General features: G+C 39.8%; 4 protein-coding genes across 10 annotated transcripts; 3 read left to right on the forward strand and 1 right to left on the reverse strand.

Moving 5' to 3' along the window:
* Nucleotides 1-20,070: 20,070 nt before the first annotated feature.
* nckap5l (NCK-associated protein 5-like) lies at nucleotides 20,071-40,553 on the forward strand. The gene is made up of 11 exons (XM_088924269.1): nucleotides 20,071-20,205; nucleotides 21,906-21,974; nucleotides 23,540-23,578; nucleotides 23,976-24,095; nucleotides 27,369-27,455; nucleotides 30,473-33,765; nucleotides 34,887-35,025; nucleotides 35,402-35,480; nucleotides 35,976-36,281; nucleotides 36,744-36,892; nucleotides 39,207-40,553. The coding sequence occupies exons 1-11, from the start codon at nucleotides 20,071-20,073 to the stop codon at nucleotides 39,459-39,461; spliced, it is 4,671 nt and encodes a 1,556-aa protein (XP_088780395.1). The 3' UTR covers nucleotides 39,462-40,553.
* A 9,708-nt stretch (nucleotides 40,554-50,261) lies between these two features.
* LOC148841603 (ly6/PLAUR domain-containing protein 1-like) lies at nucleotides 50,262-55,409 on the forward strand. Its single transcript, XM_088917591.1, has 3 exons — nucleotides 50,262-50,376; nucleotides 54,055-54,192; nucleotides 55,177-55,409. The coding sequence occupies exons 1-3, from the start codon at nucleotides 50,262-50,264 to the stop codon at nucleotides 55,407-55,409; spliced, it is 486 nt and encodes a 161-aa protein (XP_088773717.1).
* Nucleotides 55,410-57,073: 1,664 nt separating this feature from the next.
* On the reverse strand, nucleotides 57,074-93,175 carry lima1a (LIM domain and actin binding 1a). Of its 5 annotated transcripts, none has more exons than XM_088917552.1 (12): nucleotides 92,952-93,144; nucleotides 82,633-82,779; nucleotides 78,741-78,786; nucleotides 72,294-72,758; nucleotides 66,328-66,400; nucleotides 65,447-65,482; nucleotides 64,653-64,786; nucleotides 63,673-63,762; nucleotides 63,026-63,083; nucleotides 61,786-61,877; nucleotides 60,623-60,756; nucleotides 57,074-60,160 (listed from the first exon to the last, which is right to left on the reverse strand). In XM_088917552.1, exons 2-12 carry the CDS (start codon nucleotides 82,752-82,754, stop codon nucleotides 58,999-59,001), a joined length of 2,412 nt encoding a protein of 803 aa, XP_088773678.1. In that variant the 5' UTR covers nucleotides 82,755-82,779; nucleotides 92,952-93,144; the 3' UTR covers nucleotides 57,074-58,998. The 5 variants fall into 5 exon arrangements, with proteins under 5 accessions (XP_088773678.1, XP_088773668.1, XP_088773686.1 ...); XM_088917542.1 differs by lacking the exon at nucleotides 92,952-93,144 and adding an exon at nucleotides 87,871-88,045; XM_088917560.1 differs by lacking the exon at nucleotides 92,952-93,144 and adding an exon at nucleotides 87,871-87,963 and having other exon boundaries at nucleotides 82,633-82,776.
* Nucleotides 93,176-102,760: 9,585 nt separating this feature from the next.
* Nucleotides 102,761-197,375, forward strand: tll1 (tolloid-like 1). Of its 3 annotated transcripts, none has more exons than XM_088924122.1 (21): nucleotides 102,761-103,263; nucleotides 142,652-142,762; nucleotides 148,597-148,677; nucleotides 149,096-149,248; nucleotides 150,816-150,933; nucleotides 153,361-153,539; nucleotides 154,471-154,576; nucleotides 156,856-156,980; nucleotides 160,492-160,607; nucleotides 164,311-164,413; nucleotides 164,778-164,894; nucleotides 167,092-167,237; nucleotides 168,967-169,162; nucleotides 171,724-171,849; nucleotides 172,016-172,176; nucleotides 173,982-174,162; nucleotides 180,056-180,181; nucleotides 186,852-186,979; nucleotides 190,631-190,844; nucleotides 193,977-194,227; nucleotides 194,826-197,375. In XM_088924122.1, exons 1-21 carry the CDS (start codon nucleotides 103,119-103,121, stop codon nucleotides 194,958-194,960), a joined length of 3,018 nt encoding a protein of 1,005 aa, XP_088780248.1. In that variant the 5' UTR covers nucleotides 102,761-103,118; the 3' UTR covers nucleotides 194,961-197,375. The 3 variants fall into 3 exon arrangements, with proteins under 3 accessions (XP_088780248.1, XP_088780256.1, XP_088780265.1); XM_088924139.1 differs by lacking the exon at nucleotides 102,761-103,263 and adding an exon at nucleotides 138,633-138,743; XM_088924130.1 differs by lacking the exon at nucleotides 180,056-180,181.
* The last annotated feature ends 75,088 nt before the right edge of the window (nucleotides 197,376-272,463 follow it).

A 272,463-nucleotide genomic window follows, 5' to 3' on the forward strand; every position in this document is an offset into this window, starting at 1 on the left:
TGCCACTTGTACAAGGATCACATCCTTTTTTTCAACATATGTAAGTGAAATCCACTTCCTGCAAATCCTTTGCTGAAGTGGGCTTGAAATAAGCCGCTATGTCTTTTCTGTGTGGAAATAGTGGAGTGCTGAGCCGATGTCTGCAGTACAGATGTGCACAGCTGTCCTCTCCACCACAGCTGGCTGAAACCCTTCGTCATTATTAAGCCTGACTCTACCAAACATCATGCAGTCAGGGAAAGCTTGCGTTTACCCAGCAAATGTGTTCAAGTCAGAAAGCCAGAGCAAGTTTATAATTATTTTTCCCCTTGCGATATGGGTTTCTTCCCAGACTGCTCAGTAGTCTCTCATTTTGTGGGGCGCGATGTGCGACTGTCTTCCACACTCCTCTCCAGATGTTGCTGGACCGGGGCACCATGGCTGCCAGCAGGACAGGGGCCGAGATGCCCAGCTGGCAGCCTGTACACATCCCAGCACAGACACGGCGCATATCTGTGTTAAACACGCGTTGGAACAGCTTATGTTTAGTCTGTGTTCAGAAGGATTTTTAATTGTTATTCATTTTAAATCCCCCGTGGTGTCTGTATCTATATGGGGGAAGACAAACACAAGAAATAAATTCTCTTCTTTTTCAGATGCTTTTTCCAAAGTGCCAGTTTGAAAATCGTGTATCAAAAGCTATGATAAAAAGCCCTGCTAATATTCTCTTCCATGAGCTGTTGTGCTGAACTGCCTTGATTAATTACTAGTGATTCCCAGTTAGATTGGGGATAATAAAAATTGTGAATTCACAGCCAATCTGTGTCAATAGCACTTAATCTTTTTCCGAACTGAAAGCTTTGATTTCGAACCAGTGTGAATTTACTTTAATTGCCCAAATCGTCGGGTCAGAGTGAGGCTGCGCTGCTGAGGCTCATGGGACCGGCGTGCAGGGATCATGCCTGCACGCCCCAGTCGATCTCATCTGCGTGCAGCTTATCCAGGCGGGAGCTGGGGGGGCCTGGAAGTGGAGAATGGTGCGGGGATCGGAAGGGGGGGAGGGGAGCCAGTGGCAGTGTGCGTTTTTGGTAAACAAAGTGCTGTTTCAATGAATAAAGCAAACTCTGGCCAGCGAAACGACTGGGGCGCTGACAGCACGCTTGTGCCACGGCTGTGCGCTGCAGCGCAGTGGGTTTGCTCTATGCTGGGCCTGTACCAGAACCGGGCTTACAGTACATGGGCCAGAGATCACCGGACAGGGCTTCGTGCGCATCGAGGCTCGGTGGGAGTGGGCGGCATTGAGTATGGCCAACCAGGCCAAATCAACTGGGCACGTTTCTGAAAGAATGGCAGGAAATCGGTCTCGTCTACAGCCATTGGCTTCAAACTCCTGCGTAAACAAAGGCAACAGCCCCCCCGCCCTTAGTTTTCAACACTGTCTTGGTGTTATCATGGATGACTGCGAAAGTCTTTCCCTGCGCTGACTTTACCAGTGTGTCAGTGCCTTTTGGGATTTTGAATAATGGGTTTTCTGTAGCGGGGTTTTTATATTTATGTATATCTTAGATAGAAAAAGAAGGCCCCACTCAAACCCTTGTTTGGGTAAACTAAAGCAAAAGCACTTCTTTGTTTCACCAGCGGACTGAGCTACAGGCAGCACGCTCTTCCAAGATTCATGTCATCCAGCGACTTCCACGAAAACTGAATCCGGAGAGCTGTGGAAAAGCATGGGACTGGTCTTCTTTGACAGGAGCTACATTCTACTTCCCCAGACACTGGCGTGCGTCTTCAGTCCCCGAACGCCCGCCGAGATTGACGTAGCGAATAGCTTGCAGCCCAGGTAAAGATCATTTCACGCGGAGAGATTTGCATTAATAGCAGCATTGTCCTAATATAAGATGTCATTTAGATAAATGGGAAAGCAGTCTAAGCGAGTGTGTGCATTGACCTTTCTTCACCTATGCTGCATAAATATTCGCATTTGCACATCAGTGCCGCATCCCAGAATTGTGAGAGATGATCATCTCAGGGTTTCTGAACTGGCCGCTATGTAAAATCTCCCCTCCTGGTAGATGAGATCTTCCCACACGGTTTGGTCACACCCTTGCTGTTCTTTTCTCAAGATTAACCAGGTTGGCTCTTGGGTGCCTGGCAGAATTCTGGCTGGGTGATTTGCTATAGCCTTTGAGTATCTTCTGCTGTCTGCGAAGGGCTTCCAGACACCAAACCATGCATGATCGATCGACTTTTCAGGGGATCCTGAAGAGTCTTGCCCAGCGCCTACACAGATTGCTCTCGCGGTAGCTCCTGCCCATTCATCAATGTTACTGTCTGGTGCTGCGAACCCCTAATCCCAGCAGAGCAGTTAGCATCACGGTTCTAATTGCAGGATTACACTGCCTGCAACACAGGGGCTGGGAGATTTACAATGCATTCAGCCGTCAGCGTGATCGTCTGGTCCTGCCCAGAGAACCTGATTTATATGGAGCAGTCTCAGCTTTCAGGGTTAAACCCCGGCCAAGCCCTTCGCAGAAAGAGGGCAGGATTTTGACTTGCAAAAAAGGGGCAATTAAAGCACTTTCTTTTGTTTTTCCCGCGGAAGAAACTTACGAACATGGGGAGAGAATGAAAGGGAGACCATCTGTTAATTGTTTCCATTTGAGATTCTCCTTGATGAATTATGCAGGTCCTCATCAAAAGTCTGCCGCTTTTTTTCCTTCCTTCCTATTTCGGCATCGTTTCGGTGTAGCGGTTAACCCCTTCCGTGCCCATGAATTCCAGGAACTATTAGAGCCCTGATGCCAGTTTGCATCCAGCCTCACCGAAACTGAGGCTGGGGAGCCCTGTGTACCAGCTTGCACGCCAGGGGGGAGAATGGAGCAGTTATTTCCTAAAGTGGAATCTATAAATACTCTTTCCCTCTGCTCAACCCATTGAGATTGGAGCTCATCAGCTTTGTACACGGACGAGGAAGAGGACTGGAACATTCAGGCACCCTCTCAGTCTGTTGCACAGCTAGCACACAGAGGAGGAATCTGATGGAAGATGAGCCGCAGTTCTGTTAGCAGTGCAGGCAGCCAGCAAGACACAGGGCAGAGCAGGGAGACCTTACCAGCTCCCCTCCCTGCCCTCTGGGGCAGCGCTCACCCACTGGGAAATGACGAATCCCAGTCATAGTCCTCACAGCTCGCAACTGGAAATTTTTAACTGGTCAAAATTGAGACCCTCCCTGCTGTATGTCCCGTTGTATAATCCATAATGAATTGGTTAATGGCACGTGTGCCGATGGCCTAGCATTCTCACCTTGCAGTCTGCAGTAAAGATTTCAATCTTTTTTCAGTCGCCCTGTGCTGGGGACCCTACTCTGCTGATGAGGCTAGAGTCTTCAGGACAGGCCGTCTGCCTGGGGGAGACGTGGGTCTGTTCGCACGTGCCCAGCAATCCGGAGATAGAAATGCCTCTGTAGTGGCCTTTTGTTGTGTTTTTCCAATGGAAAAAATCCAAACACAGTGGTTTCAATAAATACTATTTATATCCTACTGTGCTGAACCCCCAGCCATTTTCGTACAGAAAACAAGATGTTCTGATGCTCACGACATGACTGGGGGAGCACTGCAGCTCCATTGTCACATTTTCAAAAGAGCAGTTCTGATGTCCTTCATCGGAGCTGACTTTGGGTTTTGATCTGTGCAGTATTTAAAAGCTGTACGCAGTTCCTAAAGTGACTCATTCTCTGGGAAGAGATTGACAAGGAAGTAAGTCCATCAGGTGCCTGAGGGGAACTGGGACCACACACCCCTTTCCAAGTAAATGGTTTTAAACTGATTTCGTCATCTTCAGATTGCTCAAGGACTGGGGAGTGTATCCGATGGAACTGATAACTTTCCATTAGATTTATTTCTCCAGAAACTCAAACTGCCTTGAAATTTTGTATCCCGTCCGGGCTGGGAGAGAAACCAGCCTGTTGCTTTTTCTGGATGTGTTTTGCTGGCAATTTAATGCATTTTAATGCTTCTGTTCAATTTTTGCTGAGCTGTGCCAGATAGTGTAAATGAGCAAATTAACATCCACCCTCCATATAAACATTAACAAGTAGAAATGGCAAAAAGGAGCAAGTCAGGTTGTCCTCATTTCAGTGTGAATTTGTTCTGACATCTAGCTTTTAACTGGATTGAAATGAGGTGCAGTAAGTGAACCACGACTGACACCGGTGTTCTGACCAGTTCTGCTGTTCAGAATTCTGGTCCTTGGGTCTTGCCTAGAGCTGGCTTTTTAATCAAATCTGCAATCCTGAGGCACAGAACCGGTCCCTTTTGGGACTGTTGAAGGGATGTAGGTATTGAGAGCCACCATCAGGGGTATTTCATGTCTGAAGCAAGGTAGTTCCAAATGTGCTAAGATGAAGGATCCTGTTGGCAGTCTTGGTGGTGTATGTTTGTGATGGTAGAAGAGAAGTGAATTTGTATGCAGGTTTGTTTTATACATCATGTATTTCCACATAGATAGAAAGGCTATGAGACTTTTCTTTCGCACAGTAATTCGCCCTGCTGGCCCACACCTCCAGCCTTGATCCTGGTTATTTCTGTGAAATTGAATCCTTTATTCAACTGGATCAGTTAACTGAGAACAAATTCTCGTTGATAGTGACGCTGTGACAGAAAACCAAAACAATGAAGAAAAGATCAAGCCGTAAAAATTAAAATAACAGCAGGGGGGTGGGTTTGTGTATTGGGCAGGAATGATTTAACCATACAATAAGCAGCCCCTCTCAGGGAAGGGTCAACACAGAGACCATGGTGCCGAGAGGCCTGCTGTGGGCTGCGTGTGCCTGTCTGAAGCGACAGCGATGGTGTGAAGGGAGGCCTGGTGCCTGCAGCTGGAGCAGAGCCCTGGGGGCAGCGTCGCAGGAGGGGGGCCGGCAGGAGAGGCTCCAGCTGAGCCGTGATTATGCGAGCAGCAGTGGGGCACCCTGCTGAGCGCCGGCCTAGGCCTAGGACTCACAACACTGCGGCCTCTAGTCTTTCGTGAGAAGTGTGACAGCTCTCACGGCAGATTAGAGCACAGCGCGGTGAAGCCGGGGACTGGCCAGTCCGCCTCCCCTCCTGCATGCGCAGCTGGGGATGTTCAGGCAGGCTGCACCAGCAACGGAGTCATGCCGACGCCTGGGGTCAGCTCTCGGACAGCCAGCAGACGCGGTCTGTGACCGAACCTGGACAGCAGGCTGCTGGAAGTGGTGATAGTGGACCAAGAAGGGTCACTCGACTCCTTCTAGTATTTCAGCTGCCAGTACGGCCCACCCTTCCTGACACCCGAGGTCTGGGTGACTCATTTCATTTCAGGAGACTTGGATCAGGAATTCATCCAGAAGAGGGGCGAATTCACTTTGCGTTTCTCTATTTTTGTTTCTCCATTACAGCATATCCCTGTTAATTCACTCCCCAGCTGTCCTGTTGTTCCACTCCCTGCACATCTATTGCTTCTTTGTCTGCTCTTTGCTGCGCTCATTAACATTTCCACAAGTGTTCTGGAGAGAGGGTAGTGGGTATGAGAGGTGTGTGTGTGTGTCAGGAGGGGTCAGCACTGCTGTTTGTCAAGAACCTTCTCCAGATTGGAAGTAAACGTTTGCAAAACAGAGAGCAGGGCTAATTCGAGGAGGGCTGTCAATTTTTGTGCTTCCCTTCCCCAGTGACTCGGAGGCTATAAAAAGCTCACGTTAGCTGGGAGACGTTGATGATGACAGGACACCCACTGTCTGCCGCATTTAAGCAGCAGCTCCTCCTTGGCCCGGCTCCTGAATGCCCCCTGGGCAGGGCATTGTCGTGTCTTGTTTTGTTTAGCAGATCTGTGCACTGATTCACCTCTGGGGCATCCTTAACCCTCTGTAGCGACACCCTTCTTCATAACGCCTGTCGGTGGAAAAAAAATAACGCGAGGCTTTGTGACGAGCCACGCTGTCTGCCAGCTGAAGAATGCAGACCGCCCCTCTGCCACAGAGTGCGGGTACAAGCCTTGTGGGTATTTGTGTCCAATCTGTAATTGTGTAGTTGTTGGGGTTTTTTAAATTTGGAATTTAGAAGTTATTTGTGTCATACCCACCTAGGACAAGGATTACCATCAAGCGCTGATGGACTTGCAGAGACTTCCGATCTTTGGCAACAGTGGTTGTCAGCTAGCACACACTCCACAGCCAAATTTCCCCCTGGCCTTTACTAATCATGGTCTTCTAATAATCCCCATCTATGAACTGGCTTCATTACTCTGATTTCCACCCCACTGATAGCTGGTGTATGGTGAGCATACTGGCGCTATGGCAGCTGTAGCATCATCCAGGTGGGGCTGCACATTGGTGGTGGTAGTGGGATTCCCCATTACCTGTATAGCACTATGAGTGGAGTGTCCAGAAAAGCACTATAGAGGGATTATTTTTACATAAGGATCATGCTTTAGGTCAGCTGGTGCGGTAGATCTGGTTTTATTTCTGATTTGTTGTGAAACTGTTGTGGAAGGTGCTGGTGTGCTCTCTGCTGAAAACTAATCGCACCCGTGTGTGTGCTCTGCTCTTGAAGGGCTCCTGTCAGACAGGAAGTCAGTCTCTTTCTTTTCCCACCAAAAGAACACGTGACACTGAAGCCAGAGCTGCTGCCCTTGCTTCTGATAGTCACAGAGAAACCTGTGGTGGCCTCTTGCTTTTTCAGCAGCTCCTGTCGGTCGCCACAGGTGCTTTTATATTTTGCTTGAGATTTGTTTCATAGCAGCTCTCCCTGTCAGTCAGAAAGGGAGAGGCAGAGACTACAGCAAGAGCTCTGGGTTACCTAAGGCCAGGCTTCTGTTGAAAAGCTGTGGAGGTAATGCAGATTGCTGCAGCAGCTCTGAGCCTCCAGTTCTCCAGGCAGAGGAAGCACTTCCGCAGGCTCGTAGAGGAGACTCAGAGGACGGACCATAAATCTGCTCGTCTCGGGATGGGAGGTGTGACGAATCAACCTGCAGCAACCCAAGAAGTGCAGCATGGACCTAGTTCTTTTTCCCTGTTCAGCAGCAGGACTTGAGAGGTTCCCTGGTACACACCGCTCCTGTCAGGGCCTGCCGGAAAGATTCCCACAGGCTCAGTACGCAACAAGCACTGACCAGCTCTGACCCTGGTGTGCAGATGGTCAGATATCGGCACATAGTGTAAGAAACCTATTAACCTTAATTTGACACTGTTCAAGCAACTGTACTGTGAGAGTGGTGAGGCCGGTTTAATTGCGCCCAAGAGAACCTACCATTCTAATGACAGGAATGATGGGAATTGTGTTCCCATGGACAGTGGTGGTGCACTCGAGAGAGCAGAGAATGCTGGGAAATCATCGTGGGTATGCATGGCCCTGGAACCTGGTGTTGGTGTGCACTGCTGTTGTCTGTGGCAGCATGCGTACAGTATATGCTGGACTGTGAATAGACAGGCAGTTGAATGAGCACTGGCATCCAGACTGCATTTCCTAAGGGGAAGACAAAAGGCAGAGAATTCTGAGCCAGAGTCAAGACCACTTTGCTGTGTCTTGTGTATGGATTGCCTCACTGTTTTGTTGGCAGCGGTGCTATTTTCTGGAAGAGCACTTTCTGTAATTCATTCACAAAAATATAACCCTTTTTTTTGGCCGCCCAAGTCAAATCAGCCTTCCTCCAGCATTGCCAGTCATGGTGTGCCCAGCATGAAAGATGTATAGCAGGAGACAGTATAATGGTATTGCTACTCGTTCTCCAGTGTGAGCAGGCTCTTAGTACAGATGCTGGGGCCTTCCCTGATCATGCGACTCCACAACGAGCAGGAGGCAGCGAAACAGTCAGGAAATAAAGCCAGACCCCTCGGAGAGCTGTTCCTCTCACAGTGGAAGCAGGACTGTGACCATTAAGACCTACAGGTAGCTGGGTAAAGCTTGTGTAAATGCTGGACTTGTGTGAAGTCCTGTTCACCCCTCTGTAATTCGTTTTAGAATCGCCCAGGGCTTGCACTCCCAGCCCCAGGTACTCTTCCTCCATAGGAAATGTTCGATTTTTGTTTTGGAGGCTGTGGGGGGTGGGGCGAGGCCGCTCTCTCTGCTCTGTTGTTCTTTGTCGTGTTCATAGCAGAAGGAAGAGACCGTTTTGCTCTGCATCATTCCTTTACGAGTTTGTTATTAATCAGCCATCTGACATGGGGCAGCATAAAATAAAAAAAAGAGATCTTGCGTGGGCCACGGAGCATATGCTCATTCATTCATTCTTCCTGCCAGTCGGAAATGCTCCGTGTTCCTGGCTTTGTTTGCTCTGGAGCCAGTTCCTTTGAAATGCTAGAGCTCCAGACTGCCTGGCAGTCCCAGGGTTAATGTTCCGGAGGAGGAGGGCTTGTGGGGAGGAGGGGGGAGGTGGCTAGTCACAGCTGTTGTAGGAGGCTGGACTGCCCAGCTCCCCTCCCTGCAGAAGCAGAGCTCTGGAACAATGGCAGCTCTGACAGACTCTGCAGACAGTGCACACACAGCACTCCTCACAAGGACAGCCTCCCCTGCCTGCACCGGGGAAGAGCTGCACTCGTGAATGAGGACGCTGCTGCGCCTAGGATATTGTGGACATCTTATCCTTGCTGTCCTAACGGTGGGGTTTATTTTTTTCTTTACCTTTTGTTTTTCCTCCCTTCTCTACAGAATTGGAGCTCCCTGGCTCGGCTGATGCTGCTGTCGGATGCTCACAAGGAGAGCTGCAGGAGGCGGACGTCTTAAGATGGAGAATTTAGCAGTGTGAAAAGGGGGAACTCCTCATGTTTTCATGGGAGAAGAAACCAGGGAGACTGGGAAACGTGCCCTTCGTTTATTTTGATTTCTGTGTGTGTTTTGAGCGCATGCCCTCTGGGTAGTGGAACTGGACCGGCGACGCGGCCCAGGATGCGACTGGGATTTGCCCGCAGGAGAGGAGGCCAAGGGGCACTGGACTGAGAGCAGGCGATCTGCAGATGGGAAGCCCGTTCCCTCTTGACAGCTGCCGGTGGTCATTGCTGCCAGCCTGGGAGGGCCCTTGGTATGGAATAGGTGGGACCTGATGTTAGAGGTTTTTCTTTTTTATCCTCTGCTCAATCAAGCACAAGAAGACGGGATTACGGCAAATTCCTTCTTGAAGAGGTTAAAGGGGGAAGGCTCGCTAGAGGAAGGCATGGGAAGGATTGCATTGCTCCAGTCTCTCCGATCCTGAACCCGTCCGGACTTGGCAGCCACAAAACCTGCTGGAACGGAACCGGTGTCCCCGATTACAGCAGGTCGGGAGCATCACTGGGTAAGAGTCCCTGCGGAGCGCCTGGGAGAGGCCTTGCGTGGTAGCTGTTAGGCATTGAGCGGCGGTGTGCCTGTTCCTTCTCACGGGAGGCAGCGGGAGCCTGTCCTTCTTATTCCAGCTTCGTTTTGCTCCTCTCTTGCCATTGTAGTTGAAAGGATTCTGATGCTGTGCCGAAATGGAAGGGCACAGGCTGTGTGCAGGGCTGAGTGCAGGTCCCGTCACACTGCTGATCAGTAGGTCTAGAGTTGCAGTGATTCTCGCACTCCTGCACGATGCGCAGGACGCTCAGGGCTTGAAATGGGCTATCGTTCGTGTGGCAAAGCTACGGGGCTGCTGAGGGTCATCAGGGTCGCTGGCCGGTACCCCTAGAATAAAACATCGATTGTGGGTGCATGTATTGTATAGTGAACAACCATGGTTAGACTGGTGGGTAAGGAGCAGAAACATGTTTCCCAGTCGGATACGTTTATAAACGCAGAAACCAGCGTAGATATCTTTCTTTACTTGGAATATTGCCAGGCAGGCCGAAGCTCATTTATTCCTGCTGCAGGGGATGGCGGGTGATACTGTTTGATTGGCGGTTTAATCATGGTAAAACGGGACCCTGAATAACCAGTCATCAGATGGGGTGACAGTATCATTTGCACTGAGCCTCTGTGTAGCATTGATGGTCATTTCACAGGCCCAGAAAGGGCACAGTGTCTCTGCCACTGCTTTACAGACAGAGGCTGATAATGTGGGGTGGGATTATCACCCTTTGAGATTGGGGTGTCAGTCTGTCTCAGGAGAACAAAAGAGGCACACACTATATTCCTGTTGTACTTCACAGAGGCTACCAGAGCACAAGATGACAAATGTCTTTTAAGCTATAATTCTAATCAGAAAAAACACCCGTTACCTCAGACTCTGGAAGTCCTGCAGTACTGTTTTAGTGCTCTAAAGGAGTGATGACTCTCGATGCAGTGTTTTCATTTGTTGCAGAAGAGCGCTTCATTTTTGATCGGTCTTTTGCCTGGGTCCCTCTGTGCAGGGCAGTGAGCGGATTGCCACTGTGATTTGAAGGTGAAAAGCAGGGAAAGGCCTGGTGTCCTGTAGACGCCGAGGCTGACATGGAGCTCCTAGACTCCCTCGGACTAGAGACAGTGACTCTTTGGGTCTAGACTGCTACTCCAGCTTCGGTCAGATTGGAGCCCTGATGAAAACAAACCCGCAGTTCTGAAGCACCTCTTTCAGCTCGTTCGTTTCCCTCCTGAGCTCTGGTTGTGAGTTCCGACTGCTGCAGGGGAGCAGCACTGTGTTACGCAAGGCATGGCAATGTATCAGGAAGAAGTTCCTTCTCATCCTTGCAAATAATCTTCAGTTCTCCAATCCAATTCTGGTCACATCAGTGTTTTTCCCTTGTCCTGGCTGCTCCTCATTGAAGTTTCTGGTCACGCGTTTAAAACTTTTGCTGTACCCACGGTAAAAGCGAGGTGTGAAAATGTGTGTGCGTGTTGCTCTGGACGTGCAGAGAACTGGGAAGTTGGTAGCCCAGCTGCTAGGATGGGTGTTGGCCGAGTTGAGCTGGAGGCGTAGCTGTGAGGCTGGTGGAGGGTCCTGTGTTTTGGAGGTCTGGGCGCCTCCTGTCTAGTGATTGTGGCTTCCTGTTGTGTCTGAGTGGAACCCATCAGCGCTGGGAAAGTGTCCTGAGCTCCGATTTGGAGATGGTGACAACTGCGTATGATTGTAGTGTAGTGAGGACCCCGATGTCATATTTCCAAAGAGAAAAACCAGGTTTTCTTCTCTTAAGGGGACCAAAGACCTTGTATTCTCACTGACGTCAGAAGTATGAAAACTGTTTCTGTCCACCTGTGCTTAGGAGGACAGATGCATTAGAGGGTTAGATCCACAAAGCTAGCAAATCCCATCCTTCCATCGCATTGAGTCTCGCATTAAAGGCACAATGGCAGGTCAAGTCAAGTGGCCTTCAGCACTGGAGGGATTCACTCCCTTCTCCCCCGGGGAGAGCCCAAGTGCTTGCAGAATTAAAATAGATGTACACCTGTTGGATTGTGAAGAAACACGTGAGTAAATAGGCTGATTTCTAAATAAATACTCATTAAGGCGATGGAGTGGCTTAAATTTAGCGCAAGGCGTCTCTTCATCGCAGACTTGTTGAAGAAAGCTGAAGTAGCTGCACCTGCGCTCCCCATGAGAGGAGCCCATTCTCTTTCCCTCTCAATCGCCCTGACAGGCTTGAACCAGGCCGGGCGCTGGGAGCAGACTGACCGGCTCTGAGCGCTGCACGTGCCCTCTTTGTCTGCGCTCAGGCGGGGGGCCTGTGTTGGAAGAGCGTGTGTGCTCGGCAGCCTGTGACGGTCGCCATCATGTCCCTCTCCCGCCGTGCGGTGGGGTGAGCAGACGGTCACCTGGAGGAGGAAGAACCGGTACATCAGCTCAGCCAAATTTGTAGCCAAATTCAGTTTGTAGCCATTATTTTCTTCTGTTTCATATTCATTAAATGCCCTTCTGGATTGTATTTGAAAGGGTTTATATGTTGCAAAGGAGTTACAGAAATACCAGTTCTTGTCTCACTAATGCATAATCCTGACACTTACTGTATATAGCACTTTTCTGGAAACTACACTACAGGTCATGGGGATCCCCTCCACCATCTGGATGATGTGACAGCAGCCATAGTGCACCAGTACCTCACCACACACCAGCTCTCAGTGAGGAGAAGAGGAAAGTGATGGGGATTATTAGGAGGCAACGATTGGTAAAGTTCAGTGGGAAATTTGGACAGGACACTGGGGTTACACCCCTACTCTTTTCGAGAAACACCCTGGGGTTTTTAATGACCACACAAAGTCAGGACCTCACTTTTACATCTCATCTGAAGGACAGCACCTTTTTACAGTATAGTGTCCCCGTCACTTTACTGGGGCATTAGGACCCACACAGACCGCAAGGTGAGCACCCCCTGCTGGCCCCACTAACACCTCTTCCAGCAGCAACCTTAGTTTTTCCCAGGAGGTCTCCCATCCAGGTACTGACCAGGCTCACACCTGCTGAGCTCCAGTGGGCTGCTGGTTGTGAGCTGCAGGGTGATACATCCGCTGGCTTTATACTATATAGAGTAGCTTCCAGTGATCTGCCACTCCTGTGTAGGTCTGACAGCCCTGTGGGGTCTCTATTATACTGATGCTCTGCCGTGCAGTACAGTATAGTGCTTCTACTGAACCTAACTGCAGCTACTTCAATGCAATCGCTTGTTCTTCAGAATATTTTTTTTGTTTTTTCATGACAATCCACGGGCTGTTTAGAATGCCAACAGGACCTTACTAGCTTTTTCAAGCCATAAAAATATTTTTGTGCAGCCAGTAATAGTTCTAGTAATAACAAGATCTGAATGCTGGTTTATTCACCGTGCTCCTCAGTCTCCTCCCTCCTCTGGCTTGTTTTCAATGCACTCATTAGAACAAGATGGACACATGCAGCAGATTCTGTTAGATATTCCGAGAGCTTGTCGGTAGAATCGGACCCGGGCCAGTGGCTCTGGGACGGGCTGGATCACAGGGGTCCTCCTGCGGGGCTGAGTGATTCCCCCAGAGAGGAATTGCTTTCACACCCCTCCTCTGGACCCTGCCTGCTGGGACTGCAGTCTCTCACCGCTGACTGCCCGCTGGCCCTGCAGTCCTACAGCTTTCCTTCTCAATTTCACTTCATAACAATAAACTTTATTTTATACAGCGCCCTGAAAAGTGACTTCTCAGAGTGATTTACAGTAAGGAAAAAAAACACACAATGAAAGAAAACAGCAGGATTTTACAATTACAAAGCAATGGAATGAAAGCCCTTCTAAAGCAGAAGGTTCTGAGTCTTGATTTGAAAGCGTCTCTCTGATATCCTTGGGGATGGAGTTCCAGAGCTCTGGGGTGCAGCAGGAGAAGCCCCGTCACCCATAGAGTGTATACGGGCTTGGGGGACAGACAGGAGACCAGAATTAGTGAAGGTTGTGAGGTGGGGAGTAGGGAGATAATAGGTCAGATAGGTACCCAGGTTCAAGCCATGTGAAGCCTTATAGTTGTGCAATTGGATTTTGAAGTTGACACGAAACCTGATAGGAAGCCAGTGTGAGGACTCCAGGATAGGAGTAATGTGATCACTTGCACTAGTCCTGGTCAGGATTCTGGCTGCAGATTTCTTCAATTACTGAGCTGTAGATTTGGCCACAGATGTGGTGGGCACGGTGCAGAAAACAGGTTTTGACCTGTAGAGCCAAACTGCACTGTGGATTTGGGCTCAGACAGTGAATAAGGCAGACGGTTTATTCTACACCACATGAGCTGGTGTGGAGGTCTTGGTGGAGAAGGTGCTCTAGCTGAAAGCCTTGATGCTGGAGGACAGGAGGCAGGAATGCTGGAGCGGATCAGGCCCCATCGTCCCGGCTGAGTGCTGTTATCCGGTTGTAAGCAGGACCGTGGTGGACAATGTCAACAAGACAGGAGTCTTTTCCTTTACTCGGCCCTGTTTGATGCAGACGTGTCCAGGAGAAACAAGATCAAGGAAACTCAGTTTTCTGACAAGCCAGACGACAGTCTGGCCACATTGACTGTCTTGGAGATTCACTATTTGGTCTCTGGCGTTAAGTGGTGTCTGTTTCTTAACAGTAGAATGAGCTTCATTTCTCTAATCTCGTATTAATCCCAACGCCCTGCTTAAGTGGCAAAATCCCACTGTGGAGGTCAGAATGGAGGGTAGATTGCTAAACACTAGTAATCTTATTTGGTGAAGATAAAATCTAAAATGATTAACTCTTCCCCTCCAGGGAGGGATGGGTAATGAAGGTGTTGGGGGAGAGGGCTACTGTTACTATTCAGATTCACACAACTTTATTGGCATGACAGGTAAATTACAGTGTTGCCAAAGCATATACAGTCAATACAACATCTACAGACATTTGCAATACAAACACATCATAGGACATTTACTTACAACATACAACACATAGAACATTACCAAGAGACAGGCGCACTGTTCCTCAGGCTGTGACAGGAGATCACATACTGGGCTGCCAGTTCAACTGAGTTCCCTTCCCCCTCTCCCAGTGGGACTGGGAGCTGTTCTGACTCTGGCAGGTGTGGGAACTCTGGGATTTGATTTGCTAATTTGGGGAAGAATGTTCCTCTAATCCCAGAGTATTTCTCACAGTGCAGCAGAAAGTAAATCTCTGTGTCTGTTTCTCTCCGCTGGCAGCCTGTCTTCTCCCAGTGTCGCCCAGTTTCTGTGGCCAGACTGCGGTCACTGGTCTTTAACTGTGCTCAGAGGGCTCTGGGGCTGTAACGCAGAATCTGGGAGTGGCGTTCAGATTTAATCAGGATACCCTTCCCAATGTGGAGCAATACTTGTTAGTTTGGGAAAGTGGATCTGCAGTGAACTTGAGTGGTACTTTGTGTGGGCTTTTGAATCTCTCTTCAAGGAGTTCTGCTTTTTTCTTCCAGCTGGGCTTTCTAAATCAGATAGCATCTAGCTATCAACCAGATGCCTAACATCTTGCCTTTTGCACGTGTACTTTATTTCCCCATTCCTGATCAGGGGAAAGGAAAGATCATAGAGCAGTCAGGGGGCCAGCATTTGTGAAATCCACAGGCCTGCGCTAGGTTGCCTGGGAAGTGCAGTATGCAGTGCCGCAATTCTTTTATTTTAATGCTGCTCCTTACTGGAATGTCTGCTCCAGGGTTTTTACAGAAGGAATTTTCACTAGATGGGTTGAACGGCCTTCTGTTGTCTTATTTCTCTTTTCACTGCTGTTCAACAGTCCATGCAGGTGGAGTGTGCCGTGCTTTTCCGTTATAGTTTTATTCCCAGAGATAAATCTTGTGTGGGGATGCTCCCTATATCCCTATTCCCTATATCTGGGATGTCTCTAGTTTAGAGATGTCGCTCTTGTTGCTTTTCTCAAGTGTTCCTGGAGCAGCACGATGCGAAAACTGCTCCTCGGTACTTCCTCGGGCCGGTCTAGTTTGTACACGCATGCAAGATCCTTATTTCAATTCCATCTTGCAAGGCAGAAAAGAGTAAACCCTGAAAACTATGGCTATATGAACTATCATTTTATAGTAAATAATTATGCACTTATGTTTCTTACGTTGCTCACTCAGTTACAGAGTCAGTGCAGAGAAGAATGTGTGATCTTGTAAATTTTGCTACCCTCATGTGACTTTGTAAAATTACTCTTGCGTGCAGCTTGACTTTCAAACACACAATTAGCGTCGCTGTCTGCAGAGCTCAGGGACTGTGGACCCAGGCAGACATGTAGCTTCTCCTGTGCCCACTTGCATGCACTGGCAAATATACCGTAGAGAATTGCTCACTGGTAGCAGGTTGCAATGAAGCTTCTTTTTCGTCTCAGACGTTTCATTGCAACTGGGTCCTGTACAACCTCGCTGCTGCTCATTTACAATGGGATCAGCACGTCTGCACGTTGCAGGCAGACTTGATGCTCGAATAGAAGCATTTATAAAACAAGGTCTATGCCATTTGAACATTACAGGTGCAAACATTAGCAGTGCTGGATTAATCGTTTTTTATTGCACAGTACCTTTTTTTATTCATTGCTTATGCCTCTGGGTGATGCAGAAAAAAAACGTTACGGTAAAAAGGTTTCTGTCTTGTGAAATCCAGTTTTCACACCTTTTAGTTACAGGGGTATAAGTAACTGTTGTCCCCTCCAGGCAGCAGATACATCTGCATTGTAGTGAAGCAGCTAAAGCATCTACGTGTACGAGCACAATTGTAAATGAGAAAGTATGCATCGCTCGACTGCAGTTAATCTTATTATTGCTTAATTACAGTTCACTGACTAACGACATGAAAACAAACCTGCATGGAAGAACTCAACAGCGTCTTGTGATCAGAAAAAAAAGCTGCAAGGAAAAAAAAGCAAGCTTGCTTTATTTGAGCAATGGGCCATATGGCCTCCCCTCATTTTTAAAATATTGCTCACTTCGTTACGACTAATGTAGCAGATCTGATCTTGTCCAGCTGCTTCTCGGAGGATTTAGTTATCGTCTTGCTCCAGACTCCTGCCACACTTTGTGTATAGAAGGGGTTGCAGTATAGGTCCCAAGTGGCACCCTCTTATTTTCTCTTCGTGTCGCTATTATTAATGTTCATATGGCTGCATCCATCTAGAAGTGTGTGGCTCCAGCATTTCAGGGATCCTGATCTGCTGTGCTCTCTTTCCTGATTGGTACCAGTGAGTCCTGGGAACAGGCAGTGTGTACTGTTGTTTAGTGGTTTATTCCTGGGGAGACCGAGCTCTGGGGTGTTACTGTGAGAGAAAGCGGCTTCATTTCGCAGAAGGACGCCCCCACTCTGCGACACGCTCTGGTAACGGGCTGCTGCTTTCCGCTTGGCGGGCTGGACAGGGTCAGCCTGCTTGGGTTTATGGTCTCTGTGAGCCTATGAGAGACGTTATAGGCTCATTACAACTTGACGAGGAGTTTAATGTGACTTAATTTACTGGCCCTGTCTCTCGCTCGACAGCTGGCTACAGCCGCTTGCTGATTTATAGCTAAGGGGGAATGTGGCTTCCCCCGTAAAACAAAAATCAGAAAAAGAACCCCCCCCCCCCCCGTCCTCTTTTCATCCCAACAGGAATGGGGCTAGGGTACATGTGGGGGTGGGGTGAGGTGGGCTGTGAATCTTAAGACTGGTTTCTAGGCAGCATGTCTAGCTTAAACTGGACTGCACGTATTGAGGATGCAGCAAATCCTGTTCTGATTCGCCCCCAAAAAAGATCAAATGTAAGTCAATCCTGTAGGGTGACTTGGTGTTATTTTGTAAATGAACCTTTTTACTAAAAATGATCAAACCTTTGCTTTGTCCAGCAATGGGGGTTGCCCTAAACCGTGTTCAGCCATAGTCTTGATTTTCAGCCTTGCCAAGGCAATAACACTTCTCGTTTTTGTTGTTTGTATAGCTGGTGTAATTTTCCAGGGTATCTTATACCTCGTGCCATTTCTCTGTATTGTAAATAGGAGAAACAATTGTGTAGCCCGCAGGACTAAATCAATGACATGACAACGAAGCTTTAGCACAAGTACCCACATAGCCACACGAGAGCAACAGAAGGAGCCCAGAACAACACCTAGAGCGACACCAGTGGAGTAGAGTAGGAGACGGTGAGACTTGTCAGGAAACCTGGTGTGAGAACCAGGTGTGAGTAGTTCCAGAAACTGTGGTCGGCGAGTGCTGACAGGAGAGTAGGGCGATCCACAGTGGAGCACTGGATTGATTACCTGCTGTCCGGTGTCTCTATGGCATGACAGTGAGAGAAAACACTTACAGCTTAGAGGCCTTTGGAGAGAGAGCTACTCACCACCCCCAATTAATCATGACCTATTTGGACATTAATCATGACCTGTTTGGACATTAATCATGACATATTTGCTCCACCGTTAAACCAAATGAACTTGGAAGATTTCTTTAAAAGGAGAGCAAAAATGTCCTTAAAAATGTTGCCACCGTTGACCACGAGATCTTTTAAAAGATGGCTTGATAGGATTCTGGGATCATTCAGGCACCTACTAACAAGCGTTTGGTTCTTCACATCCTGCCCTTTCTTTTTACTCTTCCTGTGTTCTTTTCTCCTGGAAAAAAAAAACCCTGTTGCCCTGTACTGGATATCCACTGCCATAACTGGTGTTGGTGGAGAAGAAAGCCGGCGAAGTGTGAAAGCCATGTAGCTATTCGCCATGACACGAGTTTCGTTCTGAACCACTGGGATGTACAGCCAGAGGGCAGGTCTCTGCAAAGCACATGCCCACACACAGCAGGGCGAAGAAGTACCTCCCCTTCAACTGAGTTGGCTGAACAGAGAGAGGCAGAGAGTTTATTGATGAGCAATCAATTAGTGAGTGAAAACAGGCTTGTCGGGGGAATTACAGTTCAGTAAGAACAGCTGGGGGAATTGCAGAAAAGCCAACAGATGGCCACTAGCCATTATCCAGAAGAGGAATACAATTGTGTGACGTACATTCTGAAATTGTGCAAAAATTGTGTTTCCTAAAATAGTGGTCATGGGAGTGCAAGCTGTCTTTCATAGGGGACAGAGCTAAAAACATGCAGTCTAACCCTAAACCTCACTTCAGGTTGCCAGAGTAAGTATCAAGCCTGTAATTTGACTTCCACAGATAACATCCAAATAACTGGTTTTGCATTCACTGTTTAGTCTGTATTTCATCTTCTCTGGTGTTCCACTGGCGTGAACTCTGACCTTGATGAGTTGATTGCTTTTTCATAAGTAGTTCAAGTGGGGAGCTGTGTCAGCATGCATAGGCTGCAAAGGAACAAGTAATGGTTTATTCCCTGCTGAAGAGAGAAGAACAGAAACACAGCGTTTTGGCTGTGGAGCCTTCTCCGGGTGTGAAGGCTCCACAGCTGAGACATTGTGTTTCATTTCTTCTCTTTTCAGCATGGAATACACCTTTACTTGTTCCTTTGCTTTTTTAGAATGGGCCTTTAATGCAAAGGAATGTCAAGGTATTGTACAGTTCACCTAAAAACACAGAGTCGGGTCCTTGGAACATTTTTCACAATTTGAAAAGATGACAAGGAACATGATCAAATGGACTTTCTGCTCCCCTGTGCTGAAAAACAAATGCTCAAAGGCATTTAAAAGACTTTGGCCTTTTACTGAAAGCTATTGGAATGTTATCTCTAGACAGAACATCTGTTGGCCTGATGGCCTGATTCAAACCAGGGTTACAGGCCCAGGTCTGAGGGCTGAGTTGCTGCTTGTTTTTACTGAAGGCTTTTGCACTGTAGGAATGAAGAAAAAGGGGAGTGTTTTTGTTTTTGAACTGGGAAAAGGTTTCTCTTTCATAACTTATTTTTTTAGCAGATCCTTCAAGGATTTCTTGCAGACTCGCTGCGCGTTATTTTCTTGCATACTTACGGTGTTCTTCCTGCAGGAGTTTGTAAATAAAACCGGGCGGCCAGAGGGAAAGGTTTGTTGAGGGCGCCCCCTGCAGTGCTGGAGAGGGAGTGCACCTCCACACTCTCCCCTCTTCTCAGTCACCTGCAGGATCTTAGGAATATTCAACTAGCTGTTGCACAGCACCTGTGAAGAAAAGAATAAATTGTTTTATATATATATTTGGTATATACTTTTGCAACACTGTGTGAAGAAACAAGAACTTTTAATCTTTTTTTGCTGTTATTTACTTTTTATCTTAATGGGCAGAGTGGCTCTGTGGCTAAGGATCTGCGCCTGTGGCTGGAAGGTTGCCGGTTCAAATCCAGCAGCCGGCAGAGAAATCCTACTCTATTGGGCCCCTAAGCAAGGCCCTTAACCCCAACTGCTCCAGGGGTGCCGTATAAATGGCTGACCCTGTGCTCTGACCCCAAGCTCATGTCTCATGGAGAGCAAGCTGGGGTATGTGAAAAGACAAATTCCTAATGCAAGAAATTGTATAGGGCTAATAAAGTGATCTTATCTTATCTAATTATAATCCTTACACATCTATAGTGGTCCATCTGTCCTTCAGCAGTGTCACCTTGTCCTTTGGCTGAGACATAAAACTGAGGTCTTGACTCTCCGGTGCTCATTAAAAATCCTAGGGTGTTTCTTGAAAAAAGTAGGGGTGTTACCCTGGTGTCCTGGTCAAATTTCCCCTTTGCAAGAGCTGTATAAGTATAAGAAATTATTAATTATTATTAAACATATTCAACCCACTTTATCTTGATTCTTTCTGTTGCAGTTGTTGATTCTTGGCTGCTCTATATTTTAACTCCCACTCCTGCCTCTCATCTGTGCAGGACATGATGTCCGAGGAGGCCGAACCGAGGCCATGCAGTGACGCCTTTGATCCAGGAGAGGGCGAGGAAGAGCCGGCCCTGGAGGGGCTGGAGGCAGAGAGCAGCCGGGAGCTGCTGGAGAGGCTGAGAGAGCTGGAGGTGAGCCTCGCTTCCCTAATTGGCTCTGGCTCTTAACGAGCTGGCCTGTAGTCAAGGCCAGCCTGACCACTGGGTGGGTTAGAAGCTTGTTGAATATCTCATCAGCAAGCATCCCATCCGGCAGTTTCTTGAAGGAAGCCAAGTATCAGCTGGACTTCAGTAAAAACCTCTGTTGAAATCATCTGCAGTTGTGAACTAAAATCTACACACTTCCTTTTTTTTAAGGAAAGGTTTAAACCATTTTATACATTTTGAAGCTCTGATGTTCTCCTGACAATTCTTTTGAGCGTCCATTTCTGTTTCTTTCAACAGTGTGATTAAAATTTTAAAAATTTAACAAGTTTTATATGTCTGAAGTGAAAAATTAAGCAGGGAAAAATGTTCTCAGACTGACCGCACACAGTGGACTGTCCCTCTGGACTGACCGCCAGGGATCACAGTCAGACTGACTGCACACAGTGGACTGTCCCTCTAGACTGACCGCCAGGGATCACAGTCAGACTGACCGCACACAGTGGACTGTCCCTCTAGACTGACCGCCAGGGATCACAGTCAGACTGACCGCACACAGTGGACATGACCCCAGGGAGAACAGTCAGACTGACTGCACACACTGACAGTGAACTGTCCCTCACAAAGCAATGGAGAATGGTAACAAAACTTACTCCTTGTCCCCCCTGTGAATACACATAATGTCTCATAGTCTGAATGATTGCTATTATAAAAGGTTTAATTGCCTTGATGTGTAAATATTTGTGATATAACTGCAGTTGTTCCATTTTGGCCTGTCATACGTTTGAAAGAGCTGTCTGAAGGAACTGCAATGATGAAAGTTGCTTCTGATTTCCCATCTCGCCACTAGAGAGCATACTCTGCCCATGAGCTTCCCAGGGAGAGCAATGCTGCAGTTGCCGTCTGCAGCATTGCTGTGTAACAGCTTTACCATACAGGCCCAGGCTCAGTGTTCTGAGAAACCTCAGATGGTAGCTAGATCACGGGAAAACTCCTCACTCCGAATTGAGCAATGTGACAGATCAGCGGTAATGAATTTAATGTTTTATATTATATTTGATTAATAAGTGCATTGTTTCTACCGATCAATCAGACATACAGGCTGAGATTCCTTGTTGCTGGTGATCTCTGGTCTGGAAAGCAGGGCAGCTCTAAGACAGTCTCCTCTACTGGAACTGAGCTTTGCAGGACTGCCCTTCTTGGGGCAGTTTGAGTTCACAGGGCAGCTCTTTCTCTCGGTGCCCGTTCTGAGCTCAGTTCAGCTTTGGCTGTGGAGCTGGCTTGATCTATGTGAAAGAAAGGGCGTCTTGGATATTTCGGATGGGCACGCTCCGCCTATAGAGGAAGATCTTCCTTTCTTAGTCAACTCAGCTTCTTTTTCCTAAAATCCCCACGCCCGGACGCAATCTGTTCTCCCCAGGACAGAAATGCACTGGAGGAGGGAGTAAGTGGCTCACCAGCTCTGGCGGTGCGTGTCGCCCATGGGAATTCATCCGGCCTGCCAGCTTTCACAGTGTATTCACATGAGCACTGGTACTGCTACGAGAACACCTGCAGGAATGAATGACTGATTAGGAGTGTAACTTGACTGTACTAATGACCCAGCAGTCAGCCCTCACTAACAGAAATGTGAAGGGTAATTGTGTTCAGGGGGTGGGTATACAAGGTCTTGTTTTCTTACATTTCAGGCAGAGAACTCCGCCCTGGCCCTTGCAAATGAGAGTCAGAGGGAGGCTTACGAGAGGTGTCTGGACGAGGTGAGCTTGACTCATCTAACCTGTCCGGTAGTAAGCAGCTAATTGATTCAGGATCTCATCCTGCTGTTTCTTGAACGCCACCAGGGTAATGTCGGAATGGATTCTGGAGATGGAAGGTGCACAGACCCGCTGGAGTGGCCCCACTGTAAATTGAGACCTTTCGGACAGCTCTCTGGGCTTCTCTAACAGCCAGCTGTCTGGAGTAGTTGTGCTTTTAAATCGTTTCACAGACTGTTTACTCGTTGGTGCTAAACGTGACGGCAGACACTGCTCTGCTGCAGTTCCTGCGTGGAAACTGAAAGTAGTATTGGTGTAAAAGTGAAAACCTATAAAGAAGAATACAGTTGAACTTTGAGAAGCAGAAAGCGAAATGACAGGAAGTCAGGAAAACTAGGAAACTACTGCTCTCTGGCTTTTTTATTGAGTGCATTTCCGTGACTATAAATATTTTGTCAGAAAACTCTGCAATGCAAACGTGCGCCTAGAGTTTGTAGTTCTATTATTTTCAGCATTCACACCCATTAACAGTTGTGGAAACATCTGATTTATCTCAGAGTGAAGACTTCAGACTCAATAAAACACCTTCAGGAGAAGACAGTGCTATCTCATACGGAAGCGCATTGCTGCCATCAAAGACACCAAAATATTTAATCTTGTAATGATGAGAAAATGATGTTGTTATTATGAGATATTATTATGTTATTGTGTAGTTTATGTGATAATCATGCAATAGCACAATTGTCATACAATAGCCGCACTATCATCAGTTTTCAGTTTTAAGCAGTGGAATCGGTCCCAAGGTAAACTCTCTTGTTTTAGTATAAGTGTGAGTGTCACCATGGTTATACTAATTGTGTTCACATTAGGTATATATTGTAGCATCTCATTACGGCTAAACCCCAGTCGAAAGTAAGTCTGTGCACATTCTGCATTGCTGGACACTGTCATGAACACTAAACCCAAAGTTCCAGCTGAGCTATCGGTAGCTCCTACAGTAGGTGCTGTCATTGCACAATGCAGTGGGTTGTTCATACACTCCAATGATCATTGGTATCTCGGAATTGAAACACATGAAATATTGTTTTAGTTGATGGCACAGCAACACACTTCTTTAGTTTTGGATTGTTATGCTTTTATCAGCAATTTCCCTTTTCAGTTAAAGAGGTGATTGAGCCTTTATATGTCTGTTTGGTTTGGGCTATTAACTCATCAGCCTGAAGCCTTTCATTGGAATATACATCCACACTCAGTCTGTTCATTCAGGTAATGCCTCAAGGCGCTTTAAAGAAAGGCAGGAGCAGATAACAGCTACAGTATAGAAACGGCAACTGTATTAGTTAAAGAATGGAAGGTTTGATTCGTGCTTAAAATTACATCTGTATGAGATCTGGATATCATTCATATATGTGTAAGTCATTAAACAGTATTTTTTCAGAGACGTAGGTGTCCTTGTCAAGGTGCAATTTTGTGTAGATGCAGTATTATATGTAACTGTATTGACCTCTCTTGGCCCGTCTCAATCTCGGACGTGTGTCTGTCTGCTAACACTGCTCTGTTGTGTGTAGGTGGCCAACCATGTTGTCCAGGCTCTGCTTAACCAAAAGGTAAGACTTCTCAAGCATGTTTCCTTTCCTTGTTTGCTTCCTTGGCTTGTGCTTCACCTCTTGTTTTCCATTTCTGCAATGACTGATTTGGGATTTCTCAGCTGTGCATCAGCTCAGCTCACGAGCTCCGCTCTGAGTGGCTCTGCTGAGGAAGAGATGCTCAATCAAGGTCTAAGAGCTGGGCGGAAGTGTTGAGCGCTCACGATGAGTCCAGCCTTGAGTTTCAAAGCCCTGGAGAAACTAGACAAGGGAAAGACTGGGCAGGGTAATGATACGAGCGGGAGGGAAAGAAGAGGTTCTGCTGATTTGCCCAGCCAGGGAAGCACAGACTGGGGCTCCAGAGCATAACAATGGGAATCCGATCCGAGATGAGCGTGCTGCCTCCGTGTGTTTGCAGGACCTGCGAGAGGAGTGCATCAAGCTGAAGATGAGGGTCTTTGACCTGGAGCGACAGAACAGGACCCTCAGCGAGCTGTTCCATCAGAAGCTGCACACCACTGCTGGATCGCTTCAGCAGGTAGGTCTGGGGAAGCCCTTCACCCCCCGTGTTCACTAGGCCTTGTAGTTACTGAGAAGAGGATCTCATCCAGCTGTTTTGCAAAGGAAGTGATGGAACTAGGTTTGATAACCCAGGGCCGGATTTTGGTGTTCGTAGGCCCTAGGCACTTTTACTCCAAAATGTGCAAAAAGAGGGGGTAAACGCCATCTAAAGTACGTCGATTGACATGATGCACTTTAAACTATTCTAATGCTAAACCACGTGATTGATGGAGCGATTTGAGCGACCATCACTTCGATACTTCTAGTTTCTAGAACAGCCACTAGATAGCGTACAATTATTGATTTGGAGCACCTAGAGCTGATCGCAAGCAATGTTGTTTTAGCTTGTTTTTTGTTAGTCACTAGTGTTTCCCTCCTTCATAGGCCATAAAAATTCTGTAGGCCCTAGGTACTGTGCCTACAGTGCCTGATGGGAAATCCGGCACTGTGGAGACCTGGCTGGACAGTTTGATCCAGGCATCTTCCTACATGTGTAAAATTGCTTCCTGTTCTTGGACTTAAATGCATTACTTTTGATTTCCACTTGTGCCCTTAAATTCTCTATCAATTCACCCCGTAAAGTGACAGCCCCTGTCTGAATGAGGCTTCTCCAACCCACCCAGCCTTTGAGCCATTCATCCAATGACGGGCTTCAAGCTCCATAGTAACGCCCGCAGGATCAGGGCTGACTGGAGGAGAGGCACTGCAGCCATGATCACAAAACCCCTCCTTGCTCCCCAAAACACGGAGCTGGCTGCCACTGCTCGAGGCCCCTTTCTGTTGCCCTTTCTATGGGTTACCTGCACTGTCCAGAGGAGGACGATCCTCAGCTACCATGAACTCTTAAATCCCTTTCGCAGACTGCATCTTCAAGTTTCTCAGCCCATCTAGTATTATTCTTGCTCATTTTTGTAGGCAGCCAGAATGGGAGTTGGTTTTTTGCCTTTGGAAAAATATCTGGAGGGAACAGGCTCCCAGCATAGTGCTGTGACCCTTTTGTATAGTGCCTTTTTGTGATATTCTTCTCAAACTGCAAAAGTATCACCAATAGTTTACATCTAAAAGGGATAATAACTACAAAAAACAGGTTCTGTTATGAACAACAAGCCTGTTACTTGTGATTAACGTAGCGTTTCACACAACGTCCTGCCCTTGGACACATGGAAGTGTGTTTAACAAGAATTGATGAAGAATTCCTCAACTGTTACCTTGTTCTTTACTATATGTTACTGTGCTGATGACGTGGTATATCTCAGTAAACCATTTTAAAGGAAGAAGGAAAAGCAACCTAATGAAGCAGAATACTTAACGATTTTGTCCACGGGTAGGCAGTACTGACGCGTGAAGACAGGAGTTGCAGTTATAGAAAATAGGAATGATCTGTAGCTATATTTAACAGTTAAGCTCCATTATTTTCAGACACGGATTACTCCAGCAAGGAAGGTACTGTATGACACAGCTTCACAACACCAGCTGGGGCAGGCAAGTTCTTCAAATGTCCACTGATTTATGAATCAGGAATTGGAAACCCCAGTCTGAAAGGATTAGCTAAAGGCTTGTGAAAATGAGTTTGTGATTCAGAAAGGCTCCTTATATTGACCTGAACTTTATGAGCCTGTCACTATGAAGTCTATATGCACAGTGTGTAGCTGAGCTTGTCTGGGCAAGGTGACGTCATCGCCCTCCCTGCGCGTAGCAGGGACCTCAGCTGCCTGGGCTGGGGGAGGTCTCCTTTAGCTCACTCGGCTGGTTCCCTGTTGCATTACGCCGGAGACCCAGGTTCACGCCCAGGTGTTGCGGGATGAACCGGCGGGGTGGAGCAGCGAGGGCACGGGCACGAGCCCGCGCGGAAGCGCCACGGTCACAGGTGCAGCTACAGCACAAACAGAAAACAAATTTCTTATATGTTAATTGGAGCAGCAGAGCCCAACTCTTGTTTTTAGAGTAGCTCAGGTGGTCCACAGTGCTGGCCTTTCTTGGATGGGCCCTCGGTGTGTTAGCGCTGCGCTGTTTTGAAGTGTCACAGGCACACTAGAATGGCAGTTCAGGTTAGAATAGATCAGGGGTTTTTCACATTGCGCTGTTGACTTTTTCTGACGGAGGGTTTTTCAAGCTAGGAGCACTCTGTGTGCGGGCGGCTCTTTGTCAGGGCTATTAGTATTCCAAAAGCTTTTCCGGAGAAAAAGGAGGGGATGGCAATCTCGTTAAGAAATCTGAATATTGCGTTTAATTGGAAATCAATTCAACCATAATTGCTGAAAAAGAATATCTGCACATTCCATTACTGGAATTATTGAATGAAAATAGAATTCTCTCCATCCGCCCACCTCCCCCGCAACTCTCATGGCCCCTCGGATGTGTGTGCATTATACACTGGCGCTTTCTGCTCAGGCTGTACCTGAGAGAAACTCCGTATCTGATACTGCGTCAGGGCACCATTTCCCCACAGTCCTCTCTCCATGTGGCAAGCATAATAGGCCACAGGAAATCGGATGCTATCTGCCTCCAATTCAATTTAATTACCTGATGCCGGGACCAGAATAATAGAAACTGACTTGCCAATATAATATGATTTTCAGAGGCATTGGGAAGTGGTTTAAGAAAGCAAAATGTGCATTTTTTAAGAGTTCTTTGAGTCCCTGCTTGCGTGAGTGTGTGTGTGTGTGTGTGTGTGTGTGTGTGTGTGACTGCATGGTGTCGTCAGGTTAGAAATCACTGGTGGAAAACTCTCCTGACCCCTGAGCAAAGCTTCTCAGACTTATTCCATCCTCCAACATCCCGGTGACACGAAGGATTTGTTCTCTCGATTAGCCGCTCGTGCCCTTTTCTTTGTTTTTCACCAGGCTTGACATTCAACATGCACAATCACCTCCTGGACTTTGCTCATACAGGCTTCTCACTAATGAGGCATCTTAGGGTTTGTACCACAGACAAAGCCCCTTGAGTATTTCACAGTCAGTCCTGAACGATCAGTTAATCAAACGCACGCCCAAAACATCGAATCATTATCCAGAATCTGTAGGCTGTATTTTCCCCAACTCATACCTGCAGAGAAGGTGAGAATTAAGGAGTCTTATGGTTCAGTAGGAACAAATGCACTGAAGTCCCAGCGTGACGCGGCTGACGTGAAAGAGGGACTCCTGAGTAAAGGCATTGGTCAAGAGTGCAGGTTGAGCTCTGGACATTTTCAATCAAGAGGGAAAAATAGAAATAACAGAAACCCTTGATTTCTGCATCTTTCTCCTCTCAGCTGCCGTCGGAGCCCGCGTTGAGCCCAGAGCCCCCCTCCTCGGACTCGGACAGGCCAGTGGAGACCCCCGCCCAAGCACAGACTAAGGTGAGATTTGGCACAATCTGTCCAAGGCCTTGCTTGCATCCGGTCAATGTGGTCTTGTCATGGTAAAAACACCAATATTAGTGCTCACGGGTAAGTGGGGAAAACTCTCTGGGAGAAAAAGATCTAGCCCGGTGCACTCTGGCGTCACAAATCAGTCAGTCCTTAAGAATTCTCCTTCAACAGTACAGTACAGTAAGCCTCCTAAATCCTGTCCATGCTTTAAAATACAGTTACTGGAGTGGATGCTGAAGGTCATTCCAAAAACAAGAGGCAAAAGATGAAACCTAAATGTCTTTCAGGGAGTTGGTTAAAGAAAACCCTCTGATTTTCCAGGTTCCTTGATGTTATTGGGCAAGATGACCTTTTCTCAGGGAAAAGGTCAGACACTGTTGTCAGGTTTAGCATGGGATGCAGTTCTGCTCAATTAGCTGCAGATGGCTTTCAACCTTAACTGTTTTTATGGTGCTCTGGTTGTCTTCTTGATCTCGCAGACATCAAAGCTTTTTGTCCAGCACAAGCTTGTTATCGAATAAATTGGAAGCCGCCATCCAAGTGCTGACTGTGTGGGACTGGCTAGGTGTAAGACCAGAGAAATACTGAGCAGGCACGCAGCTTGCTAAGATGAGGCAGTGCCGGTTTTCCTTAAAAACCCCCTACTCTTAAAATCAAAGATATGACCTGCATTGTGATCAGCGCCTGCCGAATGTAGAATTATCATTCCGTCCCCGTGCCTGGCGATGGCTTCTTGTGGTGGCTGTATCAGAGGTGTCAAATTGAATATAGATTTTATCTCAATCCTATTTCTTCATCTCTGTCGCTGTAATACCGTGGTGTAAGCAGGTGAGATCCTGCCACCCCGCCAGCAAGAGGCCCCCCCCCCCCCCAAGTCTCCTCGTCACCTTCCTTCTCCGATTACTATTGATCTGTTGTTCTTTATCCCCGGTGGGAATATAAAGAACCGGCGAGAGCTGTTCCATTTCATTTGCTCATCACGGAACATTAAAACACATAGCAGGCGAACACAATCACACGAGAAATAAGGATTAGGGTCTGAAGTGGGGTGTCTGCACTCTGCTGTCCTGCGTGAGTCGAGGGCAGTAGAGGTGTACCGGCAGGGGCTTGGGATGAGGTATCTCCCTCAGCCCGACATCTGTGGGGTGAGGTAACACCCTCAGCCCGGCGCCTGTGGGGTGAGGTAACACCCTCAGCCAGATGCCTGTGTGGTGAGGTAACTCCTTCAGCCTGGCGCCTGTGGGGTGAGGTAACACCCTCAGCCCGACGCCTGTGGGGTGAGGTAACACCCTCAGCCCGACGCCTGTGGGGTGAGGTATCTCCCTCAGCCCGACGCCTGTGGGGTGAGGTATCTCCCTCAGCCCGACGCCTGTGGGGTGAGGTAACTCCCTCAGCCCGGCGCCTGTGGGGTGAGGTAACTCCCTCAGCCCGGCGCCTGTGTGGTGAGGTATCTCCCTCAGCCCGACGCCTGTGGGGTGAGGTATCTCCCTCAGCCCGACGCCTGTGGGGTGAGGTATCTCCCTCAGCCCGACGCCTGTGGGGTGAGGTAACTCCCTCAGCCTGGCGCCTGTGTGGTGAGGTAACTCCCTCAGCTGGGGCTTAATGTACTAGACAGGAATCTGGTGAGATGAAGAGAGTCTAGGAGAGGTCGGCTGGGTTCAACACCTTAATGTTGAGCACAGCACAGGTCACCAGGCAAGAATTATTTACAGACCTGTCCAGGACAGTTCCTCCTGTTCAGCCCAATGCAATGGTAATAGACTATAAATTCAGTATGGTGGAGTGATCCTAATAAATATGCCAAGCAATGTATATATTCTGTACATTCAGTGGCCTTTGAAAAGGGTCACAGAGTGGTACTGGCACATTTGTAGTGTGTTTCCTAAATATTTCAGTGTGGCAGCACTTGAATTTGCAGTGTATTTCATTATAAGTGGCTCTCTATTGACTCATCAGTCTTATTTTAATAGTCCACTAAGGATTGCACTAAAGAGACCCATGACTGCTTTCATTTAATAGTTTGACTGTTTCAGGGGAAAAAATTCTATTACCGAATTAATTGCTTCTTTAATTAAAGATAACCAGTCCCACAGAGTTGGCCAGTCATGAGAAACGGAAGCTCAGCTGCTTGCACACGTTCTCCCATTCCTTCGTTCCCTCGCTTCTCCATCACCTGTGTCTGTCACCAGCTCTAGCTGTCTGAGGTCCTAGGGAGTCCAGGGAAGTGCAGGAATGTCGTTTTCACATCCGCGTTCCCACTCAGCACATTGGATCTTTCCTGGCTGCTCAGGAAAGGGCGTCAGTGGGCAACACTGGGCTGAGAAGTTGTGTTCTTGGTCATCAGAGCAAAAGCGTTACAGACTTACAGAGCAGGAACAATCTCTGCCAACAAACCAACAAGTCTGCTGTTCCTGTCAAAACGTAAAAGAAAACCCTTCCGAAGTTTTTTTTGTTTTTTAGTCTAGCTTAAACCAGTCCATTTTTATTTTTGCATTGGAATTTCTCCACAAATTGCGAATAAAAGCTTCACAGAGATTGAAGTTGTAAAAGAGTTAAAGGGGTAAGAAGGTTTCTGAGGCGGATTTGAATGACAGGACCAATTAATTAATTGAAGCTCCAGTAAATAACATGGTTTACTGCCGTGGAAGTAATATCATAATGATGAATATAGTAAGTTAACAGGCCCTGCTCTTGTTTTATGCTTGGGTCTGAATATCTGACTGTGCTTTTTAAATTAATTCAAAGGAGCTGTGACTTGTTTGGCCGAGGACAATAGCAGTTTCATTTCTCCCTGGAAAGTTTCACGGTGGCAGTGCCCTCTGTCAATCTTTGTGTTTGTTAATTCTAAAAATTCTCGGGAGTTTGTTATAAACCTGGAAGTGAAATCTGTGTTTGGAAACAAGACCACCATTAAATCGCCATCATGCGGCTCTGCAAGTACCCAGTTGATTCCCAAACTGTTCTCGGATAACGCTGCTCCCTTTCCCTCTCTCCGTGTCTTTCAGAGTGCTGGGGACTGCGCGAGAAATGGAACGCCGGGCACCAGAGCTCCCGCTGCGTCCATGGAGGCGCTCTCCCCGTTCTTCAGGAAGAAAGCGCACATCCTGGAGGTGCTGCGGAAACTGGAAGAGACGGACCCCCTGAAGTTCCATCCCTCAGCAGGGCTGTCTTCCTACCGAGACATTGGGCAGGCGCTTCTGCCCACGGACCCAATCAGACCAGGGGAATATGCAGTCCAGCGAAAGGCCTCGGATGTGGAGCGGCATTTGAGCGGGGATTCGGATATCCATGACTACATGAATGGTGAAGGGGCGCTCCCAGAGGACAACGGGCTGGAGTATGAGAGCTGTCAATCTTGCTTGGTGTTCTCCCAGAAAAGTCTGGATAGCCTGTTTAGATGGAAGCAGGACAATGCCATGAGCCCAACTAAAAGGGAAAACACCCGTGGCCTTGATCACAAAGATGCACCGGTTTCCATGCAGACAAAAGAATCAATGATGATCCTGCCACCTGGCAACGCAAACGAGTGTTGCAGCCCAGCAGAAAAGACATCCTCGGATTTCCCTTCTGAACCCAGGAATGAGAAACCGAATGACCTTGCACAGCTCTTGGCTAGCAAATCTTATCTCTGCTCACTAATTAAAGACACTGATCAGAATGGCTTAAATAAACAACAGGAGGATTCTTTGTCACTGGAAGAGCACAACAATGGCCCCTATGAAGAGAAATGTTGTGGCAAGCTCTCTGGTGCTAATCTGCCTTTGCCGTGCCAATCCCCACCCAGGGAAAATGATGATCTTCCTTCAAAACAAAATTTGAAGCACATAAAAACTGTTGCCTTCCCTAACTTGAATGCAGGAGAGGTAATTAACACAGAAGAGCATTATCTCAAACTGGAGGCCTACAGCTCAACCGAAGCCACAAACGTGAAAAACAGTTTGTACAACACTACCTCAAACATGACTGTTCCTGGGGTCCCAGAAAGCTCTCAGATTGCTTACTGCCAGCAGGAATCAAGGGAACAGCTGTGTAACGGGTTGTACTTTTCCGAGTCCTGCTTTTCTAAGGAAGTTGATTCCTATTTACCGGCAAGTACACCTGAGAAAAACGATCTCAACTCCCTACAGCAGGTGACTCAGGAGAAAGGCAAACTTGCACTTAGTCCTACTTCCCCTTCCTGCGTGACAGACACCAAGCACTCCCCCATTTCCTCCCCTTCTCGGCTGCTTAAGTTTCTCAAAATACCCTCCATTGGAGAGCGGGCCCAAGCCTCCAACCCCCTACGTCTCAGCCCTCAGCTCACTCGCAGCTCCAAGATTCCCTGCCGGAACAACAACTATGAAGTGTACCACTCCCCTGCCACAGCTCGCAGAGCTGCCACGGCTGAGAGAGACAAACAACCAGCCCCCTCCAAGAATGATTCTTACCCCTCGACCCACTCTGCACCTACTTCACCCCCAAAACCGGAGGAAGTGTTACCCTTGCAGAAGGATCCCAGTTATAGCAGCCACTCAGCTCCAAAAGCCAGCCGGAACGCCAAGTTGGCACCTTCAGGGCAGCAACAGAGAAGCTTCCAGAAGGTGCCCCACTATGAGAACCTCTCAGACCTTCCCACAGCTTGCCAGGCTGACGGATCAACACAGGTTCTTGAAGGGGTGAACCAGTCCAGCTTCCCCTCCTGCTCCCCCGAAGGTCACTCAGAAAAACAAGTAAACTCTCTTGAGGAAAAACGGATCAGTCCAGACCACAAACAGCACCACCTCCCCTGTGGGAGCAGCTCATCATCGACCAACCCATCTTGTGACCCTGCTGCCCCAGACCAAGACCTGTATGTGGAGAATTCTGTCTGGTACAAACTCCATGATCACCACAGCTTGCCCAACTCCTCTGCCGTCCACAAATCTCAAAACAGCTGCCTCTACTCCAGCATGAAGGACAAACATGTTCCAGAAGCGGCCTCGCAAGCCTCCGATTCAATCCAGTCATTCAACCTTCCAGTCACGGCTAAAAAGGGAGAGCCTCCCTCCATTCCCAAGAAGCCAGTGAGTGGGAAATCTCAGAGTGAATCCAGCCACCTTCCTTTTAAAGAACGCTTGGCAGCACTGGGCAAGCTGAAGAACCCAGAAGACTCCCATACCACTGGGCCTTTCGTGGGGTCCCCCTTAGATAAGAAGGATGGGCAGTGCAATGGGAGGGTTGTCTCCTCCAGCAATAATGAGAGAAGCAAAACAGCTGAAAGGCAATGTGATCGCAATGGAGCAGACCACAGAAATTCCAAATATACAGATTCACTTGATGGGAAGCCTTATCCCAAAGCCAACCTCAATAGTTATGGCCTGAAGGCTCCAGGCCCTTATGAACCAGGGGTGAAATCCTTACCTCCCAGCACATCGACTCCCAAAGCAGATCTGGAGACTTTCTCTTCTAGAATGTATGTAGCAAGGGCAGATGTTCCAAAGATCAGAGCGGCTCTGCCATCCTCAAACCCTGATCCGCCTCAAGTCTTGCGCAACTACATGAAGTGTGCAAATGCTCAGAATCCTTCTCAGAATGGCAAGACTGCCCCCAGCCCCCAGGGGAGTCCCACCAAGGTCCCATTTAAATCACCTACCAAACCTAACCAAGGGTCTTCCTCCAGCTCCAGAGGCTCCAAACCAACTCAGGATGAGCGTGTCACCTCCCAGAAGCACTCGCCCAGGGCAGATGACAAGAGCAAGCTCCTCGCAAACAAGAAGAAGAACTCAGCTTATTCCGACAGCCTCCCGCCACCTCCTCCCAGGCCCGATGCTGTTGGAGACAAGAGACCTCTTGTGCCTGGTCCCCAGTCTGCCATTGAGCAGAAGGTGATGAAGGGCATTGAGGAGAATATGCTGAAGCTACAGGTGCAGGATCGAGGCCAGGTAGTTGAAGTCAAGCAGAAAACCTCTAATGGCATTGCCAGCTGGTTTGGTCTGAAAAAGAGCAAACTGCCAGCTCTCAGTCGCAAGGCTGATGTGGCCAAGCTCAAGGAAGACAAGAAGGAATGGAAGCTCAACATGCCTTCTGCAGGGAAAGACCCCAAAGCGGCCACCAAGAAGAAGCTGGAGGTAGAGAGCTTGAATATTTCCAAACTGATGGAGAAGGCCGAGGACCTGCGGAAAGCCCTGGAGGAGGAACGGGCTTATGTCAATGGCGTGGCCTTGGACAGGGCCAGCCGGGGCCACTCCTGTGAGGTGGTTATGGATCAGAGCCAGAGCCAGCTTTCCGTGGTCTACAGAGAGGTGACGTCTGACCATTTCATGCAGCAACTGCTGAACAGGTGAGGAACAAGGGCGTTGTGATGTACCCCGTCTTGATTCTAAATCTTAAGGAAGCTGTTCTCCCCAGAATATCACCAGCTTAAAAATTGTTTGTCAGTGCACGGGTTGAATTGTTTACTTTAGGGACTTTGGAAAGGCACCTTTCACTTGAAAACGTTTTTTGTGATGAGACTTTAGAAGCGTTTAATATAGGCAAACTCCTAAAGTGCGAAAATATCAAATATAAAAATTACCGTTGTGGAGTGAGGAAACCAATAATTGTCCCATGAAGCACACGGAATAAGAATATTGACTTGTAGAAAATTCTAACGTTTCTGGGTGCTGATTTGCTTGGATTCGTCCAGAGAAGGTTGGATCAGTAAGTTGTTTGCAGTGCGGTGAGCATTGTGGGTAAAGCTTAGTGTTTTACTTTATTGATGTTTCCTTTTAGTGTTGGACAGTTTGTCAGAGCACTGAGCTGTACGGATCCTTTTATGTTTCACAAGAAGTGCACACTGTCTTTTTTGAACAGATTTTTATCAAAATATTAAAGTGAAACAGGTTTTTCACAATTGTCTCTGTATTTCTGAGCTGGTAGTTTGCCCAAGGCAACATCAAACAAGGCTGAAAGGAAGACAAACACATCAGTTAAAATCCCTCTTTTTCTTGAGGTCTTGCTTCTAGACACCTCAGACCTGTCTGGAATGTAAATTAAAGTCAAACATATTTTCAGTTATTCTCCCCTTTTCCCTTTTGTATCAGTAACAAAAGCTAAGAGCTTTTGTTTTGTGTGTTTCAATGTAAAAAACAGGTTTATGCTCCTGAAATATATACAAAAAGGAAAAAGAACACCTTCACCTGATCTCATCCAATATCAGAAGGCCAGGCTGGGCCTGGACAGCACTGGGAGGGCACTCTGAGGATGTGGTGTCGGTGGACCAGTAGGTGGCACTCTTGTAGTGTGGTGACCCAAACTGAACATGAATCAAATGAGGTTGAACTGGTGGTACAAGCGGTGCATTAGAAAAGTATGACTGAAGGCGTACGAAGGATGTTTTGGCCTTCAATCAGGTTTAGCACTGAAGAGAGAGCTGCATCCAGGGGCTTAGCTGAAGTCCTCAGGCTTTGCTTTCTCACCCAGGGTGGACGAGAGGGACTCCAGCGGCAATGGCCTGGCACACCGACGCCTGTCCTTTGACTCCAAGAAATCTCGGCCCATCTTCAGCTCTCAGAGGAACGGCATCATCAGCCACGCCAAGAGCCGGCAGGAGGTCGCCAAGGTGAAAGAGCTTTCCTGCACCTCACGCTTTCTCGATGCACGCAATACTAAACGTGATACATGATCACATAAAGCAAAAGCTGGCGAGAATTGCTTAAAAACTGTAAACTGGAAGTTCTAGCATTCATTACACATGATGCTAGATTGTGGTTGTGGTTTGGCAATCTGAAAAAAACGGACTTGCTTTGGATCAAGGCAGCAGAGAGATAAAAGCCATAATTGTTCAGGTCAGAGGGGTGAAGGATTTTAAATTTCACAATTAGATGGTGATGTGTCCAGGACATGTATTCAGTATCTTAACAGGAGACTATCTAAATGCCTCATTTAAGTGCTGTACAGTATATGATTTCAACAACTCTTACTCTTTGGTTACGTAGGCTACGGATCTAGTCTGCAAAGATGACATAACATCGGACGAGAGCCTGACTGAGTCAGTCAACTCCCAGCACTTTGCAGGTGAGAGGTTACAGAGCTCTGAGCTGCACAAATTCATTTTCAGGGGGCCTGGGACCCTCGGTCTCTCAGCACTACCAGGATATAGGTAGGAGGATGAATGGCTAAAATGGTTGCCTGGTACAGAGCATGCATCCCAGAATAAAGGCTTATTACTCTTTTTATTTAACAACCATGTCTTAAAATGATGCTCCAAAGGAATTGCATCAACCAGAAATAATTAAGACAACCAACAATTAAGACCATTAGTTTCTTTTAATTATAATTTAGCTAACACCCGGATTTTATCACTGGCTGTAAAGGAATTCCTGAGTTGGGAGGGGAGAGCACCACCAAGGGGTCTACCCGCAGTATTAACAGTAGCAATCTCATTTGACTTCGATGTCAAGGCGTGCCGAGTGTCCCAGAGCTTTCCCGCTGGTGCTGTGGATGTAGGCCCAGTGGTTGCCTGTGATATCACCGTGTTAAGGCTGCTCATCCTCCTTCTCCTGCCCTCAGGTTCCGGGTCCTCCACCAGAACCCTGGACAGTGGGATTGGAACGTTCCCTCTCCCCGACTACGCCGGCTGTGTGGCGGGGAAACTCGTCCCCAAGGTGAAGCCCCGCGGAGATCAGGAGTTCTCTGCGCCACTGGGAAAAGCGGGACCGGTGACGAAGGTCCCACGTAAAGCCCGGACACTGGAGAGGGAGCTGTCGTCCCTGGAGGAGGCCTTCCCCAGAGACAAAGATCTGAGCCCCGGGCTGTACAGCGCCGCCCTGGAGGGCAAGGGCTCCAGCACACACCTCTCCACTGCCATCCAAGAAGGTACCCGTTCTTACTCTTCCCTCCCAGTCCTGGGGAAATACAAGGTCTTAGGTTTTTGTTGTTAGCTAAGCACTTGCTGACTTAAGACAACTGAACGAACTGACTTGGTCTAAAATATGGTGGTTTTCAAATCTTAAGCCAAGATCGTATATTCTGTGCTGCATCACTTTGCTCCAGATGGTCCCCCAAGAAGTGCAATTAGACCTGTTACTCTGCTTTATGGAGCTTTTGTTTTATTACCCGCAGAATAACCGCAGACATCTGTGATTCTGAGTAACTGAGATATTTGTACAGCTGGTTAGCAGTTAGTGTGAGTGAAAAGGTACACGACAACAAGGTGCAGCACTTTTACTCTCGTTTAGTACCTTTCTCTATGGATGTTTGCGCAGATTGGGTGAGTTACTCAATTAGAGTGGGAGAGGGAAGATAGATCCCATGAGTTTTTATTTTGTTCCACTGCAGATGTAGATGCTTATGGAGCTCACGTTCAGTCCCCGCCTTCCAAGAACTGGACTTTCCCCAATTTGAAGGCCTCCAGTGGTCCCACTGAGGTGTATCTGGGGATGAGGAGTGACGTAGAGCCAGCCAGCCACGGGACCCCCTTCAGAAGGGTGAGGACCTCTGTTCTCTGCTCACAGCCTGTACTAAGTAGATGCCATCCGAATCCAATGTAGGACACAAAGACTACCAAGAAGACATACTTAGAAGGAGCAGTGCAGTAGATTATTATTAATTAAGATACGGAAGGTGTATAGTAGATCTTTGCTCTGGGATCACCTTATTGTCCATATATTCTGAACATTTTTTTTTCTGTGTGCTAAAAGGTCAGATTTTCAGAAACTGCTGCATTTTGAGCAATGCTACCAAGTCATGAAAGCACTTCACCGGCAGCAAACAAAATTGCTGAGCTTTTACTGCCGAATTGTTTGGCTGCATACAGAATGGTACAGTGCCCAAGAGGCAGTCTTTAAATCCAGAAGGTAAGATGGTGTCCTGATGAAGCAGATAGATGAGTCCTAAATCTAGAAACGTAAATGAACTGAGCATAAGAACAGCCTGTTGGAATCTAAACTGAAGTATTGTGCACAGCTGAGAAGTAAACATTCCTGTAATGAATGAATGAGTGATCTTGTGCTGGAAAGTGTATGTTTTCCCTTAATGACCTAAAGAATAAAACACCATCCAGTCTCACTAAGTCGCAGAAGAATTCGGAAGCTGCAAGGTGGAGGTTTGAGGGTGAGGAATGAAACCAGAAGAGATTAAAGTGCCACAGTACAGGAATTGCCATCCACTCTTGGATATTATAGCTGTGCTTAAGGACCTGGAAAGACAATTGATTAGGAAATGTACCATGAAAACTGACTGGGATAGAGACATCCTGGAGCTAGGAGTGTTTGTCTGAAATCTCTCCAGACAGATTCGTCCTCTGAGGCCCTGTGACATAACATAACAACATCACTTTATTAGCCTTATACAATTTCTTGCATTAGGAGTTCATCTTTTTGCATACCCCAGCTTGCTCTCCATGAGACACATAGACACACAGACAGGGAGAGAAGCCTGGGGTCAGAGCGCAGGGTCAGCTATTGTTCAGCACCCCTGGAGCAGTTGGGGTTAAGGGGCCTTGCTCAGGGGCCCAACGGAGTAGGATTCCTCTGCTGACTGCAGGATTTGAACCGGCAACCTTCCAGCCACAGGCGCAGATCCTTAGCCACAGAACCACCGCTCCGCCCTGTGAATGAGATAGAACACATGCTGCTTACACAACAAAAGAATCCATCTAGCCGGACTTTGTGATTATAGCTATAGCTCTCTACTGCTAGAGCATTAGTTCACTCGGTCTACAGAAAACGCTGCGGTGCTGAAAAGGCTTCTTTTCGCATTGTGCTTATTGAAAAATAGATTTTACCTATTTAATTTTGTAACCCACAAATTTCTTTTCTAATTTTAATCTGGCTGTGCTTGCCTCTATAGCCTGTGCACCGTACAAGGAGAATAAGAAAATGCTCATGCCATCTGTGAGAATCCTTCATCCTGTAACACTGCAAGCTCAGTGCACAGTGGTTTAGCTACTAAAGTGCTAGGTCACACCTTCTCTGCACTTGAGTCCACCCAACTATAGCAGGGCTCAACTGATTGGGCACTGCCACCTAGGAAATCACATTCACAGTCAGAATAGGATATAGCCCAGATTCAAACCATTGACAGGGTAACGCTGCGGCCAAGCCTAGGCTGGAGTCACTGTCGGGGCTCTGGATACGAGTAGAGAGCTGTGGATTCAGATCCTGAAAGGGATGCTACTGTTGAGAATGGCCATGCCTTCCAGGTTGCTCCAGTAAATACCCTGCTGTATAAATGGGTCTCCAGGATGTCCCTGTGAATATTTCTTAAAGGACTTCTCTGGTGCAATAAAGTGACAAAAAAACAACCTGCAAGCACCTTCACCGGTTGAATCATTCAGGAGCCCACAAAATTGGTTTTAAAATTCTTCTCTGGGCTTCCCAAGGTCTCCATGAATACCTTCCAGGAGCTTTGATCTGCCGACTGTGGTCATTGAAACCGGTCTCAATTTTATTCTCCCGAATTCTGTGATGCTGTGAATCTGTGTTGAAGTAAAAAGGTCAGGATGCCCATTTACTGCAGTATGAGAAACCAGCATCCCTGTGTACCGACTGCCTTTGCAGTCTGCACTTGTGTTGCTCTCTGCCTTATCTATCCTGTTGTAAGAGAGAGTTTGAAAATCTGCTTTACGGACTCGAAAATGTCTGATCCTGTTCCGATCCAGCGGACAAAGGTTTTAACTTTTGTTTTGGACTTGACAATGCAGGGGTCGTAGAAAGCTTTAGAAGTAGGATGATGCAGAAGTCCTATTCCCTACATATCGGTAATCTGCTTTTCTCTGCCTTCCACTCTCTTCTTTAACAGAGTGTGAAGCCATGTGCTGCGGCCCCCTCCCGAGACGGTGACCCCGCCAGTCTGGCGCTGCCCCCTCCCCTGGGGCGCCGGGCAAAGAGCCGCACCCTCCCGGGCCCCGAGATGGGCAAGGAGGGGGGGCTGGAGCTGGTCAAGGAGAAGGCCGACGACGTTCTGTCCCCCGGGCGGCCCCCCGCCCTGGAGACCCCCGAGTCCCTCAGCGACTCGCTCTATGACAGCTTGTCCTCCTGTGGTAGTCAGGGCTGAGAGCGCTGCAGACACACACCGAGACTGACCCAGGCAGGCAGGTGTGCCAGGACACTGCCACCACAGTCCTGTCTCCGGGTTTAACTGAGGATCAGGCGGACAGACGAGCTCGACAGGCTTCAGACCACAGCAGAATCACAGTCCAGATCGACAGGCATGCCATTACTCAAAGCAGTATCTGATTCAGTGAATTGACTTGAATTCAGCAGAATGCAGTATTCACCATTTCTAGGTTTCCTACAGGAAAGATCTAGACACACCTGTGACTGGCAGACTGACAGGCCTGACACAGCCATTGGCAGACGGACTTTGCTGACCTCTGGGAAGATTGTTCCCACAAACGTTTCGGTCACATTAAATTGAAAATCCAAAGCCGGGATTTTTGTATAGACCTTACACTGGCACAAACAAGGCCGTCCGGTGTTTCATTGTCCAGCTGTGACCAAAAGTAAGACGTTGCTGAGGCATTGCAAGACATCTGTCCACTGCTGCAGCGTGGGAGGTCAGGCAATGACATCCTGTAATGAGCTTGTTCTCCTGCAGACAGTCAAATACACCTTCACCACTCTGGAAAACAGACTGTCCCTCAGGATTTCCAGACAGACACTTGCTCACAAGAATCCCCTGGATATTTCAGACGTGGTCACAGTCGCTCTGCCCTGTGTAAATTTCTGAAAGGAGGCAGACGATTCCCAGACACACAAACCCATTTCCTTTCGACACAAATCTGTCGTCTATTTTTACATGCAGATCTGACCACGTGACTTGGACCAGGACATGGCGACTCATCGAGCATTAGCGCTCCTGAACATGCAAAAGACTCTGATGCAGTTACTGCCAAGCAATTATTTTCGGAGCTTATGTTTTTTTTTATACCAGATGATATTTAAAATGACGAATAGGCTTCCAATTATTTAAAGAGGAAAAGAAAATCTGGAATTTTTAAATGTGAATGTTATTGTTCTCTGTTCCCGTTTGTTGTTGAATTATTTTATTTTTAACTTATAAGGAGTTTCAATTTGGTTTTGCTTTGCTCTCTGTGTGAGGAGAGCTGTGTCTCCTGTCCTATGAAATAAAAGAGTTCTGCCCAGAGTCTCTGTGTTCACCTGATGAAGGAAAGGGCAAATGTGACCAGCAGCCAGAGAGACCATCTCAGAGTAGAATCAAGGAAAACAAGAGTTATACATCGCTTCTGTTCACTTGAGTCCTAAGCATCTGGCTTCATTCTGTGTATGACATCATGCACAGTGTGTTTGGTAATGCATCTTTCTTAAAAAAACATATTATACTGAGATTATAATTGCTCTGTGCAATGCTAAATCACCCTTTGTTGTAACTTAATTCTACAAATCACAAGCGTCACATTTATTTATTCCTTTGCATAAAATCCCACAACAACATATCTACAATAACGTTCTGCCCTCTGTAAGTTCAGAGAAAGAGGTTTCCTGCTTCCCTAGGAGATAAAAATGGGAACATGCAAAAAGACATCCAATTGTAGCGTATATCATCAAGGTTAAGGTCAGAGAGCTCTTTAGGGAATCGGAGGTCACATGATAGATATAAAAATTCTACAAAACTTGATCTACCACTTTCAACTCTAGTGTCCATTATTTGTTTATGACAGTAAACTTTATTTCTACAATGTACACCATTCTTACAAAGAATTTAAATTCTTACAGCTGTAACATAAAATCTCTAAGGCTAAGGAGGCTGGATTCATGCAACAAAGTCCCTCCACGCACCAAGGGACAGGTTTTCCTGTTTCCTCTTCAGCCCTTGCACAGGCCCCACAGTCCTCTCCGGTGTGTCCATTATAAGGACCAGCAGCTAAATCACCCTGCGGCTCACAATCTGGCAGCCCACTGAAGCTCAGCTGTGAGCCTGGCCGGTACCTGGATGGGAGACCTCCTGGGAAAACAAAGGCTGCTGCTGGAAGAGGTGTTAGTGGGACCAGAAGGGGGAACTCACCCTGCTCAGTGGGTATTAAATACCGCAGTATAGTGTCATGGACGCTATACTGTAAAAAGGTGCCGTCCTTTGGATGAGAAATAAAACTGAGGTCCTAACTCTCTGTGGTCATTAAAAATCCCAGGGCGTTTCTAGAGAAGAGAAAAGGTGTTACCCCAGCGTCCTGGCCTTTACCAATCATGGCCTCCTAATAATCCCCATGTATGAACTGGCTTCATCACTCTGCTCTCCTCCCCACTGATAGCTGGTGTGTAGTGAGGTACTGGTGCACACTGGCTGCCGGAGCATCATCCAGGTGGGGCTGCACATTGGTGGTGGTGGAGGGGAGTCCCCAGTAGTTGTAAAGAGCCTTGAGTGGAGTGTCCAGAAAAGTGCCTATGTAAGTGTCAGCAATTATTATTAAATGGAAATCTACTGGTCTAGTGACAGCCCTGCCAGGAGGAAGATGCATGTGTCTTACCACCACGGACTATGAGGCAACTGGTTTGGGTGGGAAGTGAAAATACAAAACTAACAGACGGAGAGTGGTGGTGCAGATTTGTTTGAGCGCTGCTGCTGCTTGGCCACACATCGGCGGGTCTTGCCAGGTGCCATGTCAGCGAAAGACATTGACCCTCTCATCCATGCTACCTCTGGCACTGTGTTTGATAAATGGACACCTGTGGTATAGGGGCTGTAGCACAAACATCAAGTTAGTTTACATTTTAAACCTAAAAAACAGACTGTGCTACCTTTCCTTTGTGGTTGTAACAGAAATCAGGGTGGTAGATGTCCTTGCCCTGCACCCCAGCACAATACCAGTAACGGAGATGCCCTACAGGTTTTGTAAAATAAATCTCAAATCTCAGCCACTGATGAGACCTGGAGTGTCAGAGAAGTGGTCTTGTTGAAAAACGCGTTCTTATACTGTATATATACTGAGCATCAAAAGCAGCTATTCACTTAAAACTGCAACACAAATGCAAATCTATTAGCAAAAACTGTCATTTTTGCAAAAGCAGTGACTTTTAATTGAACAGATGTTCCATTCTTCTCCCTTATCAAAGACTCATCACTGGTCTCCAAGCCCTTGCTGCTGTCCATCACATGTTTAATGGAGCTCAGGTCTGGCCAGCAGGGAATTCACAACGTAACGCTCACTTTTTTACCCTGAAGAAAACCAGTGTTAGACAAGCAGACAGGATGTGTGTTCTCCTGCTGGAGATGTTGACAAGTCAGGATGATACACAAAGATCCGGACATCTGTGTTACACTTACTGATGTCCATCAGGGTGGTCTACACAAAACCATAACACACTTGCTAAAGAGGATTCGGGTTTCTTCAGGGTTTTTCCTTTTGGTTTTCACCTGATCTGACATTTAACGTGTTAAATCACCTTTTCGCCTTCGCCCAATCAGTTCTCAGACCAACCATGTGATTTTTTTGCTTCTGCAATAGACAAAGTAGCTGAGGTGCATCAAGGTAAGTCATGAACAATCAATTCATCCAAATGTTGCCAAAAATATTTAGTGAAGATATAAAATCTGTTTATTTTATGTTTCTAAAAGTAAGCATGCCTAGAGTAAAAATGTTCCTTTGATACTCAGTGTATACATATTTAGAATCCCTTTAGATGGGACCTGCATAAAGTCAAAAATATATTAAAGGCATCGTAACGCACACTGAATCTCTCTAAATACTCTCTTTTAATACAGTATGTCCCAGTTATATGTAGCCTAACCCACAGTCAAATAGGTTCATAGGTTATTAATCAATAATTTCTAAAGACTTACAATGGATAGTAAATCCACTGCTCACTGCAGTCTGGAACGGACAGGTCTGGTTCTGGAGATCTCTGAATTACGTATGAATTACTGAATTACTGGCCAGCTTACAATAAGCAGTCAAAAATATCTTGTTCTACAGTATAAGACTCTCTCTCCAGGATCAGAACATGTTGGAAGTTTGTCCTATAGAAATACCTCTTGCAAATTCCCTCTGGAAGCCCTGGAAAAAAGGCTATTCAAGATAGGAACTGATTATGCAGCACTGCTTTTCTCTTGCCATCTGTTAGGGTACAGCTGCGGTTTAAGAGCCGGTAAAAATGGTGAATCTCAGAGTGCACACACCTTCTTAAGTCTGCTGTGTCTGGAACTTCAGAATAGGACCGTTGCTTTTCAGGCATCGCTTGTTTCCTCAGATTTTAGTAAAGAAAATAAATCTGTTGTGAACTTCCTGTTTGTCTTTCCCCGGGTCTTTTGTGTAAAACCAAAATCAATTAAATATTTTTGTACAGTGTATAGTATGTGAAGGTGCTACATAAATTGCACTTCCAAAACATCACACAGAAGCCATAAACAAATGGTGAATTTTTTCAAAAACAGTTCTACTCCAAAGGTGTTGTAAATAGTACTGTGCCAAACACTGTTCTGTTACATATTTTTGACTGACATATTTCAGTTCAAAAGATGTGTTGAACTTTCATAATGAGGTATTGGTGTGTCTAGTGGTGTGACCTAGTCTCGAACCCACAACACTGAACATTTAAAAGCTTCAGTCCTCCTGCTTGTGGCCATCATTATACTAAAACTGCCCAAACTGTAAAGATTATACTCTCTTAACCAGGCCTCATATATCATGTCCTGGAGCCCTGCAGTTAGTCTGATTGCAACTTTCTAGATTTCCTGTGAGGCTTCTTTTCTGTAATCAGCGGATACAAATTGCATTCACAACACCCCATCCTTAGAGCTCATATGAGACTGTCCTAAACCCTTCCTTTTTGACAGGACAGTGAAGCCAATTTTCAGACATCGGATCTACAAACTTCCTCCAGGAAAAAAGCCACTTATATAGTATACAACACCCATTAATGCATTAGGCATTATGTATCCTATACTGTATATTCTTTATTGAGTTTTCAAGGTTTTCTTTTACAATTCCTCCCTATGAGTGAGTGTTTTTAAAGTTTAATAATGAACGTCTTAAAATTCCTCAGCTACTCTGGACACACCCTGACTGTATCTGAACCACGATGGCCATCGAGTCCAGATCAGGCTGCTTGAATTATCTCTAGACACGGAGAGAGAACACACTTTCACCTCCATGACCTGTTTCCATTTTCAAGAGGACAACTGAAGAGCTTCCTTTCGGAGAGAATTAAAGTGTCTGTCAACTCTTCTGAAGCCAGATCAGTTTTTTTAGCCGAGGGATGGTCAAAGAAGATATTTCTAATTAAAATTTAAATTGGAACTACGAAGCCCTCCCTTGTTGAAGACACGTCATTGCATTCAAAGCAGACAGACCTGAAACACACAAAAACAGGCAAAAATCATCTTAAGTCAACATTATACCTAAAACGACAAGCATACATCCATAAATGTCTCGTCTTACTGTCAGTCAGCCTCCTGCTCTTCCAAGTTGCTGTCATCCCCATCACGGGATGATAATTTGAAAGACATACTTCTTTTTGTAACAACATATACAAGAAATTGACAAGTCATGAAGATTCCAATCAGGAAAATAGTCCCTAAAACCAGTGACAAAACCAAGCTCAGTAACACCAATAATGGTATTATGTGCAAAGTTGTGGAACTGACTACAGATCATCTGCTTGGCTATATGATTTAGAGTTTAAAGGTCTAAAATTTAAAACTTAGAGTTAAGTTAAATTGGTGAGATCTGTTGGCAAGAGCTCATTGACAATATTGCATACAATTCTGGTCACCACGATATAAAAGACATGGCTGCTTTGGAATCAGTCGGAGAAGAGCAACCAGATACTCTAAAGAATGTCCTACATCAACAGGGTAAAAAAAAAACTTTTTAAATATTTGAGCAAAGACTACAAGTTTATCCCATTCAAGCGTCCGCTCTCAAGGCTATTTCTGTGGGTTCAGTTCAATATTACAGTAAACCAAATGACAAAAATTGAAGTGCAGTTCCCTGCAGTGCCCACTTGAGAACAGGAGCCGGTTTAAACGCAAAGGGTGGTAGGAGTGTGGAACAAGCCATGATGATGCAGCCGATTCTCCTGGCATCTTTCAAGAAATGGCAGGATGAGATGCTTGAACCAATTAGCTACAGTAAGAACAAAGCGCACTAGATGTTCTGAATGGCCCCCTCTTGTTTCTAACTTTCTTATGACACTTGCTGTTTGTAACCATTCCCTGCTTAGTTTTACATTATCACAATTTCATGATAGTGGTTGCTTGCTTTGTCTTTATTACTGCAGGTAATGTATACTTTCACTGTAGAATGTCCTCTGAAATACTATAGTTGGAGTCTTATTTCATTTCCCTTCTGGAAGTCATTTTCTCACTGTTAATTTAACCTGACTTTCTAGTTGTCACTGTCTATCGCCCTGTTTCTTACAGTCCACTGTAATCACACTCTGCCAATCACCAGTGTGCAGAGGACCAGCCTCCCAGGAGTCTGCTTCTGACAGAGTGGGCAGAAGGCAAGGTGTACAGAAAAATATTATTTTAATCAGGATGGAAAGGGAAATGATTTCATTTTAGAGTTGATTAAACTCAGTAAATCAGCCACTTAAAAAAGCTAAAATAATTTATTTATCCTTGAGTGTCAGAGGCACAGTAGGCCTAGGTGTTACTGCAGTCTGTGAACTGAAATGAACTCCTCTGAGAGAGGCCTGTAACTCACAGCGCAACCTGTCAGAGAGAGACAGAGAGGCTCTGTTGCTTAGCAACTGGCTCCAAGTCATCTGCTAGGATTCCGAAACACCTTTCTGAATCACCGCCTGCTTCTTTATTGCAGGGTGAAATTCATATTAATTTGGTGTGATATTTTAATAACTCAAAGAATCTTTCACTAGGAAAAGATATAAAATATTTTTAAAATAAGAATCAAAAGCCTGTCATGGATGTTGTTACATACATACACACAGATATCCCTCTGGTTGCCTGTTACTCAGTCCTAAAACTTTTGATGGACGTTTTTGGAAGCAAAACAAACATAATTTTCCTGAATTTTCTGAAACATGGTGCCATAAAATAGGTTTAATTGGCTAATGTACACACTGAGAGGTTAATTCCATGCTGAAAAACAGCCTTCTGGAGAAGGCTTTACAGCAAAAATGTTGTGTTTCACCTGGAATAAAACAAGAGTGGCACACTGTTGAACTTATGAGTTTTATTTTATTGTTTTCAAATTCTTTTATTGTAATTATACACAACTGGTGTGCTATATTTAGTCACAATGTGCACTATAGACTTCAGTGCATAATATAATGTAAGTAACTAGTATGACCTCACTTAAAATTGCTTTTACTCCACTAAACAGCTATCTGATGCACTGCCAGGCTCAAATGTATGTTTTAAACTGAGTAATTCAAAGAAATGTCTTGAGTGTTTATCATGAACACATTACATGGAAACCTGATTCAAGGATTACAAATTCTTCTAAAGTACTGAAAATACTCGAGAATCAGTAGTGTCCCATGGTTTGTGTTTCATACACAAACAAGTGCTATGGAGTCCAGCTGTGTAAGATGGCAGTCTCTAGCAATCGATGAGATAAGGTGCATGACATTAATACATAAATATTTCCCTATGAGTGTAGATTTATGCCTTTAATGAACAGGTGTCACAGTACTTCGACAAAAAAAGCAATTAACTCTCCTTCTAGTAAGATGTAATTAGCAGAACGTCATTGGTGAAGTCCAGTCAAGGTGAAGAAAAACACCTTCCTAAGCATCACAGGATTATGGAGCCAGGTGGCCCAGTAATGGTTGTGACACACCAATTAATTGCCTGGAATTAAACACTTTACATGTCTTTGCTGGAAATATAAACAGAATTCATTCTCTCAGTGTTCCCCTTAAAAACAGTATTCTGCTTGAGAATCTAGTCTCGTTGTATACTTAAGCAATGATACTTGGGGTTAATATCTGCCAACACCTAGCCGTTATTACATCAGACATGAGTATATGCCTCCCACAAAAATCTTGCTTAATTGACTATGAATTGATCTTTTAATTACACTTTTGAAACTGCACCTAATTAGCGCAAACTCCAAAGGCGTTCATTACCTGCAGCCAGAGACACATAGCGTTTCTTGAAGTGGCTTAATTACTAACCCTCCCATTGCAAATGTGTATCTGCAGCTAAGCAGTGAGTCAGGCACTGCTCTTGGTTGAGGCTGCTGGTTGGCTCTAAGCAGCTGATTGGTGGGTTTACACATAGCCTGTTAAGTGACAGATGTGGTTAGACAGTTATGCTAACAGCGTTCATATTTTAGAAAGGGTGAATCATTTAACAAGCTTCTGAATTGCTTTGTTCCTGTCACTAGATTTTTCAAAAGCATAATAATTTTGCCAACATTAGATCCTCTTTGAACTCTTAGGTCCCCCTCTAAAAGTATAGATATTGAGTGTCCTATTTACACTACGAAAGGTTATATCTCTAATTACTGGCCAAACTTACTGTAGCTCCAGTCACTTTCTCAAAGGTCTTCCTACTAAAGTATCAGCAATCTCACTAGATTTAAAATGGCCTTTTAGTGCATTTTTTCAAAATCTGAAATGTATCTTCAGGTGACTTAGAAATAAGTAAACACACATGTCTCCAAGGGGCTTTTCAAGTTGGCTTGCTGCCTGAGTTGGTTTCAATCGCCCTGGTCTTAAAGCTTCTATCTCCTGAAAGCAGCTAATATCTCTGATGCAAAATCTCTCCTCTGTTGTTACATGCATAATGCATAAATCTCCCACAACAGGTCTCATTGAGTGAAAAAGTCAGTATTTACTCCAGTGGGGAAAGTGATATGAAAATGTTTATAAACCTGTTTGGAGCTGTAGCCAGTTCAGTCTTTAGGAAGCCTTTCTGCTTGCATACATATGGAACTGTGAAAGCAGAGGTGTTGAACTCCAGGGACTGCAGGGCTCTTCTGGGGTAATTAATTTAATCACTTGCTCCTCCAAGCACAGTTATCATTCCAAGGTCCTTTACAGCTGATCATTTAAAAATGCACTTGATTTCACAAGGTTACCTATGAAACAATCTGAGTCCTGTCATTTTCATAGCAGACACCCTTATACAGGGTGGCTTACAGTAAAGAAAACTGACATTAAGTGGGAGTACAGACAACAATTATGGAGTTGCAATGAGATGGAAAAATATGAATTAAATTGCTAGCAAAAAGGCTAGCAAAAACTGATGAACAGTGAAAAGAAAACCATGTACTGACTGATTCAAGGGAGGAAATAATTATTAATTGAAACATATAGCCAGCAGCCATATCACCCTGTAACTCACAACTGGCAACCCACTGAAGCTAAGCACGTGTGAACCATGATGGGAGACCTCCTGGGAAAGCTAAGGTTGCTGCTGGAAGAGGTGTTAGTGGGGCCAGCGGGGGGCGCTCACCCTGCGGTCACTGTGGGTCCCGATGCCCCAGTATAGTGAGGGGGACACTATACTGTTAAAAGTTGCTGATGAGACGTAAAACCAAGTTCTTGACTCTCCGTGGTCATTAAAAAAAGATGGTGGTCCTGCTAAAGATGTTGAAAGCAGTCAAACCGAATTACTCACAGTCAAAAAAAAATCAGTACTGAGAAATCCCGAATGAAAAATTGCTGTGCGGTGCATTGAAACACAGCTTTTCGGCGAATCTTCTGAAATTTACAGTCACTGACGGCACACACAAATTCAGAACGTGCGAACTGTAATTGAAGGGAAGAATTCAACCCGAATTTTCCATCTCCAAACCGCACCTACAATTCTAGTGGCACTGACGGCACAAATAAGGTACCGTATTTAAATAGAGAACAGAAGACACATCGGACTCTAATTTACCCGAGAAAAAGGTCCCGCTAAGCATTCACGATCTTGTCACGTCTTCATTAAGAACTACAACCCTCAGAAAACTGAGTGAATACACATAAAAAAGCACAAAACCCCGGATTGGCTCCACAGTGATCCTTCACAAAGGAACTTATTAATTGGTGCTTCATCTTCCCGTAAAGTTGCGCGCAGGCTTCATAGTCTATTTATCTTAGCTTCAACGAGCTAAAACAGTCTCGTGCTAAATTAGTAACAAAGCCTTCACTAAGTGGCAACCAGACATGCAACAGCAGACCTGGATAATGTGTCACTGTAGACATTCTCATGGGTTGTAAGTGGCTAACACTTACAAAAACACCAGCCTGCGGGTTTATGTTGCTACTCTGGAGATACGTTAGGTCATAACCTGGTACTCGTGACACTGTACTGTTATCAACATGTTTTAAACCCTGAAAAGGAGGGATTAAACTGTTGACAGTCTCCTCCTGCGCTGGGTATTTTTTTAAATGAACAGAAAAGTGGTTTTCTTCCAAACTCTCATCATTGGATATTTTTAGGACACCTTTATGTTTTAAGATTTAAAATGTGATTTTAAAACATAAATTCTTCTGTCAGGCATGGTAAGACTGTGAAATTGACAAAAACATGATTTTGTCTTAGAAAACGGTCCATAGTTGTTTGTAGCTTTAATAAGCAATGAGTCTAAATTAGTCGCATACGCACCAAACAGTACAATTACCGAGTGTGAGAGACGCAACCTAGGGGCTGGGTTTGCTAGTGGCTCATCTGCACAAAAAGAAAAATAACAATAACGAAACATCAGGAACAGGGACGCGTGTGGTTCAGAAGTATGGTGCACCATACATTGCGACTGATTCTCAGCTTCCAGGTGGGAATCTGAAATGACGTCCATGCCTCTTTAATACGCGCAGGAGGTCCAAGGAACTGTTTCAGATTATTCCTGGTCAACTCCGCAGCAAGTCCAGACAGCGCGCCTGTCTCGGTATCAACCGCGCCGAACATAAAGCTAATAATAATAATAATTGCTATGATATGAATGCTCGATATTGCCTTTCGGGGGACAGCACAGTACCTGCTCATGGAGTTGTTGAGAAAATGCGCTTTTTACTGTTTTGTACAACTCTGTGCGGATGTGTCTTCACTTCAGGTGAGTTAGACCGTTCAGACCGTATCATGCAACCTGACTGTTTAACTGTAAACCTTCTGCATGAACATTTTTTTCCATTTTACATTAATCGACGATCAGTCTGTTATATTAAGTATATCTATTATATAAGTATATCTATTAAATATCTATTGTATATTGTATATGAATCTACAAAATTTGAAATTCTATCGGGTCGTATTTTTATTGCTTGTGGTTATTAAGCAATTGAAGCCAGTGTTTATTTGGATAATCTTTACTCGTGTGGGATCAGTCCTGTGTGGGACTAATCTTGTGTGGGATTTTATTACGCGCAGGATATTGCACAGGTTGAGACCCTGTGATCATCATAACGAATCTGGATACCGCGATTCACTTTTGGACAGACGGACTAGAAATACATGAAGCAGAGAGATGGAGTCTCCTAATCAGTGTTGAAGGATGGACAAATACTGTATTATAACCTTCAAGATGTGTTACTGTATTACCAACTTCACAACAGAAGCACTCCTAGAACAATGCTACGGCATCTTACACTGGTCAGATACAGTTCCTCTTTTGTGATCCCTGCCGCTTTGTAAGGGAGAACACAGACACGGTGTTTTAGTAGTTGTGTGATCACCCCAAAATGATGCAAAACATAATTATAAGAAATTAAAGACAATCAAATCCAGGAAGGAAACTAACAGCTAAACTAGGTTTCTGGACAAAAAGAAATTGAATTTTGAATTCTCTGACTGCAAAGCACAAAGCAATTTACTAATTGTTTATTAAAAATAAACAGCTTTATTTCTAACATTTAAAACAATAGTTACAATTTCATACGATAGGAGCTGTAGCCTAGAGTTGCAAAATATCCTGTGGTCAGTCAACTACATTTACATATAGGGAAACAATCTAGCAGTATAGTGTATGTTACTGTTAATTGCAAACTCACTATTTCACTATTTCAAAATATGCTTCACATAATGAACATCTGTAATAAACAGTGAGAAGAATTTAGATTAAATATTTTATATATAATAGTTCACAGAAGAACACAGAGTAATGACAGACAGGTCTTCAACTGTGGCATAATTTGGATACTGATTATAAGCTCTTAGTAAATCATTATCACAGTAATTACGGTGATATTGCAGTAAACTGCAATAACAATTATTACTAAAGAAACTGTTGCAGACCTCTAATAGATGATGTGAATGGTTTAAAATGTAACGTTAATAAACTAGAAATATACTGTACACAGTATGTTAAAATACAAAGCCAGTTACCCCCAAAACAGTAATGCAACACAATGAGGTAATTCAAGTATCGTATGTGTTAATTTCAATTGTTTTTAACATGTTGTGCTCCTGGTATCATGATGCACTTCAGTACAAATAAAATAACTATAAGAATCATTCTGACAGTTATAACAATAGTGCCATTTATTTTACAGAACTTATATGGCTAATAAAGTGATCTTATCTTATTAAAGTGATGGGTGTAAACTGTATAAATGAATCAATAAGGTAAGATCACTTTATTAGCCATATACAATTTCTTGCATTAGGAATTTGTCTTTTCACATACCCCAGCTCACTCTCCATGAGACACACAGACAGGGAGAGAAGCTTGAGGTCAGAGCGCAGGGTCAGCCATTCATACAGCACCCCTGGAACAGCTGAGGGTAAGGGCCTTGCTCAGGGGCCCAACAGAGTAGGATTCCTCTGCCAGCTGCAAGATATGAACCAGCAACCTTCCAGCCACAGGCACAGATCCTTAGCCACAGAGCCGCTGCTCCACCCAATTCAATAGGTCAAAAGTCCAGGCTAACATGCCCCATGGCCTCTTCAGCCTGGCCAGATCACATTCTCAAAGGTCACTTCACGCCAACACAAGTGATTGGTGTCAGAAGCACTGGCTGACCTGTCGTTTGAATTAGTTGCGGATCCCCATTGGTGAAAGCAATGTGATAGAGCATGGCTTAGGTTTAGCAAGCACATGCCCTCCTACTGTAAGTGTGACATTTGGATTCTGTTACACTGCAAGCTGTCACGCCAGCCCTCGGGGCTCACTGGAGATCTGCAGAAGTGCAGGCTTGACGATGCAATTTCTCCCTCTGACAGCTCTTTTGCTCCCTAGATAAAGGTTCCTCCAGCCTCCTCTTGTTTACCATGTCAAAGTAAACAGTGGCTGCAGCTAAAGAAGTAACTCTTGAAATGGGGAATTCTGTCATCAGTAAAACTCTCCATATCTCTTCTCATAAACTGCATTTCTGTAGGACAACTGCTATGTTACTGACTGCAGTTATCTAGAAGATAACCTGTGACTGCAGTTATCTGAGATCATTGATGAATGCCATGGGCTTTCAGAAAGTTATTCAGAATCCAGTCCCTCAACTATCAATTAGTGCAGCCTGTGGAAACAACAGGAGAAACAGAATAGTGTAGCACAAGCATTGAATACAAAATTAGAAATGAAATTACTGAACATGTAAATAATATATGACAGGATGATGATATTTATTTCTTTTTTTTGTTTTTTTTCACTGACATAAATGTCAGTATTGCTTAACCTTTGAAATGATGTGCCTTCCAACAGGTTGATTGTTGAGCAACAGCTTCTCTCGCTGACCTGGCACTGGCAGATAACAGTTTTTGTGCCCAACACATCTTATCCTTCTGTCTGGATTAAAGAGCAGACACTTGTCTGGAGAGTCACGTACAGCCTGGGACTGCCACACTGATTCCCCATATCTATGTATACCAGGGCGTCTGAGTCACTAAACTGAATACAAAAGGTCTCCCTGCAACTTTGTAACAACTCTGCTCTCTGTACCACGACCTCTGGTGAACTCCGCCTGCCCCCTGTCCTTCATGGGTCATTCTGTCAACATTAGTGGAAACAGCAGGGTTAGCAGTGCTGCCTGGCAGACAGTGAGCACCAGACATGACCAGCATTTATGAGACTTTAGCAAGAATGAGGATGTAAAGAGCCCAGACATAAATCTTTCTCAGCATGGAGACAGGGCTGACTGTGTGACCTGTAAGACTCTGGGTAAAAGTTTCTTATTCTCAAACAGAGCCAACTAAAAGGTTTCTCAGCTAATACTGGAAAGCAATGAAGTATAAGTTTAATGAGATGTTAAATAATAAGTTTAAAGGTACAGTCTGTTCTTCAGAACACACTGGTTTTTATGCTAACTGCGTATTCATTGCAATTTCCTTGCGTAAGGGGGGGTCAAAGTCTACTCCATTCGTTCACAGAAGTATTTTCTTACAAAACTTTCAACTTTTAACAATTATAGAGAGAGAGCGCCATCTGCTGACGTTCAGGTGTAATTGCATCTCTTTAGTAAGGTGCTGGTTTCCCGTATTGCGTAGGGAAAAAACATCAACAAACAGGAAGTCGCTTATTTTTGGTACAACAGCCCTGGGCATATCTATAAAGCCCAGGAACAGAGTCCTTTGCAGGACACATGCAAACACACAGCCACAAACTGTAGAGGCCATAAAAAGAGAAAAAGTGAAAATAAAAATGTGTAAAAATCAATGCTTCTCGACACCCAGCTATGAAAATACAGATCTTGATTCGGCACAAAAAGCCGAAGAGCCTGTAAACACCCTCGAGGAGCTGACGTAACCGGAGACTGAAACGCGTTTGTTTTTTCCCCTGGGCCTGCTGCGCTGGGGGCCTCAGGATGGGCCCTGCAGATGCAGTGCTACCACTGTGAGGAGTACCTGCTGGAGAACGACTGCTCGGCGCCCCAGTTCATCGTCAACTGCACGGCCAACATCCAGAACGCCTGCCAGAAGGAGATACTGGTTGGGGCTAACGGTAAGTGGGTGCTACTGGTTTGCTACACTGGAACGCAGCCCATTCCCAAGACATTAGTCAAGGCACTTAAACTGGTGAGTCCACGCACTGCTTCAGGATGTGAGGGCTCTACAATCCCACTTTGATAAGCAGTGACACTGTTGGAGATGCATCTCAGGGCTCCTCAAACAAGAGCCTCTACTCGGCCCACAGGACGGGCCTGAGCATCTGGAGGACCTGAAGGGCAACTGTAACTGTAACAGGTAGCCCCTGTGGTTACCCGACAGCTCTTCTGCCAGGGGGGTGGTGTCAGGGGTGCAGAACACTTCTAGAAGGTTGTGTATTGGGGAAAGAGTTAGCCATGACTCTTAGGTCATCAATACCGCACTCATCTGAAGTGCGATTTCAGTTTTACTTCTATTTGGAACAAATTCTATCTCTCCGCCACTCCTATGATGAAATCCTTGAGATGTATTTTCAACTTTTCAACACAGATCACCTGCCTGTGTGCATCGCTGTGTCTGACTGATCACTGTGCACTGTGCTCTACACTTACCGTACTCTCCTGATCAGATTAATACAGCTGATCAGGAACGCACTCACTGTAATCTGTGGGCTCGGCGTTTCCTTTATTGCTCTTGGCACAGAAGCAATCACTTTCTATTTTAAATGATCAAGTGGGGAGGCTGTGTCAGAGGAACAAGGAAAGGTTAATTCTACACTGAGAAATAAAAAGGAGAAAAAGTGTTTTGGCTGTAGAGCCTCTTGAGGAAGGCTCTACATCCAAAAGTTTGTTTCTCTTTGGGGCATCTCCTGATGTGACTTGTTGTTTTGTCAAATGGCTACCAGCAGGTGATGAAAATGCTTCGGTGGTTCTAAGTGATTGTTTTCGTTGCTTGAACCCACATACTGTATGAAGACGCACAAGCATCTACTTCCGTCCCCAGCCGGGGGGGGGGGGGGGGGGGGTGTCTGACTTTTGTCTGGACGTCACTGTCCCCGCAGGGGTGTCCTACCGCAAAGCCTGCGCTTCCTTCTCCACCTGTCTGATCGTGTCGGCGGGGTACCAGTCCTTCTGCTCGCCCGGCCGCGTGGGCTCTGTGTGCATCAGCTGCTGCAACACCCCTCTGTGCAACGGCCCGCGCCCACCTCGCATCTCCTCCGCGCCAGCCCCTTGCCCCTCCGCGCTGGCGCTGCTTGCCTCCCTGCTGCCTGGACTGCTGGGACCCCCACTTTAGAACCCCCCCCCCCCCGACTAAAACCAACCACCCTGATGCAGAAACGGGGGAAGAAGGCGTCCCCTCCTGGGGCTTCTCCTGTAAGAACTGCAGAGCTTCTGCTTGTTTTGCATTTGCAGCAGGACTTGACCTCCTCTTTGCAAAATCGGTAAGAGGGAATTTTTGTTCGTGTACGGCTGATCCTCATGGGAAGCAGACCTGGCCTTTCAGTGACGAGAGCTGCCGCTGGGGCAGCACAGCTCCTGTGTTTGACTGTTGCCTTGAGTGTTTGTGTGGGCTGGCAGCTTCCCCATTCCTCCTGCTGCCCTGCTCTCCGTTGCGCTATGCAGCGCTGAATGTTGTACAGAATGCAGCACAGTCCAAGTGCTCCCTTCATAAGTGACGCTCTGTGATGGCACGGGCCTTCATGACAAGGCGCTACATTTGCACTTACCGTTATAAAAAGGTAAAGAAGCTGCAATGCCTCTGGGCAACAAACAAGCTGCTTAGCCATTCAGATTTGTCGCCATGTGCAAGTTCCTGAAGCAGCGGCGTATGAGTGCCTTATTTCAAAATTGGCACCGCCTGTGAAGTTGTTTCTTAGCGTCAGGATCTCACATTTCTGCGGGAGAAAGAATATCATGTTGTGCTGTGAAGTCTTCGTGGAGCCTCAGTAAGTGTTGTGCACACAGGTGTTGTGTCTACACCTGTGGATGCAACTTAATCAAAGAAAGGGAACTGGATTATTCATGTCTTGGATATATACACCTTGTAACACAGAGCCAATACCTTTCCTTTAATAGCACTTGTGTGCTGGAACTGATCTTGAACACAAGACCACGGACAATTATTCTGCCCCCCAAAAATAAAAAGAACAGTCTTGAATCTTTCCTGGACTTGTTTGAATATGTGCCGGAGGGAAAAGGGAAGATCACTGAGTGCACTTTTAAGAGAGAATGCAGAAAAAAGCAGAAAACCCTCAACTGTCCTGTTATTAAAAAAATCCAGCCTTGTCTCCTGATCAAAGCTGTTTGCCAGATATATTAGTCCCTCAAACTTAGTCCCTAAATACACATTTTCTCAGTTTCCATTTGTGGTTTCAAGAGTGTGTCCAGCATCCAAACCTGGGCCCCTGCATTGACTATAACCTTTCAGGATTTGAAATACTCATTATCAGTACCCTCTTCTCAAGAGTGAAGAAATACAGTCCCTCTTTATGTACATAAAAGACATCCGTTGATAATCAGACATTACGATTTCTTGTACTTCTTTGAGCTCATTCCAGAGTGTCCTGTTCTGTGACAGGTTGGCCAAACTGATTCACTGTAGGAAATGAGGTCTTATCTGATTTGGTCCTGTCACAGCCAAGCTAATACAAACCTGTGATAACAAAATGGAAAAAAAAGCATTTTATACCTGGTCCTTCTGGGGCCCTCCATCAGGTTTTTCAAGATCTTTAATTCCAATTGGCCCAAACGAGCAAGCGATCACTGTAATTGTTTAGACCCCAGGTGCAATAAAAACCAGACTCTTCACCCTTTCCAGCAGCTTCTAGGGTCTCCACTAAAGTAGCATCACAGCCCTGCAGAGTCTGTTCTAGTTTCAGACTTGCTCAAAGACGTATTACATTTCATAAGTTTTGACTGAAAATGAAACATGTTAGGAAAAAAGACAGAGGACAAAAATAATAATAATTACAACTTTAATAACAGGAAGACTGGAATGTTTAAGATTACAATATTTGAGACGGCACATAAAAATGAAAATTTTGTTGGTGTGCATGAGATTCTTTTCCAGTTTACTTTGAGCCCACTTTTAAAAAACATATCCAGACAAAAAAACAAACAACAAAACCTACAAACTCCTTCATCATCCTCATTCGCACACAAGCCACCTCCATGACTCCTTTTTCTTTTTCCTTGTGTAGTATCTTGAGTGCTCTGCACCTGAAGTGTCCAGTGCACAAAAACACTAGCACATACTGTATTTATAAAGCAGATTCAGAAATGAATGTTAACTGGTGTGACAGTTACACTTTAAAAATTACTAACATGTAAAACTGTTCATGATTATGCACTGTCCTACAAATATGCATGTGCAATAGAAGTGACCTATCCCCTCCATAGTAGTGGGAACCGGCCAGCATGTGGTATATCCCCGACTTCCAAAGGCTGTAAAGTATTAAGTTGCCAGGTCTTTTTCTTAGTGTGCTGTTATAAAGGAAAAAAAGACTGATTTCAGTGGCCTTGCAAGAGGTAAAACTATTCATGCACATGACTCTGAAGCATGACGGAAGGCAACATCAGACCTGGCTAATGCATTAATTCAGACAGCCTCAAGGGTTAACAAGCTGAAGTTGGAAGAAAAAACACACCAAAAAAGACAGAATGAGAATACAAAAAGCTAAATAAATGGATTGATCCCATCATCTTCCATCTCCGCAGTTGGTTATGTGGTGCTACATATCCGTAGACATCTGTAAAGATGTATATTACCAACACCTCAACTTAATGAAGAGGTGATCACAACTGGATGGAGGCACCCACAATTAAGGGTATCTGCTAATGCTTTTTTGATAGGGCAGTATATTTCAAGATTGCAAACTTTACTGGAATAGCAGGGTGTCTACAGGGGGTAATAAAGCATTTCTCTGAAAGTAGCCAGTTTAGAGCAGCTCACCTGTAGCTGAAACTCAGAGAGCTCGTGTCTGAGTCCATTATAATTTCAAAGGCTGTTCTATTTAAACCTGGTTGGTCCGGGAACAAAATGAGACAAGCAATCCACTTTTTAACTGCATAAGCTTTCTCTGTATCAAAAACTTGTAAAAACTGCAATCTAAAAAAGAATTAAAAGACTGTATCTTTTGGATCATTGTATTTTAACCTGTTAAATCATCCCAATTCTTGGCTCATATATTAGGATAGCAGTTTTCAACAAAAATAAAATGTAATAAAAACTTTTCGGAGCTACATTTTTGTTAATGCGAGGCTTTCCAGTTCACAGGCATTATATTAAGGTGACATGCCACATCCTCACTCAGAAGCTCAAGTTTTATCCCTGTATTAGAACTGCATCATTCATAAATCATAGTGATTCTGTAAAAAAATCACAGTGTACAACATACAAAAGAGAACTGTACAGAAAAACAATCATAGATTTTTCAAAGAATCTGCAGTATGAGTTTCAAATGGTTTCTCTGCTTCTTTGCTCAAATCAACGCTCTGTTCATAAGGAAAGGGGGTCGGGAATGATGGGCATAGGCAGCCCATCCAGGCATAGTGATCAGGATTGTACCACAGGAGGAGGAAACAAAAGATCAAAAGTCAGAAGTCATTCACTGTGCACCAGAAAGCTAGCCGTGAACTCAGTTGACTCCATCGAAAAAAGCCCCAAAAATACAATTAAAAAGGCTCTTGAGCATTTTGTGTGTGTGACTAAAAAAAAACAGCTTTGTTCACTCCTCTTCACTCTGGCTCTGGGACAGCTTAAAGAAAACTAAAACATTAAAAGCAGCCAGTAATAATGGCTTTACTCTGAAGACTGACATTAGGACACTGTTTCATACTGTTTGTTTTTCTAGATTTTTTTAAGCTTCCTGAAAACAGGTGGGTCAGTCCTCCCTCTCCTCTTCCTCCTCTTCATCGTCATCGTCATAGTAGCGGTTCTTCTTGATCAGCTCCTCCACGGACACCCTCCCGCCATCCTCCTCTCCCTCCCAGAAGCCCACGTCCTGGGAAGAGCGGTTGTGTTTGACATCGAGGGTCAGGACCTCTGGAGAGGCGGCACGCTTGGGTGGCAGGGGAGAGAAATGCTGGAGCTCCTCCTTTTCCTCTTCTTTTCCCTCTTCCTCTTCCTCCACCTCCTCCTCCTCCTCCTCCTCGCTCTGTCCTTGGAGCAGTGTGGCTGGTTTCTCTTCTCCTTCTGTGACAGAGTCTTCCTCCTCATCCTCTGGGGAAGAGTCCCCATTCACCACACTTTGCTCGGGTCCGGTCACCTCCACCCTCTCCTCCTGCATCCTCTCCTCCTCCCTGGTGCCCTTCCTCTCCTGTTCAGCGCCGCGCGGCACTGGGGCGGGACAGCTCTCCGGCTCCGCTGTCCTCTCCCTCTCTCCCGCCTCTTCCTTCTTCTCCCCTGTCCCCTGGCTCTCTAGCTCCCCCTGCTGGCGAAGCCGTTCCCGGGCGACGGGCGCCGCCGAGGGGGCGGGGCTGGGGGACAGAGTGAAGGGGCGGCTCCTTTCCTTCAGGGACGAGCTGCGCCGCAGCCTGCTGATCTCGCTGCGCTCCAGACTCGGCACCGGAGGGGCCCCGGACTCCGTCTCTGGGGGCCACTTGGCCCTGAAGGGCTTCACCGGCCCTCCTTCCCCGACCCCGCCCACGGGGCTACCCCTCTCCCCATCGGAAGGCGGCGGCCAGGCGATTTTGAGTCGCCGGGTCTCCGCCGGCTTCTCGGAGGTGGGCCTCTCCGACGTCGCTACGGCCTGGGCCCGGGTTTCAAGGCTGGCCGCCAGGATATTGACCTTGGCGAGGGGCGACTCCTCCACCAGGGGGCTCTCTCGCTTGTCCGGGGGCGCCGTTTCTTGGGGTGGCTGTACCCGCTCTTCCCTATGGGCCTCGCTGGCCGCCTCCGGCTCCTCGCTGTCGGCCCGCGCCTCCCACAGCTCCTTGTGCGGCCGGTGCCCAAAACCCTCGTCGTAGTTCCCCTTGGCCTTGAAGAGCTGGTTGAAGTGCGGCTTGCAGTAGACCGTCCCGTGCAGGGAGGCGAAGGTGCTGAGGCTGGTTCAGCAGAGGGAGACGAGAGAGAGGGATATTCCACATGAAGTCCACAACACTTCAGAAAAGTATAAACTGGGTTATTTTTAAGGCTCATGTCAAGGACGACCCACACTTTTTTGCAGGTAGTTAAAAACTTGACTACTTATCTAATAATTTAAAATAAGACGTGTTTGGCGTTAATTCAAGTTTTCATTTCCAATATGTAGAATTTTCTTATAAAGATGCCAGATTAAATAAAAGAACTTCTGAGCACTATAAGTGTAAAACTTGACGGCTTCATTGATCGTGAATCAGCTGTTTCTGGCTGTCAGGATAAATTCTGCTGCATTTTGCCAGATAACCGCCGAGCTGTGCAGCCCAGTGTTCACCTGCATCTGCGCAGCCCACTGTTCACCTGCGTCTGCACTGCCCAGTGTTCACCTGCGTCTGCGTAGTCAGGCTGCCAACACCCGGCGTTCTTACCTCAGTTTGGAGTTGCAGTGGCTGCAGCGAAAGCAGGCGTTGTGGTAGATCTGCTGGTTGGCGATGAGGCGCTCCAGTGGATAGACTGTTTTCTGGCAGGACACACACGTCTCGCGTGCTGGCAGCTGGAACTTCTGCAGACGGACACGAAAGGGCACGTGTACTGTCAGCCACACAGTGATGAGCAGGCCACACCACACACTGCCTAGGGAGGCTGCAATACTAACCACTGCACCACCACACCACCCACTTTTATAACCTTCACTATGCAAAAGCGAATGGATTTCCAACTGTGGGAGCTGGTTGGGTCACGGTGAATTTTATTTTGGTTTGAAAGGACATGTCCATCTCTGAGAAAAGTTTATTGTGTCTCATTAAGCCAAGAGGTCCTGAAACTGACCCACGGTTGGGTTAAATTGTGCCTTAAAAAAATATGCAGCAGCTGGCAAACAAAGAGAGTAATTCGGTGTCTATTTACACCAGACTTTCACTCGGATGAGCCCTGGCTGCAATGGTGAGTCTCATGCAAACCAGCAAGCAGGAGACATACTCACACATCAGCACTGACCGTCCGGGATCATGGGGACAGAGGGAGGAAAGAGAGGAAAAGAGAGAGGGGAATTACAGGAAGAAATGGAGAGATAGCTGCAAAACGAAGAAACAGTCAAAGAGATACTAACTGTAAGAAGGGTTGTATAGAAAAATACACAGAGGGACAGAGGGAAGGGAGGAACGTCATATACAGTCCCGGGACAGGGATAGGGTTAGGGGACCATCACATACAGTACTGGGACAGAGGTAGGTTTAGGGTTACACAGGTGACAGAGGGAGGGGTAAACATCACATACAGCCCCAGGACAGGGGTAGAGTTAGGGGATCATCACATACAGGACTGGGACAGAGGTAGGGTTAGGGGATCATCACATACAGTACTGGGACAGAGGTAGGTTTAGGGTTACACAGGTGACAGAGGGAGGGGTAAACATCACATAAAACCCCCAGGACAGGGGTAGGGTTAAGGTTGCACATGGGACAAAGGGAAGGTAAGCACCACATACAGCCCTGGGACAGGTTCAGTGTAAATTGGACAGAAGCACTATCTTCTGAACAAGCAGATTTCTTGCACGCTGCTGATTTTTGATGTACTTATTAACCAGTCTCACCCTGACAGGTTTGGGGTGGGCAGTCTCAGAGGGTCCAGAAGACACAGGCTGATTGAGACCGGAGCTGGACAGCTTCCTGCTCTCCCCTTCACCTAGACAGCGGGTAGAGAGAGACAGGGCAGGAGGAAGAGAAGAAAGGGACAGAAGATAATCAAACATTTCATTGCAATGTTCAACTTCCTCATTAGTGTGAGGAATTTCTGTGACAGCAAAGTCTACTCACATAGGAACACTTTGAGCTCTACCCAGTCCGCCACTTTTGGAGGAGTGTGCAATAATACTATCTGGCCACAAGGTGGTGTCTTCACACCAACATAATATCCTAGTTTTCCCTCTTAAAAAGGGTCATTGTGCGCAGAATACAATGCTGTGCTGATTAGTGTTCAGCTGCTTTATACCTCAATTAAAACTCCCCCTCCCCCTTTACCCAGGTCAACATTTAAGAGCTGCTGTAGCCCAGAGGCATGGAAGGCACATACAGCTCTCCCTCCTATTTATAGTGGCAAAGAAGCCACAGCAAGGCTGTACTCAGGGAAATAGCCTGCAGTCCAGCATGATGTCAATGGGTAACAGCAGTGGAAGATAAATGTAGAAAAAAGGGTTCCTGGAAGGCCTTTTATGAAGTTATTTTCCCCCATATCGCTCCAGGAAATACTTCGGAATTTTCCATGAGCTTTTGTCACAATCGACTGTCTCCCACTTTCTGTTACACAGTCATTTGCTTGAATATACTTAACCTTTTGGTTTAATTATTAACATTTGTTTCCGTTTCAGTATGTCAAGACTTCGGAGCTAAGTCTCTCTTTCAGTCTAGTAAGAGTCCTGCTGATGTTTTCCATGACTTTTCCAGGCTTAGAAAAATGAACTTTTCAGGATTTCAGGATTTCAGTGTGGGAACTCACTCCAGTGGACCTGGATTTTATGGGTCTCCTTTTCCTAACATTTCATGCTTACCAATGCAAAACACACAAAAACATTAAGTGACTTCTGAGGGGATATTGCATATTGGAATTAGATGTTCCAGTAATCTTATATTGAATTTTTAGCAGACAGACATTGCATTTAGTGGAATGGGACTTGTTTAAAATTCATCCATTAGATACAAAATTAGAGGCTCAATGTCTGAAAACTACTGCAGCTCAGTCAGCTTCTGCAGATAGGCTTAAATACCCAGTCAGAACTGGTAAAATACCAGAACATGGTGGCAAGTTGAAAATGTCCTGCACAGACTTCAGCTTACCTGTGCTCTCTGCAGAGGAACCCTTCCTGCTGTTCTGACTGACTTCAGCGCAGGGGCTCTGTGGAAGGAGACAGGGGGGAGAGGGCAGGTGAAACGTTGAGGGTTAAAGAGAGAGAGAGCAGGACAGCAAGACAGGGTATTGTTATAAATGTGTCCGCATAGATCTTCTAGACAGCATGGGGGATAGGTATAAAGAAGGGATATTTGTTTCAATTGGGCACTGAACTAAGAAGGATATTGAAGGAATCTTCTACACTGACAGGCTGAAGCATCTAAGCTTTGTTAGTCACTTTCGCAATCTTTCTTAGGTTTTCAGGAGGGAAGAGAGATGGGTCTGGCAGCACAGGGGACTGATGTTGAGAGACACTGCCACCCCAACAGCTCTTTCAGACAAACACACATTTGTGCTTCATGACTGTACACAAGCACACAAGTAATAGGTTTATTCCATGCTGGAAAAAAAAGAAGTTTCGGCCGTGGAGCCTTCTTCAGGTGTGAGCAAGAGAGATGGATGATACAAGCACACACAGCTCTGTGATGGGTGCAATAATTCACATCGTGCTGCTCAGGAGTTTTATTTCCTCTTACACAGAACGTGATGCTAACGCATTTCGTGGTTGAAAATAATTCCTCAGCACGTGACTCACTCTTTGCTTGTCCAGGGGGCTGGGAGGTACATTCTCCTTCTGATCCACGCTGTGGCTGCGCAGCTCTGCCTCACTCAGTCCGTGCTCCGTCTTCACAGGCCGAGAGACGGATAAAGAGTTAGGAGGCTATGTCACCGTAAGCAAGGTTTGATACAAATTAAAAAGATTTTGGAAAAAAAAGAACACACATTGAAAACAATAGAGGACTACTTAGAGGGGGACAGAAAACACAGATACTGAATACAGAGACAAAGGTTAACTGGAACATCTGCAAAAATATCTGCATCCATCTCCTAAACAATCTGACCATTGTCATCACCATTGCCCTATACGGCACAGCAAGAGGTTGTAAGCAAGGTATCTCCTGAAATAATCAGGAAGCATTTAGTGACTTTTGCATAGTCTGAAAAAAGAGCCATCAGACTGAATAGACATTCATTTGAAAACAAGAGTCAGATTCCTCTGGAATTTGTCTGGGAGAGATCCTTTGTTAGGAGACAAATCACATCTCACTTTGATTCATCGGAAGGGCTGCAGCATTTACATAATGTGCATAAAGGTGAAATACTAATGGCTGCCACTTAACGGCTCTGCGAAAACACTTTTCAGCAGTTCACAGAGTGGGGGGAACTAAGTTAAATTAATCAGTGAATGAAAAGCTATGCAGAGGGAGGTAAACAACATTCAGTATTTCATAAATCCGTGTCAGATATTTGGATCTCCTTTGCTTACTTGTTGCAAGATGTAATACCTTTGCTACAGTAGCCCTTGTGAAGCTGTGGTTCAGGGCTGGGGTGAAGGGCAGTGCTCTGGAAGTGAATTCTCAGTGCAAAGAAAGGGAGAGAAAAACGGAGAGAGTAGTGTCTTGCACTGAAGACCCCGAGAGAAAGAGGGGCTGTAACTGTGCGGGAGACACAGAGCAACGCTGGAGATAGACAGCCCACTCTGAGCAACAGAGGAAGCAGAGCTGTGGCTCCTACCCCATGCCCCGCAGGGAGAGACTCCTGCTTGGAGACTGCAGCCTGGTACTTGGCCATTCTGTCCTTCAGCGAAGTCATCTCCAGCAGCTTGTCTGGGGAGGATCCGCCCGATCCCGAGAGACCCTCCAGGTGACCTGGGACAGGGAAGATGGAAAGGGCAGCAGGAGTCACGCACTGGCAATGACAGAGCCTCATGAACACAGTCAGAACCACACACACAATCACGGATGAAGGTAAAACCCTGGGCTACTGTCTGTTACTATGGTGCAGGGAAGCCCCAATCATGACACCTTTACATTCTAACTGACTTTACTTCCTTCGGATTCAAATGCCACTATTGAGCTGAGTGGCAATGCACACAAAGCTCCGGAATGAATTGAGGGAATATTGCTCCTACAGTAATTCCTCTTGCACATCAAGAATTCATAAACATAACATATGACAATGATACAATACCATAATACAAAACAACATTCAATCAGAACTCTTCCAGTACCATATGATTAGAAAACAGACAAATAGCTTGTTAAGAGTCTGAAAACTATAATAATAATGAGATCCCTACTTGCAAACATTTTTTCCATTATTCAACACTTATAGTCTTTAAAGTAAAAAGGAAGGAATCTCTTTTTTAGTCTTTATACAAGCGATCTGGTACCTCCGCTCAGAGGCTAGGCTAGTATATTATAAAAGGAGTGTAAGAGAAGGGTCATCAAAGATTTGATGTGAAAGATTAATAATATGTTGCTCCATTAGACATGTTATCGAGTCCAGGAATGTGTCGGTAATCTTGCCTCCATCCTGCTCACTGTGTTCAACTTGTTTTTGCTCTGCAAAGATAAGGCACATCCTCAGCTCTGAATACAAAAGGTTACCATGCTCTGGTTAAAACTCTTATAAAAAGTTTCAACACTGTGCTTTGTACACTAAACCTCCTAAAGTGCCTTAAAAAAATACAACCTTTGTGTTGCGTTCAAATACCTCACAATCTATAATAGTGCCAAGGTGTTTACATTCAGTTACATATAGTTTTGATCTCAGCTCCTTTAAGAGTTACAGAGATCACAGGAACAGAACATTTCTTTCTGAAATCAATTTCATTTCCTTTGTGTTTAAAACAGCGAACTATCCTGACACCTATTACAGAATACGACGTATCTCCTGTCTGTAATTGTTTTTGTCATCATTCAAAAGGCCAATAAAGAAAAACATCATCATCCACAAGCATGCCAATCAAACAGTTGTCATAGTGGCCTACACGATCATTAACATCACTTTATTAACCCTTAACAATTTCTTGCATTAGGAATTATTGTGCAGTGTGAAGAGCAATGGGGGCAGCACACAGCCTTGGGGTCCCCCGGTGCTGGAGCTGATGGTGAGAGACTTCCCCGAGCTCACTCACACATACGGCCATGACCACTGCTCTTTACTGCACTGCAACACAGTATGGGTTTCGACTGCACTCTGTCGTACTGTAAAGGTCTTTACTACATACACACTACCTTTTTATGGATGAATGTGCAGCGTACTGTATTTTACTGCATTCCTCAACTTTATATTGTACCCTCGGAACTGCATATTACTGCTGTAATCTGCACTGAAAATCACTGCACCAATATGGACTGCGTTGTGCCGCTCGGTTTTGTCTGTACTGTGTTAGTCTGAACTGTACCTCTGTCTCTCAGGCGCAGATCCATGTCCTCGGAGCTGCTGTTTGCTCCAGTCTTCCCAGGCTCTCGCGATTCCTGGGTGGAAAAAAAGAAATAAAGTTCATATCAAAACGTGAAAACCCTGGAGTTCTTCAGCAATCCCAGCTGTTGAGCACCTAATTATTCCGTCAACGAAAACCAAAAATGAAGAGCTGTCTGGCTTCAGCAGCCAAGACTCACCAAGTCAACTCTCTCTCTCTCACACAGGGTTGTGGCAATCTGTGCAGCTCTACTCACATCCTGGGGAGCATTTATAAAAACCAAAAAGCCCCTTGTTCCTCCCCCTAGCTGCTGGAGTGGGCTATCAGTACATTGCCTGTGGGGGGATTTCACACTTGACAAAGGCCCTGAAGGTGTGAGCTGGGCATTGGGGTTGAATCAATCATCTTCCCACCCTAGTCTGCTGTCCAATGGTCACTATGAATTATTTTTTATATTGTTTTGCTGTCGATCTTTTATACGACCCATTTTCTAACATGCATCGTTTCCTGATTGACACTGTATTGAAAAAAGAAGTAGGCAGGTGATGAGGTATTTTCCATATAAACAAAAAAATAACATTCCATGAAATGCTTGAGTAGGCAGCTGAGTCAGTATGTGTCGGCTGCAAAAGAACAGAATGGAAAGAGACTTTTCTTCACCTTTCAGCATGGAATGAACCTTTACCTGTTCCATTCCATAAAATGCACTGATCGTGAAAAATTAGTGATGGAAAGAATTAGGATTGTTTGGTTTTACAGTATGTGATTACTCTACATTTCACTGTGTGATGCTGTGTACAATGAAACTGTGAGGCCACATTTTCAGTTATTTAGGATAAAAGGCTCTGCTAAAAAAAAAAGGTGACATTTGAACTCTTATTCTTGAATTCAAGAACCTTAAATAATACTCAGACATGCATCTCCTAAAATGTATTCTGAGAAAAGTAGAAAGGCAGTTTGATGTACAAGGCAACGCTTCTATATATGGTTAAATGCCCAGAAGAGGGAGTGGATCAGACAGTGAACATCACTCCAACAGTCCCGAGACTCACCTGCACTTAATGGCATGGTTTATAGCGAGGTACAGGATATCAGCCAGCCTGCCAGCTGGCCCACAGCCCCACCCCTCTAACCACCATGACTCCTAATCCAGTAATGAGATCAGGGAGCAGCCAGACACAGCCTGGGTCTGGGACCAGTAGCCTGGTTTTACGGTCTTCCCTGATGGCAGACACTGTTACACTGCAGGAGGCACTGCACGCAAGCTGCAATGTTGTTCGAAAATGTTTCTGTTTTTTAATGCCTGACAAGAATTATTTTTCATTAATATTCATATAGCGTCTAGTGTCACAAACTGCTTCCGTCTCAAGATGTCAGAATAAACTTTAAAACAGTTTTAATCCCACCACATGCTCTTCGGTAACAAAGTTTGGTGTTCCGACACACAAAAGATGAGGTTTAGAGCAAAGTTACTGGGAATAATGATGAGCAACATATAAAAAAAGCCATTGCTTTCCAGTAAGAATCCATTTGCGTTAAACCAGGTTCTGTTATCCAATATTCAGAATAAAGATCCCCTGCCATTTTGAAACGAGCAACTCGAAGAGGACCTGCTCAAGTAACCACATGCTGAGTTTCAGAGCCGCTGGTATGAACGGACTCCTGGGAGACATTTTGCAAACACCATTTAATATGAGTAACTTTGCCTGGACCAATGTGTGGTTTTAAAATGCAGTGTGGATCTCCTCCACATCAGTACAGTTTGCACAAGAGCTTGCAGGAGAAAATGTCTGAAGGGGACTTTCTACTGCACAACAGGAGTCTGAGTAAGTTTTCCATTTAAGCTGCGATGCCCAGCAGGAAATCTGATTGTCAGGACCATTCAGGCTGCACTGCTGGCAGCCTGACGATGTGACCAGGAGGTGAGGAGGCTGGAGCCAGCCAGTAAAGATGGGACTTGTTGTGGGGCAATTGCAGGAATAAGCCTTTAAATGCTGTAAACACCTCCCCTCCACCCACACAGACCTGAGAGGATTAGCAGGGTGTGGAGACAGTGAAGCGTTTTACTACAGCACTGTCTGACACGACAACCACAATCCAGAGACAAACTGAGACCAAGGGCGCTATAAACAAAACTGGCAGAATTAAAGGTCTGATTAATACCAAAAAATGCACTGATCCGACACGCTAACATTATCTGGAGGAATGCAATTCCCACGAAATTCAATGTGACGAGACCCAGTGAGGACTCAGCTAACGTTTCCTACTCAATGACATAGAGATCAGATTTTCTTACCACTTCTAAAGCAAGCAACTATTGAAAGCCTCTTCCGGTTTAAAAGCAAATTGGTCCAGCTTCTGTTCCAACATCATCATTTAATCTGGCAGACTCCTTTTAATTCTGAATTAAAATTGATGGCAATACAGCGAGGAAACAAGATGGGAAACAGCTGGAAAGAGTCATATGCACAGCATTCAAGACCTTCCATGGATGCAATCTTGCCTCTGTTGCTTCTGTTTATGACAGCCATATCAACCGGACAGCTAAGAAGGTTTCCACAGACCCCATCCACGCCACCAGATCTTTTTTATACTTCTCCCTTTTGGGAAGGAAGTTTCAAAATATTAAATGTGGTACTGTTTGGTTCCGAAATAGCGCCAATCTAGAGGCTATTAGGCACCTCAATATGCAGATTTTGGACGTTGTATTGATTCCATAATATGTACTCTGTATATTGTGTGATACGTGTTTTTTGTGTAAGTTTAATGTATGTTTTGTTGTTTTTGCTGTTTTTTTTTTTAACTTGGCCGCACTGGAGAAAATTCCAACCAACTTTGTTGACATTGCAATAATGAAATGAATTGAATTTGCTCTCTCTGATTGCACTGATTCTGTAGCTTCCAGGGAAGCGAGTCATATCATCAGTTCCATCTCATCCAAACATGCCAGTGCAGACACGTTACACTGCTGAGAGAAGCAGAAAATACCAGCCAAGCAATAACGGGAACCTATCGCTGCTTTTGAATGGTGTGAATACAAGGCTGTTGTAGAAAAGCGAAGCTGAGGTGCCTGGGATGATCAGCACCATGAGCACTAAGAATTTATTTCTGATGTTCTAACACGATTCCGTGGTCCACTATACCCCTATGCTGTAAGTGTATCTGCCCTTCCTCGGGATAAGAGATAACAGAGTGTGGGGGAGGAGAGAGAGACAGGCTGAAACCAAGAGAGACATGAGCACATGCAGTATACCCCACCCCAGCCCCAACAAGCAGAAGTGGTGAACTTTTCTCATATTGATTCTGTACCTCTCAGCACTACGCACACCCCGGTTTTACTCAGAGAACGAGAATCCAAAGAGATTCTGCAGCTCTCTATTCAGATGCCGCGTTCAGAGTCAGGGTTACGCTAAGAACCGAAGCTACCCTTGGGTTATAGGGTACATTTAGGGTTGGGATCACAGATAGGATTCGAGTTAGGGTTGTGTGCGGAGATGTTTGGACGAACACAGGAGAATTTTTTTTAAATCGAACTGAAAAAAATAACACCTCAACTGACTGCAGTACAGCACAACAAAACAAAAGCCCAGACATGCAGCCTAGAGCGGGAATATCCGAAGATTTCGAGAACGAGGACATTCCCCACTGAAACGTGAACATTTACTGAGTATAGAAGCCCCTCTGCGTAAATTCACTCTCGTCACCAGCTAAAGTACGAGAGAAAGAGTGAAAGTAAATCAACTTATTTCACCACAGTGTGCCAGCCAATCACCACTAATTCATGGAAAAAGGAACAGAAATGTAGTGCATTCATTTGAAAAAAGAAAAAAAAGAAACCCAAGAACGTCTGAGCCCTGCACTGTTTCATATGAGGAACATACCCCAGCAGTGACATCACCCCTCTAAGAAGCCACCAGCGCACAACAGGCGCTCGGGTTTAGAGAAAGGGGAGAGGGGTCACAGCACAGTCAGGCGTCATATTTCCTTCAGGGCAGACGAGTCATGACCCACTTCCTGTGAGCTGGCAGGTCGGCCTATGTCACGGAGGGGGTGGCTGGGAGTACGAGGAGACGGGAAATCCATGGCTTCAACCAAAGAGACCCTAACCACACCAATACCGCCGAAACTGACTCACTCCTCTGAGGGCACACATGACTGGAGTCGGGGTCTTGCGAAAAATAAAGACATGTTCATGCAATCTGTTCTGCTATCAGGCAAACATCTTGGGATACGTTATGGGTGCCAGCTTAACGGATGTGTGATTTCCAAACTGCTGAAGCAGAGGAGGTGCTTCAAAGAGATGGAGGCAGCAGCAGATCACTAGATTGATACCTATTGATAAGAAAATGAGAACGATGGCCGGAAAAAGTCTCCTCAAATTTGCAGTCCTTTGTTCTTGTGAAGTACTGACCTCCCCGGCACTAACAGGTCAGCTGTTGCTGGCTTTCGGAAGGAGTGGTGGGTTTTAACGTGTGGGGTTGAGGGAAAGGAAAATGTTGAACTTTTATGAATGAAAGTCTTCAGGATTAAGAACTGTAAACTTGAACTCATAGAGATTATAAGAAATGTTTTAAGGTGAAGTTAATTTATCATACCTATATGAGAAATTCCTTTAAAAACAAGCATGAATGGAACCAGAAAACACATCATCTCAGAACAATGCCGAGCTCATCTAAAGATCTGGAACATGGGGGAACTGATCATTCTATTGAAGTTCCAGGAATAGGATACTGTTTAAAACACAAAGGTCTAAATTATTCCAGCTTCATAGCCCACACTCTCTCTCCGTCTTCCTTGGCAGGACTAATTACCAGGAACCAAAACCCGAGTCTTTTCCAAGAATAAATAAAAAGAACTATTGTCTCTTGTTACCGTGGAAAAAGCTTTCTATATATAAATATATTGAATGTTCATTTCAGTGAGAAGCAGTGAGAAGGCTTTAGCTGTGCAGATGAAAATTTGGATGTTTTCTCTGAGAAATAAGCCCCGCTGTTCCGACACAGACCTTTTGTATCAACACTCTCTGCCTCGTCGCCAGAGGTGAAAACACCACCAATCTTCTGCTCAGTGTGTAGACACACTGGACTGGGTCCGGTGACACTCCCTCCAGCACAGCAGAAGCAGGAGGGAGAGAGAATAAGTCCTCTTTTATTCTGTGACCCCCCTAGCCTCTGTGACTCATCTCAGGCCTGAGACAAACGAGGGATGCCTGTGGCACAGACCCTCAATGTGCTCTTCAGTGCGTGAGAGCGTCTGAGCATGTGAGGGGCGCCTGAGTTTGTGAGAGAGTTTTCTCCCATTCAAATATGAACACATTTCCTTAAAACAACGCAATAGTCACACATCCCGTTTTTAAGTTTAGGGTTGTGGGAGCAGAGTGTAGTAATAATTAGGTTTCTTAACTCCTGATTGGGAGGTCATAGGTTCAAATAATGGGTGGGATGAGTAAAGTAAGTCTCTCAAAGAGCTCTAGTAAATGTCCTGCTTCAGCCGAAACATTGTGTCTTTGTTCTTTCCCTTTCGGAATGGAATAAACCTTCCAACTGGTTCAGTACAGGATTAAAAGACAGAACAGAGACAAACACAGCACTAACTCGCTTTGAGGCACTGAGCATAATGCACAGTATTGCAGATGCTCATGCAGAAGGCTGAGAGAACATCTGAGCCTGTAACTCTTGTGGTTTCAAATCACAGGTGGGGGTCAGTGCTATTGTATCCTTGAGCAAGGTGCTTCACCCAAACTGTTTCACTAAAATGCCCAGCTGTATAAATAGATACGGATGTAAGTCACTTTGCATAAAAGTGCCAGGCGAATAAACTACGGTAGGGAAACCTTTGTACTTTCACTTTGTCTGGGTGGTGCTTACTGACCAAGGGTTGAGTGTCCAGCTTAGTAAAAGAGGAAAACAAAGCCGAAGAAGAAGACAACAAAGAATGTGAACAACTACCTTGCCCTGTGTGCTCTCTCCCTTCTCGAACAGCCTCTTCAGGCTGTTGAGGGGCACGCTGGGCTTCTCGATGTGGATGCTGCCCCCAGGGGAGGTGGTGCCTGCTACCCTGCTCTCGCCGTCGGCGCCATCGTTCTGCCTCCACAGCTTCCTCTCCATGGCCGCGTCGTCCTCCTGCTCCTCTCTTCCTTCGCCCCTCTCTCCCTCACTCGGGTACCGGAAGCGGCTGCCAGGGACGAGTGCCGAACTGGGTGACTTGGGCCTCCCGGCGCTGTCCTGGCTGTTGCGCGACTCCCCCGGTGGGCTCTGGGCTGGGTCGGGCCTGGTGCAGGGTTGGGCCCGCAGCGCGGTGCTCGGGGGCGTGGGCGGCGGTGGCGGGTCGTGCGTGGCCGGCGGCTGCTCCCACCTCTTCTTCAGCACACTCAGGTTCCCTTTCCGAAAGGAGGGCGGGAGGGTGTCGATGCCCTGCAGGAAGAGAGGGACGCCGCTGGTCAGGAGCTCGCGGGTGCAACATCACCGTCACCTCTCTAAGCATCATCTCAAACTGCCCTGCAGGGCATCCCAAAGCCTGATGCTATCGGTTTGGTGTATTTCAGTTCAGATTCGGTTACGCTTCTACATAGCACAGCTCTGTGCTGGCGCATCGACCGTCTTTCCAAAGCTTGGTAAAATCTTCCCGACTACCCAACGACACCATGGTGAATTTAAATTACAAGATCCGCCCTATAAAACGATCACAGCAGTCATTAATGGGGACACACAGGAGCATTTAGTTAATTCTGTGGTTTCATTTGCCATCTTCAAATTAGTGAGGTACACAGTGATGCAGTTTTGTAACAAACTGCATGCTCATTTTAACTGAACCCTGCACACTACTGAAATCAGACACATTTTTATTAATAAATTGCTTCCACGAGTTCCCATTATTAGAGTTGCGTGGAAAGCACAGAAATGTGCTGGCCAAGAGAAAGATTTTGCTGGCTGGCTGTAAGTGCAGTCCTACTGCCCATTGTAGTCCATTAGCTAGTCAAGTTATAGCAGCCTTTATTTCACATTAAACAAGGTTGATACCTTGTCATAATTAATTGGCTGATCTTGAGAATCGTTTTCATCTCCGTAAAAGACATTAATGTAGTTGGGTCACTATCAGAGAAACGCAACAAGAAGATACACAAAATCAGACCAACTTTCACAGGCTTGGAGACAGAGGTGTCCAAAATATAAAGTAAAATGAAAGTACGCTGCATGTCTGAAATACTAGATCAGCAGTTTTAAAAAAGACAAAGACAGGGCAGAACGATATGTGTTCATGCAGAGCGGATCCTGAAGAATGTTGCTGCAGCAGAGCTGTGGAGCAGATTCCACTCATTCTGGACACAGCCCTCCCTACTGCTGAGGAAGCTGAAAGCATCTGCTCTGCAATGTTCAAGAGAGCATTTATAATAAAAAAGGAAACTGCAGCAACATCATGATTATATGTAAACGCATATTTGAACAACAATAATTTAATCCACTTCACAAACCCTGAAAGTACTTTTTACACCACTGCTAAAAATAACCTTTGGCAACTGGACTGATCAGATCACAGTTACCGGGGACAGTCAAAGCACTGCCTAAATATACTGTACACCTCGATTTCCTACTCCTCTCCCCAGTTTTACCCATGACCAGAAACCCCATGTTTTAACAGTTAAAGGCACAGAAGGAGACATACATAAAAACAGAACAGCTCAGATAGGAAAAAAGAAACATTTTCTTTCCAGATACAAGAGGCTGTTAAATGACAGTGAAAAAGGTGGAAAAAAGCACCAAGTAAAACAACCTTAGTTGGGTCCCGGCAGCTTGCTGGCCTCTCTTTCTCTGCTCCTCGGAATGATAGAGCACTCCCAGATGTTTCCAGTTAGCAGTGCTACATGTACAAACGAGCCCAGCCCCCTCAGGCCGGGACAGAAAGGGGGGGAGAGGGAAAGAAAAATCCAGGAAACTAGAAAGCAGGAAATGATAAATTCTGGGGATGTTTAACTCTTTGTTGACTGGCTGCTTCAGTCTTTCGGGAAATAAAAGGAACAGAAATGGAACCAGGGAAAAGAAAAACCTGCGCTCGCTCGCACACACACTCTCCAATCTAGACCAGGGCTAGTGGTATCTGCAATCTGGCCAGCTGCTTCACCAGAGCAGCTCGACCAAGAACTCAGTGAACTTCTCTCGGCTGCCTCTGCACGTCTTGCCGAACTGTCCCCTCCTCCCCTCCTGAAGCATCGGAGTCGCCGAACGTTTCTGCGGAGCCCAAGAGTTCCTGACCTGCTTTGCCCAACACTTTTCACTCTCATTTCTGGTTGGGGTTTCGAACTTGTGAAGAAACACAGAGTGGAAAAATACTTTCTGAAGAGGATGAGTGAGTTTGTAAAGGGAAAACGGGAGGATATTTAGATAGTGCCTTAACTGGCCACTTTTGAACATTTCTAGGTCTGAAACCGTGGCTGACAGGCTGTGCAGCTGATGTTCTCCAGAGCATTGAAACTAGAAAATCACACCCTTAATATGTCGAGGGCAGCTCTAACTTCTTTATATACAAGGCTACTTGTAAAGAAAATAGGTCTTCTACAGTACCAAACGTACCATATGAGAAGAGAAACTGAAATGGAACAAGATCATTCATATGTGGACTAATCATAAATACAACTAGTAAAGATAACTGAAATAAACTCAGGATACACTAATTTGTAATGATTTTAATCAATTGGCCTCGACTAGCTACACTGAGAAATCCAAAAACATTATTGAAATGATGCTCAGTTAAAGTCACTACAGAATAGTCAGCCAGTTACAAGGCTAATTGTAACAAACTGCATGAGCAAAATACTGCAGAGAAACATTTTTGTGCCAGTAATTGAAAACAAGCTTTGCACATATACATGTTTAAATAAATCTTAATTCTCCTCCTTTGAATCCTCACAGAGACGAGTTCACTTCCCCTCCTGCAAACTCCTCCCATGAACTGCTTTCCTAGGTACTTTCTGTCTCATTCAGAGTGCAGACCCTCTCTCCTGCGGCCACTGTGCTGCGCATGTTTCTTCGATTTATGAGGTCACATGAGAGAGGAATGCCTTCTCCCAACCTTTTCCGAATTTGTCAGCACTTAGTGTACACAAGATGTATTTTCTTCTGCTGTTTTGGGCTGCTAATAAAAACATTTGAGGTTTGGAAAAACTTGGCAGGTTTAAGAAGCATCTGCAGACTTCTTTTTGTTGACAAGTACTGGTGTGGTGTATTGATGTGCTGCATTTGACCTGGATTTTAAATTGTACAATACCTCTATAGCAATTTCCCAGCAAATTAATATTAAAACCCTAATTAAATTAATGAGAATCAGGTTTTCTGTTCTGTTCAGCCAGCAGTCTGTTTACAAGCAGCGTGTTACAATGTAGGATTGGATCACAGTCTGTTAGTAGACCCCTCTAGACTGAGACTGGGTGAAAGCAGGGTGGCCTGGCCATACTTCCAGAAGAATCTATCTATACCCACACCAAAGACATTACCGGTGGCAAAAACATAATTTCAGACCAAGCTGAATGATTGGAACACACTGCTCAACCTCCTCCGGGTTTTCCAAGAACAAGTTTTTCACCTTCCCAGAATGTGGTTTCAGCAAAGACAAGTTCTAACAAGAAGAACAAAGACACAATGTAGTGTAATTGAATTTTTATCTCATGCTTTCTTAATGGGGAGCTAAACATTCAAACGTTTATCAGAAACTCAGACTAAACCAAAATATGACTTTCTCATAAAACCGATTTAATCTGCAACGGAAACACAGAAAATAAGAAACAAAATGAATAACTCATCATCGTCCCACCCCCATTTGAACTGCACCCAAGAACAGCTTTGTTGTATGAGAACTATTAACCTTATTGTTTAATAAGCACAGCCAACACTTGGACCTACCTCACAGGAAACACCAGAACACCCCTCCCTTCAAATTCACTGTGGTGGCCCTTGGCAAATACTACTTCTACTCCTTGTCTTATTCAGTGTGATAACTGCACATTCTAGTGCTGCATGACTGCCAGGTCACTGTCTGTCATCTACTCAAATGTGACCAAACAGATGGACTGTAATTGGAGCAGTTATACAAAACAAAAGGAGAATTACCTGAGATTAAAGAGTCTAAATAAGGATTAGTAGCTGACTGGCTGCCCAATGGCTTTAACTAACTTGCCAAGCACAGGCAAGGGATTTGGGAGTGTACTAAAAGACAGAGATACAAAGAGATAGGGAGAAAGGGAGACAGAAAGAAAAATGCCACGTGAAACAGGAGGAATAAAGAGACTGAAAGATGGCAATAATATGAATAACAATGAAGAGGGAATGATAGGTCTGATGTTGTGTGGTAATACGTTTTGTGTGTGTACGGGGTTTTGCACGTTAAGATGTGACAAAAGAACATAAAAATGTTCATAAAGAAGAAGGGGTGATTCAATATTTCTAGTTCATTTGGGTTTTATTAACTAATTAATCCAAAGATCTCATCCAGCGGTTCACATAGGGTAATGGATTTAACAACATAACTAGGTAGCTTGTTCTATACTCCCACAAACCTTTGTGTAAAAAATACTTCATGTTCTTCATTCTTAATGATTCTAAGGTTTCTGAATACTGAATCAATTCCCCTCATAGTGTTCTCTGTTCAAGACTAAAAACTTATTTAGCATGTTTCTATAGGTCATTTCTTTGAAGCCAGGAAATCCAGGTTGTTCTCTGGACTAATTCCAAAACAGCAAAATCTTTTCAGGTCTTACTAGCGACACATGATATTGCTGTGAAACCTACATTTTAACTACATATCCCACTGTTCGGTTTGCCTTTCTAATTTCATTGCTCTAGTGCAGGGGTGGGGAACGTCCGTATACGGCCCGCGAAATCATTTGGTCTGGCCCTGCCAAAGCAACCGCAGGCGTAGAGCTTGGCGATAATTCGATAACGATAATTATCGCGATATAATTTTCCTCGATATAATTTTAACAAAAGTTCGGTAAATGTGCATGGTTTGCGCATGATACGCGCATGCGCACAAAATACTGCGCGAGTGCGTGTTGCAGACCGGGCAGCTAACAGATTTGTTTAATGTTTCTGCTGTTTGGCAAGTGTTTGTTGTGTTCTTAAAATAAAGAGTTGTTTAATTTACCAATTAACTGTCTGGTTTCTTCAACTTTCACTCAGGAGAAAAAATCTGCCTTTAAACTTGAAATAAATAATGATTTGACATTTATCGTGATAATTATCGATATCGACTGATATGAAATTTTTTTTATCGTGATAATGTTTTTGGCCATATCGCCCAGCCCTACGCAGGCGGGACTCGAAATTCAATAAATCTAGGAGCTTTTTTCATACCAACATAAATTTATATTAAGTGAATCATAATAATAACGTAAATTGTGAGGGACAAGCAAGGAACGTCCATTACGGGATAGACAGGACACATACGAGTACATGACGGGAAAGACACGCATGCTTCTCGCCGGCTGCCCGCGGCCCGTCTGCCTGTATTGCGGTGACTCAAGAGGACAGTCAGTGCCAGGCAGGCTGGGAGTGTACACGTTGCGAAAGTGTTAACACACTGTTTTACGAACTGCGGGATGAAGTCAAGCAGTTCATGGAGATGAAGGGAAAACCTGTCAGGGAACTCAATGATAGCAAGTGGCTGTTTGATCGACGCAAACATGGAAAAGCAGTTGCAAGTAGCAACATCATCAATACCAGCTAACATCACACGCCTCACCAAAGAGAAGCAGTTCCAGCCATCACATTAGGGGTGAGTTAATTAAATGTTTGACCAAATATAGCAGGCTAATTTTTAAATTGATAATTTTGTATGGCCCGCGAATGATGTTATAAATATCCAAATAGCCCTTGGCAGAAAAGGTTCCCCACCCCTGCTCTAGTGTGAAGCACATGAAAACAATGTATCTATTTCACAAACAGTCTCTTCAGGTTTTGTGGTTGTCATTTTGTTTCGTTTTTTTTGTTTTTGCAGCCTGTGTGCACTAGACAAAATTAAATGCCATCAGCTGGGTATTATTTTAGAAATGTTGATATACTGATCCATTCACTGTTATCAGGAGTATGGTCATAATTCTGTCCAGGAAGATTTCTCAGTAGTTGAAGTCTTAGAGTGGGTTAACAAAACCAATGAGCCATGGAGCTAGTCACACAGAACAGGGTTAATGGAGAAGAAAGGGAGACCCACCCTTTTTCACAAGCAACATTGCCACCTAGGGGACTGATGGTGAAACAAAACCAAAAAGGAGGAAAAATGTTAAATGAGAAACTGGTGTCCTTGTCCTTTTCCACATTTAGGACTTCCACCTCATTTCCCAAAAGACAAAATATGTGTTGTTGGCAGCAATGCCACTCTTGAACCGGCAGGAGGGAATAGATACTCACATGTTTCTTTTTCTCTGTGCTCGCTTCTTCAGCAGCCTTCTGGTACCTGTGGAAGACAGGGGGAACAGAGTGAGGCTGGGGCCCTGATAAGGGCGAGACCACTCTTCATCCTTATCTGTAATTATGTTAGCGAGCTGGTAGTACTACTGGCAGTATAGACACCATTTCTCCCTATCCTATGGCACAATATGTTTTAAGGGTAATGAAAAAATCACATGCAGGGAGACTGTGAAATATACAGTAATATTAAATAAAAGCTGCACCCTGCATCTAATGAATAGTTGTTCTAGTAAAGAGAGTAGTCAACAACAAATAAATCCTACAATCAACTATGACGCCATCTACTGGTGGAACACTCAGATTGCAGTTAAGTGTTGTCAGGCGAATGGAAATATTGATGAAACAATGAAACACCGTTTGCTCAAATCCTGCAAATTAAAGAAATGAGAAAATACACCCACAAAGACATGGGAAGTCATGTTACCCGCCTTGCACTTTTTACTAAAAATAAAAATGATTTGCAGATGGAAATGTCACAGAGATTGCCAGTAGAAGTGTTCCTTTGAGGGGAAATGAGACCCAGGCTGAGTCAGCCGCTGGTGTGCGAACCCTCGAGCCCTCTTTCTGGACAACATACCCACCGGAGCTTCCAGAGCGCTTCAAGTACTGAGCACCTGTAGCATGACACCTTACCAGCTGTGTGTTTTTACTCTAATGACGCTGGATTGAGATCTGACCGAGCCATGTTGTTAAATGTTGTTTTGTACTATGATATTGTACTGCTGTCACGTTGTACTATTGTCATATAAGTTATGTGTTATGAGCTCTCGATGTGCAAGACACTTTTCCTTAGGGACAATAAAGGTTAATTCAATCTGCAGTAGGTCCTGGGATTCGACCTGCCATGCAACAGCAGGGAACAAGCCCACATGGGAGACCTGAGCTCTCTTATGATTTTCTAAAGCTGACGTCTCATCTTCCGGAGTCCTGTGCGCAGAGATCTAAAGCACAAGGTGTTTGTGTAATGACTCAGCTCTCAGGGAGATTGTGATGAATGCAAGGTGGGCACTCGAACCCACGCCCAGGTGGGGCCACAGTCAGGCCGAGATCATGGAGGAAAAAAACGGGCAGCTGGAGAGCGAGATCACATGACAGAATCCCAGGGAGTTTCCAGTCTGCAGGGTCAGACCTGTGAGGTTTGCAGTCGGGAATGAAAACGAGGAGGAAACAAGCCAGAGAGGATCCGGGATCTCGACTGGGAGATGAAGCAAGAGGTCAGCCCACAGCAAGCTAGACAAGGCACAGGCAAAGCTGGCTCATAGCGCTGGGGCCCTGGGTTCAATTCCTGTGGTACTATCCGAGTGGAGTTTGTATGTTCTTCCCATATTTGTGTGGGTTTCCTCCCACAGTGCAAAGACTAGATTCTGGGAAAACTGTGTGCCCTAGCACACCCTAGCTTTTGCCAGGATGTATCCTGCCTTGCGCCCACTGCTTGATGAGACAGAGATCTCCCCAAAACCCTGTATTGGATAAAGCGGTTAGAAAATGGGTGGATGATAATGTTTTTGATATTAATGCGATTTTGATGTCATTTGTGCTAATCAAGAAAGATGGCCCAGTGGCTTCCTGGATACAGGCTCAGCTCCCTGGTGGTCTTCTAGATACAGTCAACAATCACCATAAGAATCCAACATGCTGCCACGCAGCCAAGTTACTAATTAGAAATGAGGAGCTGCTGGAAAAACCTTCCGGACAACAATGCCACTGTCTCCCAACATGCCGAGTGAAAAATGTCAACCCAGCACCCTCCTCATAACCTCTCTTCACGCACCCACACCAAAGGAAGAGAAGAGTTTTGAAAAACTGGAAGAACGAGTTTGGGATGAGATCACAGGCACTCTGGCGCAAAGTGAAAGAGGACAAAGGCAAGGAAGGGGATGCAGGAGATAGTGAGAGAAAGTAAAGACAGCATGTGCTGCTGGAGAGACAGAAAGCCAGAGAGAGGAGCAGCTCTCGGTATCGTCCTGGGGACTGCTGTGTGTGCTTGTTTTCATTCCAGCCGGGCCCTTTATCTCCGGTGTCAACTGACGCATGTAATTAATCGGCATGTCTGTTTGGATTGTTTTTTGCACTCAGTCTTTGTTTCCATTAACTTCAGCAAACAGATCTTCATTCAGTCTCATCTCAACTGCGCTAATTAAGAACTTGCTTCCAAATCTCTGAATTAACAGCTCTTAACAAGTGATTAGTTGATGGTGAACAGCTACAGGTGAGAATGAAACAGCATGTTTTTTTTCCAGTCAATTATTTTTCAGCTTGAACATCTGAACGAGATCCTGACACTCACTAGTTAGCACAGAGTTAATTAATTCCAGCAACAAATCTCATTCAGTTTTTCAGGAGCTGAAAGCATCATTAAAAACACGTCTATAATAGAGAATTGAAATCAATTAGCCTGTGATTGAGACTGCAGCTGGACCAAAAACCAGAAAACATGGGACCAGCGTTGAAAAACCACTGAAATAGATGACAAGAGGCATATTTGTGATCTTTTTATTTTATTCAATCTGTGGATAATGTGGGGAGGTCTAACTGCAAGGGTGATGCTACTGCACATTTCTTCAGAGAAATGAAATTGAATAGATAAGGACAATTGGCTGAATGGCCTGTTTTTGTCAGTGTCTTTTCAATTGTTTCTGATCCAAACAGTACCTTTAAAGGGGAACTGCAGTCGATATTTGTCAGACTGGTTATTAGATTTCGGTAACAAAATAAACTCATTGACATTATAGAAAAAAATTACAAATTTCGAATTAAGCACAAAACTGTGAACTTTGTGGAAGTACTGTAAGATGCCATGTTGAGCCAACTCAGATTCGAGTTCCCAAGAATTGCCATGTGATGTGGCCCTTCCTGCTCACTAGTCACTGTAATGACTAATGTCATGTGATGTTGGAGCAAATAAATAAAGATTGTGCAGCAGACAATTCACCACAGAAATATTCCAACGTGATCTGCATGCAGAGTTAACCAGTAGCATTTACTGGCAAAACTGTCTCAAAACCTAAAGCAATATTTCTGTTGGATAAAAAGAGATGTATTCACAAGCCTGCCTGCTTACAACATCATAGGGAACGATGTTAACACGTCACCGGAAGTTTTGTTGCCTCGTTGCAGAAAATGGCACTGCGCATACCTGGAAATTTTGTCTATCTTGTGATGTAAATTGGACGTTTTACAAATTACTGTGCACATTTTACTTTTATAGCACTTTGAAACATACGCATCAGTGCTGATTCTTCCTAACCCCCAAATATGAAAAAAAAACACTGCAGTTCCCCTTTAACCAAGCACAAGTGCTATCAGAAAAAAAATATTCTAATTATAAATGGGCAAAAAGTACAGCTACTGAGCATCAGTGCTTTAGGGTGTTTTCTGTTCGCCTTTCTGGCTGCCACGTAGGAAATATGTAGCTTGTTGGCACGTAGTTTAATATATGACAGCTGTTTCACCTCCTGAGCCAACTGGAAAAGCCACTGCCCCGTGACAGAAATGAGAAGACAGTGTGGAACAGAGCGCTGGAGCTGACTCAAGATCTGCAAGACTGAGTGCTCGGCTTGAAAGCATTCACAAGCTGCCAGGTAGCGTCTCCCTTTTCCCCCCACCCAGAGAAAGCCGCGCTGTCTCAGAGCTTCATCAGTGTGCAGGAGAGCGCGTGGCCCTGCTGTGTGCTCCCGGCGCTCAGACAGAGAGGCGGCTCCGTCTGCTTCTCTGTGAGCAGTGCATCTCTTTGGATAATTGCGGTGCCGTCACAAAAAAAGTGTATGCCTGCTTATCTGTGAGCGAAGAACGAGGGGTGTCTGTCTGTGTGGGCGGCTGGAGCGAGGCTTACTTGGAGAATTTTTCTGCAATGGCATTGCCTTTGCTGCGGGTGCTGACCAGAGAGAGCTCCTTGGCTGTGACGCGGAGGGACTGGGAGGCCCACTGACGCCGGCTGAAGGGACTGGCTGCCATCTCTCGCCTGCTTGCCAACTACCTGCTGGGGGCAGACATCGGCTTTTAGAAGGCTGACGAGAAAGTCTTACTGTGTACCGCTGTTTCGGAATCATTCAAGGAAACAGTTCAATTAAACTGCACAATACACATAACTGAAAACTGTAATTGTAACAGGAGACCCCAACTATCCTGCTGCCCTTGCCGTTTCGCTTGGAAACAACATGCATGTTAATTCTAGTCACTGTTTTAGTGTTTGGAACGGACTCTCCCTCTCTGCTGCGTGATAAAAAGAATAAATTAGCCAAAAAGAAGCACTGAAGCAGCCCTGACAAAAGCATGTTGAGCCCAGTGCTGACTCACTCTCATCACAGATGAGAGAGCAGTTTCTTGCAGTAATATCTGCAAGGATCGTTTGGAGAGCAGCAGTGAGCACAGATATCACACAAGGACTCAGAACGAAGAAGCGCTTCAATTCACACTGGAGGCTGAAAATGGATTTGGAAACATCTCTGCTGTAATGCTAAGTAATCAACCTGCTCAAAAGGACGATACATGTAATCAAATAGGTTTCGGCTCAATCACAACTGTCATTTTCTTTCAGAGTGATAGATCCACTCTGAATGTAGGACAATATGTCAGGACAGAACAACAAACGCATACAGAGAGAGAGAAAATATAGCAAAAGACAAAAGAATAGCAACAAGAGTTTTAGGCAGAGAGCAATTAAGAGGAAGACACACTGAGAACTATGGTGACCAAATGATAACCTGACCCAAGCGATTCCAAGGCAGCAGCAGGCTGGGGGAACTTCCCTTGTCTGCAAAGGTTTATTCCATGCTGAAAAAAGAAGAAAGAAAACACAACGTTTCGGCCATGGAGCCTTCTTCAGGTGTGAGGTGTGGTGTGGCTCACACCTGAAGAAGGCTCCACGGCTGAAACGTTTTCTTTCTTCTTTTTTTCAGCATGGAATAAACCTATTACTTGTTCCTTTGCACCCTTCTATGCATGCTGACGCAGCTACCCACCTGAACTACTTCCCTTGTCTGCCTTATCTCCGATTTTCACAGAGCTATTAGAACAAGAGGGTGCTGCTCTGTGGTGATGGTGAGGTTGGCAACAGTGACCCAGTAATTATGATGATGATGATGGACAGTTTCGCCAAGGTAGAGCAATACAACACAGGGGCAGGGATGGAATATGGTTCTTGAGTCACCAGGCTAGTGAGAATCAGATGAAGTTTTCACAAAGCATTTACCTGTTGCAATAAATTGACGTAATTTCCACAAAATACCGCTCAGTACATAATCCATGGAAGTTGGTACTTCCATTCCAGTGCAGCACAACCCCCCTCCATATGGTCCTGAATAATCTTAGTGAACCATTAAATAATTTTCAGCATGACAAATGATGTAGTGAAGTGCTTGATGAACACGGTATCACTTAGATCAAGATCCTTCAATAGAGCACTTGTACCAAACTTCGCTTTTTAATTCGCTTAATTTAACATTGTGAGTGACAATTTATGGTTTTAATGTAGTGTTTGTGATAGTAGGGCTGCACAGAACTTCAGTATGGTGGTAATGTTCCTACTATCACATCCAAGTATATGCACAAGCAGCTGGTCATCTTTACCACTGTACCCACATGAAAAAAACTGTCAGGTAGAAAATAGCATTAAAGACCTAACAGATGCTCCACTAACTCTGGTTTAACCAGCCTGCAGCCATGTCACCCTGCAACTCACAACTGGCAGCCCACTGAAGCTCAGCAGGTGTGAGCCTGGTCAGTACCTGGATGGGAGACCTCCTGGAGAAACTAAGGTTGCTGCTGGAATGGGTGTTGGTGGGGCCAGTAGGGGGGTGCTCACCCTGCGGTCTCTGTGGGTCCTAATGCTCTAGTATAGTAACGGGGACACTATATTGTAAAAAGCCACCGTACTTCAGATGAGACATAAAACTGAGATCCTGACACACTGTGGTCATTTAAAATCCCAGGTTGTTTCACAAAAAGAGTAGGGGTGTAACCCCAGCATCCTGGCCAAATTTCCCACTTGCCTTTTCCAATCATGGCCTCCTAATAATCCCCATCTCTGAACTGGCTTCATCACTCTGCTCTCCTCCCCACTGAGAGCTGGTGTGTGGTGAGGTACTGGTGCACTATGGCTGCTGTCGCATCATCCAGGTGGTGGAGGAGAGTCCCCATTACCTGTAAAGCTCTTTGAGTGGAGTGTCCAGAAAAGTGCTATATAAATGTAAGGAATTATTATTATACCAGGTTAAACCTGGGCAAGAATGAACAGTGTGCGTTGAGACAGCATCATCATTCTAAGACTTAAATTTGAAAGCACAGCACAACTTCCTATATGCAGAGGGAATATAATAGACAGTAAAGGGGGAAGGGTTTTAACAAGCACTGAAAGCACACAATCAATTACCCCAGAACAGATATCCCGAACAAGGGAATCGAGTATGTCGATAAGCCACTGAAAAGGTGTGTGCTTCAACAGGCGTAACCAATCCGATAACCTGCAAAATGGATTAGTGTTTGCCAGGTGTCAGGAGTGCTTGCTCCTGTACAGAATTAACTTTCCTTTAATTGAAAGTGGCCAGTCTAATGCAGCTAACGGCAAAGGCGGTTCACTAGGAGTCATCCCAAAGCCAAATCTGAAAAATCTAGAAAACGTATGCTTTGCATTTTATACTGTAGAAACTGCACAGCAGACGTTGATGAGCAAAAAACATGAAAGCAGTCATGCTTTTTATTGACAATGATCATGAATTTTCCGGTGGTTTGGAGAGTTCATGTAATTGATGACATAGTGCACTTGATTTTTATTATAATGCAAACATTTCCATTTTCTGTTATGTTCCACCAACAAGTTGAGTTACATGTGAGGAATAAATATTGTAACTGGGCTGTTTTAATAATACTGCAAATGTACATACAGTGCTCTGACTGGGCTGTGTAATACTCCACATGAACTGTAAGCATTTTGATTCTTTTTACTGTGCAGTGTGCCATATGGACTATGCAAATTTAGAGTATTAAACCATTACATTAGAACAGTCACTGTCTGTGTGAGTAATACTGTACATTGATTGAACATAGCTGGAAGATCAGGAACGACTGTTTTTTTCTTTTTTTTTTACCAAGATACCGTGTCCAGCCTTCCTGTTTTTACACTATTCCCCAGCAATGATGAATGAATGCTCCTGAGCTCAGCACTATGCATGAAGGACTTTGATCCGAGTCAGATTAGATGTGTGTTGTGTGGCTCCTTTTCTATTGACTCTGTGCACACAAACACACCTCACTCTCCAGCTGACGGCATTCAATTTGATCCTGCAGGGAGGGGTTACAGAAACCTAAGACTCCACTCTTTGAACTGTCTAGCAGCCGATTCATGCCCTTCTCAGATGAACTGCGCAGGGGGTCTCAGAAATTCCTCTGTTAACTGATACGGACTTGTATGCTTTAATACTCTGTGGAATCTGAAAAATGTCTGGGATAATTTAGTGGTTAAATATTTTATTTGTATTCGTATACACTTTTATTAGTATACAGGGCAACACGCTGCACCTTCCTGGACATTTCAAAGGTTACACCATGGCTCCTGCCAACCTGCTCAACAAAAATATTGAAAACAGCCTGTAAGGATTCCATTAAGTGGACTCAGTTTTTAATACAAAGTTGCCCTTGAGTGTTATGACTTACAGTTTTACTACACCCCTGGATTATATTATTGACAATTAGGTGACATTTTAGACATTTATTTACACATGTAACTTATTCGACTGTTAAAGAGCTGGTTAAGCAAAAAGTCAGTAGTGTGAAAAACAGGAATTTCAATTCTTGAGTTTCTGCACTGGATTTAATTCTGGGACAGCAATGTTGTAGGAAAATTTGCATTTGTGCAGCACTTTTCATCCCAAGGCATAAAGGAGGGTTAGTGTCTTCCAACTCTGGTGTAACACCCACCTGTACGTATGGCAGCCATTCTGCAGCAGCAGGTCCACAACACAGAAGACCAGGTGGAGACCTGAGAAACTGCTTAACTCACTGAATGAGAAAGTACCTTCAGGAGGGCCGGAGTCTGGTAGCGGTTTACTTTGCTAATGTCTCTGTCTCCTTAGTCAGACCCCTTATATCTCCCCTCCCAGGAAATACCACCCTGATATTCCAGCAACTGTTTCCTGCTACTCAAGGAAGCAACCGGCTCCCTGGCTCACAGTCAGGGCTGCGTCTGCTCTTGGATTACACCGAGCACAAAGGAAACAAGTGGGTCACTGTTTGAAGAGTTAATGCACTTCTGAGCCTGAATGATATCAAAAGCTTATGATTATTTGTTTTCATTTCATCTCTTCCCCTCCATTTATAGAATTTTGAATTGGCTTAAAGTTGCAGTGGTAATAATAAAGATAACAATGACAATAACGGGGGCAGCGATCAACCTGGCTTTTGTAAGGGGGTGTCACCAGCAGCTACCAGCAGACTTAAGACACAGTGAAGCGCTTTAGAAATGTGCTCAGATAAACAACGAGGCCCCACAACACAAACTCTCCACAACAAAAGACATTCCCTCATATTCCCTCTGTGATCTTCTACACGTACGCTCAACAGAAAGTAAAAAGTGTGGCGTCGCACAACAACAAAAAGACAAACAGTTTTTGCCTTTAAGTGACTTGAGAACGGTGTTAAACACCTCTTAAGCCTAGCTTTTTGTTTTGTTTTGAGTAAAACACGGACCAAGCACGCTTTAAACTGGACAGCCGAGGTGTCGGCCTGCTAGGACGCCAGTGTTTCCTGCGCAATCCTTCCTTGGGTTCAGAAACCAGTTAAAGAACAAAGTCATGAAGAAAAAAGCCCAAACTCTGGAGACTTTATTTAACAAGATTCTGGCTAATTAAAGCCCTTTGGGTCAAGACCTTATTATAATTATTCTTCCCTACAGACAACACATTATAACATGCAGCTGAACATTCCTAGAAGACAATTTTGGTAAAACAGCAGGGAACACTTTTTAAACTTACTTAGAGAGTCCAACTCTTTTTAAAAGAGTTGTGTTAAAATTTCAAGGAAACTCAACACTGCAACAGCAAAGTCCCTCTCGGTCCAGCTGACGTTCTTCACATACCTTTGCGGTTTCTTTGTCTTATCCTTTTTTTCCAGGTTGATTTCCAGACTCCTGTCTCAAGTGGTGCAGTGTGACCCTGGACTCCTACGTTCTGATACTCAAGAGTTTCTTCTTTCCCTTTTCTCACAGTCCCTTTTTTCTGTTAGTCTCTTCCTCTTCCTTCTAACCTTGTTATACCTGACAGGTGGGAGGAAATGAGGGCGGGCAGAGATGATGTAATCAGCTTCCCCTTTTCTACTGCTGGTTCTGCAGCTGACAGTGGTATTACTTGCTGGGTGAACAGCTCCCCTTCCCCCCACTGACAAACACCTCTCTTACAGTTTTCTTCCTCCTCCCCCTCCTGTGTAGGTAAGGCAAGGAAAGCGAAAGCATCAAGGTGGGGGAACACCCAGCTGTAACTAGCTTTGAATGCTGCAAAAATCCCCGAGACATACTTCCACAGTACTTAAATATGTGCTGCACAAATTTTACAACTCACAGCAAAATCACACAAGACACACAGTGAGTCAACCAAATGGACAGAGGCCGATACACATGCACTCAGGGAAAAAAAAACCCTTACAAAAACTGCAGTGAACTGGCGAAAAGAAGCATAAGGATTAATCATATACATGAGATCAGACACGGTTCAGTAACTCCTGTTCCCCTGCGGACATAAAATAGGCCTGAGGGGGCAGGGATCAGTGTGTCCACTGCACCACCAAAGAGCAGAAAACCCACACCTGGACAAGCACAGCTAATCGGATCTAGAGATTTAAGCTATGCGGCCCTGCGCAGCACACAGTGAACTACACGGGGCAGATAAGAGGGGAGGAGAGAGGACAAGGCAAAAAAAGGTTCAGGTTTCTGGCATTAAGGAGAAACCACACAGGAAAGGATGGGCTCCAGGCTCACCAAGGCTTGCTCCTGCTTTGCAGTTTAAAATCCAGATTCCGATTCAATTCCAAGCCGTTTACACAATCAGTTAAACAAATGCCTTTAGCCACTTTAGCCTTTAGGTACTTGTTATGACTATACTCTACCTGCTTAATTACAAAAATACTACAACTAATTGCTTACACTTATATAGCACTTTTCTGGACATTCCACTCAAAGTGCTTTACAGGTAATGGGGTATCCCACTCTCCCCACCAATGTGCAGCCCCCACCTGGATGATGCGAAACCAGTCAGAGTGCACTAGATTGCTCACCATACACCAGCTATCAGTGGGGAGGAGAACCGAGTGATGAAGCCAATTCCTAAATCAGGATTATTAGAAGCCCATGATTGGTAAAGGCCAATGGGGAATTTGGCCAGGATGCCGGGGGTAACATCCCTACTCTTTTCAAGAATCATACTGGGATTTTTAATGACCACAGAGAGTCAGGACTGGTTTGATGTCTCATTTGAAGGATGGCGCCTTTTTACAGTGTAGTGTCCCCGGCACTATACTGGGGCATTAAGATCTACACAGACCAACAGAAAGAGTGCCCCCTACTGGCCCCACAAACCCCTCTTCCAGCAGAAACCTTTGCTTTCGCAGGAGGTCTCCCATCCAGGTACCGACCAGGCTCATACTACTGCTCTACAGCCCACCCCTTAATCTTAACCCTGAAAAAACCTTTAGTCACTCTGATCCCTAATCCCAGTGAACCCAATCCTACCAGTGACACTCCTTTTTTCAAAACACAGATGGGCCTCTCTTCTGATGAAATGAATTTTCATTTTTCTCATGTGCTTCAGGCTACAGAATTCTGAAACCTTTCCATCTGACAATGACCTTTCAAAACCACAAAATTTCCAAAGGTGACCTTACTGAAAAAAAAAGAATGCTTGACATTATTTAGCAGGAACTGAAGTCATGTCAAGGAGACCTTTCTTTTTTAACCTGGCACTTTAAAGCTTTCTCATTTGCATACAGTTTCTATGTTCTTCTTGGAAATGCACAAATGAGGCTCATGTGCAATTTCGAAAGAGAGTTTAGTAGTAATACATTAACTAACTATCAGACAAACACACAACATTACCTCCAGAGCTGTTCAAACACACTCAAGGTAGTACTGTATTAGGAGGATCAGGGCAAACACCATCATTTAGCTCATCCTAATATGGAACTAAGCAATGTGGCTATCACTGACTGATCAATGCCTTTATCTTCACTGGCCTGCTCAAAGGAGCAGTATCCCCTTAGTTTTTAGCAGTGATCTTGTTAGACCTTGTTAGATCTTGTTAGGTTTTGTACATACAGCTGGTATTACAAATGACCACTGATTACCAATGCTATTAGCTTTTTCTAACACAGGCCTATATTTCTTTATCTTGACTCAAATGGATCTTGAGAACTAGGATACCAAAAGTGTAAGGGTTCTCTCTTCAGGATTAGGACTGGAAAACAGTGCCAGAGATTGAACTCGACAGGAAAATTACCAGCAGAGGAAAAGGGAAAGGAGTGGGATCGGAGAAAAAGGCACCATTTCCAGAGCCAAGCAAACAATGAAGAGTCACACGAACACAGAGTCACCACCTGCTATCTTTGTCCACTTTTAATTTCAGGAGAAAGTAACTGTATAGGCTAGTCTGGTCTGTTGTTTTTTTCCTACCCTCCTGAATGCAAACCCTGAAGAATACTGCAGTCAAATGAGCACAGAGCTCCATTCAAATGCTCAATGCAAACTGTGAAGAAGCAGTCCAAGAACAAACGCGAGCAGGCTGAAGGATTCTGCACGTTGCAGACTGGCACTTTGCACAATGACAGTCCTGGCACTAAGCTTCTGTGAGCTCTCCAGCACAGGAATAAAGCAAAAACCTTATTATGCTTCTATCACAACAAAATAGAATTTTGCAGTGGCATGTACAAAACTCATAGTTTACTAGTTGGTTATTTATTATCAGAATAGAACAGTTACTCTATTCTCATACTAAACAAACCAGTATTGTATTTTTCTTGGGGCCCAAACAGTACATTGGGGACCAAAAGAGACTGTCCACTGCCATACCTAAAAATGTATGACAACACCTTGACCCAAGGTAGACAGAACCAACTGCTTCACTCAATAATTATTTAGGCCCTGTTACCTTGTTGTACCAACCTATATACTAGTATTTTTGGACTGTAAGAGGAAACTCAAACTTCCAGAGGAAACTCACATGAACAGGGGGAACATGCAAACTCCGTGCAGATATAAACCCAGGCCTCAGCATTTCGAGGCAGCAATGATAACCACTGAGCCAGCATGTCATCCATGCTGGTTAATTTGCAACATATTTGTAAGAGAACTTTTTTACATTGTAGTTTTACCGACTAAATTCTTTTTTGGAGAATCAGAATTTGCAATCTGCAGTTCAGCGGGTATTTTTAGTAATACAGGTTTCTAACCTGATGCATGTTTCAGTTTCTGTTGTAATAAAATCACATGTTGTAGAAAGGTATTAGGACTAAATGTGAGAAGGCTTCCTACTTCAGTTTTCATTTTGTCTTTTTTGAATGAAAAGGCAAAACTCCAAATATTTAACATCATCGTTTCCTCTCTACAATGCACTGGTATGTGTGCACCTGCACATACCACTGTAAACACCTGGATGGCTTTGTGAAAGTGAAAAAATGGTAGTGTTAGGGATGCCAGTCAAATTCCAGTTCTTCAATCTGTTTGAAATCTTTATGGCAAACCCTGTACACTGTACACTGCACACTGGTGAAGCACTCTCCTTCACACTAGCAATCTTCATTTGCCTATTGACCATCAACCCAAAACTATTTGGCTAGCAAAGAATGCTGCCCTACCACATTCAATTATAAAACCACACTGCAGCCTGACAAAAATATCTAATTATACCATGATGTGACACCCTTAAAAAGGACTTATGAGAGATGAACACATAATATGGTTTATTTATGCAAACCATGTCAGTTACAGCACCTAACTTGTCAGGCCTTCGTTATAGTGAGACCTATTTACAGTTACTTATTAAGAACATAAACAGACGTAAGGCACTTAGGGTTTTAACTGAATTCAAAGCTTATAAGCACCGATACAAATGCACAGATGGAATAGCAGCAAATCTAATAACTGTAATAATGTCGTTAGTATCTGTTTTTAGGAAAGAGCTTACCAATTCTAAAATTTCTATCATTTATACTACAATAAGATATATACAACCATTAGTAGACAGTATATAGTCTCCTGTTCTTGGTAGTTAGAGTCTACCTGGGAAGAACAGGGCACCAGGAGGGACTGCACCCCGGACTGACCGCCAGTCCATCACAGGGCACCAGGAGGGACTGCACCCCGGACTGACCGCCGGTCCATCACGGGGCACCAGGAGGGACTGCACCCCGGACTGACCGCCGGTCCATCACGGGGCACCAGGAGGGATTGCACCCCGGACTGACCGCCGGTCCATCACGGGGCACCCATTCACACACGGGAACAATTAAGAGACAACAATAAGCCAGCATGTGTTTGTAAGGAAGGAGGAAATCGGAACAGCCGGCAAAAAACCCCCATAAATACTCCCAACTGAAATCTGGGAGTTCGGTATGTTAACAGCTCCAGGATATTTGTAAAAAATAAAGCAGAAGTATATGAATGTGAATAAATGAATTAACTCTCGTAAAACAATCTGATATAATGGAACGAGAAAAACACGCGTTAAAGTGTGACTTCTAATTGCACTTTTCAAAAGAGGCGTGTAAACCAGTGGTATCTCCCTAGGAACAGACTTCACCCTGCTGCTGACTAGTTAAATTCGTGAAAATACCAGCTTGAATGTGAAGGGGTGAAGTTCCCAATTAATTGTATGTCATTCTCTTAGCAAAGTCAGTGAGGTTTTGTTTCACATGTGTGGTCTTTGTCTTTTCTCTATGACAGCACAAATACAGTATAAGGCATATTTACAACCCGCTAATAAAGCATCATTTTTCAAAACACTCACACGCGATCTTACATAAATTGGCTGTCATTATATTTTTGCGTTTGGTCTGTTGTAAGCAAGCAGACAAACAAAAAGGCTCCACGCTACGAGCTAATTCACACTTGACATTAGAACAAACTCGGGCTGCATCCCACCCACACGAATTACGGAAGTGATAGACACGACTCACCTTCTCACAGGTGCAACAACTCGGAGCTCACCAGTGTGTGTTTTGTTCACAATAAAAACCCTAAAATATTTTTGTAGGCTAATCTTTTTGTTTCACTACAGAGCGAGACTTTAAATATAACCATTAGCTCTGCCCTGCAAGACGAGAGAGATTCGAGTTTTTTTTCACCCGACTCAGTTAAAAAGAGTTGTCCGTTCACTTCAGGCCATGGGCGGGTCGAAACTACAGCTGAGACGAGAGACTTTTTTTCTTAAAGCTGCAGCCCTGTGCAGAGGTTCCCCTTCTCTTCTTTTGGAAGCTTCGCGGCATTATCCCGCTATACAAACGTCTTGCATCGAGTGTACATCTACTCAGTTCTGAGATTTAGCATCAGAGGAGAAATCGGGATGATATAACTTAGTGAATTTTAAGGGTTAAGGGGAAAGTTAGTGTCGAGGTTGGAGGATACACATACAGTACATACAGTCAAGGCAGACACAGTGGAATAAGAGCGCTGCGCCAGATGCTTGCTTCCAAAAAGATGCCCGTGTCCGTGTGATCACTGATGTCAGTCGCCGTGAAAACTAACACCAACTGAATGTAACGACTAAGAAGTGACCCTAACATTGCTCAAACGTTCTCTTGCTTTCAAGCAGCGGAGCGCTCACGCCTTTCTGCACACAGTTGTGAGCTCCAGCGTTTCCCTGTGAAATCCTGCGTCGCGGATCGTGACCCCCTAAATACAGGTACTACTTTTGCTTTGTAGACGGCTACACCACGTAGCAATTTTAAAATGTGCTAAGACCCCTTTCCCCTGGCAACACGCTCTCTCCACCGATGCACCCACAAACTAGACAAGTGAGTCATCCTACACAATTTCCATTTTATTAGAGTACTTCAATCTTCCCAACTCACAAATATAATCCCATAAAACAGCAGTTCCTGTTACTGCACAGAACACATATCAGGGCCGGCCCTAGCTTTTTCAGGGCCCTTGGCAAGATCTTGGAAAGGGGCTCTTCCAGATCGCAGTTTGTGCATACGCCTTTATGATCAGCTCCCACCCCAAACCTATTTTACTATTTAGGCCAATAAAATCAATGAATTATATAATTAGAACACTTTTATTTTTCCAGCTTTGAAGAAAACATAATAAATAACTTACAAACAAGAACAAGAAGCACAGATTTTACAATAATAACATAATAATAATAATTAATAATAATTGCTTATATAACGGTTCTTTGGGTTTCCGCCTTTGCTGCTCCTGGTCTGCCAGTTCGTCCCTCACTGCCTGGGCACAAACCCGGATCTCCAGTGTCACGCAACAAGGAACTTGCCAGCTGAGTGGAGAACTCCCCCAGCCCAGGTGGCTGAGATCCCTTTTATACGCGAGGGTATATTCATTACATTCACACTTATATAGCGCTTTTCCGGACACTCCTCTCAAAGTGCTTTACAGGTAATGGGGACTCTCTTCCCCCACCACCAATGTGCAGCCCCACCTGGATGATGTGACAGCAGCCATAGTGCACCACTACCTCACCACACACCAGCCAACCAGCAGAGCAGAGTTCAGAGGGGGGGGATTATTAGGAGTCCATAATTGGTAAGGGCCAATGGGAAATTTGGCCAAGACACCAGGGTAACACCCCTACTCTTTTCGAGAAACGTCCTGGGATTTTTAATGACCACAGAGAGTCAGGACCTCAGTTTTACATCTCATCCGAAGGTGCCTTTTTACAGTATTGTGTCCCCGTCACTATACTGGGGCATTAGGACCCACATGGACCGCAGGGTGAGCGCCCCCTGCTGGCCTCACTAACACCTTTTCCAGCAGCAACCTTAGTTTTTCCCAGGAGGTCTCCCATCCAGGTACTGACCAGGCTCATACCTGTTTAGTTTCAGTGGGTTGCCAATTATAAGTTGCAGGGTGACATGGCTGCTGGCATTTGAAAAGATTCACTAATGTTCTAAAATATTTTTAATTTTCCCATTGTTCCCAAATGTTCCCCAGTTTTTCATAACTTTTCCCAAACACTCTCCAATGAACCTCAAATATTCCCAAATGTTCCCAAGCATTCTCAAATGTTCCCCAAATCCCCCTCTGTTCCTAAATGTTTCCAAATGTTCTCAAATATTTCAATGTTCCAAAGTATTTCAAAGTGTTCCCAACCATTCTCTAATGTTCTCACATCTTCTCAGTGGTCTCAAATGATCTCAGATGTTCTCAATGTTCCCAAATGTTGCCAAATGTTCTCAATTTGTTCCAAGCAAGGAATATCAAAGAATATTTGGGAACACTGGGAACATTTGAGAACACTGGGAACAATTGAGAACAGTGGGGGATACTAGGCATTCGGGAATATTTGGGAATACTGTGAACATTTGGAAATATCTCTTAACAATTGAGCATATTTGAGAGCATTTGGAAACATTTGAGAACATTTGGGACTACTGAGATAATTTGAGAACATTTGGGACCAATGGGGACTTGGCTTCTGGGAAAACTGGCTCTTGAGCACATAGCTATCTAGAGGCTACAACAGTAGCCCTTCTGCCCATGAACCCTACATTCTTTCTCCATAAAACAAATGTATAATACGCATCCCGACTGAGGCTTAAAAAATAATAACAATTTAACAAAAATGAACAGATGTATACATATTGGTAAACATTTGATGAAGTGGTATTATACTGTATATAAGTAGATTTTGTTTAAATCTGGGGCAGCACTTTGGCCTTTAAATCTTCTTCTTTTGACCTAAGGTCCTTTAAGTAACCTCCGATCAAACTCTCTTTCCACGTCCTATTCTAGTGAAGGGCGATTCTTCCTTATTTTCTAGGATGGATGTTTGCTTCTTAGTTCCTATAAATCTCCGTTCTTTTTTGGTTTCCTTTGTTTTCTACTTTATACATATGTTTTTTTTTTTTTTAGGCAGTACTCTCACATTGCTGGAGTCTTCCAACTAACTCTCCTAAGCTCTGCCACTCTCCCTTTTTAAACCCCTGGAAAACAGCAACGGGTTGTGTAGGGTTAGAATCCCTGCCTGAGTTATTCACGTACTGAAGTGTGCACCTCGAAATTCTTTCAGCGAATATTTAGAAAATATGTGCGCCCCCTAATGGGCGTAAGTGGAAGTAACCGTCCGCCTGGCCACACTGGACCATATGTTTTTGAAAAAGGTGGAAGGGGTTTCAGCCATATAAGGCTGACTCCAGATCAAAGTAACCGGTTTTGTGATAGAGCTGCGCGGTATCTGTACTGCTCACTCCTTATTGGACGCTGTCTACATTGTTTATTTATAACTTGCTGTCTCAGTGATTTTCTTTTGTGCTGGATTTCAATATTCATGATCTTTCTATTGACATTTGGCCTTTCTGGAACTCCAGAGAATCCTGTGTGGTCAAATTAAAACACCTTTTTGTGTTCACAGCAGGCTCAGAATGTTTATCGCAGTTGGTCTACTAGCTTCGAAGCTCTACTGAAGTGGTTTGCTGAGACATCCACATTACATAATGAAAATCAAAAGCTGTATTGTTTCTAACGTTGTGTGATTTGTTCTAAAAATGGTTGAAAACATTTGATTAAATCCATTAGATCTGAGTGTTGCATTCTGTTATGCGCATCACTTTATACGCCCTGAAGCAGGAAAACAAATTGCCCAGAAGAATTAAGATATAAACATGAACTTACACAATGATTAAAGAGACCTTGGAATGTCAGTTTACAAGAGCACAATACAACAACAATTTCTGAAAGACCAGACTATGAGCATGATGTGAAGTCTCTTCTGGTGAAACCACACAAGACTTAGTGCTTATAGTATATGGAAATATAAACACAAGCCTGATAATTCATTTGACAACACTTTGTGGTCTGATGATTAAAACATTGAAATGTTTTCAAAGGAGGGACCAATGCTCTAATGGAAAGCAAATGCATACAAAGACAAGTTTGTAGTGTTTACAGTGAAAGATGTGGGTGTTCCATTATTCTGTGACCTGCTTTTACCCCTCAGGGACTGTGGACCTTTGTATAACTGAAGGAAACCTACATAAGGCAAAATACCAAGACATAAAAATCACTGAAATGAAACCCAGTAAAAGCAGTTCATTGGCTGTAGCTTCACCCTTCGGCAAGACTGTGAACAAAACCACAAGCCAACCAAAAATATCGAAAAGGGAAGGGAATCAAAGTGCTTGGATGGACAATAATCTTCCGACCTCAATCAAACCGAAGTGGTGTTGCTGTTTGTAAAAGAATTCTTGGCCTCCAGGTATGTCTACCGCATTTAGATGTTATGTCCTCAATACGAGGCGAAAAAAGATAGACAATCTTAATAAAAAACTTAAATAATTGCAAAGGGATGAATAATCGTTATCTTGATGCGTTTTGATAAGATTTAGTTTAAGAATGGAAACTCAACATTTGGGTGTCATGGTGGTGCAGTGGTTAGCATTCCTGCCTTATGGCTCTGGGATCAATTCTGAACCTGGGATACTGTCTGGGTGGAGTTTGTATGTTCTCTTTGTGTTTACGTGGGTTTCTTACAGGTGATCTGGTTTCTTCCTACAGCAAAAAAAAGACATACTGGTAGGTTAATTGTCCCGTGAGAAAATTGGTTTTGAGGTGTGAAAGTGTGTGTGTCTGTTTGCCCTGTGATGGACTGGTGTCCCGTCCACAGATTTGTTTTTACCCAAATGACTGCTGAACCAGTAAAAGCTCTCATCGGGCAGTTCGAGAAACTGAACACTCAAGACTTCTGGGTTTACAGGGGCTGCCTGAGCACTTGACACAAAATCTAGAAAAGCAAAAAAGGGAGAGGAGGGGAGGATCAATGATAAAGGTGCAGCCTGCTGTTGTTAGTCGTAGAAATAGTGCTTTGGGTGGACGTCAACCAGTTCACACGGGCAGAAAACGAAAAGCTGTAGATGTGACAACGACCGCGGGGTTCGGTACGGAATGGAGCTGGCGTAGGACTCAGGAGAAGGGGTAACCAACACCAACACATGTATTAACCTGAACAGGGGAAAGATACACACACAGGGACAGGTATTACAGCGCTGCACCTACACTAAAACAGAAAAGGAAGGGAAGAGACTGTCCCCCAGCCTCCGTCCCGCTATATGGAGTCCTGTAGTCCCGCCCCCAGGCGCTGTTCTCAGCCCGCCCCGCGTGGCACTACAATACTGTAAGGATGGGGTGCACCTTCTTCTAATAAAATGTTCCCCTAGAGCACCTCGTAACATGAGACCATGTGTGACAGAGACAATATTGGTCAAAGCTCTTCTAAATGGTGGAAGTTTATGCACGGCAATAAGAGAAGTTGTGTGATATTAATAAAACCATTGAAAAGTGACGTTTCATGTAATTGTCAATTTCCCTTTTTAATAGAGATTTAATCGATCTATTATGTACAGTCCTTGTAAGATTATGTTTTCTGGGGGGAAAAAATCGCGCCCAGTTCAGGGTGTACACAGCCTTGCGCCCGTTGTTTGATTATAAGAAACTCATGTATACATTGATTTTGACCTATACTCTCTTATTGGTAATTTCGCATAATTTAATAATAATAATAATTAATTTATCCATTATTTATTTTTGAAATTATTGGTATTAATAATAATAATAATAGCTTACACTTATATAGCACTTTTCTGGACACTCCACTTAAAGCGCTTTTACAGGTAATGGGGACTCCCCTCCACCACCACCAATGTGTAGCATCCACCTGGATGATGCGACGGCAGCCATAGTGCACCAGAACACTTGCCACACATCAGCTATCAGAGGGGAGGAGAGCAAAGTAATGAAGCCAATTCATAGATGGGGATTGTTAGGAGGCCATGATTGGTAAGGGCCAATGGGAAATTTGGCCAGGACGCCAGGGTTACACCCCAACTCTTTTCAAGAAACACCCTGGGATTTTTAATGACCCCAGAGAGTCAGGACCTCAGTTTTAGGTTTCATCCCAAAGACGGCGCCTGTTTACGGTATAGTGTCCCCGTCACTATACTGGGGCATTAGGATCCACGTGGACCGCAGGGTGAGCGCCCCCTGCTGGCCCCAATAACACCTCTTCCAGCAGCAGCCTTAGTTTTTCCCAGGTGGTCTCTCATCCAGGTACTGACCAGGCTCACACCTGCTTAGCTTCGGTGGGTTACCAGTTGTGAGTTGCAGGGTGATATGGCTGCTGGAGAATTCTTAATTCTAATAGAATTCTTATTTTATTAAGAATTTAATACCAACCTTTTACTGTAAATTCAAGATGTGAGTTTGCGTGTATTTATATAATCACATATAAATCATAATTGTTACAATGATAATAATCCTGAAAGGCGAGATTTATCGTTGTACAAATTAGTTTGCACTAGAGGTGGAAGGTATATCAAACCGTTTATTGAACTTGACAATAACCGAGGTCTTGGACTTGTCGCTGTTTCACCTGAGTTGTTCGCTAGGGGTCGCCCGAAGTCTAAATATCAACTGACGTCGATTCACTGACGCTGTGAGGCATAGGTAGTGACCTCGCCTCCAGGATGTCCTCTTTCTTAGTTTCTTTTTCAGTTTTGTTTTGAATTAATAACAAATTTGTGATTGCTTACGTGCTGCAGAACCGACTTTGAAGTGATCAAAGGCTGATCAATCCTACTCGCGTCTGTGACTGAAAGGCGCTATTCTCTGGTGCTTTGAAAGCCATGAAAGATCTCCGCATTCCAGCTGAACATCAACTTTCTCCCCTTTCCCCCCCTCTGTTTGAAGCAGCTGACAGTTTCTCCAAATACCTGTCCTCATACGTTCACACACATGACGCGCGTCGCTTATTGCAAGTTTTAATGCGAACAGATCAGAAGTTGCCTTTTCTACTTCAACGATGTGTGTAAACCCGAGCTCTGGGAATATCACCACGCTGCATTTCATTTTAACAGCTCGAAGACTAGCAGCGCATTGCATTCACAAAAAACTCTACCTTAATGGGTAAGGATCATTTAAATGGACTCAGATTCGTGTTTACGGTGTTTTTCGATATCCCAAAAGAGCCCCATCTCGAAACGCGGTAGCCTGGGTACAGTAGAAAGTGAGAGTGCAAAAGAATATCCCCTTTCTTCCCTTCCTTGTAAAACCTTTCCTCAGTTTCACCCACTTCCACCCACGTAAGATAACCTTTCTGTCTCTAAACAATTACGCGCCACAGCGTTTAAGGCGTTGAACTAGGTAAACACAGCGTGTGTCTGTGATTGTGAGCGTTTTACAATTTTTACCGAAATTGTGGTGGGCGCTGGCAAAAAAGCACGGGAAGGCAAATATATTCTTCTTTCTGACGGATAGCTTTCCCTTTTGGTGACAACCTACTGTGAACTAAGTCAAGTTCATCGATAATAACGAATAAAACGTAAGAGATTCGCATACACTTCTCTCGGTGACACAGCCCGCCTTATCTGCTCTGCTGTGAGGGATTTTCTCGGGCGACTAGCGGCGATGAAGTTAGGAGAGATTGATGGATTGATGGCGTGACGTAAGCACGTACCTTGCTAGAAGAATTAATCTCCTGCTGAAGAGACACTAATCTCAGAAGGGAAATGGGCACGTTTGGAGTGAGATGTTCCTCTCAGCAGCCGCTAGAAAATGTATTATTATTGTTGTTGAATAGTTGCACAGACCTTAAAGAAAGGCAGCCGCTAAAGTTCAAGATAATTTGCAGTGAAGCTATAAAACATTAAAGCCTTAGCTGCACGGTATGTATATACAAATGTCTGTATTGATGTATTTGACGTTAAGTAAAAGTACAGTTTAGTTAGCAGGCCGGGGCCTTCTAGGTACCTTTTAGTTTATTCAGTTCAATTTATAATTTCGAATTGTGTTCAATTCAACTAATAATTTCAAATTGTTTTGAATTTTAATTATGTTTTATAGGAATAGGTTTTTGTTTATGTCATTTAATGGCATAAAGCAACCCGTAAGGTTATAGTGACATCCTGAGTGCAGCCTTTTGTTTTGCTTAGTTATTATTTCCCCATGAATGCAGAAAACTGTGATTTAAATGTAAATACCTGTGACTTGAAGGTGTTTCGCACAATTTCCAACTATCTGCTTTTGAACAGAAAGTAGTTTTCGGTAAATCCGGGGAGAGCACAGAATTCAGGACACTCCACAGATTAACACCTACTTGTTTTAAAGTGGAGGCAGAAAAACGTTCAAGAAGAAGAAATATTAAAATGAATTTCCCATCCAAAACATCCATCATTACGTCACCGTTATTATTATTATTCGGTTATGTTAATGTATTCATTAGTTTACCAAGTACGGTTGGTGCTTTTCATAACAGTTCATATAACATGACCTTCATTGTACTTGTATGATAGAAAATTCTACCGCTCTCTTATATTATAAAAAGGACAAAAGGTTACAAAAAGAGAAAAAAACATTTCGTTGCTGAAACCACGTCCTTTTCAAGATGTGGTTATCAAGTCGAGACAAGAATAAAGGGAAAACATACAATTAAGGCAGACTTGCGCTTTTTTAAAAAAATTATACGTTAGTTCAGTATGTTACCCTTTTAAAACACCTCTCTCCGCCCAAGCTGTTCTCCCTGCCTCCGACTAACAGGACTTGGTCATTTAAAGACACGTATTTCAGCGAGGAGCGGTCACCGAAACGATCACAGATATAACTTTGCGAATAACATTTTACCAAATTTTGACCGCCTTGTGTTAAATTGGCTATATAGAAATCGCATAAATTGCATGACATAAAACGTTACAATCACCGAAAAAAAAACAGCTTAATCCATAGTGCATCACCAAATCTCAGACATTTACAGATTTGCTTCTGTTTTGCTTTCTGCCACCAAAGTAGGCCAGTACAGGTACTTATATACCCTGTCCAGATAGATGGCCCAAATATTCAGCGATACATTTCCTTAATAATAAAACCTGGAAATAGTATTACTTTTGGAATCTATTCCATAAACCCCATTTTATGTTTAAAGCAGATTAAAAAGGCTAACTGCACCATGTAGCAGAGACTGATCAACTATGAGACAAAACGAGTTGTTAATCTGTTAAATGTAACACCATCACAAAGTCTACTCCCACTCACTTCCCCCTGCATGCAACTTGTAAAACGAGATGGGTTGCAAATAGTTTATTACTTGAGTCTCACCTAGATGGAAGCTTCCCTCTGATGCTCAGCATCCGGTAATTTTCCACCGCTAATTGTCAGGTTTCTTACGTTTTATTATTATTTAAAACGTTTTTTTTTTAAGAAAATGAAGGCGCTACTTCAATAGCTACCAGTTTCCTTTCATTTCTAACAGACAGCTGAAGAACGGAACGGTGCAGTGTAACAATAGAAGAAACCAATATTTGTATTTTTAGAAAATGTTTACGAAGGAGCTGACCAGCTACATTTATTTTTAGTAAGCGTGGCTTAAGGAGACGTTGTTGATCAGTTGAACATTTTTAAAGTATACATTTATCTCACTGCCCAAGGTCTCCCACAGTTTCGAGTTTACGGCTTCTCGTGTAACACAGAAAGCAATGCCCTGATTGTAGTGCAGTTAATGTTTCTCAGGACCTGTGTGAAGTTACTGTTTTTATTATCAAGAGACCAGATCAGAGGCGGTCCGGATCCTGACCCTTATTGTATGAATAAGTAAGCAGGATGCGAACGATTGTTAGATGCCTATAGGATTTTCGTAAGTTAGCAAAAAAGTGCTAGTCCTGGCACTCTGCCCTGCCGTGTTGCTTGTCATTAGAAGCTCGGAGCCCTCAGTGTGTGTTGTTTTAAACATTTACGTCCTGTTGTACTTTCAGAGATCAGCTTTTCTAATGCAACTGCGGATCCTTCACTTTCCCAATAGGGCTTGCTCCCGGGAATTTGCACGCCTAGCGAAGAAAAAAACCCACTGGATCCAGAAGTCACATGAAAGAAACAATGTTTAAAGAGAAAGGATCGCCTCTACATTTATAACTTCTGCGCTGTCATCAATCAAGTAATAAACAGCCCGAGCTACGGTGGCTTTGCAGTAACCTTCTAAATTCCTCTATCAGCCCGTTACTGACTCTGCTGAGTATTTCGGAATAAAAATACGTCTTCTGAAAATACGTCTACAGTGAAAAGAGGTACTTTTTCATTCATCACTTAGTTCACCTGATCTGCATTCAATTGGCAAGTGATTTAAAATGCATTGGATCACGCTTTTTTTTGCCGGATTGACTTTTTGTGGGAAACTGGAAATGTACAACTGCTTAGAGTATGATTATAGTTATGATTTTTATGAAGAGGAAAAAGCTGAGACGATTGACTACAAGGACCCTTGCAAAGCTGGTAAGTGATGTTTCACCTTATCTACACAAACTACAGTATTGTTATTTCAACAGATTTTATTTATAGATGCGAATATCCTCTAATTTTGCATCTATTTAATTGTGCCTATATAAACTATTCATTTTAATGCAAATATTAGTCGATTACATAAAAAAGCGAAGTATTTCCCACCCATACAACTATTAAACAAAAGAAGTAACACAGTTTGAACGAAAACTGACCATTGTCCCAAGTGTTGATTATTTGACTCTCAGTGGCTTGAAAACGTTTTTTATCCTAATACCCTCGATTAAACTGACAGAAAATAATATCGGTTTACCCTATAACTACTACGTGAAGCAAAATATATCGCCCACAACATATTGTATTTTTCATTCATACACAAACTGACCTAGAAAATACTGGTTGTGAAAGACAAATTGTCACATTTACTAGATAAACTCTACTTTGTACATGTTATCGTTAGAGCTTAGCTGCTTGGCAACTATTTAAACGTGTTGAATTCCTTTCTTTCACGAAGTATGTATGTACACATAAACTGCGAAACGCGTCTTATGTATAACTGGAACAAATGTGCTGAAAGAGCTTCTGTAAGCGAGTGGCGCTCGAAGCCACGTGCTGTTTGCTGTCATCATTAGAATGTTGCCATTCAGATTTGCGTACACTTGTTTTAGGGGGTGTATTCTGACTCTTCTCTGACTTTAACACGTCTTGCTGTGCCATGTACAGTGCAGTTTAACAGGATTTTACTACAGCGATAAAGTGCACATTAAAAGCGTGCTATATATCTGTCGCCAAAGATTCTCACATGATATGCGAGTATCTCCTGTAAAACCTTTGTTTGAACGTTGTTGCTTTATAAGCCATTAAATTCGGCAAACAAGGTAATTATCAGTCGTCCTAAAGACCGTTTTTGCTAATGTTGCATATGAATATTTATACGGGATTATGACTAGTAGAAATATTTCTGTTCACAGTAAATTACGGGTTAAAGTTGCTATGCCTAAGTGTAAGTGCGTGGACGTAAAGATAGAGTTCTCTGCAGCGGTAACTAGCTGGGTCCGTTGTTAAAATTTGATAACCACTTCTGTGTAATTTGTTACAAAAAATGGACAGCGTTTGGGACCAGACATGGATTAAAAAAAAATAGATGAACCCAGTGGTTGCATCAATGGAGGGGAAATGGCACTTTCCGAAAATCTCCGTATATGAAAGATTCATTGGCCGGTGCTATTTTCAGTGGTCGTGTGTGGGGCTGTGTAGTACTTCAGTCTGGCTCGGCTTCAGTTGTTCTCCTGGAGCAGTTCTGTAGAGTAGTAGCTGGCAGACAAAAGGGTCACCAGTTCAGTGCCTGTCTCCTTCATATAGATTGCTGATTAATTTATGGAAAGGGAAGATCATTTTTGTTACGAAGCCATATCACGTAGAGATTTTATAAATACCCAAGTGAATGTTTCTGTAGTATTGCATAATAATATAAGAATGTGCCATAGGATACTGGGTGTGTATCATACCAGTCTTTCTGTGTGCAGGTTGGTTCTCGTTGGGAATCTTAATGGAATAAAGGTTAATAAAATTAATCATAGTGTGTAACAAGAGCAGGGCACATATTATTCTAATCTCCTATAAAACCCAATTGATGCATCAGACATATAATGGACAAAAAACGAAAAATAACAATATTTATTTTGATTCTCTTAGCTGAAAAAGTTAAGTAATGCAAATCATGGAGACAAGTCTGGACTATGACACCTGCATTATATGGTCTTTCTTCATATAATCTGCGATGTATTGTCTAGTGCTGGAACAAGATGCCTTGAGATTACAAGCCTTTTATTTGCCAGTGCATGTTTTTGAAAACACGTCATAAATATCATGTATTAGATTAATACTTCGATAAGGCATGATTGTGACACAGTAAATTTAGTTTTGCTCATTATGATGGTACCTTAGATGTGTTCCAGAATCTTGGATCTTGATATGAACAGATCAGACTAACTGCCTCTTTGCATTCTATTCATTTTTCCCAAAATGTAGTTATATCAGAGCATTCACAGGCATAGTACTGGTTCTAATAGCACTTAAATTAAGTCATTAATATCTGAACAGGCCTGTTGTTAGACTATTAAATCATATGTTCAGAAAGAAGAAACATCATGGATTAGATATGCATTGTCATCCTGAAGTAATAATGCAAAAGATACATACATTCATAATGTGACATTTTCTGCCATTCTGTGAAACAGAAACTCCAATGTCTAAGAAAACACATCAATTCTCGATACACTGGAACAATAAATGCATTGAATGCCAGAGTTTTATATATATTCATGAGTAAAAGCTTGGCCCTTGATCATAAGTATGTCAAATAGTATTATGATCTACACAAAATATAATAAAGGGATATAAAGTAAAAAAACAATGTTTAAATTAATAACAAAATAATATTTTCACCATGTAATTTCATTTTTTATTATAAGAGTAAAACCTTTTCAGAAAACCCATAATTGTAAAGAATGCAGGAATTTGAGATAGCAAATATGTGAATCTATAGGTGGATAAACTCAAACTCTTCCATTGTCCATAACAGTATAACAGATAAACATATTATTATCCAAGATCTCTAGTGAAAATGTGATATATGGTATCTGAATGAACAAAATTATATATCGTAATTCAAGTTAGCCTTACATGCCTTACGGGTTTGTCAGAAAATAAAGCAGCAGTCTAAAGCCTACTGTATATGTTTAACTGTTTAACTGTTGTTAAATTTGATAAGAATTGATTAACTGGAAATATCACCAAGAACATCAGAAAGGTTACAGATAAGAGACAGCACTTTGACTGATTTAATACTATTTTGGATCAAGAGCATAAGAAAGCTTACAAATGCGAAGAGCACATTTAGTTCATCTAGCCCACTTGGTTATTAGAAACTAAGTGATCTGAAGACCTTATGCAGTGACTTCTTGAAGAAAGTCAGGATATTTGCTTCAACGACATGGCTGGGTAGCTTGTTCCATACTCCCACAACTCTTTGTGTAAAAACGTGCTTCCATTTCTCAGTTTTAAATGCACTTTTGCTGCGGTCCGGTAACAAGTGCTAGCTGGGCTGAGAATACACTTCCCCAAGTATGAAATTATCTTGAAACCCACAAGGAAAGTAGCAGTTTAGAGCAGCCCGTCAAACCTAACCTTTAAGTCTTTGGAAGACTGGAGAAAACCAGAGCATCTAAAGAAACTCCACGAGAACACAGGAAGAACATCAAAAATCTCCACACAAAAGTAGCCCAGTCTGGAAATGAAGTCACGATCCTGATTTCATGATCCTGGAACTTATGAGGTAATAGGGCCAGCCACCATGCTGCTATGAACAGCCATATACAGCATGCCACCGTAATATAAAGCCAGTTCCATTTAACACCACCTTGTAGTGCATCTGCAACTGGCAGCTGATACAAATAGCCGATACATGTCTTATATCACAGGTCAGTGTTTAGTAAATCCAGTGTTCAGTGAATTCATCTAGCAGCAATCAGTTGCACTTGGCAAGGTATGAAGAGTGGATCTTGAATGCCCTAGCAACTTTACATGCAAGCATTCTGGGAGTGTTATCCCTGTATTTTTCACTAAGCCGTAGCCGTGCTACAGTATGATTAAAACTAGTAGACCTTTCTGCCTTTTAAGTGCGCGCACATTGCTTTTGCACATTCAAATGCACAAGCACACGTGTGTAGAGACGTGTTTTGGCACTTCATGTGGAAGAAGCAATTGATGAATGTAAGTATTATAGTCAAACATGCTTGGTTAACTTTGCATAATTAACAATAAGGAATGAAATTGTTTCACTTCTGAAGTGTTCCGATATAATTGTAAGGCTTTAATCATTTAAAAAGCATGTGCGTGAGATACATATAACCAACTGAATTCCATGAAAAAAATCAAATTACCAGACTATGTGCTGCCATTCCATAGTATACCTCAAATAAATTTGTTGTCTTAAGTATAGATCTAATTGCATGTGAGGAAGAATTTTAGCATTTGCCTTTTTTATTAAGTTTATAAAATAGTGACTGTTTTTATTAGCTCATATGCCTTTTGCTTAGCAACAGTATAAAAGGATAATTCAATCATATTATTTGACCTTCTGACATTGATATTACAAACCGCAGAATGTCTAGCTCATTTCACACCTTTTATTTTTATACTTCCTTTTGTCTGTATGCAAGGTAAAACTGCTTCTTAAGAAGAAGGTGGTCAATTACAGAGAAATGTTTGTGGAGAGAAAAAGCATCTCCTAATATGGAAACTTAGAGTGAGCTTTCATGTGTGTGTCTATAACTTTCATGTGTGTGTATAAAACTCATTGCATTTATCATCTCGGGGAGTTAGATTTTTGCAGATTTGTATGAGAGATTGCTCTCAGATCTGCATGATCTATCCTCCTCATGCGGATGAATAAAGGACTTGGCTTGACCACACCTAACCTGAGTGAAGACTTTTCTTCGACACATGTTAGAACTTGTTATGGAATTTAAGACCTTGACCTTTGAGATTTTCAGTGTATAAGAGTGGCTAATGACATGCAGTAGTGGAGCCTGTATTTAAACAGCAGTAAAACTTCAGTAGTACTTTAGGTAAATTCAACTAAGACAAAATATCTTTGAATCTTAACATTTATTTTCCAAGTACAAATATATTGTTTATATAAATCTGTTTAGATTGAATAAAACAATATTGTATTGAAGGAACTTAATCTTGCTCAGCATAAAAATGCTCATATATTTATTTATAATGAGTTATTGTAGTGAGTAGGACAAACTGCTAAACCTTATTCGGTGGAAAGTTGGGTTCAATAAAATTTTGTGATTAGATGTTTGGATGATCGCTAGACACCAAATAAGACAAAGTAAACAGTTTTGTTTCAGTGTAAGGACTAACTCAAAAGAGACATATCATAAGTGCATATCATAAAAGGTGTGACAGAACCTAACTAACACATTTATTTACCAACTGATTAATGACTCTGGGGTCAGGTGAAAGAATGTTATACATTGCTTTCTAAAGTCAGAGATCTATACATGGCATAAAATACACTACTCATATTAGTTTTTGTGGGAGCCTTTGGTCAAATGCTGGTTCTGTTCTCCTGTGCATACAGTAGCTTGGTTTCAAGAAGGTGTCAATATCATCCCTCAAGTTATAGAAGGAGCTCTGTCAACACTGAATAACTTTAAGCATAAGTGACACCCAGGTATTACAGGGACTAGGATGGCATAAAACTGGTGAACCATGGCGGTCTGATGTTTTATTCCTATACTTAATGGTACATAAGAAAATAAGAGATATAACTCATAGGACTATATCTTGAGTATTTCAATTACCACTGAAGATGGGTGCTATACCCACAGATTTAGAAACTAGAAATTTAAACAACACTATAATAAAATAGACAAATCTGAACCAGGACACAACACACCAATCAATCTTATGTCTGTTACTGATAAAGCTATAAAAACAATAGTGAGGCCTGAACTAGAAGAATATTAAAAAAAATAATGACATTTTGAAAGAGAGTCTTACAAGCTTAAGGTCTTATTTAACTAACTAGATTTCCTTTAACCTGGTACAAGGATAAATTATGCCACTAAAATGCATGATATTATATATTTAGATGTCCTGAAAGCCCAATTTTAAGATTTAATGTTGTAGGAATCCAAGTTGATGTACATGGACTGAAAACTCTTTAATGAATAAGAAAGAGTGAGGGATTTTAACCTCTAAATGCGTAGTGGCGTACCTCAAGGACCTGCATTGGGCCTCTTACTCTTCCGGATCTGTACAAACAGTTTTGATTCTGGTGCAGTCGGCAAAGTGGTTAAACCTACAGATGATACGAAAATGTGGGAGGCAGACACAAAAGCAACAAAGTGGGAATCACAAAAAAACTCAGATAAATTCAAACACATGGCAAATTAAATACTAACAAGCAAATGAGCCATAAAAATGTGATCCATGCAGATGCTGTAAACTGTACATATATATTATATGGGTAAATCCAAGGTGCACTTAGCTTCAAAAGAAGAGCTGCTTATACTTTCTTTCTTGTTATCATTAAGACAAAGCAAGGAAGCAATAAGAAAACAAACCGTGAACCAATGTGTAGTTATATAACACCATGTGTGGATTATCTGTCAAGGGACATTGTGTTCATAATACAGAAGTCATAAAGAGCTCAGAGAAAACCTGCACAACATCTTCCTCATCTTAGAGAATTGTCATATTTGTCCGTTCTAGAACAAAGGGGACAGAGAAGAGATTCGGTTCAAGTGTGTTTAATCCTAAGGAGTACTTATAGGGTCAACCCAGGGACTCCTTCCTACTCAGCAGTGAAACCGTGACACATAAAAGGAAATTCATTTAAGACAGAGAATAGGAAACACTTCTTTAAACAAAGGGTAGTGGGAACAGGCTTCCCAGTGAGGTTGTTGAGGCCTAAATTCTGGGCTCCTTAAAGAAGTTGCTAAAATTGTAGATGTACAATCTTATTTATGTTCTGAATTGTAAAGCTGGTAAATTTTATACAGTTGTTAAAAGTTAGATAAGAGTCTGTACCACTCCTCTCCTTAAATCCCAATAAAATACCTCTCTTTCACTGACAACTATTTCCTTTAAAATTACAATTCTCAAAAAGTAGAAAAAATATGAAGGAGAAAGCTGTTTTTCATTTGTCGATTATCAGGAAAGTTTTATTTCAAAAAGAATGTGCAAGGTTGCCTGAATTTCCTAAATACAGCATCTCCTTCTCTGTTTCCCATTTCCTGTGCTCCTGTCTGGCTGTTTTCAAGGTCAAGTGCATTGTAATTTTAAAGAACGGATGTCACCGCTGGGATGGGTGCTTTGCAGTTGATTACTGGTAGTCTTTAATAATAGGCATTAATAGGCATTGTTGTGCAGCTGTTTGTGCTTCTCTGTGGATTATATCCAATGTGCATTCCTTTATTGTGTAATCATGTAAGCTAATGCTATTGCTGCATCCATTCATCCAGTATCAAAAAGGTGATTATTTCAGGTAGGGATTGTGCAAAAATGAAGCCTATCATGGAAGTATAGGGCACAGCAAGGGATTGTATCCTTGGCAGGGTGCTGATCCATTGCAGGGCACCCACCCAACTCCTACATGTCTTTTAAAGGTGGCAGGAAAGCAAAGCACCTGGCAAAAATCCATGCAAACATGGGAAGACCTGCTATCCAAAAGAGAGCCATGAGTTCTAACTGCAACCATGTTGTCCTCTTCTTGACTTATGTCACAATTGTTAAATGCAATATTCCAGATAACCTGATTATTCGCCAAGTAACTTTAACTTCAGAATGTCTTTATGGATTAAATTACAGTATACACAAAAACAGAACTTAAAATAATGGAATATCCTAATTAAACAAAACTCCGTATGTGAGGATCAACAAGCCACATGAAGAGAAAACTCTTTTTAAAAATCTTTTTGTTTTAACTGGGCTAAAATCACATATCAGTAGTTAGGTCAAACTCTAAAGAAGAGGCACCATTTCAATAATGGTCTTTACTTGGGTAATTGACACAAGTGTGTAATCAAGAAGCATGACATGTACGGTATATGTAGCTAGGTGGAAATGGTTGAGATGAGGTTTGAACTCCAGAACTTTTGTTTAAAACTCCATAAGTAACAATAGTCGCATTATTACTATAATATATTATAGTCATACAGTATAAAGGGGCAGAGTGGTGGCTCCGTGGCTAAGGATCTGCAATCCTACTCCACTGGGCTCCTGAGCAAGGCCTTTAACCCCAAATGCTCCAGGGGCGCCCTATAAATGGCTGACCCTGCGCTCTGACCCCAAGCTTCTCTCTGTCTGTGTCTGTGTGTCTCATGGAGAGCAAGCTGGGGTATGTGAAAAAGACAAATTCCTAATGCAAGAAATTGTATATGGCTAATAAAGTGATCTGATCTAATTTTATATTTAATATCCATTAAACAATAATATGCATTTTTATTGGTACGTTATTATGTATTTTTAAAATACAATATATAACTATATAAATATATTTAACAAAACAAAAGGTGAAAGATTATGCATCTATAATATTTTTTAGCATTCTAGATGCATAAAACTTTCACATTTTATCATGCCGAGCATAATGGCTACGAAATTTATCTCAGTCCAGACAAGAAGGCTTTGGATTCTACCACTTTAAATCTTCAAACAGATGTAATTGCCTCATTATGAATAATTTTAAAATGGGTGGATCTGACATCCCTGTTACTTTTAAAAATAGTACCTTTTGTTATAATTGCAGGTAGGCTAAAATTGCAGTTTGCTGGAAAAACAGCTAAATTGCAACAGCTGAGAAGTTATATTAGAAAATCATTTTAAGACATACAGCCTGTTAACAACAAAAAAAATGGAACCACTAATGTAAAATCACTTAACAGGGCTGTGGAGGAAGGAGAAATGTGGCAACATTTTTCCATGAAAAAATCTTGATGAAGTCTTCTTGATGAAGGTGGAAGCCTTAGTCTTTGGTGTTGTTCCAGTGCTCAATGCATTGCCTTCAGTGCTGAATGCTCAGTTGGGTTCAGATCTGGTGACTGAGAATACCTTGATAAATGAATAAGATCATTGTCATGTTTATCACACCATTGGATGACCAGATGTGCTCTGAATATGGGGGGCGTTTTCAAGTTTTGATACCCCCGGCAGGAAAGAAATGCTGCAACATGGGATGAAGATGGTGACTCCGTACCGTTAAATGGTGATTAACATTGTCTTTGCCATCTAAGGGAATGAGGAATCACCGGAAAACACATCGGGAAAGTGCTGCTCATAACATCATGGAACCTGCAGAAATGTTGGTGTTACACATACACTCATCCGTTGGTCGAGAACACAGTGTAAGGCGATTTATTTGACCATATCGTATATCTTTACTGCTTGGTAGCTCATGGCCTCTGCTCTTTGTACCACTGGGCTCACATACGTATTGAAACTCATCTATGGTATCACATTCTGTGGAGTTCTCAGTGTACTGTTTTTGATTAGACTGGTTGCTCTCACCCTGGGTAGAGATTTGCAGTCAACTGATCTGTAGATGCGCACCTAAATTTGCCTTCCACAATGAATTACTGCATGGATATCAGAATCCTGCAGTATGTGCTTTTGCCCACTGTTGCCCTTTGCCGATTGTGTCTTTCCCTCTGAGTTCCATACTGACATCACCTCAGACACCGCGTCTTGTGAAACATTAGCAGGTGGAGCTGTCTTGTTGAATGAAGCTCCTGTGAAGCTACAATCACCCCACTTTCAGCTTTGGGGGGATCAACTCTTTCAGCCATTCTAGCCGTAATTAGAGGCAACCAGGCCTGTCCAACATTTTTATTCATGACCATAAGCATACTGGAATGTTATTTGCTTAACACATGAGTCACTCCTGCTTAGAAGCTCTTGCTTTTTAATATACTTGGTGTACTTCATTTACACAGGTGTTCACATTTCTTTGTCTACTATCCGAGTCTTGTTGCGTAAAGAAACAAAGTTCAATAATTTATTTGAGGATACATTTTAATCTATATTGAAGATCTGAAATTTTGGGGGGTTTTGGATTAACTACAGATTCTATAGTATATAGATGGAGAAGGGAGGTATGATGTAGAACAGAAATAGAAGGAGGCTTGGTCCTCTTGTTTGTTCTTAACTCAGCAAGCTGGAGTTTGAAAAGCTACAATATTCTCAGAATCTAAAATATTTTCAGCACTTGCTGAAACACTTGTCACTATGTTGTCTAATTATGTGATTCTCTGTATGAACCACAGCAACCTGTGAATATGTCTTTTACAGTATATACGGTATAACATTCTTGCACTTGCAGTTATAAGTGGAACACTACTTAACCCTAAAACCCTGGTTACTCCACATAGTACTGTGATGAGAGCATAAGTAGGCTCCCACAGTAATGCTTTCGAAGAAAAGAAAAAGAAAATAAAGAGCCAAAATAACCTTATCTCTAAAAAGCCACTACTAGTGCTTTGCCAGGCTCAAGAATGTGATCTGTCCTTACCAGTCTCAAAAGTACCTACAATATTTAAACATATCTTAACTCACTGGCTTTTCTTACACTGACTATTATATAGTGTAAACTGACAATACTGACTCTGTACAGTATACTTTGAGAAACAAAATCAGTTGAACAGGAAAAATGCAGTTTCACACCATATATAGTGCTTACTGATTTTTTAAGTTAGAAAAGGTTATGATCTCAAGCATAGAAACTGTTAAAGATTATACCACCTGTCATGTACAGTGTATGATACATAAGAACATATTTTGCACAAAATAAAAAAATGTCTGCAACATTTTTATATTAGCTTCACATAAAGTAGCTTTATTATTTAAAAAAAACATTTTTTCTTTCTAGTCCTTGAAAATGATGCAGAGAAGTATTGCACTTTACCAGTCTAACCAACTGACCCTGCCTCCCAAACATTTAAAATAATTAGTTCAACAGGAGTGGAAGTGTGACTATGGATATTATTCCGGTTAAATATATAATTTATGAGCTGTTTGCTTTACCAATAAATTAACTATTGGTTTCTTATTTAAAAAAATACACAGAGCTGGCTCAGCAGAGTTACTAATGTAGCATCAAGTTCATTTGAATTTCAGATGTATTAGAACCCTTTGAAAGTCTCAAAGAAATAGATTTTTTGTCTATTGATTTGTTATCTTGCATCAGAATCTCATTACATCTCATACTTCTTTTAGTATGCAACTGCCAAGTAATTGAACTTATTTTCTACATTTTTAAGGAACAAACTGTATACAGATTCTTTAATGAAGAAGAATGGTTGCAGAGCTTTGGAATAGCTGCTGTGATGCACACTATATTATCCAGTCTGTTACTCATTCTACACGTTATTTGCTTTTTTTTTTCGGAATTCCCTGGGGATCTAGAGGGCACTGTAGATGACAGGACCTTGTCCTGTATATTTTTCATAGGATCTCGTCCTGTATATTTTCCAAAAGGCGCTAGGGAATCAACTTCAACAACATGGCTGGGCTTCTTGTTCCAACCTCCTACAAATCTTTGTGTAAAGAAATGCCTCCTGTTTTCAGTTTTAAATACATTTTCCTGTAGTTTCGTACAGGGAACCTCTTTTCCTGTCCTCTGGTCTGTGTTTCACTCTTAATTCTGAAGATGTTCTCTGTCTCTGCTCCTGTCTGCAGTGTATTTGTGCAATCTTGAGTCTTTTTTCTTTTCTTCTTTTATGGATCGTACAGTGTCAGCTAGTTCTCCAAATCTGGGTTTAATTCCAATTATTGATGTATAAGGTCTAACCAGTGAGTTAAACAAGAGCTACCTTTTCTTAATCCACATTTACTTTCTCAGAACACTGTTGCCAAACTGATGAGCCTGTCGATAATTTCTAACTATAATTTCGTTTTAACATATAATAAAAGTCATGTTTAAGTTTGAGTTTGATGCCCTTTTAATGGATGGGTGCTACATTAGCAATTTTACATTCTATGTGTGTAAGTGTTGTCTTGTTTGACAACTGGAAGAGTTTTGTTAAAGGTGTAGAGATAACATGTTTTGTTTGCTGTAGAATATTGTAGAATATTATAATTATAATCCTTACACTTATATAGTCATTTTCTGAACACTTCACTCATAGAGCTTTACAGGTAATGGGGACTCCCCTCCACCACCACCTGGACGATGCTATGGCAGCCAAGAGTGCAGCAGAGTGATGATGCCAGTTCAGAGATGGGGATTATTAGGAGGCTATAATTGGTAAAGGCCAATGGAAAATTTGACCAGGACACCAGGGTAACCTTTTTTACAGTATAGTGTCCCCATCACAATACTGGGGCATTAGGACCCACATAGACTGCAGGATTAACAGCCCCCTACAGGTAACACTAACACCTCTTCCAGCAGCAACCTTAGTTTTTCACAGGAGATCACAGGTACTGACCAGATCCTGGAGACCTATTTATCACATGTACCTCTAACTACACGAAACACTTCCCCCTCTTCTATGCTAATATAGAATTTTTTCCCCAGCCTGAGACATGTTGTCAGTTTCTTCTTTGATAAATATCTTTGAGAAATATGCATTTAATCCATCTGACATTTCTCTTCAATCTTTTTAGAAAAGAAAAAAACATACTCCTTATTTTTTGTTAAAGCACGTATTAACAATTTGGGCCACTGCTTTCTTGGCTTTGATTTACTTACTCTTTAGATAAACCTGTTCTGTGTTTCCAGCAGGTTGTCTTTAAACTGTTGTCATCCATTCTCTACTGATTCCATATGTATCCCGTCCCATTCTACCTCATTCCATCACAGTCTGCTATCCTGACATTGTATACCCGTGTTATGGACTAGGCCTGTACAGTTTCAAGACATAGTTTAAAGCATATATTGATCACACTTGCCTAATGGTTCTCTCATTTGTGTTTCCCATTCTCTGTTGTGAAGACTAGATCAATTCTGGCATTTCCTCTAGTACATGCTTTTACAACCCAAGCCAAGTCTATCCTTTCAATGGAAAATGCTTACAGTATTACATTTGCAAATGTTGTTTTTTTTATGGGATCTGTGTATGAATATCTAAAATCTCCCATGAAAGCTATTCCTTTCTGTACTCATATGTTCCTGATTCTATATACTATATAATACTACATAATATAACTGAAATCTGAATTTCATATCTGGTGGTGGACTATAACATTCTCCTAGTACTTGAATGATTTTTATGAATCTGACCCATACAGTATCTGAGACCTTTGTCTTAACTAGGTTATGTTCATGTGCCTGAAAGCTCTGTTTATGGTACCGTGCTACATCACAACCTTTACCTACTTTCCCATCTATCTGGAATGCTACAGTATATATTCACTGCATATATTATTCTTCACCATCACTCTCTGTTGGCCATGTTTCTGTGATTCCATTACATCATCTCTTTTCATTTTAAGATAATATACAGCAGGGATGGGCAAGTCCAGTCCTTTAGGGTTGACGTTCTGTGAGTCATTAAGACATGAGACATGATGGCCTTGCATCCCTTGAAGATGAGAGTTGCCCATCTCAGGTAAATATGGAATGCATTTTAAAAAAATGGGCAAAATAATCTGAATATGAAATCTGTCACATTTTTTAATAGCAATTTCATTTTTTGCTGTTACTACTGCTCCTGTCTTTGGGTGTCATTGTACGAAGCAGTCATGACACTTATCAGGGATGGATGTGGGATGCATATTGTTTAGGTATACTGTTACCAACTTAAATCACAGTTAAACCATGGGAGAAGTGGAAATGAATGACAAAAAGTTTTGTTAGTGTAGAATTATATCTTTATGCATTAGATTTCTGTTATATGTTGAACAAAATCGTGTTGCAAATGCAGTGCACTGACAGAAGAACTGTATGTCACAGTAAAGTACTCTGTTTGTCCTCTATGGTTTCATTTACAATGTCCAAATAGTTTTGTGCATTTTGAAATGATTCAATATTTGGCAGTGTTATTCCAATGTCAGCTTTTTGTACAATATTGCAATACCAACAGCAAGGAATTTTAAGGAAGGAGGACTTCACGTTTTTCTGCAATTGCACTGCAATGATCTGAAGTCTAAATCATCTTATATAATTGCAAATTTGAATGATAGCTTTGTAATAAGATAAGATAAGATAAGATAAGATAAGATAAGATCACTTTATCGGCCATATACAATTTCTTGTATTAGGAAGTTGTCTTTTCGCATACCCCAACTTGCTCTCCATGAGACACACAGACAGGGAGAGAGAAGCTTGGGGTCAGAGCGCAGAGTCAGCCATTTATACAGCACCCCTGGAGCAGTTGGGGTTAAGGGCTTTGATCAGCGGCTTAACGGAGTAGGATTTCTCTGCCGGCCGCGGGATACAAACGGGCAACCTTCCAGTCACAGGCACAGATCCTTAGCCACAGAGCCACCGCACCTCCCCATAAAACAAATGTCAGGAATAAGGAGTGTATGTTAAAGGAGAAGGTGACAGCTATAGGTGACAGCATATAGGCTGACTGCTATATTACACACAAAGTTTCAGCAATCTATTGTTGACCTGTACTCCTTTGTACTTGTTAAGGTTGGATTAAGGGTTTTTGCTTGTCTGTGTAAAGCTGTGAGGTTTCTCAAGGTAGTAAACTTATGTTTTCATTTGTAATAGATCATAATCAAACAATGAATAGGAATCTTCAAATTCGACAGGAAAGTAAAGGATGAATGACCAAGTCAGCTTTGTGCAGTGGTTCATTTGACTGTGTGTAACCCCCCAGTGATGAAGGAGACGAAACTGTTGATAGTGTTACTGTACCTAGAAGTTTAAGACGTCCAATCAAATCATTGCTATTAAATAGTCTGAGAATTGTTGTGCCACCAGTTCTGTCAAACTGTCAAATTCAGTGTTGTCATGCATTTAAAACTGAATATTGAATAAAATTGATTATTCATATATATTTTTTCCATTTCTTATACCTCACATAATTAATGTAATGCTCTGTTTTTTTTTTGCTTTCTTACAATACATTAAGTATAAAATACAGGAAAAAACAAAATAATCAAATAACTATGTTACTTAAATCAATAAAAACAAATACCTATATTAGGCAATTTTGTAAAAATTAATTTTGTAACCAAATGGTTTTCAAACACCCACAGTTTGCGTTGGCCTCACTGTATACAGTAATTTAAGGCCAAATTTAAACTCTTCTATTATATGGGGTTGATATGTGGTTTATTGCAGAATTCATCAGCCCCTTGTGAAAAATCAGATTCAGAACACTGAACATTTTTTAAATCCATTAACGTAAGACTGAATAAATAGGCATATTTATAGATATATTATAGGAATAGATTATATTATTAATCTGAGATGTAATGATCTAAAGTACCAGCTGAAGAGGTTAGACCTGAAGCTATCTCAGCTTCCAGATCAGCTGTGATCTGGAAAGAAACATTTAAGCATTCATTTGAATCCAAAGTAAAATACAGTGTTTTAGCACACAACTGAAAAACACTTCAAATGTGTAGTTCAAATGTGTATGCTGTGTGGTTTTATTTCTACTTTTGAGCGTGGATCCTCTGTTTGTTCCTTTTAAGTACTGATTTCCAAGCAGTGGAATATAGTATATGTGTGGTAACAACAAAACAGTTAAACATAAGGTTTTGCACTTGAATTCATGGAAAGGTTCATTAGTGGCATTGGAATTGTGTTTTCTGTGGCAAAATGTTTGACATATGGGTGGCACGGCACCACAGTGGTTAGATTGCTGCTTTGCAGTGCTATAGCTATAGAGGTCCGTTCCTGAGGTACTATCTGTGCAGAGTTTGTGTGCTATCCCCACGTTTGGGTGTTTTCCAGAATGTAGAATTGGTGGCTGACGTTTTTATTTGATTTTTGCATTCAGCGTCTACATTGTCACATCGTTAAATGTAAAAAGTAGCTGGACACCTTAGTGAAAGGCCAAAGCACAAAAGCTCCAAAAATTGAACTTGAACTTGTTTTATTTCAAATGCTTTACTTTCAGTTGACAATATTAATTGTCCTACGGTACACAATGCATAATCATTTACTATATGTATGTGATCACACTTAATGAGTAAATTGCTAACCTCTCTCAACATCCGTGAAGTTTGCTTTTCAGCTTCACTAAGTTGTAAACCAATGAACTAAACTGCTAATTGACTTTAAATTATCTTTAAACTAAAAGGATAAGCAAAAAAAGCTACTAAGTCAATTTGTAATATCCTCATCAGCTAAAGCAACACATTAACACTAAATTATTTGGGTTCAAGTAAATACGCTTTTTTGTTTCTCTACAGAAAAGGGGTCTTAATTAAGGAGTGTTTGCTCGTTAAAACAACAGGATTTTCCAGCCTTGTTTTCTCCTAGGAAACAAAACAAACTGGACCCCTGCTGTTCTCCTAAAGGCATTTTATAAAGGAGAAAGATCTGCACCCCCTCTCTATTCATTTGATAACCCTGGAGATAAAGTAACTACTATGTAAATTAGATTGCAGGTTTGTTATCAAAAATGGAGACTTCACTCATGATAAACTGTTAACATGTGTGCTGTGTTGATTTGTTTATTTTTCCTTGATTGTTGTTACTGACAGGTAGTGCATATGTGTTGTTTTTAAATTTAAAGCAGTTCAATTCTTGTTTTTTATCCGAAGGAGTTTACATGGGGTTAACCCAGGAGGCTATCTCACAATAAGTAGGGAAAACAACGTGGTCACAGTGGGAAAGCAAAGGGGAATTCATTTAGGACAGAGAATAGGAAACACTTCTTTACACAAAGCATGGCTATCAGGAATAGGCTTCCCAGCCAAGCAGTTGAGGCCCAAACACCTGGCACTTTTAAGAAATGACTGGGCTAAATTTGAGTTGCACTTAGCTACCAAACTACCTAATAAGCAAAATGGGGTGACTGGTCTCTTCATGTCTGAGTCTTTCCTTGTGTCCTTATGCTCGTTTTTTTAATTACACCATTTCATAATTGTTTGAGCAATAAATTGGATTCAGATACTCATGGCATTTCAGAAGAAATAAAACAAGAACAGAACAAAAAAAACCTCAAAACATCTAATAACAGCTTTCAATATCATTATTCACAATACCATACACTATATATTGAACACTATACAGCACCATTTTCATTTCCTGTTATAGCTGAGGTACAGATTGAGCCAAATGAGAGAAAATGAATCTTGAAATTACATTTATTTGTAGTAAAGGTAACTATATCTAATTTCCTTAACGGAATCAAATAAAAAGAACAATGTCAAATCCTAAAATTACTAACAATAAAATAAATGTATTAGGTATTTCTAAATATGTACTCATGATGTAGGCCTAATCATGCATTTAAAAATATGAAGAAGCACAGACATTTTTATCTACAGCAATACATTATTCAGGTTGTAATCAAGTTGTTTTTGTATGTGCTCCCTCTGAAAAATAAAATATGGAACATATGGTTAAAAGAGTACCTTCCTGGTAATTATTTCTACATGAAAACACAGTTGCTTTTGAACAAGCATAAACTGGCATCAGCTTGATAATATTCTTCATCACTTCAAACGTGGGGAGACTTCATGGCCACCAGAGAGAATGTGTGGCTTTTCCACACTTCTGTGAACCTACGTTTTGGCTCTCTGAACTCACACAGTTTGAGAATGAGAAATCATCATTTCAGCTCTGGCTTTCACAGCTAACATTGTTTAAAATCTTATCATATCATAGAAGCCCATGACTGTACGGTTTAATTTTATTTTTGACTATATTAGTTGGACAGCATTTGTAATTAGAATAGAATCTGGCATATACTGTACAGATTTTGGCAAATTATTTTCAAGCAGTTTTCTGGCCTGTTTGTTAATATCAATACTACAATGAAGAAAAATCCAAATAATATCTATAATATTCAGTGTATACTGAAATGAGGACTAAGCTAAAGAGATTTAAGTTGGCATTTTTGTGACTTTTTGGTTATCATGCTTTATTGTTCATAAGCCTTTCTATGCACAGGGATTCAACATATTTCTGCAATTGACGTATTAAAGCTATCTTGTATGGTTTTCATTAGCCATAGTGTCTAGAACAGGGTTGGGCAAGCCTGGTTCTGGAAGCCTGGTGTGTCTGCCTGTTTTCTCTCCAGCTCAGTTAATGATGATCTAATTCTGCTCATCATTTACTAATCGGGACCAATGTACCAATTTATTCCAGATTTTAAGGCGCTGGTCCTTTAAAGAGACCTGGAAAACCAACAGAGACACGGACTTTCCGGGACTAGACTTACCCATCCCTGGTGTAGGAACATTAAGCAGTCTTTGTGTGCCTTGGGAACTCCATTAATCTTACACATGTGAAATCAAGATATTTTTAACGTGTAATGGGTAATAAAAGCATTCTCCCGTTCCTGACTTTGAAAAAAAATATGAGTCATTTTATTCAGGAAGCAGTCGTAAATTAAAAAAAGAAACAAGCTAGCAATAGATGGCTAAATTCAATGAAGAGGTTGAAGGATGCAAGGAGACACAGTATTATTTCTGTCTGCAAACACTCGGGAATAGATTTTGTGAAAACCATACTTCTGCAGTCAGCTAACCTCTTACTTTTTGGTTTTTATTTTTTTGCTTACTCCTTTTAGAAAGTCATTATTAAATGACTGAACTGATAGAGAAGACATTTTTGAGCCAATGCCAAAACCAATTTTGCCAATATCCTGCTACTTCTGTCTGCATCTCAGTTTCCAAGTAGCTGATGAAAATGGATGGCAATTAAAATAAACAAGTGAGGTGTTGAGAGTCCACATCTGGATTCAAGAATGTTTAATAGTGTGATGTTTTTAAAGAATGCGCAGTGTGTTCTTGAAGTGTTTGGCCACTGATCTTCCAAGCAGAGACTACAAATATTATTGAATGATAGCTGGCAAATCTGTAAAAAAATATAAACATTGTTTGGTTAAATCAAAGTGTTGGGCTGATTTAAGGCTTCATATGTTCAGAGCATTTTTTTTTAAATGAGTAAAAGTAACATTTTTTTCTGAATTCATTTGTGATTGTAGGTGTTTGCATCAGTAAGGGTGATTACTAATAAGATATAAATCATTAAATTAAAGTTACATTATTTAATGTCAAGTTACATTCTTTAAGGTGATATTTGAGACATAATAACTAATGTATCGGGACATGTAGAAATTAAAATGTGTAAAGTTTTGAGACAAATGAATGTGCTCTTACATCCTTCTGTGTTCCTTCAAAAATAAAAATCTGCGCCCCTGATTCGCTGTTTGATGTGGAAGTAGAGCATATTCCAAACCCAGCTCCATGGAAATGTTAGAGTGCCAGGTATTCCTGTTCATGTTATTGTTAGGAAAAACATAATGTGAATATTTGGCTGTCTGCTTATCTGATACTATCTCTTCTTCTGTTAAAGAGCAGAATGCACATTTCCAACCTTTTGTTATCTAATTTCCCGACTTGTATACAGTATGAGACTTTGCCAAGCTCTGTACGTTTTTTGCGAGCACTCACCATTGACTCAGTTATCTCTTCCTGGTAGTCTGCATCCTGCCCACTTAGCTGGAAATGTCACACACACTCTCTCTCATTCATGCTTCCTACAAATAATTGTTTTCATTAAAAAAAATGTACACAAAGCAAAATAAACAATGGGGGAGCAGGCACTGCAATCCACTTGAGTGTGTTAGCTGACACGAGATCTTCAAATTGCACAATCATTATTTGCGCTACTAATATCAAAGCGTGCAGCTATTCCTTTATAGTGGTCTTTTTAAAGCGCTTCTGGAAGAGGGAAGAGTAGATTTTTGAATGTGAAGCAGAGTTTTGGTAATAGTAACCTTCACAGCTCGACGTGACTTAATGCCCATATACTATATATTTCTGAACCAGGTGTGAAGTGATTCAGCAAACCAGCAGTCCAGCAGTATTAAGCAATACAGGAAAAAACATTTCAAGTGCGAAATGAAAGGTGATTTTATGACTAGGTTGCTGCTTCGCTCAATGTCTAGCAAAGGGGCTATTCATTGAGGATGAGGGTGGGGATGGAGGGCTACTATATGAGGAACAGCCAAGACCCTATATAGTTCTCCTTGAGCAAATAAAATGTCTTTTAATGGAAGAACGTTCCTGCTATGTTCACAACCCTTGAAAACACTGAACTACTGATATCAAACGCCTACAGAATAAATTAATATAATCTGGAAGAGTTTTTTTCAGAAAAGAACATTCCCTCAATAATTAGGCATGAATGAACTAGGCTGAGGAGTAAGCCTCTGTTCAAACAGAATTCACAAAGTTAAGTTCCCAGATTTCCAAATAGACATATAATGTTTCTTGGAAGCATCCTATGATTCACTGAATGTAAAAATTCATTTATCATTTCCCAGTAGAGGGACTGAGACTCGTATGGTAACAGAAAAAAAAAATCCTGCAATTAAAAATGTGTTGTAGTAATTATGTATAGTGATAGCACCATCGTGTTATGGACTGTTTTGGCTGCATTGCAGAAATTAGGTCTGGATGAAACCAAAACATGAATTAAGTTGTACATCAGACAAGAACAGAGAAGATGTAATCTTAGAAATATATCATATGATAAATAAGGGCATGTTGGTGATAAATTTATACTGATGTGTTATTTTAAAAAATGTAGAAGGAGACTGCAAATAGCAAAAATACGCCCTGGGAAGTAATTAGGGCTGAGTGTACACTGTTCATGTTGTGTGAAAGAATGTCATGTTATGTGCAGCTGTAATAAAGAACAAGGGGTAATATATTTTACTGATGTTTGCTGTAAAATATGACATTTTTCTGTAGAGAAAATGAATTTTATATCATTGTTTGGAAAACAGTCTCAATTGTATATCAGCAACAATGAAAAAAAAACTGGCAAAGGATAAAAATAATTGAAAAGAGTGAATGAGAAATCCTTAAATTTATTGTAGTACTTGTACTGTACTTAGACTGCAGCATATAACCTGAATAGTTGTTACAAATTACAGTTATTTGGATGACTTGTTTTGCAGTCGTCTTGAGATATGGCTGTTACATGATATCCATGACCTCCAAAGACTGAATAAAATCTGAAAACAATATAATCAGAACCATATGGAGTTTACTTTGTGTAATGGCTACAACTGGTTTTACATTTCCTTCTTCGTTGTCACATCAGTAAATATACATTTTCACAGCTTTCACTTCAAAGAAACTTGTATTTCCATACATTCACAAATGATATACAGTACATGAAAGTTAATTCACAAGGGAAGAACAGTATTCCTTTCGCCCACCACTTCATTGCAGTATAAAGCATTTAAGATACCCTACTGTTAACTGTAATGTCATAATTAGGGTCTGATAATGAAAATAAAAAATAAAAAATTAAAATAATCAAATATCAGCATATATTTTTTCATGGCTTATTTTTTAACTTTGGCAATTTGGGGTTCTGCTGAAATGTTTCATTGCCAATGCTATTTTACTCTGTACACATTTTGAATGCATCCGTTTTTCTAAGGTTGTTATGGAGAGGGTACTGTATGTTTTATAGTAGTCTGTATCAGTGGTATATACTGTATATCAATGAAGAAAAAAAAACAACCTGAAAAGCATACAGTCTTGTTATTTTGTCCAGGGTTATTGAGGAGAAAGTAAGCTGACAGGGTGCTTCCTAGACGTTTTCAAAACGGTTAGCTCAGCAAAACTGGCCACAAAAGGGAATGTTTTCTTTGGATAAAACCAAAGATCAAGAACTTGGTATTCAGCACTTCTGTCACATCCTCTGATAATGCATCTTAATAATTAAGGAATAAGCTACAGCGGTTAGCATTTAAAACTCCTTTCTTCATTTTAAGAGTCAATGTACTGAAACAATGTCTAAACACTGACAAAAATATGTTTTTATTCTGGACATTATGTAATCCTTCATCCTTTAGCCATACCTGTATGGAAATCCCATAAGATTTCAAAATTTCTACCACACCGAGCTTAATTGCACTTTGGAGTTTCAGTGTCACTGTGTCTGTATAATGTAGGGACCTTACAACCAAGGTGTATATCACTAAAAATAGACTATTCACATGGAATTATGAATAAATAAAAAGGTTTCTGAGAATGAAAGTCTAGTTTTTAAATTAAATGGTTAGCTGAAATATTTAAATCTATTTCACTTTAAATTTTCTGTCTCTTCAAAAAAATGCCAGTTATCTTTTTTGTAACCTTTTTTGTGCCTTGTGTGTTTCTCTTTCATCTCTTTATCTTATGAAGTATTGCACGGTAAAAATGGTGCATGTCTGAAACTTTATAGACATGACCTTATAGATTAATTATTTATGTCATGCCATGTAATGTCTTATGTGCATGCATCTTATCTCAAACAGCTGCCTTTAAACAGTTCATTGTTTTATCCTGGCTATTTTGGAATATGGAGAAGTAGAGCAATGTCTTATCCTAAGGTAATTCGGCTGTCTCTGTCACCTATAATTATTCTGAACCTGTCCTAACCATCCATGAGGCTACTTTACTGTGCAAGACAGATGTTTTACTCTGGGTTTACTGTTAGATCATGTGAATTTAAAAGCACTTGTAAGCTATATAGTCCAGTTTAAACTGTTACACAGGAGCCTCTCAAAAACATCCCTGATTATCTTTCCTTATGTACAGTATTATCAAACAGCTTGTTATGCACAGTTCCCCTTTATTCAACATAATAATAACTGTAATAATATAATAACAAAGTAAACTTGCAGACAATTAAAACAAAATAATCAATAAATGTTTTTAATATAATTTTCTTTATTCTTTATGTTAAAAGGTTTATTGCATTATTATTATTGAGTCTTTAAAGCATCATTTATGTGTCATTTTACAGTGCCGTAGCATATATGTTTTAGAAATAAATCTACTGCTTACAATGGAAATTTCCTATGCTGAAAAAAAAGAATATTAAAGTAAGCTTTGCAGTTTGTCTCAATTACTTAATTTCCTGCTTTCCTAATATATTGGGATATAATAGATCTCGTTATATAGATTTTAGTTCTATTTATTTCTCTACCTTTTTATGCATTTGTTCATCTAAATATAGAATGCCATACAGTGCCTTGCAAAAGTATTCAGACTTTCTCAATTTTAACACTTTGTTGCTTTAAAGCTTGCTGTCACGACACTTTGAAGTAGCATTTTCATATTTGTTATAAAAACAACCTACTCATCATATTGAAAGCAAACAACAAAAAGTAAGTGAAGTAAATAGATGTTAATATGAAAGCAAAAATCATGATTGCATAAGTATTCAAACTCTTTTCTGAGGCAAATCTAAATTAATTTAGGTGCATAAAGTTATCTTACTGAGCCACACAATTAGTTGAGTGGCCTCTGTCTGTGTGCAGTAATAGTGGTTTTCATGATTTCAGAATAAATACACATGTGTCAGTAGGTCCCTGTAACAGGTAGTTAATTCCAGGAAAATATTCAACCACTAAGATTGAGGAGCTTTCTAAACCACTAAGGGATAAAGATGTATAGATGCAAAAATCTAGAAAGGGGTAGATCAATTTTTCAAAGTCCCTTAATATCTCATTGAGCGAGGTGAAATCCATTATTAAGAAGTGTAAGACACCCAGACACTGTCTAGATCAGGCTGTCTCTCCTAACAGAGCAGCCAGGCATGGCAGACACAAGCTGGTTTGGGATTATACTGTGAGACCAATGTCTGTACAGCTGGCCTGTGTGGAAGAGTGGAAAACCCATCTCCAATTCAGCAGTTTTCATATTTTCAATTAAGCACGTAAATTATACTGTTGTGATCAAACTAGACAAAATTGGAACTTTGTGGTCTAAATGCAAAACAGTACTTCTGATGTGAACCCAGCCTGGTGCCTCGCTCAAGTCAGCACTATCCCATATGTCAAGCATGGTGTTGGCAGTATTATGTTATAGTTATGCTTCTCATGAGCAGGACTGGGAAGTTTGTCAAGTCAAGAATATATAGAACAAAGTACTGGTAAACCTTAGAGGAAAATTAGTTTCAGGAATAAATTCACCTTTCAGCAGGACAATGACCCAAAGCACAAGGACACCGCTAAACTGGAGTGGCTTTAGAATAAGAAAGTGAGTGTCCTTGATTCACCTGGTCAAAGTCCTGACTTCAATCCTATTGAGAAACTCTGGAAAAACATGGAAACTCTGCAAAGACGTTTAGGCAGAAAAACTAGCACAACATATTTATTGTTCTGGTTGTTATTTTCTATTATGTTTGTAATGGATTGTCTACATTGTGTGGTGTTGTTTGTTGTACTGTGTCGTCTGCTGTACTGTGTATGTCCTGAGAGATCGGCGCAAATAAGAACTCCAATGTATATAGCATGTACATATTGGAGAATGGTGTCCAAACTAGAGGCCATCATGGACAATGTCTCCCATCCCCTCTATGACATTGTTGTGAAAATGAAGAGCACATTCAGCAATAGGCTGATCCAACCACGGTGCGACACGGAGCGCTACAGAAGGTCATTCTTGCCTTCTGCCATAAGACTGTACAACGCATCCACTGTGTGTCTGGGCAGGGGCAACATTGACATTGACCTGTTTTTGGTCTAAACAGATAACTCTATGCTTACATCTTGTTTTTCCCGTCTACAACTTTTTTATGTATAAAAGTATAAATTTATCACCAACATGCCCTTATATAAATATATTTATATTTCTAATGTGCAATACAACTTTTTGTGTACTGGTCTGGTTTGTTCTTTCTATATTGTGGTCTGTGAGCAACTCTTCTTAGTGCACTTCTCACTGGCTATACTGACTGTATTGCATGTACTGTATTGTATTGTTGTATTATTGTATCATTTCATTACACTGTGCTGTGTTGACTGTGCTAAGCTGCTGTTGCACCGCAATTTCCCTCACGGGATTAATAAAGTATCTATCTATATGGCAAGGCAATAAACGCCTCTACTGCTCTACTCTACCATGCCAGTGAGCAAAGTTATTAGCGACTTACCCAAAACAACTTTTGGTGTTAACTGCAAGCATGAAATATTTCACAGGTCTGAATACTTATATCTATTTTATCCCTAGGAATCTTCAGTTTGAGCAATGAGGTTCTGAAGAAATTTATTACATTGTCCTTTGGGTTAGAGTTCCAGAGCTTTGCAGCATAGCTGGAGAAGGCCCAGTCAACCGCAGAGTGTAAGCAAGCTTGAGGGAAAGATAGGAAACCAGAATTTGAGGATCGAAAGCTGTGAGATGGAGAGTAGTATGATAATAACTCAGGCAGGTATTGAGGTGCCAAGCCATGCAGAGCCTTATAGGTGAGCGTGGGGATTTTGAAGTCGACACAAAACCTGATAGGAAGCCACTGCAAGGACTCCAGGATAGGAGTAATGTCATCAATTGCACTAGCCATGGTCAGGATTCTGGCTGCCAAATCCTGGACATACTATAGTTTGCTCAATGTTGATTTAGATACCCCAGCAAGTAGAGCATTAAAGTAGTCAATTCAGGAAAAGACAAGTACTTAGGACATAGTCTGGCTATATTTCTGAGGTGGAAGAAAGACGTTTTGACAATATGATGCACATGTGGGTCAAAAGTCAAGTCTGGACCAAATATCACTCCCAAGTTTTTCAGTTTTGACTGAAGGTCAAGTACAGTACCATCCACAGATAGAGTTATTGTATTGCCTTTTTCATAATTGATAGGGCATGTCTTTAAGCATGGCATCAGTCTTGTCATAGTTTAGATGAAAGACATCGATGTTTTTATGTCAGAGATGCAGTTAGAGAGAACAGAGACAGCCACATTAGTGTCAGGTTTGGTATGGACTTAGATTTGAGTTTCATCAGCATAGAAATGATAATTTAGACCATGTGATCTTAATAGCTAACCAAATGGGAACATGTAAATACTAAAAAACGGGGGGCCCAGTATTGAGCCCTGAGGAACACCAGATGCAATTGGACCAATTTCAGAGCTAAAACTGCTGAGATAGACAAAGTGACAGCGATCAGTGAGGTAAGACTCGAACCAATTAAGAGCAGTGTCAGAAACTCCAAAAACAGTCTCAAGACGAGAAAGTAAGATGTCATGGTTAACAGTGTTGAAAGCAGCACTGAGGTCAAGAAGAATGAGGATAGAAAGAGAGCCAGAATCAGAAGCCATTAGAAGATCGTTAGTGACTTTACCAGGGCAGTTTCTGTGTGTGAAGTTGTAGGAAACCAGATGAGAGAGATTTGAAGAGGTTATTTGCAATGAGATGGTTATTTAACAGAATTGCAACAGCATGTTCCAACATTTTTGCAAGAAACGTAAGTGGGATATAGGGCGAAATTGTTTAGTTTGTCCAGAACCTTTTTCATTGTTTTTGGCACAGGAGTAACAGCAGTAGTTTTGAAGGCTGTAAGTACCACACCAGTGCTCAAGGACTCATTTATTCTATTGACTACGATGGGGCAGAGAGAGAGGTGAAACAGGACTGAAATAAGGTGGTGGGGATGGGATCTAAAGGCAGGTGGGGGATTTCAAATGTGAGCAGGGAGAGTCAAGTAGAGAGAAGTTAGAGAGAAGGGAGCCAGTGAAGCTGGGCAAGCAGGGAGGAGGTGTGGAGGTGACATGCGTTGTGCAGAGAATGTGATGCCAGATATTGTCAATCTTCAAGCTAAAGAACTAAAAATATGTTGCAAAATTGGAATGAGGCAGGTAATGTGGTGGGGCAGTCTAGCTTAAGCAATCTGTTAAGGATCGACAGACTCTCACTGGACTAATATAGACTGGACATGATTATGGTACTGTTCTTCATATTGTTTTTTGAATTACTTTGCCATAGCCAACTTCAGCATTTCCAGAGATACTTCTGTAACCTCAGTCCAGCTTTCTAGCTTAAAATATAATTAATATGATAATAAAAGTATGCGTCAGCAGCTGAAGATGTCAAAAATGTTGAAGTTAGCTTTCTTATGGCTTAATAATTGAAAAATGTATAAGATTTGTTAAACAATATCCCTGAAGAAGATTTGCTAATAATACATTGAAATTGATCCCTGAAATTGAGGTTTATTGCAATTTGATGTGATTTTAATGTGAGAATTAAGTTTATGATTCTTGATAAAATGAACATTGATCAGTGCGTACTCATGGACGTGTATTTATTTTAATAGCTGGTCTATTAACCTTCACAAAAATATGTAACTTATTAACATTTTTGTATTTTATATTTTGTAGAAATTATCAGATTCTTTACATGTAAGATAAAATATTTTATTTCAAATGATCCAGTTTTAAAATCTGAAATAAATTCGATTCAAATTTTATGACTTAAAACCGAAAATTTCTGGTTCAGTTAAAGAATGTACAAAATTTTTTAATTTGTTCTGTTATTGGTATATACTGTATGCTAAGAGTGTGTTGAAAACACAACAAATCCTATTGGCTGCAATATTCATCTGTTGTGTTTTTAATGCCTTGCAGCATACTATTACATATCAAATTATGATATTTTCTCATTTGATATATATAATAATATAATATATAATAATGTTTTCTGTAGTATTTATTCATCTTTTTTTAGTAATTACATTTCAAACCCAATATCCTTAACTTACTGATTCAATATTGTAGCATGGAAGAGTTGAAGCAGACACTCCTACAGCCTTCAGGATATATGAAACAGAGTTGTTTTAGTTTTTTTCACATTACAGTCCTCAAACTCAAACAAATCTTTGATTTTAACTCTCAGCTGTTGCAGATAATGAGTAGCTCTGCAGGCATCTGGCCAGCATTAGGCGTAACTTGTGGGTGATAAGCTGAGTGTCCACCAGTTCAAACCCAACAGCAGGCAGACAATTGTTCTCTTACAGTGGGAGGTCTTAACTACAGTTGGCAAGTGGCACACTTCAGTTTGCCTACAACCAAATTGAAGTATTTACTTTTCACTAAATTTTACCTGGAATCTGCATTGTATTGTTATAATTAATGATTGGTTTTGTTCACAATGATCCTGAAACTATAGTCCACTGATTTCTGAAATTCTCTGCAGTGTACAACATACAAAAACGTCACGCATTTCCATTTTCAGCAGGGTAATTCAAATGTGATTTTTGGAAGTCTCTAAAGTCTTAAATAAAAAAAAGTTACAGTAGAGGATAAAATGCCCAAATTGTGATTGTGCAATTAATGTAGTACTTTAGGGATCTGTATTAGTTCCACTGATTTTCTTGATTTATATCTATTATGTAAATTCTGGTATGGTAGCAAACTATTCAAGTTCACAGTTCAGTTCAATTTGTCATAGGCACAAATGCTTATTTGCATGTATGCAAAGACATTCAGGAAATACCAAATGTAAACACGAAACAGCAGCAGCAACAACAAAATTATATACAAGTTAGCACAAACAGTGTGCAAAAAGAAGAAAAAAACATCAGTGTAGTCCTTGGTAGAGACAGAATTCAGTAATCTGATTGCATGAGGAAAGAAGCTGTCTCTGAATTTGGAGGTAAAGTATGTGCTTTTATGCTCCTGACAAACCAGAATCAGGATGATACTTCCAGCCTTCCTGACACAGCGAGTTGTAAAAATGTACACGATAGAGGGAACCTGTATTCCAATAATGCAGTGGACTGACCTGATCACCCCCTGTAACGCCTTTCAATCAGACAACGAGCTGCTGCCAGATCACACTGTAATACCACATGTGAGCACACTCTCAGCAGCGCACCTGTGAAATGTAGCAAGAATAATTGAAGATGGGTCAAATTCTTTCAAGTGGCAGAAGTAAAGGCACCCTTGTGCCTTCTTTCTAGCTCTAGTAACATGCTGGGACCACGTTAAATCGTTAGTAATGAAGGTACCCAGGAACTTGAAGCTGCTAACCATCTCTACAGTCATGCTGTTAAAGCCAATTCCATTCCTTCTTTCAAGAAACGTGTGGATGAGATCCTTTGATCGATCAGCTAATAACAAAACATGCTACACAGGCCAACTGTCCCCCTTCATTTGTAAATGTTTTTTTGGGTTTTAAAAATTAAAAACCTTTGCTATGCTAAGGAGCACTGGTGCTGTGAGAGGATGATTATATTTGATAAATATACACCAAACTACATGAAGCAAACACAGCCCTTTTATTATTTGCTTTCATTTTTTAAATTCCGTGTTTCATCCATAGCTGTTTTCTAACTATAAACACTCAGCTGTTTAAAATATCAGGAACCCCCAGTCAAACAAATAAACTCTCTCAGTGGCAGGCAATATATGACTGAACTGAGGAACATGAGACAGATTTCCGTCACATTTCCTGACCAAAACAATTCTCAGATCTCAATCCTGCTGAAAATTGGTGGAGCTGGTGGAATCTGCATTTCAACTCCATACTCCATTTCCTTCAGAACCTCCACAAAAGTCAGTCATGCTAGAAGGAAGGATGGGATATGATTAGACTATTTTTCAAAACCTTTGGAAATACAAGCATGTGAAGTGTAGGCTATATAACAACTTTTAATGCAATGACCATCCATATAATACGTATAATTCTGTGTGTAATATCTAACATGGTAATTCTAAGCAATGCAATGATTAGCCAGTAATGTAATAACCCTCTAATTGTAAAAGAATAAACAAATGTGATTTTAATACTTAATATACAATATTAAGAACCATTCTTACTAGCATTCAGCACACTACATGTTGCTATAGAAGCAGGGGTTAAAATCATTAAGCTTTGAAGTCTCATGCTGATATTCACTGTCAGTTTCCCTATTTTTATGGATGAAATAAATGAAAGCTTAATGTTTGTAATTTTCTGTATCTAACAGTGAAAAATGATTATAGTATCGGACAGAAATTTCCCTTGGAATATCATCATTCATTACATTAATTGGTTTTTATTAGATTACAAACAAAGCTTGTTGCATTCTAAAGAATTATTACATTCCTGGGAGATTACTACATGAATTATTACATTACTCTTTTGCAATAATTCATTAATGGATGCTCCAGGCCATGCGTTGATCTAGCAGTCCTAAAAGGTTATTTGTTGGGCTCCCTAATATTCTGACCAGTGCAAGTATCAATCCCTAAGAAGTCAATCTAATAATAACCTGAAAATGATTATGGCTCAGGCATATTTGTGGTTGTTAACTGTGGTGTATTTTGTTTCAGTGTGCCTGAGTAAAGCACACATATGACAGGCATCATTATACATGACATTTTCCTCTAGTATAAAAATAATAGTGCCTGCTTGGTTCTCGATTAGCAGCACCATTGTAATTGTTGGCAGATTTTGACATTGTCAGAATGTTTTGTGCGGACATGTGTTGTATTACATGGCAAGTGAAGAGTAAGGGGAAAGGTTATGATTTACGAGAGCTCAGACATGGTAGCTCTTAATCTGAGAGCATGTTGTAATGGGGGTGGAGAGTGAACACTTGTTTCAAAATGAGTCCTGTCCTGGCGGCCTGTGGGAAGAGCTCCAGAGAACACAGCTGGCGGCCCCTCACTGATAAGTCGCAGTCTTTCCATATTTCAGGCAGATCTCAATCGACGTTACAAACTATTTTAGCTATGGATGTCATTCGGAAAAAGTGTCACTTTCCTATGCTGCTTCTCTTATGACTCGGTCACTGATACCCTGTAGTTTGTTGCTGTTTACAGTAGGTTACCAGCGGTTATGCCAGGACCAAAGGCTTGATTAAACCCTTCACGTCCAGTACACAAAACAAAATCTGCATTAAAACACTCAGTAGAGTTGCGTCGTATTTCCCTTGTAAATAAAACCATCACACATGACTTTAAAGTCCTACAAGAAAAAAAAATATTTTATGTTTATGGGTGCTGTGGGATACAGTAATAACAAGCAGAGAACCCACACAGAGTCAACTACATGATTAAGGATACTGTTGAAAACAAAGACCTTGAATAACTGTTTAATTTCGTAGTGGTAGTGCTTTGTGAGGTCTTATTACATAATGGATTTTAATCCCAAACATTGCTGGCATGGTTTTTATTTCAGTTTTTACAGACCTCAGGGGGTATTTTGCCTTTAGGAGAAGTTAAGCTCTCCATCACTGAGCAAAGCATTTTCTATATTTAGTTTTTAAAAACAACGAAAATGTAATAGCATAAATGTCACATTTATTTTCTAATAAGACTTATACTGTATCACTAATGTACTGGGTACTTCTATAAGTTAGCAAGATAAATTTCAGTGTAGTGTGTACCTTCTTACGTAATGTTTTCTGTAAACTAGCTAAAAGGTGAAAATTATTAGTACTAGGAGTAATATACCGGGTGTGTAAACTCTAATAATATGCATTAAACATCCAATAATGTTTCTGTGCTTTAAGCTATAACAAACTGAAAAACCTAGCAAAAAAATTGGTTAACTGGTTATTGAATTTGTTCTTAGAAAAATTTCCCTGCAAAGAAATGCTTTGCTATCTTACAATAGCTGTTAAAAGAGGAATGCCCTGGAAAAAATAAGGATTTTTCAGACATCTGCAAAATTATATAATGCAAGTGCCAAGAGAAATCCCAGACAACTGGTGAAGAATAAAAAAAAAACATGTTATTAAGGGAGGGAGGTATTTTGGGGCTGAAGGAGCTCTCTAACCTCTCAGATGATTCAAATTAGACATAGTTAAACCACACACCATAATTGCAGCCCAAAAGAAGACGCCCATTTCCCTTTTTGGTTTATGGTGATTGCAAATAATGTGTATAATGTCTTTAAATTAAGTAGAAGAAAAGGGTTGGATACTTTTAAAGATAGAGTTTAAAGACGTTTGTTTTTAAATTATGCCACAACTGAGTTCTTCTGACTGTTTTTATGTTTCAGTAAGATTTCTTTCCATGTGCTGTGTAAAGTATTTAAGCAGCCAGTCTTGCTTGGACCTGCATGCTTTCTTAAGTCACTGGATTTGCTATTTTGAACCCTGGGGGAAGGTTGGCTGTTTGGTATTTTCCATTTGGTGTGCTCCAAATGTGCATTTATTCCAACATTGCTTTTATGTCATCAAGGTCACGAAAGACAGACATTTCAGCTATAATAAATAATATTTTAATTTTATTGGGCAGTCACCAGTATGTGGCAAACTCCAGTATATGGCATTTAAAATATTCTAAGGATTTAACTATACTAAAATACAGAATATCAGAACTTTTGTCTGTTCTCTTTAGAATGCCTACAGATATTCTTTATTTTACTTTGAACATTTGTCTGGGAATTGTGCATTAATTCTTGTGTGATGCCATGTATGGATGTAACTAGCAAGGAATGGCTTTCCCTCTGGTTTCTGTTTGTTTTTTTTCAAAGCTTCTCCCTGCCCAAGATGGCAGCATGCACATCACAGGTGATTGGACAGACCCAGCAATCTATGCAGCAGGATCAGCAGTGTGTCCTGCTCCAGACCGGATAACTAGAGTGCCAAGCATTGTGAAAAATGGTGGTGACCAGGAACAGAGGCCAAACATAAACTCTGCTAGATTACTCCAGCCCCTACCCAGATAGGCTAAACCTGTCACCCTTCTGGAGGCTGCCTGTATTTTCCAACTGAGAGCTGGAAAACCCTGTCACCTGCTGCAGCAACTGAAGTTTGTTTCCCAGCCAGGCAGCTGGAAGAGCCTTAGTCTGCCATAGTGAAAGGCTTCTGTCTTCCCGGGCAGATAACAAATACTTTTCACAGCATTGAGTGTCTTATTTCCCAGCTAGAGGCTGTAAAGGATTTTTTCTGCCACAGTTGTCTGTGCTCAGGACCTGCCTAGAATCTGTACTCTCTATTGTAGGTTGCCCTACATGATATCACAAATTGGTAGAGGATGCAGGCATAGACTGTGGACCCTGGGTTTGTCACCCCCTATTGACAGAAGTGGGAGAAGCTGTAAAAATATTATGCAAAGACGGAGCTTGCACGGCAGTGCATAGCACCCCTCTTCGTTGATTAGCACAAGCCCAAGATTTTGTTAAGTGGAAAAGAAAGGGGAGTTTTTCTGATTTTTCTCTGGAAAATAGGTAAGGATTTTTTATGTGTTTTCGTCCACTTTCTTAGCTTTCCCTCCATTGTAGCAATTGTTGGAGCAACTGACACACAGACAGCCTTGACCCAACAGGAAGCTATCAGGGTTTAGCAGGAAGCCACAATCTTTATGGTTACAGTTGGAAGAACAGCATCTCAGTCAAATGCAAAAGTGTGCAAGTCTACTGAGACTGGGCACTGTGCTGGCTACCTAGCGAGAAAGCTTCCGGCCGTCCGGTTCCAAGGACTGGGGTGTCTCAAAGGTGACAGGTTGTGATGAAGAGAAGGGAAAAAATGCAGAGGCCTCACAAGAGCCCATGGGTCTAAGGATGACGACTGTGGTCTTGAAGGTCCCTAAAAAGGACAAGAAGCAGAAGAAAAAGCTAACTGATCCAAAAACTCATGGAGGGAGGAATGTAGCCTCCTTTTTCTACTTTATTTAAACTGTGGAACATCTGCAGCATGACCTGGAAGAGGTCAAGAAGCAGCTGAGGGAAAAAAGTATCAGCCCCTGATGGACTGGAGGTATCAAAACGTCCTAGAGACTGCTGGACAACCTGCAACTGAAGAAGGCAGGTGGTGAAGGCCCAGTTCAAGAGATTCCTCCAAGGCCGTTGGGACCAGAAGGAGGAGAAAAGAAGCCAGCTGGACAATCAAGCGCGGATGCTGGAGACCAAGCTAGAAGATGAGCAGAATCGAAGAGTTGCGAAGACTACCACCACGACAGAACTCAAGAGAGGTATTGGCGAACTGGAGGCCGACTAGAAGTTGGTGAGCCAAGGCAGAGATGAAGATATTCAATAGCTGCACACACTCCAGGCCCAGTCGAAGGACTTCCAGAGGGAGCTGAAAGGTGCCCGCGCTGCACATAAAGAAGTGCCAAGGAGAGTGAGAGCGGCTATGCTTGTACAGTTACAGCAGGACCTGACTGCAGCAAATGCATAAGCAGGCTGAGGCTGCGAAGGAAAAGCTGTCTGATAAGCTAACTTGCACTATTTTGGAAAAGGCAGCACTGGCATATGATAGGTGATGTCAAAAGGCTAGTACACTCTCCACACAGCTATCAGTGGGGAGGAGAACAGAGTGATGAAGCCAGTTCATAAATGAGGATTATTAGGAAGTCATGATTGGTAAAGGCCAATGGGAAATCTGTCCAGGATGCCAGGGTAACACCCCTACTCTTTTCGAGAAGTGCTCGGGGATTTTTAATGACCACAGTATGTCAGGACCTTGTTTTTATGTCTCATCCGAAGGACAGTGCATTTTTACAGTATAGTGTCCCCATCACTATACTGGGACATTAGGACCCACACAAACCACAGGGTGAGCGCTCCCTACTGGTCTCACTAACACCTCTTCCAGCAGCAACCTTAGCTAACCAAGGAGATCTCCCATCCAGGTACTGACCAGGCCCACGCCTGCTGAGCTTCAGTGGGTTTCTAGTTGTGAGTTGCAGCGTGCTATGGCTGCTGGCCATATCTGATGCAAGTGCTGGAGACTAAGGTGCTCTCCTGATGATGGTCAATGAAAGCTTGAGGCAGGCTGTCCATCAGGTCAAGCAGTAAAATATGAGCTGCAGTTTTTGTAGACTGCAATGGCCAAACGTTAGACCAGAATCTGAAGTGCAGAGGCAGAAGTAAACAATAGAAAAACTGACATGGAATGTCTTTGGTCCCAACTAAGAAGAGCTGCCACTAAAAAGATGCAGCTTGAAGAAAGGATTCGAATTATTATGGCCATGTTAGATGCCATCCAGAGGGAAGGATAAGAAGAGGCACCAGGCTCGAATCCTAGAGAAAGTATTTCTCAACTTAACAAAAGAACTTGAACAAGAAAAGATCAACGCCTGTGATCTTAATATGACAACCCATGAAAACCTTTAGTGTAAAAATTAAAACCAGTTGGAAGGTCCTTCAGAACTGTACAACAAGAGAGACGGGTGTGGCGTACAAAAATGGCTACCTGTCAGTGCCAGCTCGAAGATGTCAATCAGGATGCGCTGGAGCGGTGGGATCTCATGGAATTGAAGAGGGGTTGTCTACCACAGACATATCAATGAACCCTGGCCTCGGTGAGCTGTCTATATTGTAAGAAGTGTGATGTCTCTGCGTGGCAGTATGGTCACTGTTGGTGCTGATAGAATGCGGGAGAAAGCTGAGTATGACATCGACAACAAAATGAAGCAGTATCTTGTGGAGATAAATAATAGGAATATTGAATCTGATCTCTCCAAAGAGAAATGGGAACTGCTTACAAAAGAGAGGCTGGAACAGACAGCTGTATAAAAGTCCTGTGCCACTGAGGTTTATCAAAGGGTTAGAGGAGAACAAATGGACGCAGGACATGTGAGTGAAAAGGACATCAGTCTAAGTGAGCAAGGCTCGGAAGTGCTGGAAAGCGCTATTGAATCCCTTTCTCATGTAGGTGATCAAAACGTTTCTGAGAAGGAAAAAGGGGGTAGGCCTGAATCACAGGATGCGAAGTCCCCTTTGAGTACTACCACCACAGTGGCCCACACGAATAATCTGTAGACTAGCAGGCTGACATCTACTGCTTGAGTGCTGGACTTGAAGAATCTGAATAACACATCTAGCGAGATGAAGGGAGCTAAAACAGTGACAGGTGTCCAGAGCCCGGGAACCTGCCACTATGAATTTGTCGCTATTGCCCTGATGCCAGCACACAAATCACTGGCAATTTGACAGGCCTAGTGCTCGTTGGAGCACGATCAGCTGTGTGTCCTGCTCCAGACCAGATAAATAGAGTGCCGAGCAGAGTGGAAGATGGTGATGTCCAGGAAATGGGGCCAAGGATAAACTCTGCTGGATCGTCCTGCCTCTGCCTGGATTGATTGAACCCATCACCCAGGTAGGAGGCTGCCTATGTTTTTCAGCATGAAAGTTGGAAAACCCTGTCGCCTGCAGCAGTGACTGAAGTTTGTTTCCTGGCTAGGCAGCTGGAGGACCCTTAGTCTGCCATAGTGAAAGGCCGCTCTCTTCCCGTGCGGGTAACTAATATTTTCCTCAGCGTGGACTGTTTTGTTTCCCGGCTAGAGGCTGGAAGGGCCTTTTTTTCTGCCACAGCTCAGGGCTGTTTATTTTTCCCAGCATCCAGCCGGAAGAGCCCCTTTTTCATAGTGCAGGGCTGTTTATTTTCTTTTCTCCCCAGCATCCTGCTGGAAGAGCCTTGTTTTTGGCTACTGTAAATTATATTGAATAAAAGTCTTATTTTTCACTTTAAACTTGGGTGTGGGGTGTGTCTGTGCTCAGGGCCCGCCTAGAATCTGTGCCCCCTGTCGTGAGCTGCCCTACGTGGCATCACACATGGTAAAGTTTATTCTCACAATAAATTTGCAAATCTACTAATTTTCTGTGGCTTAAGGCGGCATGTTTCTTTTTTTTATGTCATCCGTTGCTGAAATTAGAAACATAATCACAGAAATTATATGTTCTTCATAGACAAGGGCTGACTGTGTCCATTTGCACAGTGGTATCCAGCAACTTAAAGAGCTGGAACATTTCCTTTGGCCATGAGAGCCTCAATTAACTTTCAAGGGGTGACGAACAAGTCAGGTTCTGTGCATTTATCCTGGGGCAGAATTTATGTTTGAAAAATACATATAGGTGAAAGTAACAGATCTTTTTTTTTCATGTTAAGTTTGCAGAGCTGCTTTGTGTTTTAAAAGGAAAAACAGCAGATATTTCACTTCAGGGTTTCTTGAGTTTTTAACTGTAGCTGGTTGAGGTGCCTGCTGGGTAGCAAGATAGGATTGACATGAGTATTTCATATCTGCGCTATTTCAGCCAGCTGTTAGTGGGTTTCTCATTTGTCAAGCCAGCTGTGGGTTTGCATAGTGAAGGGTACCTTAGGCTTGATAGACGGCAGTAACACTTGTAGTTGGCCAGGGACCAGTGAATGTGAAATTATATAAACAAGAGCAGCATGTGATCTCCCTCCAGTGCTTAGTTGTCTTTCTGATGCTGTGGTCACATGGAGCAGGGAAAAAAGTAGCTGGTCTCACAAATGTATATTGTGCAAGACACGCATGTATTGTCTTTATCTGTTGTTCCAATTAGTAGAAGGGTTAAAGCAGTATGCAGGGTTTATTAGCAATCAGGTACAGCGAATTGTGGAGTAGGTATAAAATAGAAAAAAATGTTTTAAAAGAAGAATTGTTTGGTATCTGTTGTATTATGTCTTTATTCAAGTTAATCTTCCAGTTCTCTGTAATACCTCGGATTAGCAAGAGATTTTAAGAATTTATTCTGACAGAACATCTCAAGATATCGGGTCATTCAGATGCATAAGCTTGCTCAGGATCACGCTGATAGAAAATGTCATAAGGAGTTGAGCAGATAAATGGATTTTAAGTAGGTTTAAATACAGTTTGGTATAGTAAAGCAGTGTTAAATTTACCTTGACAGTAACCTGTCAAAATACAGGCTGCACTCATTTATGCTGTGATGCCAAGGTAACAAATACCTTAAAACAGTAACAAGTAACTATAGTGGATGCTGTTGCAATACTGTTATACAATCTTTTAGTCTCCATATTTAGAGAGCAGATAATCCATTGTTCAACAATATTCACAACATGTCTATATTATTGCAGTGGGAAGTAAGCAGAAATGGCTATATATAATAAAATTATTATCATTTATAAAATCCAGAACTTCTAAAGCTCTTTAATTTGTTTCACAGAAATATTAAGAATTGCTTGTGTTTTCAGTAGTTTGATTAGATCCTAATAAATGCAAGAGAAAGACAGACAAGATATGCAGGGTATATTTGGCATAACTTGCCTGGCTGAGGGAATTTGCATATTTCGTCTTTTTATTTTACAAATTCAAATGATAACATTCAATTAAACATTAGATGAAATATGAAGGCAGTTCCGTCAGGGAAACAAAGTTCTCTAGTTTAAAATCGCATCTAATTTTGACTTCTTTGTTATACATGTAGGATAGTATAACCTGTACATATTTCATAAAGTCTGACAGTTCCAAAGGAAAGTCAAACTTTCTATATCTAAAGTGGCTGATCACTGTGAATGAGTGAGATTGTACTTTATTCAAGGCACTTAATCAGTTACTGGAGTGTAGTATTTCCATAGAAAGTACTCAGTTAGAACTCATAAACCTTTGCAGCTCTCAGGCAGCTGTTAGCATGAATGGTTCCAGTCCTAAATCAATCCCATTGAAGCTTTGAGGATGTCTGTTTCATTAAGCTTGTGGGCTGCCATACATCTGCAGATTTGATCTCTATTTATATAACAAAGGATTTACAGAAATTCCAAAATCAATGATTCTTCACAGCTGACTGACATTGGAAGGAGGCGTCTTCCATTCAGGACTCCTCACTCCAGAAGAACACTCTTGATGGGACATCTCTGAAAAGACTTGAAACTACAAAAAATATCTGTGGCATCGTGTGTCACAGTAGATCAAAGCACCTCTAAATGTCAAAGGATATGGTGGCTTATCACACTGCCAGCCATTTTATCTGTCAACTGATTATTCCTGACAAAAAAGTGAAAGGCCAGATTCGTAAAAAAAAGAAGTAATTCAATTAAGTGCAATTAAATTAAACATAAAGAGTTGCTTTGTTTTTTTTTAAAAGTTTTTCCTCACTGGTACACAGAATGTCTGTCCGTTACTTTGGAAGTAATGGCAGTAATTAATCTGATTTAAGAAATACAGGTATCAATAAAACGTATTAAAACTGATTTATTTTTATTTTTGTAGACTTACTTTGTTCTAAATCCTATGCATTTTCCTTCACGTAAGGAGAAACTTGCTCAATGAATGTGGTAGTCTTGTGAGACCAATTTAATTTGAAAAACTTTTCCTTTGTTTAGGTCTGGGGTTGCCTGAAAAGAATCAGAAGGAAAGGGTTCTGCTTTACAGATGTTGCATTGTTTAGTTTTAAATCAGGGTTACAGTATCCCTGCTTGGGCGGAAGCTGCAGCTGTGAGCTCCCTTTTGTGGGTGAGCACACTTATGCCACCAAGGCAGTGAAAGTTTTTTTTTTAAATTATTTTTTGTAAAAATGATCCATTTATTTTTCAGTTGAATATTGTTGGTTACAAGATCTTATCAAAAGTGGGGAAAAAAAGTACTTGATCTCAGGCTTTACATCAGCAAAAGGTGGAATTCCAATAAGGATGTGTGGAGTTTTGATATCCACTGTATTTTTGTAACATTACACCAAATGTAATGAATGATAATAATCGCCAGCCAGCTAGATCACTCTGCCTCCCACTGTAGCCAGAACCTGGATGGGAGACCTCCTGGGAAAGCTAAGGCTGCTGCTGGAAGAGGTGACAGTGGGGCCAGCAGGGGGCGCTCACCCTGCGGTCTGTGTGGGTCCTAATGCCCCAGTATAGTGACAGGGACACTATACTGTAAAAAGGCGCCGTCCTTCGGATGAGACGTAAAACTGAAGTCCTGATTCTCTGTGGTCATTAAAAATCCAAGGGTGTTTCTCGAGAAGAGTAGGGGTATAATCCTGGTGTCCTGGCCAGATTTCCCATTGGCCCTTATCAATCATGGCCTCCTAATAATCCCCATCTCTGAACTGGCTTCATCTGTTCCTCTCCCCACTGAGAGCTAATGTGTGGTGAGAGGACGGGGTGCTGCATAATGGTCATGGTGGAGGAAAGTGCTATATAGTGTAAGGAATCATTATTATTATTAAAAATAAAACAGATTTTTAGGTAATTCCCTTAATGTAAAAGGCACTTAGATATTGAGTTGAATAGAATTCTCTCTTTTACAGCTGTCTTTTGGGGAGATATTGCCTTAGATGAAGAAGATTTAAAAATGTTTCAGATCGACAGAACAATAGACCTCACACAGCATACCAATGAACGACTTGGCCACACATCAGGTACGTATCTGAATTCTTTCATTAGAATCTGCTCAGCACAGCAAAGATGAAAAATTGTTATAAGAGAAGAATGTTTTTAACCTTTGAATTCAAACCTAAGGGTAATGAAAAACAACACAATCCCATTTCATTCTTTTCATTCTGTGTTTTAAATCCTGTCACAGGTTTTAATTCAAAGCTGAATGTGTTGCTACTTGTTATGTTATGCTTGCTACGTTTATCTGTAAAGGTTAATTGAATCAGTTACTTTTATTGACAACACTGGTTCAAATTCCCATGACGGTTCATTTCTGTGCATCATGCTATTGACGAAGGGCAGCAATGCTGCCACTCAGTGCTGTGGCCCTGGGTTCAATTCAGGACGTGGGCAGGATGCTGTCTGTGTGGAGTTTGCATATTTGTTTTCCCAAAGTCCAAAGACATCTAGTAGGTTAATTGGCTTTTGGGAAAATTGGCTCTATAGTGTGTCTGTGTGTCTGTGTTTGTCCCGTCATGGACTAACATCCTGTCCAAGGTGTACCCCGTCTTGTGCCTGTTGCTTGCTGGGATAGGCTCTGGCTCCCCTGTCAGGCTGAAATGGATGAAGCTGTTAGAAAAACAGATGGATGGATGGAAGTTTAGTGGGCAGCTGTGTGGCCAGACCAGTGAAGAAGCCATCACTGTTACCATCATGGATATGTTGAGCTAGACTTTCATATCATAATATTGATTAATGATGTTATAGTAATTAGTAATTATTAGTTGCTGATATCTGAAAACAGATGTTGGGTAATATTTAAAGGCTAAGTGCTTCTTGTAGTGACCCTAATTATGATTGCATTATTATTCAGATTTACTCCATATATTGATGTTTGCATTGATATTCACTTTTTCATACTAATATCTGAATTAAGGGATAATATGTTAAAATCATATTTTAACTCATTCTTGTCTTAAAGCCAGGCTGTGTGACACTGTCTTTAGAAATACTGTTCCCATGATATATATTATCACCTAAAGGGTACAATTTAAATATGGAACAAGTAAAGGTTTACTCCATGCTGAAAAGAGAAGAAAAGAGGCACAACGTTTCAGCTCTGGAGCTGTAGGGATATAAACACTTATAAATAGCTGAGAAAATAGTAGAGCTACATGATCACTGAATTGGCATGCCAATTTGGTCAATAAAACAAAAACAATTAAAGGCACCAGTACTATAGTATTTGACTAAAAATCTCCAATTTTAGTAGAAATACAGGGACACAGCAATAACATATCGCAATAACTTGTGCTTTCTAAACATGAAGCAGGTTGCTCTGCCAAAGTTCAGACCTATGCCCAATAAGAGTACTTTGAATGCTTCATTAATAAATGTGGTCAGGTCACCATCTTGGTGTATACTAAAACATATTTTCTAAACTTGAGTTCTATCGTCCCACAAATGCTATCTTCCAAGTGTAGGGCTGATTGGAGCATAGGAGAATCAGTGGGCTCTATTGTATGTGAAGGAAAAAAGAGAAAGGAAAACTATAATACCTAAAAGCTTCGATCTAAACAATGCCTTGGAAGTCTAGTAACAGCATGTTCCTCGTGGGGGTCACAGCAATAGCCACATGCTGATGTAACAGCAACAAACAACAATCCACTTATATAAACGAGCAAATAGAAGTTATTTTTCTTTGTACCTTTCCCCATGGTAGCTTCTTCTAGTTTCTTTGTAGCCCCCTTCACTGAAGCAGTGAGTCATTCCTAATTAGATAAGCAATCTTTTTAATTTGTTTGTGAAGCCTAAAGATATAGGGTGTTCTCCAAAGAAAATAATTACAGATTACAAAGGTTATTATGCTTCTTCCAAATTTACATTAAGGGCACAGCCTTAAAAATGGTTTGTAGTCAAAACATACAGTAGAAACGAATTTCTGAATTAATCTTTGACTCACAATGCTCCTTTTAATGGCAGAAAAAGAAAACGAAAATTCTGAGCTGAATTGCGAAAGGAAACGAACAGCAGCCAAATCTTTACTGTGGAGAAAAGTAACAAATACACACTAAGCAGGCAGCATAAATGAGTAAAATCATAATAAATAAACTACAAGGTACTGGAAAGGATTTCCTTGCAGTTTAGGATTAAAGCTAAGGCATACAAAACTAAGTGTATCCCCATACCAAACAGAAAACACTCCTGATTAAAAAGAAAGACTGTATACCCATTTCTCATTTGATCACTTGAAAAATCTGACAGCAAAGAAAATTAAAAAATCATTGTTAATCATCAATCATTAAAGTGAGAACATGAAATAAAAAGGTTGGAATAAAACACAATACTTGGCTTTGGGAAAGAAAGTCGGGCAGTTTAGGCAGTGTTGCAATACAGTTTGAGTTCTGTCCAGTAACTAGAAAACATGTTATGTAATTTTAATATCTGAAAAATTGTGATGTTTCCAGTTATGAAGGATACGCATTACTGTGGAGGTTTAGGTGGATAAAGTAAAGATCCCCCCCCCCCCAAATAATATAAAACATCTATATTATAATCCAAAGTCCTGGTCATAGTAAATTATCTGCATCAATACAGATTCCTTTTGACATTGGAGGTTAAGAGGCCATAAAATTGAAAACTGAGGATTGTGTGTGGTAGAATTTAATTTAGGTCTAAAATCTTAGCATATACAGAATTAATACAGATAAATATTTTGCATGAATCTTAATAAGTAAAATAATCAAGCTAGCATTTAGGAAAGGATTTTTAATTTGATTAAATCTTAATTTACAGTCCAAATATTTACATCTGTGCAACTTTAATTGACCTGAGGCACCAAATATCTACTGTAACTATTAAAATTAATAATAGCACCATCATTCTTCATACCCCCTCTTAATTTTATTAGAGAATCATCATCATAACTTTTTAAGTACTGAAAAATACTGTAAGCAATATATTTTACGTTAGATTCTTTTACTCATTCTAAAAGTATATTCTATTTACTGTTATACTGTTTACTTAATTTGTCCCCCTTTTAGTCTGTTGATATACTAAATTTAGGTGCAGTGACATATTTAAAGCCACCCCTGGAAAAGCAGTAAGAACTGCTCAGCTCAAGCTGGGGCATACTGCAGATTTAGATAATTTAGAGTCCACAAAGCAATAACAAAGCCATAACCTTCTTTCTTGAAATTGCCCTATCTGAATACTTTACTCTTCATAGGTCTATTTCCTCTGTGTGTTATAAGATCTATGAGGCCCTCACATAAAAAAAAAGCACAAGCTTATATAGCAGAACTCAGTGGCACAGAAGTGATATTACGCTGTCGAAAACCGAGACGAAGACAGGAGGTCGAAACTTTCAGTGTTGCAGTTTGCCACTGTATAAGGATAAGGCTGTGTGTGACCAAAATGGCAGGGACAATGTAGAGTGTCACTCGTCACACATAGTCAGTGTTTTAAGAATATAAGAGAAAATTAAAAAAAGAGGATCTCATGCAGCCATTCCTTGAAAGAAACCTCGGTAGCTTCTTACTGTACTTCAAATGAATGTTTTACATTGAGTCTACAATGTGACACAAACATTAATAAAGCTGAAAACATTAAGGATATGGATATGAACAATGATTTTTCAAGTATACTCTTTCCCCTCTCAGTAACCAATTAAACAATTAATGTTGCTTTTAAATTATATAAATATTCTTCCATGAATTAATAGATTTCATTTCAGACATTTAGGGCTGGCTATAAACTGTTGTTACTTAGACATATGGGAAATACATTTTTCTCAAATTAAAAGGTTAAGAAAAGAGGAGAGGTGATTTCAACCAGTCTTACTGATTTGGTTCTTATTAGCTTATTAAGTGAAAAGCATCGTCAGGGCATTTCTTGAAGAATCCCAGAGATCAGTCCAGTGTGAGGTTTGTCCTTTCAGCAGTACTTCATTTTCCTCAAATGCGCCTGTTATTCAGTTACATTCACACGATACCTTGTACTCTTATAGCTTTCAGTTTTTTAAATAACATGCGCATTATCCAAGTGAACAAGCTGTAGTGCGTATAAAGTTTGCACAAATTAATTAATATCAATTAAGATATCCTCTCCCCACTTCATATGTGACATGAATTGGCTTAACCTGCTGTTCTGCAACATCAGGAAGCAGGCTTTTAAAATATGAAAATAAAGCAAAGAACTGAACAGCCATCTACTCCTAATATCAGCACTAGGACACTGGATATAGCTACCACCTTGATTCTGGTTTATAGAGTTGTGTTTCGTCTCTGTTTCCCTCCTGGCTTTAACATTCCTTTCCTTCAGACGACAGTTTGAAGAAAAGATAAATCCAGCATCAAGCCAGCAGTCCATGCGAGACATCAATAAAGGGGAAATGCAGTATTTCACGCCTCAGTTACTGGCTGACTCAGCCAACCTGGGAGGAACTTCAGCTGCCAATAATGGACCATCCTTCTTATCCACCTCTCCAAATGCATTAAAATCGTTTAGGACTCCAGAGTGAAACACCATGAAGTAGAAACAGAATGAAAAAAAAACCACAATGATGTTACACCAGGTCATGAAAGCCTAGCTGACAAGTTCCTCAAGTACCTTAAAGGGAGAAATCCAAGTTATTTTTCCCTTTAGCAGAACTTTTAAAGATGCATTGCATCACTTTTTGCCTCCATAGAAATATTCCTTTTTCTGGAATTAGTATTTCTAATATATTTTTCCAGCTGCACCTGTAGCTCTGTATACTGTTTATCTTTTACTCTCATGCCTTTATAAGACCATGGGCAAAAACACTTGAACTATAGTTCTATAAAAAGACAATAAAAGATAATATTATCCATTGAACCCATGGTAAGCAAATAATACAATCACAACATGCTTCATTTTTAAAATTTATCATAAATTAATCTTCTTTCCATTTCAGATCAAAGCACCTCACACAAGACCTCCGATATTTATATTAAGAGAGGCAGCTAAAGATTTTGGAGTATGGTGTTTAATTAATCACTTATTAAGTTAACGTCTTCTGAAATGTTTTTGTAATAAATGAGAAATTCATGGGTGGTAAGTTGGCGCAGAGGTTAGTCATGCAAGTTAGCTTTTGGTGTGCCTGTGCATTCCAGTGCTTAAATGTGTAAAACTGCAATACAATTGTTTGGATGTGGTGCAGATACCAGTAGAAACAGAGTCATACCAAGAAGCTTCCCAGATTTGCAACCAGGAGGACGAGGTGCATCATTTATTGCTGTTTAAAACCCCATCTCTGCATCCACACTGATGTATCTGACAACTTCCTAAGATAATAAATATAAAAACGGTTTAATGACAAGGGGATCTCACATACATCATGTGGCAAAAGTTTTGACAGTATTCATATTCAGTTCACCAGTAACGTGTTATATACATATTTGGGAAAGAAAATACAGTTATAAAACTATACAACTTGAAAATTAGGAACAATGAAATGTCTCACGCAGCTTTATAGATATGGTGCATAGTCTGGATGACTAGTAGTGTACAGTTATTTGGCTAAATACATTCAAGACACTAAGATAAATGAATCGTCCAATACGTATTGATCCACACTACTGAAGAGGAAGGTGGGAACAAATAAATGGGACATTTTTCCAGACCCCGTTGCATATTGAACATTTGTGAAATGTAATGCTTTATTATACACACCTATTGTACTCTCTTGAGGATGTTTTAATGTACAAAATACAATTAAAAAATGTATATATTAATCTTCTTTTTACTGAATTGATCTCTTCCTGAGGTTAAAGAATGTTGATACCAATTTTGTTTGCCTTTGTAATAAAATGCATGCAGTTATCTTTTTAACATCTTTTTATCTTTATCTTTCAAGGTGGCTTAGGAGAGCACGAACTATTTAAGAAAAAAGGGAAACTCTATGAGCTTATAGACAGGATAAGAAGATTAAACAATGGTATGTACTTCAACTTTTTCAAAAAATGAAACACGGAAAGTCTAACATTGTGTTGAAGCAATTAAACCTTGATATTCAGAATTTTAGATTTGTTTACTATCGTTTGCAAACACAGTGCTGACTTTTGCTGACTTCAATACTATATACGTATAGTAACGTATAAATACTTTAAAATAACATTATGTTTGTGTTATTTATTGTTTCACAAATGTTACATCCCACAATCCCACGGTTTGTCCCCCGTGTTTTTCTTAAGTTTAAATGTCCTGTGTGTATTTCAAAAGCATATTTCCGCAGTACAGGGTAAAGTTTAACTTGATCAATTCAACGGGTTTCAATTAAAAAAAAAAAGTAATGATCTTTTTCTGATTGCAAACAATACAAGAGACGACAAAAATATTTCTCAATTGCTGTTTAGACACTGGACGAAAAAACACCTCCAGGGAAACAGGGAGCAAAAAATCTCCAGGGAAAAGTGAGAAAAGCCGAGTTCCTAGAGCTGCCACTTCAAGACCTGAGAGAATATGGCCTGGAGGTGTCATTCCATATGTTATTGGAGGCAATTTCACTGGTGAGATATTCTGCTTTTGCTTACTTAGAGGTTAAACATCTAATTGCAGAGCACAAACAAGGAATATCTTATTCTAATGATAAATGATTCCTAAAATAAGTTCTTGATTTGGTCACTTTAGACCATTCCATATTATGCGTTTTAAATAGCTGGCTCTAGTTTGAGACCAGGGTCCTTGCAGATACATGCAGAAAACCAGAATCCTAGCACTGCAGTCCTGGCCTCAGGCCTGCTTTGGAATCATTCCTCGTAAATGGGGAAAGGGGAAAGAGCAGTTCGCTCTGACAGTTCATATTAACATGTCCATTTCATTTCTGAGTAGAGCTGGATGAAATGTGAATAAACTAATCCACACTTCAGTTATGGCATGAATAAATTTAGTAAGTGCATAACACTAGCATATTTGTAGTATAAGACAGCTATTTTTTCATTTCTTGATAAAATACGATAGTCCTTTTTTCCCCCTATATGGGAAATCACAGTATATGATATAGATGTGTGCCAGTACATTTTAGCAATCTAATCCCATTTCCTAGAAATCATTCTTTGATGTATCTGCTATGTGAATGTATAGGTCTACATTTGAGGAGAACAAAGATATAGAGGTTGAATATTACAAATAAAATATTAAGGATATAACTGAGGATATATTTTATAATTTGGAATTTGACATTGGCAGCTCTTGGATTGAACATTCTCACATCATGATGGCATCATCGACAGAGGTTTACTGTATTAGACTCTACAGCACTGTGGTTACATTGCTGTCTAACAAGCCAAAGGACTTGTTTGAAACATCCTGAAACAAATGTTTTTTTTAATCATTTAAACGTTGTGCACAATGTCAAAATCTTGTTTTAGTTTTTAGTCATTTATTTGTGCACTGCAGTTCAATCTTCCCCTAAAACTACATTAATTAGAGGTAATTTGATATTGGGGATAGAGAATCAATCTATTATTTTTTGAAAACTTTAAGGATGTCCAGGGATATTGGGCAGAGAAGAAAAATCAATAGTATTTATGTTCTTATATGGAATTTACAAAACAGTACTTAAGATTAATTAATGATTAAAATCATGTAATACGACAGATTATGTTTTTTATTCAGCAAGCTAAGAAAGACTGTTTTTAAAATATTTTGCAGAATTCTACTAAAATGTTCTACTATACAAAAATACATGTATTTTAATCTTATTTCCCCCTTTCTTTATTAACTAGTGGGTAAAAGAGACAATTGAAACTAAAGGGCATCCTTTTTAAGTTGTCTGCCTGTCAGAGCAGTAAAGAATATATTTTTGGGTTTCTCATTATGTGTGTAAATGAAACAATTTTTGACATTTCTCATAAATAGGTAAAATAGTATAATGCTAATTGACAACGTAAAATTAAATGCTGATCTATTATTTACTAGACGATGTGAATTTCTGTCTTATATTATGATGGTTTTGTACTAATACAGGCTCTCAGTCTGTGTTTAAAAGTTTTGATGAATGGCAAGTTTGGATGTCATAGTGAGGAATGTGGCTCAGATTTTTTACCATTCTAATTAGTGTTCTGATTTCTTCAGGCAGTCAGCGAGCTATGTTCAAACAGGCCATGAGACACTGGGAGAAACACACTTGTGTAACTTTCATTGAGCGGACTGACGAGGAGAGTTACATTGTGTTCACATATAGGCCCTGTGGGTAAGTTTGGTGTGATCTGAAGAGGAAAAAATGTATTCCATTTGCACCGTGAGCTGCTCTCTTGTCGTTGTAAAGTCATTAAGCAGGCCAGGTAATCAGGTTACTGAGAGGCAGTGCTTTTGCAGATTAAAATCTTTGCTTTTCAGCACAGAGACGTTTCTGTAATTGAAACCATTGAGATATCTGTAAAGTGACCTTCTGCTATATAGACTTTTAATGATAGACCCAGGGTTTAATAATCTATTTAAATGTAAATTTATATAATATAAAAGAAAGACATTTGTTCAGATAGCCCTTTGAACATATGCTACTTTTCAAAGAAGCTCTGCTTCTCTAATCCAGACTTAATTACCATGGAGTTTGGCTAGCTGTGCTTAGAGCTCTTCCTCCTTATTTATGGAGATGGATTGAATGCACAGAAAGACACCCATAGTTTGTTGTTGGGTGAAGATGGCCATTCTAATAGATTTGTGAACCTTTATTTAATTGCTGACCCCCATAGCCACAGAATAATATTATGAAAATAATAAAAATATTTCTGCCTTTCCCTTTGGTAGGTTATTGACTTGAAGCTTTTAATTTCTATTGCTGCATTAGTAAAATGATTTAAAAACATTTTCAGCCAGGTCAGAAGATGATTTGTAATTAAAAAAACTGAGCAAAAAGCAAATATTTTTTCATCACTCTTCAAAGGAATCTATGTGGTACTACAGTCAAAAGTGAGAATTCCAGCTAACAGAAAGAAAATGCCACATGTACATGAAACCCTTTCCTTATAAATAGATTTAGTTCACCTAACTAAAAAAAACTCAATCAGCATGTTTAAATGGCTACTCTCTTTCCACTAGCGTGTTGAATACCCAGTATTCAAACTGTGTTCCAGCCATACACAGAGCACTTTCAGAAGGTTGATGCTTAGATGGTCCTCCAATAATAGTAACACATATTACCAAATAAGCAATTTAATTACAATTTTGAAATATAATACACAGTGGTGCAGTGGTGAGCATTTCTGCCTCACAGGACTAGGGCCCTGGGTTCAATTCCAGCACGATCTACTGTACATGGAGTTTGTATGTTCACCCCATGTTTGCGTGGGTTTCCTCTCACAGGCCAAGGACATACTGTACTGGTTAGTTAGTTGGCTTCTGGAAAAATTGATGTGCATGTTTGTCTGTGTGCATGCTGCCTCGTGCCTGTTGCTTGTCAGGATTGGCTTCAGTTTCCCTACAGCCTTGTATTGGATAAAGTTGTTAGAAAATGGATGGAAGTATTATACTGAATCTACTGGAATATATTACATTGCAATTTAAGTGTACTAGATCGGGACTGATAGTGATGTCTGGCCATATTGGTGTAATCAGAAACCTTTTGATCGGTATACATTTTCGGTTCCAAAGAATTGCCAGGCAAGCACTTGGCGTGAAATATAAAGCTTTTTCTTCACAAAACTTGCAGTAATGGAATGGTTTACTACTGATCTACATTTATTTATATCACATCTTGTGCAACATTACAAGCTTTGAAATGGGCTCCTTCACATGGACTTGATTTCCAATATCGTAATGTACAGTCTCATAAGCGACTGAAATTAAAGTTGCTTCAAAATAATAATGTAGGAGATAGTGCCCACCACCTTTATGAAACTCATTGCCATATACTAAGCTTCCTAAACTATCATTGGCAATTCAAAACAGATTAGGGAGAATTAATCTTACATATAAATAGATACCACCCTAAACAAGTGTCTGTAGCAATGGAGATTATGTGGATCAGTAATCTTAGGCAATGCTTTCCTCAAGAGTGCAGGAAGAGTTCACTTTCAAAATGGCCTTAAGGGTGGCAAACACCTGAGGGAGGTTTTGCTATATTACAAAATAAACTTTAGTGGAAATCTGTTAAAAGAAAACATATGAGGAATTCAAAGTGTGATGTCATTTAGATGTTAATGTGCTCTCCAACTCAAAGGGTGATAATTTGCTTCAATATTTAAATTGTGACTTTCAAGAATTGCGTCCTTTTTAAAATAAATCTCGTAAACATTTTTTAAAATAAAATATTTGGTATTGCTAATTATTTTCTTAGCGGCTCAGTGTTATTTCATTTTGCTGTGCTGTTTAGATCCTTAACACAACTGCTCTCTAGCAAAGTCTCATGATCTCAAGATCTCAAGATCGCTTTCTTTATTCCATGAATATTCAAAGCAAGACCATGTAAAATGTGCCTGGCAAGCAGTCAAGAAACAATTGCTTTTCTTAGCTTTTCACCATAAGACTACCACTGAAATTTAAAATGATTGGACCTCACTTTGAAGGTTTCTATAAGCAAATAGGCCAGTTAAACGGGTCAGAATTTGGTCACAGAAACTATGGGTTCTGCCAAAAGAAGGTATGCAGAAAAATAACCTCACGTGTCTTTGCCTGGCAGATGCTGTTCCTATGTAGGGCGACGAGGAAATGGTCCACAAGCCATATCCATTGGCAAGAACTGTGACAAGTTTGGGATTGTCGTTCACGAACTGGGACATGTGATAGGCTTTTGGCATGAGCACACAAGACCAGACCGAGATGATCATGTGACCATTATAAGAGAAAATATCCAGCCAGGTGAGATCCCACAAGCGTTCCCACTCGGAGCAACTTTTCATTATTTTGAGCACTTTGTGTAGACCTTTTGTCTGAACTAATTACCATACTACTAAAATTGAAATCAGATTATTTGATTATTTTTCAACACTTCACATTTTAAGACTATTTGTCTTTTCTTCAATTATCGGGAATATTACAAATAATGTTTTTTGCTAGTTTTGCGTTTTTGCAACTATTTAAGATTTATTTTGCAATTATTCTCCTCTGCTCTCTTTTTGCAATGAATTCATCATAGTCATAGGCAATATACCAAGATGTTTTACTTGTACTTTAGATTTTACTTGTACTTTAGAGTTTTGCTAACATTTCAGTTTCCACTGCATGGCTCACTTTAGTAAATCGACTGAAATTACCTCTGATCTGAGGATACAAACTTAGAAGTGAATAGACATTTGCACTGAAAATCCAGTGATAATTTATGAGCCTGAAAAGAGCATATTCATCATATAGGAACAAGTAATAGGTTTATTTCATGCTGAAAAGAGAAGAGAGAAAACACAACGTTTCGGCCATGGAGCCTTCTTAAGCGCTCACACCTGAAGAAGGCTCCACGGCCGAAACGTTGTGTTTTCTTTCTTCTCTTTTCAGCATGGAATAAACCTATTACTTATTATATAGTTCATTATGTTATATAGTGCATTACAAAATAGAATGAATGAAAAATATTTAATGACAAATAAATCACCAGCTCTAAATAATCAGCAGAAACACTATTGAAATTGTAGGAAAATGTTTAAAATTAACAACTTTATTCTGAGTCCCCCCTAAAGCTATGCACACAAGTCTTACACACACATTCCTAACTTTTTGGAGATATTTTCTCGGATTTTATCCTCACATTGACTGGATTGCCCTACTTCAAAGCATCATTGTTTGCAATTCCTTTCAGGTCAGGAATACAATTTTCTAAAGATGGAACCTGGAGAAGTGAATTCTCTTGGAGAGTCGTATGACTTTGACAGCATTATGCACTATGCCAGGAACACCTTTTCAAGGTTGGAGTCTAAGGTTACCCATCTATGAGTTTTCATTTGAATTATTTTATTTTGTGTGTGTGTGTGGGGGGGGTGTATGCTTGCTTGAATTCTGTTGAATAAGGTCATCCATAATATAGTAGGAGAATGTTTTCCTGTTGGTAGGCTCTGATCTGCTACATAGCAGGGCAGCCTGCACATAGTGATGCCATACATCATTCTGGTGAGTGCTGCACTTCAATGAAGAATAAAGTGTGTTCCATACTGTATTTAGAGATCTGGAGTCCTTTAGAATGAAAAGTTTGATTTAAGTGCAAGGAACTAGCATTAAATGTGATGGTTATTTATTAATTTGTGTGGTGAAATATTTTATGCATTTCAAGATTTATTCAAAAAGATTGTTTTCTGTTAATATAGGTATGATGTTAGCTAATGTTACTGGTCCGTCTAAGAAAAATGAAATTTTCTATGAATTAGAAATACATAAATGGAGATACACTAGCAATTAACTGGGGTCTGCAGTGAAAGTCATTGGAAGTAATACAAGGTGTACATCTTTCATTCACACTTTGCACCAGATTGCAGATACTGTCTTGTGTCATTCTTTTCCATTTGTAAAGCTTGAACAAGAGAGTGTCTTTCACTGTTCTCCAAGTCCTGTGTGCCTACACGACGTGTGCAGTGGGGCTTAGGACTGGTGTGCAGGTCATTCGTGGTGTAGGGGTCACCGTATTTCACAAGAAAGATTTTATCACACTAGAAGCCATTGCTTTAACAACAGCATGAGGATATGCTTTTTCCTGCTATAATGCTTGCAGTTCAGGATGAGGAAGTACACAGGAAGTACAGCAAGTAAGGTCCCATAACTTGATCAATGTAGTGCAGTGCTCTCAGACTGCCATTAATCACAGTGAGTGGAGCTCTGTAACAACAAGACACCCCTCTCCAAAGTATTAAACTTGGTCTTCCCCATCAGTCTTAATGAGGTGTCACGGTTCTTGATCTTAGTGATTGTGGCCTGTCACTAATGGATCATGCTTAGCTGTAATGTCTCGTCAGGTTAGAAACTTTTGGCAGTGAATACCCCAGCTGGTGAGCAACAGTGCCCTGACTTAGTTAATCAGTGTTGCTCTCTTGATTTGCAAGGCAGATTGGTTCCATTTTGTGTTATTTTTTCCTGAATTCTTCAAAGCTTGACATTCAACAAGATAAATCAGTTCAACCCTGCCCCATTGAATCTTTCACTAATGAGCTGTCATAATGCTTATTCAGTCCAACAACTGAAAAAAGGCTCCACAGCCTTCTTCACAGAAGCAGCTTTTTCTTCTTTCTTAAGAACTTTTCCAAACAAGAGGGGTGTTTTCAGGGTCCCGTTCTGGTTTGATTTTTTTCTTGTTTTGTTAAGTATTTGATATGTGGTTTTCCTTTTACATCCCAGTGTAGAATTAACCTGTATTTGTCCCTTTACAGCATGGACACTGACACTGCTCTTTTTTCTCTTACATACATGAAAGATCTTCGGGAAAGGGAGAGAAGTCATGTCGTTTTTATATTTCATCTATATTATAGTTTCATATTTTCTGCGGTTACATGACACAATCAAAATGGCAAGGATGTTTAAGTTTAAAATACAATTGTGCACCAAACATTTTTGTATTAATAGAAATGTGTTTCAGATAGAATATTTAAAAATCTGTTTTTGACTACATTTTCAAAAGCTTTGGACCCTTCACTTTTTCTTTATAAAGAAAAGCAAGGAGATTTACCAACAAGAGGATGATATTCGGCCCTCTGTACTTAGAGTTCGTGCAGCTTATTGATCTGTTGGTCTTATCCACCCATTTCTTAAAGCATTTCAGACAACTGGTGTCAACAATAAGATGTGCCAGATTGTTTCAGCCAGTTGTCACCCTGTTCTCAGGCTTGTCCATATACTTGTATGCTCTTGAGCTCTTGTTTCATTACTGAGCATGGAAATCCAATGATAATAAATTACTTCATTTGCATGAAAACTTCATTTTGAAAATCAAGTCCACTGATAATCTCCTCTGTCTGGTACTAAATAAATACAGTTCTTTTACCTCTTGTTTACCTTTTACAATAGAGAAGTACTTGTGGTCACTTTTCCATTAACTCTTTCTATAGGAGCAATTCCCTCACTGTAGTGTGATGACAACAACTGTACACAATTCTTTTTATGTAATTGTTTAGTTTATATATAGTTTGTAATCTGTTTGGCATTACTTTTCTATTGTGTTCAGGATAAGAGTGTATACATGTAGGTTTTTTCTGTTTTCTAGGGGCATGTTTCTGGATACAATTCTTCCATCCCGTGATGATAATGGAATAAGACCAGCAATTGGCCAGCGCACAAGATTAAGCAAAGGAGACATTGCACAGGCAAGAAAGCTGTATAGATGTCCAGGTACTGCCAAGCACACAACTGACAAAAACTGTGTCAATAACCTACTTAATGTCAACTTTGACTTTACCTTTTCAGCCCCCTTAAAACATAAGCTACTTGTTAAAGCTGCTGATTCTTTGAAATCCTTCACAGGGCACTGAAATAATTGTCAGTGGCCTGGCTTCAGTCCCGCCTTTTACAAACTCTCCCATTGCAGAAGCTTTTTTCTTTTTTGACCCATTCAAAGATGTACACTGTAGTAATGCACTTAAAAGACTCCTTCCAGACATTAACAAAACGATAGGAACTACTCTTATACCCAAACCTGAATGCTGCAAATGTACATGTGTATTATGTAAGTGTTCTACATCCATTGAAGAGAAGATGTCTGAGTGTTCTGAGGCATTGTGTTATGATGCCACATTGATCTCCTCTTAGAATCCTGCCTCGGACGGCCTTTTCTTCTAGTTTTTAATTGTTTTAATGATTCCAGGCACAATTATTTTTTAACTAAAAAGGACCACATTTCTGCTCACTACAGGTTTGGAGGACCATGTTAAGGGTTTGAATTGTTTCATTTTGATGACACTCTTAGCTGTGATTGAAAAGAAGACTAGCCATGTGGAAAGATTAGATTTTTTACAAAAGACCTCTCCTTTGGTAGTTCAGTACTACACTGCATGAAGAGGTCTATAAAAGCCATTTCCCCTCAACAATCTTTAGTCTGATTCACTACGCTAAGGAGATTGCCAAATGTACCTTTTTATTTTGTTTTCATTCTAACAAAGCTAACTACCAGTTATTCATTTTGGCAGTTAGCTACTCACATGGTACTAAACTTAAACTTAAATTTCAATCATACTTTGTCATGCTTAGTACTTTAATAGTGTAGTATTTTAAGAGTACTTTGTTGTACTTTATTAATGGTTAACCTCAAAAAGATTTTTCACAAAATGAGTAAGGAACATTATAACAATTTAATTGTGTTGCAAAATGAATTTTGAAGACAAGAATAAAGTTATACTTCTCTGGAGTCACTGTGAGTGGATTAAATTTTAGTAAGGATTTATTTGATTCATTTGAGGTTTGAAAAAATACCCTTTGTCCTTTCCAGTGCAAATGCTTTGTTTTATAAAAAAATACAGATTTTAATTGAAATGACATGAAAGACCCCATGCTTTGTTTTATACAATCTGGCTTTTTGCATTTCTGTGTTTTGAATTCAACATACAGTTTTTTTTTTAGCTACCTGTATATGCAGTGAGAAGTTTTATGTAATTCTGCAGTTTTTCCACGGCTTCTTGTGAGAGACGCTTCATAATACACAATCACCCCTGTTGCTTTGCTGAGTGCGTGTGCTGATAGAGTTGTGTTTTGTGCAATGTTAAATTTGTCTCGAAGCTGTATGTTTGTCTATATCAGGTTTTGTAAAAAAACTTTAACCAACATCCATGCAATCATAAAGACACGCATACCATAACTGTTAGCAAGTTCAAGTGAACAAGAACAGCACAGGCACTGTGCAGATTCTGATGGGTATGAATGTTGGTTTATCGCCAACACACACTTCAGTAGCTCAGTTAGGTTTTAATGCAGAGCTTATTTGGCATGACTCAGTCAGCTGAGGGAATGGCAGCCTAGCTGTGAGGATAAGTGAGCATAAAGCTGCCCAACCCCCCGCTCACTGCTGTGAGAAATGAGTAAGGGAGTAGAAGGGGAAGCAAGGAGAGATTCAAGAGAGACACGAGCAAATGAAAGTCCTGGGTGCGAGATTTATATTCTGTACGTAGGCAAGCAGATGTGTGTGAGATTGGGAGGAAGTTTAGAAATTCAATTTAGTGAATAAATATTTAAGCCAGAGCTTCCCAGCACTGGTTCTGGGGACTCACACACCTACTTGCTTTTGGCAAATTTGACAGTTGGCAAAACTGTAATTTGTGAAAATAATGGAATAATTAAAGCAGCACGGGGGAATAAAATAATATTTCACAGTGAACAGTTCAGTCAATTGGAAATCTGTAGTAGAAGCAAAGTTGTTTCTACAGAAAAACTCCACAAGAAACATGCAATAAGAGACTGGACCTTCCAGCACTTTGCTTGAGAGTTTGTTTTTATCAACATTGATTTTCCATACACAAAATGATTTCCACATGTTTGAACAAATCAGTAAAATAGAGTACACTGTTTTTTCTGTAAAACACCTTGAAAAACCACTTTTAAAGGCGCCATATAAAATAGTTTATTGTTATTACCTTTTACTACAGATCCAAACATCATGAAGGTATTAGCTATTGGTTGCTTTCTTGTTGAAAAAATAGTGTTTAACCTTCTAGTTTGCAGTGTACAAGCAATCACGTGCCTTTTTTTTTGCTAGAGAATTAAGTTATCATTATATTAACCTGAAGGGTCACCACATGTTGAAGTGCCATATTTAGTGCTCAGCATGAAAACCTCCCCCACTGTTTTACAGTGCTTGTCAGATCTAATCTCTCATTCAGTCTAACAAGGAAGCTCCCATTTTAAAGAGGCATTGTCTTCCTTTTTACAGACGAACCTCCTCACTCACCCCCTTTTATCTGAAGATATTGTCATCATTAATAATTTATTAAGCTCATGATTATCTGCTGATTGCCTGCTGACTGTTGATGCTCTTTAATTGGGAAGAGCCTGAGCTGTGATTGCAGTGTCACCTTGGCTCTGCTCGGGATCAGGTCCCTAATTCTCCGGGTGAAATCACTTGTTGATTGAAGGCTGTGAAGGTTGGGGGCTGCTGAGTGATGGTCTCAATGAAGCCATCATTAATTGTAAAGCAAATGGCAGCAGCTGATTCCCAGCAGGAGGGGTGAGCATTAATCAATCTCCTAGGAGAGGTGAAGTGATTGACAGGAAAAACTCTCAAGTGTTAGGCTAATCATGCTCATAACAAATGGAAATAGATTTTTTGCATCCCCGCTTGCTTGATAAAAAGAAATCCTTTTAACCTCAAGTCGCTTAAAGATACTATATATTTATTTTCCAAAATAAACTTCCACCACACCTAATAATAAGCTCAGTCTAGAAATGCTGTCCATGGATTACGAACACAATTAATTAGCTCACTGTTGTATAAAACTCTGTGTTTTAGTCATGGTGCCACAGACAGAAGAGCATCCTGTTAAAATAAAATACAATATTATGAGATATTGTAATTTATTTACTCTAAAATAAAATATCTATATTGAGATATGTCTACAATACAATATCTCTGAACCATTGAGACATTTAGGAAAGCACAACAAACAACAGAAAGATGGTACATGAAGAAGTCAATTTCAAATACACCACTGATAAACACACATTTTAAATTTTAATTAGGGTAAGAGGGCATACATTGCAATTAAAATAAGAATTTAAATAATTAAAACTGTATAATCGATGCTGTGAATGTTCTAATAAATGGAAATGGAAACTTGTTCATGAACAACATTGTATGGCATATAAGGACGACAGCAGCTTGATAACTAAATACAGTATATTGATGTTTGTATTACAGCTTGCGGTGAGACTTTACAAGACTCAACTGGTAATTTTTCTTCTCCTGGATTCCCAAATGGATACCCCTCATATACTCATTGTGTTTGGAGAATATCAGTTACACCTGGGGAAAAGGTATGCCTTGATCTGAACTTTTAGTGAAAAATAAAGCTAGTGTTTACAACATTTGTTTATGCAGTGCTATGTAGTCTTTGTTTTCTTGTAATATATTATAATGAATCTGAACATTGTGAAATAGAAGCTGTTGGTTTTTATCTATTGTGCTTTCAAGAGAATGTATACAAATTAAAAAAAGAAATGTGCCAGACATGGAGAACAATCTTTCAAACAAAAACAGAGTGACTTCTCTGGCATATTACAGAGGCGTTAGCTGAAGAGTATGGTCTTAAACAGTTCGTTAAAACAGTAAGAATAAGTGAAGAAGAAGTATGCTGACAAAAACAATAAATATTAACAATAATTAACACACTCAGTAGTTACACAAACATATCCAATTAGTGGGTTTCAAAGTTTTGTTTTCAATAGATACAGAATATCCAGAACTCTACAGTTGTAAAGAGAATACCACAAAGACCTTAAAAGGCCAATTAGAGAGAACCTGTGTGCTGGTCATAATGCCTGATGAATAATTAACTTTTGGCATTATTGCTGATTCAGTGCCATTTTGAATAACGGTAATTAAAATTTGGGTGGCATGGTGGAGTGTGGAGTGTGGAGTTTGTATGTTCTTCCAGTGTTGCAGTGTTTAGCATTGCTGCCTCACAGCGCTGGGGACCTGGGTTCAATTTCAGACCTGGGGTGCTGTCTGTGTGGAGTTTGTATGTTCTTCCAGTGTTTGCATGGGTCTTTGCCAGGTGCTGCTGTTTCCTCCCACAGTTTAAAGACATACTGGTAAGTTAACTGGCTTCTGGGAAAACTGGGTCCAGGGTGTATTCTGCCTTGTGCCCGTTGTTTGCCAGGATAGAAAATGGATCGATGGATAGTTAATATAGCAGAAAAAAGTAACTGATCAGTCTAAACTGAATACAGTATTTTCCCTGAGGTCCAAAATTATTGGTAATGTTCTTTTGGGTTCCAGAAAATCTTCATTGTCCTTTTTGGAATAAAGGTGGATGTTTTAAAATCAATTGATTTGCAACATTCACATATACTTTTAATCAAACGTTCATTCTGAGGTCTGTCTGGTGGTATTCTACCTTAGAACTCCCGAGAAATGCTGAATGCAGTCGGTCGTTTTTTTTTGTGAGGATTGAGAACAATGATATATTTCTAATAGAGCTCTTCGTTGTGAAACCCGAGGTTTCACCAGTACACGTTGACAAATAAGCCCTTTTCCCTGTCTGCCTAACTTTCCTCACAGAAAGACATTGCAACATTCAGTCAGCAGCGACAGCCTTGGATGTGACTCTTGCAGACAAACGGAACAGCTCAAAACTGTTCATTCCGAGCAATCCTTTCTTGTCCCATTCCAGTTCCAAACCAATGCATTATTTGCATTTGGTATTCTGTGGCACTGCAGAATGTGCTTGCATAGCCAATAATTTGTGAATGTTGCTGACACACATCCATTGATTGTCCTCTCCTGGGAGACTGGGCCATAGTGTCCCCTTGAACTGTAGACTGCCTCATCTATTTGGCTCAGAGATTCTGCAGAGTTGCAAAATGCTCCTTTTCAATTCCTCATCTCCAATAACGCAGGCAATTACTCTACCTGATTAAGCCCCTAAAAAATTAGCATGTCTTTTTGTATTTTATACAGTATCTTCAGGATATTTGGGTTGCTGTATTTTTTGGTCATGCCACTTTTGTGAGGAGCACGTTTTGAAGGCAGGCTGCATAATATTTACCCCCCCCCCCCTTTATTTTCTGTAAAATCTTCAGATCAAAATTGAAATGTTTTTGATTAAAGCTCAGCACACTGCTCAATGAGCAATCAGCTTATCACTTGATTAAGAGAGCAATAGGAAATATCCTGAAATAATCTCCATCACTAATCAAATCTCTTAATCTAACCAAATTTAATAATGAGAAAGCCTCTATTTAGCTAGGTGTATTAAAGGTCACATAATATATGTTACCTTTGTACACAGTAAAGAAAAATAAAGCAGAAATTAAAAATCAAAATGTCATTCAAAGTTTTAGGTTGCATGACATTATATTAACTTCATTCAATGGAAGTAATGATAAATAATGCTTTTTGTATAAAATATAATATTTGATAAGTTTAAAAAGAATAAAAAGGGAATATCTAGTCATTAACTATGTTTTTAACATCTGAAACTTTTCCATAAATAACGGGGCTACAAAATAATTTAACAAGGGTACAATAAAATGAAATTGGCTTGAATACTAAAAACCCAAGACTGAAACATTTTATGTGAAATTTTACCTTTTTATGTATTTAGCATGACAAAATCATGGTTTTAAATATTGTGTTTCATATTTTGTATTGGAAAATTGAAATTAAAGGGGTAAAATGGAAATGAAAGACAGAATGCTGTTGTCGTGTCTAATCATTTTATGCAATCGTAATCATTGCCTTGATAAATTTGTTCAGGGGACATTTTTGGCACTATCAGAGGCTTTTATACATCATTTGCAATATTTAGATCTCAGTGCCAGAATGAGCCACTAAAAGGCACTTTTTTACTGCACAGATTTCACAAAGGCCCCAAGATGATATTTTTTTATTACTAAACCCTATTGCTAAACACATGACAGGCCCAAAAAAAACAATTCTGCAAGATAACCTGGATGACCAAATATTTTCAATCATTTTTCATCACATTCCTCAGGATAATATTTTACTGTATGATTATCTTTGTAACCCTTTGGTGACAAAATATTGATCAGTGATCTGGAAATATAATATGACAATACTTATACTATGGATGTTGCTATGATGCTTAAAGTATGGTTTTTGAACCCTGATAAAAAATAACCTGAGGCACCATAATGCCACCTTTCACCGAAGCCTACAGAAGTCTGCACCTCAAGAACAAAAAGTCTTCTTGGACTTTTCTTTTTGTCTTCTAGAGCTTTTATGAGCCCCTTTACTCAATATTTTGCTATATTTTCAATCACCAGGGTTAAATCTAAGTTGTATTGGTATCGGATAAAATTCCTAAACCACTCAAATATACCACTAAATAATAAATATTTTCCACCACAGAGACATTAAAACTCTTTCAAACCAGCTCAACAGTCTGAATAGTAAAAAAAAGATAATCTGACTCATTACATTGTCACTTTAACGTAAGGGCAGCATAAGCCTGAAAATAAACTGTGACTAAGGATCTTCCCCTGTGGCTGGAAGGTTACTGGTTCAAATCCCATGGCTGGCAGAGAAATCCTACTGTGTTGGGCTCCTGAGCAAGACCTTTAACCCCAGCTGTTCCAGGGGTGCTGTACAATGGCTGACCCTGTGCTCTGACCCCAAGCTTCTCTCCCTGTCTGTGTCTCATGGAGAGCAAGCTGGGGTATGTGAAAATACAAATTCCTAATGCAAGAAATTGTATATGACTAATAAAGTGATCTCTTATGTATAATATCTCTAGGGTTTTGTCTTTAACTGAGGAAACTACTCTAGGTCAGGTCATGTCAACACTTGACTCTTATGAATTATAAAACTGGTACTTCATGGTGACTTTTTTTTCAAGAAAGGTCTTCAAACTGTTGTACTTTCAGTGCAGTATGTGCAGTTGTGTCTTATGTAAGATGCTTATGAGATCCCAATCATTGTAACAACTTTAGAGCGCTTCACTAATGTGATATTTAAACAAATTAACAGAAGGCTTGTTTATTATCTGTGCCCTAGATTGTTCTAAATTTTACAACAATGGATCTGTATAAAAGCAGTTCGTGTTGGTATGACTACATTGAAGTTCGAGATGGCTACTGGAGAAAAGCACCACCTCTTGGTAAAATGCTTTTAAAAAAAACTTTTAGAATTCTGTTTCACAGTTTTATATGTTTCCTGTACTAATGGCTTCTGTTTCTACTTTTTTCTAATTTTAGTTTTTTTCTTCCATTTCAATTGATGTAATATAACTTTATTTATACTGTACTATAATCTTACTTCTCAAACATGATTTAGCATTTTTGAAACAATTCCTCCATTATCCACCCTATATCTAATATCTAAATTCTCTTTTATCTATGCTAAAATTCTTATGTAGAGATACTAGTAAGTAAAATATTAAAGGCTTGAGGGTAGTTTATCTAAAAAAAAATCTACTTTAGTTTTTGAAAACTTGTATTGTAAGCATGACTTATCATTTTCAGGTAGGTTCTGTGGTGATAAAGTCCCAGAAGTCCTTATATCCACAGAAAGTCGCATGTGGATAGAATTCCGAAGCAGCAGCAATTGGATGGGAAAAGGATTTTCTGCCATCTATGAAGGTATTTTAATGGTTATGACATAATGCTGTTTTGGAAATGGAAATATGTATTCCCAAAAATGTGAGTTTCATGCTATATCTGCTACAATATACATTTGTAAGGCTGGATGCGATAAGAAATAGTTTAAAAAGATTAATTAGACGAAAGTTTATTTATTAAAAATAGTTGTTCATAACCAAGATACACTATGTTTAAAGGCTGCATGCGTGCTGAAATCACCATTGCAAGCAAAGTCACCAAATATAAATTCACAAGGGAAGTGAGTGTGAAATAATCCAAGCCCCTGTTCCTATTGGACATAGTTTACTAAACAGAGGTTGTCCCCTACAGGTAGTGTTTTCACAGGATTTTTGCCAGGGAATTCCTGACTTTAGCTGCTGGTGTTATTGTAGCTGTTCCGCAAATCTATTCTTCTAGTCTATCAAAAGACTTTGATGCTCTATGGCGGAGCGGTGGTTCTGTGGCTAAGGATCTGTGCCTGTAGCTGGAAGGTTGCCAGTTCAAATCCCGCAGCCGGCAGAGGAATCCTACTCCGTTTGGCCCCTGAGCAAGGCCCTTCACCCCAACTGCTGCAGGGACATTTAGGCTTCCTTTCATAACCACAGTAACAAACAGTGCTGTACCACTTAAACTAACTGAGAGTTGTATATGGTTACATGATTATGGAATGGGTCTTTGACATTGAGGCAGAACAAACACATGTATGTACCTTGCTTCTGATTGGTCACTGTCCTTCCAGTTGTGTGGTGGAAAAAATAGCTAAGTGATTTTAAAGCTTTTTTAAAGCGGTGTAACTTGATGTGGATGTGGAACCTCCCACTGAACGTTAGTCACTTCTAAATTTTATTATATACAGTGATGTGAAAAAGAAAGTACCTTCTTAAGATTCTATGGTTTCACAGATTAAGAAATATCTGACCTTCACCTAGATCTCCCCAAGACCTAACCTAGACCTATGTGTCAAATAAATCACACACATTTTACTTTGTCATTATGTATTAAACAAAACATCAGCCATAAATTTCACATACAAATTTTCATACTTGTGTGAAAAAGTAACTGCACCCTTACTGCTTCCATATCAGTTAAGGAAGAAAATAGAAGCAGGTGCTGCTAAACTTTTGCACATGATAGTTGATCATCAGGAAGTGCTTCCATCTGTCTGTAAAATCAGAAATTGAGTGGTCTGGAACATTTGGGTTTGTGGTACATTGTCATGTCTAGGTGAAAAGATATCTGTGATAGTCTCAGAGAAAGAATCGTTGCTGCTCATCAGTCTGGGAAGGGTTATAAAGCTATTTCCAAACAGTAAGAAGTCCATCTTTCTAATAGTGAGAAAGATAATTTACAAATGGAGAAAGTCAAGATGGTTGCCAATCTTCCCAGGAGTGGGCGTCCCAGCAAATTCACCCCAGGTTCTTACCCTATGATGCTCCTCGAGATCACAAAGAGCCCCAAAGCTACATCCAGGGATCTCCAGGCCTCTGTCAATGTGGTAAATTGATCTTGTCGATGTGGTAGATTTATCTTCTGCTAGGACTTGGTGAGGACTAGATGAAGGTCAGATATGTCTTAATATGTAAAACCATAGATTCATAAGGTGGTGGACTTTCACGTCTCTGTAAATGATATAATTTATTATATATGATAAAATATATTATATTAACTTATATAAGTCACTTTCTGTGTGGAAGCACCTTAAGAAGGGAGAAGCTCACTCTCTAAAAACATATTATACATTCATTTTTGGAATTTATTAAAACAAAAGGATGCTGAGCAACTAATAGAAGGATGGGGATTGTGCGTTGTGGCTTTTAAACTTTCTTCTCTGCTTCATCAAACCTGATCTCCACTCACAATCAAAGTGTATTACAGGGGAAAGTCATTATATGGAGCGCAACAGATCAACGGTCAATGATTAATTTGCAATTAAAATCAATTGGAGCTAATACGTCCAAATAGTTTCTTCATAGGAAACATATTGTCTTTCAGAAATATTCTACTAGACTAAATCATATATATAACAAAAGGAAAATCTCAACATGATGTACACCATAGGAGAATTATACCCTTTCTCTTGCTAAATGTGTTTTTTGCTTCTGTTGGATATTGTGGCTATTACAAAATGATAGTCCTGCCTCCCAACATTGTTTTAGTCTCCTGACAGCCAATATTCTATGTCATTTTTTAAAATCAGCTATCTGTGGAGGAGAGATCAACAAAGATGCAGGCCAGATTCAGTCCCCCAACTATCCAGATGACTACAGACCGATGAAGGAGTGTGTGTGGAAGATAACAGTGTCCGTGAACTACAATGTAGGATTAAGCTTTCAGGCTTTTGAGGTGAGGGCCTTGAATGTTTCTCTCTTTCAAAGGCATGTCAGGATTCAGCAACAGGATTATTATCAGTTGATTACTTCCGAGCTACTTTATTCAGTTCCAGGCTTCTCATTTTTTTTTTTTATCGTGGCACAACATTCACACGTGCTGCACGTTAAAACTGGGGGGAAAAAAAGTGCTACAGTGCTACATGTGAACAAACTGTTTTCTGTTGACCGGTTTTGAAATTATGTCGTATGATTGTCAGTTTTCTAGAATCCCTGAGGAATGTAATAAGTTGAAAGGTCACCGAGGAAACCTTAAAAAGTGAAAAGGCAGAGGATTCCTGAGGCTGTAGAAGTGATGACAGGCAAAACAGTCTGGACATATTTTCAGATACTAAGGCCGGAGTTCACTACCAGTGAATTGCATGGGATGCCAGTGTAGTAAAGACAATTACTGGAAGAACTTTGACTATTGGCAGCTAAATTAACCACAGGATTATATTCCTATTTGTGTGTCAAGGTTTTTTACAATTTGTACATAGTATCACATACAATCCTTTTTAATTACATTAGAAACCTTTCCTGTTTGATATATTAAGACTGATAAAGCTTTGCCAATGTCTGAAAAATACTGTATTGTATACTCATGCGGAGTAAATGACAAAAATAAGCTGGCTTATTGTGTCAAGACAGTTTGATAAATTCAGAATTTTCTGATTGTCTGGTAGTCTAAAGACCTTTTCAGTAGTCAATGTTATCTAAACCATTTGCACAGCTGTAATTCAGAAGTCTGAATGAAATCATGCCCAGTGCAAAAGCAAAGTGCAGACTCTAAACAGAAAATATCCCAGCAGTGGATGTCCTTTCCCTTTGTGTTTTATGTAACTCCATTCATGGACTGGCATATTTATCTTTCAGTGAAGCTGTTTCTGAGGCATTAACATGTCCGCTCACAAGCTGAGAATAATCCAGATCTATATTCTCCTCTGTTACATTTCAATTTGCATACTTTTCTATTTTCTTTCAAGAAATTATATACTTTATAAATTGCAATGTAGGAGAACTGAGAGTACAGTGTGAGAGAAACAATGTGGCTTTATAGAGCTACAGTACATCTTCCTCTATCTGCTTTATACAGGAGGAATGTGTCCCACACAGTGCATTCAGGGAAAAATATGGAGCACAATTGTAGTAGCTTCATTCTATAATTTCATTCATAGCTCTGCAAGGTCTAGAAGAACAGAAGAGCGGCCCCTGCAGGCGAAATACACAGCTGCATCTATACAAACACATCTCATACCGTAAATGCAGGATTTAAGGGCTGTGTGATCTATGAAATCCTGTTTACTCTGGATAAGATCCAATCCTTAAAAGTACCACAGGATTGGTTTCCTAAGTTATTGTTAATATCATAATGGGAAAGCCATGTTGCAGAAACATTGTATTTTGGATCTAACTGTGTCCTTTTTAAGCATGTTTTCTAAACGTAAGCATCTGAAGACTTGATTCTGTGAATGATTATATAATTTTGTATGTTTTTCACATTTTCTAATGAGAGTTCTGACATAATTCTTGTGTCATAGGGGATGTTAAGTTTTAAAAGTTTATTAAATATGAGTGGCGGAAACTTCCATGGTTATTTTAAATTTAAATATTCAATTAAAATATAAGTTATTCAATTAGAATGTTCTAAAATAAATTCGAAACATATTTAATTTTTATAATGCTTAATCTTTGTGCAATGACAGATTGAAAGACATGATAGCTGTGCCTATGACTACCTGGAAGTCCGAGATGGTAACACAGAGAACAGCCCGCTCATTGGTCGTTTTTGTGGCTATGACAAGCCAGAAGACATCCGATCTACCTCAAATAACTTATGGATGAAATTCATCTCTGATGGGACAGTCAACAAGGCTGGATTTGCTGCAAACTTCTTCAAAGGTAGTTATTCCATTGCTGTTCTTCATAAAAAAATATTGTTGATAAATAAAAATACGTCTGAGCAAAGACATGTAAAAACTCTTTTTTTTTGTATTTTACAAAAAATACATATCTAGGGGTTATTTATTATAGAGTGATAGTAAGGAGGAAAAACAAAAACATTATTTTACACTGTTTTTTATTGTTATTTACAATATCTGTTGTTATAATGTCAGTGCTGAAAAAGGGTTTGATTATCATTATTAAAAGAGAGGTTTTAAGCAAAGGCTGTGCTGTCATGTATAATATAAGTAAAAAAACAGAAAATAACTGAGAATTTGTGAAAAACACAATTCTTATAAAAGTTCAATTCAGATTCTTATAAAACGTTACTTTACAAAATGTTTGGTAAGGCTGAAGCTTCATTAAGCTAAGGGTGATGAAATCCTAAATCCCAAAACAATCAACCTAAAATGTCTGAACCCAGCATTTAAAACTTAAAAATGTATTTGTAAAAAAGTAGACAACAAACTTCACTTCAAGTCATACAGCACTTAAAATTTCTAAACTAAAAACAATAAAATGTGACCTTCATTTTTAAACAAAACATGCAATCCAAAGGCTTTTGGTTTTTGTTACACTTTTGATTCCGAAGATGTCAATAGGGTTAGGTTTGTCAAAGCCCTTGAGGTTTGTGAATACTTGAATCAAGTGCCCTCATAGTTTCCTCTGTTCAAGATTAAAATTATTTAGTTCTTTCGGGCTGTCAGAGTAGGACTTTCCAGCGAGCCTGGGAACATGCCTGGTTGCTCTTCTCTGGACTTTTTCCAGGGCAGTAATACCTTATTTGCAAAAAGATGACCAAAACTGTACATGGTATTAAAATTAGATTTTACTAGCGGATTGTTAAATTTGAACATAACATCACTTCATGTACATTCTGTGTTTATGTCTGTATATCCTACTGCACATATCATTTTTCTTTTTTAAGTGCTTTTTCACTTTGTCTGGAAGATTAAATGGTGTCCACATAAGCAAGTCATTCATTTTCATATGTACCTTCTTCAAGCAAATTGTTTCCCATTTCATGTGTATACAGTAGTATTTGCTACCTGCATCTAACATTCTGTTCACTCACCAGGGTTAATTTTCCCAGAAGCCAATTAACCTACCAGCTTGTCTTTTGACTGGAACAGCCAGAGGAAATCTAACTAACACGGAATGAACATACTGTACAAACGTACAAACTCCACACTGATAGCACCCTAGAGCCACAGTTGAACCTAACCAAAATAAGATGTACTTTAAAGTCCCTCTTATTTCTAAAGCTCTGCTACCTCATTGTCCAAAGCTTCCTACTCTAGGCAACAGCATGGATATTATAAAGAAGTGTAAATTATAACAGTCTATGGAATCTACCTAAAACATTTCAAATACTTTATTTTGATTGTACCATGCATAATTCCTTCCTGGAAACAGGTTAATAGCAAAGGCTAAGATGATAGAATTCTTCACAGCTGATAGACCTCTTTGTGCCTAGAAAATAACAAGAGAGGTTTAAAAGATCAAATAAGATAAAATATATTAATTCCATTTGCATTTAAAAAGACTGTAAAATAACAACATTACCTGCTTGGCTACAGGCTACAGCCTGGCTACAGTGTAGTATGACTAATGGTGGTACAAATAAAGTTTATTTTGCAAGCAAATAAAGTGCATTCATTACTTAATTTTGAAAATAAAACTAATTTTGGATTGAATTATGAAATGCTTTTGACAGTTTTGTCATATTTAGTCATCACGTTCTGCCAAGAATTAATCTAAGAAAATTAAACATACTTCTACACAGAATGTATCTAAAAGCGCAGAACACAATCTGTTTTTCTGCTACCATCATCAACATTTCTGCTACCATCACTATACAGTACATAGAAGGATATTTTCTTTACGTGAAATTGTGTGACTGAAAGTGTAACTGGGAATAAGAAAAGAATTAAAAATAGAAATTTGGTAGCTGTGTCCATGTTATTTAAAAAAAAAAGCCATTCAGCATCTTTGAAACATAAATTGATCAATCCAGGTTTTGCTATTAGTCTTGCGTAATTTATTCATGGAAAAAATGAATAAAATCAGCATGGTGTTTGCTGCCCTGCTATTATTAATAAACTATGGAAGTCAGGCACTCATACTGTTTCCTTAAAGAGTTGTGCTGCATTCTTGCTGAAAAGGAAAACTCCTAATAATACCAAACTGGATACAAATGTAGTTCTGTAACCGAGTTTGTAAAACATTAATTCTGACCAGTAGGCAAGAGAGAAAACAATAAAACTCCCTACGATGTAAGACTACGGTTAAACTATGGAAAATACACAAGTAAACAAATCCATATGTTACACACAATGTAAGATAATGAATGAGCTTTGAACGGGGGCACCATTTTTGTAGTAAAACCAATTACTGGTTATCATGCTGAGAATAATACTATTGCTCACCTGATACTTCGGTGTTTCCATATTGTTATGCTGCTTGAGCAGAGGAAACCAACAGTTCTTAAACACCTCATTGAATCTTTCCCTTTGTAGAGGAAGATGAATGTGCCAAACCTGACAATGGAGGATGTGAACAGAAGTGTGTGAACACCCTGGGGAGCTTCAAGTGTGCCTGTGATCCAGGCTATGAACTTGGGCCTGACAAGAAGAGTTGTGAAGGTGCTGTACATTTTACATGAGTTGCGAGGCAGTGAACAAAATGAAACATTTAATTTCACATTCTTTGCTTAAATGCTTTTTAGAATTATGAAAAAGACACTTCTATAAACCTTTATTATATTTGTGATGGGTTTAATTTCTCTCCTTCACCTTTTTCTTCTTTAAGCTGCCTGTGGAGGGCTCTTAACAAAGCTAAATGGAACCATTACCACACCTGGCTGGCCCAGAGAATACCCCCCAAATAAGAATTGTGTGTGGCAAGTGGTAGCTCCTACACAATACAGGATTTCCATGCAGTTTGAGTATTTTGAGCTTGAAGGAAATGAAGTAAGTGATTTATTAAAATTAAATGAAAAAAAACACAACAATTATGTTCACACTAATCAACTTCAAGTTGTACTGTGGTGATCTCTAAGATAAAACCTGGCTTTTTAGCTTGATTTAGACAACATACTGTGTGATAATCATCAGAGCCTTTATTATGACTATTAAACATACAGTACAATGTTAAAGTACCTTTAACTGTTTCTGTGTTGGCTGTTACACACCTGAAGAAGGCTCAACAGCCAAAACATAATCCTTCTACTTTGTACTTTTCACTGTAGAATTAACTTTTACTTGTTTCTTAAATCGTTACATCCCTGTCTTTAAGGTCTACACCATATTGCAAAAAATTCCCATTGCATTTTATTGTAACTGTTCTTAATACTGGCTTGTGCAAACCAGTATCTGCAGTGTATCCCTCTCAGCCTGAGTGTTGTATATTGTTGCTACGTGTAATTTGACCAAACAGGCTAGTAGTATAGATAAGTAGACAGTAGTTTAGCCATTGATGAAGATGTTGGTATACAGGGAATAATGACTGTTAATGTTAGAAATACTTTGTTAGATGGTTGCAAAACATGTTGGAGGATGAACTTGAGAATCACTATTAGGTGGTTTGACAAATGTTAGACAAATCTCCATCTCTGATGAAACAAATGTTTTTTTTCCTTTTCCTCAATAATAAGTGGTTTTGGCCGAAACCAAAATAAAATCACCATAAAATAAAATCTCAAATAAATCCTGTTTTTTTTTCTAATCCCTGTTTTTCATAATCAGGCAGGGAATTATGCATTTTGAAAAATAAGGCCCAGTACATTAATAATCCCAACAAGGCATTATTGTATATTAATGTCAGTACCTACAGATAATATAGATATATATATATTTCTGTGAGTTCATATATATATAATAAAAGAGCTTGAAATCAAAAAGAAGGGTGTTTCTAGAATATGTTCCTTCTCAGAATCAGTTTACTTAAGGTTGTTCATGTGGTCAGCTAGTATCAGGCATAGTATGAGACTGGCTCAAACAATTTTCCCACTGGGCATAAAATTGAAGCTTTTTGCACCTGTTGTTTCAGCCATAAAATGGCAAACATGAATCATGACACAAGACAAAGATGTTTTGTGAGCTTGACTCACTATGATAAATATACATAAGGAAATGTCTTAAAGCATGTCAGAAAATAATTTCATTTTGTACTAGACGCACGTTTTGACGTGCAAGATATATAATGTTATGCTTACTTTTTAACAATTTATGAAATGACTTCTGGTAGAACCAGTTTTAAGGTTGTGAAAATTGAAGTGGAGATTGATGTTTTGGAGATGGAGGGGTTATGATTGCTAAGTGTAGCTTGTTTTGGTTGAGTCATGATTTAAAAGACACTTTTAACATTTGTTTTTAAATTGCTTCTATTTGGAGCTACTTCACAGAACACTGAAACAATAATATCATTAGTTTTTAAATACTTCCACAGGAATTAAACACTGGACAAATATACTTTCACTTTTCATTACAGTATACTCAAACTCTCACGGCATAGATCTTAAAATGTAATTACTGAGCAATTCCATTTCTGTCACTTAATCAATCACCTTTATTGATGGTATCATGCTAAACACAGGATGGAATTATAATAAAAGGAAGTCAATGAAAGTATCTCAAGTGAGGAAGACAGAGTTAGGCCCTGGGGAGTCCATCTCTCAACTTAAGGTTTTTAATAAGCATTTTATATTCAGATTTCTTCTTCTAATGTGTATTTTGATGTGATATCTTACTGATGTTTGTGTTTCTTTCAAATTTAGGTGTGCAAATATGATTATGTTGAAGTCCGCAGTGGCCTTTCCTCAGATTCTAAACTCCATGGAAAGTTCTGTGGAACAGAAGTGCCTGAAGTCATCACATCCCAGTACAACAACATGAGAATAGAATTTAAGTCTGACAATACCGTCTCTAAGAAGGGCTTCAAGGCACATTTTTTCTCAGGTACAGAGCCGTCCTGTATGTTTTTCCCTTTAACTTTGTGGTTTTGGCTTCAAGATAATTATACTGACAGATTTGAATATTTATGACTGCTGTTATTTCTGAAAAATAAAGTAGCTATGATCTCTGTATGGTTTCTATTACAGGCCTGATTAACTTAAACTTTGTTACAAAAGATAAAGATCCAAACATTCCCAAGTTACAGTGATTTGCCTAATTACTTTGCCATTTACAAAATATGATATTTAGCAGGTCTTTTGTATCAGGAGAACTGTAAACATTCACATTTTCTTGTGAATTTTAACTGATTGTCACCCTCTGCTAAGTCTAGCACTTAAATCTTCCAATGAAACAGAAATTAGAAAATGGAAAACATGCTCTAAGACTGTTTATCTTTCTATTTTTATTCATTACAGCATTTTGAGTGGCATGGTATAATCACTAGGCACAACAGATATTGCAAATACTTAATAATTTGAAATGTCATCTTCTCAGGTGTCGAGCAATGTGATGTACTGACTTGTTCACGTGACAGTTCAAGACTTTTCTTTTAACAAATTAACCTGTATGCAGAATTCTGTGAATCTGATTTCAAATTATTCTTTTAGATATCATCCAAGCAATATTTGGTTAAAGCTATGTCTCAGAAACGTTATCTATATATGTACTGGGCAAAGTCAATACAGAATATCCTGTATAGCCCAAAAAAGAGGCAAATACAGAGTGCTTTTATGGATACATTCATACAAATCATTATTGTATTGTAAATTGTGAACTGCGGTGCATTGAAATAGTTACACACACAAATACATGGTGAACCCCTAACTTAGGACAATGAGAATGCTCTGTTTATTCAGAATGACCTCAGTTTGTGTTTTTAATGGCTTTTATGTTAGTGTTCAATATTATTCACTTCACTATTATTGTTGGTAGAACATGTTCCCCAAGGTACCATTTGTCTTGTACTGTATACTATACATTGAGGGTGCACAGTTTTCATAATAGGGTTTTTGAATTGGTCATAAACACCTTGTACTTTCAAACTTCAATGTGTGGCAAAATGTTGCAGCATTGTCCTGCTGGTGTGTTTCATTTTTTTGTGTAATAATGATGCCAAACACTGGTAACATTGCAGAACTAATTACTTAATGTATTTTCTTGTGCATAAAAAGGATGATCTTGGCCTTGCTATTAAATGATCCAAAAGGCAGGTGGTTACAGCAGATAATATTAGAGTGTTAAATGGGCCGACATTTTAAGATATATTCATTAGCCTTCAGTGAAAAAGACTAGTACAGCAAATAAATAATATATCAGTGTGCCATGTTATGCTGTCATGTGTGGTGCTTTTGATAGTGTAATCAACTTTTTAAAAATGTGACATCTGTTGTAGAATTCTTCTTTTTAAGCTAATGTAAGTTTATTTTGGTTACATGTATCATGTGTAAGGTTCTTGTGCTTGTTGTTTTGTCTGTTTTGAAAAGGCTGAGTGCAAGCTCTGACTGTGCAGCCTGGGTAATAAGCATAAATTAACTTGCATCTTTTTAACCATCCAGAGATCATTAATCTTTTTGTATCTTGCTATGATTCCTTTTTAGAACTGCAAAGGTAAAATAATGGCGGTTCTTTTTCAGGTCTTTTTAAAATAGGGTGTATATTATCTATTTTACATTTCACTTACAGTATGTCCATTGAAAGAGGAAAGGAAAACACATCAAACCTGCAGAGTTTGTTACCGGAAGGCCATATTTCATTATAAAATTATAGGCAGCATTTTAAAAATGGAAAGCCTCTACATTAACACAGTGTTTTCAGCTGTGTTTTTTTTTTTCACACAAAAGCCTTAATGTTCAACACAACTGGTCTATGACCACTGTTCCCAGCCCATGCTGAATAACAATCAGATCCCGGTTTTGTTTGTAACAACTGGTTATACAACCAGATAAGATAAGACAAGACACACAGACAGGGAGAGGAGCTTGGGGTCAGAGCACAGGGTCAGCCATTTATACGGCACCCCTGGAGCAGTTGGGGTTAAGGGCCTTGCTCAGGGGCCCAATGGAGTAGGATTGCTCTGCCAGCCGCGGGATTTGAACTGGCAACCTTCCAGCCACAGGCGCAGATCCTTAGCCACAGTGCCACCTCTCCGCCCCGTCGCATGATGCTGGTGTGCGGAGCATGAAACAAATGAAAGAAAATTCATCTAAAAAAAAAAATGGGTCAGCCTCCATTCATAGCTGCTTTTGTATGTATAACTCACTCTGAACTATGAAGAGCTGTCTTTGAAAATGTGAAGCAATGAAGAGATTCAATGGTTGATCCTGGAGACCCTGTCCTCTTATACTTAGGAAAGCATTACGTACCCCTGCACACACTCATATGTGGTGCCATATTGATACATTTTCTTTCACAGACAAGGAAGCGCACTGCAAAGAGAGAATTTTTGTTTTTGGGTCTTGCAAGGATGCGGCACATGTTGCTCCCTCTGGCCGAGTACGTATTATTGACAGACTGGTGGCCTCTGAAGGTATCAGAGGTACGACCACATGTCCCCCGATTGGTTCCAAGTCTAACACACGTGAAATAGAATGGATCTTTCCTTAACCCGAAGGGCTGAAAAGCATCCATTCAAAACTGGGAGACTGCTTGACAGCAAATGTGTTTGTTCGTTGGAGCAAAGCATTTGTTCTTCATTAACGCTGTTTCAGACCTATGACCATTACTTTGTAAATGGACATGCTATGTTTTTTTTCTTTTTTCTTCTCAAAGAAAAACTTTTTAGCATAACTGGATGACAGAACTAACTGAATGAGAGGAGTAAGGTGGCCCATTGCATTTTTCAAGCACCCAGTCACAACTGGTCAGAGCATGCAGTACATGGAGTCACTACTAAAACCATTGAAAGGGGTATTTCTTTGAGGTTTGACATGTAATTCAAGGAGTTATACAGCTCGATACCGATTCTTACCATGCTTCTCAATTCACAAATTAATCCACTGTAGGTCTTAATTGTTTGTATTTTATAGGAATATTTTTTTTTTGTTTTGTGTTTCATGAATTCAGAGTTTTTTCACCCCAGATTTAATTGTAACCACTCACAGTGCTTATTTGTCTTTTAATACTGGCAAGTAAACAATTCATTCATTAACTGAGAGCAGAGCTCAACCTTGTTTGTCTAATGAATATGACTTATTAAAAAATTAAAATTAAAGTTTTGAATGTGCTATGTACAGGTAATTCTTTGCTGCATATGCTTTTTTTCAGATAAATGTTTTGTGTACTAAGAGTTAAGAACAAATTCAGTGTAACTGTACATTTTGCTTCATCTTCATTGCCAAAATGATTAATTAAAAAGTACACTGTCTGCTATATGTATTTAGGCAACTTGTAACTAAGCATTCAGACGTTTTAGAATAATTTTTCCATCATGATGTTATGGCAGATACTGTATGTACAGACAGTGTTGAGTAACCAAACAAAGAACATGCTGTTTCTTGTCAGAACAGATGGTAAAAACAGAAAGAACGCAAAGGGATTCAGTGGTCAAGTTGCCCTTAATCAACAAAATGTGACAAGTACCGTACCTCCCACAATCACAAGTTTTAGTCATTTTATCGCATATTTTAAATTCACTATGCTGTATATGAAAATGCTGTAGAAAATGTCTTTGAAAGAATTTAAAGTGTACAGTATGTTACCTGTACCTACTGTACTGTGAAACATGGATGAAGCAACATTAAATTTGAACATGTATGGAAGTTACAGATGCTGGAGTTCCTGTAATAGAAATGCAGCATTGATAAACAAACATACAGGGGAATCTGAAGATTATATTGTAAGAGATGATCTATTTAATTTTTTACAAGTTACCTGAATATGTATTGCTTGCACAATAAGATACTGTATTCACAACATGTGTTTTTACCGTGTAAGGTTATAAGGAACATAGCACTGCCTGAATGGTCACTGAATTGCATTAGACACTGCATCTTGAAAAAGAATTAGGATAAGACTGCTGTATTAAATAATTTGGTCATTGCACTTTAGCTTAGTATTAATAGAAGTATACTGGTAAATAATTTATAAAAATATATTCAGATAATTTCAAGGGTCTTTGGATTCCTAGTGTTTGGTTTGTGACATGATCAAATGTGAAAGCATACCTTGTTGCAGCCTTCCTGTAGCCAGAGGAATCCAAGAAACAATGTTTCTTCCAGTCACATGAACAAAGGTTGAGATTCTCTTTTGGTTCCTACATTCCCTGAACATTCTTGTTAACCAGAAATTGCGCTTTGACCTCATTGCATGTGAAAATGACAGACCCAGTCTCTGACATTGCATTACACTTCGTATAGTATTTGTCAGGAACAGTCTGCCAGTTTGGGTTTAATGGACGGACCAGTCCTGCTTTAAGTAATGGCTGATTACAAATAGCAGCATCTGACTGCTTCTCACTGGAATGACTATCTGCTAATGTAGTTTGGCTTCTCACCCTCTTTGGGGAATTTGGTGGCTGTTTTACACAGGTCCCCAGCTAACTCCAGCTTCTCTTCTAACCATGTTAAGCCTCTTTTAGATTATTTATTTGCTGATACATCTTTGTCTGCTTTGTGGTGGCCTTCAGCAAGCTACAAATGCAATTTTCCATCCTGTTTTACAAATGTGTGGGTTTTACTTTCATTTTCTGTACTCTTCTACTGTCTTCTGTGTGTGTATCCATTTGTCCAGATTCATCAGAAGAATTAACATTATCAATCAATTAAACCTTACCTCACATCAGATATACTACTTATGAAATCCATATAGTAATTGTAAAAATGTTTGATAAGAGAATTTTTCAGTACAGTAAACTTAGTTGCTAATAGAATCATATTCAATTTGCGAGTTTGTAAAACATTTTAGTAGTACATTTTTCTCACTTCATTCATATAGATTAAAAATGCTTTATAAAAAGTAAAAATTCAAATTCAATGCTATCGTATATGAGTCTGAATTGAACTTACGGTAGTTCAATTTCAAAAGAGTGTAAAGAGTAACATTATAGGACTCTTCTGGTTTGATATCATTTTATTCTAATGAACGCATTTACTTCTTTATTTATGTAATTGAAATAATCTGGAAATAAGATTTTTGTTACACATATTTTATAATTTAAGTGGTTCAGTGTCAATTACAAAGAAATAAACTTGTGATAGGTTAAACTGCAAAATGTTTGTTCCAGACCACAAATTATTGGTGCCACCATAGCTTAAGTAAAGCAAAATTATTACTTTTGAGCATGAATTCTGTAAAAGATTGAGCACGATTCAACATAAAACGAAAATAATTTCAGAGAATTTCGCATTTGTAGTATGAAATGACACTTTCAGGCAGTATAATCTCCTTTAATAAAAAAAAAAAACTGGGCTCCTTTCACACTTACAAGACATTTTTTTAAAGCAATGGCTATCTCTTTTAGAACCAAAACGATAATAGGGTTGCAGAGATCAGAGTGAAGAAAAGTGAACAATATTCACAGACATCCCCCAGAGTCATCATTTTTTTTTCTCCAAACCTCAAAATGTATTATCTACATGAAGACAATAGAAACATTAATTTAAAGACAAAACGTAACCCAGATACAGGCAGGATCAACGAGGCCTATACACATGCGTTCCTCCTTAACCAATTGTTAGTGGCTCTAAAGTGGCCAGATCCAAAGATCCAAAGGCTAATGAATGGGTACAAGTATGGCAAAGAGTAAAAGCCTTTCTGTCTGGCTGCAGAGACTTTTCTGCCATAGTTTACCCTGTTCTGGACAAACACACAAGCACTTTGTCTTGTTTTTTTTTCTCTGCTTGTTTTGGAAATAAGCAATTTATGTGTGCATGTTGTGCATCTCTCACGCTCTCCACAGACAAGGATGAGTGCTCCAAGGACAATGGCGGCTGTCAGCATGAGTGTGTCAACACTGTAGGAAGCTATGTATGTCAGTGCCGCAATGGATTTGTGCTACATGAAAACAAACATGACTGCAAAGAAGGTATGTGGACCACATTCATCCGTAGACCTTTCAGTTGAAATGGAGTCTTCTGCAAGATGCTCCATGCTTCCTTTGGACAGCTAAGTCTTCTTTAGTTACTGTATATAAGCATTTTTTATTCACCTAATAGATTCGCCGAATAGATGTGCAGGTTGATTCCAGTCGCGTAAAAATTGCTTGCTTTCATGATTCAATCCAGGTCTGCCAGGAGCATATTTGTTTTGGTGCTAACACAGAGTATATACTGGTACCAATCAGGTGGTATTTAAAACAGTGTTATTAACATCAGATAGATAGATAGATATATACACTGTATGCTGAAAAGAGAAGAGAGAAAACACAAAATTTCGGCTTTGAAGCCTTCTTCGGGTGTGAGAAAGACCGGGCAGACAGCAAATCGTTGCTTTAAATCTGTTTTGCTTTAGAGTTGGGTTGCATCTTCTGGTCTTGGTGTGTTTGTCACACCTGGACATGAGTGGATACCAGGTGCTTACCAGGACTTTTTTTCCAAATACCTGGTGCATTATGTCAGAAAGCTGAGTTTCTAGCAAAGTAACAATCATAAGCTCACGTTGTGTGTATTCAAATTGTTAGGGGAACCTAAAATCAGTGCCCTCGACTGATAACAGTCTCCAGAAGAAAATGCATGACATGAGGCTGAGGATGGCAGATGATCAGCCTAAGCAGCTCAACTGGAGGAGCTAGAGAGCTTCTGCATGAGATGTACTGTACTACTGTATGACGACTGTAATGCTCTACTCGCTGGGGTATCTAAATCTACTCTGAACAAACTGCAGTATGTCCAAAACTCAGCAGCCAGAATCCTGACCAGGTCTAGTGCAAGTGTTCACATTCCTTGCACTGGCTTCCGGTCAAATTCCATGTAGATTTTAAAATCCTCATACTCACCTATAAGGCTCTGGCACCTCAGTACCTGTCTGAACTATAATCGCCCTACTCCCCACCTCGCATCCTTCGCTCTTCTAATTCTGCTCTCCTTACTGTCCCCCAAGCCCATCTACACTCTATGGGTGACAGGGCCTTCTCCTGTTATGCCCCCAAGCTCTGGAACTCTCTCCCCAAGGATATCAGAGAGTCACCTTCTCTAAACTCCTTCAAATCCAGACTCAAAACCCTCTTCTTCAGAAAAGCCTTTACTTAACTGGTTCCATTCTTCACCCCTCTGCTTTTCTTAGTACCACCATCCACGCTCTCCTCTATATATTGTAATTGTGTTTTATCTTGTGTATTCTTCTTATTTATTGTTGTTGTCATCCTGTAAAGCGCTTTGAGAGGCCACCTTTAAAGGTGCTATATAAAATAAAGTTTTTTTATTATTATTATTATTATTATAGATGAGTAGTTAACCATCTCTCTGGAGAAGATCTAGAACCTGGTAAAATATAAAAGGAACACCTTCTTCTTTTATTCCAAAAAAAGTGTTTTAGCTACTGTTTATTAAGGGTATAAAGCAACACAAATATATGTGTAGAATTACAGTAACATAAATGAATTGATACAAGAAGACAAAGTCAACTCGATGGTGAATTTTTATTATCCACACAGCCCTATTTTTGTGGTTTTTCATGATGGAAATGTTTTCTTGTAATCACTGCAGCCCTAGGGGCATTTAATTCTTTAGCATTGTGGATTTAGGAACAGACATGTAATGCTAATGAAAGCCATGCTGAGCCAAATTGTGGTGAGTGCATTTTCCCTGTGCGTAAAAGCTCCCTGACTGAACATTGTACCATGCACATCGTATCGAACAGCACCCCTGTCTCCACTCCAACATCACCATTCAGCAATTCTCCTTGGCTCATACCTCTTAACTGGGTAGAGGGGGAGATGGTCAGAGATGCTGTCATTTCCTCAGGCAGGCAAGTTAAAGCTTAAGTACTAAACACACTCTCTTTATATGCATCAGCTCGTTTCACTCCTGTTTGACCAAACAACTAAATTAAAGGTTAATTAATTGCTAAAAAATAGAAAGATAGACAACCTTTTGGCTGCTGAGCCTTCTTTAGGTGTTACAACTGAAGACGTTTGAACATCCAAAAGGCTGTGTTTGTTCCTCCTACTTTTCATTGAGGAATTAACCTTTACTTGTTCGACTTGGATTAATTGTTAAATGAAAGGATTTAGTAGAAAAAATATTTGTATGTTTAGGGCCAAGAGGACTCTGCCCCTGATCTAAATCCTTTGGTTAAGTAGCTTCTACTTTGAAGTAACATATAAAGGAGACCTTCATAAACACAGAAACATAATTTAATTAAATTAAATTTTAAATTCCAGCTGTATTGCAGCTAAATAGGTGGTAGTAATTCTGAAACTTTTTACAAAACAAAAATTAATGAAGTTAGGATCAGAAGAAACACAGAAATGAAAGTATTCATGTTGTAACATTTTTTAAATTAAAATACTTATTTCAGCTCAACATTGTTTTGAGCTCTTTCCCATTGTTTTGAAGTGATTTTAGACAATTATATAATCCAAGTTACCATAAAATGCTTTCTCTAGTTGCTTATCTGATTATTTACCATTCAAAATTAATTTCTAAAAACATATATCTGACAACACTCCTTTAGAATTGTAAAAAAATATGTTAACTGGAGGGGCGGCATGGTGGCGCAGTGCGTATCATTGTCGCGTGTTCAAGTGGATTTCCTCCAGGTGCTCCAGCTTCCTCCCGTAGTCCAAAGATGTAATGGTAGGGTAATTGATTTCTGGGAAAACTAAACCTGGTGTGAGTGTGTGCATGTCTGTGTCTGTGCTTGACCTGTGATGGACTGGTGTGTTATCCAGGGTTTATCCTGCTTCGTGCCCATTGCTTGCTGGGATAGGTCCCAGCTCCCTCACCCTCTCACCATCCTCAATTGGATGAAATGAGTGGATAGATGGCAGTTTAGTGGGCAGCAGGATAGCTGGATCAGTGAAGAAGCAGTTTTAGGTCCCATAGTCCAGACATCAGACATGTACTGAGCACCTAACTTTGTCTAGGATTCTCCAAGCAGCAGACGTCAGCTGCTGAGGGTAGGATGGGCTTGAGTCAGGTATTCCATCATACAGTATACTGTACAGTGTAACCACTGGAGCCACAATGCTTTGGTTCTGCCACTGTTGTAATTCTAAGGATTGTATCATTGGGTCAAATTGATTAAAAAGTGGCGGTTTCAAATTGGGATATATAAAACAGTGTAGTCAAGTCTATTGTTTTAAATGTCACAATACCAATATTACACAAGTTTGATACATACCATTTTAAAATTTGGTTCCTTAGCTCTGTGCAACACTAATTTCCTTCCCAAACTAATTTCTTACATAAAACTTTGAGAAAAGTTTTCAGGAGCTATGTTTTCTGAAGACTTTGGTTAGCCTGGAAAATTAAGGTTGAATTTAAAAGCAGCAGTAAAAGAATAATTACCTACAAGTATAATATAATAGAAAGTAGGGCTGGGCGATATGGCCAAAAACATTATCATGATAAAAATTTTCATATCAGTCGATATCGACAATTATCACGATAAATGTCAAATCATTATTTCTTTCAAGTTTAAAGGCAGATTTTTTCTCCTAGGTGAAAGTTGAAGAAACCAGACAGTTAATTGGTAAATTAAACAACTCTTTATTTTAAGAACACAACAAACACTTGCCAAACAGCAGAAACATTAAACAAATCTGAGGTAGAGAGTATTCAAGTCTTTTTTTATGTCAAAATATGTATGAATAAAATTTACAAAATAAATATCTTAATAGAAAAATTAAATACTGCAATGTGATAAAACACACATAGAAGATGGCTCAGACAGACTGCAAAGTTTAAAGTGCTCTGTTTTATGTCTGATCGTAAAAAGCCAAAATATCTCCAAATTACCGAAGTTGAATGACCTTTTCTGCCGACGATGTCATCGTCCTTCGAGCTGGTCGTTGGCAGCACTACATTTGCTTCAGTGTCGCTCATTTCTCCACTCTAACTACAGTCCTGTCAGCCACCACCGTGTGGGTAAACACCACCACGTTAGCTGCCCGGTCTGCAACACGCACGCGTACTCGCGCAGTATTTTGTGTGCATGCGCATATCATGCGCAAAGCATAAACTTATATATCGAACAATTATTGAACTTTTGTTAAAATTATATCGAGGAAAATTATATCACGATAATTATCCATTATCGAATTATCGCCCAGCCCTAATAGAAAGCATAAAAAGAAAAAGCAGGAAAAAGCATAAGTATTGATTTCATCTCTCACTTTTGTGTTGCGTCGTTAATACTGAGAATTATGATTACTGATGTCTTTTGGAGTAACACTAGGTCTCCTGTCAGTTTACAAAAGGTTATTCAATCATTAATGGTTATCTGTCTAACATCACTAATCATCTGTATTCCATTAGGTCATGTCTAAAACATATCAAAGCCACATACATATCAAGAGTTTGAGATTCTTTTCATTTCAATAAGAAGTTATCAGAGTTCTTTGGTGTAGCTCCCTAGTTATTAACAGTGGATTAGTTCAAATTTTCTGTCATCTAGAAACCCATTTTCTTTAAAATGCTACACTCTACATGTTTGTCTTCCAGTGTTATGATTCCCATGTTTCACTACAGTCAACCTACAAAACACCTGAAGAAGGCTCCACGGCCGAAACGTTGTGTTCTCTTTCTTCTCTTTTCAGCATGGAATAAACCTGTTACTTGTTCCTTTGCAGCCTATGCATGCTGACGCAGATACCCACCTGAAATGTTAAATTTGACTACTGTACAGTCAGTACAGTCAAGTTTGTAATATAAAACAGTCTATATACAGTGCCTAATCAAATCTTGAATATACAAATGCTATTAAGAGGAAAAATGTAAAAAGCCAAATGAATTAAACTGACAATAGTTTAGTTGTTTAGAAATCAAGTGATACTGCAAACATTTAAAATAAAATGAATACAGTCACATACGGGCAATGGCACACATTAGTTTACGCAGTTCTATCTGTTCAGTATATCTTTATATATGACTAGTTAGTGCAAGTGATAACTTTTTCACTAATTGTTCTTCAGATCTTTTAAAAATTAACTTCCTGTGGGGGAATAGAGCGTAAACCATCTGATTAAGGTTAGGATAAGGGAATGGGGGTAAGGTATAGGTTTTTTAACATTTGGATAAGATTAGGATTTGGGTTTTAGCTAAGTTTATTTTTGCAGCTATTCCTTAATTGGGTTAGGGTTAGGGTTAGGGTTAGTGAATTAGTATTGTCCTCATTACCAGTGCTAAGAAGTCGTTGACAGCTCCATCATGGTATAAATGATTAAACTCAATTTAAGCTAATAAATTAATTCCTAATAATAAGATAAATTCTAATGCATTATGATTTAAATCTTTGTGTACTTGAATGTATAGCCATTAACAATTGTTTAGCAACCTCTAACAGGAATACCAGAGGATAATACCTGGCACTCCAAGACTTTTTTATAATCTCTCAGATTGATTCAGTAAATTCTGACCGTTTTATCTGATTCAAATGTTTAATGAGCCATACACTGTTTTAGATGATAGCATGGAATGATTTCAGACTGACACTTTCCTTTTTCTTGTGACTGTTTTTATTAACGAGACTCACATGTTAAATGGAACTGAAACCCAGCCCAAACATGCATTAAATATGTATGTAGATCTTATATTAAAAATATAGTAATAATCCTTGCATTTGTATACTGCTTATCATCCTCAAGGATGATGTAAACATGTGTGCCCCCGCTGTGCTAGCATTCTGTACTTTGACATGATCAATTCGTGGTGTATTTCATAAAAAGCTAACTTATTTAACTAATTTAAATATTCAAGAGTAGTGTGGAGGAGAACAGTCAGATGAAAAGTCTAGGTGGAGGTGTGCAAGGCAAGGTGTCTTTGAGTTTTAGAGGATTTAAAAGGAGATCAGTCAATTGCTGAGGAAAATATGTGGATCTACTGTAGCTTAATACATATTTTTTTTTCTGCATGAAAGTTTAAGTGTTTCTTATACTACGTAGCAGTATAAGTATATCTTCTTATGTGGCTCAGTACATAATAGTGAAGGGATGTATTTTTGAGATCGGCAGTGTGGAATCTCTAAATGTTGTGGAGCATAATATTATTTTGTAATGATAAACTAAAGCCTTTGTTTGATTTTGTTTCACATCAGACTTCATGTACCTTGTTATATAAAATTACTGAAGACGACAGCAATGGCAGATCAAGATAAATTTAGGCTTAAATTAAACAGTTTGGTACAAATGGAGAGGAAGAAACATAGGATTTGAATGAAAATAAATACATTAACCTGATAGTACTATTTCATATGTGTTCTGTCAGCTATTATTTGTGATTTTATACAGATCCCTCTATCTGAAAAAAACCCTTACAGGGCTTCCAAATATGTGTTTCTGGGATTAATTAATTTGTTTAAGCATTCAATCTTACAAAATGAAAGGCAGTAAAGGAATTAGACCAGTTTTATCTTTGTGTTAATGAATCACCCCTTAACACTTTCAAGTCTCATGACTGTCAATTCATTGTTGCATATTTTTAAATTAAGTTTTAGATTTACAACCTTCCTCTTTGATTGCCCACAATTTGCCTTTTTGCCCAAATTTTCAATTTGTTCTTGTATATTAACTGTCTTTCTACCATTTGTTACCACAGCTGAGTGCGAACACAAAGTACACAGTTCCAGTGGGATGATCACCAGCCCCAACTGGCCAGACAAGTACCCGAGCCGTAAGGAATGCACGTGGGAAATCACAGCCACACCAGGACACCGTGTGAAGATAGTGAGTACCGTGCAGACATGATTAGCACAAAGATTATTAGATTTATTGATTTTTATTTAACAACCTCATATGCAAAAGCCTGCATAGGGTTGATTTTCAACTGCATGTTTCAGATTAAAAACACAGTAAATCATTCATTCTGACAGACCTCACAAGGTCTGATGAATCTCTTTTTGTGAAATCATTCCTCTGGGCTCTCCAAAACATTTGAAGCCCCTGTATCATAAAGACAGCATTTTGGCATAACAGGGTCAATGTTTGTTTGGGTTGGGCTGGAGAAAGAAAGTCAAATCTGGCATCCAGCTGCGAACATTTGAGTAGTGCCAGGACTCAGATCAATTAGATGATATCATCCAATGTCTCAGGTTCCTGTAGAGTTTAAAGGGATGAGTATACCAGGGAGTATAGCATACGATGAGCTAGTTTTGGTGAGGTCACTACTCTGAGTTTTCCAGAGTATTAAAGAGCTTGTTCAAGGGATGCCTTCTGTTTTAGTTGGTTTGGGTAAGGTAACTGTGTATTTAAATGTGATTTTTAAATTTAGTATTAGTTTAGTATTAAACTGTGTATTTAAAACCTAAGACAGTGGTTAAGAACCAGGGTTCCAATTACAAATACTACACATTGTTAAATATATAAATGTGTTTAACATTTTTAAAAGTATATACTGGAAAGAAAACGTTTCAAAAATGGCAGAAAGGTAGGTTATTTTAATTACTGATATTCTTTTCATTAGAAATTCAGAAAGAAAAAAAATGCATAGGTACTGTACGCCTTTCTTTCTTCATGATTAGGTTTTGTGATTAAGACATTTAAAGGCCTAAAATGGCCTTGGAGTTTTTTTTCTTTTTTTTCTCCTATTTTAGAATAATTTGTGATAAACCTAATGGTGAGATAAGGGAATCCCTTCGTCTCCATTACTGGGTGTGAGACTGAAAAAAAGACTGTTACAAAGTCGTTCATTCAAATCCCATTTTTTCCATAGATTTACAGTAGGTATGCACTCTTCTTCAAGGACAGCTGTTCATGTAAAGTACATTCAGCTTCAGGGCCTGGCTGGAGTCCAGAAAGGATTAGGCAGATTAAGTCAGCTTTACCGTACTCAACAGTACATGCACTATTATTTTCACAATGTTTTACTGTTTTCCATTTATTCATTAGAAAAGCTGCCTATTAATCTTTTACTCTGCTCCATTCGAGAATGAATTTTATTCCCAGGTTACAGTTGTGGAATTTTTTTTACTTGAAGGTGCATAAATTATTATAAGGATAACCTTTATTGTATATATTGTCTTTAAAAGGAAACATCTCAATGTGCTACACATTACTACTGATGTATTGTTCATTTAAAAAGGGTGTGATTAGTATGAGTGCACAATGAGTTGCTAACAGGTTTGTAATTAATGTCTTAGCTGCATTAACAAACATTTGCAGGTCTGTATGTTAAAATGCACATGTGCTCAGGTTATTGACTCTCTGGCTCAATAAAATGGAAAGCAGATCAGACATTGACTCATAAGTGACATCCACCTAGAATAGAGAGCGTTAAAACTAATATTCAGTACTTGTTTATAAAAACTGATTGCAAATACAGATCAGATAATAACAGATGAGAGACAAGTGAACCAAATTACACAGTTGAAGTAACATATTTTGGATATATTGTTGAAATTGGGTAATGCAAGGATATATATAACCCTTTAACACCATGGAATCAGGCCTATTCAGTGAAACCTGGCACAGGCTAAGAAGCTTAAAATGTTCACCTGAGGTAGGACCATGTCCCAAACATGAGAGGGAGAACACTTGTGTCAGCTGAGGTAATCCTCTCAAAGCTAATTTACTTTTCAGTAGAAATATTCTCTATCTTCTCCAACACTCCAGGCACAAGTGAATATCAAATGAATCTTGAGTTTAACAATTTTTCCAAGAAATATATAAAATAAATCTTCACAAGTATAATAACAAGGGGTATGCCACTGTATAAGCCTGCCTACAAAGCAAATGTAAAAAGTAAATATAATTCTTGTTTTCTACCGAACAACTTGATTGGTGAACATGATTCATGTTTCTCATAGTGACCAGGCTTCTGTATGACCACTGTATTTTCTGAAAATGGAGTATGGTCTGAAATTCGAGCAATCGTTAAACATTTGCATTCACAAGGACACAAATCTTTAGACCATATCTGAATTGATTTCCTTGGGTGTTTGTGCCTGTGGACACTAAACAACTTCTCAGTTTTCATTATGTTATATTGTAAAAAATCCAGGGGAAGAGGGAAATGTAGATACTGAAAATGAAATAAGAAAGAGATTAAATAAGGTGCCATCCCCACCACCAATCACGTTGTATTGCTCCGCATGTAAGTCACATCATCTTGTGACATTTCTTTTATAGAGACACAAATTACCACTTGTATATCTCTTGAATGTAAAGTGGAATATGATTTGTGTACCACTGGCCTCCTTCATATTTCTAAATTCAGTTTCTGATGAGCTACAGTATAAAGATATATAGAGTATGCCAACTGATACTCAAGAGCACTCTAGGTATGCATGTCATATGCTTGACACTAATGTCAAGATAGAACCCAAGCAAGTAAATGGCTGTCTGTCCTTGATGACATTTTTTGAGAGTACTTACAGTACAGCACTGTTGACTCTGAAATATATTTTATACAGTTCAAAGGAGCTCCAAAGAAATTGTTCACCACCTATCCCTCAAATAGTGCAGTGCATTGAATGTTACTGAATTGGCATTTTTGCACTGTTACACTAAATAACCTCACGGTCTCACAATGTTGGATTTCCATCAGCTTGGTCCCCCTGAAGAAAGCTGTCCAAGACATGATCACGAGAGCCCAGGAATGTCTGCACCAATGACAAAGCTGCACCATTTTATAATGAATGCATTTGTGCGTCTGTGGAGCTGTGGTAGAAATGTGGATGTCGAAGGGAGCAATATTGAAAACAAATACTCTTACCACTTGTGAAGCACATTTAGTGATAAATTCACACATTTTTTATTAACATGCACTTAAAAAAAACAGATGATACAAATCAGCAGGGCATTACTGTTGAGTGTTTTTCAGTGTTTTGAAAGGCCAATAAAAATCTACACATTGTACCGTTCAATTTTATTTTGATCTCAATCAATATAACGACAGTTGGAACATTTCTGAACTTGCTGAATTTCAAACAAACTTTTTGATTGCCCAGTACTGTATTAATACACACAGTACATATGTTATCAATCATACTGATTTGCTACTTTAATACACAACTCTTTTGAAAGAAATCATATACAGTATATAATATCAATCCACCTTTACATTATTATCTTTTAAACCTCTATTCTACTGTGCAGTTCTGAGCAGATTTATTATGATGATTGCATGATTTCATTATACCTCTCCATGATAAACCATGAGCCTTCATTATAATGGTGCCAGATGATGCTGATTAGGTGTAGAGTAAAACCAAGGAAAATAAAGAAATTGTACTCCTGTGTTTTAATAAAAAGTGAGCAGACGAATGCATTCATATGGTGCCTTACTAAAGTATTCGCCCCCTTTTAATGATATTCCAAGAAAGAAGGAAATGCAAAAAGTAAATATAAATGACACTGAAATCTGTCTTTCCATTTCAGAGCTTTAATGAGTTTGAGATTGAGCAACATCAAGAATGTGCCTATGACCATCTGGAGGTGTTTGACGGGGACAGTGCCAAAGCTGCAATTCTCAGAAGGCTGTGTGGCAGCAAGACACCAGATCCTGTTATTTCAACTGGCAATAAAATGTACCTCAAGTTTATTTCGGATGCTTCGGTACAAAGGAAAGGCTTTCAGGCCACCCATTCTACAGGTCAGTTACCATGTAGAAAGTTTGATATATAACTGTTTAATGAGGGCAATGTGTTTGTACATGTGTGTTGCTGTGGTGTAGACCTCCTACTTTCTGAAATCTATAGCAACTCTTTGAACATGTGTAAGAATCTGCTAAATTCTAAATTAATTCCTGCTGTGGAAGAACCACTTCATTGTCTTCTTTTTATGAGGTTTAGTTGTCATTTTCTACATGTACTGTATGTAAAGAATATTTTTTTGCGAAGGAACAAGTATCCTGAGGAAGGCTCCAGAGCCGAAACGTTGTATCTCTTCTTTTCCTTTCAGCAGGGAATAAACCTTTACCTGTTCCTTTGCAGCCTATCCATGCTGACGCAGCTCCCTACCTGAATGTTTTGTTGTCTACAAAACACTTACCACCAATAAAACAAAAGAGATTTCCTCATACATAAAGGATTCTATTGCCACCTAGTGGCAGTGCTATAAACAAAGTATTATACTCTTGTTAAAATATTCCAAATATTGAAGAAGGCTCCACAGCCGAAATGTTTCTTTTCCTGTCAGCATGGAATAAACCTTTATCTGTTCCTTTATATTCCAAATATGTTTATTTTTTTATCTTCATATGTGGGGTGTATATACAGTAATACATATTGTGCTTCTTTTTTTCTGTTGTAGCATGGAGTTTACACTAACTTACACCTTTGCAACCTTTGCATACAGATGTAGCTCCCCATTGAGAACCATTTGCAGCAAATCACTCTATTACCATTAATTCATTACTCTACTATTGATAGGATAATAGTTAAATGGATTACTGGTCAGACTGTAGGTATAACAGACTGATTTGCCTTAAAAATCTCAAAATGACTGTCCTTTGCTGATTAGTTGGTTTTAATATACACAAAATAGAATTAAAGGTATTAGATCTGTTTTCTAGCATTCTGAAGCAGCCAGAGCGAATTCACATTTGTATATATCTCAGTAATTCATTGTGACTGTCGCTTGCTCATTAAAACCCTATCACCCTAAATAAATAATAAGCACGACTGCATACTGCATATTATTGCTGTAAAAGTAAAAACAAAAATCTCTTGAAAACATCTCTGTACTTTTTTCTTACATATGGAAAGATTTGATTTGGCATTAAACGCAGCAGGTAGTTGGCGGTTAGCCTCGAGCTTTTAAATAGCTGCTATTCTTTTTTTGTATTTCTCTCTTTGTGACATTCAATTTCTGTAAGTACTAAATGCAGTCTGTACTGTAGAATGTGAAAGATTGACTTTAACTGCAGCTTATTCCCATTCACATTACATTATGAATTTGATCATCTTTTGCCTCATACTTTCAGGTCACTCACTTACCACAGACTTCTCCTCTATCCTCCAGTTTTTTTAAGACTCACTAGATGAATGTCCAGTCATCAGCTGTTGTCTTGTCCTTGATTTTCATATCTGCCCTGTTGTAGTTAGTCCTAAAAGCAGCTTACAGTTTTCTCACTGATAGGGAAATATCTTTTTTCCACTCATGAAACATTAGGAATACTAAAAGACTGTATGTTATATCCAGATGAATAGTTATCTCATGTCTCATGGTGAGGATATTAATACAGTTTTCAGTTCTTTCCAGAATATCAGCAATATTTTTAAGTGGCCCCATAATTGTGTACGCTAATGCATACTAACAAATCCGCACATGTTCCTGCATACATTTGTTTTTGTGTTGTGTGTAAATTACATATGGAATATATATCAACAAGAATCAACAATTGTAGTATATTTTGGTTGTGTATTGTTGGTTTTGACACCCTTTTCCTTGTAATGCCAGAACTAAGAACTAAAAATCTGTGATTGTAGAAGAAGAAAATCTTCATCATGATTGTTTTCCTGTCATAACGTGACTTCTTTCTTCTTAGAAGATAGTATTGAAGCAATTAGGAAGAGAATGATGATACAATCAAACCTAACCTTCTGTATCCCCGAAATGTAATCTGGTTTGATTGTGGCTTTTAAAGTAATCTTTATCAGGAACCAAGGGATTCTCTTGGCAGCTATTTTTAATTACAGTGTTAGAACCTTTAGATAGCAACAGGCGTGGATACATATCCTTGTGCAAATTTGTGCTGCAATTTTTTCTGAATCTACAGTATATCAGTATATTATCAGATTATTACCATACAGTACACTTGACTGTTTAGAAAGAACACATTTAATGGGGACAAACCTGATTTCATTACCGTGGTACATTGGTATTAAACTATGATTTCTTACTGTTATTGTATTTTGTTATTATTTGACCCATAACAATGAAACATCATCAGGACATTTGAATATTTTTGCATAGGAATGACTTTTACCTTCAAAATACTGTGGTGGATATTTTCTACAGGCATTTTACTATAAACACTTTTTCCTCAAAATATCCCACCTCTTCAGTACACATAGATTCACATAATTTTGGTTCTATATTACTCAACTTTAGAATTGGATCCCTATATATATATCAATTCAGTCATATTCAACAAAGTACACTGGTTGCAGTTTTCTTTTTCCTTTCGGCGAGAGACTGATTATTTCAGACAAACGTAATCTGCCCATAACACTATTCTTCATTACAAACTAGTCTTTAGTAATCATTCTCCACAGGGGGTTGATTGTAAGAAATATCTAAATCTCACTTTCATATCACATTTTTAAAGCACTGATTAACTACTTTTTTATATGTGGTGATATTTGATGTGGAATTTAGAATAGCTGGCATCTAAAAAGCAAAAAATGAATGCTCAGTTGCATTTTGCCTTTGCTGTCCTTCAATTTTACCTGTTGACTATAGCTATTCTGCTTTCTCCAACCCTTGTGACCCACTTACAACAAACTCCTCTTCTGCTTTCTTTCAAAGTACCCATCTTGAAAGAACCAGACAATCTCGTGACTTGTTACACATTTTCCAGGAGTTTCCTTGCTGGACAGAAATATTTCGATTTTTCCCTTAGTCTGAAAATCGTGCAGCAGACTTGAACTGAAACCAAGATTTTATATTTTTAGATAGAATTTTCCATTTTACTACTCAAGAAACAACAGTAGAAACAATGACTTTCTTTCAATGCTGGCATGAAGTGTACTCCTTCCGTATTTTTTGTGTTCTTAAACAGAATGTGGAGGAAGACTGCGAGCAGAGACGAGACAGAAAAACCTATACTCCCATGCACAGTTTGGAGACAACAATTACCCAGGACATACTGACTGCGAATGGGTGATAACAGCAGAGAATGGCTATGGAATTGAACTCACTTTTCAGACTTTTGAGGTGGAAGAAGAAGCAGACTGCGGTTACGACTACATTGAAGTGTTTGATGGGTTTGGCAGCACATCTCAGACGCGTGGGCGTTTCTGTGGATCGGGGGTAAGGCCTTAATGACTATTACATATAATGACCATATTTATAAATAATCTTTTCATTAAGTGTTAGGTTAAATATGAATATATATACAGTGGTCAACACTCTTGAGTGTTTTTATTTTTCCCTAAACATTAATTGATTGTGTTATAGGTTTACTTCTTATTTTGGTGGTCACAAGAGACGTGGAACAATACTTTTGAAATGTTAAAAGTCTATGTGGAAGATGAAAGAGGGTTATAGAAAGCAGTAGGTAGGGGAGGTTTACCAGATTCTACTGAATTCTATTAGCATAGTTCTGCTTCCAGACATGATCACTAACACAAACACATGCTGGAACTTGCAAATGTTTTTTTCTGCTACATCAAAAATTGACAACATTTGTCACAAAATTGACAAGATTGCCAAAACTCTGTTGTACAATACAGGTGAGGGTTGTTTACAAAGATGAGAGTTACTTACAAAGCTCTGAGTATTAAATATGAAACATTACAAGGACTTTTCAAAGTTAGACCATCATGCAGTAAAGAAAAAAAACTTCATAAATAACTTATGTATTTTTTGTGTGGAAAGGTTGTTAAATTATTGCATTTGTTTTTTGCAGCCCAGAGAGGAAATCTACTCCGCTGGAGAAACTATATTACTTCACTTCCACACGGATGACACCATCAGCAAGAAAGGATTTCATATACGATACACAAGTACAAAGTTTCAAGAGGCTCTCCACACCAAAAAATAAGCTGAAAACCTCACCATGAATAATATATTTTTAAATAAAATAATCTTTCTATTGGTGGAAAGAAAAACATCTGAAACAAATAGAAACTGAATAAAACTGGTTTATTCCATGTACAGGAGGTCATCAAAGATGAATGCAATCAAGGCATTGAGAAAGTGGCATCAATGCATATCCTGAACTCAAAATGGTGCAGTCGGTAGAAGAATTTGATGCCTCAAGATTTCAGTAGCAAGAAAGACATTGAAAAGGGACCATGTGAAGTGGCCAAGCTCCATGCTATTTTCAGGCCAATAAATTTGTACTTTCTGCACAACATTCTGAGCACCATTGACTGTCAGTTGCAAGTATTGGATTGGATTTGGGTCATGATGATGAAATGCACAATCTAATGGTGAAAGAAACATTACAGTTACACGTATTTTAAAATAAACCACTGAGGACTTTATTTTTTTACTGTATTTGTAATATTTCTTTATTCTTCCAAAAGATATGAGCGTTTCTCTTGGATTTTTTTTGCGAGCACACAGAATTTCACTTTGCTCTCTCTGGCAAAAGCTTACCAAATAAATTTGTTTTGAGGGTATATTTTGTCTTGAGATCTTGAGCAGAACAAAACCATAAAATATTGGATTAGTAGCTCTTTAGGTTTTTAAGGTGGTGTTGCCATTGATTATAAACTGGGAAGTAATCCAGTAGCATGCCAGTGATTAGTTTGCTGCAGGATGTTCAGAATGCGACAATGCTATCTTCTAAATATCTGGTAGAACTTTTATCAAAAGGGTGATACCATAGTAGGATTGTAAGCATTACTGTCTAGCTCTAGGGTCTTGGGTTTCAATGCAGCTTGGGGCACCTGTTTTTATAGTATTTGCATGTTCCTCTGGTTTTCACTCACTTTCCAAGCATCATGCTGTCTATATCTGATTGGCTGCTACCTTGTTCCTTCCTCTGTGGCCCAGCAATGGACTGGTATCCAAACCGAGGGGAGAGCAGCTGTGTGTCCCCTGTCCCTGTCCTGCCTTGTGCTCTGCCTTCCAGGAAAGGCTCCAGCATACTGCAGTCCTCACCAGGAAGAGTGGCTTCCAATGGATAGGTGTCCGCCAAGCTGAATCTTCTTTGAATTAATAACCAAAACAATATTATTTATAAATATGAAAGATCAAGGCATTTTTGGTTGTGAAATCAGTATTTCTGAATAGCTGCTTTAGGCAAATGTGATGTTTCAGTTGTTTGAATTATTATTCAACACTATCAGTTTTGCCTTTGATGCCCAATACAGTAAGTTGTTTACTGAACTGTCTTTTGGAACTAAAACTGTTGTTATTATTATTATTATTATTAATGTAACATTGAATGGGTGCATGCATTAACGTGAGTCTAGGAGGGTGTGAAATGCACTCTTTCAATTGCTTCGGATTTGTGCACATGTCAATCACAGTGAAAAAAGAAAAAAATGGAAGCGTTGCATCCTGTTTGTTGCAAAGGTGTCCATCCATTCTATATCAATTTGCTACCATAATATCATGCTCTTTTTATGCACTTAAAACTTATAGGAAGTTAGAGGCTTGTAATATCTATATATTGTGTTCTCCATGGCAGGGACCATGTTAATCTATTAAAGACGTTAGCCTTGGTGACAAACAAAAACAAACCATCCTAAATTAATTAACTTTGCGCTATTGGCTTGGCTATTACAGAGGATTAACAATGGAACACTGAAGAAATGTCACTATCCATCTGCTTCGAGATAAGAGTTAAACGAAATGTTTGGGATTTTGTTTTGTACAGTTGCCTAAAGGATATAGTTTTTGGATGTCTGAAACTAAGCATGTTGAGAAAGGACAGTTGCTGTCGAAGGGATTTCCTATGGTGCTATTCCATGTATAAACAACTTTTTGATTTAATAAGCCAACAACCTGCAAAATCATGTATGAATGTGGAATGACGACTGGCTGCAGCCGAAGAACAAAGACTCAAAGTGTCATCGCATTGACAGCACTAGTCCTGTGGAACAACAACTATTGCCTTAGAACAAAATGTATATTCTTGCACTCGTTTTTGTAGATATTTGTTTTTTTTTATTTTGATAAGTTTAAGAACTTGAAGATTTTATTGTAAAAAAGAATACACAAACAGCTTAAGATGTCCACAGTCCCGGGGCATCTATGTAACTAGAGTATGTTGTGACCCAAAGTGTTGTTCCTACAAAAAACATTCAATGTATGTTATGTAAACAGGACCATATCTGACCTTTAGTTATGGTGTATATACATTATGTATGTTGCAAGGGGGTTGGGTAGGGAGTGAACACATGTGGTGTGGTCAAACAGTTCCTGTTACTGTATGTGCCAAGTTCCACTTGAAACTATTTCACTGTAGTTTTATGTTACTTTCTCCAATGTTTGTTGCCTGATGTTAGTGGGTTTTAAAATAAGTCATTAAAACCTCTGTCAGGTTGACATTAAACAACTGTGTCACTGAGAATATTCTTGAATGTCACCTCATCACAATCATTTCCATTGCGACTGGTTTCAGAATACGGTTAGTATTTGTGCACCGTAAGGTCACTGACAAATTAAATGTTCAGGTTTAAACTGGTAGAAAAGAGACGTGATAGAAGCTGCTATGAACCGTAGCCCAGATTTGTTCTAAAAATCCCAAAAGAAAGGCTTCCCTGTTGTTCTTCTCTTTTGTAACCTCCTCCAATGTCTTTATTGTTTACACTGAGTCTACCAACCTCTTCCAAATTTGATTGTCTCTCCACTGGTACAAAATAACCTATTGGAGTTCCACGCTGGAATAGAGAGGAACTATTGAAACCTTAGTAGGAAAAAACGTGCTAAAGAACATCCATATCTGAATATGGAAGAAAGCCAGAACCACAAATACAAGGTCTTACATTTACCCCATTTTATTATACAGGATTTATCTTGAAGAGCTTTTAGCCATCATCTTGATTCGTCTTGCATGACTGATTCTTCAGCTGCACTCGTGTCTGACAGCACTCACAGACGGAACAATGAGAACGGGTTCTCATTTAGCTCAATGCAGTGGCGATTGTGGAGGACCCATTTCCAACTGATCTTTGAGTTATCTCCGAAGGGCTGAATAGGTACTCGGAGCCAGTCATTTCCTCTGTCATTTTGTATAGTATTGCATAAGACAGAAATATATGTAGGCTTGCTTCTTTTCCATTTTTATATATTTGCTGCACAATTAACTCCATAACCAAATACTGACATTCAGCACAAAGAGCTTATGTTAAATTGCTTAGTTAAGCTTGACAACAAACATCTGTTTGCTTAGCAGCTAACAATATGTTTTTCTCCTGCTGAAGCAGAAAGCACAGTCACAAGTTAAGGTGAACAAATTGTATTGAGAGTAGTTAACAATAGTTCCCCCTACACTTCTGTTGATAGTGGAACTGCATCAAAAAATATAATGGTTAATCTGTCTACTGGCTGACATAGGAAAGAGGTTTGTGACAGTTTTAAGATTAAAATCATTTACTAAGCAGAACAACAGTTTAAAATATATGACTAAATGGGAAAGGTCTTCAGACACAATTAACAGATTATTTACACATTGTGGTATGCAGCTGCTTTTGCAAATTGCCTCAGTACAAACTGTAAAGGTTAATGAGAATTATTTTTCTGATTTTGCGACCAAAAATACATTTAAAATTAAAAGGTCATACTTTTGTTCAGAGTGCCACCTACTACGTAAGTACTGAATATTTAAAACAGTTGACAAAACCATTCACATCACTGTATAGCGAAGAGGACTAGGTTAGAAAATAATTCCTGTACTTTTACAGTTAAACAGGATCATAGTCAAGCATGCGTGTCGTGTTGAGGAGACAGAGCTGTTCCTTCACAAATCTAAAGTTGTTGGTTCAATTCCAGGGATCTCTGTTTGGAATTTGCATGCTTTCCCAACCTTCCAAAGCATCTGGTTCATCTACATTGCCCCCCTGGATTCTGATGTGTTTCATGTGACCTATGATGTTACTACATGGTCACAAATGACAGATCAATTCATTTTATCCAATACAGGGTTGCAAAAGAGCCAGAACCTATCCCGGCAAACAATGTGTGCCATTCAGGATGCACCCCGGATTGTACAGTAACAGGTTAGGTCAGTCCGATGCAGGGAACACACAGATACAAAAACACACACTAGGGCCAGTTTTCCCAGAAGCCAATTAACCTACCAGCATGTCTTGGGACTGTAGGAGGAAACCTATGCGATCACAGGGAGAACATGTAAACTCCACACAGACAGCTTTCCAGAATTGAAAACAGGACCCCAGTGCTGTGAAGCAGCAACACTAACCACCGTACCACCATGGCACACAAAATGACATACATGATAGGTACATAGTTGGGCACATGGATCAATAACTCTCTGAATACATTACATTCTTAGGAAATGTGTTTAACATTCAGTTATTCAAAACAACTTTTAAAAGCCTTTCGATGTTGCATTTTGCATGAAGCAAAATGTTATTATCTAACATTTAAGTTTGGGAGGAAGTCAAATTTTAATCTTGCATGTAGAATTGCTAATCTTGCTTGCTCAACTGTCCCTGAAAAAGCAGCTCTTCACCCTCTAATTCTCCATGGAAAACAACCATCTCTCTGCACCTGCTATGCTGTCTCTGCTCTTTTCTTTCAGTTCTCCTCCTATCGTCAACACTGGCTGGAACACTGATCAACCACAGCTGCAGGGTCCCTTCCTCCTTCCTTCCTAATCCTGCTCTCTCCCTGCCCCCCCTCCTTCTCCTTTTCTGGTAGGGCATGCAACTCACTGTGCCTACGGCCCCAGGCTATTTTCATTGTTTCGGCTCTCCTCTTTCCTTAGTCCTTATGTTCACTGTTCCTGTAACACTCACCCCAGACTCTGACACTCGCTCAGCCCCAAGAGTGTCTCTTTCACGGGCCTCGCCAGCACTGTGCCCATACCCTGGCTGTGGCCCAGGTTGATATGGCGTTGGGTTTTCCCACATAACATCAGTGCGTCACATTGATGTTATGTGGGAAGCGCTCAACTGTCACCTGTGCATGGGAAAGATGGAGGTCTAGAAGTGGAAGAAAAGAGAGATGGTACATAAAGCCCAGTAAAAGAGAAGGAATGGAGAGCATCCATCCCTTGATTTGAATTCTGGAGTTTTAACTATATTTTCTTGTTTATCATTTTTATTACTTCCCGCCAGTGTCTAGAAGATGAAAATATTCTGTCTACATAATCATCTAGGTTTTTCTCATAAGGAGCCTCTTCAAGATTTGTTTCACATTGTATATTGGTTCTGTACAGTATATTATGTTTTTTAGTATCTGCAGGCAACAGGTTTGCCCAGTCCTGAAATTTATCTGAGTCGTTTTGAATTTGTACACCCTCTACGCAGTTTTCTAATCCTCTAAGCTTTGTGTCACTTGTGAACTAGACTACATTGTTAACTTTGTCAGAACCTACAGGTATATCGTTGATATAAATTGTAAAGAGAGGTGATCCTAAAACCACAATATATAATTATATTTGAGCATTTACCAATTATTTTGCCATCAGGCCATAAACAAATTCAACCAAGCAACCTTGGACACCTAATGCCTCCAACTTGAATTCATTTTTATGAAGAACATGGCTCAAAGCTTTCTCAAAATCTAGATAAACCACAGCATACCACATTTTACAGTGCTAAATGCTTGGTTCATGTTTTACAATGTCATCTAGCACATCTTTGAGGCGTTTCCTATTTCTGCTGTTGTATGTAATGAACATTGTTGTTTTCTTAATATTTTTCTAGCATCTTGATTCGGGTTCCATCTTTGTGTAACATGTTGTTTTTTGTGTTGCAGAAGATGAAGAACTTTGCTTGTATGATTTCTGCAGATTGGGCATGAGAGTTCCACAGAAGGGGCGGTGAATGATCCAGCCAAACAAGATAATTTTTGTAATTAATTGAAATTTTGTGTCCTATTGCTCAATTTCTTTCTGTGTTTCCCAGGGCTTTGTAATGTACAATGAGGCTTTAAAATGATCCCTAACACCATTATTCCAGCCCTGTAGAAATCCCAACCCTTAGTCTTATTATCTCTGACATGTGAGAGGATCACAAGTTTAATAGACATTATTATTGTTGTCGTAAACTCATAATTTGGTTTCCTAACACAGATTTAGAACAACAACAGATTTTTATTGTATTTATCTGATTTCATACTTGCATCAGTCTTTTTATTGGGTGAGTTTACTGTTTTGGTTAACAACAAGAACAAAAGACAAATAACTTGAACTCATTATTTTGTCTGTAAAAACTCCAATATCTCCTTTTTTTGTCTACTAGATGTCATGTTCACTCACGCTTCTTGAAGTATAAGAAGTCTCTGCCAGTTATTTTAAAAATAAACAGAAATAAAATAAATAATCGAGAGATATGTTGTATGATTGAGTAAGGTAGCACCTATGAAGAAACAAACAGAATAAACTAATCTTGTGCCTTCTAAATTAAAATAACCAAATAAGCTTTAGTTTGGATTCTTGGAAGTACAAGTCTACAATAAGCTTCTTATGAATTCTGATTATGCTGTGAGTAGTTTAAGTAGTTCTTAGAACCCCAGAAACCTTAAATTCACAGAAGAAGAAAATAATGCTATTCATGTGCAATCATTTTTACTTTGTAGTTAAAATAAAGATATTTTCATGTATTAAGAAAAAATATGATAATACAATATTTCCCTTTCACACATATATATCTACTATCACAATTTAGCTGAAGAAAATGTCTGGAATAACAGTTTAGAACATTTTAAAATGAACAAAAATATACATTTTTAAAACTGAATATACACTTCGTTTTACTTTTATTTTGATCTTTAGGCATATCACCTCTTGAATAACGCTGTGAGTTGAGAACTTTGCTGTGGTTATGAGCAGCCAGGAAAGGCTCTGTCACGGTCGTAATCCCTCCTCTTAAGGGCGCTCTGGCTCTTTCACATTTTGGCTAATTCCATGCACCTGCCCTCAATCCTGCCCCCAATCCTGCCCCGCCTTATTTAAGCCGGGCGCTCTCGCTACTCTGCGCTCTGCATTGGAAGACGGATGTCTGGAGGCCCACCTACCATCAAGTCGCCCTACATCCATGGCTTGAGGTCATAGGCCTCCTATCGGCATCCTGGCCCTCCAGTTTTTATTCCCCGTCCCTGTACCGGATCCCGTTCCGGTTTTTAACTCTGTTTTGTCACATCTCGGCTGGATCACCCCGTTTGGACTTTTGGACTTCGCTCTGGATTTCCCCCCTGTACTCCTTGGACTTGTTCACCCTGGCTACGCCCCCCGAGCACCAGTTAGCCATCTTCACGCCCCCCTGTCTGTCAACCGCTCCTGATCCTCGTTGGATCCTCCCCATCGTTCTTTTCCACTTACTTCCGGATTATACCATCTGCATAGGGTCCAGAACTACGCTTCACAGGACCCTGGACTGATTCCCATTACAGGCTTTGGATGAACGCTGATCTAAGGTTTGATGGAAGAGACTGGGATTGCAAGAAGGGGCTGCAGAAGATACAGCACTGACTGAGGTCAGTCTGTCAAGCCGACTGGATTCCTAGCAACCGGACTCCAGGAGAATGGGCGGCACAGGAGCAGCAGACAGTCCCCTGGAACTGCACAGGATGTGGGCAGATAGACTGGGACTGGAATGCAAAGGAGGAGTGTAGGGAGCAGGACGGGGAGAGGGACCAGAGTCCAGAGCTGTGCTTCGTCTCAGGGCCCTGTGCAGGGCTGAGGGGTCCGACCCTTGTGCCGGGCGGGATACTCCAAATCGAGGCAGTCAACCACAAGGCACGCCAATCGCTGGGCTGACCAGGATGCATGCTCTTTGTGGGGGGGGCTTCTCCAGAAACCAGGCCAGCACACGCAGTCAGGGCGGACTAGGGAGACACTCCAGAGACAAGGCCGAAGTAGTCACCCACTGAGATAGATGTCTGAAGCAGGATCCCTGCATCTGGGCCACACTCAACAGCCTGGCGAAGCCCTGAACAGCACAGCCGCCAGCAGGCGGAGCCCAGGAGAACTGGAAACCAGGACCATGAATAGGGCAAGAATAGGATAGAAGTGTAGGACACATCAGTGCTGGATTGCCGAGGATTTAGATTTCCCAGAGTACCTGCGGTTTGTGACGGTGCTTGCTACAGCCAGGGGCTCTGCATAAGCTGTTTCCGTGGCGATCAGCGCAGCACAGAGCTGTGGCCGCTGGCCACCGCATCTACAACACGCTCACTGTGCTGTGGCAGGGCAAGCGTACAGTAGCACCTTCATGGAGAAAGCTTTGTACAACTGTGATTGTTATTTTTGTTTTTTTTTTCCCATTGATATTAATTTTGTTTAGGCACAATGCATACAATCTATAATGAAATAAAACGCATAATGCTCTGACAACTGTTTTAGAATTCAGATACTTCAGTTTACATTTCATATTTAACTTTTATTTTATTTAAACATTACATGACTATAACCTCTTGAGGAATATTGCGACAATCACCTACTTTTCTCTTCTGCTTCCAGAAACTAATTTCATTTTGGAAGTATGTCTTATTCATTCTATAAACTTCTGACACTTTTCCAATAAATACTATAAATAATGTATAAGTAGTGGCTTCATGTTGTATGCTACACATTTGGTGAGCAATAATCATTTTTTAATTTTGCAAACCGCTACAGTTGCTCCATAATCAAATACTCATATATCTTTAATGCAACATTTGGCAACCCTACAACAACACTAAAAATAACTTCAGAGATCAAAGTGCACTTTGCTTAGTATTCTTATCCACAGCACATATATATTAACATCATATATACTGTATACAAAAAAGAAAGTGCTCTGTTATGACTACATGTAAATGTGTAGTTAGAAAGCCAATTTTTAAATAAAATTCAACGAAAAAGCAAATGCAATGCTAAATTAGGAACTCTGTATTTGTATATATATAGTACATCAAAACAGTATGTGTTACACTATAAATGTTTTATTTGTATTTCCAATACGGATATTTAATAAAGAGATATTTTATTAAAGCTGCAAATAAAATTAGTTTTTCTCTCCATTATTAATTTAAAAAATCAATTAACTTAAAAGTGTAACACCAAATATATATTTTAAAACAACTGGAAATATTGGTAGAAATCAGAGAAGTGCTCACGTGCTTTAAACTCAGAATGAAAAATAGTGCTATTTGTCAAATGTAATGTGTCACACTTTAAGTGGTTAGTTCATTATAATGTATTCTTATCTATTTGAATAGATGTATACATGTTTGCACGGAAATATAACATTTTATAGTGAAATACATTCCAGCCATTATTATTTCTTAATTTTGCTTAGAATATTACTGGTGTTAAATACATACTGTAACTATCATAGCACTTTAAACAAAACAGTATATTTGCCATAATAGCAAGAGATTGTAGGTTATTTTTATACATGTACAGCAGGATATTTTTAGACTGAGACATTTTGAATAGTTTCCGAAGCAGTGCACTAATGGATATAATAGAAAACTGGATTTTTGCAATTTCATGCCTGTGAGACTCCATATAGAAATTATTTTTAGAGAACAGCCTAAAATTATTAAATGCCACAAAGGCCTCTAATAGTACTAGATGCAGTTAGACTGACGTAAAATAGATTCCTAAAAAAATAACTCCAGAAGAGCACTGTATGTGGCACTGTCTACGAGCTAAAGGAATAAATTAACTCTGGCAAGGAAGCCTGTAGTACTGCGAAAAGACACAAGAGGGTGCCTACGTCCTCTTAACTTAAATCTTGTAATCATTGTCTAGGAATTTCCAAGTGCAAATTAGAGGAAGGGAGGACTCCTGTGGAGTTATTCATTTCTGCGAGTTAAAAGAGGCTCCAGGGGCAACTAGATTAATTTTGAGACGCCAACAGATATACATCGCTGGTTAAAAACCAATACTTATACTAGAACACAAAATATATTTTTGTTTTTCCTTTCACTTTCATCAGGTGTCCGACCTGGTATTGGAACAGGAGAATTTTTCATTTACTTTATAGCAGCGTAGTAGAAGAAAGATCTGATATTTAAGGCACTAAAGGTCTCTGATAGAACAAAAATGAAAAGTTTCTCAAGTGGGATCAAAGCCCATCACCTGGCAATGTCTTTTATTGATTTTGATTTCCCAAGAAAAACTCACATGATTTGTGAAAATTCACAAAATCCATCATCACAGCCTGTCAAATCTGAAAGCTATTGTGTGATAAAGATCAAGACATTTTTAAAGTAACTCTTATATTTATACTTAAGTGGGTATTCTTACCCTTACGTATGTTCCAAGAACAAGCTTAACAACCACCTAGGTCAGTCCACATTGCCATGTTTTAAATCTAAAATCTAATTACTGTTCTTTTCATTAAAGTCTCAACAACAGATTAATATAACCTGATTAAATGTAAAACTCAAAGATATAAGACAGTGAATAGTGTCAGCACTGGGACAGTGAAGCTATCTCTGCCATGTACTATTGTACTATTCAGCTCACACCTGAAGAAGGCTTCACGGCTGAAACGTTGTGTTTTCTTTCTTCTTCTTTTTTTCAGCATGGAATAAACTTGTTCCTTGCTGACGCAGCTACCCACCTGAATTTCTCATACTTTTCTACTTTTTGTAAACAGAAAGTTCAGTCTCTGAAGAGCCAAATCACAATTGTTCTTTCGGTAGTCTTGGGATGAATGACAAAGTTCTTTTTGGAGAGCAAGGGTTTCAACCAACAGTAGCTACCCTCCTATGTAAATAACTCCATCACTTTTCCTGAGATATCCATGTTACGCTAGGATTCTTTGTGACTTCCTGGATGATTTTCAGAATTATTTAATAAAAAACTTGATCCTCAAAGACTAGTGATGATTTGTAACCTTCTCCAGACTCAATTACTATTCTCAGGTCTTCAAATCACTTTTGATTGTGGAATTACATATATATTATTATATACATATTAGACATTAATGTATAATAAACATCCAACTCAAAGGTTTTGATCGTTATATAAAACAGGGCTGCCCAAAGTCAGTCATTGTTTACTTGTTTCACAAATATTTAACCACCAGATTCTAACTTCCCCTTTACTTACTAAAAAGAAACTAGGATTGGTGAACATAGTTTTGGTAAAAAATGGTTTTGATCAGTTAAGGGTATCATGGTAAATAACCATAATTTTCATAACCATGTTATGGTTCATATGTAAAGTCTTTTCCCAACTTTAAATGCATTTAACATAACATTTTACAACCACTTTTTGGCAAATTAATTTGTTTTGTAGTGAGATTATATTTTTGAACAGTGATATAATGTAAATAAACCCAACACTTCACAGTATATATTACATTTTTACATTTTCATAATTCGTGTTTTGTTAAGCCCCTCTCATTTGATTCACTTATTAGAACTTCACAGAACTTCATGCACTTATTACTTTGTGATAGACTGGTTATCCACCTGAGAAAACAGAGCTTGTCCACAAGTTGTCAACAATATTGTATGAACAATTTCCACTAGATGTCAGTAGTTATGTTAGCTAGCTGCTCTGGGTCATAATGAGCACAACTGCAATTTTGTTTTTCATTGTTTCATCACTTGTGTATTTCAGGGCTTATAACTGTGTTTCTATAAATATTCTCCATTTCTGAGAATCCAGATGTACAGCTGTTTGTCTGTTATCTTACACATGACTGCAGCTCCAAAAGGAGAGAAAAAAAAGATGTAAAAGCCCAGAGGGAAATAATGTGCTCTCTGCAAAGCATGGTCTTATTTTGAGTTTATTGTCATTGCAGATGGTTTCATGAATAGTGTGGTGCCATGCCACCAGCATAAAATGCCTGCTATGCTATACTGAATTAAAATAAATATTTTCTGATACAAAACAAGAACAAAATTGCTGGGGCAAGATATGCACTTATTCCATAACTAAATTTCGTATTAGCAGAAGGGGAAACTTTTACTTTATGAACGCATGCTATTTATTTTTTAAAAGCAATGAATTGTCTGTAAAATGCAATATGCAAGTTTAATTTTTTAAGCTTTCAATCTATTTTACCAAGGAACCTCATCTTGAAACATTATACATACAGGTACGTATACAAAACCTTGCTTTGAAAGTAATAATAATAATTAATAATTGCTTACACCTAAATAGCGTTTTTTCTGGACACTCCACTCAAAGTGCTTTACGGGTAATGGGGACTCCCCTCCACCACTACCAATGCGCAGCATCCACTTGGATGATGTGACGGCAGCCATAGTGCACCAGAACGCTCATCACACATCAGCTAACAGTGGGGAGGAGAGCAGAGTAATGAAGCCAATTCATAGATGGGGATACGTAGGAGGCCATGACTGGTAAGGGCCAATGGGAAATTTGGCCAGGACGCCGGGTTTACACCCCTACTCTTTTCGAGAAACGCCCTGGGATTTTTAATGACCACAGAGAATCAGGACCTCGGTTTTACGTCTCATCCAAAGGATGGCGCCTGTTTACAGTATAGTGTCCCCATCACTATACTGGGGCATTAGGACCCACATGGACCGCAGGTTGAACGCCCTCTGCTGGCCCCACTAACACATCTTCCAGCAGCAACCTTAGTTTTTCCCAGGAGATCTCCCATCCAGGAACTGACCAGGCTCACACCTGCTGAGCTTCAGTGGGTTGCCAGTTGTGAGTTGCAAAGTGATATGGCTGCTGGATAGTAACTGTATAAAGTTACTGAATTAAGGTAAATGATGCAGGATGGATAAGGCAGCTTCTTAACCAGTAGGTGGTACTCTTCAGTTTTGCTCAAACCTCCATCACCACCGTAAGGAAAAACAGAAGATGAAATTTCTGCTAACATATCTTGATATTCTTTTCTTTTTCAGACGATAACTCTGAAAGTTCAGGAGTGAGGTGAATAGATGATGTGGTGACTGCTGTGTTGTTTCTCATAACAAATAAATTCAAACATAATACCTATATTTTTTCTATATACCTGTACGCTAATACCTATACTTTCTTTAACATAGTCACTTTTAGTACACATCTGTAGGAGATCTTAAACGTATTGCTTAATTTAATTGTTGTTGATATGAGATAACATGAATAAGAACAAAAAGAAATGGAAAACAAAGCAAGCTACTAAATTTATTTGGCTGACACTTTTATCCAAACTGACTTTAATTTTCATTTACAGCTGAGTATTTTACTAGAGCAATTCACATGAAGTATTCTGCTCAAGGGTATGTGATGCCACGGGGGCCCAGACATCAGACAGGCACTGATATGGAGTAGTAGGGGCCTAGTATGCAGACACACTGGGGACAATCAGTCAGTTTGAATGTTTATTAATTCCTCACAATTAATGGAAAAATAACCCAAAAAAATATTAGCTAGGTTTTCTTTTAGTATGAGCTCCTGACTGACTAAATTTTTTATCTGAATACCAGAGGCAGCTATCCTGCCACTGGTATGTTTGTTTTGGGGAAAAACAAGTCTCAAAAACAAAAGAATCCAGATTCACTCTCTGTATATCCTTGCCAGGTTTGTATTCTGTTAAGCATCCCCCTTCAGTCCTTAGTCTTAATCTAATTCAAATCCAATCTCAAAGTTTAAGTTTCCATTTCTCCATATCTCTTATTCAAGTTCTCCACTGATATCATTCTCTTCAAACCTCGGATCTAGAGTGATTTTATTCTCATTCACCCACGTCTTTCTGTCATTCCTTATTATTTGATTGTAATCTGCCTAATACATATAACATAACAGCACTTAGAGTATGGCATTCCTGTATTCCTTACTTTGTACGTTTTCCTCAGCTACAGGTGCACCTGCTACTGGCTCAGTAATTGGCTTATAAAGTTTGGAACAGGGTACACAGCTGTTTCCTATTCCAGCAATTGCCTGTTGCCACTATCTTAGGTGCTGGCCCTGTCTTGAAGCTAAGTGCCAGCAAAGGTATCCAAAAACTGCACTCCCTCGATTACAATGCCCCTAGTGGCATCACAAGTACTACAGCAGTGTTTCACCTGTAATTTAAATAGACAACCTTACAGGTACAGATATAGAATCTTAACCAATGGTGCCTGAAACTTCACTTTTGCTATTTCTATAAATGGAGGAAAGAGAACGTCTGGATAAACTGAGTTGTGACATCTTGTCTGTATGAAGACTTTTCAATCTTGGTTTTGGAGGATTCCTCTATCATCTTTCAGAATTACAGCGATCTGATTAATTTTTAAGTCTATTTAGGTCACAGAAAGCTCAGTTCAAATGAAAATCCAAATATAATGAGGTCCTCAAAGCAGTAGGTTTTGAAAGCTCATACTTTTTTTACCATGTAATATAATTAGTAATTGAAGATAGTTTAAATTTTACTTCTAAGAAAAGCTTCAATGGACTTCAACCAGGCATCAATAATTTCAGATGTTTCTTCATCCAATTTAAAACTGTAATATTTTTGCATTAAGCTTCAATACTTACAAAATACTGGAGAAGCTGTTCAATTATAAACTCAGTCTTTCTGTGAGAGATAAACACACTGAAGCTGTCTTAAAAAATAGTCAGAGAACCTATGATGTAAAAAAGCAATTTGAAAGACTGTCAAATGTGAAACATTTAATTGCTTCAAATTTCTGTTTTTACTGACTATAGCACTTCCTTGTGCACATATCAGCACAAAATGCAATTAATATAAATTAGAATGAATGCACATGCTAAGCCTGGAGGATCAAATTTATTTCTTAGCTACATTATTGCTTGCTGATATGGTGTCTTAATTCTCATCTAAATAAACCATAACCTTCTATTGTCTTATCATGTTTTCTTAAATGAGCTATAAAAACCCAGAAATGTTCTCACACATGTTCTATCTGTGACCTTGGGTATTTCAGTATGTGTTAGGAAGTATGAGTATTAAGTGAGTGTTTGTCTTTCTGAGTGCATTCATTTATTATAAGCACTTATGCATAGTAGTCCTGTGTTTAGAACCCTGTCTGTTTGATAAAGAAAAGTTACCTAAGGGATGTGAAAAAAATCAGAGAACCATACAATATTTTAACACTGAGTAATGCTTACTCCAGACCAAGAGACCAGCCTTTAGCTTTCAGTAAAAGAGCTTTACTTTTTTCACTTTCTCTTGGGGTTTACCCATTCATCAGTATAAAGCCTCTATGTGGAAATGTGGAAATGAGGCATATAAGCTTGTTGTAATTAGATCAAAACCTTAAATCCTAACCACACTAGCCATGGGGTTAGTACATGCCTGCAAAGACAGCAATGGAACAAATAAGTAACTTGCATTTATTTCTGATATGTCCTCATTATGGCAGAAGACTGTAGTATTGTTTCTGAAAAAGAAAATTCTGATTTCAAAAAGAATTAGTTGTATGTGCCAGGCAATATTTTTGATGTGCTTTGTTTATTCACAATACCGGTTATGGTCTAATGGCCCATAACATGTGACACTGTACATCCATCTACTCCATAGGCAAATATAGCCAAAAGCTAATCCTCAGACAGATTTCTCAGGAACAACGCAAGGTATGGGGGAAATAAAACTGAATAACAGAAATGACTTGAGTGACATTAAGTAGTTTGTTTAATAAGTTGTTGACCCGCTTTACACAGAAATTAGTAAAGACAGTGCCTTGTTTTCCATATCTCATTATAGCCCATTGGATAGGCTTGGCTTTGTCTACCTCATCCTTGAAATGTTTGTTGTTGAACATTTGACGTGTGACAAACAACACTCTCACAACACAGAGATCAGTACAATCTGCGCAGTCTTTATGTCGAACAGATCTATATTTATCTCTCCAAAAGGGCTGAAATGAGTGAACATTTAGCTTTGCTTCCTTAGCAACCTCCCATTTTGTCCAAAATGTTTGACTTTACACTTAAGTCTAAAAAAAGTTTTCAGCAGCACGGATCGCAAGCTTTTCCTGGAAACCAATAGGCTACCCTGCTAAAGATAATGCAGTTCCTAAACCGATTGAATTGTTTTTTTCAATGCCAAATAGATTTCATTTGATGTAAAGAATTGCGGAACACTCAAGCATAGTTTTTATCATCCTTTAAATAATTTTTTAACTTAATTTCTTTGTGACTTAAATTAAAAATTAAAAATGTTATTGCATGGGCCGTTAAAAATCCCTTTGCATGCCAATACTGGTACTTGTGCCATAGATTGCTGACAAACTATGTGCAGTGATATAACAATGTTTAGATAGTACATTATTATATGATGAAAGATGGCTAAAAAAGTCACACATCTGACTAGGAGAATTAGGTTTTATGAACCAGCAAGAAATAAAGTAGCTGGTTTGTCTTTAGGGATTAGCACAAACCAAACTTTATCATTTTCATATGTTTAATTTCATCAGAGCAGCCATCAGATTTTCCTGTGGTTTCATCAGTTATTATGAACAAGTGCTCATGAGGTTTATTTCAACTCAAAAGGTGTTTGTCTTAATCCCTTTGAAGTTCTTATCTTTGATGCTATTCAGAATATACAATAGAACATTGATGACTTTTTATGCAATTACATATTAATTTAACACATTTTTGTTTACACATGCTCTAAAGAAACAGTATGCATTTTGTAATACTGTTGAGACTTGTGATGTTTGTGTAATTTTTTCTTCAGATAAGTTTTTCTTTTCTAAATTTCCATTTCTTCTATTTGCTTCAAACACTGTTCAAAAAGACGTGAGATGGGGTGTCCAAGGACAATTTATAGAATCTCAAGTTTTTCTTTTTTAGGGCATTCAAGGCAATTCAAACACATATTTTCCTAGTTTCTGCTGAAGAGCTTGATGTGCAGATCTGATTTGCAAGCAGTTCCTATTTCTGATTAAAAGATTCCTGCCGATAGCTAAGTAGAGTTCTGCTAATAAACCTAACAACTGCCAACACCTGAATAGACTACTGCATACATAACTAAACAAAAACATGATTTTGCTCTTCATTTTATTCTTTGACTGAATAGAGGTCATACAGCATAACTATAAATTATTATTGTAGCAGTGTAAATTGTATGCTGTAGTGGTGTTTTATTGCTACATTATCATAGTAGAAAGTGAGAGCTCTGTATCAGAAATATTACCTGGCAGTCTGAGGAAAAAATTAATGTAAGCAGATAAGTGCTGACATGCCACTCTCTAGTGTAGTGGTTGAGACCAACATATTTCTAAATCATCCTAAACTGCTTTGCCTAAGGTAAAGTTTTGCAACAGATGATAACAATGAAACTGAAAGACAAATACATGTAATTAAACTTTCCTTTTTAGGTGACCAAGCATCTTTAAAGATTACAAAGTTTAGTTTTTGTTGTTCTGAACTCAAATCAATATGCAATATTTGGATTTTATAAATCTCTGAATTCACTTTTAAAGCAAGGAAACTACTATGCAGCGTCAATCATGTGCTTAATGCAACACTGAATGCTATTACAGGCAACTTTTTTACTTCCTCCACATCTTTAAAAAAAATTCATTCTACAGGATGTGTAATATTTCACTATACAAATTGCAATCTATCAAATTGGTTTCAAACAAATGTTTTTTTTTTAATACGGTTTGGGAGTCTGTCATTTGTAAAGTTATAAAGTATACCTGTTTCCTGTTTCCATCCAGGGTGAGGGCATAGAGGTGGTGCAGTCCTACAAGTACTGTACCTACTGTAGGGGTATACCTGGATGATAAACTGGAATGGACTGTTAACACCGATGCCCTGTATTAGAAAGGTCAGAGCCAGTTTTCTATTTTCTTAGGAGACTCAGGTCCTTTGGTGTATGTGGAACATTGCTAAGAATCAGTGTGGCAGTGGCTACTACGCTGCTGGGGCAGCAGCATCATGGCAAGAGATGTAAATAGACTCAATAAACTCATCAAGAAGGCTGGCTCTCTGTTGGGGCTGAGCCTTGACCCCCTGGAGGTGGTCGTGGAGAGGAGCATGCTGGTTCACGGCCATCATGACCAACGCCTCTCTGCTACATGGGACTGTACATGGGACAGCAGAGCACTTTCAGCAACAGACTGCTCCAGCTACGGTGTTCAAGGGAACGTTTTCGCAGGTCTTTCCTCCTGGCGGCTGTCAGGGTAAATAACAGTGCCCTAGGCTAGGACTGCTAGCCCTTCATCTGCTCATCTACGGACAACATGTTGCACTCGTGTACTTTTGGACACTGCATTATATAATTTATAATGTGGTATTTTCAATCCGTATATACCTATGCATATTTTGCACGTTTTATTGTTTTACAGTGACTATTAGCATATTTTGCACACACCTATTTTGCTAACTGTATTTATTTTATTTTGAATTCTTTATACTTATTTAATTACTTTAACACTATTTTAATTTTAGATTATTCTGATGTCTGTCTTGCTTTTCTTGGGCTGGGCTGCTGTAATGCCTCAATTTCCCTTTGGGAACAATAAAGTCTTATCTTATCTCTTATTTACAAACTAAATATACAGTAATCAAAATGATAGCTCAAATTCCAGTAATCTCTCACAGCATATACTGTAAAGTGTATTTTTGTAACATAGTTTATACCAGGGGTCACCATTTCTGTAAATGAAAAAAAAATAGTTTCTTACTAGGGATTCTTGGCATTAAAATTTTACATATATGGGAAATGTTACCAGGCCAGTCTTGTATAATAGTCCCAGGTGCATTTCTCTTTAGAGTCATTTACAATCATGAAAAGCATTTCTTTCTGTTGGTGTCTTGTTACTGCTTTTTAAAAATAACACTTTACTCTTGAAATTCTCTCTTCAGGGAAAACATTACATTGTGTGCAAAGAACATTTGTCCTAGTATTACATTTATCTTTAAATATAGTACTGATCTGTATGAATGTCTTCTTCCATAGCCAACATAGTGCCGCTGAATGAAATCTGATTGTCATACTCCTGTGATGATCGGCTCTTTTGTGCTAAGATTAATGCTGCCACATTGCATATTCTTCTATCCATCGATAGAAGTAAACTGCTGACCTTGGTGAGGTCCCAGCAAGGTGACGTCTCAGAGAACAGAAATTCTCATGAAAGGGGGTGTATTACAGGACCAAGGAACAAGGATTATTTAAAAATAAGGAACAAGTAAAGAAGAAACACAACACCGAAATGTTGTGTTTCTTTTCTTCTCTTTTCAGAACCGAATAAACCTTTACGTGTTCATTTGCAGCTGATGCAGCTACCTTCTTGAAATATTTTAAAATAGCCAATCAACTATAGCCAGCCTATGTTTGGGAGTGGGGAGAAGACCAGAGTATCCATGCCAGCACAAGGGAAATGTACAAACATCACACAACTCTCATGCTTTAGACTAGAATTGAACCAGGAACCCAGAAGCTATAAAGCTGCAATCCTAACTGAAACATTACAATGCTGCTCTAATCTTCTAAAAATTAATATCTGTTTCAGATTGCACATTCTTTTGGTGAACATAATCTTCAGGCCCTTTCATAAAAAACTGAACAACATGCATACAGTACAAAACATATGCAAGTGTTGGATTGCTCATAAGTAGCTCATCATTAATCTTTCATTGTCATTAAGGAATTTTCATCATCACTTGTACAGTACTGTATGTGTAGTCTTGAATTTCACTGCACTTAATTAATCTTGAAAAATAATTAAAATGGCATGAATCTACTTGGATAATTACTTTGGAAGTCCAAATACAGATGAAAGTTGCTGCTATTTTGCATGTTGTTTTTAAAACACTCCCACCACTCAGATCAGCAAAGATGTACAAAAATTGGAAGCTATTAAAACATTTCATTCTTCATTAATATATATTTTTAGAGAGAAAAACGTTTTAGATAATGTGCAAAAACAGATTTATAGTAAATTAAAGGCAGAATTCTTCTTCTTGTACAGGGGATGTGATGTGTGTTTATTGAAACAGATTCTGACAGGTTTTCTATATACAGAAAGCCTCTATCAGGCACCATCAATACACATGAGGTGCTTGGTGCTGCTAGAAGCCACAAAGTGAGATAACAGGCACTTCTGAACCTCAGTGATTAAATTATGTCTAGTAAAGTGTAAGCATGTTTCTGCATCTAATTTTGTGTAATATTTGCAGAGGTATACCAAATTTACCCAAATACAGTATGTGAGTAACCAAAAATAAAGAAATTAATTATAAATACACTTCTTTTCAATTTATTTGTATCTGTCTTTTACAATTCTCATGAATCAGACAGCAGTAGCTGAAGGTTATTACTTCAGAACACTCAACAAACTCAGAGTGCATTCAGACCTAAGGTCTTCCTTTGCATGCAAAACCACAGACATCTGCTGGAACCAAAGAGTAACAATACACAGTTTTAAATCAATCACAGCACATAACATTCCTCCTTGTTTTTTTTTGCTTTATTGCTGAATAGATAACATTATTGATTATCTGGGGTTTAAAAACTACTGCTAGACAATCAAAGACTATTCACTGAAATACTTTACAGCTTTCTCAGCTAAAAGACTAACCATGTAACCATTAATAACACTTCTGCACTCTTGTAAATTAGATGATAATAATAATAGTGTTAGAGTGTGGAGCTGCATCAGCATGTGAGCTGCAAAGGAAAAATTAGAACTTAATTAAAAAAAACATTTTGCCTTCATCAGGTGTGTGGAGGATACTGTCGGACCATGAGACAAAGTAATGGGCAAACAGAACAAAGGAAAGAAAATGTATGAATGCATATGGATAGGTGAGAAAGGGGGTCCAAAGAGATAAAAATCTATTTGCATTCCAGAAATCTGTAAAATATATGAGCGGTTTAGATAGAATCCCCATCATTAAGAGCTTTGGGAAGATGTAAAATGGGGTCATTATTGTCTTGTTAAACACACCAACTGTCGCTTTTCTGTGTTTCCTCTGACCAGTCTTCTTCCTGTTCAACTCATGTTAAATGACATGAGCGTTAAAATGACACAGCCTTTTTCGCAAGACATGCAACAAATAAGTTTGCTGGACAAACACGATGCCCTCTGGGTGATCTCAGAATGGCCAGAGGGATCATGTTCAGACCCTTGCACAACCCTTTCAACATTTTTTAAAAGGTTGCAGTCATGACAGTTTGAAACACCACATCTACAGAAAGTCATACTAAAGAGATGCTTATGAATAAGAACAATAACTGTATCTTCAGTGAAAGATAACTTCACGGATCAGAGAAAAACAAATAAAATAAATAAAATCTAATAATCCTTACACTTATATAGCGCTTTTCTGGACACTCCACTCAAAGCGCTTTACAGTATCGGGGATCTCTTCCACCACCACCAGTGTGCAGCCCCACCTGGATGATGCGACAGCAGCCATAGTGCGCCAGAACGCTCACCACACATCAGCTATCAGTGGAGAGGAGAGCAGAGTAATGAAGCCAGTTCAGAGAGGAATTATTAGGAGGCCATGAGTGGTAAAGGCAAAGGGTGGCCAGGACACCAGGGTTACTCCCCTACTCTTTTCAAGAAACGCCCTGGGATTTTTAATGACCACAGAGAGTCAGGACCTCGGTTTTATGTTTCATCCGAAGGACGGTACCTTTTAACAGTATAGTGTCCCCATCACTATACTGAGGCATTAGGACCCACACAGACCGCAGGGTGAGCGCCCCCTGCTGGCCCCACGAACACCTCTTCCAGCAACCTTAGTTTTTCCCAGGAGGTCTCCCATCCAGGTACTTGCCAGGCTCACAGCTGCTGAGCTTCAGTGGACTATCAAGTTCACAGACAGAGATCATACATGTGCTGTGTTATGACACAGAGAATAATCTAAAGACAGGAACCGTTGCGAGAACTTAAAAATACATCACAACACTTCTAACCCGTATGATTCAGCACAAACATCTAACGACAAGCTGAGGAGAAGAAATTATGGGTTAATACACATGGAATGATACACTGTGCTGTCATCATGGATCTACAGCATTGAACAGACCCAAAGCTTGGACTAGCACTTGTGCTGCCACGCAGTGGCTAATGTTGCTTAGGGATGAGAAGGTTTACTTAGTTACCACAGTGTGAGCTCCTCACGAACCGATACATTGAAAACACTTTCCATCCAGAGAAGTAAGAGAAGTATTTGCTGTGTTGCTGAATGCCATCTCTAAGTGAAGATTAACTGAGAAAAGAAGCCTGCAGAGGTACAAAAAATGGAAAGTGTGAGAAAGGAGCCTAGTAGAAGTACTGCAAGTGTGTCATGTGATTTCTACTTTGTGCACATTTTGAGTGTGTTCTCCATCAGTTCCCATGTTTACTGATTCTGACACAGCACTTAATGCAGACATATAAAAAACAAAAACACACTATATGTCTGCTTTCTAGACTAAATGTTAAACTTAATTTGGCAGAATTCTTAAAAAAACATCTGAACACACATGTCCTCAAGACTACACAGGTATTTGTTCTGTAAGCCTGCCGATAATTTCTGTCAGCTTAAAGCATTTGAGAAAAGTCTTCACTTACTGAGAGACAAACCTTGCCAACAATCTTTGTAATAAATATTTTCTGAAGATGCCTTTGCTTTTCTTTTACTAAAAATCTAGAAAGGTTTTCTAAGAATGCAAGCTCGGACAGCAACATAATATTAACAAAGTGCTAATATAATATTAAAACGTGGAGGAGAATACTTTTGAAAGGTACAGCATATAGGAATATTTATGACATTACTGAGTGAAAATACTGTAAATAGGACTTTTAATTTCAGAAACGGAGCAATAGATAGAAGACTTTGTGATAAAGAATATTTGATGTTCAAACATGATTACAATAATGCAGCAGGGTGAAAAAATGAAAAAGTTCAAAAACAAGCTTTTGTAAATCTTTTGTGTATCACACTAATGAGAAGCCTACCTTAGCCGGTATATGCCTTTATAAAAATATATGCGGTATAAAAATATGCCTTTACACGCTCGCATGGCTTTGACATAAACTTCCCATATATTCAGGAATATATTCAAATATATTCAAAAATTCTATATGCCTGGAAGCAAGATCTTTAAAGTCCTTTGCATGTCTTTTCTGGGAATAATTAAATGGGAGAGAGAATTATGTGGATAGCATGGAATGCTTTTCCTTTTTTTTTTAGTGAATTAGTTCTTAAGATTACTGACCCTTGTTTAATGGTTCTGGCCTCCAACTTAATTCCAATGGTTTCGCTCATAAAATAGTGTTATGGCTTGCTTTCATTATAAATGAACTCTAGATGTTCAAAATAACAATTTGTTTTATTTTTTTAATTTTTGCTTTCACCAAATAAAGTAAGTATATACTGTATTTTCATGTTGACATTTTTGCTGCAATTGTAGGTTATGACAAGTCATCATTTGGAAATAATAAACAAGAAATACAGTCTTAAATGGCAAACCTTATTAATTCCCTTTTAGAGTATATAAAATCATAAAGGAGTAGTTTATATAATTTAGTGTTCATTTTTTAAGCCTTTTCTTTGTAATATTTTTTTCCATGACATGTTTGCCATTCCTGCTTGATTTTCTAGCATGAATCAGTTCCAAAAATGTTCTCAAAGATGCAGTAATTTAATTGTGATAATGTATCAGGGCTGCCCTGACTTTTACCAGTTGGTAAAAATACATTTCTTATTTCCTTATATAAACCTCTAAGAAGTGTTTTCAGATTTTTTTTACATTTAATAATATAGTCCCAGCTAACATTATTATGTATGTTAGTTAGAATGTACTGGAGATATTTCTGGGTTAACGTTTGATTGAAAGTATAAACAAAAAATCTTTAATTACATTTTAGACTCAACTTTTGCTAGTCCCTCTTTCTTTCATAAATCTGACCTTTCAGTTTAAAGTCATTGAACAAGGGAAGAACGTAGAAAATTGCATTGTATTTATTTATACATTTCCTTCAGGCAACCACCTCAAACTCTTTTGCAGTCTCTGACAAAGTTAAACACTTGTATATGGACTTTTCTAATAATCCTATGTGTTCCGGAAAAGAAAAATAATTTCAACACATTTCAATATTGAAATTTCAACACATTTCAATATCATTAATTAGCAATAATTAATGATAATTAATATAATTAATTATTGCTATTAATGATAGCAATAATAATTTGCCTCCTTATCCATTAGAATGCCTGATAAATGGTTTCAAGTCCTTTCAAAAAACAATTACTATCTCAAGGTTAAGATTTAGGTGTTACAGAACCTATAATTCAAGTAATTCAAGCATTTTTTGTGCTACTGTGTTTATTTTTCTGTAAATAAAAACTCAGAAGGTGCAATAGGTGGAACACATTTTAAAACAGAAAAACAAAAATTAGCATCTAACATTTCTAAAACATTGAGTGACAGGCCACCTCTTGGAGAATAGGTCCCCTAGATTCAGACCATATCACTGAATTTAAAGATGAACATTCAAATGCTTAGCAAAGTCACCCGCATACAAATTCAGGCATCTTGCAATGCAGTTTTAAAAAAACTGACCCTCTATCGGAAAATATCACAGTACAGTAATCTATTATATTCAACATATTTGGTAGAATAATCAAAAAACAATAGTTTCCAGAAGAAACAAATAAATTATATCAGTATGAAAACACAGAGAAGTTAGTATCTGGTGATTTCGGTTTATTTTTTAGAATTACAATAGTTGTATTATGTTAAATAAGATACCATGTCACACTATTACACTTCCACCAATTCATTGGTTGGCTTTGACAAAACATTAGTCAGCACAATTTGCACCATCTTATCTCAAGACACATTGTGGTTTATTTATAAAGGTATACAGTATGCCAGTATCAACCCATTAGAATGGCTTTTTCATGCTATTCACAAACCAAACCCATCATCAGAATAAATAATGAAATGCTCAAATCATAGTTGTACCTTGTAAATGACTGCCCAGTGTCAAGCAACTTAAAAGAGTCAGTATGCAAACGGGTATGTTCCAGTCTTATGACCGAGCTGATGGTAAACAGTGCTGTGCCAATAGCCTTTGGAAAGCAAAGGTAACAAAATGACAAGGGAAGCACAAATTCTTCTGTGAAGAACTTATTATTCTAAGAGAGGAACTAGTGGAAATGAAAAATAATGATGCATTTGTAAACTAGAGATAACACATCTGGTATTTTTAAATGCTGGCATACTCACACATGGCCATTTTAACATAATTTGCAAAATGTGAGGAAAACAGGTATCAACATCAAGGCTAATCAACATTAGGTTTGTGGTATACACCGGTAAACCAACATGTTTGTAAATAAAAATTCCTGTGAAGCACTACATTACAGCAGTTCCATGACATACAGTAGACTAATAATGATCATTTAAGCTGTTTTTTTGTCTCAAAAAATGTAATTGATGTATTTATGATCCTCAAACTTCAGTTTTGTCCAAAAAGACAAAGGAGTGTTCTCCAAATATTCAATATTTTAAGTAGAACATAAAAAAATCAGCTCAGTCGGTTAATTTGGTTGCTAAAAGCTAATTAATCCAAGGATCTCATCCTGCCATTCCTGAAAGAAGCCAGAACATGCTTTTCAAATCCATAGCCCGGTACCTTATACCAGATTTCCAAACTCAAATCCAAAGTGCTGAAAATTGTCAGAACAGAATTGGAAAATGAAAGGATACCATATCTGATTTTAAATTCATGTTGAGTTCGGAAAAAAAATGAGGGATAAGAATTGCACAGACATACAGCTGTTTAGTATCAGAAAGTCTTTCAACAGAATTCTTTCAACACTTGGGGTACATACCGTAGATTAGGTCTCCCATAGACCCCAGGAAACACCTTTGCAACTTAATTGGAAACTAGTAAAAAAAACAGGAGATAGATTACAAAAAATGTGCTTTTAAAAATGTAATACTCAAGACTCTCTCTAAACGGTAAACAAATATGGTGCTCTTAAATTACAATTATAGCCAATAACAAATGAAATGAATAAGTGGTAAATATGTTGACCAAATCAATCACTAGTTGGATAAACTAAGGTGGCAAATCTTATGAAAAAGCAATAAAAGTCTATAATCATATATGAACTTTGAATCATGAAGAACATCTCTGATACTTAACCCACTTTCCTTCGTACCAACTACCGATAAGTCAGTTATTCAATCAGTAATGATATCCTGTCTCCTACTTGCTTGAATGAAACGTGGATTTTATTTGCTTTTTATAAACATATACCAGAGCTTTACATGCAATTGGTGCTCAAATCAACATTGACAATACACATAACTTTTTGCAATCAGGTGTTGGCCTTGTATTATTTATGCGAACATCAGCTTGTACTGTATATATATACAGAGATATGCATATATAATGATAATATGTACTGTATATGAGTGTGTTATTCTTGTTTCATATTAAGATACTTACAATAAAAACATTAGCTTTAAAATGTTTTCACTTTAGTGTCATTACTTAAAGAACTCAACGATACATAATCCTATCTAAAGTAACTAGGCTTTTCTACAAATGCACTAACAGTTTTTTGAACCATTTAGCGCTTTCCTTAGTTCAAATCCTTACCTCAACATCTGTAGATCTACAAGGTTACTGTATACCTACTGTATACAGGATGTACTACCCAATGAGTAGAAACATGTGCAAAGATTATGTAAACCATCCTCTGGCCAAGAACGTTAGACAGCACTGACCTCAATTATTCAAGAATGTATTACATTCATCATTAATAAATAATAATTACAGTCACTCATGAATTTTTATGAGTACTATTTTAGTTTCAGCTGCAGGTTTCTGACACTATGCACTTAAACCAGCCTTGCTGGGTTGGGTTTGTGCTAAATGTGAAAAGGAGCTTTAACATACAGACATTTTGCTGCTTCTTGAAAGTTTTGAAACTTGAAACTCACTTTGTTTCCCAGTATCACTCTTCATGATTTTCTATTAAATATAAAGGCAGAGTGGTCTCTTTAAGTATGGTAATGGAAGACCTATGCACATCATACGTCCCATACTTGCTGTAACCTGAATAAAAGCTAACATTATAATCAGTGCAAAATTGTGTACCTGGGGCAGATGCAGGACCAGTACTGGTATAAAAACCTTCCCATCTCAATTAGTTCCATACCTGCGTTGCATCTCCAGTACCACTGCCTACCGATCCTGAGAGTTTGGGATTGCTGAGCTATTTAAACCCTGAAAACATGCTTTTCGATTTTTAAGCCGTGGGAGAGCAAACCCGTTTCACCTGTTTGACCTTTTGAGAACTAGAACCGCAGAATTACACAGGGCTCTTACAATGCAGGAATGGTACCACTATAGGTTTCTAGGTTTCTGGTGGGGGTGGGAAGAGCTGTGATTTGAATGTTATTTAAATATTAAATATTAATATTAATATTAATTAAACATGGCCAGCAGCCATGTCACTCTGAAACTCACAACTGGCAGCCCACTAAAGCCCAGCAGGTGTGAGTCTGGCCAGTACCTGGATGAGAGACATCCTGGGAAAGCTAAGGCTGCTGCTGGAAGAGGAACATCCTCTCAGTCAGTCAGTAGGGGGCACTCACCCAATAGTCTGTGTCAGTCCTAATGCTTCAGGATAGTGACGGGGACACTATACTGTAAAAAAAGGCCGATCATGGCCTCCTAATCTGCTGGTGAGATTGGCCTCTGTTGTTGTGTACTGTATCTCAATTATTTGTAGGTATTCTTGGTTAAAATGAAAATTGTAAACCTGAGATGGGACTGAGCATTTTTCTTCTTGAGAATTTTTACGTGTGTGTGATGTGGCAAACCCAATGTGCAATATCCTTTGCTTGGGTGCACAGCCTTGGATATATCACATGTTTATTGCTGTGTTTTTTTTATCACTCCGTGTTTATACTTTTTAGTTCAAGTACAGTAGGTACTGTAGCTGCATCAACATGCGTAGGCTGCAAAAGAGCAAGTGATTCCTTTACTGAAAATAGAAGAAAAGAAACACAAGAAGGCTCCACAGCCGAAACATTGTGTTTCTTTTCTTCTCTTTTCAGCATGGAATAAACCTTTGCTTGTTCCTTATTTTTCTTTTACCTTTTCATACAGTAGGTAGGTTTGTTTTTTCCGGTTTGTATAGTTTTTCTATATGTTATCAACCTGTGCAAAACAAGACTAACGAAGCTAAAAATTGTTGACTGTATGGTGTGCTATTGACGTATTTGGCTTAGTACATGTTAGGTTTTTCTTAAAGTACAGTATCTGAAATAATATATATACAGTATATACTGTACAGTTTCTTCTTTCTGCTAGAGCGCTCTCCTAAACCCTCTGTGACACCAAGGCCATGTTAGGAGGTTGTGCCATTTCTGTTTTACCTTTTTATAGAACACTCAATAACCAACAGCAAAGTAACAGCTGGTCTGGGCTGCTTCTTTCAAACTATAAGATTCTACTGTTACGCGTCTCTGTTCCTTCTTGCATTCCCACTCGCACGCCCTGTAACAAACGCTCACGCCGCAAGTAACACGCCAATCACCTTTCTCTCCCGTCCCTAGTTTAGTTCTCCTTTTTCCTCATTTCCCCGCTCACTACTGCGGATTCTCCTCGAGCTCCCTAGTGCGCGGTTTACCTCTTGATGTTCACCGGTTCTGATCTCCTTGCTTGCTTCTCGTTTTCCGATTTCGCCTACTGTTTTGGATTGTTGCTTTCTCGTTGTTCTTCCGTGTTCCGACCTACTCGCCTGCTTCCTGGATTTGACTTCGCCTAGTGTTTTGGATTGTTGCTTCGTCTCTGACTCTCCGTGTTCAGACCTCCTTTCCGGCTTCCTGGTTTTCGTTTTGCCTAGCGATTCGGCTTTGTGTCTTTCTCACTCTCCTGAGTCCTGCACAGGATCCACTGACCAGATCAGCCCCATTCTAACATCTACACACTCAGACAAAGGGCCAATTGTATTTGTGGCGGGTCGTCGCACGCTACAGTAGCAGATCCTCGTCTTACTACCTTGTGTGAATGCCTGCACTCCCCTCTTCCCCGGAAATATTTCCAAGGCACATATCTGCTACACAAACCAACACCGAGGCTGCTGTAATACTTAACTGCATACCAGATAAAATATAGTTGCTAGTTTTTAAAGATGTGTATATAATAACAGTTGCTGCCATAACCTTAGAAATGTATCACAAAATGGTTATGCTGTAGTTCTACAGCAGTTACGATATGCCATATCACCCCTGTGAGAACCCTGGTGGGGTGGACTTCCGATCTGTAGGGATTTCGGTAGAGCAAAACTATACGTGGAATCAATGGATACAGTGGATGTAGACTTTCCAGGTTATGCCTATTGGAGTGCGTACAAAGATATTGTATGTTGTGCGTGGTAAGAAAGTTCCCATACAGTTTTTGACTGCATCTCAGACTCTGTGCCATTATAGTTTAGTGTAGTTGTGTTTAAGTAGCAAAAACACAACAAGATTGGACCAACATTCATCAGCACACCAGCTGGTCCAGGATTTGTTCCTGAATAAACTGGATGTGCCTGAATAACAATGTCAGGTTAGGCTGGGAATATTTTGATGCTGCTGTGGAAGATTGGACAACAAAGAGTGGATCTTTATTGTGCAGTGAAAGATATTGAGAATAATAATAATAAAAAAGGTTTGGTATTGCTTAATGAGTGCTAAAACATCTGGGTTACTGTACAGTTTGTTTTTGACAAAAGAACCTGTTTCAAAAAATTCAAGGGCATTGCAGAGAATACTTAAATCCAAAATTACTAGTAGTTGCTGAAAGATTCTGATTTCTTAAATGAAACCAGTCAAAAAGTGAAAGTATAAATGATTATGTGGTGGAATTGTGGTGATTTACCAGAACATTGCAAATTCAGTGCAGATTTGTCTGATGCATTGCTGAGCAGGCTCTTATGCCCATGTGGCATGTACTGTGAAAGCATACAGCAGAAGTTGCTTTTGGAAAGTGACTTGACATTGGACCATGCACTGAATATATCAATATTAATGGAGACTGCTGCAAAAGATGCATTCAAATCGCAACAAAAGTGAGTTGAATGCGCAACAAACAGAATTGCAAAAAAACGTAGGAAAAGGCAAGCATATTTTCTCTGTGGCAAAACATCACATGATGCAAGTAAATTGATTTAAAGAAAAAGACTAGAAAATTCCATGAGCAGGGTCATATTGAGAGAATGTTTAAGACAGACAAAAAGCAGGGTGCAGAGAGAAAAAACTGTGCTAATGTGCACAAAATGACTGGTGCAAGCAGTGACACAGACTCGGAAAAGACAGAGCATTATGCAGACTCATAGAAAAATGGTCTGTCATGCTTTGTACAATATCACTGAAAATGATCGCAGAATCATATGATTCACTCCAGAAGTGTCAGGGGTGAAATAAAAAATTGAGCTAGCCACAGGGACAGCTTTATCTGTAATTTCTGCTGCTGAATAGAAGAAGCTGTTTTCAAAAATACCACTGAAAAAGACAGCGGTGATACTTAAAACATACAATGGAGAAAAAAATGGTCAAAAGGGTAAAATTAATGGGACAGTTAATTACAAAGGCGAAACATCACAGTTAGACCTACTGTATATGTGCTGGAAAAAAAAGGACCAGTATTATTTGGATGTGAGTGGTTAAGGAAAATTCAACTGGACTGGCACTCTCTTAAAGCACCAAACGTGTCATCACAAAAAAAACAGCTGTAAAACCACAGCTGAGAGACTGACACGGTGGCTCACTAAAGTCGACCAGTTACTAGTTACAAATGCTTTCATTCAAAGTGCAATGAGGAATGACACAATACTGTCAAAAGTATATGACATCGCTATGAGATTGATGGCCAAAACACGGAAATTCCCTGAACCCAGAATTCATAGCTGAGAAGGATCAGCTGTCTGTATGTCAAGGAACCTTGATATGTGGATATTGTGTGGTAATTCCTTCCAAGCAATGCACCTACTGTACTGTATGTGTTAAATGTGTTGCATGAGGGACACTTAGGGACCGTGAAAATGAAGCACTTCGCCAATAGTTATTTGTGGTGGCCTGGTATTGACAAACAGATAGAAGATCTGACAAAGAGCTTCTGTGGATGCCAACTAATCCAGAATTATGTCCTTGGGAATGGCCTTCACCATACGGCTACTTAAGCATATTGATTTTGCAGGACTCTAAGCTCCTCATTGCAGTTCATGCACATTCCAAATAGCCAGATGTCACCTGCATGAAGATCCTCTGAAAGGTCTCTGTACTGAGAAGAATAATCTCAAGAAATGAGAGCAAATCTGCAGCGATGACAGGTGACGTTTTAGTTTAGAGGAGTATGAAAACCTTCATGAAGCAGAAAGCCATTGAACACCTGATGCCCTGAGAGAAGTATAAAAAATAAACAATACAAACAAGTGAATGTTAAACCAACCAAGAGCTTCAGTGTTGGTCAGAATGTTCTTGCATGAGACTTTTGAACTGGCAAGTGGCAATTCGGAAAAAAATTGTCACGAGATCATGACCTTTGATGTACACAGTTGATGTTGGCGACACCACATGGAGATGAGATGTAGATCGGATCCAGGATGCTCAGACACAAAAGAGTCAACACCTAACTCAATACCATCAGAGACAGACAATACAAAAGAAGTAAAGGTTTATTCTATGCTGAAAAGAGAAGAAAAGAAACACAACATTTCGACTGTGGAGCCTTCTTCAGGTGACACTAAGACGCTGTGTTTCTTTTCTTCTCTTTTCGGCATGGAATAAACCTTTACTTGTTCCTTTGCAGCCTACACATGCTGACACAGCTACTGTACCTACTTGAACTAATACAAAAGAAGATCCAATCCTTCCCTCTAAGCCACCAGACTTCAATGAAAACATTCAAGAAGGTCACCAGACCACCAACAGACCGAAAGCTCTGTTATGACTAATGATTCACTTGACTTACCTGAAGAGACTACTGTTCAAAGTCCTAAAGGCGTACATAGATCTTATCCTGTGAGAGAGAGAAAACCACCTCAAACACTGAATCTATTACAGTCACGATGTGTATTGTATTACAGTTTAAACATGTAAAGAAAAAGAAAACTTAAAATATACAATACAGAGTTATTTTTAAGTATTGATACAAACATGTACACTGCATGAATGAAATATTAATTGAATTAATTATTTTTTTCTGTCACAACAGTATTTTAGTAACTGAAACTGATAATTGAGAGTGCGATAATTTATTCTCCATATATTTCACTGGCTTCAAAATATGTTAGTAATGTTTAGGGGGTTAGAGCGTTAATGGCTGTAATTGTAATTAGTAGCTGCTAGTGGCTGGTTTGTATTTCTAATTTGTTTGAAGGAAAGGCAATAAGTGGGATTCATAGAAGCCCTAATAGTTCACAGGATAGATTCTTTTGTTTAAAGTTGAAAGCTTGAGGATTAACCAAGAGCTATCGAGACCTTAAATTTTAAACCTCATAACTGGTGCATGCTTGTTGATAATATGTCACACAAACACCTCCTGTGTGGGTAGTGTTGGCTGTAGGATGTTTTGTTCACAGAAAGAAAATAATTCATGATGGCAAGTCACCACACAAACAAACCAAAAGGCCAGTCTTGTTGCGGTTTACACAGCTGGCCACATAAACACTCACTGGGTCTCTTCTCAAGTATCAAAAATAAAGAAACCTTTTTATAATATCCACTCACACCTTGCTCTTATTCCACAACTCATCACAACTCATCACAACTCATCACAACTCATCACAACTCATCACAACTCATCACAACTCATCACAACCAACATCTGTCTCCCAACCAAACCTAGTGCTCGCTACACCCTTAAAATAGGATTTGGGCTGTACCATTATGGATACACTAGGTGTAGAACATAAAATTCACAAGACAAACAACACATAGCACTGTAGTCCAGACTACTTGGACACACAAATACATGAACCCTTAACAATACCCAGGACAGACATTCATTAGCTCTTCTATACCTGGTTGCCATTTTTAGCAAGAGCATTAGGCTCTAATTACCTCCCCTCTCAGCATTCCAGCAATGGTATGTTCCACTAGCTACGTTTCAGGCATATAACCAGTCTCCTATCTGTTAGCAACCTTTTGACTTTTCTGAGGACCCCTCCAAACAAGTAGACCCTGGCTTCTCCTCTCATGCAGTGCTGTTAAGAGGTAAGCTAGTGGCATTCTACACTATGCTTTGTTTCTTTAGTGCCTTCTCTAAACATAGTGTTCTTCACCAGTAGTTTCCCCTCCTTTTCAGAACCTGCGTGTGCACCCGCAGGCTGAGAATCTAACAGGGTAAATTGGTGAGAACTGATGCATTCTATGTTTTAGAAAAACATAAGCTCTGTTAACTTCTGCCACCCCTGTCCTAGCATGTTCCATTGGCCACAGTGACAGACTGCTCTGTCACATAATATATTACAAAAACAATCTTTTAAAAAAGACTGTCGGGATGAGAGAAATTCTACACCAGTTTAGCAAAATCAGATCATACAGAAAAGCCTATTTACTAAAATTTTTAGAATAGCTTATTAAAATACAAATGAGTATGTCATGCATATGCGTGTAGCTTTCTTCGAGAGCCTATTCGAAATTGTACTTCAAGGTAAGTTACTTGAAAATGCCTAAAAGCCCATTTTTTGTAGTTCTTGGGGTTAAAGCAAAAAATTAAACTCTGTCAAATAACTCAAGGATGAAATATGCAGAATTAAGTCTGTATCATTATTATTGTTTTGCAGGTGCTATTGTCCAGGGTGGTATACAGTGCATTATTACATAATATAGTTTCAGACTTACAGTGCAAATTTACATTCAGTGATGTGTAATAGATATGATAAGAGTATAAGAATGATTAAAAATAAGAGGAAGCACATCTGGCACATCTAACCCTTAGTTATAGAAATGGCTACATATAATAGAGGATATAAAGATGTAGAATTCAAGATATAAAATAAACTAGTAGTTTTAAAAATGTAAGTTAGTATCTTAAATTTCTAAAATGTTAGTATCTTAAATTTCTAAAATTACAATAAGGTCAGCACAATGAAGCTAGAAGTGAAATGCAGGTGCCAGGCCAAACAAAAGCAGAAAAAAAAATCAAAATGTTGGCTTGAACTTTGTTCCTTTGTCAGATTTACACAACTGCTAGAATGCAAATATATTTCCTTTGGAGAATTTCAAAATGTATTGCTGTACTGTATATTTCTGATATGGTTTTTTTGACTCCATTGACCTTTCTTCCTCGGGATGTGAATTTGTAAATATCAGGGTTTTTTTCTTCTTGTCTAATCTGAAATGCAGTTCCAATAGTGAAATAATTTTATGAAAAGTCCTAAAAGACAAATATAAGGATGACTGATGTCTATTAGTGGATGTGACCATCTTGTGCCCTGACACATGCCTGAAGTCAACATGTCTCTCATTCTTGTGCGAAATCTGCATAATTATACCGCAAGGTCTGCAACATTTCTGTAATAATCTGTGATTCGGGATGTTACTGTTCACTATAATGACCCAGCAAGTGTTCAGCTGGGTTCATATTGGGCGACTGTGAAAGCTAGACCAACCACTATGCCACTGTGCCAATTAAGGGAATTTCTGCGTTACCGACTGTTAGGGTTACACAGTGTGAAGACAAGCACTGTCAAGTTGGAAAATGATTTGTGTGTATTGACCAGGTTGCACTAACAGTTGAATTAGGACTGGTCAAAAGATAAAGTAATAGGTTTATTCCATGCTGATAAAAAGAAGAAAGAAAACACAACGTTTTGGCCATGGAGCCTTCTTCAGGTCAAAAGATTGTTGGTGTTGGTAATTGAGATAACCTTCTGCACATACAAGCTTCAGTTGTTCTATATGCTATAAAATAGTACTGATGTTAACAATTAGCCCAGTCTAAACAGTCATACATTAAAAATGTAAGGTGATGGGAACAAGAAAGTCCACATTTTCAATTTTAATGTGCTGCAAGTGATGAGGAAACATTAAATTATGTATGTTCCTTAGAGGAAGGCAGTCACTGCACAGTTAGCAAAATGCAAACAATAAAATTATTTCCTTTTCAAAACACTTAAAATACATGATGTCCATTGAGAGAAAATGCAAGGCCTTTATGAACTTAATTTTCATGTATAATAAATCTATTCTCAAGTGTAATAAATAAGAGAGCAAACTACTTCTACAGAAAAAGATAATGAGATGGCGTAAAATATTTAATTATAGAATAACTTTTACAATTTCTCCAAAGAAAGTGATGGTATATACAGTATATTATACCCAGTGAACAATGGAATGTTTTTCTGTCCTGACCTGAATGTTACACATACAATAAGTGTCCTTGTAGGTTTGCATTAGTTTTTCTTACTGTATGTTCATCCACTGAGAGTAATACATATTCAAAAAAGAGACTTTAAATAAAAGTTTAGATAAAGGAAAAATTCATTGTAAGACCAAAATCTGAAATGCTTATCAATGAGTCCTAAGAATTGTCTAAGGTTAAAAAACTTCTTTGTAAATAATTTAGTCATATTGTCTGTTTCTGTATTTTTACTGTAGCTCATTCTTATAGCCCAGTCACTGTTGTTTATGCTTTAAAATAAGCATAAACAATAGTGACTGGGCTATAAGAATGAGCTACAGCAAAAATACAGAAACAGACATACAAGGGATGCATAACAGGAAGAACATATAGCATCATCAATAACCATCTTCACCAGTTGTTTGAGAGATTCACCATGAGAGAGTGCGCTTTTCGAATCTTGAAACCAGATTCTGGTGAGGTAAACTTTACAGAAGGAGTACTGAACCCTGAGCCTTATTTTCCAAGAGATCTTACAATAATATTGGGAAATTCTGATTTTTTTTATTGTGAAATCTGCAGGGTAGTGATGCATTGATAGAACAAGGAAGTTCCCATTTTGTATTAGCACGGGTTCAGAGAGGAATATTTTGTCCTGGTTATGATTACAAAGTGTTGAGTTTCATGGATATAGAATGGAATAGGGTGGTTAAGGAATCAGTACAGAATGGATGGAAACAGTTTCTTGAAGCACAGGACAGGCTTATTCCCGGAGTAAAGCAATCAAAGGCCATAAACTTGTGGCCCAAATGTTTTTATAAATAATCTGAGAAATATTTAGGGTGAAAGAAAGAAAATGCTAAAAAAAAACATTATATACTGCCGCCAGATGAAAGATTGGCATCCAGATACATTAAGGGGCTTAAGGAAATATTGTGCATTGACAGGCTGAAGGAAATGAACCTTTTTTGCTTTGAATAGAGAATTTATTGTCATGAACTACAAGTGCTGGAAAAAAAATAATGGAATGGCCAGGAGCGAGAGAGAAAAGTATGTCACTGTAACGCAGCTAGGTTGTGGTGAAAAGGATCCGATGCAGATGCAGGAGACCTTGGGAGGTGAGTAAGCCAACAGAGCAAATCCAGGAGCTGAGTTGTAGTCCGAAGGCGTAAGGTAGGTCAAGATCCGGTAAAGGCACTGGTGGCGAACAATCCAGAACGAGAGACAGGTTCGTGGTCGAAACAAGAGCAGCAGGGTCAATTCCGAAAATAGTCACAGGTAGCAAACAATCCAAGGGGCGAGACGAGAACCGAAGTCCGAAGGCAAAAGGTGAAGTCAGAAATTCCAGTAAGGCAAAAGGGAAAGAAACGTTAGGTAGAGCAACACGAAGTGAACTCAATACCGAGCAGCGATATGCGGGTAAGGGAGGCTTAAATAATGCAGTCTGCCACATGGTAAGACGTCTGATGAGAAATTAACACGTGCGGCGGCGTTTGTAATTATCACCCTGCTGCTGGAACTGATTAGACCTCTTAGGAGCTGGTCTGGGCCGGTTAGTGGTCGTGACAGTCACACTAGAAGCTGAAGTATGGAAGTGTAGTAAATGTTTTTACTACAGCAACAAAACAACGGTAAAGTGTGTCAGAGCTAAAAATTGTAAAAATGTTTTAAATAAATACTACAGTCAGGTGTTCCTTAAGAATAAAAAAGTTCATAAATGAGTGGAAGGTGTTCAATACGTGCAGCTTATTTGGAGGATAATAGTTAATTGATGTAAGGACCTTCTTGAAAGAAGTGGGGTTATTGGCTCTGATAGTATGGCTGTGTAGCATTTTACACAATCTTTTGTTTAAAAAGTATCTTGTTTTCTCCATTTTCGTCATAGCTTCCATTTGAATCCTCTGCTTCATGTTTCACTACCGGTTAAGAAGTCATCCATTGGAGTTTTCTTTGTAAATGCATTTGTGGATTTTAAATACCCATATAAATTCTACTTGTAGACTTCTTTGCTCAGCATCAATAAGATGTAGCTCTTTTACCCTTTCAAAGAGAGACATTCCTTTAAGCCTATTAATGTACCTGGTAGTGGACTGGGTCCACAGCAGCTCTATAATAATTAATCTTCAGAAGAGTTCATCTAAAAGGACTCAACTGTTAAAGTCATACATTATTTATAGCATAGCCAGCATAGCCAAATTACAGTAGGTTTTGTAGATAACAGATAAAAGATAGATAGATGAAAGTAGATAATAATCTCTTCTGTATTTTTTCTCAAAATATAATTTAAACACATGTGCACATAAATTTAGACACAAATTGCATTGCAGATCCTGAAATTCTACAGCTAATTAATTCCCTCTCCACAAGTATGCAGTAGATAAATTACTGTGTTGCCTTTTAAAAAAAATACTGCGTGCTTTTTTTGTGTTTTATGTATATTTAAATAAAACACGGGAAGAGTGATCTTATTTTGCTAAGATAAAACATTTAATTAATGCACAAAATTAGAGTCTGTATAAACATTGCAGCTGTTTGAGTGAAGCCATGTTTAAACTGAGCAGATAATTGTTGCTGATGATCCTATATCAGCAGAACTGTAATAATGAAAGAGGAACAGAAAGGATATTCATTATAATATTTAAATGACTCATGAGAATAAAATAATTGGTATTAAGAAGTCAATTTGATTTCTATTAATAGATTTAATGGTATTGCTAATTCCACTTTTCAATCAATTAAGGTATCATGTGAATTATTATGTATGAAATACTGGTAGAAATTGACCTTAATAACAGTAAATTTTCTATGACTAATTAGTTTAAATATAACAGTAAACTTTTCTGCCACTAATTTATCCGTCGTGAGTAAATAGTATATTTATAATAATTTAAACAATAAAAGAAATGCATACAATATGATGCAAATCATTTTTACCAAAAAACCCCGCCACGATGCCTTTAAATGCAAAGGAAATAAAGGCCCTGAAATTAAAAACATCACTGAGGCAAATGTGAGCTTTAAATATTCATGATCATTGATGTTAGAACAAAGCTGCAATACTGAAAACAAAGTACTCTTCTGGATTGTACAGAAAGTCCCTGTTTTTCTACCTCCCATGTTGTAGCATTATTGAAGTTGCTGTTCATTGGGCTTTCCTATTTACCTAAAATACTATTTACACAAATAAGCACTGCAAGCGAAGTAAAACAGCTGAAATAAGAGCAATATTTGTGAATAAGAATAATAGCCATTTTAGATCATTAAAAATTAGTTAGGAACAACTACAGGTTTATTCCATGCTGAAAAGAGAAGAAAACAAACAATGTTTCAGCTGTGGAGCCTTCTTCGGGTTTAGTTCAAACAGCTACCTACTCAAACTAAATATTCATTAATATAATTATAAAGAAGGTTCCAAGTTTCCAATATACATTTATCTGTCTCTTAAAGCAATTGGTTAAATACTCTTTTTATGGCCTTTTCAAGAGACATACAGTGTAGTGGTAGTTTGGATTTATTTGAATGTTTTTCATGGCTGGTTTCCTTCCACTTCCTAAAAACAAGCAGGTAGGTTTTAATTGGCTACTTTAAATTTTCTCCTTATGGAGACAGTTGAAGTAAGAAAGGGATTTCATACCGCAGGGGTTGTTCACAACTTCTTATGTTATTTGAGATATAGAATCGAATGCGATGTACTGTAGATAATGGCCTTCACAAACTGAACATTTTTAAGAAACAACGGAACAAAATCTTAGTTTCATTTCACTATTGAGCTACCAAAGGGTGTTATTTTAGTGCCTGATATTTTTCAAAGGTAGTGACCAGTACTGAACTACATGTTTTTAATAGTGTTGTAGTAATGCATCTAGTAGTTTCAACATGCTCTTCCTTCATTTACATTCATCTGATTTGATACAGTATTGACACTTTTTTTAATTGCCTCTTCACACTGCCTTGTCATGGTCATAAACACGTACATCAAAGTCTGCCTTCTAGTTTGATTGCATTTAATATTGGTATTTTATGTCCTGAATATTTACACTTAACACATAACATTTCCTTGTTGATTTTATGTTGCAGTGTTTTGAGTACTATCCAAATCAGTTAGCTGCTCCTCTCTTTGTGGTATCTAAAATAGGCTATTTATAGAAATTACTCAAATTATTTCCACTAATTGTAATCCACACTGTTCCAGGACGGCATATGTGCACTCCTCATCCTATTTCAAAAGGACAGCATTTTATTTTTTAAGTTTAAGCTCTAAACATTAGAAGACGGTAAGTTGTTTAAAGTTACAGTAAACAAATGAGACCTCAAGAATAGCTTGCAGTCAGTGTAACTTTATGGAGCAGGGGAGATCTTTACTTTTGACCGATGCAAAATGCTGAAACTACTGTATGTGTCAAATATACAAATATGAGACAATAAGGGTATGGCGGTTTTTAAGTTTCCGATATCTAGACATAATTGTGCTTATAGTAATGTAAAAATCTTCGCAACAACTTTCATAGAAAGATAAACTGATGCATTTCGTAGAGACATTATTAAGCACCAGCCATTACTAAAACATTGAACAGCTTCTCTGAGGTCAAAGGAATCACGAGGGTGGATTGATTTTTGAGGCTCTCGAATCTCAATTCCTTCAAACACATTTGATATGATTTGGAACCATGGAAAAGCAGTCCTGTAACCATGCTACAATGTGGTCATTACCCTGGGAGAAAAGTAGGGAATAATCCCAGCACATTAACTGGTGGATGCCTTGTTGTCTAAGGCCCAGAGAGTCAAGTTTAGTTCCAGGTGGGCCTAGAGTCTTCTATTTTTAATTGTTCTAACCTATGCTGTCAATAATACTATTAATCTAATTCTTTTCTTAGTTAGACATACTGTATATAAAATCATAGATACATAATATATTATATACAGTGTATACTAAGATATATGTGTGGGATTTCTGAACAGACGATTACAAAAACATAGTAACTAATGGGTTTATTCCATGCTGAAAAGAAAAGAAAGGAAAAACAAGGTTTCAGCTCTGGGGCCTTCTTCAGGTGTGAAAAAAAAAATAGACCAATGATATACTGTATAGTGCCCTCCATAAGTATTGGGGCACTAAAATCAAAATTGTGCAGTATGCTCAAGTAATTTGGAATTGAGATGGAAAGATGAATATGAAGCAAAAGTACAGAATTTCACCTTTTGTTTCTTAGTATTTCTGGTATAATACCACTTTTTGTTTTCCATTTCCCTAAATATATTTTGGATTTTCATGCTTATAAGGATTGCTGGTACTTACTAACCAGTTAAAAATAGAAAAAAAACCCAAGAATTGCCCCGACAAAGGCAGAAAACATTGACAGAGTATACATTTGTTATGTATATTTTCAAAATATACAATTGAAATGTATTTTAATTGTAATGCAAAAATAGCATTTAATAATTTAGAATTCCGTACTACAAGTGATTGTGTAATAGCTAGTCTAACATAATTTAACAAAGGTGCTGGCACCCTCAGTTTGAAAGAACATTATTCACTAATTCATTTAATTTAATAAATATTATGTATGATAATTTATTCTGCTGTATCCTAATATAAATTATGGTAATTTATGCTGTTGTACCCTTGAGCAAGGTACTTTACTCAAATTGCTCTAGCAAATTCCCTGTTGTATAAATGTTTCTCCAGGTTGTGTTTTTGTTCTCAATTCACTTACCTGATAACATAAAAGAAAGAAAATGATTTATTATATAAATTTTTAAACATCGTTAACAGGGCCTTCCAGAATTATTCAGACTCCTGATTTAAAAAGTAACAAATAACTTTATATAACAGAATGAGGTATGGATAGCATGTGTCTTGATTAAAAAAATCTAAAAATATTATACTTTAATCAAAATAGCAGTGCACAGAGCAAAGTCATGTTTGGCATACATAACATTTCACATAATTTCACAAGTTCCAAAAAGAGGAAGTTTTACTGTAGATACTGTAGAACCCAAGGATCAGCAGAGCAAAAGCAGTAACAAAGAAGCTCAATATCAGTGAACCATCCTGGAACAAAGTCCAAAAGGGTTTACAATTTTCTGGCAAGAGATAGAGAAAGAAATTGTATGGAATTCATGGGAAGGAACCTCATATTAAAAGGAGCAGAAGAACAAGCCCAGGGACCCAAGATGGGGTACCTTAGGGGTTCATAGATGATCCTTCTGTAACAAGCAAGGTGGGTTGTACAAGCAACGTGGGTTTTAAAGTAATTGGAGGACATGGCAAGAATGGGCGAGAATGAATGATGTTCAAACCAAGGAAATCAAGTTGCATGGTGATTGGGAAAGTTTAAGTGACCAGCAGATTCAAACTCCAGATCCAAGGTAAAGTTATTATTGTACATCAACAGTGGTACAGGCAGATCCAATTAAAATGTCTGGGAAAGTGGTCTAACAAGATGCCCTCCAGGCATCACATCAGTGAGGCTTTATATAAGATCAGGCAAGCTGCAACCCCATCTGTCTTCACCTGTGGTAGAATTCAAAGTGGCAAAATCCAGGGCGTAGATGTCCACCCTGTCCAGTAGAAACTCTAAAAACAATCTGGTGAGAGGGTCAGGAATCATCAACAGATCAGGAAGGGGGCAGCGGCTGTTCCTGTGACCCAAGCAGAGAGTGCATTATCATAATAATAATAACAATAATAATAATAACTTACACTTATATAGCACTTTTCTGGACACTCCACTCAAAGCGCTTTACAGGTAATGAGGACTCCCCTCCACCACCACCAATGTGTAGCATCCACTTTATCCATTATCCATTAAAATCCTCATGCTGGCTCTGGAACAGGAGAGAGGAGTTACCCTAGAGGCTGGGAGAGGATGTGCACTGACTGACTCACTGCTGACCCACTAGCAGAAGGGCAATATGGATAAGGGTAAAAATGTCTTATGAAAGCTGGTTTCCATCTGATAATATTAATAATAATTGCTTACACTTATATAGTGCTTTTCTGGACACTCCACTCAAAGCACGTTACAGGTAATGGGGACTCCCCTCCACCACCACCACCAATGTGCAGCATCCACCTGGATGATGCGACAGCAGCCATAGTGCACCAGAACACTCACCACACATCAGAGAAGGAGGAGAGCAGAGTAATGAGGACAATTCATAGATGGGGATTATTAGGAGGCCATGGCTGGTAAGGGCCAATGGGAAATTTGGCCAGGGTTACACCCCTACTCTTTTCGAGAAATGCCATGGGATTTTTAATGACCACAGAGAGTCAGGACCTCGGTTTTACGTCTCATCCAAAGGACAGCGCCTGTTTACAGTATAGTGTCCCTGTCACTATACTGGGACATTAGGATCCACATGGACCGCAGGGTGAGCACCTCCTGCTGGCCCCACTAACACCTCTTCCAGTAGCAGCCTTAGTTTTTCCCAGGAGGTCTCCCATCCAGGTACTGACCAGGCTCACACCTGCTGAGCTTCAGTGGGTTGCCAGTTGTGAGTTGCAGAGTGATATGGCTGATGACATCAATTCCTGGCCAACAGCAATATTCAATGTAGCTATTGACTAAGGTGAGCATCAGTAGATGTACTGTATATCAGAAGAAGATTAATTCCAGAACACACTGTTCCTATTTCAATTGGGGTATGAATACATTTGGAGGATGTGATATATTGCAAAGATATCTTTTTGTTAAGGACAGAGCATTATCCTAGCAAAGATGTAAAGGATCTTTTACCATGGAAAGGGATCATTGAAAATGCAAAAATTATAATGTTGAAAATTAAAAGTAATTTGTTGTGTTTTACATCTTTTGTTTTCGCTTAAAGAAAAAGAACAGGTGTTCATTTAGCACAACCATATTTTTGTATTAATGACCCATAGAGTAAAATTCATTTTGAAGAAATAGCTTTAGAATTTTTTAAACAGAGAATTATTACATCAAATAAAACTTGTACCAGACTCAGCACACATATTTATGGAAAATCTGTTAATTACAGTGCCCTGCAAAAGTATTCAGAAAGGTTGTAAAGTTTTAATATCTTGCTGCTTTAAAGTCTGCAGGCCTAACGCTTTGAAGAAGCAAATGTAATGTATATTTAGTAAACAACCTTCACCATAATTTCAAAACCCAGAAGAAAATAGATAAATAATGTGAAAGAAAATTACATAGTTTACATAGGTATTTAAACCCTTTATTGTGGCAAATGTGCATTAATTTAGGTGCACAGAATTTCCTTAATTATGTCTTAGAGTTGCTTCTGTCTGTGTCACGGACGTCCAAAGGGACTAACCGTGGAGAGCAGGAGAGCGGAAAAAGACCCATATGCGTAGCGGCGAGACGGGAAAAAGGCCCAGGCTCGTTAGTGCAAAGAGTTCAGGAATGCCGTATAGAAACCTATGCCCTCAGGTAGCGGACGTGGGGCGACCTGGTGCTAGGCGGGTCTCAGGACATCCGAACGTCAATGCTGAGCGAGGGCAGAGTGCAAGACCCGGAGATATATAGCCCAAGGGAAAAAGAGGGACCGGAAGGACAGCAGGCAGGAAACTAGGGACAGGACAGAGAAGGAGTGCCCTCTGGCTGCTCTGGTGTGCAATGATAATGGTTCACATGATTTCACAATGCATCTACACTATCACTGTAAGGTCCCACAGGCAGTAGATTTCAGCAAAGAGAAATCCATAAAGACCAAGGGACTTTCAAAAGGATAAAGCTACAGATCAGGAGAAGGTCATTGACAAAAGTCAATTACACTGAGTCACCATTTCAGCATGGTGAATGAAGTCCATCATCAAGAAGCAGAAGGGCCCTCCAGAAATAGCAGCTGGGCAAGGAGAAAAACTGGTCTGCGATGAAAGGCCAAAAGTGGTTTTGAAAGAGTTACAGTTCAATATCCGAGAAGGGAGAAAAGGTCTATAGGTCAACAATATCCTGGTCAATTCACAAAGGGGGCATGTATAGCATTTGCAACAAAGTACTTAAGTAATACTGCAACAAGACAAAATTGGACCTTTTTGGTCTAAATGTAATGTAATATGATGCAAACACAACATAGTACACCCCAGAGTCAATCCTATCCTTACAGTCAAGCATAGTGGTGGGTGGCAGCATTATATTATAGTTCTGTTTATTAGTAAGGATGCTTGGGAAGCTTGTGAAGATTCAGGGGACAATAGATGGAACAAAGTACTACCAAACTTTAGTAGAAAACCTGCCTCAGACCTATTACCAGATAAAAATTCACCGTTCATCAGAACAATTATGGAGAACACAAGGCCAAAGCTATACCGGACTGGCATAAGAATTAAAAAGTGAACGTCCATGAGCAGGCCTTTTAAAATCTTCTGTGATAAGACTTAAAAACCACTGTCCATAAGTGATCTCTAAGCAACCTGAGAAAGCTTTGGCAAAGCTGTCAAGAGGAATGGACAAACATTGCACCAAGTCAGTGTGCAAAGTTACACCCAAAAGATCTGAAGCTGTAACTGCTTCCAAAGGTGTTTCCACAAAATATTGATTTTGTAAGTCTAAATACTTATACAATCAACATTTTAAGTTTTAACTGACAGTTAATGTAAATTGTTTAACCCTTAGAAATTTCAATTTGAGCATTGAGGTCCTGAATTAAATATTATGTTTTAGAAAAATTGGCATCAATTTGTAATTTCTCCAAAATGGGACACCATAGAAAGGACCTGAATACATTTTACAGCACACCCTTTCTAAATTAGAATGTCTTTTTTTAATAAATAAACAGATGCCTGCTGTCTGCTCTTCCATTAACCTTGTTGTTGCCTGGCTATCGACCTAATGTTCACTTCAGCATTTCCTTTGTAAAGTGAACAGATGCAAATTGAAGAGGATAAAAAACAGCTACTGTGCTATGTTGACACATAATGACTTTTGCATTAGCCAAAGCAAAATGTGTCTTCAGCACCCCATAAAGGAAAGCTCTTTACTTCCTTTGCTGCTCCATTTATCTCATAAAGGAGACTTTAAACGACACTAAAAGCAAACTTAGGATTATGCCAGCATGAAGATTTATATAAAATACATACTGTAGATAGCAGTAGTGCTTAAAAGTTTTCTGTTTTCTATCTTTACCAATACATTAAGCAATAAGTTCTTTATATCATACAAACAAAAATTCACCACCCTTTTGTGTATACAGAAAAACTGGGAATATGTTTATAACTAGGATAAAATATATAACTGGAATTAAAAATAACTGGGAACAGTGGAGTAAAGGTCAGTACCACAGTCATATATGATTTGAATAAGAACATGTAGCACTTGAAGAAAATAAAAATCATTAACACTATACTAACTGAAAAGTGGTTGTTCATGATTAACTTCTGAGGAATAGGGAGAGCACTTGGAAAACTCATGATTAAATTTGTTAAGAATTTAACTTCCAATAAAAGAAAAGGTCAGAGGGTGATTTGTACATCAGTTGCACATTTGTGCAACTTGAGGGCAATGATTCAGGAGCATCTATATCTGGCACAGCCCTAGTCATGATTAAACAGACTAAATGGGCTGCCCCTAAGGGGGGTGGGGTCTGGGGAAAACCACTCAATAATTTATAAGGGTGAAAATGAATTTCAAAGGTAGAAGGAAACTATTATTTTCCATATATTAATTATATGCCCATTATTATTGAAACTTAAACCAGCTGTGTAACTAATAGTACAACCTAAGCAACTCATTTTTTAGGTTGCTCCACTGGCATTGTGAAATACACCTTCCTTGAAGCAGCTTTGCTAGCAAATTAATGTACAGTACAGTAATTGACATGATCTTTTTAATGGACAGAACAACCAGTCCGCAAAGCTTCTCTTGAGACATGATTGTCCTTTATAATGTAGGAGACCTTTAGCCAACTGAAGTTTCTGTAATTGTTAGCATAATCCTATATGCATTTACTGTGTACAGGCAGGGGCCGTTGATAGATTTTAGAAATTTAAGGACTTGGTTCCTTCTAAGGTGAATTCACATAACACATAACACATAACATAAGCACCATCAAAGTTGTGAGATTCTCTATCAGTGCACTGTCCAAGTCCATGCGCTGTTTTTCCATGTCATCTTCCTTCATTTCAAGTCTTATTATATCAAAGAGAAACGTGAAATAGCTGAAGTACATTTGCATTAGTTGAAATCATGAGTAGAGGGACAGATCCTAATTCACAATGATGTAGAAAGTACTGAGTTACAAATACTTTTTCAGGCAAATGTTCAATTCCATCTCTCTTCTTTTCATCCATCATTCTTTGCATTTCCATTCAACTTCAATTTTAGGTGCTATTTCTGTGGCTGTGATATTTGCAGAGGTAAAAGCAATGACCCTGTATTTCTGCAGAAAGTCAATGACTGTATTTTCTGTACTTGTCTCAATCCCTGCTGGTACTCGCTATGGTGATGGTATACTAAGGGCTGCTAATGATGAGCTAAAAATGCTTTAAATCACAGCATGCACAAGTGCTCCTTATATTCCCACATGACATCAGCTTTACACCTCTGTGCATTCACAATAATACTGTAAAAGACTTCACTTCCTAGGTAATCGCCTGTAGTTGATTAAAATAATGTTCATTCATACCTCTGATGGCTATGAGCCAAAGAATTGCATCTACTGTACAGTGATGCTAAAGTGTGAGGCCTATAGTACCAAAGAGCAGTGCCTGACAAAGCATGGGACCTGGGGCAGTTTCCCCAACCCCCAAGAACAGCTCTGAACGAGCATTCTAGTAACCCAAAATATAGAGAAATCTGCATCATCTGTTTGGGAAACTACCAGATGTATTCAGAATACCTGTTTTTGTACAAATATTTATTAACGATGACAGTGGCACACACTATACTACACAGAGCATAAACATAAAACACACAAGTTACTGTATTTAAAAGTTTACAAACAAGGTGTTTCAGAGACCTACATCTAGATCATCCAGAAAACCCCAGGCTGCTACCAAGTATTTGACTCTTAAATAATGCCTACAGAGACCAAGAAGGGGTAAGCTGGCCTCTAAACTAAATAGAATACAACCTATGAGTAAATCTGTGTCTTACTAACACGGATACCATCAAATAAATGGGAGCCTGTCTCCATCTTCTAAAATGCACCCATTAAGCAGGAGAGGCAGTTTTAAACCATGGGATTCTTCAGGAGCTCCAAGTAACCTAAAAGCTACAGAAAAACAAGCTCTCTAGTGAGATTCTAATGCTCAGCTGTTATCTGATGTTTTTTGAATGATCATTAAGAAGGGACTCTCGCCTGGCACTGGCTTCGAGTTCGTCTGTTTTTCTCCTCTCTCGTGTGCTCTGACCTTCTTTTTCCCTTTTCTCTTTTTCCTCCTTTCTCTGTCTTGATAGGATCTTATATGGTGTCTCTCTGGACTGTTGATTGACACATAATCATTTACCCAGAACTTAATTTCCTAAGGTAAACCAAGGCAAACTTTATGATTGCTTTGATCACAGACTCTGGACTCTCTATATATCAGCAAACATCCCCCCTTCTTTGAAGCTGGAAATGTTTTCACTGGCAGGTGTTACACAGTTTATCTAGGCTTTTAGACACCTCCATTATCACCTACCTCAGCCTGTAACAATATCATTACAAAATATCAAAAGTGTTCAGAACCTTATGTATTATAATAAAGATGCATATATTTTCATGCTCAATCTGGTTTTAAACGAAGTGTGAGGGCAACCAGTCTCCAGTCAAGCAATCCCATATCATGATTTTATACACAGTGAGAGGGTATTTTCTTTGATTAGACACTGTGTAAAGCAAGATGTGTGTGCTTGCATTTGCAGAATAATGTTGCATGTGCTGACAACTCTTATTCATACTGGCCAGAAGCAATGCTTGTCCTCTTTCTCCAGAGAAACAGCTGTGAACATGGCAGTGTTTGCCTTTAGGGTAATGCATATAAAATGTATTTTGTTTTCAGTTGTCTGCAGAGAATGTGCTATCATAACCAAAAGGATAAAAAAAACTAGATCAACACTGAGGAAATAATTAAAACTCCACAAACACATCAATATTGCTTTTATGAGTCTTTGTCTCTTATTTACTTTGCTGCATTTGCTATTTGCAGTTTTAATATACTGTGGAAGTACATCTCACTATGGAGGATACATCTTTGGGACATACATTTAAGAGCACTGTCAATGTGATTAAATACTGTTTCCCATTTAGGGGGTAAACAAGCCACAGAAGGAGAAATACAAAATACCACTATTTCTATCTGGCTGTCTGAGGCTGTGGCTTGCAAAAAACAGGTTAGAAAAGAGAAGTGAAAGATTAACTAGATTCACAGAGAATACATTATTCAGCAGCCTTAATTTAGCTAAACTATTTTTTTCTCTGAACCTTATTATTCAACGGTATCTTTATACATTCAGTGTTATGTATTTTATTACTACAATGTGAAATACATATTTCTTCCTAGAAAAGTTGTATTTTAAATACAGTTCAATTTTATAATAATCAGCAGCCATGTCACCCTGCAATTCACAAAGTGTAGGGGTGTAACCCCGGTGTCTTGGCCACATTTCCCATTGGTCCTTACCAATCATTGTTTCCTAGTAATCCCCATCTATGAATTGGCTATCTCACCCCAATAATAGCTGATGTGTGGTGAGCGTTCTGATGCACTATGGCTGCTGTCACATCATCCAGGTGGGGCTGCACAGTGGTGGTGGTGGAGGGGAGTCCCCATTACCTGTAAAGCACTTTGAGTGGAGTGTCCAGAAGAGTGCTATATAAGTGTAAGCAATTATTATTATAATTATTAATTATTATTATAAACACAACGATACAAGTATAGTAGCAAGAAATCAGGCGTAGGATAAAAAAAAGACAGAGAAGGTAAGAAGGGCTGGGGACCAGTGAGGGCATTCTGCTATGCCTGATTTATCTGCTGCTTTCCCTCTCTCCCTCACACCTGAAGAAGGCTTGACAGCCGAAACTTTGTGTTTCTTTTGGTTACCTTTCAACATAGAATGAACCTTTATCTGTTACTTTCCAGCCTGGGCAAGCTGACGCAGCTCCCTACCCGTACTACACTGATTCCCCTTAATTCTCCTAGCAGATTCGGCGAAGTACAAGGAAAGCCAGCAGACAGTAACTGCAGTTCGCTTATTTTGTTACTCTTTTACAGAGGCACAGGTGTGCTAGTTGTCAGAGTCACCAGGCATCCACGCACTCGCCACCGCATTCCAACGTGCACTATTCAAAGCAATGAATCAATTATCCAACCTCTTTTCCCCTTTCTCTCTACTTAAACCTTTCTGCCAAACCTTTCCATGAAGGAAAGAGCTAATCTCTCTTCCTGGGACGTCTCAGAATCTTTCGGTGTCTTTAATCTTTAATTTTTAGGTTCTTCAAGGCCCGACAATGCAGGGTTTTTACCAACACTAAGATTAAGATTAAGTTAAGATTCATCTTGATATTGTAGCGCTTTTGGGTTCACATGGGTGAACCAGCCAGTTGAGCTAAAGGGAGATCTCCCCCTAGCCCGACGGTCTGCAGTCCCTGCTATTCACAGGGAAGGGCGGTGACGTCACTGCGCTGGTAAGCAGGCTCGCACAACCTGTAATGTCGGCCATATGCGTTACAATATTTTAATTTGTTAAGGAATATCAATGAAAACATCAGCAAACAAGGCAAGACTACTGATAATGATAAAATACAGCAAAACAAACTCAACCATATTGTGGATGCTTACTTTCTATGATACTTCATGAAATTAAATGATTAGTTTAGTAAAAATGGCTGTTAATAACTGCATAAAATATTAAATTGAAGACTTTCTTGTGATTATGTGACTTTTTGTTTTGGTTTGCATGCCCCACTCTCTTCATATACAGATAAAGTAGACTCTCTAGGAAGCCATGTATTTGAAGGATCTTTTTCTGCTTTACAGCAAAGGCCGGCACGATGATACATTACGTGGCAACATTGCGGTGTAGTGATTAAGGCACCAGACTCATAACTAAAAGATCCAAATCCTGACCAAATCAGTAATGTTGTACCCTAGAGCATGGAGCTTCAGTCAGATGAAGCTGCAGCCTTCCTTATCTTCAGACTCCTTGTTATGCTTCCCCTGTCCTCATCTCTCTACATTGGCTTCCAGTCCAAGGTCCATATCAGATTCAAAACCATGGTAGTAACCTACAGGACTTAAGAGAGAGATCTCTTTATTGGCCATATACAATTTCTTGCATTAGGAATTTGTCTTTTCATATACCCCAGCTTGCTCTCCATGAGACACACAGACAGGTTTAGGAAAGCTTGAGGTCAGAGTGCAGGGTCAACCATTTATATGGCACTCCTGGAGCATTTGGGGTTAAGGGCCTTGCTCAGGGGCCCAGTGGAATAGGATTCCTCTCCCAACTGCAGAATTTGAGCCTGCAACTTTCCAGCCACAGGTGCAGATTCTTAGCCACAGAGCCACTGCTCCACCCCTGCATTTTGGGAAATGCATTTCCATTTCCAAAGGAAATGCACCAGCATATGGAGATCTGGTTACTAAGGCCAAACTGTGCTGTGCTGACTCCCAGTAGTGGAACACCTGACTGACCTGCTGCAATTGGAACTACAGACCAACTTCACAAATCTGAAAACTCATCTATCTGTGATATACAGTACCTAACTCTTCACACCAATTTAGCTCTTTTGGTAAAATCTCCTGTTAAGCAGCACTGAAACTCCACAGGTCTCCCCAATAAAACAGGACTTACAGTAATTAACAATGCACTTACTTATCTTTGTGGTACAGTCAGAGAAAAGTGTAATTCGCTTTTGATAAACTCATCTGCCAAATAAACAAATGCAAATGTAAAAACATATTTAAATGCTGTCATTCTTTTTTGATGGCACCTAATTCATTATACTCTAATTTTGTGACATACAGTACACTACTCTTTATGGAAGCTGTGCTGTAAAAGAACCTGCATATTGAACAAAAAATGTTTCTTAGTTTTATAGAAATATGTCTGGACATTCGTCTAGTATTTCTGTAAGATGATATCTGTTGAAAAAGTTTCCTATTAAAATTCCTGCTTATTAAAAGAGACAAATTTGGGCATTTCAAGATATGTTCAATATCAACTGCTAAATTACGTTTCTTTTACATAGTAAAACTAAAAATTCTTGTTTTTTAAATCTCAATGTGTGAGAAACCTAGTCTTTTTAATATGACACATTAATTCACAATGATTACATTTAAAGCCATTAAATGAAAAAAGGTTGCAAGATAAACACTTTCAGATGCATTTACTATACCATTACATCACATACTGTACTTTACTGTGCACTGAATGAAGCCTTACTTACCCATTCAATGGATTTACTTTTTGGCTCTTATTCAATTTCATTCATTGTGAGGAAGTTGTTCATATTTCCACCTGCTTAAATTTAATTCCTACGAATTTTCCATGCCTGTGATTACAATGGCAATCATTGAAAACATTGCACAGATTGGGCATTTTAAAGATAACATTGTGTATTACCAAAGATGCTTTGGAGGTGAACATATGCATTCAAATTCTGGTTTTAAAATCTCTAGGTGTACTGTATGAGGTTGACCAGTGGAGGACAAAGTAGAATATATTTTATATATTAATAATATAGCTGTTTTCAATTTCAAACCTTCTTTACTGATAGTAATAAACAAAAGAGTGAGTAGATATTTATACCTGGAACAAGCACGACTATGGAAAAATCCATAAAATATAAAACATAATATAAACACAAAAGTACCAAAAAATACCTGCTCAATAGTCATAATTCTACATTTGTAAACCATGCATTTATTTTTTCACTACCCATTTACACTAGTGCTACAGTGTAGTACATTAGTAGTCACTCATCTACATGATTCTTTGAAACTCAATATAGTGCAAACAGATGCAATGACTACTATTTGGTTTTTGTGACCAAAAAGGGCTAGTATTAAACTGACATAATCCAGTGTTTTGAAGGACATGTTTGATTAAAGATGTATTAAACTGAGTCCCATATAACCTCAAAAAAAGCTCTTAAAAGTCAGACTTCAGTATTTTAATTTCACAATTGTTAGCTTTGGTACAAGGCCAGGCACTTAGAGAAAACCTTCTGTCATACATTAACTTTAATTTATCATTATCTTTCTGGGGAATAAATCATTAGATAGAAGAAGCTTTGTATGTTTCTGCCAAAAGTGTGTAGCTCCACTTTAAATCTTTAGAAGCAATGAAGGTCACACTCCTTCAATGACCAAAGTGTGCTAAAGGACAAATAAAGTGGCTCTTTTTTACTTTTTTAAAGTTTGTGGCTATCAAATCTCTAATGGATGGTTGAAGCAAAACAACATTTCATGATGGAGGTGATAAGAGCACTGATAAATTATAGGTAATTTATGGTTCCTTCCCTTAATGGGGAAATATTTCTAAATCTCATATGGCATTTCTCAACAATAACATATAGATTTATAGATATTTAATTTAATATTTTAAGCAATATTTAATGTCCTGCATAAACTGGTGTCCAGCTATGGTGTGTGATGTCCACATGGTGTTTAATCATAGCAACTTTAATTAGCAAAGTCTTGATTTCAAAATGGATCTATGGGGACTTTACAAGGACAGTGAAAGTATGTACCTTCAGCTTTGTTACAGAAAGCATATTAACACTTGCATATAGTATTTTAGAACTGTTTGGAATTTACTGACAAATCAGAAAGGATTAAATAAATGAACTTTTCACAGATTTGACAAGGTTAAAGCAAAGATGGATTTTTTAAAGCTCAATAACATTCATTCCTTCAGCCATGGAAAGAAAACTGTGAGTGAAGAGATTTTATTTTATGAACATGACCTTAGGTGCAATTAAATTAATCAAAACCAGTTATTCGGTCATGATACTGACACAATTTGCAGGAATTGTTGTCAGCTTTCAGTTTTGTAGAAGCCAGGACCCTTCTAGCCACTCAGACTCTCAGATCCTTCAGACCTACTAGTCTATCACGGATCAGCACAAGTGGCAAGTTAACAAATACAAGCCTAAGCACAAAATATCAAAAAGAAGGAACAAAACACAAAAAAGCAACTGGACCCAGTCATTTATAATAGGCCAATCACATTAAGGATTTAAAATACTGTAATTCAGACAACAGACAGAAAAACGAGAATGGAAACACTCTTTCATTATTTAGAGTGCCATAGCTGCCCTATTTTTTTCTATCAAAATAAACTTTATTTCTAAAAAACATCTTGCAATAGTACACATTCTCTCAAACAGTACATACTCTAACAAATATCAAACTATCATCAAAAATGTCCGAACGGCGTGATTGTCCATTATCAATCCACGCAGGTGGATGATGGGGCCGGATTTGTGCAATAAAGAGTCCCTCCAAGCCCTACCGCTTGCTTCTGTCCATAAGTCCCTGTACAGGGCCCAGAGTCCCTTCCAGCGCTCCCTCACCGTGGAGAAGCCCCATTTGGTGACATCGCCCTTCATCCTCCCTCTGAGGTTCTCCAGGATCCTCTCCTCCAGCTCCCTCACTCCCCACTCTGTGTTGTGCTGGATAAGTGCTCCTCGTGTTCCACAGTCCTTGTTTTGTTAGGGAAACCAGCAGCCAAAGCAAGTATTGTGTCCCTTTGTCCAATCCGGTTGGTGCCAGCCCCAGCAGGATGCACCGGTAACTGAAAACCGCTCCTGCTCCCAGTAGTTGAACAGTTTTGTCCATTCTGCCCCACACCGTCTTGGCAAAGGGGCAGCTCCAGAACAAGTGTTCCTGAGTCTCCTCGAAGAAACACATGTCCCGGGGGCAATGTGGATTCCTGGTGAGCAAGTGTCTACAAAAGAAACTGAAAGCCTTAAGTGAACAAATATAACAAACTTCCATCCTTCCCTCTGAGTCCCAGGAGTAAGCAATGCCCCTTATAGTCCCCAGCTATCCCAGACACCTTCCCATCTATCCCAGCATGCTCTCCCGGGGCTAAATTTACCAGCCCCACTGCTTGTCTGTTTGTTGCCCCATCACTGCCTGATGAGGGTGCTACAATACCAATCAAAAAATATTCACAAAAAACAAAAAAAAGAAACAAATAAAATAGTCCCTGATAAGAAGTATAAACTCAATTAACGTTCTGTGCACCATTCAGCCCAGTGTGTTGAAATCTTTGCAATGCCTGTGCTGCACAAGGAAATCTTCCAGAAGTCCACACTTTGCTTGCAGCCTGCTGAAATGACTAAGTAATACTGATTTTCTTAATGCATCAAGAAGAAGGTAAACTTTACGGTTGTTTTTTAATCACAGGATTGGGACCCCATACTCATATCTCAGCAAACACCCCTTTCTGCTTTGAAGCTGGAGGTGTTCACACTGCCAGGTGTTACACTATCTAAACTCATAAAGACACTTCATAGTTACCTATATATGTAAACCTATTGTAAAAGCAGGAACATTTGAATATGCTACACCATATCATGTGCTCTGTTTGTATTCATGACTGCTATTTCTTGTTAAAACTAACTAATTAAGCAAGACTTACCTTTTCTAGTCTTGGCCTAATATTATTTTGTTATTTATAAGTACAATACCATTGAACCATGTAGATTTGTTTATCTTGAATGATTCTAATATTTGTAATACTTTGCCTCTTCTGTTTTAATGTTATTTTCCATGGTATTTTATGTTTGCTCAGCCTGGGGCATACTGTACTATATCTTGTCTGTTCCTTCTTGATAAACACCTGATCAAAATATTTATGTAATATATGAGTTGTTTTCCTTTTAACATTTCACATTTTTGTCTCTGAGACACTTCGTCCATTGCTGTCATTTTGCTCCTCTACTACATACAAATAATACCTTTTAGCCCCCATCACAGTTTGCTTTTCTATCTCTATTACTTACCTCTTCAGAATCAACAATGAAACAAGGACCAGTGCACAGATGTGGAAACTGTGGGGAAGTACATGTACACCTGGGAAGGACTAGATGCGTGTCTCAGATTCATTATCTACAACAAATCAGTCTAAATAGGGTACAGTACATGGCCTCCTCTTGAAAAAAATTAGAACCTTAGAAAACATGGCATAATTTTATTATAACATCCCTTGATCTAAATTGAATACTTCAAATATTTTTAAACTTACTTTTACACTCTAGCTTTCAATCTTGTTTAATATGCATTATTGATTTAACCTATCTCTTTTTGTTATATTGTAAAGTGCTTAATAAGCTGCATCTAGAAAGCTGCTATATAAAATTGTATCCTACAAATGTTATCTTTTTAACACTGCTTCCATACATCACCTACCTTCTAGATTAATTTAGACTTGAGATGAAAATTATATATTAAAGCAAGCAAAAGTGTAGCCTCTTGAAGCTCAGTGTTGCATGTACTGATCTGCATTTGTCTTCATTAATTTGTTAAGTTGAATATTCATTCCAATTTGAGATTCCAACCTTTTTGTGCCTTCTGTTAAGATTCACAACCTTAAAATATCTACACTCTGTCATCTGATAATTACTTTTATGAGAAACGATTAAACACCTTCTGAGAAATCAAATACACCACATTGTATGTAACACAGGTGTGTTAAGGACATTTTTAAACCAGTGCTAACCATCCACTCCTTCTTTGTAACCTTTCTTATTTTCACTCATGAAATAACCTTTCAGAATAATGAAGGCCATGGATAACAAGGTCATCTTCAGCAAAAGATACATTTTCTCATGCTGTACTATTGAAAGAAAATGACAGGCTTAAGTAAAAAAATAAAATGCTGACAAGAAAAAACTGAAAGCCTTGAGTGAACAAATGCCAAGGAACATACAATGAGATGTGATGTCCCACCAGGTTAAGTCCTATTTATATGACATGCTTTTATCTCATTTTCTTTTAAGACAAATACAGTGCTAACAGTAGCTAGCTAATATTTTGAACAGATGATGACAAGTAAAATGTTTTCTCAAAAGTAGAGCCTCCAGGTTATCAAGTGCAGATTCAAAGAAAAAAAAACTGTCACTATTACAGTTTTCATAAACACAAACAGAATGTGCCTGAAAAGGCATCCAGTACCTTCAGAAGGTGTTCATCCCTAGTGGATTTTTCACAGTTTATGTTGTAAACTCAAAAAGAGATACATTTACCTGTATATGGAAGCTTTTCTCACTGATCTACACAAAACCCTGCAGAAAGTGAAAGGGGAATGAATGTCCTGGAAATTATTTACTGTACATGATATCGTGAATAGAATGTTGAAATATGTTGATTTAATAGATATTCACCTCAAATTAAGGTCATAAGCATCAGACTACCCTGTGACATTGAATGGAGTCCACCTGTTGTCAGTCCAATTGGTTGACATGATTTCTGAAGAAAAACACCAATCTATATAATGTCCTTCAGTTGACAGTGCATGTCAGAACAGAAACTCTACCACGTCACACCAAGAGTCTGTCTGTACAACCCTACTGTACTGTAGAATTGATAAGAGGCAGAGATCTGGGGAGGGGTACAAAAAGGTTGTTGAAAGATGTCACGAGCACAGTCTGTTCCACCATTAGGAAAAAATACAGAACTAACCAGACTCATCCCAGAGCAACCTGTCCTCCCAAACTAAGCAATTGCACAAGAAGTACCTTGGTCAGTGAAGGGACCATGAACGCAATGACCACCCTGCCAATACTAGAGTTCCATGACTGAGATGGGAGAACAGTCTCTGCAGTACTGTACAGATTTAGCTTCTTTTGGAGAGTGGTTAGCCAGACATTAGCCTTAGCATACCTGGAGTTTGCAAGAAGGAAGACCATGAGAACATCAGGCAAAAGATTCGCTGGCATGATTAAACAAAAATTGAACTCTTTTGCCTGAATGCAAAGCACTATGCTTGCCACAGACTGAACACAGATCATCCGTGTAACACTGTTACTACCGTGAAGCATGGCAGGAGAGGCATCATCATATGGGGATACTTTTTAGTGACAGGGACTGGGACACGTTTTGTCAGAATAGAATGAATAATTAATTGTGCCAAATGCAGGCAAATACTTGAGAAGATCCTGCTTCAGTCATCAAAAGACCTTCGTCTGGTGCAAAGATAAATGTTCCAATCATCAGCATTTGTTAAATACAGTATATGAAAATTTGGTACATCTGTAGGAATAGAGGTAATAAAAAGTAAGAGGAAACATTTTTTTCTCAAAATACAATTTTTATTGGCTGACAACACACCATAGTAACAATAACAATGCTAGACTTATACTGAGGTTTGGAATTTAGGAACATTTTTTGTTTTTATTATATTTGTACAGCAAAAGTTCAGCATTCTGCCTTTCATGTGTTTTATGCAAACCAGTAGTGTGATATCTTAGTCATATGTTTCCAAAAGTGGGCTTACTTTATTTTTAAATAAATATTTATACCTATTTTACCTATTTTATTTAATGAAAAAACTAAAGACATACTGTTCTAGATGTACATTTTAACATGGCTGTGACACACTGCTAACAGATATTAGAGTAATAGGCAGATATTATAGATACTAAGATATGTAAGGAGAAGCATTAATATTTAATAAATTGGTAAGATTAAGGAAAAGGAAACTCATGTTACAGTGAATGCATGCAAAAAAGTGATTTCCAACCAGTTTTCATTTTAATTTGCCCTTGTCATGCTCTTGCAATCAACTGGAATTGGAGTCTTGATGGGTGGCATGATGGTATGTGTTGTTGCCTCACAGTGCTTGGGTCCTGTTCTCTGTGTGATGATAAAGGTTTTCTCCAGGTGCTCCAGTTTCCTCCCACAGATCAATGACATGCTGTGCAGGTTAATTGGCATCTCTGATTTGCCCCCCTGTATGCATGTGTGAGCGAATGCGAACCTGTGCCCTGTGAGAGACTGCCATCCTATCTGTTGTGCAGTCCAGCCTTCCACCCTGTTGGATTAGGTTTTGTTTCCCTGAGGAACTCTGAGTATAAAGTGTTTACAGAAACTGGATGGCTAGTCCCCTGACTAACCCCAGTATTAAAACAAAATAAAATGGATAAAATGTAGCTGAACAATAGAATCACATTTTCTACTAATAAGAAATAAATTGATTTCTGTGTCAGTATATATACTAACACAATTTAAGTTGAATGATATTTTCAAGATGGTTAAATGCATAGAAGAAACTTTTTAAAATGATTATTTTATCATCCTGAAAACTGACACTGCTGAAGGACATTTTAGACAAAATAAATTTGTAAAAAGAGCTACTGGTTCTATGGGGTCATGATATTGCTTTATCTTTTCAAGTTTCAAGGTTTTCATTGAAGTGAACAGCAATTCAATTTTTTCTTTTATTATTCAGATTTACTAAACTATTGTAATGGGGTTGGAAGGTACTGTAAGTGGCAGATCAATACATATTAAGATCATAATACATTAGTAACATCATACTACCGCTAATAATAACAGTTTAACATTATATATCACTTTTCATTTGCCACACAGGACCAAAATATACACTTACATAGTGAAAAAGGCCCTGCCTGTTGTAGGGCTCTAGGACTCACAGAGCTAAAGCCTGCTCTAGATTAGGCTGATTTAAGTAACATGAGGGTACTTGAGAGGACTTGTGCAGTAGCAGTAGAATAATTGTCCTGATATTGAAATGAAGAGCAAACAAATTTAATTAATATTATTCAAAAACAACAATATTACATATCCCTCAAGTAGATATAAATGTATGTACTTATTCTGCCTCTGTGGGAACCCGCTGAAAAAGAATGCCCCATTTACTGTATACTACCGAGTACTGATTATAATCCTTACTGCACTGGCTAAACTATGTGTTTTTTTCTAAAAGTCTTATTTTTTTCTCACGATGAATCCTCCCCAAAGTGGCAGTAGCAGATCGTTAATTTTAATGTATTACTTTGTGGTATTGCGCAAAAACAGACACTAGTTCTCTCATAAATGATGTTATCTCCTCCTAATTATCAGCCACAGATGTTATCTTCTCCTAATTAGTACAAGTTTGATATCAAAATGTTAACTGTTGATATCCACAATTCAAATTATTCACAACAGAAGCAGCATTTCCAGTATCAAGCAATTCCATTTTCATAATTGGCAATTCTAATTTTGTATCTAGGGTGTGATAAAATATTGATTCCAAAAATTGAAGTGCTGTTATTTGGAGTTTTGATTTGTAAAGTGCAGATCAGCTAACACTCTTTGTAGTCAATATTGTTTACATTTTATTTTTCTGCAAAATATGATAAATGTGTTATTAAAAAACACGACTAAGGTGATTTCATTGAAGTATTTAGCATGAAGCACTAATTACACTGCAATGACTTTGACATCAGAAGGTTTGCGGTAAAAAAATAGAAAATTGCTGCTTCTGCTGGGGACTAGCAATGGATATATGAGACATAAGATGAACCTATGTGATGGGCAAGACAGCTTAAAGAGCCAGGGAAACTGACCAGTAGTGCACTGATTAAGGCAACTGCACAGCTGCATGCAGTCCAAGGAAACTGTGCATCAGTGTGCTGGGTTGGAAAACTGAGCAGCAGCACACACAGAGGGACCAGACTTACTCTGGGAAATGTTCACTCTGGGAGACGAGCTGCAGACTGTGAACTGGCGGGGGAACTGAGTGCACACAGAACCTCAGCACACAGGACTCAGTGACACAGCAGAGCACTGCACTCAGACAGAGACTGTGGTGTACAGGTAGCACACAGGAAACACAGTTCATTTCTGTGGTTAAGCAAGTGGGGGTCAAAGCCAGTGGTGAGACGCAAACACAGTCCCAAGCACAGAGAGGAGATTCAAGAGGCGTGGTCAAAGCAAAGCAGCGGTCAGATCCAGAAAACGCGGTAAAACACACTTCGTAGCGAAGGGCAGATCCAGAAAACAATGTCATGAAAGCAAGCAGGGTCTGAAGCCCAGGAAATACAGAGAATAAACAAGCCAACTGGGAATCCAGGAATGAAGCAGTTATCAGGAATCCAAGGAAGGCAATAATAGGGAAACTGAAATAAGGAAAGCTAAGGGAAAAATAGGAACGAGGACTCAAGGGGCTCAAAGATATAGCAGAGCCCTGAGTTTTGAGAATCTCCCCTATAGCAGACGACAGTGCCTGCCAAAGATGCCTTAAGCTCTGCCAACAAGGGAGTCATGCTAATTCCCCAGCCACGGCTGTAGTTCTTATCCTTATCAACTTTGCCACTGAAGCAGATGGGTGGTTGTACAAGTTAATACATCAGTTGCAAGATATTATGAACCTTTAAACACGGAGAACAATCAAATTGTCTCTATTAGTCAATTAACCTACAGTAACGTAGAGATATTATGCTCAGAAAATCCACTCTTACAGAATTAGTTGACATTTTGTTCATAAATATCTAGATAAAATATATATGTATATTTAACAAAGTTAAATGAGGTTCAACCTCATTACTGAATCGTATCAGGTTAATAACATATCAACAACTAGTTTATTGTAAATAAATACACTAAAATTATTCATAAATTTAACAATGCATATTTAGAAGAAGGCTTTCTAATGTTCAAAGCATGTTTTACAAAATAAAAGCATTAAACCCGTAGTGGGTCAAATAAAAAAGCTGAGAAACCTCTTGGATTACCACATTTAAATGCCTAGTAATCCACACAATCTAAACAAATCCAGGCTAAACTCCATTAAACCCACAAAACATAAGGACAACTAAAGTCACAAAACAGGCTTTCACAGTTTTGAGAAACATGAACTAAAAATGTTCAAAAATGTCAAATTAGACATATTGCAGTCTTTCCTGAAAGCATACAGACCTTGTAACAAAGACACTCCCCTTTTGTATTCTGTAAAATATGTTTACACTACTTCTGCATGAAAGGGAAATATAATCAGGCATCTAATTTTCAGGAGATATTGCTCTCCCATTCTTTTCCATTTGAAATCTATTTTCTTTGCATATAAAATAACTTTAAAGCATACTGTTATGACAGTTTCAAAAAATTGATTTCTTGAATAGCTATTGTTAGAGCCTATCTTGGCTGGTTAATATTATAAACAAGATATTGCAGTGAACAACAAGTAGTCTAGTAAATTTATTTAGAATGTATTATATGCCTATAACATTTGCAAACATCTTGCATCTGGTAGGCATATGAGGTTCATAACATGTCAGCAACTACAGTAGCTTATTGTAAATCAATTCAATAAAGCTATTCATACATTTAACAACGCATATCAAAGCTTTCTAATGTTCAAAGCATGTTTTACAAACTGGGTCCTTTGTAGTTTCAAATCCTAATCCTTAACATTACAAGCATGCATGTTGTAAAAAGGATAGCCAAGGCTTGTTTTTATGATTTTGTGTTTGTCACATAGACCTACGCCTTCTGGTAGCTCCACAGGTTTATTCTCACAATGTTTTCCTCCCTGACAAGCAGCACGGACAGCACATTAGTATTACAGAGCTACCCACAGATAAAACTGCATTGAATGCAAAAAACAGAACTTCCTGGAAAATTTCTGTAGCAGAGGAATTGGAGCAAAATGTGTACACTACAATGTTATGATTAATATTAAATATTATGTAATAATATTATAATGCTTGTTAAAACATACTGCATTATCCATAACCATACTGTATAACATTAGTCCATTGATTTTGAACTGTTTCATCTCTATGTGTTAAATTTCAAGTAACACCTCTATTTATCTATCCATTCATTTTCTAACTACTTCATCAAATTCAGGGTTGCAGGGGAGCCAGAGCCGATCCTGGCAAAAAGCAGGTGCAAGGTGGGATACAGTATACCCTGATCAGGACTTCAGTCCATCCCAGGACATACATAGACACAGACATAGAAATGCACATGCTTACTAACTCCTGTATCTAAATTTAAAAAAAAAAACTAAACTAAACTTAACATCTTGTGTAGACTCTTAAAGCAATGGAAACAAAATTCACATTTACATTCAGAAAATGTATATGAAGAGCAATTACCATATTTATCTAGACAAATTTCTGAAACTTAGGCCTATGTTTGAGTTTACACTGTTAAACATCTATCCGATGTTTTTGGAAGATGTTGAGTAAGGACAATCTAAAAATAAAATCTGCTTAAATGCACAGAAACAATTATATGATGATGAAAGCTGTGTTAATTTTAGGTGAGAGAAACATTATTTTGTACTGCAGTTCAGATTATAACAGGAAGATTTCTGTCGGTGTGAGAGAGAAACTGGAACGTTAGGTCAGGGTGGAATGTGTGAAAGCAGATAAATGTGGTACCGTATACACCCTGATGTTGTTTCAAATGGGCTGAGAGCAAAATTGCATTCAATTACTGTTGGTTTTTTTGCTTGTTAGTTGGAGGTCTAACCTCCTGACAAAAGTGTTGATTACAAAGTTACATTTAAGAAGCAATCATTTCATTTCCTGATGGTTAAGGTTTGAATACAGTTTTATTGTATTCAAAGCTTCAGGTCCTTTGGTGTGTGTGGAACACTGCTACACATTTTTTATGAATCAGTGGTGGCGGCGGCCATCTTCTACGCTGTTGTGTGCTGGGGCAGCAGCATCATGACAAAAGATGCAAATAGGCTCAATAAACTTATCAAGAAGGCTGGCACTGTGTTGGGGATGAGCCTTGACCCCATGGAGGTGGTGGCTGAGAGGAGAATGCTGACCAAGCTCACAGCCATCATGAACAACACCTCTCATCCGCTTCATGGGACTGTTACTGGGCAGCGGAGCACTTTTAGCAACAGACTGCTCCAGCTACGGTGTTCAAGGGAACGTTTCCGCAGGTCTTTCCTGCCGGCGGCTGTCAGGGTGTATAACGCTGCCCTAGGCTAGGACTGTTAGCCCTTCATTTGCTCCTCTATGGACAGCATGTTTACTCCATTGTACTTTTTGGACAATCAGTCTGTATAAACCTATGCACATTTTGCACATATTTTATTGTTTTTACAGTGACTATGATCAGCACATTTTGCACACACTTATGTATTTATTTATTTTTATTTATTTTGTTGTCTTTTGTTTTATAACTATTCTGATGTCTGTTTTACTTGTCTTGGGCTGGACTGCTGTAACACATCAATTTCCCTGCGGGATTAATAAAGTATTATCTATCTGTCTCTATCTTATTCACTTGCCTTTCGAGTGATGCAAATAAAAATCATGTAAGATGAAAAACAAAAACTGAAACCACTGAGATATGGCGTTACCATTTTTGGAGGTCCAATAAGTGAACAAGCAGTCAAGTAATTTAGTTAAAAGTATTTGATTTTCCTCCCTTATTTCTGTCCAAACAGTTCCTAATGGGTGATGAATTCATGGTACATAGACACAGGTGGCAATGACAATGTATCAAGCACACTCACAAAGAGCATTTGTTTTACTTGTGTGAAGGTCCAATCGATGATATTTCAGCTAACACACTTGCTAAGGTCTGGGTGTAAAGGAAAGAATTTCTGAATTGTTGCAGGGTTGATACTAATTATAAATTGATGACTATATCATTTCCCATCATTAATAATTTGAGTGGAACAAAATCCAGAAAGCACAGAGGTCCCACAGGGTTGGCAACTACTTGTATACAGGTATACTGTATATTTCATAGGCTTGGAATCTGAAACAATTATAATAATTATAATACAATGTTAATTGTTTACAATAATATGGTCATTTGTAATGTGTAAAAATCATACTGATATTTCTCAACAAATCTGTTCACCCTTTGTTATAATCTGACCACTTCTAACAACTCTTATCAATTAAACGGTTTAAAAGTAGTATTATGTAAGTCAGCGCTAAACATTTAGCACTCATAGTCCCATTCTGCATAGCTCATTACCTCCTGATTATGAAATTACATAAAGTGTGACAGCATAGATGCAGAAATGAAGGTATGCTACTGTGCACAAGCTGCCACAGTTTGTGTACATATTTTTGGACATACTGTGTAAAGTTTTAATGCACCCATGTCAGGCCTCAGTAAGAATGACTTCAGAAACATACAGTAGCCGGCATGAACCTGATGTGACACAGAAACTGTTGCATGCACTGAGCAGCTATTCATCACCTTTAGGTTCCACAAGTGCTACAAACTGACATGAAGGCCTCAAACAGACTATTTGAAGGATCACTTGCACTCAGCAAAAAACACTACACAAACATGTAGATATTATTTCTAAGTAGTTTTATGTCAACAAGACCTAATGTAATAGCCTTCTAGTGCCTATAGTTTTGTTCTGCTTTCCTCTCTTGTCTTAAAATGCCTTGATACATTTGTTTATGGAACAACTGTAAATGGGTTTGTTTTTGTGTAGTTCTTTATTTAGAGATAATTAAACTCAATTTTGAATCTTCACAAATGTTTTCCTTGCATGTTTCTTGTTATAACAGATCTATTGATTTTATTGTGTTTATTCTTTAGTTTCAAGAGTCTGAAATCTGCTTTATTTATGTTCTACACCCTTTGCAGCAATCATCACAATCCTGAAATTCTATTTAATCTTAACAGTACAGTGGCTAAAATCTGGTTTATACGGAATCTAGTTCTTTGTGATTTAATTACAATCTATATATTTTTAAGGCTTACCATATGGATAAATAATTATAGTTCATTATAATATACAAATATCTTTTATTTTGTAAAGTGTTCAGTATATCATGTTAATGTAACCTACTTAAAGAGAAACACATTGCCCTGCTACAATACACTCTCTCAAAAAGACCAGATATATCTATCTTCATTTATAATACAGTATGTAAATACCTAACATAAACAGGTATAATGCATTATATTATTGACCTACCTGTATGTGTGTTACATAACGTTAATTTGAGTGCGGTACATTCTTAAAATTTCAAAATTTATTAAATTTATTAAATAATATTGTATCAATGTCAAAAAATGTAATATTTTCAGAAAAGGCTCATTTTGTAAATTTAAATATTTGTAATTCAGTCTTTATTATCCAAGAAATAAGGGGGTTTTACTAACCAATACCTAATTATTGTGTATTTATGGTATTATCAGTTAATAATACGGTGTGTCTTTCTTAAGAATAACCATCTCCAACATATGGTACAGGGGTCCATGTTTTCTAGTTGTTAAATGGAAATAAGACCAACGAAATCCATTATAGACAGTACAACAGCCTTTTAAAATAAACCAAACAAAACTCAGAATAAATAAAACTCAGCAAAATGCTGCATTATGCTGGTGCAGCATTCAAACACAACATTAATGAGCCACGTGCTGCCATCTTTGTATTCATTTATGTCAAACTTGTTTTGTTTTCTCCATTTTACCTTATGTATCACTAATGCAATCAGATCCATACTAAGAACTTTCCTGGTTTCTGTTTCCAGAATACAGTGCCATAGCCCACTCAAGTAAATGATCTGTTTTCCATAAGTACAGTGTGTAACAAAAGTGCTGAACTATTATTAATTGTCTTTAGCCTTAAGGAGGGCCTTGGGCAGAAATTCTGAATGTTTGTACTTTCTGCAAATGCATTTATACATTTGATCAAATCAACTTGTTTTTGTTGATATTCTCTAGTCCTGTATATCCTGCTCTTAGTAGCTATTCATTGCATGCTCTGAAAAACATGTATAGAACTGAGGTATATGTTGAGGTAACTCGGGTCAAAATTATTTATTGTGTAAAGGTTGTTAAATATTTCATATTAAGAATAAGATGAAAGAAATATGTTAAATTCTATAACTGTTTCAATTAAGTTATTGTCTTATTCATTTTACAAATATGTTAAACCTACACTTTGTACTCACATGGTATAAAAAAACTGTACACAATAGAAATTCATAAGCTTTTTACTGTCTGAGTAATTCATAGATATTTTACTGACTTATTTTCAGCAAAACTACCTAATGGCTAATTTGGTTATAACTTTTTTTGCCCTGTAAAATCATTTTAAAGTCATAAAATGATTATGACAGAATTAGCATTAACGAAATGAAACTAAATAGCTACCAGCTGTGTGCACAAGTCCAGTTAACCTCTAAGAGGTATAAAATCTATGGCCAAAAATCTAATTTTTACAACCCTTGTGTCTTTCCCAAGGGTTCCATTAATTACCTTATATAAACCAACAAGACCTCTCAACACTCTGGTTTATTAAATGGACTGTATTCAGTTCTTAATAATTCAATACTTTTCAGTTTCTCATTTGATGCAAAAGAAAGAAAATATGTTCTTACAGTGAGTAGTAAATTGTGTATAGGTTAGAATAGATGAGTTGTGATGTTGGTTCACGTTTGGCTTACACATTTGACATTTGTCCCAATTAAATTTTTGAGTTTAAAAGGTTCCTTCTCCATGATGTGGATACCGGTTCAATACTCCTTTATGCGACAGAAAGGTGTTGTAGAAGTGAAGGTTAGTGCTGTACCCAGAGTTAATTAAAATATCTGGACTGCTGGTTCCCTTGGGCTGCCAGATTGACTCGTATGAGAATGTAGACAAATGCTTCATTCTTATTGCACGGGCATTGAGCCACATAGGGTGTACCCTCTAGCTACAAAAGGCTAATGGATCAGTTTGTACTTTAGTTTGCCTTTGGTCTCCACACATTTACAGAACCCTTTGGCTGTCTGTAATGACATTGTGTTTATTATCTTTTGCATATATTTTGTTTAAGTCTGTGTTTGTTTAATTTGTCACTAACCTGCATTGTCTCTTAAAGGGTTCGCATTTTGTTTGCTTTAGCTGATTTCTTTGCAGATACTTATTACTGTTGTCCTCATTAGGATTTCTGAGTTCAGAGAGAACATATACTTTACAGTATACTCTATATATCCATATCTTGTCATATAGAAGGCTGTTATTACCAATAACCAATTTCATGAATATAGTTAACATCTTACAGTTGCTAACAAAAGTTTTGGTCAGTTAGAAAACAGTGTTTGCTAAACGTATTAACTTTTCATTGTCAGCAAACGCAAATTTACTACCTACTCATTTTCGAAGTAATTTATTCTAGCTCTACTTAAACTTAATTTCAGACACTTCTTTTCTTGACATGAAAACCCATGTTCCTATGCACTCTTTTCAGTTACCGGTTGCTGTGCTTTATCTTGCTCAGTCTTTGCAGGAGTACCTCAAGGATCAGTGTCGAGACACATTTATTTCTCTCTTAGCTTCTTTTGTTGTTTCTGCTACATCTTCTCATGGCTGGAAGATTTTGCTTGTATAATTCTGGAATGTCACACTATTTAACATCTAATAATTTTATGTATTTGGGCTTTTCAAAAAATCACCAAATTCTATAAAAACAAACACACATAAATGTAGTTTTTAAACAGTAGCTCTTTTCTTCCACTCTTTTCCTCTACCCCATGGTTTCATTCCTAACAAGTGGGGGGGGGGGGGGGGTTGGCAGCCTTCAACTGGGTAAGTTAAAGCTAACTATTAAAACATTTCAGATGATATCCTTTAACATGTTATCATTTTGTATCATCAATAAGAATTGGACCAAGAAACTGAAAAAGAAAAAAAGGAAACTGACCCAAAACCAGTAATGCTACAAGACCAAGAAAAAAATGTTTTTAAGTAGTTTTTGAAAAATATTGAATGCCTCACAATTTCGCGAATTGATTTGGGCAATGAATTTTGCAGATGTTGTACAAAACATAACTTTGTTGTATGTTGTGTAAAGCCTGGTCTCTGGCAGAGTAAAAAGGCCCTCAGATCTCAGATTAAGAGGAGAGCTTTATTTAGAAATATTTTAATGCTTCTCAGCCACTTCATCCTGGATATACAGTAATCCTAGAATCTCAGGCACAGCCTTTCCAAATTCTTGAATATTACTTATCCTTAATTCTTTTTCTGTTTTCTTTGATCCCATCACCCTTTCCCAGTCCTCTTAACCTTGGTGTGACTCTCAATTCCTGTCTATCTTACTCTGTCATGTCTTAACATACTATAGCAGTTTTGTTTCTGATAAATATCAACAGAACCTCAGATTGTGGTAACTATAATCTGTAAAAGCAGTGGAAAAGCAGGTACCAGAGTCAGAACAGGGTCAACCTGGGTCACTTCCATCCCACAGCAAATGTGGATCTGAGTTCTGTGACCTTGGTTGAATGATAAAAATGCAGATTATTTTCTTAAATTGTGAAGGTGAAAACAGCTATGGCATTTCAAAAAAGAAAAGCTTCTGTAAAATGTTTTCTATTTAGTTAACATTTTATACTGCTTATATAGTTATACACAAGCAAACTGTTCCTTCCCTTTCAATATTATCTGCTTTATTTATTATTGTATGTATTTTAAAATGTTTGACATTTGTGTATGAATGTCAAGGTGAGAAGCAGAGGTTAGTAAAATACAGAAAAGTAGCACATGGACCATGCTGGGAACCTGAGTTGTCCTAATGATGGGTTAGCTGGCTTGGCAGCCTCTGGGAATGAAAACATAAACACCCCTGTCTTACTGAGAGTCACTTGAGAGGCGCTGTCTCATGACTGGGCTATGCTCTCAGGGGGTAGAAAGGAGGATATAGACCCCCTGACTCTGCCTCGTGACTGGGAACGAATCCCTCAAGGGGGAAGAGAAAGACCCACTTGACTGGAGGGATCACTTTGAGAGGAAAGAATTTCATTGACTCCCCGAGAAGGAAGTGAAAGAAGTCCCCTGACTTGCTGGGAGTCGCTGTGGAGGCGTTGCCCTGTGATGGGCTAAGGCCCTCAGTGGACAAAGAGGAGGAGAATAAGTAGGTTATAGCTGCTGAGAACCGTGTGGCTTGGGGTTCCCTCAGACTCATGCTGTATGAACCTCCCCAGGAGGGGTCAAAGTGGCACTATCAACCTGAGGTCAGGGAAGTGAGCTTCACTTTCACCCCAGAGAGAACCTGGATGCAAAGGCAACACAAAAGAGAGAGAGGAGAACTAGACATGACTTACCATCAATTGATGAGATTCACGTCATCTGCTGTTGCAGCACAGCCCACTCCATTATTCGGGATCCCAAACATTCCAGCCACATACTGTTCTCCCCCATGCACTCTGGCATGCTAAACCACACCATTAAAGCACAGACTTAACAGTTGCTGTAACTGTGCAATGCTTCAGATTCTAACACACCTCCGCACTGTACACTTTGACTTTCTACTACGTATTTATTGTTCTGTTTGTATTTATTGCTCTGTTAGTATATTGTCTGTACATGTTGTCACTTTTTATTATTTACTGTGTTGTAATGTACTGTCTAGATTGTGTAATCTGTTGTACTGTGTTGTCTGATGTACAGTACTGTGCATGTCCTGAGAGAACAGCGCAAATAAGAATCCCAGTGTGCATGTACACATGGCCAACAAACTCCTCTATCTCTATAGTCGATTTTTATCTATTGGAGTGAATTCATATACACAAATGCATTTAGTCTGAAGTCAAGTTAAATCACTTTGTTTAAACACAGAGACCATTAGTCTTAATTTGTTATCTTTCAAACTATTGCTACTGAATTGATTTGGGCTTACTGTAGAAAAGAGATGATTAAACCTACAGTGAAAGGATGGTAGGTGAACACAAGGTGGTACAGTGTATTAGAAGATAAAATGTCTTTTACCAGCTCATCAGATGACAGGCTGGCAGGTAATTCCCCACAGCTTTCTGGGAAATGTACTTCAGACAAGAGCTGCCATCATGTCTGAACCTGCCATCCTATCATACTGTATAAACTGTTGTTTTTCTATTGTGCACATTGGAAAATTATTTTCTGCTTTTATTGTGGGAGACTATGACATCTAGATTCTGTTGCATCTCATGGGATTTTAGAGGAAAGCAGAGCTGTTTCTACCATCCCCTCTTTACTAATCTCTGAATTTAGTTGTTTCAGGGTACTTTAAAATCCTGTACTATTACAGAATGTCCAGGAATTATGGTGCCAAGTAGCAACTCTAGTAGTGTTAGCTGTCTATCTTCATAAACTGGGACAAATTAATTTGTCTCTCTATCCAGATAAAGTTAGATACTAAAATTAAATGAGATAGCAATAAAACAAACCCATCCTGCCATTTTTCTTTAATTGTGAACATTAAATACAAATACTGTAGATGATGACAAGTTAATGTATGCTGACACTTTCACTGCCTTTGGTAAGCAAGACATTTAAGACACACTCAGAGGATCCTTCCACCTTCACCTCTTCCAGTTTAACCACATCTTTGAGTTAAGGCCATTTGCTTTGTTCTCTTCCATATGGCCTCAAGCACTTATTTTGTTTTCATTTTTGGTGGTAATATTGTGTTTGTTGATGAGGTATTTAGTAAAATCAATATGGTCTCTGGCTGAGATTAAAAATAGTATCATGAAAGCAAGCAGACACTTTGCGACCATGGAACCGTTTTACCCCCCATCACCATCATGTTTTGTGTAAAAGTCATGACGATGAACGAACGGGGAATGGAGATGTTTCAGTGGACAGTGGAATAACAAACACATCTGTACTTCTCTCAACAAAGGTACTCTAGTAAAGGTGTTTACAAAATAAACATAAGACCACATTTCAGAAAAAAAGGGTATTCATGCAGTGGAGTGGAGTATTTCTACTTCATTACTTTAGACCAATTAAGTTTGAAAGTTGCTCATGTAAATCCACCAATGTGCTGGTATGGCACTGTGTGAGTATAATAGTGTCCACAAACGATTCTGGAGTATACAGTGCAGTACAATGGATGCTCCATAGAGGATAAGCCCTGCATATAATAGGGACTTAATTTTATTATTTGCAGAACATAAAAAATAACGAACAGCAATCAGAGACGGCAACAATGGAGTGCCTCTGTTGCCCCATATACTACAAAAGTACAACATACCTAACACCCTACACTTCCTTTCACTTAGATTAATACATCTGTCTATACATAAATCTTGCACTCACTTTATGTGGCACATTGATAAACTACCAATATTACCGGACCATAAACAAATACAGTTTCTAAACACATGCCAGCACAGATAGTATATGCATAAACCACACAATTCTTCACAACTAAAATTCAGCAAAATACAGAACTGATAAGAATTACTGTGAACATTAAATACAAATACTGTAGACAGCTTTCCAGCTCTCTAATAAATTATTTCCTTGGTTGTGTGACTTAACAATGGACACACACATATACAGTACACTATAAATCAATGTAGAATGAAAAATAGAGCAGCTAGAGAACAAACTCTTGACACTACCTGTACATTTGATTGCTTTTACGAGGAGAATACTATAAAACATTGGTATATAAAAAGATGGCTCCTTTGACGTGAAAATATTGTTGTGTTTAGGTTACGTTTACACTCCCATAAAACAATTTGTCTGTTTGAATTTACGTTTCAAGCAGGAGGTAGAAAACGGTGCATTTTGATTATTAGTTTCATTCTAAATCAATCCTCCAACCCAGAGTAGTGAGATCCCACACCTGCCTGGTAGAACATGAAACACGGAATTTTACAGTCAGTTACCAGCTTGAAACTATTTACCACTGTAACTATTTATTTAGAACTGGGACAAAAGAATCTTGCACAAATTTAGGAAAGCAAGCAGCTAACAGCTTGATCAGTCATTGAGTAGGATCCTGAATGGGAGGAGAGTATGTTTAGTGATTTACCATGGCTCCAAGAAAAGACATATGATCAGAATAAGATAATGCTGTGATCTCCTTTCAGCCAATGCTACAATATAAGCGACATTACAGGAAAAGTAATGAATGCCAGCCCACAGTTAACAGCAGCAAAACAAGGTAGCTTGTCAAACAAATGGACAACAAATAATGAGAAAATTGGAGGACAAGAGAACCTGATTATTAAAAGGTCAAAAGCTAATTATTTTCTAAGCAGCTGATTTTAATTTCCATCAGGTCAGAATTTTGAGAAGACAATATGACGGGGAGAGTTACAATTTAAAAATGTTTCTTAACTTCACAAAGCTAGAATTGGTATTAAATATATAAAAAAAAAGATTGATCAAAAGAGCTGTGGTGACGATTATATACAGAAAATTTGTAAACCACTTGAAGTAAAACTACAAAGTTACAAAGTTGGGCATAGTAGTAAAATGTGAATAATTCCATTCTGCCATTCTGTGATTGTATGGCACCCACTGGAATTAATTTGTTGGTAGAGGGTTTATTATCACAAAACGATAATGACCCTAATCATACTGAGAGCTGATGTAATAAATAATTACTTAAATGTGAAAGCAAAGACACAGGTTATGGGCTAAAGGAAAAAGCTGACTGATGAGTGGAAAAAAATGCAAAAAGTACAAATATGCTTTGAGCAATAATTCCACATGAATGACAACAATTATAAACTATTAAACAATAGACTATTAAATGTGTGTGATGGATACCTAGAGTATGTGCAGCTGTAGTTTCTAGCAGAAAGATGCATTTTAATGAGGAACTCTAGCAGCAACACATGTCCTGTATTACATTTTCTTTTGAGAAGGCCATAATAATTTCACTTCAATCTGTATTTTAGGCTCTCTGAAGTGTATTATTTGAACATTTCCTCATTTGTTAAAGCTTATTATAGACATTTATTAATTTGTATTTTTTGTACAATGTGCAGCATAATCGTGTTTGAAAGTGTAGTGGTTAGATGGGTTTACTGAGACAATTATTAATTGTAACAGTAATCACGAGGTTGTTCGTTGTAGCTTTTAGAAAATCAATCGTCAGAACAACTAACAACGCACACACACGGGTTCAATACACGAGATACATTTATTAATATAAATTGTGCACCAAAGATATACTAGTCTGCCTGGATACGAGCGGCAGACCTTACTGTGAGGGTTATCAATATACAAGGTATATAATCTCGAAGAGATGCAAACACAAAGAGATACACAACAGAGAATATATGTCAATATATATCGTTCGGTTACCAAATCACTAATCAGTGTTATTACCCACTGTTACTCTAAACTCGGAAGTAAATACATTACTCATGAATTAAATTGATAACAACTTGTGTTGAGGTACAATTGAATTCTCGAGACGCAATGTAGAACATGGGGTTTACTTATCCACTGTGTATGGATTTGGAATCTCCCGGCACGAACACCAAACCAGCTGACAGGCTCTGTTGCAGCCTCTGTTGCAGCGGTTGTCCAATGGACGTTGTGTCGGTGTCCTCTGGCTACCGGCCAACCAGTCAAGGTGCAGCTCGGAGTAGGACGGGCGGAGGAATCTGACTGCGGCGCGCAGGGCAGTCGTTGCTCCGAGGGGATCTACCAGCAGTCCAGCTGGCTAGTAGAAAGTCTCTATGCACAGAGTGTGACCGCGAGTCCTCACAAGTCACTCTTTTGCCTGGGAAGAAGCTGGTTCGTTCCCGGTCCAGCGGTGCTTCTGAATAAGCTATTCAGGTTGTCGACGAGGGTCCAACTGTAGGCTGCCGTTGATCAAGCGGAGCATTCACGTTGGTAGAATTCTGAGTACGTACGGGATCCTCACGTGATTGTCTCTGAGGATGCGCGAAAATGGCCAAGGAGAGCCCCGATCTGAGCTTGCGCTCCCTTTTTGACCAAGACCCAGATGTGTGCTGATTGGTTGAGAGTTTGGCGGGCATTGGAGACCCACGTGGTATTACCACGCCCTGCCAGTCCCTGATTGGTTGGTCAAGATGAGATATAAGTCACTTACTCTTGACACTTAGGAATGCAGTCCAGATGTCCATTCGGCACTCCCTAGACTGATAGGCGCCAATGGATGACCATTGATCATGATAGCCAGGCTTAGCTAAGTGCATCCCCGTCTGGGAGCTTGTTCCTTATCAAAAGAAAACATCTTAAATCAGCCTGCATGAATACTTTCTCTGTGGCTGCACCACAGAGATGGAGGGTGAGATGGGGCCTCCTTTAGGACAGCATACCAACGCTTAATTCTGTCTTATTAACAAGCATTGCCGCTACAAAAGCAACAGTGGTTTGTCTTGGTCAAAACATTCAATCGTCTTTACTGTCTGAATCTTTGTATGTGTAGCGGCGAGGCTTATTAATAAGACAGAATTAAGTGTTGCTGTGCTTTCCTAAATGAGGCCCCATCTCTCTCTTCATCTCTGTGGTGCAGCCACAGAGAAACTATTCATGCAGGCTGATTTAAGGTTTCTTTTGATAAGGGACAGCTCCCAAATGGGGATGCACTTAGCTAAGCCTGGCTATCATGATCAATGGTCATCCATTGGCGCCTATCTGTCTAGGGAGTGCCAGATGGACATCTGGACTGCATTCCTAGGTGTCAGGAGTAAGTGACTCATATCTCACCTTGAACAACCAATCAGGGACTGGTAGGGCCGAGTAACCCACGTGGGACTCTGATGCCCATGAAACTTTCAGCCAATGAATGAGCTGAAGTTCCTCCAGGTAAAAACAGGCAACACAGAGCTCCAAGACTATTCGAAAGACTATTCTAAAGGGGAAGAACAATTCCAGGGCAGGACGGCCCAGGAGCAGAAAGGCTCCCAAGGGCAGGACATTCTCGCAGCGCGCCTCCTGACCATCCTGAGACTCAGCCCGGACAACCATGGAACGGCCAGTGTGTCCGAGTGCCAGAACTTTCCTCTGTTCTAAGAGTCTAGAGCGGAGGCTGCCAGAGAGTAACCCGAGGATCCACCCGAGGTTAGCATCAGCAGCAAGCCTCGTGAACAGATCGGAACTGTGGACAGCTGAATCACTATTCTGAACTAGTGCTTCATCAGGAACGAACCGGTCCTCTTCCTGACTTGCTGGGACCCACAGTCATCTTTTCTCCTGTGCACAAACTTTGCTAGTTAAAGCCAACACTAACTAGCCGGTCAGCGAGCATCAGCAGCACACCGTCGCAAGCCGCACAGCACAGCCTGGCACGGAGCCAGAGAGCCCGCAGGAGATCTGAATCCCCAGAGATTGGATGAGTATTCAACTTCAATGCATTACAGCTCGAGAATTCAATTGTTATCCCAACCAGTTGATATCAATTTAATTCCTAAGAGTTATGTACTTGTTTTGAGTATCCAATGTAGAAGTTATAACCAAGTTCATTTACGAAACGGTCTAAATGAATGATATACCGAACGTATGTCCTCTTGATATGTGTAACTCTTTGTAACCGAATGAATATATATCTTTTGTATTCTGATAACCCTCTCGATAAGATCTGTTAGGTTTACATGCATATTCTATGTATTAATAAATGTATCCTCGTGTATTAGTACCTGTGTGTGTGCGTTGTTTGAGTTATATCGCAAGGTTGGATTCTAAAACCATTAAAAGAATCATTTTGTGATTTACGGCTACATTTAATAATTGTCCCCGTAAATGCCCAAACCCTACAGAACTGGTGCCTTCAGAGAGCACACTACATATGGTTTCATTGAGAATGGGCTGCATAGTCCTTCGATATGATTAACATTCAGTACTTTTCTTCAGAATATAAAAATGGAAAAAAACAATTTATATAGAGTCAAGAATCTTGAAATACGCTAAAAGTATTTAGAATAATCTTACTAAAATATGTATAATAATGGAAGAATTACCATCAACTACCATTAATTCATTAGCAAAATGTTCTCACTACCTTTGTTTTCAAAATTATACTCTGGGCATTATGCTAAGAAACTATAATCATCACTACTTCCTTGGGCAGAGTATGCCCACAATTCATTATCCACTTCCGCTACCAGTCTATCACCATTCCAGTGCACTCTTGGGTACCAACCGTCTCTTCTCCCTAATAGCCCTCCTGATACTCCGATCCCTGCCGTCAATGACTAAATAATCTACACAGTCTTCAGAAACTCTGGGAAAAGGCCAGGAAAGCTCTCACACACACCACCGAAAGGCAGAAGAAGACTGCGCCGTTCTGTGCCTCGACTCCAACAGGGACAGCTAGTATGGCTGTCTACTCGTAACATCAACCATTAAGACAGTCTTCTTGCAAGCTGGGTCCTCGTTATATCGGGCCTTTTTGCATCCTATCACAGATTACTCCAGTCTCCTACTGTTTAGCACTACCCCCCAACCTCAGACTTTACTCCACCTTTCATGTCTCTCTACTGAAACCGGTTCATCGATCTCCTCTTTCATGCCCCCTCCTTCGACTTCCCCACCCCAGCTCATTAAAGGATTCCGTGCTTACACAGTCAACAAGATTTTGGATTCTTGTTGGCATCGTGGGGCTCTTCAGCACTTGGTTGATTGGGAAGGATATGGTCTGGAAGAAAGATCCTGGGTGCCCGAGAAGGACCCTCAATCAGGAGGAGCCACCCCTCTGGGCAGCAGGTGGGTAATATTCCATCACGCATTATCCCTTTAAGAAGGCCTAGACCACTCCGGAACACTTAACTACTTACCTTTACCATGTCATCACCACACCCCCGGCACTTCACTATTTCAGGAAGCTCTCTTCATTCATTCCCTGCTCAGTATTCTGGAAGACTTACTCCTGGTTCTCAGCGCTCTTCATTTGTGTTTTGAATTCTGGTTTCTGACTGCTTTTCTCTCTGACCTTGTTTTTGGATTTCGCTTCTGGCTATTGTTTTTGGTATTGCATCTTTTGGCTTTCTGACTTTCTGTATAGTACGGACTTTTAGTTTACGACTTTTGCTTAGTGATTTCGGTTACAGCACTCCTGTAGATTTTGACTTTGGAACTTCTGACTTGGACTTCAGAATATGTTTTTTGGACTTGGCTCACTACTCTGCAGAAGATCCTCCTAAAATTCCCTGGCTATCGTAACAGCGAGTAGAAAGCAGAGGGAGTAATGCACAGGCAGGCTGAGGTTAAGGAGTCAATGAAGGCTGCAGTTTGAGTAGTGTCTGTGGAGAAAAGGCAGAGAAAGGAAAGGAGAGGAAAAGTAGGCTGCAGGGTCACTGGAGAGACAAAAGAACTAGCAGGGTCTGCTGTGGGGTGAGCAGAGGGTCAAATGCTGAACGTACTGGCGAAAGGTAAGCCTCCGCTGGATTGGTGCTTGAGATTGTGATGGAGAAAAGTAGTTTTTTACAAGTTCATAAGCAGTAGCCTTACAGTGGTTAGAGGTAAATGTCTGAGCACCGATATAGTGGGGAGTCCTGTCTAAATAAGATGACCACTGGATTGACTGCCTGATGGTCTAATTGAGAGGCGGCCTGAGCATGTTCCCACAGGGCTG

Source organism: Atractosteus spatula, chromosome 1 (genome assembly GCF_055471065.1).
Source record: "Atractosteus spatula isolate fAtrSpa1 chromosome 1, fAtrSpa1.hap1, whole genome shotgun sequence".
NCBI lineage: Eukaryota > Metazoa > Chordata > Actinopteri > Semionotiformes > Lepisosteidae > Atractosteus > Atractosteus spatula.

Excerpts from the sequence above, each read along its gene's own strand:
- nckap5l (XM_088924269.1), top strand. The coding sequence starts at position 20,071 with ATGATGTCCGAGGAGGCCGAACCGAGGCCATGCAGTGACGCCTTTGAT. Across the intron at positions 24,096-27,368 it reads CTGCTGGATCGCTTCAGCAG|CTGCCGTCGGAGCCCGCGTT; the intron begins GTAGGTCTGGGG and ends TTCTCCTCTCAG. Across the intron at positions 35,026-35,401 it reads GCCGGCAGGAGGTCGCCAAG|GCTACGGATCTAGTCTGCAA; the intron begins GTGAAAGAGCTT and ends TTGGTTACGTAG.
- LOC148841603 (XM_088917591.1), top strand. The coding sequence starts at position 50,262 with ATGAATGCTCGATATTGCCTTTCGGGGGACAGCACAGTACCTGCTCAT. Across the intron at positions 50,377-54,054 it reads CGGATGTGTCTTCACTTCAG|GATGGGCCCTGCAGATGCAG; the intron begins GTGAGTTAGACC and ends TGGGGGCCTCAG. Across the intron at positions 54,193-55,176 it reads GATACTGGTTGGGGCTAACG|GGGTGTCCTACCGCAAAGCC; the intron begins GTAAGTGGGTGC and ends CTGTCCCCGCAG.
- lima1a (XM_088917552.1), bottom strand. The coding sequence starts at position 82,754 with ATGGCAGCCAGTCCCTTCAGCCGGCGTCAGTGGGCCTCCCAGTCCCTC. Across the intron at positions 64,787-65,446 it reads ACACAGTGAGCAGGATGGAG|GTCACCTGGAGGGTCTCTCG; the intron begins GCAAGATTACCG and ends TCCCTGTCCCAG. Across the intron at positions 63,763-64,652 it reads CTCTCCCTGCGGGGCATGGG|ACGGAGCACGGACTGAGTGA; the intron begins GTAGGAGCCACA and ends CGGCCTGTGAAG.
- tll1 (XM_088924122.1), top strand. The coding sequence starts at position 103,119 with ATGCATTGGATCACGCTTTTTTTTGCCGGATTGACTTTTTGTGGGAAA. Across the intron at positions 150,934-153,360 it reads TTCACATATAGGCCCTGTGG|ATGCTGTTCCTATGTAGGGC; the intron begins GTAAGTTTGGTG and ends TTTGCCTGGCAG. Across the intron at positions 153,540-154,470 it reads AAGAGAAAATATCCAGCCAG|GTCAGGAATACAATTTTCTA; the intron begins GTGAGATCCCAC and ends AATTCCTTTCAG.